This window comes from Nycticebus coucang, chromosome 6 (genome assembly GCF_027406575.1).
Source record: "Nycticebus coucang isolate mNycCou1 chromosome 6, mNycCou1.pri, whole genome shotgun sequence".
NCBI lineage: Eukaryota > Metazoa > Chordata > Mammalia > Primates > Lorisidae > Nycticebus > Nycticebus coucang.
Genome location: NC_069785.1, coordinates 58,215,608 through 58,502,570, shown reverse-complemented (window position 1 = coordinate 58,502,570; position 286,963 = coordinate 58,215,608). Strand labels below are relative to the sequence as shown.

Sequence of the window (286,963 nt, the reverse complement as noted above, 5' to 3'; positions counted from 1 at the left end):
TGCTTTTTTTTTTTTTCCTCCAACATTTCCCACTCCGTTTGCTTAAAATGAGCTTCCCTAGAATTCTAAAGTTCTGATTTCTAATTTTTATTTACAGCATGCACAGTTAAGAACTCAGGCTTTCTCAAATCAGTCAGCCTGTTTATCCTGGCTCTTCCACTTACTAGGTATATGGCTTTGGGCAAATCGCTCTGTGTATCTGCTACCTCCTCTATCAAATAGGGGTAAGAATAGTGTCCACTTCACAGTTACTATGAGGAGTAAGTGAATTCATGCCTGGAACATAAAACTTAAGTAGTCATTAATTCCAGTTGTTTGGCTCTGGCACCTTAGATGCTGGGCCATCCTGATACCTGCCAGTTGTTTTGGAAAGAAATTGACAATCCAAAAATAGACCTTCTCATTAATGGTCAACTAACAGCAAATGTGTCAGAAACAGTCAATGGAGAAAGAGTAGTCTTCAGATGAATACCCACAGGCAAAAGAGTACAGTTGGACACTTAGTTCACACCATATACAAAAATTAACTCAAAATGGACCAAACACCTAGACTCTGGAACTGAACTCACAATGACCTTAAATTGGGTAATAGATTCCTAGATATGACACCAACAGCAGAAGTAACACAAAAATAGATAAACTGTACCTTAGCAAAATTTAAAACCTTTTGTTACAAAAGACGCCATAAATAAAGGAAAAATACCAGCCATAGGAAGGGAGAAAAATTTTGCAAATTATATGTCTGATGTGATTTGTGTCTAGACTATTTAAAGAACTATAAATAAAGTGACCCAAGTAAAAAATCAGCAAAGTGGTTCAAGGTGAAAGGATTGTGTGAGACCAGGAGTTTGAGACTAGCCTGGGCAATGTAGCAATACCCAGTATCTACAAAAATGTTAACAAGTAGCTGGGTGTGGTGGCATGTACCTGTAGTCCTAGCTACTCAAGAGGCTGAGCCAAGAGGATCACTTGAGGCCGGTAATTCGAGATTACAGTAAGCTATGATCATTGCACTTAAGCCTGAGGAACAGAAGGAAACCCTATCTCTAAAGAAAATGGGGCAGGAAGAATCTTCAATAGAAATTTCTTCAAAGAAGATACACAAATAGCCAGAAGCACATGAAAAGACATGTAATAGCATTAGTCTTCCGGGAAGAAAAGAAGAAAATTAAAACCAAAATGAGATACCACTTGACACTAGAATGACTATAATCAAAAGGATGGACAATAACAAGTGTAAGGGAGGATGTTGAGAAATTTGAACCCTATACATTGTTGCTGGGAATGTGAAAATTGTGCAGCCACTGTAGAAAATAGTCTAGCACTTCCTCAAAAGTCTATACATAGAGTCGCCCCATCCTAGGTATATACCTCCCCAAAATGGAAACATACCCACACAAAAAGTTATACTCAAATTTTATAGCAACATTATTCATAATAGCCAAAAGTGAAAATAACCCAAATGGTCAGATACTGATTAGTGGATGAATAAAAAGTGGCATATCCATATAATGAAATATTGTTTAGCAGCAAAAAAGGAATGAAATATGGTACTGCAATATAGATGGACGCATTAGGGTAAGTGAAAGAAGGCATTCACAAAAGACTGTGTATTATCTAATTTCATTCACAAGAGACCACATATTATATGATTCCATTTTGGTATGGTCACATATTACATGAAGGTCCAAAATAGGCAAATTCATAGAGTTAGAAAGTAAATTAGTGGCTGCCTTGGTCTGCCAGATGATAGAGGATTGATTGCCTAAGGGATTGCAGAGATTTCATGGGATAACAAAAATGTTTTAAAAAAGATTGTGTTAATATTGGCACAACTCTGTGAGTACATTACACTTGAAGCCAGTTAATAATATATGTATATGAAGCACATCACACAAACTGTTAAAAAATTATAAAAATTATTTAAAACATCAAGGGATGGAAAAATAAACACCTTACTAGCACTCACAATAAGGAATCTGGAGTAGCTATACTAACTGCAAACAGAGATGACTTCAGAGACAAGGAAAATTATCAGGGACACAAAGGAGTGTTGTACAATCCTAGTGTACATGCACCTAGCAATAGAGTGTCAAAATGCTTAGGTCAGAAACTCAGAACTGCAAAGAGAAATAGAAAAATCTATTATTACACGTGGAGGCTTCAACACTATTCCATTAGTGATAGTTTGAACAGGCAGAAAACCAGGAAGAATATATTTGCTCTGAACAGGACTATCAATCAAATTGATTTAATTGACATTTATGGAATACTCCTTCCCCAAACAGTAGAATATACATTTTTCTCAAGATCACAAGGAACATTCACCATGATAGACCACACTCTGGGCCATAAACACACTTTAAATTTAAAAGAACATAAGTTATATTAGTTTACAGCAGCTGTTAAAAAAAAGTATCACAAACTAAATGGCTTAGCACAACAGAAATTTATTGTCTCACATTTCTAAAGGCTAGAAGTCCAAAATCAGAGTGTCAGTAGGACCGGGTTCTCTTTGAAATCTGTAGGGAAGAATCCTTCCTTGCCTCTTCCTAGCTGTTGGTGGTATCTGTCACTCCCAACATTCTTTGGCTTGTAGCTTCATCGCTCCAATCTCTCTCTGCCTCTGTAATCTTGTATGGTTCTCCCTCTATGTCTCTGTCTTTACATAGCAATTCCTCTTTTCAGCAAGATCCCTATCCCAATCACGTTGGATTAAGGCCACCCTAATGACCATCCTAGCTCGATTACATTTGCAAAGACCACATTCACAGGGACTAGGAGGGTTAGAACTTCAACGTATTTGGGAGGGGAACACAATTCAACCTATAACAGAAATCATACAAACTATATTCCTAGATCACAATGAAATTAGACTAGAAGTCAGTAACAGAAAGACAGCTGTAAAATCACAAAATACTGGGAGATTAAACCCATGCTTTTAAATAATACATAGACCAAATCAGTGGAGAAATTAAAAAGCATTTTGAACTAGAATAAAACTAAAATGCAATTTAGCAAAATTTGTGGGGTGTAATGGAAACAGTGCTTAGACAGTAAGTAAAGCAAACAACCTTCAGAATGGGAGAAGATTTTGCAGGTTATGCTTCTGACAAAGGTCTGATAACTAGAATCCACAGAGAACTCAAACTAATGAATCAATTAAGAAAAGAACAAGGGCAGCACCTGTGGCTCAAAGGAGTGGGGCGCCAGCCCCCTATGCCAGAGGTGGTGGGTTCAAACTCAGCCCTGGCCAAAAACTGCAAAAAAAAAAAAAAAAAAAAAAAGAAAAGAACAACCCCATTTCTATGTGGGCAAGAGACTTGAACAGAAACTTCTCTGATGAAGACAGGCACATGGCCTACAAACACATGAAAAAATGCTCATCATCCTTAATCATCAGAGAAATGGAAATCAAACCCTGAGATATCATCTAACTCCAGTAAGACTGGGTGGGGATGGGGAGAGAAGGGCACACTTCTATACTGCTGGTGGGAATGCACACTAATACAGCCCTTTCGGAAAGAAGTTTGGAGAACACTCAAGGAACTAAAAGTAGACCTACTGTTTGATCCTGCAATTCCTCTACTAGGTATATACCCAGGTGATCAAAAATCATTTTACAACAAAGACATTTGCACCTGAATGTTTATTGAAGCCCAAGTACCCATCAACCATGAATGAATTAACAAATTGTGGTATAATGTATAGTATGGAATATTATGCAGCCATAAAAAAGATGGAGCCTTCACATCTTTTATGTTTACCTGGATAAAGCTGGAATATATTCTTCTTAGTAAACCATCAAGAATGGGTGAAAAAGTATCCAATGTACTCAATACTACTATGAAATCAAAATATAATCACCTACACATTTATATGAATGGTAAAACATAACTATAGTCTAGAAAGAAGGAGGGAACAGGGGGAGAGAGGAAGGGAGAAGGGAGGCCAGGAGGAGGGAGGGTATTTGATGGAACCTCACCTAATGTGCATAATGCAATGGTACATTTCAAAACTATTAAGAATAGAGTGTAAATGTCTTACCACAGCAATTAAGTAAGCAAGGAGATGGTTATGTTAATCAGTTTGATGTAAGCATTCCACATTGTATATCAAATCACACTGTACCTAATAAACGCATTAATGTACACAGTTATTATTTAATAAAGGGAAAATGTTTTAAATAAATTAAGAAAAAGCAGTGCATAGAATGCTTCACATTAAATGCATGTATTAGAAAAGAAGAAAAATCTAAAATCAACAATCTAAATTTCCACTTTCAGGAACTAAAGAAAGAAAATACTTAAGCTTTAAGAAAACAAAAGAAGGCGGCACCTGTGGCTCAAAAGGTTAGGGCACCGGCCCCATATGCTGGAGGTGGCCGGTTCAAATCCAGCCCCGGCCAAAAGCTGCAAAGAAAAAAAAATAAATAAATAAAAAAGAAAACAAAAGAAAAGACATGATAAACATTAGAACATAAACCAATGGGATTGAAACTAGGAAAACAATAGAGCAGGCGTGTCCAACCTTATTTTTCCTATGTGCACATTGGAAGAATAAGAGTTGTCTTGGGCCACACTTTAAATACAGAAACATGAAAGACTAGCAAGAAATAGGGGTGTGCATACTTTTATGATATCCAACACCAGAAATAAGCCGAAGAGGTCCTCACAAAATCAGCATGTGGCCTGAAGGTTGGACATTCCTGCAATACAGAAAATTACAGAAACCAAAACCTGGTTCTTTGAAAAGATCAATAAAAATCAAACTTTTAGCTGTGGTAACCAAGGGAAAAAGTGAGGAGGCCCACATTAGGGGTTCTGTGTTCCTTTACATGGTGGAGAGTCAGGTGTGGCCATCAAAAGAGACACAGGAGAGATAAGGAAACGTAAAAATCAAACTTTTAGCTGTGGTAACCAAGGGAAAAAGTGAGGAGGCCCACATTAGGGGTTCTGTGTTCCTTTACATGGTGGAGAGTCAGGTGTGGCCATCAAAAGAGACACAGGAGAGATAAGGAAACGTTCATTGGGCGGCGCCTGTGGCTCAAGGGGTAGGGCGCCGGTCCCATATGCCGGAGGTGGCGGGTTCAAACCCAGCCCCGGCCAAAAAAAAAAGGAAACGTTCATTATCCTCACAGATCCTAGAAACAGGAGGCATGGCACGTCACATTGGGCAGCCTATGGTAGTCAGGAGGTAGAAAATAGGAGCAAGGGAAAAATTTAGACCAGAGACTTTATTGGGGCTTCCAAGAAAAGCAAGACAGGGCAGTGTAAACAAGTTAGGTGTGGCTAGTTTGAGTAATTTTAGAGGGCATTAGCGTATGCCCTCTGAAAGGGGCTGTCCCTAGCATGATTACCACAGAAAATATTGCCTCCTGGGATCTGTGGGCAAGACAGAAGTATGGCTCTACATTGGTTAGTTTGCTTATCAAAGACATGCTAACTGGCTGAGCCCTTTTGCTATAAAGAACTGGCTTTCCCCAGGAGAGGTAGTCTCTCCCTAGCCAGGAAAGTTTTTTCTTTTTTTTAAGATGTCAAAACATAATATTCAGAACATGTGAAAATATAAATACAATATTAATATTAGAAATGGAATAGGAATCATTATTAATTGTCCCATGAATATTGAAAGAATAATAAAGGAATATTATCAACAACTCTATACCCATGAATTTAATAAGATGAAATTGACCAATCCCTTGAAAGATATCAACTACCAAAATTCATTCAAGGGGAAACAGAAACTCTGAATAGGCAAGGATATGGAGTCGATAACCTTCCAACAAAGAAAGCACCAGACCCAGATGGTTTCTCTGGTGAATTCTACCAAACATGTAAGGGAGAAACGATACCAATTCTGCACAATCTCCTCTGAAAAACAGAAACAGAATGGACACTTTCTAACTTATTTTATGAGTCCAATATGGAGACTGTTATCTTCCATGAACATACATGAAAAAATCCTCAACAAAATTTCAGCAAATATAACCCAACAATGTATAAAAAAGAATTACACAACATGACCAAGTGGGAATTATTCCTGGTATGCAAAGGGATGGTTCATTATCTTAAAAATCAATCAGCACATCAGTAAAATAAAGAAGAAAAATCACTTAATCATATAAATAGTTTTCTTCTCAGTAGTAAGATAACATCACTTGTTGATTACATAAATTGATGCAGCAAAGAAGCTATTGACAAATCTAACATCCTTGATCGTACAAACTCTCAGAAAACTAGTAATAGAAGGAAATGTCTTTAATTTTACAAAGAATACTCCCAAAATATCTACAGCTAACATATTTAATGGTGAGAAACTAGATGCTTTCCCCCTAGGATTAGGAACAACATCCTAAGATTAAAATGTCCTTTCTCATCATTCATATTTAACATACTATCTGAAATCCTAACTAGTGTGATAAGAAAAGAAAAGGAAATAAAATGTATACAGACAAAGACGGGAAAAATAAACCATCTTTGTTCATAGATGACATGAGTATCTAGGAGAAAATCAAAAAGAATAAAAGAAACCACTCCCAGAACTAACAAAATTCATAAACAAAATAGTATTTACCCTTAAAAAAGGAATAAAATTCTGGCACATTCAAATGCTGTGTGCAGGGTATATGAGAAGTCTTTCTATCATATTCTCAATTTTGCTGTAAATCTAAAACTGCGCCTTTTTTTATTTTTTGAGACATTGTTTTACTCTGTTGCCCAAGCTAAGGTACCATGATGTCACAGCTCACAGCAGCCTTAAACTCTTAGTCTTAAGTGATTCTCTTGCCTCAGCCTCCCAAGAAGCTAGGACTACAGGCGGCCATCATAACAACCCTTGGTTTTCCTATTTTTGGAGGGTCTTTCTCTTGCTCAGGCTGGTGTTGAACTCCTGAGCTCAAGCAATCCACCCACCTTTGCCTCCACAGTGCTAGGATTAGAGGCTGAGCCACTGCACCCAGCTTAACACTGCTCTTAAAAATAAAAATATTTTTCTAAAAGGGATATCCTGCTCTGACAGAATTGTGAACTAGATGATCTGGGGCACCCTCCAACTGTAAAACGACCAGATTCAAAAACAAACAAAAACACCAACTTACACATTGCTGAACTTGAAAGAAAAGAAATTTCCGTGTATCCTCTTGACATCTCTCTTCTCCAGATCTCTGCCCGCTAAATAAACAAAATTGATTCTGGGAGTAGGCAATTGAGAATAAAAGGATTGAGCGGCGCCTATGGCTCAGTGAGTGGGGCGCTGGCCCCATATACCAAGGGTGGTGGGTTCAAACCCAGCCCTGGCCAAACTGCAACAAAAAATAGCTGGGCGTTGTGGAGGGTGCCTGTAGTCCCAGCTACTCGGGAGGCTGAGGCAGGAGGATCCCCTAAGCCCAGGAGCTGGAGGTTGCCGTGAGCTGTGACACTACAGCACTCTACAGAGGGTGACAAAGTGAGACTCTGTCTCTAAAAAAAAAAGAATAAAAGGATCAAACTAAGAAAATGCTCACAGAACTGTGTTCAAAGAACAAGGTGTACAACAGCAATATGGTGGAGCTGAAACTGAGACCTTTGTTCTGAGCTAGAAACTTAAAGAAGTTCCAGACTGGTAGTGCCCCCATGCTCCTGGCAGAACCAAACATAAATCCTCTATGGAGAAAAAAATCCCAAATTAAGCCCACCAGATTCCCAGAATAAAGTTGAGAAAATGGGAGCTCACCATCAAAAATCACTAGAGATAAAGGCAGCAGGTCACCATGAAGGAGAAATCAGAGGAAATAAATACACCTTCAAGAAGCTTAAATATTAAAATTTTATGAGTTGTGACATATAGAAGAGCTATGTAGAAAATACTTCAAGAAATAAGAGATAGAATCACAACAATGAGCAAGCAACAAATGATTATCAGGGATAATTGAGCAGATGTGACAAATAATCAAATTAAACTTTTAGACATTAAACATATTATTTGTTGGAAAAAAACATATGCAGTGGATAGAATGGCAAATTAGATACATAATTAGTAGACCATAAGATATCTGAGAAAATGACACGGGAAATGCAAAGGAATGTTAAATAATGTAGAAGTTAGACTGAAAAGATGTAACACATAAAAAGGTCATATTCCAAGAAGGATGGATGTGAAAAATTGAGAAGCAATATTACAAAACTTAGTTGCTTAGAATTTTCTAGAATCTAGGAAAGACACAAATGCACAAATTCAAGAAGCATAATATAGCACAAAGATGATAAATTAAAAAAAAAATCTATTCCACTCAGCGCCTGTGGTTCAAAGGAATAGGGCACCGGCCCCATATACCGGAGGTGGCAGGTTCAAACCCAGCCCCGACCAAAAATTGCAAAAAAAAAAAAAAAAATCTATTCCTAGAGCTTGCTAGAACTATCATAAATGCCAGAACACCAAAGAAAAAGAGATCTTTAATGTAACCCAGAAGAAAAAACAACAACAAATAACCTACAGAGAAGCAATTGAGTAGATGTTTTAATAGCAACAACAGAAGGCAGAAAGACAATAAAATAAGGAGTAAAATTCTATGATAGTAAGACCCTTTATAATGAGAATTTGGATGAAGCACTGTTATTAATCACTAATTAATCACTAACAATTGGTAGCCTTCTGTCTAGTTCCAATTTCAAATTGATAGGATAAACTTTTATCTTTGGAGTGGATGAGGTAGGGGACATGGAGGGAAGGGTAAGACACCCTGTCTTAGGAAACAAGGAGCTGGAGGGTAAATCTTTTATTGCTAGTATTCTTCTAGCCCAGTCTCTTGATTAGACTGTCTAAACGGGCCCCAGCTAAATAGGAGATTACTAATTGCTGCCATTGCTATGGAAGTCTGAGCCAGTGAGGCAGGATCCAGAATTGGCACAATTTGACATTTATTTTGGAGCCACAACAAGGATGGGCAAAGATTTTAATTATAAAGTCAGATAATTGAAACTTCTAGCCAATCAGCTAGAAAGACTCAAATGACTCATGTCTTTAATTATCACAATAAGCCCAGTCTTTTTATTATATAACTAGAAATTTTCATCTTCACTAATCTTACTTGTATCTTAAAAATGACCAAAGAAAATAATTTCAGTTCAGAATTTTGCACCCACTCACCAGTACTATATTATGAGAGGGTGAAATCTATTTTCAGATAAATAAAACTAAGAGATTTAGCACCCATATACTCACATCAAAAGAACTCCTAAAGGATGTACTCAGAAAGAAAATAATAATATCAAGGAACACTGAGATACCAGAAAAATGGTGAGCAAATAAAATGGTAAATATGTATATTGGTCTGTTTGTAGAGTTGTTGTTGTTGTTGTTGTTGTTTTTAAGTAGGACTGAAATATTAGGTTCTCATTAAACTAGGAATAGAGAGAATTTCTTCAAGATGATAAAGAATAACTCAAAAAAAGTACTACCAACATCTAACATTATATTCAATAATAAAAAAAAATCACAGACATTCCCCCTAATACCAGAAACAAGATGAACATTTTTACTCTCACCACTCCTATTCATGACAGTAGAGAACTGGAATTTCCACTGTGCAGAAAGGTAAATCAACCAATCAATTCATTTTAGAAAGAAAGAAAATGTGTCTTCATAGATGACATGATGCCTACTTAGAAAATTCCAAAGAATCTACAAAAAAATCCACGGATTTACTTAGTGAGTTTAGCAGAATTTTAGGATACAATGTCAATATACAAAAATTAATTATAGTTTTATTTATTTATTTATTTATTTTTTTTTGTTGTTGTTGTTTTTTTGGCCCGGGCTAGGTTTGAACCCGCCACCTCCGGCATATGGGACCGGCGCCCTACTCCTTGAGCTACAGATGCTGCCCTATAGTTTTATTTATTAACAATGAACAATTAAAAGTCAATTTTTTAAATGCAGTATTATTACTAATGATAACACTAAAAAAAATGATAGCACTAAAAAAAATCCATGGATTGGCAGACTCATTCTGAAGATATCAATTCCTGCCAATTAACATCCCAGCAGAATTTTTGCAGACATAAACAAGCTGATTCTGAAATGTATATAGAAAGACAATGGAACTAGACTAGCCAAAACAATTTTGAGACAGAGCAATGTTGAAAAATTCACAATACCTGATTTCAAGACTATAGCAATCAATATAGTATATTACTGATAAAAAACAAAGACAGGCCAGGTGTGATGGCTCACACATGTAATATCAGCACTTTGGGAGGCCAAGGTGGGAGGATCAATTGAGACCAGTCTGGGCAACATAGCAAGACCCAATCTGTAAAAAAAAAATTTTTTAATTACTTTTTAAAAACTTTTAAATTTTCAGATGAATGTGAGGGTACAATTATGTTATATTGTTTGTGTTTGTGTATAAAATGTTTTTTTAAATTAGCCAAGAATGTTGGTGTATGCCTGTTACCCTATATACTCTGAAGACTGAGGAAGGAAGATTGCTTGAGCAAAAGCTTGTGCCACTGCACTCCAGCTTGAGTGACAGCAGAGTAAGACCCTGTCTATAACAAAAAAAAAAAAAAGTAGATATGCAGATCAATGGAACAGAAGAGAGGGTCCAGCAGTAGACCCATGTATTTTATTAAAATGCAAAAGCATCCAATGGAGAAAGGATAGCCTTTTAACAAACATTGCCGGAACAACTGTAAATCCATATCAAAAAAGGTATACTGGATCTATACTTCACAGTGAGAAAGAAATACTACACAGCAATTGAAGTAATTACATAAGCAAATGAAAGCATATGTCAAATACAAAAAACTATATATTGCATTATTCTACTAATTAAAAGGGAAAACTACAGTAATTGAAGGCAGATTGATAGTTGCCTGGAATTGAGAAATGGGAGAAAGGCCCTGACTGCAAAGGGCCGCCAAGAGGAACTTTTAGTTGTTGGCAATGTTGTGTATTTTGTTTATAGTCATGAATACATACGTAATGCCCAAACTCATTGAACCATACCTTTAACTGGATACATTTCATTGTACATAACTTATTCCTCAATAAAGCTAGGGAAAATAAACTGGTTAAGATATTCCTAAAACGTCTTCATATTAAGTTTGGTTTGTTTGAGTCATTTCAACCCCTCACCGTACAGTACATGTATTGTCTTCTGTATACCATGTCGGTTGTACAGGATTTACTAAGAGTGCTCTCATTTTTTTTCATGCCTCTAACACCTGCTCTGCAAGTTTTGATATGAATGTTCCAGCGATGATAATCACATTACTCCCACTGCTTGTCTGACTTTAAATTGCCTGCTAACTTCAGATATACATGTATTAAAATGTGAAAAAATGTACTGCTTGGAATTGAAATTCCTGGTGAAATAATAAAATATATAATTTTATTATCATGTAACAGTCTCTTTATCTGCAATAATGCTTCCTGGTTAGTCAATTTTATGTGATATACTTTACTAACATGACATTCTTTTGACTAGTCATTTTCCTGGTATATCTTTTCCTCGCCCTTTGCTTTTAGAAATCAACCCTGCTTGGACAATTCCAGTGCCCTAGAGAACTAGTGCGAGTGGGCAGAAGAGTCCATGCCGCCTGGTGAGATGTGGATTACTGACCGAGCAGTAGCAGCACCTTTATGGTAAGACTTGTTTGTAAATGTACATTAGACACCCTCAGGGACCCCCAGAAATACCTAAGGAATATTGCAAAGGTGGCTAATGTTTTCTGTAAGCGAAAGCCAGTGACATCTGAGTATCAATGTGAGAATGATTCCTCTCTCTGTCCTCAACTGACATATTTTAGGATACATATATACAACATATAAAAGTGTATTGAAATCCAGGAAAGATTCTACTAAAATCTTAGCCTTGTTATTTCAAATAACCAAATCTGTATGTTTTATTTCACTACAAAGAACACATAGTACTTTTGGAATATTTAGAACACTAAAAAGGAAATGAAACAAATAAGAGATTAACCATTGAAAACACAATGGAGGTTGCCAGCCAGTTCACCCAGCACCATTTGTTAAATAGGGAATCTTTTCCCCACTGAATGTTTTTAATTGGCTTGTCAAAGATCAAATAATGGTAAGTAGCTGGATTCATCTCTTGGTTCTCTATTCTATTCCAGACATCTACTTCTCTGTTTTTGTGCCAATACCATGCTGTTTTGATCACTATTGATTTGTAGTAAAGTCTGAGGTCTGGTAGCATGATTCCTCCTGTTTTGTTTTTATTTCTGAATAATGTCTTGGCTATTCGAGGTTTTTTCTGATTCCATATAAAACGAAGTATTGGTTTTTGAAGAATTTTAAAGTATGACAGTGGAGCTTTAATAGGGATTGAGTTGAAATTATATATTGCTTTGGGTAGCAATAGACATTTTAAGAATGTTGATACTTCCCAGCCATGAGCATGGTATGTTTTTCCATTTGGTAACATTTTCAGCTATTTCTTTTCTTAGAGTTTTGTAATTCTCTTTATAGAGATCTTTCACGTCCTTTGTTAGATAAATTCCCAAATATTTCATCTTCTTTGACGCTACTGTGAATGGGATGGAGTCCTTAACTGTTTTTTCAGCTTGACTATTGTTGGTATATATAAAGGCTACTGATTTATGAATGTTGATTTTGTCACCTGAGATGCTGCTGTATTCCTTGATCACTTCTAGGAGTTTTGTAGTAGAGTCCCTAGTGTTTTCCAGATACACAATCATATCATCTGTGAAGAGCGAAGTTTGATCTCTTCTGACCCTATATGGATACCCTTGATCGCCTTTTCTTCCCTAATTTGGTGGCTAAAACTTCCATTACAATGTTAAAAAGCAATGGAGACAATGGGCAGCCTTGTCTGGTTCCTGATCTGAGTGGAAATGATTCCAATTTAACTCCATTCAATATGATATTGGCTGTGGGTTTGCTGTAGATGGCCTCTATCAGAAGACTGAAACTGGACCCTCACCTTTCACCATTAACTAAGATAGACTCTCACTGGATTAAAGACTTAAACTTCAGACATGAAACTATAAAAATACTAGAGGAGAGTGCAGGGAAAACCCTTCAAGAAATCGGTCTGGGCGAGTATTTTATGAGGAGGACCCTCCGGGCAATTGAAGCAGCTTCAAAAATACACTATTGGGACTTGATCAAACTAAAAAGCTTCTGCACAGCCAAAAACACAGTAAGTAAAGCAAGTAAACAGCCCTCAGAATGGGAAAAGATATTTGCAGGTTATGTCTTCGACAAAGATTTAATAACCAGAATCCACAGAGAACTCAAACGTATAAAGCAGGAAAAGAACAAGTGATCCATCACAGGCTAGGCAAGGGACTTGAAGAGAAACTTCTCTGAAGAAGACAGGCACACGGCCTACAGACATATGAAAAAATGCTCATCATCCTTAATCATCAGAGAAATGCAAATCAAAACTACTTTGAGATACCATCTGACTCCAGTGAGACTAGCCTATATCACAAAATCTCAAGACCAGAGATGTTGGCGTGGATGTGGAGAAAAGGGAACACTTTTGCACTGCAGGTGGGAATGCAAATTAATACATTCCTTTTGGAAAGATATATGGAGAACACTTAGAGATCTAAAAATAGATCTGCCATTCAATCCTGTAATTCCTCTGCTGGACATATACCCAGAAGACCAAAAATCACATCATAACAAAGATATTTGTACCAGAATTTTTATTGCAGCCCTATTTATAATTGCTAAGTCGTGGAAAAAGCCCAAGTGCCCATCGATCCACGAATGGATTAATAAATTGTGGTATATGTACACCATGGAATATTATGCAGCCTTAAAGAAAGATGGAGACTTTACCTCTTTCATGTTTACATGGATGGAGCTGGAACATATTCTTTTTAGTAAACTATCTCAAGAATTGAAGAAAAAGTACCCAGTGTACTCAGCCCTACTATGAAACTAATTTAGGGCTTTCACATGAAAGCTATAACCCAGTTACAACCTAAGAATAGGGGGAAGGGGGAGGGGGATTGGTGGGATTACACCTGTGGTGCATCTTACAAGGGTATATGTGAAACTTAGTAAATGTGGAATGTAAATGTCTTAACACAATAACTAAGAAAATGCCAGGAAGGCTATGTTAACCATTGTGATAATAATGTGTCAAATGGTCTATGAAACTAGTGTATGATGCCCCATGATCATATCAATGTACACAGCTATGATTTAATAAAAAATAATAGTAATAATAAAAAAACACAATGGAATGACTGAGCAATAGGCAGGCTGAGAAAAGGCCTCTAAACTTGGCAAGAAAGAAGTCACTGCTGGCCTCAGGAAGGATATTTATAGTAAAGTAGAAGAACCAGAAGCCATGTTACCGGGAAATGAGTGGAAGGCAATTACTCTCAACAGTTTGTTGGAGGAATTTAGTGCCAAAGGAAAGTTGCGATTTCCTTTTGAATTAGTTCATATCCTAAAATCTGAGGCTTAAGCCTGACCAACTATTTTACCTCATGTTTATCTCTGTGTATTTCACTTAATTTTTTTTACCGCATCTCTCTCTCTTTTTTTTTTTTTTTTTTTTTTTTTTGCAGTTTTTGGCCGGGGCTGGGTTTGAACCTGCCACCTCAGGCATATGGGGCCAGAGCCCTGCTCCTTTGAGCCATAGGCACCACCCCGCATCTCTTTTTGTTAGATTTTTTTTTTTTCACTTTTCTAAAAAGTGAAATCTAATGAAAGTGAATCTTTTCATTAGATTTTACTGTAGGTATTTTAAATCACAATTTTAATCATGGTCAAAAATTACTTTTAATAATTAAGTGATTCCTTTTAAATTACTACAACCCCGAAGGGCACTTCGGATTGTGTCCGGCGGCAGGCAGTGGGCACTGATCTGGCTTACACAGCGGAGGCAGCACCTGCACAGAGGGGTCAGCCTTGCCCAGAGGCGATGGGTTTAGTTCTCGTGGGAGGTGAGATTGCGCAGCAGTGGTTAACCCCAGGGCACCAAGGTTCTGTTCCAGCGAGTTGAGCGAGGAGAGCCCAGCGGAGGCCCCCTGAGGGCTGTGAGCAGCTGCTGGCCTTCTCCCTTAGTTTGTGACCTCCCAGAAAGGGTCCAAAGGCCGCCGGGCACTGACCCACCAAGGAGCAAAAAGGGACCGCCCCCCGGAGATGTCCCTCACTGGAAAAGAGATACGAAGGCAGCTCAGGGCCTTCCGATCTCGGAACTGGCTGGGAGAGAGGGCTGGCGGAGGAAATGGACAATATGGTTTCTCATTCGATTCTCATTAGATATTTAAACTCAAAATCATCTGCACACTTCACATACTCATCAAAAGTGTCTTAGATTTCCCAGTGGGAATGCTGCACAATGGTGTGAATAGTATAAAGCTATTTAAGAAAAAGGTACACAGATTAGTATCTGTGAATTAAATTACCTGGAAGAGTATATCTGAACTGTTAGCCGAGGCCCAGCACGGTGGCTCACATCTGTAATCCCCACACTCTGGGAGGCTGAGGCAGGTGGATTGCTTGAGCTCACGAGTTCGAGACCACCCTGAACAAAAGCGAGACTCTGTCTCTACTAAAAATAGAAAAACTGGCCCGACATGGTGGCTCACGCCTGTAATCCTGGCACTTGGGAGGCTGTGGTAGGAGGATTGCCTGGACTCACAGGCTTGAGGCCAACCTGAGCAGGAGTGGGACCCTGTCTCTAAAGACAGCTGGGCGCTGTGGCAGGCGCCTGTAGTCCCAGCTTCGTGGGAGGCTGAGGCAGGAGAATCACTTGAGCCCAAGAGATAGAGGTTGCTATCAGCTAAGATGTCACAGCACTCTGCCAAGGGTGACAAAGTGAGACTCTGTCAAAAAAAGAAAGGAAGGAAGGGGGGAGGGAAGGGAGGAGAGGCTGACGCAGGAGGATCGCTTGAGTCCTAGTTGGAGGTTGGAGGTTGCTGTGACCTAGGACACCAGGGCACTCTACCCAGGGCGACAGTGTGAGACTCTGTCTCAAACAAACAAACAAACAAAACAAAACAAAACAAAACTGTTAGCCAAGGCTGTTACCAGAGGAGGACTTTCAACGTGGAATTTACTTATTTATTTTGAGGCAGCGTCTCACTTTGTCGCCCTGGATTGAGTGCCAACATGGCTCACGTGTGGAAGGCACCTGGGACTGCAGGTGCCTTCCACAATGCCCGGGTATTTTTGGAGACAGAGTCTCACTCTTTTTGCTCAGGCTGGTCTCGAACTCCTGAGCTCAGGCAGTCTACCCACCTTGGCCTCCAGGAGTGCCAGGATTATAGGTGTGAGCCACTATGCTCAGCCCAGTGTGAAATTTAAATATCAATGAGAAAGTTTGGATTTTTACAAGGTGCATGAATTTTCCAATTGGGGGGGAAAGTACAGGCAAAATGGCCATTTCTGGTTGTTTCTTTTTCTTTCCATTCCCCATGTTCACTCTCCCCTCTTTGCTGTCCGCTTTAGTTCATATGTGCACCCCCTTTGCTGCTAGCTTCTTAGAATAGCCTCTTCTCCATTCACCACCACTGGGTAGTAGTAGGGTTTGGAGTGGAAACTAATACCAACATTTTGCTGGAAGTATCTGAATTGGCACAAACAGCCCTTTGAGAAAGCATCTTGGTGATATAAATCAAGAATCATAAAATGCCCCTGCCCTTTAACCCAATACTTTCACTCCAGTAAATTATTCAAAATATGGGAAAAGTCACATGCCTGAGGATTTTCAATGCATTGTTATTTATTATAAAAAGAAGATAATTAAATATCCAAAAATAGATAAATGTTTAAGTAAATTATGGTCAATTTACGTGATGGAATAATACATTCACACACACAAAAGAAAAAAATATCCAGCAATAGACGATTAGTTACACCAGTGTGATATATGTCTATTAAATCTGTGTAGCCATTAAAAACAATTCTGTGAATAAAATTAAAAAGTTAAAAAAAAATACGATCACCTTAAAAAAGCTGTTACAACTTAAAAAGCCAAAGATTATAATTCTCAATAGTGTACACTAATAATATAATGTCATAATTTTATTATACACTTTTACTACTTTTGTAGAGATATCACAAATTGAGTAATGATTATTATTTTTATTTTTTACTTAAAAATATACAAAGCCAGGCCGGGCACATGACTCACGCCTGTAACCCTAGCATCCTGGAGGCCAAGGTGGGTAGATTGCTTGAGCTCAAGAGTTTGAAACCAGCCTGAGCAAAAAGTGAGACCCCCATCTCTACTAAAAATAGAAACACCGAGGCAAGAGGATTGCGTGAGCCCAAGAGTTGGAGATTGCTGTGAGCTATGACGCCACAGCACTCTACCCCGGGTAACAGCTTGAGACTCTGTTTCAAAAAAAAAAAAAAATTCCAAAGCCTAACTTGTTTTTTTCTTTTTTGGCATCCTTGAAAGCTGACTTCAATTTTCAACAGATTAGTCATTGTTGTCATGAAGGGAGAAAAACAGACAAAACAACAGCATGTGCATCAATTTTATTGAAACAAGCTTCTATTTTCTGGTTTTTCTTAACAAACTTGCAAATAATCTAATAAATCAAAAATATATTAAAATGTATAAACTAGTTATAAGTGGATAAAAGAAAACAATGCCAGTCCTATCAAGACAATAGGAAATTTAATATTGGATTCTGGAACGAACTTAGTCTTAATTTATTTTCCCTTGGTAATAAGTTTAGTAGGAAAATTTTAAATGTGTTTTCCAGTTTTGATTGTCAAAAAACTTCATAATATGAATTCATATAGGAAAAGTTCTCATTTTCTCTTAACCTATTGAAAAAGCTACTGGTATTAAAATATGGGTTGTCTTTACAATATTTTATGATAAATGTAGATGCCTAAGTAAAACTTCTATTGAAATGACTTGCTTTGAAATTAACAGAAGAGAATAAATATTTTTTAGTTTTATACTTTCAGTTTAAGTTTGAAAAAAAAGACTGGCTCGATGCTATACAATAAATAATAGGTGGTCTGAAAATTAAGTTCATGAACTCTTTCTAGAAAAAGTGCTACATACCGTATTGCTGAATATCACTACAGTCACCTTTGAAGTACTCCCCTTGGCAAGCTATCCACCAATGCTAGCACTTAGTCCACTCTTTAAAGCAATTTTTTTTTTTTATTGTTAAATCATAGCTGTGTACAATAGTGCAATCAAGGGGTACAATGTGCTGGTTTCATATACAATCTGAAATATTCTCATCAAACTGTTCAATGTAGCCTTCATGGCATTTTCTTAGTTATTGTATGTAGACATTTGTATTCTGCCTTTAGTAAGTTTTGCCTGTACCCATTCTAAGATGCACTGTAGGTGTGGCCCCACCCATTGCCCTCCCTCCACCCTAACCTTCCCCCTCCCTTCCCCTTCCTTGGCCCTTTCCTCATAGTCTTGTGCTATAGTTGGATTATAGCCTTCATGTGAAAGCTATAATTTAGCTTCATAGTAGGGCTGAGTACATTGGATACTTTTTCTTCCATTCCTGAGATACTTTGCTAAGAAGAATATGTTCCAGCTCTATCCATGTAAACATGAAAGAGGTAAAGTCTCCATCTTTCTTTAAGGCTGCATAGTATTCCGTGGTATACATGTACCACAATTTGCTAGTCCATTCGTGGGTCAATGGGCACTTGGGCTTCTTCCAGGACTTAGCAATTATGAATTGGGCTGCAATAAACATTCTGGTACAGATGTCTTTATTATATTGTGATTTTTGGTCTTCTGGGAATAAACCTAGTAAAGGAATTATAGGATCGAATGGCAGGTCTATTTTTAGGTCTCCAAGTATTCTCCAAACATCCTTCCAGAAGGAACGTATTAGTGTAGAAGTGTGCCCTTTTTTCTACATCCACGCCAACATCTCTGGTTTTGGGATTTTGTTTGGGCTACTCTTACTGGGGTTAGGTGATATCTCAAAGTACTTTTGATTTGCATTTCTCTGATGATTAAGGATGATGAGCTTTTTTTCATGTGTTTGTAGATCGTGTGTCTGTCTTCTTTAGAGAATTTTCTCTTCAAGTCCCTCGCCCACCCTGAGATGGGATCACGTGTTCTTTTCTTGCTAATATGTTTGAGTTCTCTGTGGATTCTAGTTATTAGACCTTTATCGGAGGTATAACCTACAAATATTTTCTCCCATTCTGAGGGCTGTCTGCTTGCTTTACTTACTATGCTCTTGGCTGTGCAGAAGCTTTTTAGTTTGATCAGGTCCCAGTAGTGTATTTTTGATACTGTTTAAAGCAGTTTTGGAACTCTTTTTCTGGAATGACCATCAAAGCTATCATTGTACAGCACACAAAAGCAGACAACAATAATGAACGCCACTAAGCAAGACACTGCCACATGTCGACACAAACACAGCTGTGAGACACTAATATACCAAGGTTATGAAACCTTATGGAGTTGTTCATTTAGTGCTGCCAACGTGAGTGCGTGGCATCAAGTTCAAGAACTTAATTGTCAGATCTCAAAAGACAATAGCTCTGATGGTCATTCTACAAATAGAAAAACTAGCTAGGTGTTGTGGCAGGCACCTGTAGTCCCAGCTACTTGGGAGGCTGAGACAAGAGGATCGCTTGATCCCAAGAGTTTGAGGTTGCTGTGACCTTTGGCACCATGGCACTCTACACAGGGCAACAGAGTGAGACTCTGTCTCAAAAAAAAAAAAAAAAAGAAAGAAAAAAATTGGCAACAAACAAGATCATATACACACACCCTTATCCTTTGTTATGTATTTTTCAGCTGCTGTCTACCTTTGAACACTGCGTAATATCACAGGAAGATATTAAAGAATTATTAAATTATATTATGATGATTAAATCTGTAGTCCTTCCTGAGCAAAAGCAGAGTCCTAGCCATATTTATTCAATATCTTATGTTAGGATTTTTGTTCAATAATTATTAGATCTGGTTATGAAGCTATTTCTTATTTTGATCTGTCACAGATACCTCCTCAAGTCCTGCCCGGTAAACTGATTTTCTGGTGTCTTTCAGGTGATACTTGTCTACCTAGTACATGGCTGAAAGACTCAGCTCCAAGTCAAGTCATGGACCAAGCATAAGGAAGTGCCCTCTGGAATAAGGAAGTGCTCTGTGATGTTTTTCAAATGAACAATGCTTTTGATTTTTTCTACTTTAAATGGAACTTGTAAATTCAAAATTAATCTCTCATAATTCAAGTCTGAAAACATTTGAAAAATGTAGGGATGTTTATCATTTTATGTAGCCACCATGTGTTTTGAAATAATGTTTGAGGATAATGAGAATGTAGAAAACATACAACTTGGCTATGGACTCATGAAAATAAATAAAAATTAAAGAATTTGGTGAATTCTGGATCTTTATTCAATAAAATTCATCACTTTAAATGTTACTCGTATAACCACCTGCAATTGATTCAATGTATGCTACTGGTAACTTGATTGAGACAAGTCTTATAAGAGGGTGGGGAAAAGGTATGCTAGAAATGAGGAAATTCAGTATAATGTGTACATGTGTAAGAACCAAGTTAACTCCATTTTGTTAAAACTAACTTCATCTTGTCCCTCAGCCTTCATTTTGTAGCTGCATACTAAAGGCATTAGGCAACCTGCTCCCTCCCCCGACCCCCATCCTTGCCCCATGATCCACGCTCTTACACAATGTCTGCTCCAAGCGATAACAAACACTCTCCAGACAGCCAAGGACAAGAGCTCGGTCCCCTAGCTTCCCCCCATCAGCTCGCCTGAGGGGCTCACCTCACACCTCCTCCCTTTTTTCTTTTCTGTACCCTTAAAACCTCCCTCCTTTTTGAGATCAGGGCTTCTCTGCTCTCCTGCTGTGCCAGGATCAGGGGGCCTGAGCTCGAGCTTGTAAATAAACAACCTCTTGCTTTTGCATCAGACTTGGTCTCCGGGTGATTTATGTGGGGGATCCTGTGACTCAGGCACAACACATGAAGCAAATACAGAAAATATGAGCATCTAAGATGTCTTTAAAATGAATAGAATCCCAATCTACTCAAGATAAAAGTATTTTTATAGTTCAGATGAAAATTTTCTCTAAAATCACAGAATTTTAGAGGAGTATATTATCTGGCAAAAGACCCTCATTTTACAGGACTGAGGAAATCTCAAGTTTTAGAGAAAAGATTCAAGATTCCATGGCTCGTTAACAATAGATTTGAGATTAGAAATCAGTTTTCTGACCCTAATCTCATTGTTCTTTTTACTATAAAATTTTAAAATTAGAGTAATATTTTAATTTTATAACCAGTATAATCTGGGTTTTTTCTTAATATGTTTCACATTCAAAATTTAATCCTTTGAACTATAACTAAAAAGTTTAAGAAGAGAAAAAATCCTGGGCAGCGCCTGTGGCTCAAAAGGGTAGGCTGCCGGCCCCATATGCTGGAGGTGGCGGGTTCAAACCCAGCCCCGGCCAAAAACTGCAAAAAAATAAAATAAAATAACACCTATTAAAAAAAAAAAAAAGAAGAAGAAGAAATCCTGTTCTGAGATGTATACAACCAACTATAAAAAGTATAAAAATAAAATACTTGCTATTTTAGAGGCAAAAATTAGACTAGATAGGCTAGATTAAAACCCATCACATACAAAGCTATATATTAGCTGCTCATAAAATGCTTACATGATGTTGGAGGAAATGAGACTAAAAAATTGCAAAAGTCCAGATACTAATATAATACAGTGATATTCGATCAATGTGCCAGACACACAAGTGTGCTATGAGAGGATCTTAGGTGTGCCGAGAAAAATTTTAAAGACAATTAATTAAATTATTTTTGAAAGACGTTCAAAGCACAGTAAGTATATTCTTTTTTTTACTCTCTCTTTTTTTTTTTTTGGTACAACATAATTTAAGTGGTCCTTAGAAGTTTAACTATAGGTTCAAGTGTGCCATGAAATTTTTAAAAAGCTCAAAAACACTGAATTGAATTTTTGATTAAGTAAAGGCTGAACCATGTAATCGATGCTATAGGATTCAAGATGGGAAAAATCTTGGAAGTCTAAGGAAATAAGGTAAAACTTTAGGGGGAAGGAGGGACTTGAGTGGGCCTTATGGGACATGTAACATTTGTCAAGCATTGGAACAGAAGGAGGATTTGGATGTGGGCTGAAGGGAAGAGGAAACTGGCCTGTCTGGAAAGGGGCCTTATGGAGTAGTAAGGTGTGAATGATGATTGAGAAATATTGAAGGTTCTTGAATTTGGGAGTAATACTCTAATTTTCTTTTAAAGTAATACTCTAATTTTTCTTTTAAAAGGAACATTCACCCAAAAGCAGTGAAGAAAGTGAATAGGAGGAGAGTAACTGTGTGGGAGTACTCCCTAAGAATCTATCTGGAAATCCAAATATTGAAGTATCTGAAAGAAACAAAATTGTACTTTGGAAGACAATATGAGCAACTAGCATACCCCTTAGACTCGGGCAGAGGCTTGGTTCCTGATCCTGCCACTCAAGAGCTGTGCAACCTTGCAGAAGTAACAACCCTGAGACTCGATTTCTTAATTTTTAAAATGGAGAAACCTGTCTGGTAGGCTTGTTATGACAACCAATAGGTGGTGTGTTTTAACAAGATTCCCCAAGAGATTTATATGCATGTTAAAATCTGAGAAGCACTCCTCTGAGGTTTTTAGGATTGTAAGGAACATTCTCATGTTGTTTCAATTAATACAATTTATCGTGGATGTACAGAGAGGAGGTCATTGGAAAAAAAGGAAACAGGCTCAGTAGCTACACAGCTAGCTTATGGAGAGAACTGGGGTATCAGTAAGAAAACAATACAAATTTAGCAATCAGCTTACTTCATCCTATCTATAATGGCCAACTTTCAATTGCTCCTAAGTCTAGCGTTCCAACACTCAGCTACTGTAATCATTATTACTGCTTATTACTATGAAATAACCATCCATAGCAGGTTTCATTTGAACTTAAAGAGAAGGCCCTGTTGGTATAGGCCAGTATTTGGGCACCAGTGCACCCCTCTTAGCCGAAGCTCTCCTGATAGGCTCACTCACCTCCCAGCCAGCTCACTTGCTACCTTTGGGTCCAATCAGCTGTGATCATGTATTGAGCTCCTAGAAACCTGAGCAGAGCCATCTATGCTTAGTGATGCTTCTGGCCTATTTGTTTAGAAAGGGACTATGAGAAGGTCAGGCACCCACATCTCATGCCTTATATCCCAAGGATTTAAATATTTGTTCATCATTTTTGCATCATTTCTCTAAGAATAGGAAAGACTAGGAACAATGGTTTAGACAATGTGCTGAGGTGGAGAAAAGATAGAGGGGGAAAATAGCAATTCAAAGATATTTAGAAAAGTCTTTCTACATATATAGTATGAAGTTATATGACTGCTCAATTTTTATTAACTGATTGTATATCTTATGTCAGAGTTTGAGAAAAATAGCTGAAATTTGCTGCATAAAAAGATCGTTTTGTAAATTTTAAAGTAATATATCTGTGATGTGACAATAAATGTGTTGCTTTCCAGTAACCTGATATAAAGTATCCCATGGTAAGAATACTGAAAACAACAGATAATAAGAATAGAAGTGACATCAGCCACTGCATTTTCAAAAGAAGAGTACATTATTTAAATAGGCTTATACTAAGGGAAGACACCTGGCAAAGCTTGAAAGAGAAATGCCACAATTAACATCTGAATGTGCCTTATCTAACACTTCATCCCCTAACCCTTTCTAGACCACTCCTTTCTGAGACTCCTTTTAAATCTACACACACCAACTTCCGGGAAATGAAGTTCATTCTCCAAACTATTAAAGTTGTTTCTTTTTCAATCTTGTTCATTTTAAAATAGCTTTAAGCTGGGTGGTGCCTGTGGCTTAAGGAGTAGGGTGCTGGCCCCATATACCAGAGGTGGTGGGTTCAAACCTGGCCCCGGCAAAAAAATAAAATAAATTGTTTAAAATAGCTTTAAGATTACTTGTAAGCCTTAGATGAAGAACTTCCTTACTGCATCCTCTCCCACTCAATCTTAAGTATACAAGAGGATGATAATAGTTTCTAAAATGCCATGTTAACAAAATTATGTACTAGGACTTACAGCAGCCAAAAGAAATCATTTTGTAGCCCTCAACTTTGTACTTTCTTTGATATAACATTTTGAATGAAAGAAATACGTAATGCCAAAAATATAGAAGTTTTCTCTTTCACACAGATGGTTATTATGAACCTAATGTTTGTGTCTACTTTCAAAATGATTTTCTGAATCTAGAATTTTTTTGAGTTCAATATTTTAGTAACAGCTAAATCTGGTTATTTAAGACATTTGCTAAAACTAGAGTAATAATGTCTATGGAGGCCTAATTTTCTTGCCTTGCTAGGGAGATGCAGAGATCAGTCAGGAGTCTGCCTGTTGCCCTAGGCTGACTTGATTAAAAATAAATAGCTCTCATGTGAGAGCCCCAAATTAGTTTCATAGTAGGGATGAGTACATTGGGTACTTTTTCTTCCATTCTTGAGATACTTTACTAAGAAGAATATGTTCCAGCTCCATCCATGTAAACATGAAAGAGGTAAAGTCTCCATCTTTCTTTAAGGCTGCATAGTATTCCATGGTATACATATACCACAATTTATTAATCCATTCGTGGATCGATGGGCACTTGGGCTTTTTCCATGACTTAGCTATTATGAATTGGGCTGCAATAAACATTCTGGTACAAATATCTTTGTTATGTTGTGATTTTTGGTCTTAACAATAGGGGGAAGTGGGAAGGGGGGGTGGGTAGAGGGAGGGGGATCGGTGGGATCACACCTGTGGTGCATCTTACAGGGGTATTTGCGAAACTTGGTAGATGTAGAATGTAAAGGTTTTGGCACAGTAACTGAAATAACGCCAGAAAGGCTATGTTAACCACTGTGATAAAAATGTGTCAAATGGTCTATGAAGCGAGTGTATGATGCCCCATGATCATATCAATGTATACAGTTATGATTTAATAAAAATAAATAAATAAATAGCTCGACTGTATGGTGCCTATGAGAAATTCACACCACTTGTAAAGACACACAAAGACTTAAAGTGAAGAGAGAGAAAAATACATTCTATGCAAATGAAAACCAAAAGTGAGCAGAAGTAGCGATACTTACATCAGATAAAATAGATATAACATGAAGGCTATGAAAATGGAAATACAACTTATCAAAACCTATAGGATACAGCAAAATCAGTAATAAGAGGAAATTTACTACATAAAAAAGTAGAAATATTTCAAATAAATAACCTAAAGTTGTACCTCAAGTAACTAGAAAAGCAACAACATACTCAAAATTAATAGAAGGAAAAAAAATAACAGAACAGAAATAAATGAAATTGAGGTCAAAAAAATGCAAAGGATAAACTAAATGAAAAATTGGTTTTTTGAAAGACAAACAAAATTGATAACCACTAGCTAGACTAACCAAGAAAAAAAGAAAGAGAAGACCTAAGTAAATAATATCAAAAATAGAAAAAGAGACATTACAATTGATACCACATAAATGCACAGGGTCATTAGAGACTATTATGAACAACTCTACATTGTTGCATTACTAAATTGGAAAATCGAGAGGAAATGGCTAAATTTCTCAACACATACAATATACTGAAATTGGACCATGATAAAAATAGAGAACTTGAACAGAACAATAATTAGTAATGAGATTGAATAGGTAACGAAAAGGCTCCCCAAAAAGAAAAGCTCAGGACAGGATGGCTTTACTACTGAATTCCACTGAACTTATAAAGACAAATTAATATTAATTTTCTCCAGACTTTTCCTAAATTTTGAAGAGGAGATAATTCTAACTTTCTATGAGGCCAGCATTTCTCTGAGACCAATGCCAGGTAAGAACATACAACAAGGGGCTGGGCATGGTGGCTCATGGCTGTAATCCCAGCACTTTGGGAGGCAGAGGTGGGTAGATTGCCTGAACTCAGGAGTTTGAGACCAGCCTGAGCAAGAGCAAGAACCCATCTCTAAAAACTAGCCAGGCATTGTTGTAGGTGGGAGTTACTTACTCCCAGTTACTTGGGAAGCTGAGGCAAGATTATAATTTGAGCCCAAGATTTTGAGGTTGCTGTGAGTTATGATGCCACGGGACTATAGCAAGGGTGACAAAGTGAGACTCTGTCTTACAACAACAACATAATAACAAAATAAGAAGACTACAGGCCAATATCCCTGATGAACACAAATGCAAAAATCCTTAACAAAATACTAGCAAACTGAATTCAACAATACATTAAAAAGATCATTCAGCATTATCAATCAGGATTCATCTCATGGATATAAGTATGTTTCAACAGGGCGGCGCCTGTGGCTCAGTCGGTAAGGCGCCGGCCCCATATACCGAGGGTGGTGGGTTCAAACCCGGCCCCGGCCAAACTGCAACCAAAAAATAGCCGGGCGTTGTGGCGGGCGCCTATAGTCCCAGCTACTTGGGAGGCTGAGGCAAGAGAATCGCTTAAGCCCAGGAGCTGGAGGTTGCTGTGAGCTGTGTGAGGCCACGGCACTCTACCGAGGGCCATAAAGTGAGACTCTGTCTCTACAAAAAAAAAAAAAGAATGTTTCAACATATGCAAATCAATAAAAGATAATACATCATATTCACAGAATGAAGGACAAAAACCATATGACTATGTCAACAGACCTAGAAAAAACATTTGATAAAATTCAACATCTCTTCATAATTATAAACTATCAACAAACTAGACATAGAAGGAACATACCTCAACATAATAAAAGCCTCATGACAAACCTACACCTCATACAAAATGAGAAAAAGCTGACCTCATACCAAATGAGAAAAAGCTGAATGCCTTTCTTTTAAGAACAGGAGCAAGACAAGGATGCCCATTTTCACCACTCTTATTCAACATAGTTAATACAAATCCTAGCTAGAGCAATTAGGAAAGAGAAAGGAATAAAAGACATTCAAATCAGAAAAGAGGGACTTATATAGTTCCTCTTCACAAATGACACGATCTTATGTATTAAAAAACCTAAAGATTCTGGTAAAATACTCTTAGAACTGAAAAACAAATTCAGTAAAATTGCAGGATACAAAAATCAGTAGCATTTCTATATACTAATAACAAACTAGGTGAGAAGGAAATCAAGAAGACAATTCCATTTACAATAACAACAACAAAGGCTGTAAGTTTAACCAAGGACGTGAAAGATCTTTACAAGGAAAACTACAAAACACTGATGAAAGAATTGAAGAAGACATTAATGGTTACCCATAGATCAGAAGAATAAATACTGTTAAGACGATTTTACTATTCAAAGCAATCTATAGACTTACTACAATATTTATCAAAATACCAATGGCATTACTCACAGAAACAGAAAAAACAATCCTAAAATGGAACCACAAACAAAATCTGAATAGCCAAAGCAATCCTGAGTTGGGAGCATTCTGGTACCTGACTTCAAAACCTACTACAAAGCTGTAGTGACCAAAAGAACAAAGTTTTGGGATAAAAACAGACATATAGGAAGGAACAGAATAGTGGACCCAGAAATAAATTCATATCTTTTATAGCCAACTGATTTTCAATAAGGTTGGCAAGAACATACAGTGTAGAAAGGATATCCTCTTCAATAAATGATGCTGGGAATATTGGATATCCATTGCAGAAGAATGAACCTAGACCCTTATCTCTCACCATATATAAAAATCAACTCAAAATGGATTAAAGACTTAAACATAGGACTGAAAATATAGGACAACTAGAGGAAAACATAAGAGAAATGTTTCAGGACACTGATTTAGGCAAAGAATTTATGGATAAAAAAGGACAGGCAACAAAATAAAAAATAGACAAATGAGAATGTATTAAACTAAAAAGCTTTTGTACAGCAATGGAAACACTGAATGAGGTGAAGAGATACCCTGTTGAGTGGGAGAAAATATTTGCAAACTATTCTTCTGTAAAGGGGCTAATATGAAAAAAAATCAGAAAGTGGTCAAAGAACATGAATAGACATTTCTCAAATGAAGCCATATAAATGGCCAACAGGGTTATTAAAAATGCTCATGCTCAGGGAGGTGCAAATCTAAACCACAATGAGATAATCAGTTTATTTCAGTTAGAATGGGTATTATAAAAAAGAAAAAAAATAACAAATTCTAGCAAGAATGCAGAGAAAAGGGAGTTCTTATATGCTGTTGGTGAGAATGGAAATTACTCTAGTCAATGTGGAAAGTGATAAAGAAATTTCTCAGAAAAACTAAAAATAGAACAACCGTACAATCCAAAGGAAACGAAATAAAATACATCAAAGGGATACAAGCACTCCCATGTTTGTTTAAGTACTATTCACAACAACCAAGATACAGAATCAACCTAATTATCCATTAATGAATGAATGGATAAAGAAAATATGGTACATGTCCACAAGGGATTACTATTATGCAAATCTGTCATCTACAGTAACATGAATAAAGCTAGAGGCCATTATGTTAAGTGAAATAAGCCAGACACAGAAAAACAAATATTACATGTTCTCACTCACATGTGGGAGATCTCATGAAGTTAGAGAGTAAAATGATAGTTACTAGAGATTGGGAAAGAAGATGGATAAAGAGAGATTGGTTAGTGTACACATGTGTAAGTAGGTAGAATCAGTTGTGCTTGATAGCACAATAGGGTGATTACAGTTGACAACAATATATTGCATATTTAAAAATAGTTAAAATATTTTTTAATTATTAAATCATAGCTGTGTACATTAATGCAATCAATAGTTAAAATATTTTAAATATCCCAATTCAAGGAAATGATAAATATTTGAAGTGATAAATAACCTAAATACTATGATTTGGTCATTACACACCAAAATATTTGTATAAACACACCAAAATATCACATATGACCTATAAATATGTATAATTATACATCAGAAAAAATTAAAAATTAAAAATTTTATTTTATTAATATTATAGAGCTATTCAAATTATTTCATATTGGGAGACTTGTGGCCATTTGTGTTTTTTGAAGAAGTGCTCCCTTTTTTCTAAGTTGCCACATTTGTCTGTGTGGAGTTGTTTGTGTTATTACTTTATTATCCTTTGATTTCTGCAGGATCTGTAATGATATCCTCTGTTTCATTTTGGATATTGATTATTTTTCTTTTCTCTCCTTTTCTCATTGTCAGTCTTTCTAGATATTTGTCAATCTTATTAATCTTTTCTAAGAACCAGGTCCTTGCTTTATTGATTTTCTCTATTTTTTCCTCTTCTCAACTTCATGATTTCTATTTTTATTATTTTCTTCTGCTGCTTGATTGGTTTTATTTTGTTCTCCCTCTTTGCTCTTTTTGAGGTCAGAGCTTGGATTATTGATTTTATACATGTCCTCAAATAATATATGCATATTGTGCTATAAATTTTCAAGTCAACTCTGCTTTACTTATGTACCACAAATTTAGATTTACATTTAAATTTACATTTTTATTGAGATCAGTATATTTTTTAATTTTCCTTGAGACTGCTTCTTTCACTCATGGGTTATTTTGAAATGTTTCCAGCGTCTAAACCAGTGATTTTCAACCCATGTGCCATGGCACACGGGTGGGCTGTGAAAGAATCTTAGGTGTGCTGCAATTTGTTTTTTAAGATCATTAATTAAATTATTTTTGAAAGAAGTTCAAAGCACGGTAAGTATATTCTTTTTTTTTTTTTACTCTTTTTTTTGATAAACATAATGTAAGTATTCCATGGAAATTTAACTATCGATTCAAGTGTGCCATGGGATAAAAAGGTTTGAAAAACACTTCTCTAAGCATTTGGAAATTTTCCTGGTTATTTTTTTTTTTATTATTGATTTCTACTTTGATTACATTGCAATCAGAGGACACACTCTGTATAATTTCAATTCTATTAAAATTTTTGAGGCTTATTTTATGGCCCAAGTTATGATCTAAGAGTGAATATTCCATAGGCATTTAAAAAGAATATGTATATTGCTGTTGTTGGATTGAAGTGTTCTATAAATGTCTATTAGGTCCTATTTGTTGATGGTATTATTGAGTGGTTCTATACCTTATTCTGGTTTCCTGTCTAGTTCTATCAATTATTGAGAGAAGGGTGTTGAAGTCTCTAACTATTATTGTGGATTTTTCTATTCTCTTTTATATCAGTTTTTGCTTCACATACTTTGCAGCCGTGCTTTATGCATATACATTTGAAATTTCTGTGCATTCTTAGGGGGCTGATGTTTTTATCTGCCTGCAGTGTCATTATATTTGGAGTAAATTTCTTGTAGACAACACATAATTGGGTCATGGCTTTAAACAAAATCTACTCGGCTCTGTCTTCTAATGGGCATATTTAGATTATATACATTTATTAGAATAACTGATGTGTTATGAATTTAGCTGCCATATTGTGTTTTGTTTTATGTTGGTTTCTTTCATTTGTTTGTTTCTCTATTATTTTTCCCCTGCTCTCCTGTGGGGAAGAATACTTGAACATTTTTAGAATGCCATTTTCATCTTTCTGCAGTGATATTCAGTGTATCTCTTTGTATAGCATTTTTCAGTGATTACTCTACATATTACATTATATACACATAATCACACTCTACTTATATCATTATTTTAACAGTTCAAGTAAAGTATAGTTGGCTCCTGAACAACACAGGTTTGAACCATACAGGTCCATTTATATGTATTAAAAGTTATAGAAGTATGTCTGCCTTTCCTGCCTTCCCTTCCACCTCCTTCACCTCTTCCATCTCTACTACTCCTGAGACAGTAAGACCAACTTTCCCCTCTTTCTCCTTCTCCTCAGCCTATTTGTCATGAGGATGATGAGGATAAAAGCGCTTATTATGATTTACTTCCACTTATTGAGTAGTAAATACATTTTCTTTTCCTTATGGTTTTCTCAATAATATTTTTTCTCTAACTTACTCTATCATAAGAAATATAACACATTTAACATACAAAATATGTGTTAATTGACTGCTTATGTTATCAGTAAGGCTTCTGGTCAACAGTAGGCTGTTTTCAGTTAATTTTTTGGCAGAGTCAAAAGTTGTATTTGAATTTTCAACTGCATCTCTCAGCATCCCTAACCCCTATGTTGTTTGACAGTAAACTGTACAGAAACTTTACCTACTTTTGTGTCCTAACCATTTCCTGTTTAAACATAAAACTGTTTTAATATTTCATTTACACACATTAAGAACCACATAAGACTATGTTAGATTTTTTACATTAAGTGAAAATTCATGAGAAAAAGAAAGGAAAGCCTCTTTTATATACCCATAGTTTTGCTTGCCAGGTCCTTTCTTCCTTCCTGATATTCCAAGTTTCCTTTTTTGTTTCTTTCCTGTTTAGAGAATTTCCTTTAGTCATTCTTCTAAGATAGACCTACTGGCAATGAATTCCTTTGATTTCTCTTCATTTTAGAATGTTTTTATTTCCTCTTAGTCTTCTGAAGTATATTTTTAATAGATATAAGATACTTATTGCAGTTCTTTTCTTTCAGCACATGAAAAATATTGTGCTACTACCTTCTGGCCTCCATGGTGTCTGATGATAAATGTACTATACTATAATTACTTTTCCTTTATAGCTAAGATAGTTATTTTTCTTTGCTGATTTTAAGATATTTTTGTCTTTAGTTTTAAAATTTTAATTATGATCTCTTACAGTGGATTTCTTTGCATTTGTTCATTCTTGCTATGCTGCTGACTTCCTGGTTCTTTGGCAAGGAGAACAGACTTTTGGGAAGCTTCTATGTCTATGCTTGCAAGTATTTCAAGTTGCTGTCTTCTTCAACTCCAAGTCTGGGATATATGAGGTAAAAAAGAAAACCTAGTGAAATGATCACTGTGTCATTCTTTGGATTACAACATACCTCGCTGGCCTCCACTTTTCACTCCCTTTCAAAATTTTCTTTCTTTCTTTTTTTTTTTTTTTTTTTGAGACAGAGTCTCAAGCTGTCACCCTGGGTAGAGTGCTGTGGCATTACAGCTCACAGCAACCTCTAACTCCTGGGCTTAAGCAATTCTCCTGTCTCTGCCTTCCAACTAGCTGGGACTCCAGGTGCCTACCACAACACCTGGCTATTTTTTGGTTGCAGCCATCATTGTTGTTTGGCGGGCCCAGGCGGGATTCAAACCTGCCAGCTCAGGTATATGTGGCTGGTGCCTTAGCCACTTGAGCCACAGGTGCCGGGGCCCTTTCAAAATTTTCTTGTGTTTGATTTATATATAATGTCAATGTTTTTAGTTGTATTAAGCAGGAGGAATAGGGTAAAGTACATCAACTGTGTCTTCCAATAAGTGGAAGTCTCCCTCCCTTCTTTATCAGTTGGAAAATCAAGATAAAAATAAATTTGAAGGTCAATCTCAGAGCTGGGAAAACCCATAGCTAGTATCATACTGAATAGGAAAAACTGAAAGCCTTTCCTCTAAGATCTGGAACAAGACAAGGATGCTCACTCTTACCACTATTATTGAACATACTACTTTGAAAGTTCTAGCTAGAGCAATCAGGCAAGAGAAAGAAATAAAGGGCATTCAAATTAGAAAAGAAGAAGTCAAGTTATTCTTATTAGCAGATGATATGGATCTTAAATCTAGAGAAAATTATAGCCTACACACACACACACACACACACAAAGATCTGACCCCCCAAAATTGAGTAAAGTTATAGGATACAAAATAAACAGAAAAATCAGCATTTCTGAATGTCAACAGCAAACAATCTGAAAAAGAAACCAAGAAGTTAATCCCATCTACAATAGTTACAAATAAAAGACAATACATAGGAATAAATATAACCAAAGAAGTGAAAGATCTCTGTGATAAAAACTAGTAAACATTGATAAAAGAAATTGAAGAGGATGCACAAAATGGAAAAACACTCTATCCTCATGGATTGTTTCATGAATTTTTTCATGATTGTTTCAGTAATCAGTACTGTTAAAATGTTCATACTACCCAAAGCTATCCACAAATTAAATGCAGTCCTCTTCAAAATACCAATGACATTCTTGACAGAAATGTAAAAAATAATTCTAAAATGTATATGGAACTATAGAAGACCTATAGAATAGTTAAAGCCATCCTAAGCAAAAAAAAAAACAAAACTGGAGGAATCGTATTATCTGACTTCAAATTATGCTACAGAGATGTAATAACTAAAACAGTATGGTACTGGCATCAAAACACACAGGCCAATGAACAGAATAGAGAACCCAGAAATAAATCCACACATCTATGGTGAACTTTGTCAAAGATGCCAAGAACACGCAGTAGTTGGAAGGAGACTTTCTTCAATAAATGGTGCTGGGAATATCCATATGCAGAAGAATGGAACTGGACCCTTATCTCTTGCCATATATAAAAATCAAATCCTTAAATCTAAGACCTGAAACTATGACACTACTAAAAGAAAACACTGGGACATTGGTCTGGGCAAGAACTTCTTGAGTAATACTCCTAAAACACAGACAACCAAAGCAAAATTAGAAAAATGGGATCACATCAAGCTAAAAGGCTTCTGCACAGCAAAGGAAATAATCAACAAAGGGAAGAGACAACTCAAAGAACAGGAGAACAAATTTTCAAACTACACATCTAACAAGAAATTAATGACTAGACTATATATAAGGAGTTCCAAGCTCAATAGAAAAAAATCGAATAAACAAATTTAAAAAGAAAAATGAATCTTTATTGATTTTTTTAATGTTCTTTTTTTTTTTCAGATTAATATGGGAGTACAAACAATTGGGTTACATTGTTTGTATTTGTTAGGTAAAGCCCAAGTTGTAGCCCTTCACTCATGAGGTATGACTGTTAGGTGAGAACTTGCCAATTTCCCTTCCACTTCCCCTTCCTCCCCTTCCCCTTCTTCTCACACCTGAATAGGTATTTCTTTTTAAAAAGACATTAAAATGGCTAACAATCATATAAAAAAATGCTTAACATCATTAATCTTCAAAGAAATGTAAGTCAAAACTAAAATAAGGTTATTATTTCACCCCAGTTAAAATGGTGTTTATCAAAAAGATGAGCAATAACAAATGCTGGTGAGGATGTGGAGAAAGGGGAACCCTCATATACATTAGTGGGAATGTAAATTGGTACAACTGGTATGAAGAACAGTATGGAGGGTCCTCAAAAACCTAAAAGTAGAACTACCATATGATCCAGTAATATCACTGTCAGGAAACTATCCAAAAGAAGGGAATTCAACATATCAAAAAGATATCTGGTCGGTAAGGCGCGGCCCCATATACCAAGGGTGGCAGGTTCAAACCCGGCCCCGGCCAAATTGCAACCAAAAAATAGCCGGGCGTTGTGGCGGGCGCCTGTAGTCCCAGCTACTTGGGAGGCTGAGGCAAGGGAATCGCTTAAGCCCAGGAGTTGGAGGTTGCTGTGTGAGGCCACGGCACTCTACCGAGGGCCATAAAGTGAGACTCTGTCTCTACAAAAAAAAAAAAAAAAAAGATATCTGCACTTACACGTTTATTGCAGCACTATTCACAATAGCCAAGATCTGGAATCAAATCAAGTGTCAGTCATCAGATAAACAGATAAGGAAGTAGTGGTATATATTCACAGCAAAATATTACGTAGCCATAATAAGAATGAGATCCTGCATTTGCAACGACATGGATGGGAATGGAACTGGAGAACACTATAGTAAGTGAAATAAGCCAAGCACAGAAAGACAGATCTCACACATTCTCACTCATATGTTGGAGGTAAATATTAAAAACAATTGATTTTATTTCAGATATACAGAGTGGGATGATGGTTACCAGAGCCTGGGAAGGGTAGCAGTGGTGGGAGGGATAAAGTGGGGATGGTTAATGGGTGCAAAAATATAGTTAGATAGAACATTTGATAGCACAACCAAGTGACTAAACAACAAGTTAGGGTATACTTTAAAGTAACTAAAAGAGTGAAATTGGTATGTTCCTACCACAAAGAAATTATAAACACTTGAAGTGATGTATACTGTGATTACTCTGATTTAATTAATTCATATTGTGTACCTGTATCAAAACATCATGTGTACCTTATACCTATTATTGCCCTAATAATTAAAAACTAAAAATAATTCTAAGCTCTGGGGTGGATGGTCTTTCTTACCTCCAAATTCCTTGCATTTATCCTAGAGAAAAATGTGTAGTTGCCTCATAAAGCATATCCTAAATGGATTATTAATCAAGATGATACACACCTTGTAACTAAGGTGGGAGAGAAATGGGTTGAAAAACTTGAGACTTGAGACCCTAGGCAGCAATTCAGAGTAGCAAATGGGAGGTAGGCTGACTTCATTTTGGAGAAAGGAGAGGGATATTTAGGGGCTTTAAGTGCTTCTTTTTATACATAGGCCAGGTTCAGTGAAAAGATTTATAAAGGGACCACCATGGGTACCAGGAAACAACATTTATAACCCTGCCCCAGTTCATCCCTGGCAAGAGCCAGACACACATCTTGGCCCAGCTGCTGCTCAATTTCAGCAAACTTAAAGCCCACTTTCCCTGAAGAATGAACTCAAATACCCTAAATCACATTTGGACTGCACTCCCTGCTTCTATTCCACCTGTCTCGGGCATCTTCTTCCATGGAAGTTCAACGGTTGACTACCATTTGGACCTCTTCTTGTTAAGATCTCTCATTTGCATCTGTTTTTGTAAAGAAACCCTGAGTATTTATTGTGGTCAATGAATATCAAAGTGCATAAAACTGTCTGAGAGGCAAGAAGCAATGTTTATATTAGACACCCTCAAATTTGTATTTGGCACTGCCGTGCATCCTGATTCCTCTTCTGGTAGGCACCCCACTCAGCCTAATGACCAATTGTCCTTCCTAGGTTAACCCTGTAGCCTTTTCTTATATGAATCAGAAGGATGAGGCCCAGAAGTCAGCCAAGACATCCAATGGCACCTGCAACCACACGCTGTCCAGCTGAATGTCTTTAGGGCAGTTTTCCCTTTTGCCAAAGTTACTACTAGTTTATCCACAGCCTTCTCTGTGCCTGATTCCTTCATGACAACCATCACCATAATCATACTACCTCAACCTTTTCCTTATCTTGGTAGTTGTTTTGTCCAAGATTTTCTCCTACCTCCAACTAGACAGCTCTTGCTCCAGAAATCTCTTCTGAAGGAATGGAACATCTCTTATATATATGCTGCCACTAGCCCTTAAATTTAAGGCGAGGAAAGAAGGTGGACATGGTGAGGTATGCCTGTAGTCCCAGCAAGTAGGGAGGCTGGGGGAGGAGTCTCACTTGAAACTAGAAGTTCAGGGCCATAGTACACTATCAGCACACCTGTAGGTAACTACTATACTTTAGTCTGGGCAACATAGTGAGATTTCATCTCTTAAGAAAAAGCCAGAGAACACTTTCACCTGAACCTGGGATGTAGGTACAGAATACTTCTCAACACAGTTCTTCAGGCACACATTAAAAGTTGGTTGTATTGCAACTCCTGATTTTTTTTTTTTCTGAGACAGAGTCTTACTCTGTCACTCCAGCTAGAGTGTAGTGGTATAAGCATAGCTCACTGCAACCCCAAACTCCTGGGCTCCCAAGTAAGTGGGACAACAGGTGTGCACCTCTACATGTGGCTAATTTTTCTACTTTTTGTAGAGACAGATTCTCGCTCTTGCTCAGACTGATCTTGAACTCCTAAGCTCAGAGATCCACCTGCCTCGGCCTGCCAAAGTGCTAGGATTACAGGTGTGAACTGGGCCTGCAACTCCTGGCTTTTTACCTTCCTCTCTTACAACTACAGCCCTCCCCAAATATGTCAGAAAATTGCCCTATATGTTGATGTCTACATTTCCAGAATATAGTCTTTTAATCAGTTCTTTTCTCATCCCCAATTTTTTTTTTTTTCTTTTGAGACAGAGCCTCAAGCTGTCGCCCTGGGTAGAGTGCCATGGCATCACAGCTCATAGCAACCTCCAACTCCTGGGCTCAAGCGATTCTCCTGCCTCCGCCTCCCAAGTAGCTGGGACTACAGGTACCCACCACAATGCCCGGCTATTTTTTGGTTGCAGCCATCATTGTTGTTTGGCAGCCAGGGCTAGATTGGAACCCGCCAGCTCAGGTGTATGTGGCTGGCGCCTTAGCCACTTCAGCCACAGGCACCGAGCCTCATCCCCAATTTCTATTCATTTGGTGGAGATATCTCAGTCCGGGAGAAGATCTATAAAGCTCTCCTAGGAATATCTGCATTTACAAGATCACCACTAATGTGTGGAAGAAAATGAAAGAATTCAACTAGATAGGGTAATAGACAGCCAGATAGATGATACAGTGAATTAGTAAGTAAATAGATAAAACAAAAAGATGAAAATACATTCTCTAGCTTGCTATCTATTCTCCTTACTGAGAAGACTGAATTGGGGTAATAGATAATAACAGGCATATTATTCCAAACAGGGACAAACAGTTCTACCAAAGAAGAAAGATCTAATTTTTCTGTTCTGCTTTTCATGTTCCTTGTATATTCTTAATTGATTTAGAAAAAGATGAAAAAAAAAACCACAAAATTTTTATTAGGCTTTACATACACTATGTAATAGATACAAATGTTTTCCTAATGAATTTTTTCCCTAATTTCTCATTCGACCAAATATCCAAATATGATGATGTCCCATATAATGTGGCATCATTAGAACACATAATATACCCATTTTATTAGTATTTTGTTCAGGGTTTTTATATCTCTATTTATAAAAAGTATTGATCTGTAGTTTTCTACGCTTGTGATTTCTTTATCTGGTTTCGATATAATGATAATACTGGCCTCATAGAATGATTTGGGAAGTGTTCAATTCAGTGATTTTAGTATATTCACAGAATGTTGTAACCATTACCACAATCAATTTTAGAACATTTTCATTCCCCCAAATCTGAGTATATTTGTAATAGGTAAATATATTGAATTAGTCATTTTTTTAAAAATTTTCCCACAAAATACCCTGGGTCCAGATGCTTCACTGATTAATCCTACTCAACTTTTAAAGAAGAACTAACAGCAATCCCTCTCAAACTCTTCCTAAAAATTGGAAAAGGAGGAAACACTTCCCAAATCATTCTATAAAGCCAAAGGACTCACACTTCCTTGATTTCAAAAACAGCTACAAAGCCACACCAATCAAGACAGTGCACTATTGGCATAAGGGTAAATGTATAAATCAATGATATAGAATTGGAAGTACAGAAAAAAATCTTTCCATGTGTGTATTTATGGAATAACTTTTAGCAAGGGTGCAATATAATCAATGGGAAAAGAAAATCCTTTCATCAAATGGTGGTGGGACCACTAGATACTCTTTTACAAAAGGAAAAATTTGGACCCCTTCTTCATACAACACACACAAATTAAATTAAAATGAATCATAGACCTAAATGTAAGCACTAAAACTATAAAACTATTAGAAAACTATAAAACATGACTAAATCTTCATGACCTTGGATTAGGCAATGATTTCTTAGATGTGATACCAAAAGCACACACAACAAAAGAAAAAAATAGATAAACTGGACATTATTTGCCTTTTAAAGTATAGCCATCTCATGGGTGTAGAATGATAGCTCATTGAGATTTTGATTTGCATTTTTCTGATGGCTAAAGATTCTGGGCATCTTTTCATATGTTTATTGACCATTTGTACTTTTTTTTAGAGAAATGTCTATTTAGATCCTCTGTCCATTTTTAAAAGTGGGTCGTTCTTTTTTTATAATCAGGTTATAAGGAGTTTTTGTATATTCTAGATACAAGTTCCTTATCGTATATATTTATTTGCAATAATTTTCTCCCATTCTTGGGTTGTCTTCTCAATTTCTTGATAATAAAATGCATTTCTAAGGTGTCTATTCATTTCTTCTGAATTGTAAAATTTATTGATACAAAAGCTTTCACAATATTCTCTTACTTTTTTCTTTTTCTACTTCATATTGGTAACTTTTGCCATCTCTCATTTTTCACTTAAGTAGTCCTGCCAGGGGTATATCATTTTCATTAATCTTTTAAAAATAACAACTTTTATTTTAGCATTATTTATTTTTCTCTGTGGAAAATATTTATTTTTGTGTCTTACTTATTTCTGTTCTTAGTTCTATCATTACCTTCCTTTAACTTTCTTTAGGTTTGAATTGCTATTCTTATTTCAGTTTCTTGGAAACTTTAAAACTTCACATAGCCTTTCTTCTTTTCTGATATATGAATTTAAGGCTATCAACATTCTCTAGCTACTTCTGACAATTTTAAGTGATATGCTCAAGACCTATTTTCTAATTTCTATGGTATTTTTATCTCAAATCCATTAATCATTTAATATTATTTGTTATAAATTCCCTTGGATTTTTCCCCTTTATCATAGATTTTCCTTACCATGGCCTTAACTCCTTTTTCCCTTCTCCTGCTGTGTTGTAATTCTACTTTTCTTCCTTCAGTCTTTTTGAAAGGCAAGTTGGAGTAATATATGGCATCTAAAGCCTAGCAAAGTAAATTGTTGCCTTTAGGAGAAGAATAAATCATCTCTCTGGAGTGTTATGATTGATTTTGTCTTTCTTTTTTATTGTTGGAGATTCATTGAGGGTACACAGAAGCAGGTTACATTGATTGCTTTTGTTAGATAAGGACCCTCTTATATTTGTGTCCCGCCCCCAAAAGGTGAACCCTATCCCTTGATCCCCCACATCCTGCCTCCTTCCCTTCTTTCCCATCTGGCTGAGGATGTTTGGAGTTTGGTAAAGTGGGAGTTTACCCCATTAGGAATGCATACATCCCACTGACTGTTGGGAAACAACAGGTGACAGAATCCATTTTCTCTCTTCCTGGAGCTGCCACTTTGGGTACAGCTGTGAGAAGTTTCTTGAATAGACTCCTTAACAAAACCACATTTGTCCTTGTGGATTATATTTCAATCCACTGTAACCTCTTTCTTACGTTCTTCTATGGAGGCTTTTTTAAAAAAAATACTTCACTGTCTGTTTAGGAATTTATTGCACTGGGCCAATGTTTAGATGTGTTTATTTCTGCTACTCCCGAACACCACTAACTTTTCTGCACACAAGTGCTTTTTTTTCTTTCTTTTTAATTAAATACTAAATGCTCTGAATATAATATTTACTTTTACTTCTTTTCTTGATGGATGAGGAGATAGAAATTTGTTGTTGCAAGTAAAATAAGTGACCACAGAATGGACAATTATTCTTAAGTTTTGGTTTTTCAGAACCAGTTATTTTGGGACTGCATCTTTAAAAAATAAGCAGAGGAGGGGTGGCACCTGTGGCTCAAAGGAGTAGGGCGCTGGCCCATATACTGGAGGTTGAGGGTTCAAACCCAGCTCCAGCCAGAAAACTGAAAAAAATAAAATAAAATAAAATAAAATAAGCAGAGGTAGTCAAGTGACTCATTTACATACTGGTGGAATGAGTTTTTCACTATGGTCTCTGAGCCAGTAGTTTCCTAGTCTGAAAGCTAGGAATAACATTTCCTACCTCATACAGTTATTGTGACATGTAAGAGAAATGAAATGTTTGGAGAGTGCCTAGCATATAGATTACTTATTATTTCTGTGGGAGCATAAGAGCAGTAACAATGTCAAGTGAAGAGGAAGGAGTGATATTTTAGTTCAGACTCTAGGCTTCATCAGATGGATTAGCAAAGAATTGAAACAGTGTCAATGTAATATAAAAAGGTCACTTGTCAAAAAAAAACAACCCATAGTTGATAAGATAATCTGGGAATAGCCACATGATGTGATAAATTACAAAGATTAATATGAGCTTATCACTTTAAAAAGGAATGATCTGGCTCAGCCCCTGTAGCTCAAGCGGCTAAGCCACATACGCCAGAGCTGGCAAGTTCAAATCCAGCCTGGGCCTACCAAACAACAATGACAATTACAATAAAAAAAAATAGCTGGGAGTTGTGGCAGGCCCCTGTAGTCCCAGCTACCTGGGAGGCTGAGGCAAGAGAATCACTTAAGCCCAGAGTTGGAGGTTGCTGTGAGCTGCGATGCCATCGCACTCTACCCAGGGTAAGGCTTTGTCTCAAAAATAAATAAATAAAAAAGAGCGATCTTTTCCACCTCTATCTCTAAAATATCAGCATTTTGCACACCACCAATTCTCATGTACATTTTGAATTAACATCAAAGATCTCCTATTAAAGTCAGCTTTTTGTACCTATGACCACCTTTCATACACTTTATTTATTGTATTTCAGATTAATGTGAGAGTACAATTAGGTTACACTGTTTGCATTTTTTAGGAAGAGTTCCTCTCATAGTGTCCTGCACACAGAAGGTGTGTCACATATCCTTAAACATTGTGCCCATGAAGTGGAAACACGCCCATCCTCCTCCCTTCTCACACTCAATTGAATGGAGTTTTTCTCTTATGTGGGTGTAGATCGGCTACTGGCTTCATATTAGTATTGAGCACATTGGATACTTGCTTTTCCATTCTTGGGATACTTTACTAAGAAGAATGTGTTTCAACTCCTTCCAGGTTAAGACAAAAGATGTAAAGTCTCCCTCTTTTTATGGCTGAATAGTATTCCATAGTGTATATATACCACAATTTATACACTTAATTTTTTTGAGAAAAGGTCTTGCTCTGTTGCCCAGGCTGGAGCACAGTGGTTTCATCACAGCTCACTACAACTGAAAACTCCTGGGCTGAGTGACTCTCTTGCCTCAGCCTCCCTGAGTAGTTGTGAACACAGACACTTGACATCACATCTGGCTGTTTTCATTTTTTGTATAGGTGGAGTCTCCCTAGTCTCAAACCCCTGGCTTTAAGCAATCCCCCCACCCCAACCTTCTAAGTGCTAAGATTATAGGTGTGAGCTACTGTGCCAAGCCTATACAATTTATATTATTTTTTCTCATTTGCACATTTTTATCCACCTTTCATGGACTCAACTTTTTAAATCAATTATCTAAAGAATACCAATATTTTACAAGGGTACATGTTAAATCTACTAAGGGCAGAATATAATATAACTATCTTAACACAGTATCTAAGAAAATGCAGTGAAGGCTAATGTTAACCAGTTTGACAAAAGTATTTCAAATTGTATATACAACTAGCACCTTGTACCCCATAATTGCATTAATGTACACAGCTATGATTTAATAAAAAAAGAAAAATAAATAAAGAATACCAGTATTATTTTCTGCCCAAATTTCTATAATTGACCAGTGAGAATATTATATGATCTCAATCTTTCTTTTTTCTCTCTCCTTAGGGTTTTTCCTGAAGTACAGGCCCTCACTAAATCAGCAGCACCTGAATCCCTTCATCAGCTTCTGTTTCTAGAAAACCCAGTCCACACTGGTGTTAAGTGTGAGCTAGCAAGCAGACTAAGGATGGCAGTCAGGAGCTGAATCAACCCCTGCCAGCTGTCATCAGTACTTAATTTCTGCTGATAGGTGGAGTGTTGTTACCAATAATTGCTAGTGTATTGAAGCAGTGAAATTGTTAGGCTTTCCAACTGTGGTTGACTGCAATGGGATTGACTAAAAGAGTATGCACTGACTTGTGTAATATCTCTGGCATTTGAGAAGCATGGGAGAAGAAGTAATTATAAGGATCACAAAATTACATAGCTTTTGCTGAACATCATCAATGATTTAAAGTGGAAAAAAAAGATAGGCTAACATTGATTACTCATCAATTCAAGCCATGAGTGAGTACTAAAGATCTATGTAGGGCTTAAAGAAACCCTCAGGTGTTTAGGACCTACTCTTATGAGTAGCAGAATTTTCATTCTCATCCCTAGTAAGTTCCTCATGCCAAAGTCAAGGTCCTGAGATGGGTGGAATGAAGCCCCGCAAGTTGGGTTAAAGATTCTGAATAAATCTGCAGAACTTTGAACCCCAATTATGTCTGAACTATCTACGCCTGCAGAAATGGCCAGCTCATTCCTGTTAGATGATGAGAGCTGCTTTGTTTGAAAATGTGTTAAACAGGCAAGTGACTTATAAGACAATGTTTGATCATTTCAGGATCCATTACCAACTTTTGTCTTGGCAACCAGACCAATAACTAGGGCCAAATCGCGGCATGATAAAGGAGAGTCAGTCTGCTAAGGGAAGAGTTGGATGTGCTCCAGATGGCTGGTAAGACCTCAGAGACATGCATGGATACAAACCAGGAACTACATCCTGAGGGAGTGGAATCCAGGGGAGCAGAGCATGAAGTAGAATAGGGAGAGTTTGTTGATGAAGGGGCACTCTCCCATGACATTGGGCTGAACACCCTGGCAAGAATCATGATGTCCAGTTCTAATAGCTAGTGAGATAGATCTTAGAAGCTTAGAAACTTGGAAAAAGCAATGGCTTATTTTAAATGAAACGGAAAATTCAACAGCTAACTAATCATGTTCTATGGTAGGGCCCTTAAGACATTCCATTTGTCAAGGCACTAAGGAATACAGTGGTAAGGGCTAGAAGTAGTATCATAAAGAAGCTCCGAAATAGCTGTTTTCCACAAGAAGAGATTTACGATAAGAAATTCTATAATAGAACTAGGCTCCCTACCAGCAATCACATGATACGGGAACAGCAGCACGTAACTGTCAGAAGCAAAGTGGGCAGTAAAATCAGAATGGCAGCCAGTGGGCCTGACTCAACATGCTCTGTGAAGTGGATAGTGGAAAATGAGGTGTCTAGAAGCAAGAGAGATGGGGATCCAACAAAAGTATTGCATGACATATACAATACAAAATAAATATTACTGGGTGAACAAAAGATTGGGGTCAGCTACCCCAGAGCAAAGACATAAGTCTGTCTAGTTTCCAGACTTCAGGCAGTTCTGAAACCCAGACATAAGTCTGTCTCACTTTATTGCCCTTGGTAGAGTGCTGTAGTGTCACAGCTCACAGCAACCTCAAGCTCTTGGGCTTAAGCAATTCTCTTGCCTCAGCCTCCCAAGTAGCTAGGACTATAGGTACCCACCACAATGCCCAGCTATTGTCATTGTTTAGCAGGCCCGGGCCCAGTTCAAACCCACCAGCCCCAGAGTATGTGGCCAGCACCCTAGCCCTGAGCTATGGGCACCAAGCCTGAAGAGAATTATCTTTTGAAAGGTATTGGATACAAGGCCTGAGTTGAACAATGGTATCCAATGATGTGTTACCCTGTTAGAATAAAGGAGGACATCAGGTAATAAATAGTCTTGGCCCATTAGGTTTATGGACCCACTAATGGTCATTTTCCTACTATGTAAATACTCAATTACAATGGACATATCTAGCAAGTGGCAGGAACCTCATATTGTTTCTTGGACTATGAAAAAAGAACTTTTATAGAAGAAAATCCCTAAATTGCCCTTCCAATTCTTGGAAGATTGTAAAATTTAAAACAATACTGTGTCTAGGGAGATTGACAAAGATTAGTACCATCCTCAAAGACTTGAAGGGTATAGTCTTGATGATACCCATTACATCCTCATGCAATTGTCCTGTCTGGCCTTTAAAATACAGGGTATAGGCCTAGCCCATATAACAAAATACCATAGACTAGGTGTCTTATAAATAATAGAAACTTATTTCTCATAGTTCTGGAAGCAGGAAGATCAAGGTGCCAGCAGATCTCACTGCTCTGCAGGCTTAGAGGTTCTAGTCTGGATAGAGGAAATGTTTCCAAAAAGGGACACAGTAAGAAGAATCTCAGTAAACTTTAAACTATGGCTGCCACCTGGTCATTTCAGATTCCTTGTGCCAAAAGGATAGCAGGCAAGGAAAAGAGTCTCCATACTGGTAGGATAATTAACTTGAATGAGATAAGGCTGCTATTACACAGTGGGGGAAGAGAGGACCCTTTAGCACTTAGTTTATCTACTGAAATGTCCCTTGATAACTTTGCTGCCTAGACATGGTAACTAGGATTTCAGACCTCTGAGGAACAAAGATCTGAACAGCACCACTAGAGAAGTCACCTAGCCCAGCAGACCAGCTGAAAGAGAGGGGGATAACTTAAAAAATGTGTGCAAGGGGAGAGAGATGATGACTTAGCAGTTGTGACCTCAAGACCAAAGGCAATGTCAGGAGGTGGGATTTTTCTCATTAATCTTTTTCTTGTAAATTTCTCCATAAGGAAAGAGTAATCAGGATCCAGGATAAGTTATACCCAGAGGAGATGAAATTATTACATGAGGCAAGTGAAAGCAAATGATGCAAGGGCAGTCATGCTTGTCCAAATATCCCCTTCAGGGTTGATCTACTTCCTCCCATAGCTGCTGGGAGTGGTGAATGCTTACCAGTCTTTGCTGGGAATTGCCCTCAGGTGAAAGGTAATGCCTTGCGCCAGTTTGCACTCCCTTCTCCAGGGGAAAGCCAGTAACCAAAGACTGGCCAATGTAGTAGTACAGTAGCCCAGTTCCTTGACCTGGGAACACATCTGAAGGGCCATCCCAGCTACAAGAATCTTGTTGTATCCACTGAGGCTGTTTTGCAACTGTATTGCAATTCAACTTCTCCATATGTCCCATCTAGATTCCTTCACTCTCTTAAAGGTAATGTTTCCAAGACTACTCCCTTTTAAACCTCCTATATGAAAATTTCTATCTTTCTTAGTTTGTTCAGGCTACTGTAACAATGTACTACAGACTGGGAGGTATATAATAATTAAATATAAATAATAATATAATAATATTAATATAATAATATAAATAATAGAAATTTATTCCTCATACTTCTGAAGGCTGAAAGTCTGAAATCAGGGTGCCAGCATGGTTGGGTTCTGGCGAGGGTTCTCTTCTGGGTTGCAGAGGGCCAACTTCTAGTTGTATCCTCCCTCAGAGGAAAGAGAACCAGCTAGCTCTCTAGTCTTTCTTTGTAAGAAAGTGTCATCCAGGGCGGTGCCTGTGGCTCAAGGAGTAGGGCGCCGGTCCCATATGCCAGAGGTGGCAGGTTCAAACCTAGCCCCGGCCAAAAAAAATAAAAAATAAAAAAATAAAAAAAAAAGAAAGTGTCATCCATGCAAGCTCCAACCTCATTACATCCAAGGACCTAAGTAAGTCCCATAGGTTCCACCTCCAAACACCATCACTTTGGGATTAGAGATTCAACATGAATTTTGGGAGGACACAAACATTCTACCTATTGTACCACTGCAGAGTCTGTTTCCCAGGAAACCCAACCTAAGACAATACCACAGCCACAATATAAGTTGAGATAATAAAGATATGACACGTAATTTATCACTGGTATAAACTAACCAACAACAAGTAACCTAAGAAGAAAAGAAAGTATTCCGACTATACAACTGCACCATGGCAGGCCATGATGACTCTGAACTGGCGGTCCCTGGGTAAGACCTGAATCAGTCTTCATAAATATAAAGAAATGTCTCCTAAGTTGAGGTAGCAGTATTAAGTGAAACATATGAAGTTGTTAAACGAATAGTCTAGAATGGCAAGGGCAAGTGAGCAGCCAGGGAGAATAAGGAAGAGAAAATGCTTATCCAGTTTAGCCCATTTAGGCCCTGGATTCTTTTAAAAAATTGTAATTAATTCATTTATTTCTAAATTTACATACAGTAAAATTCACTGTGATGTATACCTTTATGAATTTTGCCATATGGGAGGAGTCGTTCAGCTACCCCCACATACACACACAATTAAGATATGAAGCAATTCTATCATTCCCCAAATTGCCTCTGCAGCCCTTCTATTGTCAATCTCTTCTCTAAGTCAACCATTTACCTATTCTTCATTTCTATTCTTTTTTGGCCCCAGTGTTGAAAGAATTTCTTTCTGCAATAGGTCCTTAGTCTCAGAGATTTGAAGAATGAACCCAAGGACTACAGAGATCAGTGATAAGATAGGATTTATTAGAGAGAAAGGAAGACAGAAGAAATAAAAAGCACCAGAGCTTCTGGCAGAGGGAAAGACCCAAGTGGGAAGTCTCACCTGGGTCTTTTTTTCTAGAGGGATATAAGGTCTTGAGAACTTAGTAGGACTTAGTAGATGGAAAATGCCTTCTCAATGTTGATGAGTGTATTAAGAAATGAATGCAGTCCCTTCAGCTCCAGGCAAAATGGCAGGGCATTCACTTTAGAAGATGCCCAGCTGGCTAACAAGAAATTGCCCAGGCCTAGGAAAGGGGGTCCCTGTCCAGCCCTGGATGGAGGAACCCTATATGATGAGAATCTTGTCTGTAACTATTATTAAAGGTCTAGCTTGTCCTAATACCTGCAAGAATTATTCAAATCAGAACTTGATTAGTTGAGCATGACTGAAAGAGTGCTGACTTAAGCATGGATCTATTTACATTAGCACAAGCTTTAGTGAGAATGTAATATAGATTCTCAGGGCAAAACCTTAGCTGAGATGGTCAGAAATATTTCTGTCCTGGCCTGACTTGGTTCAGATTCCTCTGCTCCTGTTTTGTCACACTTCTGCTAACTCCTTTCCCAACATCTCTTCCTGCCCTTCATAAATTGCCTCTTTGTATAATACCCTTAATGCCAGTTGCATTTTTTTTTAAATTTTCCAATACCCAAAGATCCTTTTAAGCACTGAATCATTATCACTGAATTGCTGAAGGTAACTCTCTGATGACCTCTACAAAATGCCAACTGCCTATTCAGTTCCTACAGCTCCCAGTCTCTTTCCATCTGAGCCCTGCACTTTGTGCTCCCTGCCTCAGGCACTAGTCGCTTCTCAACCTGAGTGTTCTGCCTTTGATTCTCTAGTTTGCCCCATCTGTATCTTGAGTACGCCTTGAAACAGAAGGGTTTAAGTACTAAAGTCCAACTTCCAGCCTGGTTACTATAGCCCCATTGTATTCCTGTTTGGCCATTTCACACCCACTAATGATTCACACCCACTGAGAACTCTGACCCATGAATTGCACAGTGTGATTGAATTTCCCAGGAGTATAAAATATTAATAAAAACCAGGAATAAAAAGAAAATGTACAGGTTAGTTCCTGTCCCTACTGCAGCTATAGCAACAAAACCTAAAGTTAATACAGATAAAGTAACTAGCAGGCTGTAATTGCAACGTGGCTTTAACAACCTTTGATGATTCAAAATTCACAAGGTGTAGGCCTTGTCTCAAGCATATTAGAGGAACTACATGGGGTTATAGCTTTGAATACATCTTGAAGAACTCTTCCATTTCCTAGTTTCAGCTATTCTTTCTCACAGTATCCCTGAAGGAAATATGTTCAAAGGGACAAAGGAAAAACCAAGGAGCATTTCAGTCCTAGGCCTGGTGTGCCAGGACAGGGCTGAATGTCAAGTGTAATTGTCAATAGCCCTTTTTTCACTCGAGAGCATACCCACCTTGATGATAAATCACATGTCTACCCTAATTATATATAGCATGCATATACAATATATTACCCTCACTATATCCCTACAGCTTTGGAGGGAATATGGAACCATCAGAAATTAGACAGACTAGGAGAGGAGTAGAGGGTCAAGGAAAGGAACCAAACTCATTTCTACTATTGATCGACAAGTAAAATCAGCAGCCAGTATTTTACAGTCTCTTAGAGTGGAAAAATATACTCATGGCGGGGCGGGTCTTAGGGTAGAATTTGAATTTTTACAAATAAAGACTAAGGATAAATACTAAGTCTCCAAAAAACTAGAAAGAAATATGGTCAAGAAGGAAGGAGATGTGGGAAAGCCACACAGATTGGAACAGAACAGAGACCAATCTGTTCTGACCAATAGTTGCGAACTAGCACTGTATGGTGTTATACGGTTCTGGTGCATATTAAAAGATGTATTAAAAGACAAGTAGTTCTTATTCTAATGTGGGTTTAGTCATTCTCAACAAATCTATTCTTAGTTTTGTAAAATTCTGAGTTAAATAAGCCTTAACTAGGGTAAGTAAGACTGACCTGAGTTTTACAAACAATTTTAATACCCACAGTTGAAAAAACCAGACAAACAGCATTGTTAACAAAATGCTCTCTTAACACAGCTTATTTCTGTCAAGGTATATCACATATTACAAAATTCCTTGGCAATTCTATGCTTGTTAGGATAACAGGGAGACAGTTTTGCAGTTTTAACACTGTAAATGTCACTTGAGATACAGTTGAGAAAGATAAGTTACATATAAGAAAACAAGCTGGTTCTGCAATGCTACTTAAGGATATTTTTATTCCTTTTGACTTTTGGTTTAGTTTATTCCTTGGAAACTGAATTTGTATGCCAGGTAAGCTAGGGTGTGATTAGTTTATATGGTTCTTGTAATAAAATACTGAATTGTTGTTGTAGTCAGCTCTATTTTTGCTGTGGTAAACCCCATACTTATTCTTACCATTAAGTATCTTATGCTCTTGTAAAAATCATTTAACTTCTCTGGGCCCAGGGTTCCTTACCTCAAGACATAAATGAGAGCTTGGATTTCACTAGATGTTATCTAAGGTTCTTTCCAGCTCTGTGATTTTAGATGTTTCCAGGTATCTGTGTTTATCATTCTTAAGTTCATGCAACCAACTCCTGAGGAAGAGAGGAACTTTATGTTCATTCAGGATAATACCTAAGGCAAAAAGTAAATAAAAGATAAAACATTGATTGAGCACTTTAGGCAGCTTGGAGGAGGGTCTCTCAGGGAAGGCTTCCTTTCTCCAACTCTTTCTTTCCTCCTAGAAAAGACTGATGATCGGTCAGATTATAGGAGTCTGTCTGGATCACCTGCCTTAGGGGTGGGACCATCATGCATTAAAGCTACCCAGGTGTTGGACGGCACCTGTGGCTCAGTGAGTAGGGCGCCGGCCCCATATACGGAGGGTGGTGGGTTCAAACCCAGCCCCCGGCCAAACTGCAACAACAACAAAAAATAGTCAGGTGTTGTGGTGGGCGCCTGTAGTCCCAGGTGCTCGGGAGGCTGAGGCAAGAGAATCACATGAGCCCAAGAGCTGGAGGTTGCTGTGAGCCGTGTGACGCCACGGCACTCTACTGAGGGCAGTAAAGTGAGACTCTGTCTCTACCAAAAAAAAAAAAAAAGCTACCCAGGTGTTTGTAGCCTGAATTCTCCCTTCCTTCTCATACTTAGGAAGTTTATCCTAGCTGACTCTCATATCAAATTTGTATCAAATTTCCCACACAAGCAGAAACTATGAAAAACTAAGCCAGGTTACACTGGCTTTCTTGCCCTCTTCTCTCTCCTGACCTCTGAAGTTCTTTTTGCAGGACTTGTGTCCTTTTGGCCTCCTTCTTTTTGTAATATAAGATCCTGGTATTCAAATGTAGGCCACATGCCCCTATCAAACATTCCAGAAAGGAGGGAGTGGAGTGTGAGGTTGGAGGCCCAAGTAGGATTTCTGTCCAGCAGTCCTACCTTAGTTACATACAATATGTTAGCATATCATACAACATTCTCCTGAGCAGAAAGAATCACTCTCTGCTTGTGGTCTCAATTGAAAATGAGTCCTCTCATTGGTCAAAGTTATGATGCTTACAATATTGGCCCCAGCTCAGCAATAGCCACTTAATAATTAGTGTTATTACTTAACCATATGTGAGCTATTTTCATTTACACAGCTGTGATGGCCCTGAAGAATAATTTTCCCTTTACTTTACAGTTCCCATAGTAGCTTAGGTAATGTAGCTTAGCACTAGATAAGTTCAAAATTCAATATACTTCAGAAATTAAAACTTCCCAGTATTGGACTTCAGAAAAGTGATTTTTGGAACATGTCATGCTACACAACATCCAAATTCAAATAAAACAGTTGTTCTACCCTTACATTTATGACCTTTGACCTCATAAGGTTAATACAGAAGTTGAATTCTTTCTATTGACTTAGGCTGGACTATAGTAGCTTCTGTTCTTATACAACAGAGCAACTCCTTAAATTCCTGGATATGTCCCTTGCAGTCTGAATTCTTATTGCTGAGAACTCAGAGCTTTGTTTCTGCTCTACTCTTGCTTCTGTAAAAACTCATTGAGGCCTATGCCAATCAAGATGCAAGTTGCATGTAAAACTACCATGGTCTTAGGACTACTCTTAGCTTGGTAGTCTTGTAAAACTACCAAGCTCTTAGGATGGAGAGCTTGGGGAGGTCTCCATCTACTTTGTTGATCTTTGACCAGCATCAGCTTTCTTGGGCTCCACCTCATTCAGTTACAGGCTTTGCTGTTTGTTTTTTGGTTTTTGGGTTTTTTGATCATGTGACCAATTTCTAGCTATATACCCCAGCTCTCTTAGAATTTGGCTTTATGTCATTATCTTTAGGTAAAAGCTAAAAGGGAAAGGAAGTCCATTGATATAGTCCATATGGGTCAGCTTTCTGCAGAGGAGCAGGAAACAGGGTAGAGAGGAAGAAAAAATGGAAGAAATCTAGCACAATGGCAAACTGAATTGTCAGGCATTTTGCTCTTCTCTGGGGTTTTCCTTCTCTTTGACCCTGAAACTTTGTTCTTTCACCAAGCAAATAGCTGCTTTACTGCAATTGTTCTCAACCTTCCTAATGCCATAGCCCTTTAATATAATTCCTGTGGGTGGCAACCCACAGGTTGTGAACCGCTGCTTTACAGCCTCATCCAGAAGATCCTCCAGGTAAGTCCTAAGATGGACACAGCTGGGCATGCCACAGTGGAACCCCTACCTCATAAAACAGTGACTCCCAAAGGTATATTTTTCGGAGCATGAGAATCTGTGGCTTTCACTGAGAATGAAAGAATGAAAGAGAGAATTCATTCATAGAACCACAAATTCTCTCTTCCTTTCATTCTTTTAATGTAAAGAAAATAATCAATATATATTCGGTGCCAACAGAGAAGCTGCCATGGTAGTTCTGAGACATCAGTGTCATAGGTTGTCTGGAATGTCACATATTTTCAGAGTGGTCTCTTTAAAATGTATTCAAAGAATATGTATAAGCCATTGTGTTAAGTGTTAGGGTTGTTATGGACTGAACGTTCCCCCCCTCCAAATTTATATGTTGACATCCTAACCCTAAATGTAGCAATATTTTGAGACAGGTCTTATATAAGGAGGCAATTAAGGTTAAATAAGAATCCCTGCTACTCGGGAGGCTGAGGTGTAAGGATAATATAAGTCTAGGAGTTTGAAGTTGCAGGGTGCTATGATCATGCCACTGCACCCCAGCTTGAGCAACAGAGCAATATTCCATCTCTTAACAAAAAAAAAAGTTAAATGATGTTCCATGGTTCTATAGGATTACTGTCCTTATAAGAAGTAACACCAGAGCCTCCCCTCCCCCACCCTCTCCACACACAAGAAAGGTCAAGTAAGGACAGAGTAAAAATGCAGCCTTCTTCAAGCCAGGAAGAGAGACTCACTAGAAACTTCCAGCTTCCAGAACCGTGAGATATAAATTTCTATTGTTTAAGCTACATGGGGTATTTTGTTATAGCAGCCCAGCTGACTAATACAGGGGCATAAAATAATTTCTCCCCTAGGAGAAGATTACAATTAATCAAAGAATACATTCTAATTACTTCTCAGAGGACACTCCATTGAAATGGAAGTGAGCCTGATTCTACATAGAATAAAAGGGATATTAAAAAGACCAGTTTTGGTTGTGTTCTTATCTGCTAACTCTCTCACTGGGTTCTACCATTTCTCTGGGTTTGTGCTGGGATCCACCAGACAAGTTTGGCCTTGAGAAAGAGAAAGAGTGGAATAAAAAGAAAAAGGGAGTTTTGACACCAAAACTGAAACCAACCTTCAAACTTGAGGAATAGCAAAAACGAATGTGAGAAGTTTGAAAGGGGACCTTTTAACTCAGGGAACATGAGTAATGAGGTATGACTGAAAGTCCTGCATATTTTATAGTCTACATTCTGGAATCTGCAGTCAGTGTATCAGAAGTGGTTGACATGTCTACCGTGATCTGGGAATTGTCTGATGCAGCTACATTCATTATTCTATTGATCTAGTTGGTAAGAGTCTTTTGCTTGTTTATTATGAAAAGCAGAAACATTAAAAACTCTTCCTTTGATACCTGCACCACTTAGCAACAGTGTTCATGGCTAGAACATTTAACTGAGCTATTCAAATGATCAAGAAAAACTTTTGAAAGGGTTTATTGTGACCATCACAGAGAGGTTGGTCCTGTCATATGATTAAAGAAATTCTCAAGTTTATAGCATTTATAGGATGATACAGCTTGATGACATAAATTTTATTTCATTTGTGAAAAAACTTTCTCTCTGAGCAATGACTGGTGAGATTTTTAAATACTTCTTTAAGCAATTAAATTATTTTTTAATGTTCTAACTAGGCAAAACAGAGACATTGAGGACCTTAATATAGTATATTTAGGCATCTTAAGTTATTAGGACTGTATTAGTGTAAAGCTCCTTAATGTCACTGATTGAGTATCCTGTTAGAAACTGCATAAATTATTAATTATAAAGCTGTATTGATGGGTTTACAATGTAATGAAAGGTCATTAGTAATACAATAATAACACAAAGGACTGGGGAGGAAATGAAGCAATATCAAGCAAAGTTTTTGTATACTATTAAAATTAAGTTGGTATTAATCTGTACTTGGTTGCATAAATTGTTAATTGCAATCTCCAAGGAAACCACTAAGAATATTACTCAAAAAATATAGCAAAACAAATAACCAAGGTAATTAAAATGATATACTAGAAAATATTTAACACAAAAGAAGTAATAAAGGAACAGAGAAACAAAAAAGATGTAAAACTTATAGAAAACAAATAGAAAATAGCAGACATACATCCTATGTCACAGTAAACATTATTCATCTAGTTCAGTGGTTCTCAACCTGTGGGTTGCGACCCCTTTGTAACAATGAAAATACATCGTGGCATTAGAAAGGTTGAGAACCACTGATCTAGTGCATTAAACACCCTGATCAAAAGGCAGGGGTGAATGAATCAGAATGAATAAAAACATGATTCAACTATATGCTACTTGCAAAAGATACACAAACATACAAAATAGGTTTAAGTAAAGGAATAGCAAAAGACAGAGTGTGCAAACAGCAAATAAAAGAGCCAGTGTGATTATGCTGATATGAGACAAAACAGATTTAAAATAAGAAGCGTTAGAGACAAGGAATTATTTTTAATAATAAAAGGATCTATCCATTAGGAACATAAACAAAAGGGTCAATTTAGTAAGAACATAATAATTATTAATATACAGTAGATCCTCCATAGTTGACTACCACACTACTGACCACCTCCTTAAGTTGACCTAAATTTTATAGACTGGACATGCACCACATATGCTTGTCAGTACAGTAGGCCTAGTTCCTTATGTCGACCACTTCCATATGTTGACCAATTTGTTCCAGTGTTTGGGCAGCCAACTTACAGAGGTTACACAATATATATACCTAATAATAGACCCCAAAATACATAAAGCAAAAAATTGAGAGAACTGAAAGGAGAAATAGACAATTCAACAATAATAGCTGGACACTTCAATAACCCAGGTTCAATAATGGATACTACTAACAGATTATCAATAGCAAAGTAGAATATTTGAAAAATACTATAAAACAAATAGTCCTAATAGACATCTATGAGACACTCCACCTAAAACAATAGTATATACATTCTACTCAGGTACAGGTGGAATGTTCTTTAGAAAGATCATATGTTATAGCATATGAAAAATACATCTAAAAGTATTGGAATAATGTAAAGTCTGTTCTCCAACAAAAACGGAATAAAATTAAAATTCAAAAACAGAAAGAAGGGAGGTGCCTGTGGCTCAAGGAGTAGGAGCAGGGCGCTGGTACCATATGCTGGAGGTGGCGGGTTCAAACCTAGCCCCGGCCAAAAACCAAAAACAAACAAACAAACAAACAAAAAAAGGAAAGAAATATGGAAAATTCTCAAATATATGGAAAATGAACAACATTCTCTTAAATGATCAGTTGGTCTAAGAAGAAATCAAAGGCATATTGGAAAACACTTTAAAATAAAGTAAAATGAAAAGACAACATAATAAAAATTATGGAACACAGCTAAAGTTGTGGTTAGGGAGAAATTTATACTTGTAAAGACCTACATTTAAAAAGATGATAGATCTCAAGTAAATAGATTAAACTTACACCTTAATAAACTAAAAAAAAGAAGAGTAAATTAAAATCAAATCAAGAAGATACAAGAAGGTAATAAAGATTAGTGTGGAAATAAATAGAAAAACAACAGAAGGTTCAGTACCCGTAGCACAGTGGTTATGGTGCCAGCCACATACAGCGAGTGTGGTGGGCCAGCTAAACAACTGCAACAAAAAAATAGCTTGAAGTTGTGGCAGGCACCTGTAGTCCAGTTACTTGGGAGGCCGAAGCAAGAGAATCATTAAGCCCAAGAGTTGGAGGATGCTGTGAGCTGTGATGCCATGGCATTCTACCAAGGGTGACATAGTAAAACATTGTCTCAAAAAAAAAGAGAGAAGAAAAGAAAAGGAAAGAAAAACAACAGAAAAATGAAGCTGGAGATTGGTTCTTTGACACGATCCATAAAATTGACAAATCTTTAGATGGGGGAGGAGCAAGATGGCATCCAAGTAACAGCTTCCTTGCAACTGGGCATGGTGATACTGGGGAGAGAAGACTCCAGGCATCTCTGGCTGGTGAGATCTGCCCAGAAACATCCCTTTGGGGACACAGGGAGTCAGCAAGAGACTTCTGGACCCAAGGAGGAAGACAAAAGCAGTGGGGAACTGGCAAGTGGTTGTGTGTGTTCCTTTGGTCTAATCCCGCTGGTAGCTGTAGGTAGAACAGCAGTGAGATTGAAAACTGGAGGGGCCTTACCTGTGACCTGTTTGTTTTTTTGGACTTGGCACTCAGTTTAACTACCTTGAAAGAACCTGGGCAAGAGGGCCGAGTTGACTAGGGCCCCAGACTGCGCTGAGCCAGATGGAGCTAATAGTGTTTGGCTGTGGGCCATGCAGAGCCATTGTGGGAGAACTGCCCTGGCAAGCTCTGCCCTCAGGGTAGCAGAGCAAGGATGGGTGGGAGACCTTGTGCAAGTAATCTAGTGAATGAGCGCCTATAGGCAGGGACTGAGATGCCTTACAGCCTTGGCCCTCAGGGCATAGAGTGAGACCAGTTTGGGCACACTGGGTAAGCGGACAGCGACTTCAGGAGTGATCCCAGTGACAAGCGTTTTCCTGGGAAAGCTTCTGCATAGCCAAGGTTAACAGTTTAAAGTGCCTTTTAAGCAGGTTGAGGAGCAATTTAGGATCTTCTCCCTGTAGGGTTTGAGAAATCAGCAGAGGGCTCCAGTCTTCATTTCGTATAACTGGATCAGCATTGTGCTTAACATCTCATATCCCAGAAGATCACCTGTTGCCCAGACAAAATTCAGCAAGACATATATACTGCTTTGTTATTCGTTTTTGTTTTTGTTTTTTAATTTCAATATTTTCCCTCTGGATTTTTCTTTTTCATTTTTTTCCTTCTTTTCCTTCTTCATTTTTCTAGTTTAAATATCCATTGTTGCCTTCTTTAACAATTAGAACTTCATTTTTTTGTTAGTGTTTCTACCCCTATTTGGTTTTTCTCCCAATTTTATCCTGTAAAGATTTCCATTTTCTTGTTTTGGTTTGATTTATAGCATTTTTGCCATTCCTTCTACTGGGTGGAGGTTGGGTACTGTGTCTGAACGGGCTGGCAAAGAGCTGCTGCCCTCAAGGGAACCACCCAACCCAGCACCCCCAGAGGTTGGAAGTTTTAGGGGGTGGAGTCAAAGTACCTAGTATACACCTATATTGCTCCTGTCTCCCTCTTTCTGCGCCTCTCTTCTTTTTGTCAATATTCCCTTTTACTCACCCCTGCTCCTTTCTTTTTTTTCTTTTCTTCCCCCCCTCCCCCCGCTCTTCAATCTTCTCATCATTCTCCTCATGTACCAAAAGGACACATCAAAATGCTAGGCCAGAGGCACAGTAACTTAAAGACCAAGATAAAGTGAAAGGAAAATTAGGGTAAGGAAACAGATAAAATAAATCACTCATGAGGAAGGATCAGCAGAAAAATCCTGGCAACATGAAAAACCAATCCAGTGCACCCCCCCCCCCAAGGGACCGTGAGGTAGCTACTGCAGAGGATTCCACCTATAAAGAAATGTTAGAGATGACAGAAAGGGAATTTAGAATACAGATGATGAAAACAATGAAGGAAACTGCTGATAAAGTAGAAAATAACCAAAAGGAAATCCAAAAACAGAATCAAATAAGAGATGAACGATATGAAGAATATAAAAAGGATATAGCAGAGCTGAAGGAACTGAAGCAGTCAGTTAAAGATGCAATAGAAAGTATCAAGAACAGATTAGATCATGCAGAAGAAAGAATATCAGAGTTAGAGGCCAAATCTCTTGAGATAACTAAGATAGTGAAAGATGCAGAAAAGAAGAGACAGAAAGCAGAAAGTTCACTGACAGAATTATGGGACTTTATGAAGCACTCAAACATATGAGTTATAGGTATCCCAGAAGGGGAAGAAGAATGCCCCAGGGGAATGGAAGTCATACTAGAGAATATTATAAATGAAAATGTCCCAAAAATCACTAAAGATTCTGACACACTCCTTTCAGAGGGATATCAGACCCCAGGTTGCTTCAACTCTAACAGAGCTTCTCCAAGACACATTGAGATGAATCTGTCCAAAGTCAAGATAAAAGAAAAGATTCTTTAAGCTGCCAGGACTAAGCACCAGTTGACCTACAGGGGCAAATCCATCAGGGTGACTGCAAACTTCTCTAATGAAACTTTTCAAGCAAGATGACAATGTCATCCACCTTTAATCTATTTAAACAGAACAATTTCCAGCCTAGAATTCTATATCCTGCTAAGCTAAGCTTTAAAATGGATGGAGAAATCAAATCATTTACTGATATGCAAACATTGAGGAAATTCACCACAACAAGACCAGCTCTACAAGAAATACTTCAACCTGTTCTACACATTGACCATCACAATGGATCAACAGCAAAGTAAGAACTCAGAAATTATAGGAGAGAACCTAGCTTCCACAATGATGCAAAAGATAAAACTAAGCAATGGAATCTCACAAAATAAGATGAATAGAACACTACCACACTTATCACTTATCTCAATAAAGGTTAATGGTGTGAATTCCCACTGAAGAGGCATAGATTGGCTGATTAAAAAGCACAAGCCATCCATTTACTGTCAGCAGGAAACACACCTAGCTTCAAAAGACACATTAAAACTCCAAGTTAAGGGTTGAAAGACAATTTTTCAGGCAGATGGAATTTATAAGAAAAGAGGAGTTGCAATCTTATTTTCAGATAGTTGTGGATTTAAAGATATAAAAGTCAAAAAAGACAAAGATGGTCACTTTATGTTGGTCAAGGAAAAAATACAAGAAGACATTTCAATTCTAAATATTTATGCACCCAATTTAAATGCTCCCAGATTCTTGAAAGAGACCTTAACCTGTCTGAGCAATATGCTATCCTATAACACCATAATAACACTCCTCTTACAGAGCTGGACAGATCCTCTAAACAGAAATTAAGCAAAGATGTAAGGGACTTAAATGAGACCCTAGAACAACTGTGCTTGATAGATGCATATAGAACACTCCATCCCAAAGATAAGAATATATATTCTTCCCCTCACCAAAATTGATCATATCCTAGGACACAAAAAAACCTCAACAGAATCAAAAGAATTGAAATTTTACCTTGTATCATCTCAGAACACAAGGCACTAAAGGTGGAACTCAACTCCAACAAAAAACGTTCAACCCCACACAAAGGCATGGAAATTAAACAACCTTTTATTGAATGACAGTTGGGTGCAGGAAGAAAAAAGAGAGGAAATCGTTAACTTCCTTGAGCATAACAACAATGAAGACACAAGCTACCAAAACTTGTGGGATACTGCAAAAGCAATCCTGAAAGGAAAATTTATTGCTTTAGATGCCTACATTTGAAAAACAGAAAGAGACCACATCAACAAACTCACAAGGTATCTTATGGAATTGGAAAAAGAATAATCTAAGCCTAAATCCAGCAGAAGAAAAGAAATATCTGAAATCAAATCAGAGATTAGTGAAATTGAGAACAGAAGAATCATTCAGAAAAGTAATAAAACAAGGAGTTGTTTTTTTGAAAAAATAAATAAAATAGATAAACCTTTGGCCAGACTAACTAGAAATGGAAAAGTGAAATCTCTAGTAATCTCAATCAGAAATGATAAAGGGGAAATAATGACTGATGCCATAGAGATGCAAGAGATCATCTCTGAATACTACCAGAAACTTTAAGCCCAGAAATTTAACAATGTGAAGGAAATGGATCCATATTTGGAATCACACCCTCTCCCTAGACTTAACCAAGAAGAAATAGAGTTCCTGAACAGACCAATTTCAAGCACTGAGATCAAAGAAACAATAAAAAATCTTCCAACAAATAAATGCCCTGGTCTGGATGGCTTCACTCCAGAATTCTATCAAACCTATCAAACCTTCAACCATCACCCTGATACCAAAACCAGGAAAAGACACAACTAAAAAGGAGAATTTCAGACCAATTTCACTAATGAATATAGATGCAAAAATTCTCAAAAAAATCATAGCAAATAGATTACAGCTTATCATCAAAAAAGTCATACATCATGATCAAGTAGCTTTCATCCCAGGGATGCAAGTCTGGTTTAACATTTGCAAATCCATAAACATTGTTCACCGTATTAACAGAAGCAAAAACAAAGACCATATGATCCTCGCAATACATGCAGAAAAAGCATTCGATAAAATACAGCATCCTTTTCTAATTAGCACTGAAGAATATAGGCATAGGTGGCATATTTCTTAAACTGATCAAAGATATCTATGACAAACCCACAGTTAACATCCTACTGAATGGAGATAAACTGGAATCTTTTCCTCTTATAACTGAAACCAGACAAGGTTGTCCTTTATTACTATTACTATTCGACATACTGCTGGAAGTTCTAGCCAATACAATTAGGCAAGTCAAGGAAATAAAAGGCATCCAAATGGGAGCAGAGGAGGTCAAACTCTTCCTCTTTGCTGATGATATGATCTTATACTGAGAGGACACCAAAGACTCAACCATAAGATTCCTGGAAGTCATCAAAACATACAGTAATGTCTCAGGACATAAAATCAATGTCCACAAGTCAGTAGCCTTTGTATACGCCACCAACAGGCAAAATGAGAGGCTAATTAAGGACACAACTCCCTTCACCATAGACCCAAAGAAAATGAAATACTTAGGAATATACCTAACAAAAGAGGCAAAGGACCTTCTATAAAGAAAATTATGAAATCCTAAGAAAGGAAATAGCAGAGGATATTAACAAATGGAAGAACATACCATGCTTATGGCTGGGAAGAATCAACATTGTTAAAATGTCTATACTTTGCAGAGCAATCTATCAATTGAATGCCATCATACCAACATCATACTTTCAAGACTTGGAAAAAATGATTCTGTGTTTTGTATGGAACCAGAAAAAACCCCGTATAGCTAATGCAGTTCTTAGTAATAAAAACAAAGCCAGGGGCATCAACATACTAGATTTTAGGCTGTACTACAAGGCTATAGTGGTCAAGACGGCATGGTACTGGCACAAAAATAGAGACATAGACATTTGGAATTGAATAGAAAACCAGTAAATGAAACTAACATCTTACAACCACCTAATCTTCAATAAACCAAATAAGAACATACACTGGGGGAAAGACTCCCTATTCAATAAAATGGTGCTGGGAGAACTGGATATTCACATGTAAAATACTGAAATTGTATCCACACCTTTCTTCACTCATGAAAATTTATTCAAGATGGATAAAAGACACCCTATCTCTACTAAAATTATAAAAACTAGCCGAACATTGTGTGTGTGGGGGGGGCACCTGTACTCCCAGCTTCTGAGGAGGCTGAGGTAAGAGGATTGCTTGTGCCCAAGAGTTTGGGGTTACTGTGAGCTATGATGACTCCATGGCACTGTACTCAGGGTGACACAGTGAGACTCTGTCAAAAGAAAAAGAAAAGAAAAGAAAAAAAGGAGAGGAAAGGATCATAGACCTAGACATGAGCTAAAAGTATAAAGCTATTAGAAGAAAATAGGACTAAAATATTAGACAATGCTATCTTAGATGTGATACCAAAAGCACACACAACAAAAGAACAAAATAGACAAATTGGACATCATCAAAATTAAAAGCTTTCGTTTTAGGGACTCCATCAAGAAAGTGTGAAGTCAACACACGGGCTAGAAGAAAATATTTGCAAATCATATATCTGATAAAGATCTAATATTCAGAATGAGCTATTTCAACTCAAAACTAAAAAGACAACCCAATTAAAGAATGGACAAATGAATAGGTATTTCTCTAGAGAAGACTGAGAAATGGTCCATATGAAAATGAAAACATGTTCAACATTCTTAGTCAACAGTAAATGCAAACCAAAATCATTTTACGGGATCGGGGCCAGTGGAGGCAAGATGGCTGACTGGCGCCAGCTATTCACAGAGGCTCCCATCCAGAAGGAGAGATAAACGACAGAAGTTTAGCATGTAAACCGATGGTTTGGAGCTAGTCAAGAGAGAAGGTTGAAGAACACACATCACCCTGCCAAGGTGAGCTGCGACCCCAAGGAAACAAACAATAGGTACAAAATCCATTGCCAAGCGGACAGGAGTCCCCTCCCCCATGAGAACAGCTCACAGTATACTCTATACAAACAAGCAAGCAGAGTTCAGATCCCCTCATATTTTATCCCATGGGAGAGGCCCTCTAAAAACCAGAACTCCTTCCCTAGAGAGGACTTACAAATGTGCCATGGCTGTCCTGCCAGGCATAAAACCATATAAAACTGTATATATTCTCTACCTACAATTCTGAACTCCCAGCACTCCATTCCACTCTCACCCCAAGGTCTGGAGCCCTGTCCCCCATGGAGTCCAGATTCTTGGGCATTGTCTCAAGAGGTGTGGACAGGGCATGGGCTGTTGCTGGTCTGTGCTGATTCTGCAGCATGGGAGTAAGGAGAAGCCAGTGAACTGAGGGAACCATGCAGGAGAGGGAGAGGTGGTGCCCCATGGCACAGAGCAGCAGTGGCAGCTGCAGGAACAATAGGGCTCACACACCTGGGGATATTTTGGAGGGACACTCCCTGCTTCTGTGGGCAACCAGAGAAAGCCAGGCATCTTCTCCAGTGGCAGCCCCTGGTGGAACAGATCTGGGACAGAACTGCAGGCCCCATAAGTAATGGGTATGCCCGAGGCAGTGCCTGCCTAGGCCAGGCACAGTGGGACAGAAAATAGAAGACACACAGGCAGAGAGGGCATACTCCCAGGGCGGGGCTGAGCCAGAAGGACTGCTTTAGTGAGCCTAAGAAGCACCCAGCCCTCAGGGCATCATAGCTGAGACACAGGCAGATGGGCAAAGACTGGAACTGAGAGCTGAGTGTGAGCTGTAACAGTGCTCACCCCAACACATACTGCAGCCAAGACAGACACGCCAGCTCCAGGCAGTGGCACAGACCTGGGCTGAGTTGCAGATTCTGTGACCTCAAACAGCATCTGATCCACAGGGAAATATAGCTGGAACAGAAACAAATTCTGCAAAATTGTTCTGTTCTGTCAGCAACATCAATCAGGGGTAAGGCTAGAACTGAGTGAACTGCCCTAGCCTCCATTAACCACCTGAGGTTGTCAGGCCTCAGCTCCCCTTGCTGGATGGTGGCAGAGTCTACAGACCTGGCTGAGGAGACATGGATCTCCCTGTGACTCAGGCAGGCACAGAACTCTGGAGGAGCATCTACTCATTGGAGGGAACTGGGTCATAGCCCTGCAGGGTTACCAGTGACTGGGTGTGACAGAGGTACAAGGTGGGGAAGGAGGCATCAACCTTCCCAGACTAATTCATTTGCTGCGGGGGTCCTGCTGAACTCACAGACCACCGGAGCAAGTCATACTTGAGCTGCCAGCAGACCCCTGTTATCTAGTTGCTAGAGACCTTTTGAACTCTACCACCTGAGACGGTGCTGACTGGGACAATTGATTTGGACTTCTTGAACTGGGCCAATCACCCGAGGACTATCCAAAGTGGTACCCTGGGTATGTGGTTGTGGGAAGATTTGATTTTCCTTTTCCAGTTGTTGCCTGTGGGGAGTGGGGTGACTTAACTGCTGGTATTTCTCCACAGCTGAGACTTCAACCCAGAGTAACTGATTCACTAGGGTAGGACAGAGAGCAGCTGAAAACAAGACAGAGCCACTTAGCCCCACCACACCAACCAGGTCCCCAGTGTCTCAGGCTGTAGCACTGTACAGGTCCTTTGCAAAGCTCTAGGGGAAAAGGTACAGACACAAGTCCCAACTCTTTGGTAAAGGGCTGGTTAATCACTACTCCAACCCAACTTCATCTTATCTGCTCATCTAGCCAAATGGTGTAAAATAATCATGGGGCAGAATCCGTGGAAAAACTCTAGTAACATGAATAACCAGAGAAGATCAACTCCCCCAAGGAATGACATGGCAGACACAAAGGAAGATCCCATTCATAAACAGATGGCTGAGATGTCAGAAATCAAATTCAGCATTTGGATTGCAAATAGATTAATAGAATGGAAGTAAAATTGGAATTAGAAATTCAAGGAGTATTTCAACAGTTGTCTCAAGAATTCAACAAATTCAAAGACAAAATCACCTAAGATTTTGACACATTGAAGCAAGAATTTGCAGCCCTCCAAGATACGAGAAATACAGTAGAATCCCTCAGTAACAGAATGAAGCAAGCAGAAGAAAGGATTTCTGACATTAAAGACAAAGCTTTTGAACGCTTCCAAACTCTCAAAGAGGAAGCGAAATGGAGAGCAAAAACAGATCATTCTCTCAGAGAGCTCTGGGATAATTCAAAGAAAACTAATATTTGCCTTATAGGAATCCCTGAAGGCAATGAAGTGGCTTCACAAGGCAAAGAGGCTCTTCTTCATGAGATTATGAAGGAGAACTTTCCAGACATGCCAAGAGATTCTGAAATTCAGATAGCATACAGTTTCAGAACCTCAGCATGACTCAACCCAAACAAGTTATCTCCTAGGAACATCATAATTAATTTCACTAAAGTTAACATAAAGGAGAAAATTTTAGGGCGGCGCCTGTGGCTCAGTCGGTAGGGCACCGGCCCCATATGCGGAGGGTGGCGGGTTCAAACCCAGCCCTGGCCAAACTGCAACCAAAAAATAGCCGAGCACTGTGGCAGGCACCTGTAGTCCCAGCTACTCGGGAGGCTGAGGCAAGAGAATCGCTTAAGCCCAGGAGTTGAAGGTTGCTGTGAGCTGTGTGAGGCCACGGCACTTTACTGAGGGCCATAAAGTGAGACTCTGTCTCTACCAAAAAAAAAAGGAGAAAATTCTGCAAGCAGCTTGATGTAAGAAAACCATAACCTACAAGGGGAAGAATATTAGAATGACTGCAGATCTTTTTGCTGAAACCTTTCAAGCTAGAAGAGAGTGGTCATCAACTTTTAATCTCCTAAAACAAAATAACTTTCAACCCAGGATCCTGTATCCAGCTAAACTGAGTTTCATTTATGATGGAAAAATTAAATACTTTAATGACATTCACATGTTGAAAAATTTGCCATAACTAAACCAGTTCTCCAGGATATTCTCAGACCTATCCTCCATAATGACCAGTGCAATCCTCCACCACAAAAGTAAACTCACTCAGAAACTTTTGATCAAATTCCAACTTCCACAGTGGCAAAAGGATTAAAAATGTTCACTGGACTTTTGAAAAACTCGATACCCAAAATTCTACCAGGCTTATCAATATTCTCAATTAATGTGAATGGCTTAAATTGTCCTCTAAAGAGGCACAGGTTGGCTGACTGGATATAAAAACTCAGGCCAGATATCTGCTGCATACAAGAATCTCATCTTACCTTAAAAGATAAATATAGACTCAGGGTGAAGGAATAGTCACCTATATTTCAGGCAAAAGGAAATCAGAAAAAAGCAGGTGTTGCAATTTTATTTGCAGGTACAATAGGCTTTAAACCAACAAAAGTAAGGAAAGATAAGGATGGTCACTTCATATATGTTAAGGGTAACACTCAACATGACGATATTTTAATTATTAACATTTATGCACCCAACCAGAATGTGCCTCAATTTATAAGAGAGACTCTAACAGACATGAGCAACTTGATTTCCTCCAGCTCCATAATAGTTGGAGATTTTAACACTCCTTTGGTAGTGTTGGATAGATCCTCCAATAAGAAGCTAAGCAAAGAAATTTTAGACTTAAACTTAACCATTCAACATTTAGATTTAACAGACAGCTACAGAGCATTTCATCCTAACAAAACTGAATACGCATTCTTCTCATCAGCCCACGCAACATACTCCAAAATTGATCATATCTTAAGTCACAAGTCTAACCTTAACAAATTTAAAATAATAGAAATTATTCCTTGCATCTTCTCGGACCATCATGGAATTGAAGTTGAACTCGGTAACAACAAGAAGCTGCACACTCATACAAAAACATGGAAGCTAAATAACCTTATGCTGAATGATAGCTGGGTCATAGATGAGATTAAGAAGGAAATTACCAAATTTTTGGAACAAAATGATAATGAAGACATGAATTATCAGAACCTCTGGGATACTGCAATGGCAGTCCTAAGAGGGAAATTTATAGCACTGCAAGCCTTCCTCAAGAGAATGGAAAGACAGGAAGTTAACAACTTAATGGGACATCTCCAGCAATTGGAAAAGAAAGAACATTCCAATCTCAAACCCAGCAGAAGAAAAGAAATCACCAAAATTAGACCAGAATTAAATTAAATTGAAAACAAAAGGATTATACAACAGATCAATAAATCAAAAAGTTGTTTTTTTGAAAAGGTCAATAGAATAGACAAACCTTTTGCTAACCTAACCAGGAAAAAAAGAGTAACATCTCTAATTTCATTAATCAGAAATGGTAAAAACGAAATAACAACAGATTCCTCAGAAATTAAAAAAATCCTTAATGAATATTACAAGAGAGTGGAGGGAGGGTGATTGGTAGGATGACACCTACAGTGCATCTTACAAGGGTACATGTGAAATTTACTAAATATAGAGTATAAGTGTCTTAACACAATAATTAAGAAAATGCCGTGAAGGCTATGTTAACCAGTTTGATAAAAATATTTCAAATGGTATATAAAACCAGCACATTGTACCCCATGATTGCATTGATGTACAGAGCTATGATTTAATTTTAAAAAATCATTTTATACCAATAGGATAACTATAATTTAAAATATAGACAATAAATATTGGCAAGGATATGGAGAAATTTGAGCCCTCACACATTTTTGGTAAAATGTTAATGTACTAGAGCTGTTTGGAAAGCAGTTTGGCAGTTCCTTGAAAGTTAAACGTGGAGTTACTATATAACCCATCATTTTCACTCCTAGATATATACTGAAGAGAAACTAAAATTGTGTCATGGAAACATTTGTACTCAGATGTTCATAGTAGCTAACAGGTAGAAATGACTCAATTGCCCTTCCACTAATTAATAGATAAACAAAATGTGATATGTCCATTCAATGGAATATTACTAGGCTATATAAACAAATGATATGGGTATGGCGTCAGCCTAGCTGCCCCACAGGAATCCGGAGACTTAAATGCCTCCTGTGGAAACTGTGTGTGTGGTCAAACATGCTGATTGCTTTCTCATCCTAGGTCTAGTTCCAGGACTAGACCTGCTTCTACGTCTAGTTCTTTGTTCTCTAAATTGCATTCTATTTCTTTAGTTTATAAGTGAGTGTAGAATAGAATAGTAAAGATCATAAAAGCTAATTAAATAGTAACTTAGTTAAAATTGTAAATGCTACAAAGAATGATGACATGTAGTACAGGTTTTTGCTTTCTCCCATGATTATTCATTTGCTGATTTAATGATAACGTATGTAATAAATACTGAGTTAACCCAGAGCACGAGGCTTTCACCAGCTCTCACATGGTGGCGTTGGTCCCCTAGGCCCACTCTTTTTAAATCCTACTTTGTTTCTTTGCCTTTATTTCTTTCATTCTCTCGTCTCCATCAAGCAATGGGGGGTGCCCACAGGTTCTGTGAGGGCTTACCCCTATAGATTCCAAAGGTCTCTTGATGCTGGAGGCACAGGTCTTGCTGAAGGTCATTGGTTTTTTAAAAAAAAAAAAAGCTGGGGACAGTCTATCTGATCTTTTCCAGGTCCTCCCTATCAGTGCTGATGGCTGATAAGCAGATTTTATCTATTTCTTTCTATTTTATGATAATAAATATGGACCCAAGGTTTTGTTTAGGAGGACTCTTCCCTGAGCTCCTCAGTCCCCCAGCACAGACTCTTGTGTCAAGCCTCTTTGTTCCTAGCTCCAAAATCCCTTCAATTTTCTTGTCTGGAAACTAGTTTCTAGATAAATAATTACATTACTGAGCATGGCCAGAAAGAAAACAAATGAAAGTTGAAATTCTCAAATACACTGGGTATAACTGGAAAAGACTGCTGAAATTTATTGTGCTGTATTAGCAATAGTTAAACCAGACTTAACAGTTGTCATGGACTACATACATTCTGATTCAGGTGCAATGTTTTATTTTATGGAGATAAAGAATTCATTCATTTAATCAGTAACTTTAAACAAATTCTTGTGGGAACAGAACTAAAATAAATTAAGAATTTATTTGTTACTGGGCACTGCAGTAAGACTTTTGCAAATCATATCCAGAAAGACAGAGACTGGATAACAGTGGCCTTTGAAAAGTAGTTTCATTAAATACATGAACCAGAGCTGAGAGGATGATAGTGAGTATGGAGGCCAATGTAGATATTTTGGAAGAACAGACAAGTATTAAAAAAATTGGTTAATATTTCTTAAATAAAAATAAACTACAAATGTATATTTTCTGCCTAAGTTCATACCAAAGAAAGCTGGGTACTAGTTTATTGAAAAGCCAGAGTATGATTTAAATTTCTAACTAATTGAAGTATATTTCTAATAAGGATAAAGAAAGAAAGGAAAGTCCAAAGTGACTTTTTTATTTGTTTATTTGAAGGAAAATTGTGGGAGTGGCTGAGGCCATCTGATACTGTTCAAAGATTATCTTCCTTGTCAATAACAAGAAACTTTTGTTGGCGGAAGTTGGTCTAGAAATTTAGAAGGAAATGGGGCAGCACAGACATTAGAGTAATTTTGGTGCCTTCTCAAATAGCTTTTGTAAAGATATGAAAGAAATTGGTGGGACATCAAAATGGCTAGAGTTATTTAATGACTATGTTCTTGTTATTTGGGGCATCTAGACCTAACCAGAGAGAGGCATGCATTTAGTATTCCTGCCTTTAAAAAAAAAAAAAATGCACTTACTATGTACAAAGTGTTTTCCTAGAGCTTGTGATGGATCTAAAGAGTTCTGGCACAGAAATTGGCCTCAAGGCATGCGCAGTCTGGCTGGAAAAGATAAACAAAGCATCACCAAATGCTGTCTTCCAATTAAAATTATTTTGTGGAAAGCCAAGCTAGCTGGGTAGAATGTTAGGTACTTACCCTTAGGAGAATATTTTCTGTTGCTCTCAGATTCTATATATTTTCAATTTCAAAGTGTCTATTTTCAAGTTTGTTGTTGTTGGGTAATAGATAAAAAATGATATAATAAATTTTTTAAATGGTATAAAATAACATTTGTTTTTAAATGTATATTTGCACTTCTTACACACCAGGACAAAAGAGATACCCTAATTTTGAAAGATAATAGTTTTTACTTCATTAGCTTATTTTATTTCCTGCATTTTACCTCTATCCCCATGATGTGCAATATAAAGAACTTAGTAGGTACCCCGTTTCCCTGAAAATAAGACAGTGTCTTATTTTAAGGTGTGCTCCAAAAAAATGCACTAGGTCTTATTTTCAGGGGATGTCTTATCGTTCCTGTAAGTAGGTCTTATTTTCAGAGGATATCTTATTTTTGGGGAAACGGGGTACATTCTAAACCTGCATACATAATGGTTGGCCAGTTGTTATTCCCTGTTCTCTTTACAGAATTCATGTAGTACTTTTTCTAATTGTTATTTTTCCTGTAATATAATTGATCTTTTCTTTTCCTGTTTCTTTTTGTTACATTTTTTTCCTTTACCCTAATCATATAATCCAATAGGGATCTAAAAATCTTTAATAGCTTCTAATCTGCCACTGAATTCTTCCCAGACCTATGGTTAAACATCTGTGTTCAATATTCTAATCTACCAAAGAGGAATGGCGCTCAGCTTACCTTGCTTCTTTCAACCTGGGAGTTCAACTCAAAAGAGAAAAAAGGTAGGATAATTGAACTCATCAGCTTCCTGATTTACTATCTTTATGGTATAACTTCATTATTTTGACATGAATTCCCTGGATGTCGGACTCACTCATATTCAAACTTAAGGACAAAAGCATCCCACAGACAAATATAAATTACCTTTGAATTACCAGCCTCTGCTTCTACAGACAATTCAGCCAACATATTTTACACAGTGAAAAGGGACACCTTTGGCTAGCAATTAATTTTTATATAACTTTGAGATATTGTAGCCCAAAGAGATACAGTACAGACTTATTAATAATTCTTTTTTTATGTTACATTTAAAATAACTTGAAAATTAGGTCATAATGAGTGATTCTTGGGAAAAAATCTCCAGCTAATTTTAATTTCTTAGCTTTAAATAATACTGAAACACAAGGACTTCGTCTTGAAAATTTGACAACCAAGTTGATACTAATTAAAGCAACTTGAGCAATTTTCCTAGGGCTCTAAAACAAAATGGAATTTGAAACCCAGTAACAAACTAGAATGTCATAAAATTAGATAATTAGAAGATCTTAAAAGAACCATATGTGTAATAGAGTAGAGATCATGTAGTTCTGTAAGGTGTTAAATGGAATGTGATTTATGTTAATTTTTAAAACAATGCAATAACTGGGTGCATTCAACATTACTGATACTTGTGTGAGGTTGGCCCTGGGATCACCCTTAATCCAGAGTGAAACAGGAGGAAGAAATGATAATGTTAGATGGTAGGGTCACAGGATAGCAAACTGTGTTCATTGCAAATTCACTGCTGTTTCAGACTAGCATTGAAATTTGGTTCATTCTAGTGGGCAGGGATACAGAAAGTAGAAAATATGAAGAAAAAGTAGAAGAAGAAAAGTAGAAGTAGAAGTTTGTGTTTATGGAGCACAAGAGTTAGCCCTTCGGGAGCAGGTTGTTAGGATTCCAATGGGAGCTTGAACTCTGAACAGTTAACTGTGGCAGAAACCCAATCAAATGGCCACAGAAGGATGGACTAAGGCTGTAGCATTAGGACACATGAAAAGCCAAGGCTCTCCCTAGGCACACAAAGCAATAAAATTTATCCCACATTCCAATGGCTCTGGAATCTGATTTTAAATGTGCCTGCCTAGTTACAAACGCAAAAGCAGTGGCAGCAAGATGGTGAGGAACCTGGTGAGGCTAAATGTCATGTTGAGGGTGCCAGTGCCTTGAAAGGAGCAAGCCCAGTGAAGGCAGAAACCAACACGTGACCCAGTCTTCAAGAAGTTATCATGATACAGAAATGATGGAACACCCAAAATGGAATGGTTTCTACTTGGACACCATGTATCAGTTTAGCTAAGAAATCCCATTCGAACACCAGAGTGATGCATCCTGAAGGATACATTGTGAGTAACTCTGGGAAAGGTTCATGCTTTACTATGTATCAGGCCAATCAAAATTCTTCCCAAGGATTTTATTTTAGGGGAGGGAGATGGAGAAAAACTGTCTAGTAAGGATCCCTAGAAGCAGAGCTTGAAGCAAGATTCTTGGGCAAATTATTTATTGAAGGATTATTTTCAGGAGAAAGCTGTCAGGAAGCAGGATAGGATAGGGAAAGAAGCCAAGCCAAAATAAACACACACACACACACACACACACACTAGATTTTGAAAAGCTAAAACTTAGTCACCAGCCTGATCCCACAGGAAGCCCTGCAGCATGACTGCACCCCAGAATTGACCTACCCTCAGGCAAGGGAAGTGTATGTTGGGGATGGTGGATTACCTCCCAGGCATTTCTGGATGAGGCAGCTCCTGGTGGCCCAAGGTGAGTGTTCTGAGTGGGGTGAAGCTGTGAGCCAATGTCAGCCACATTGTAGCAGCTCAGGAATGGATGTATCTACCACTCATTCTGGATTCCCCTCCCCCATTGACAAGAATTTTAACTGGTCTAGGTTGGCTTGGTGGAGTAGCTCAGGCCTTCATTGTCATGAAGTCTAAGCCTGCCCCAGGTTGTGGTTGCTATTTTTTGCCTACATACTGTTAAAATAAGGTATAGAAATACTAAGAGATGCCCAGTGGGTCACCTGAATACCAAACCCACTTCTTCTTGTCCCCATATTTAGTAACAATTCTGTCTATTGTGATGATCCCTGACAGCATGTTCATTACTCTCTCTGCCTGCCAACTACTGCAGAAAAATCAGAAGCCCAAACTAATCAGGTAAACAACAAAGTTAAAGATTTAAGTTTAGAGGTACTCTATGTTACCTGGTAAAAGGACCCTATCCCCTGGAAATATAGACCACTCAACCCACAGATCCTAGAGCTGCAAGGACAGGAAGATAAATTCTCCCCGTGGTTCACTGGGTGTGATACTGACTGAGGATACTATTATTTCTGCCCCTTCTTCATTCCTGACCCCACGTATTCTAACAATGGTGGACATAGCACTGTAAAATAATCATTACTTTAAGATGTATATAGGTCAGGCATAGCAGCTCATGCCTGTAATCATAGCACTCTGGGAAGCCAAGGTGGGAGGATCACTTGAGCTCAGGAGTTTGAGACAAGCCTGAGCAAGAACAAGAACCTCACCTCTACCAAAAATAGAAAAATATTACCTGGGCTTGGTGGTGCAAGCTGGTAGTACCAGCTCCTTGTGAGGTTGACAGAGGGAGATCCACTGAGCCCTGGAGTTTTGGGTTACAGTCAGCTGTGATAATGCCACTGTATTCTAGCCAAGGCAACTGAGAGACTCTGTCTCAAAAAAAAAAAAGGGTGGCACCTGTGGCTCAAGGGGGTAGAGCGCTAGCCCCATATGCCAGAGGTGGCAGGTTCAAACCCAGCCCTGGCCAAAAACTGCACCCCCCCAAAAAAAATTTGTATATATATATTTGCTGGCTTACAGAGGACTCCCATGTGAGAATGGCCATGGACATAAGCCATGGCCAGCACCTATAAGCCAGCACCTCAGCTGAGGCTTCATAAAGCCATGTCACCATATTACCAGGCTGACAGCTTCCCAGCTGTACCATTAGTGGTAGGACCACTAGAATCCATAGTCAGATGCAAAATGCCTCATCTCCTGTGGCGTAAAGTGCTTTGTTCTAAGGAGATGTTATATGGGATTTCATGTCAGTAAATCAAACCCTCTGTAAACCCTCAGAGAGTAGAGTTGGCCTATGTGCTGTGAAGAAGAAAGGCTACACCCATACTCAGGACAAGCACAGTCAGAATGAAGTCTCTGCTCTTTCTTTTTTTTTTTTTTTTTTTTATTGTTGGGGATTCATTGAGGGTACAATAAGCCAGTTACACTGATTGCAATTGTTAGGTAAAGTCCCTCTTGCAATCATGTCTTGCCCCCATAAAGTGTGACACACACTAAGGCCCCACCCTCCTCCCTCCATCCCTCTTTCTGCTTCCCCCCCCATAAACTTAATTGTCATTAATTGTCCTCATATCAAGATTGAGTACATAGGATTCATGCTTCTCCATGTTTGTGATGCTTTACTAAGAATAATGTCTTCCACTTCCATCCAGGTTAATACGAAGGATGTAAAGTCTCCATTTTTTTTAATAGCTGAATAGTATTCCATGGTATACATATACCACAGCTTGTTAATCCATTCCTGGGTTGGTGGGCATTTAGGCTGTTTCCACATTTTGGCAATGGTAAATTGAGCTGCCATAAACAGTCTAGTACAAGTGTCCTTATGATAAAAGGATTTTTTTCCTTCTGGGTAGATGCCCAGTAATGGGATTGCAGGATCGAATGGGAGGTCTAGGTTGAGTGCTTTGAGGTTTCTCCATACTTCCTTCCAGAAAGGTTGTACTAGTTTGCAGTCCCACCAGCAGTGTAAAAGTGTTCCCTTCTCTCCACATCCACGCCAGCATCTGCACTTTTGAGATTTTGTGATGTGGGCCATTCTCACTGGGGTTAGATGATATCTCAGGGTTGTTTTGATTTGCATTTCTCTAATATATAGAGATGATGAACATTTTTTCATATGTTTGTTAGCCATTCGTCTGTCATCTTTAGAGAAAGTTCTATTCATGTCTCTTGCCCATCGATATAAGGGATTGTTGGCTTTTTTCATGTGGATTAATTTGAGTTCTCTATAGATCCTGGTTATCAAGCTTTTGTCTGATTGAAAATATGCAAATATCCTTTCCCATTGTGTAGGTTGTCTCTTTGCTTTGGTTATTGTGTCCTTAGCTGTACAGAAGCTTTTCAGTTTAATGAAGTCCCATTTGTTTATTTTTGATGTTGTTGCAATTGCCATGGCAGTCTTCTTCATGAAGTCTTCCCCCAGGCCAATATCTTCCAGTGTTTTTCCTATGCTTTCTTTGAGGATTTTTATTGTTTCATGCCTTAAGTTTAAGTCCTTTATCCATCTTGAATCAATTTTTGTGAGTGGGGAAAGGTGTGGGTCCAGTTTCAGTCTTTTACATGTAGACATCCAGTTCTCCCAACACCATTTATTGAATAGGGAGTCTTTCCCCCAAGGTAAGTTCTTGTTTGGTTTATCAAAGATTAGGTGGTTGTAAGATGTTAGTTTCATTTCTTGGTGTTCAATTCGATTCCAAGTGTCTATGTCTCTGTTTTTGTGCCAGTACCATGCTGTCTTGACCACTATGGCTTTGTAGTACAGACTAAAATCTGGTATGCTGATGCCCCCAGCTTTATTTTTGTTTCTAAGAACTGCCTTAGCTATACGGGGTTTTTTCCGGTTCCATACAAAACGCAGAATCATTTTTTCCAAATCTTGAAAGTACGATGTAGGTACTTTGATAGGAATGGCATTGAATAGGTAGATAGCTTTGGGAAGTATAGACATTTTAACAATGTTGATTCTTCCCATCCATGAGCATGGTATGTTCTTCCATTTGTTAATATCCTCTGCTATTTCCTTTCTGAGGATTTCATAGTTTTCTTTATAGAGGTCCTTCACCTCCTTTGTTAGGTATATTCCTAGGTATTTCATTTTCTTTGAAACTATGGTGAAGGGAGTTGTGTCCTTAATTAGCTTCTCATCTTGACTGTTATTGGTGTATAAAAAGGCTACTGACTTGTGGACATTCATTTTATATCCTGAAACATTACTGTATTTTTTGATGACTTCTAGGAGTCTTGTGGTTGAGTCTTTGGGGTTCTCTAAGTATAAGATCATGTCATCAGCAAAGAGGGAGAGTTTGACCTCCTCTGCTCCCATTTGGATTCCCTTTATTTCCTTGTCTTGCCTAATTGTATTGGCTAGAACTTCCAGCACTACGTTGAATAGTAAAGGTGACAGAGTACAACCTTGTCTGGTTCCAGTTCTAAGAGGAAAAGCTTTCAGTTTTACTCCATTCAGTAAAATATTGGCTGTGGGTTTGTCACAGATAGCTTCAATCAGTTTTAGAAATGTGCCACCTATGCCTATACTCTTCAGAGTTCTAATTAGAAAAGGATGCTGGATTTTATCAAATGCTTTTTCTGCATCTATTGAGAGGATCATGTGGTCTTTATTTTTGCCTCTGTTAATATGGTGGATAACGTTTATAGACTTGCGTATGTTAAACCAGCCTTGCATCCCTGGGATGAAGCCTACTTGATCATGATGAATGAGTTTTTTGATGATAAGCTGTAATCTATTGGCTAGGATTTTGTTGAGAATTTTTGCGTCTATGTTCATGAGTGAGATTGGTCTAAAATTCTCCTTTTTGTTTGGGTCTTTTCCTGGTTTTGGTATCAGGGTGATGTTTGCTTCATAGAATGTGTTGGGGAAGATTCCTTCTTCCTCAGTTTCTTGGAATAATTTCTGCAGTACAGGAATAAGCTCTTCCTTGAAGGTTTGATAGAATTCTGGAGTGAAGCCATCTGGACCAGGGCATTTTTTAGTTGGAAGCTTTTTTATTGTTTCTTTGATCTCAGTGCTTGAAATTGGTCTGTTCAGGAGGTCTATTTCTTCCTGGCTAAGTCTAGGGAGAGGGTGTGATTCCAAATATTGATCCATTTCCTTCACATTGTCAAATTTCTGGGCATAGAGTTTCTGGTAGTATTCAGAGATGATCTCTTGTATCTCTGTGGGATCAGTTATTTCCCCTTTATCGTTTCTGATTGAGGTTATTAGAGATTTTACTTTTCTATTTCTAGTTAGTCTGGCTAATGGTTTATCTATTTTATTTATTTTTTCAAAAAACCAACTCCTTGTTTCATTAATTTTCTGAATGATTCTTTTGTTTTCAATTTCATTGATCTCTGATTTGATTTTGGATATTTCTTTTCTTCTACTGAGTTTAGGCTTAGATTGTTCTTCTTTTTCCAATTCCATAAGATCTCTTGTGAGATTGTTGATGTGCTCTCTTTCTGTTTTTCGAATGTAGGCATCTAAAGCGATGAATTTTCCTCTCAAAACTGCTTTTGCAGTATCCCACAGGTTTTGGTAGCTTGTGTCTTCATTGTTGTTATGCTCAAGGAAGTTAATGATTTCCTGTTTTATTTCTTCCTTCACCCATCTGTTATTCAACAGAAGATTGTTTAATTTCCATGCCTTTGGGTGGGCTTGAGCATTTTTGTTAGAGTTGAGTTCCACCTTTAGTGCCTTATGGTCTGAAAAGATACAAGGTAAAATTTCAATTCTTTTGATTCTGTTGATATTTGTTTTGTGTCCCAGGATATGATCAATTTTGGAGAATGTTCCATGGGGTGATGAGAAGAATGTATATTCTTTATCTTTGGGGTGGAGTGTTCTATATGGATCTATCAAGCATAGTTGTTCTAGGGTCTCATTTAAATCTCTTACATCTTTGTTTAATTTCTGTTTAGAGGATCTGTCCAGCTCTGTAAGAGGTGTGTTAAAGTCCCCTGTTATGATGGTATTATCAGATATCATATTGCTCAGACTGAGTAAGGTCTGCTTCAAGAATCTGGGAGCATTTAAATTGGGTGCATAAATATTTAGAATGGAAATGTCTTCTTGTTGTAGTTTTCCCTTGACCAATATAAAGTGACCATCTTTGTCTTTTTTGACTTTAGTTGCTTTAAATCCACATGTATCTGAAAATAAGATTGCAACTCCTCTTTTCTTCTGAATTCCGTTTGCCTGAAAAATTGTCTTCCAACCCTTGACTTGGAGCTTTAATTTGTCTTTTGAGGCCAGGTGTGTTTCTTGCAGACAGCAAATGGATGGCTTGTGTTTTTTAATCCAGTCAGCCAATCTATGTCCCTTCAGTGGGGAATTCAAGCCATTAACATTTATTGAGATAATTGATAAGTGTGGTAGTTCTATTCGTCTTATTTGGTGAGAGTCCATTACTTAGTTTTATCTTTTGCATCAGTGTGGAGGTTAGGTTTTGTCCTTTGATTTCTGAGTTCTTACTTTGCTGCTGATCCATTGTGGTGGTCAGTGTGCAGAACAGGTTGAAGTATTTCCTGTAGAGCTGGTCTTCTTGTGGCGAATTTCCTCAATGTTTGTATATCCGTAAATGATTTGATTTCTCCGTCAATTCTGAAGCTTAGCTTAGCAGGGTACAGAATTCTGGGCTGAAAATTGTTCTGTTTAAGTAGGTTAAAGGTAGATGACCATTGTCTTCTTGCTTGGAAAGTTTCATTAGAGAAGTCTGCGGTAACTCTGATGGATTTGCCCCTGTAGGTCAACTGGGGCTTACTCCTGGCAGCTTGCAGAATCTTTTCTTTTGTCTTGACTTTGGACAGGTTCATCACAATGTGTCTTGGAGAAGCTCGGTTAGAGTTGAGTCGACCTGGGGTCCGATATCCCTCTGAAAGCAGTGTGTCAGACTCTTTGGTGATGTTTGGGAAATTTTCTTTTATAATATTCTCTAGTATGGCTTCCATCCCTCTGGGGCATTCTTCTTCCCCTTCTGGAATTCCTATAACTCGTATGTTGGAACGCTTCATAAAGTCCCATAATTCTGACAGTGAACGTTCTGCTTTCTCTCTCTTCTTTTCTGCCTCTTTTACTATCTGAGTTATCTCAAGAACTTTGTCTTCTACCTCTGAAATTCTTTCTTCTGCATGGTCTAACCTGTTGCTGATACTTTCCATTGTATCTTTAAGTTCCCTAATTGACTGTTTCAGTTCCTTCAGGTCTGCTATATCCTTTTTATATTGTTCATATCGTTCATCTCTTATTTGATTCTGTTTTTGGATTTCCTTTTGGTTATTTTCCACTTTATTAGCAATTTCCTTCATTGTTTCCATCATTTCTTTCATTGTTTTCAACATGTGTATTCTAAATTCCCTTTCTGTCATTCCTAACATTTCTATACTGGTGGAATCATCTGCAGTAGCTACCTCATGGTCCCTTGGTGGGGTTGATCTAGACTGGTTCTTCATGTTGCCTGGAGTTTTCTGCTGATTCTTCCTCATGAGTGATTTCTTTTATCTGTTTCCTTGCCCTAATTTTCCTTTCACTTCCTCTTGCTCTTTAAGTTCTTGTGCCTGTGGACTAAGGGTTACAGGACCAGAAGGGTGAGAAGGTTGAAGAGCAAAAAAAGGGGATGAAAGAAAGGAGGACCGAGTGATAAGAAAAAAAGAAAGATAGAGAAAGGAGAGGGGCTGGGTGTAAGGAATATTGACAAAAAGAAGAGAGGCACAGAAAGAGGGAGACAGGGCAATATAGGTGTACAGTAGGGTACTTTGACACAACCTTAAAAAAACAAACCACCTTCTGGGGGTGCCCTGTTGGATGGTTCCCTTGAGGTCAGCAGCTCTTTGCTAACCTGATCAGACACAGTACCCCACCTCCACCAAGTAGAGAGGAAAGACAAAAATGCTATAAATCAAACCAAAAGAAGCAAACAGAAAACTTTACGGGGATAAAATTGGGTGAAAAACCAAATGATATCAGTAGAAACACTAGCAAAAATGAAGTTGAAGTTATTAAAAAAGGCAGCAATGGGAAATTATAATTAAACTAGGAAAATTGAGAAAGAAAAAGGGATCTGTGTGGAAAAGATTGAAATTAAAAAAACAAAAGAACATCAGCAACATCAAAATAAACAAACAAAAAAAACAACCAAACCAAAAAAAAAAAGAAGAAAAAAATACACAACCAAAAACAAAGCAGTTTGTATATGTTATTGAATATTGTCTGGGCAACACGTGGTCTTCTGGGGTATGAGATGTTAGTCACAGTTCTGATACGACTGGAGGCTGCTGATTTCTCAAACCCCAGCAGGTAGACACCCTAAATCTCTCTTCAGCCTACTTAAAAGGCACTTTGAACTTGTAAACTTGCTGAGCAGAAGCTTTCCCAGCTTTCTCGCTGGAATCGCTGCTGAAGTGGCTATCCACTTACTCAGTGTGCCAAAACCGGTCTCACTCTGCCCCTGAGGGTTAGGGCTGCAAGGCGGCTCAAACCCCACCCTTAGGCTACTTGGTTGCTGGGTTACCAGCTCCCACCCGTTTCTAGCTCTGCGACCCTGAGGGCGGAGCTTGCCGGGGCAGATCACTGACAATGGATCCGTGTGACCCAGCGCCAAACACTGTTAGCTCTGTCTGGCTCAGCGGCTCAGACTGGGGCCCTAGGCAACGGCCAAAGTTCTCCGCACTCCCGCTCAGGCCTTCCCCAAGGCAGTTCAACTCAGTGCCAAGTCCAAGGACATCAAAACAGTTCACAGGTAAGGCCTTTCTGGTTTGCAGTCTCGCTGCTACTGAACTTACAGTTGTGGGCGGGTTTAGACGGATTGAACACACGTGACCACTTGCCAGTTTTCCACTGTTTTAGTCCTCCTCTTGGGGTCCAGAAGTCTCTTGCTGACTCCCTGTATCTTCATAGGAGTGATGATAGGCAGTTCCCACCAGCCAGAGATGCCTGGAGTCCTATCTCCCCAGAGTCACGGTGTCCAGATGCAAGGAAGCTGTTACTCGGCTGCCATCTTGCTCCGCCTCCTCCGTCTCTGCTCTTTCAAACGTAGAAGCCGGGTTAGTGAGGAGATTGAGGTGATGCTGATCAAAGGATATACATTTCAGTTAGACAAGAGAAATAAGAGATCTATAGTACATCACAGTAACTATGATTAATAACAATGTATTGCATACTTGAAAATTGCTACGGGGTAGACTTTAAGAGTTCTAATCACAAAGAAATAAATATGTGAGATAATCTGTTTCAATGGCTTGATTTAACCATTCCACAATGTGTATATATATCAAAACATCATTTGGTACATCATAAATAATACATTCTATTTTTACATGTCAACTAAAAATGTAAATAAATAAATGGGGAAAGGGAATGGAAGTTGTCTCAAGTAATTGACTTGCCTCCAAGTAATTCCTTGGTCCCTAAGGAATGTAAATGATCCAAAGTGAAAATAAGTGGTGTTGGCCCTTCAGTTTCAAACCACATGATTGTCTTGATGGAGGTTGATACAATCCCTTTTTCTCTTGCCTGCTTGCAACCTCTGTGACCTAGAAGATCTTTCACATGTGTATCCAGAAAGGTGTCTTAACAAATTACAATTTTTACCAATGATGAAATCTAAATTCAGCTGAAGCATCTAGGTGTACCAGGATTATTTCCATACTTATCAAAGGCTTTAATTCTCTTTCTACTTCAGTTGGTTGTACCTTTGAATGCTGTTTGCTAGATTAAATGGAAGTAAAATAAAAGTTATAGAGTCTTCTTTTCTTTAGTAAACATTGCTTAATCTGCTTAAAACAGCTAAAATGTGCCTTTTCAATTCTTTCAATCTAATAATCTAAATAGCTTAAAAGATAGTGGGAGAAGAGACATACTTCTTATCTTTAGCAGTTCTTATCAATTAGAACTCCAGCCTTCCCGATGCTAGTTTTAAAGATTCGTGACACATTTTGTTTGTCTTTTAACTGTGTACTACTCACTGTACTTTTTTTTTTTTTTTTTTTTGAGACAGAGCCTCACGCTGCCACCCTGGGAAGAGTGCCGTGGCTCACTCTACATTTTTTTTATTAATATTAAATCATAGCTGTGTACATTAATGCAATCATGGGGCACCATACATTGGTTTTATAAACAGTTTGACACATTTTCATCACACTCGTTAACATAGCCTTCCTGGCATTTTCTTAGTTATTGTGTTAAGACAATTATATTCTACATTTACTAAGTTTCACATGTACCCTTGTAAGATGCACCACAGGTATAATCCCACCTATTACCCTCCCTCCGCCCATCCTCCCCCCTCCCTCCCCTCTCTCTCCCCATTCCCCATATTCTTAGGTTATAACTGGGTTATAGCTTTCATATGAAAGCCAAAAATTAGTTTCATAGTAGGGCTGAGTACATTGGATACTTTTTCTTCCATTCTTGAGATACTTTACTAAGAAGAATATGTTCCAACTCCATCCATGTAGACTGAAACTGGACCCACACCTTTCACCATTAACTAAGATAGACTCTCACTGGATTAAAGATTTAAACTTAAGACATGAGACTATAAAAATACTAGAAGAGAGTGCAGGGAAAACCCTTGAAGAAATCGGTCTGGGCGAGTATTTTATGAAGAGGACCCCCCGGGCAATTGAAGCAGCTTCAAAAATACACTACTGGGACCTGATCAAACAAAAAGCTTCTGCACAGCCAAGAACACAGTAAGTAAAGCAAGCAGACAGCCCTCAGAATGGGAGAAGATATTTGCAAGTTTTGTCTCCGACAAAGGTTTAATAACCAGAATCCACAGAGAACTCAAATGTATAAGCAAGAAAAGAACAAGTGATCCCATCGCAGGCTGGGCAAGGGACTTGAAAAGAAACTTCTGTGAAGAAGACAGGTACACGGCCTACAGACATATGAAAAAATGCTCATCATCTTAAATCATCAGAGAAATGCAAATCAAAACTACCTTGAGATACCATCTAACTCCAGTAAGATTAGCCCATATCACAAAATCCCAAGACCAGAGATGTTGGTGTGGATGTGGAGAAAAGGGAACACTTCTACACTGCTGGTGGGAATGCAAATTAATACATTCCTTTTGGAAAGATGTTTGGAGAACACTTAGAGATATAAAAATAGACCTACCATTCAATCCTGTAATTCCTCTACTAGGTATATACCCAGAAGACCAAAAATCACCTTACAATAAAGATATTTGCACCAGAATGTTTATTGCAGCCCAATTCACAATTGCTAAGTCATGGAAAAAGCCCATGTGCCCATCCATCCACGAATGGATTAATAAACTGTGGTATATGTACACCATGGAATATTATGCAGCCTTAAAGAAAGATAGACACTCTACATTTTTTTTTTTTTTTAGCTCATTTTAAAGCCTGAACTCCTTGCAAAGCTCCCTATATAGTTAATTTTGTTCCTTTATATGCTGGCTATCTCACTTTCCAAATGTAATAATTAATGATTTCATAGTGATTAATTTCATACTTATAAGAACCTTTTATAGATTTTGAACCATATTCCTTTATAGATATTCTGGCCCTACTACCATAATTCATTTCTCTATGCTTAAATAAAATAAATCTCTGGTTTTGCCATTCTCATTTGCGATTCCAAAGCAAGAGTAATGAGAGAGGATATGATCTCTGTTTTCAGAGATTCCAGTCTCACCTCATCTCTCAGGCCTTACTTAGATTTAAGTCTAACTAAGTAGTAGTTGCAATTAATGTTGTTGTATTACCTCCTTTATCAGAGGAAAATAAAAATTCCCTCTGGGCTATCAAGTATCTTCAGAATTCTCTCTCTTTTTCATTAGATTCCACAAAATGTCAAAAACTCTTATTTTATTTTAATCACTATCATTAATCTGACATGGAGGTTTTCTTTATATTTTGAACATAAGTCATTCCCCCCCACCACCCCCCATAAAAACTTTTCCTCTTTAAAACTGTATAATCTTTTCTGAAGAATAGGTTCTCTATTCCAGAAGCTTCGCAACATTTTGTAATCAAATCTATAAATTCCAACCCGATCTTAATACTATAGAAGTTTTGAGGTACAACACACTGGGAAGAAATAGGTTCTTATTGAGTAATTAAATCACAGTTAGGTTATAGCCTATTCAAGTTTAATGAGGAAATGAGAAAATACATTTCAAGAAAATAGGAAGAACTGGAAAAATTCAAGAAATCTTTGTAGTGAACTGGTTTATCAGGAAGGTTTGGAGAATGAGATTTCTGGAAAGGAAATGTGGAGGACTTACATGCCAATCTAGGAATTAGGCTATTCTGGAGTTAACAGGAAGACCTAGATAGTGTTTAGGAAGTAGGTTGAGGTGATGACAATAAGAAGAACCATTAGAAGAAAAACTACTGGCAGTGAAGAAATTTCAAAGTTATCTGAGTGTGAGAGCATACAGTCTTACACTGTATGGCCACAAAAATGGAAATAATGGAGAGATGGGAAATCCATTTCAAAACACTGGACTGGTTTGTCAGCTCTTCAAAACATTAAACATAGAACAACCATATGACCCAGCAATTCTACTCTGAGGTATACTCTCAAAAGAACAGAATACAGGTGTGCCAACAAACACTTGCACACCTATGTTCATAGCAGCACTATTCACAATAACCAAAAGATGGAAACAATCCAAATGTCTATCAACAGATGAATGAATAAACAAAATGTGGTATATTCACACAATGGAATGTTATTCGGCTATAAGAAAGGAATGAAGTACTGATTCATGCTATAGCACAGATGAGCCTTGAAGACATTGTACTAAGTGAAATAGACCAGACACAAAAGAACAAATATTGTATAACTCCATTTATTTGAAATATCCATTTCAATTATCCAATAGGCATATTTATAGAGAGAAAGGAGATTAGGGGTTGCCAGAGATTGAGGAAAAGGGATGACAAAGTGACTGCTTAATGGGTATGGAAGTTTCATTGTGGTGTGATAAAAAATTGTGAAACTAGATGTAGTAATGGTTGTACACCTTTGTGAATGTACTTCTTGCCATTGAATTGTACATTTTGAAATGGTTAAAATGATATATTTTATATGGATGCTATGGTCTGAATTTTTGTGTTCTCCTCAAATTCATATGTTGAAACCTAACTTCCATTGTAGTAGTGATAAGAGATGGGGCCTTTGAGCAGTATTTAGGTCATGAAGTCTCTGCCTCATGAATGAGATTAGTGCCTTTACAAAAGAGGCTTGAGGGAGCTGACTCACCCCTTCTGCCATATGAGAACATATACAAGGCACCATATTGTAAGCGTAGAACCCTCACCAGCCACCAAATTTTTGGGTGCCTTGATCTTGGACTTCCCAGACTCTAGAACTGTGAACAATACATTTCTATTACTTATAAATTACCCAGTCTAAGATAGTTTGTTGTAGCAGCCTGAATAAACTGCTCTATTTTATTTTACCATAAAACAAAACAAAATAAAACAAAAAAGCAGGACTAACTGCTAACTGATTGGAAATATTAGGGAGAAGAAAAGGTGTTGATTGGGATACTGATGGTACCATGCATTGAAAGAAGGAAATTAATTTAAAAATCTATTTAGGAGGGGCCTATGTGGTAGGCCTTCCCTAAAAGAGAAGAGAGGAGGTCACAACATCCAATACTAGGTTTTGTTTATCTGGCTTATTTAATGTGGGAAGTTAATCCTTGCACCCAATAGTACACAATAAAGGTAAAGCTGATGCCAGTTGATTTCATGGAGGAAGAAATTTCCACTTAACTGCTTATTTTATTTTATTTTATTTATTTGAGACAGGGTCTCATGCTTTTGCCCAGGCTAGAGTGCCATGGTGTCATCATAGCTCACTGTAGCCTCACACTCCTAGGCTCAAGTAATCCACCTGTGCCTGGCTAATTTTTCTATTTTTGTAGAGATGGGGTCTCACTCTTGCTCAGGCTGCTCTTGAACTCCTGGAGCTCAAGTTGTCCTCGTGCCTCTGTCTCCTGTAGTACTAGGATCATAGGCATGAGCTCTGCACCTGGCCCACCTAACTATATTAAACACTGCTTTGCCTACAGTGAAGACACACTCCACAGACACACCCCCTCCCTTTCATGGAGGGACTTTTTGTTCTACCTGCCTATATCAGGTAGAACTGCCTTTAGCTGTCAGCCTTATATGGGTTCTGCTTTAGTGATAGGTAATGGCTGTGCTAGCCCAAGGTCATGAAAAGGCAGCCCATAGCAAATGACTTGTTAATGAGTATATGTGTGGGAGGAGGAGGGCAGATAAAGGCCCTGCACATTGGCGTAAAATGCCAAATTGGGAAAACTATGTTGGGCTACTTTAACTCCAGAGCTCCCCAATAGATTCTGTTAAGGCTGTCCTTTGGGCTTACAGCACAGCTCAACTCCTCCCTCTGCCACCTCCCTCTTCTGTCCCTTCCCTTCCACAGTCATTGATTGAAATAACACTCCCTTATATATATCCCACACTCCAAATTCCAACTCATTCATATTCCTGTGGCACTTGACCCTAGGAGTGGTCTAAGAAACAAGGAAGATGGGAATTTGGAGCTGGATCATTCATCACTCATTTGGCCAAAAGAATGCCCTTACTGATGATAAAGGATGCTCAGACAGCCCTTGACTGCAAGTAACCCTAAAATTATTCAAACTTCCACAAGTGGTGAACTGGAGTGGCATACCAGTGGGAGGAAGTATCCTAGCAGGTTTGATGTATCAGACACTTGGGAAATGTGGATACAATAAATACAAGGACAGTAGAATTCTTTAGCTAAGGCTAAACTGGAGTAGAATATCTAACTAGAAATTTCCAGTAGGCACTTGTATGAAACTTCAGGAAAATGTCAGAACTGGAGGTAAAGATTATAATAATGTGAATGTCAGTCACAAAGTTAGCTAAGATATGCCACTTACTTCATTTTTCTGCATTTAAATTTACTTTCTGACTTTGAACCTCCATGAACCTCCTTGAACCTCCTGGGCTGACAGGAAAACTGAACTCATATATTCTTGGGTATGCCCTTCATTCTGGACTGTACTATAATTTCAGCATCTTTACATAGTGCCAGGACAAGGCAGGGAACTAATACAGTTCCCACTGGGCATCTATTGACCTATACCCATGGTCACCCCAATTCTGGTCACTTTCTGATGCTTTTATGCCAGTTTAGTATCTAGGGATCTTTTATAGACTGCCTATGTCCCATCAGCCTAGGTGCTCCAAGATCCATTTCCCGCTGGCTATTCACTTACTCTCTGTGTTCTCCTCAGTAGTACTAGCTAATGTACCAACATCTCAGCTCTGGACCTCACAGATGTTCTTTTCATGCCCCATATCCCAGTCCAAGAGAACATCATTTTAGTCTGATGTAGATCTTCTTTCACGTTTCCTTAGAAACATATCATTTATGCCTAAGAAATTTCTTTTTCCTTTCTTTAAACTTACCTTTAAATTTTCCTAAGGGCTTATACTTTTGGAATTCAAAAGTCAAGAATTGAGGGCAATTTCCTTTTTCATTCTTCTGCATACCTCCTCCAAGGCAATGATCACAGGATAGGGGAAATACAGAGATGAAAACCCCATAGATTCCTATCTCAAAATAGTTTCCAGACACAGATTTGATCATAAGATGAACAAAGGCGAAGTCAAGAAGATCAATGAAATATTTATTATTCCAGGCAGCACCTGTGGCTCAGTAAGTAGGGCACTGGCCCCATATACCAAGGGTGGTGCGTTCAAACCCGGCCCCGGCCGAACTGCAACAGAACTGCAACAAAAAAATAGCCGGGCATGTTGTGGCAGGCCCCTGTAGTCCCAGCTACTTGGGGGGCTGAGGTAAGAGAATCACCTAAGCCTGAGAGCTGGAGGTTGCTGTGAGCTGTGACACATGGCACTCTACCGAGGGCAATAAAGTAAGACTCTGTGTCCACGAAAAAAAAAGAAATATTTATTATTCTATTACGTTGAAATCCAATGATTAGTCTTGCATTTTAAATTGTACTTCTGCCACTAAACTTTGCAAACTATTTCAACCCATGGTGATTTAATTTTCTTCTGAACTCACGAGAACTAACTTGCCACTATTTTCATCTTTTGGAAATAATCATGTTCTTTGTTGTTACTTATTTTCTTCTTCAAATATACTGAGGTTTTCTCCATAATTTTTCTTTCTTCCTTCCCTTCCCTCCCCCCTTCCCTTCCCTTCCTAACTTACTTCTTTCTTTCTTTCTTTCTTTCCTTCCTTCCTTCCTTCCTTCCTTCCTTCCTTCCTTCCTTCCTTCCTTCCTTCCTTCCTTCCTTCTTTCTTTCTTTCTTTCTTTCTTTCTTTCTTTCTCGGAGTTTCACTTTGTTGCCCTCAGCAGAGTGTTATGGAGTCAGCTCACAGCAACTTCAAACTCTTGGGCTCAAGCTATTTTCTTGTCCCAGCCCAATAGTTGGGACTACAGGTGCCTGCCACAATGCCCAGCTATTTTTAGAGACAGGGTCTCACTCTAGTTCAGCTTGGTCTCAAACTCCTGAGCTCAAGCAATCCACCCACCACAACCTTCCAGAGTGCTAGGATTACAGGCGCAAGCCACTATGCCTGGCTTTCCATAATTTTTTAAATTGCAAATTAATATGTTATTCATTATAAAGAACTTGGGGATTTAATTTTATGCATGGCAGGCAAGTTGTTTAAACTAATACTCATATTGAAAAAAAAACTGAATAAAACATATTGCTTAACTTCTCTAAGAGCACTGAAGAACTGATAAGATAATAAGGAACTACCAGATCAAAAATCCAAGAGAAAGCTGAAATCCACAGAGAGAAGTTGCAATACAAAAACCACTCTGGCCTGAGAGTTTTGTCACTCCTGTAAAATTTGAATTTGGTTTTGGAAAGGGTGGTGGGAACAGATGTCAAATCCCAAGTGGAATGGGAGACTCTAGTAGATTTTCCCAAGTTAAATTGAGACCTCCAAATGCTACAGGTTCAGGGTACAGGTAAAACATATAAATCTGTTCTAACTTCCCCTTCCAGAGTACTGCAAAGAACATTGTTTTGGTGCTGAAAAGAGAGAGAAGGATTAAAATTTTCTCCAAGAATTTGTGACTACACATTGTACTCTCCCATGGAAATAAAGTCTGGATTTAAAACACCTGGTGATATAGAGAACCTCAAGCCATTAACTTGATTTGAGATGGTCCTAAACTGGAGCCTGTGAGGAGAAAACACAAATACTCTCTTGAGAAGGAACTATGATAGGTTGAATAATGTCCATCCCACAAAAGTATGTCCACGTCCTAATCCCCTGGCATCTGGGAATACATTACCTTGCTTGGCAAAAGGTACATTACAGATGTTGATTATGTAAAGAAGTGGTTCTCAACCTATGGGTTGTGACCCACAGGAACTGTATTAAAGGGCCGTGGCATTAGGAAGGTTGAGAACCACTGATAAAGGATCTTGAAATGTAGAGATAATCTTGAATTAGCCAGATAGGTGCAAAGTAATCACAAGGGACCTTATAAGAGGGAGAATCACAATCAGAAGTAGGGGAACAGAGGTTGAACAATGGGAGGAATGGACCAAGGATAAAGGCATCCTCTCCAAGCTGAAAAAGGCAAGGAAACAGATTCTCCCTGGAGTTTTCTGAATGAATGCAATCCTGCAAACCCCTACAGACTTTAGAACTGTAGCAGAATAAATATGCATTGTTTTAAGGCACTAAGTTTGTGGTCATTTGTTTTAGCAGCAATAGGAAATGTATACATTACATTACTGTACAGGCCTCATAGAATGCCCACGAATAATTGCCACAAACATTGAGCTATACACAGCCAAAACAGCAATCATTAAAAAAGGGAAGGCAGAATGAATGAAATCAGCAGAAACAACAGAAGAAACATATGCATAAATATTCAGATACAAGAATTATCATACACAAATTTGGAAACCCTCTATGCCTAATACGCTTAAAGAAATAAAAGATAAGTTTAATGTTTTTGTAGGGAATAGGTATAGAACAGAACCAAAATGACCAATTAGAAACTTACAAAAATAAAAAAAATACATCATAACCACAAAGTAAAACGTAATGGATGTGTTTAACAGATCAGAGCTAGCTTAAGAAAGAATAAATTAATCAAAAGTAAGTTAGAAGAAAGTATCCAGAATGCAGCATATAAAACAAAAAGACAAAATATGAAAGAAAAGTTTAAAAACATGGACATAGATTGACAAAGTCCAATATTTGTCAGAATTCCATTAGGAATGTAAAGGGAGAAGGGACAGAGGTAATACAATATTTGGAAAGATCATGGCTGAGAATCTTCCAAAACTGATGAAAGATAACAATCCACAGATACAAATAGAATAAATTGGATAAATAAAAAGAAATCACAATCTAGGTACATCATAATAAAAATGCAGAATACCAAAGATAAATTCTTTTTTTTTTTTTTTTTTTTTGTAGAGACAGAGTCTCACTGTACCGCCCTCAGGTAGAGTGCCGTGGCGTCACACGGCTCACAGCAACCTCTTAACTCTTGGGCTTACGCGATTCTCTTGCCTCAGCCTCCCGAGCAGCTGGGACTACAGGCGCCCGCCACAACGCCCGGCTATTTTTTGGTTGCAGTTTGGCCGGGGCTGGGTTTGAACCCGCCACCCTCGGCATATGGGGCTGGCGCCCTACTGACTGAGCCACAGAGGCAATCAAATGGAAAATATCACCTTCAAAAGCACTACTGTTATAGTTATGATATATTTTCAATAGTAACAGTGGGGAGGGGGAAGAAAGAAGGAAGGAGTGGGAATTGGATGTTCTCACCTAATGGGCACAATGTAAGGGTGTATGGCATACCTCCTGGGTGAGGGGCACAACTAAAACAGGGACCTTACCTAACAAACCCAAACATTGTAACCTAATCATTTGTACTCTTGTATTAATTTGAAATTAAAAAAAAATAGTAAAAGTGGAAGCCAGAATACAGTAAAAATATCTGCAACAGTTCTTAAAGGAGATATTTGCTAACCTTGACTTCTAGGTACTAAGAGAACATTTTTTGAGACAGATGTCAAAGTAAAAATTTTGGGGAGAAAAAAACAGAGAGAATGCAGAATAACATGCTGATGAAAACACTAAAGGATACACTGCAAGCAAAAGGAAAGTAACCTCAAAATAGAAGAGCTGAGATGCAAAAAAGAATAAAGAACAAAAACGCTACATATATGTGGATGAGTCTAAATAAGCAATGATTTAAAATATTAACAATGTTTTCTGAGATAAAGTTGCAGCATAGAATTAAAATACTCAACAACATATAAGTGACAATAGTGGGAAATGATCTTAATGTGGCCTAAGAAACTTGTATTATGCTGAAGGAAAATAAAGGTACTTACTAACTTTATACTTTGATAAGTATAAATTTTTAAATTTCTAGCATTACCACAAAGAAAGAAGTCTAAGGCATAACTGCAAATTAGAAAAATAATATTTTAAAAAGAAAGCAAGAAAGGGGAGAAAAGGAAACATAGAAAAAGTGAGATAAGTATAAATCATAACATGAGATAATAGATTTAAACCCAATGTACCAATAATTGTATTAACATAGACTTAATACTCTAGGAAAAAAACATAGATTCAGACTGGGCAAAATAACAAAATAAAACTACATGGTGTTTACACAATACACATCTAAAACAATAAGATTCATATAAAAGATTGGAAAAGGATATGCCATACAAATATTAAACTTTCCTCTAACTCAGTTTAGCTGTAACTAAAATAAAAAACTAAATACAAAGGCAGAAAGCACTGTTTGTGGAATTTCTTTCTGCAATAGGTCCTTGGTCTCCAAGATTCAAAGAATGAACCCATGGACCAGAGATCACTGATAAGATAGGACTTATTAGAAAGGAAGACAAAAGAAATACAAAGCACTGGAGCTTCTGGCAGAGGGAAAGATCCAAGTCGGAAATTTCCAGGTGGGTCTTGTCTAGGGGTAATAGGTCTTGAGAATTATTATACTTGGCCAGGATTTGGTAGATGGAAGACACCTTTTCAATGGTGATAAGTGTATTAACAAATGAATGCTGTTCCTCCAGCTCCAGGCAAAATGGCAGGGCACCCACTTCAGAAGAGGTCCAACTGGCTTACAAGAAATTGCCCAGGCCTAGGAAACTTACATGAAATTGTGCAGGCCTAGGAAAAGGGAGTCCCTGTCCAGCCCTAAATGGGGGAACCCTGTATCAATTCCCCCTCTTTGAGTAGAAACTCTAACTACTGTTAGAGACAAAGAGCATCAACTCCATCTTAACTGCTTCTGGCTTGATCTGCAATGATAAAAGGAGGCAGTTAGAAGTTTGAGCAGGGAGGGCAAGCCAGGGGTCCACAATAGAATCAGGTCTTGGACTGGAACTGTTTTTATTGTTTGTGGCCTGATGATGTCATGTCTAGGAGACATAAATCTGATTAGCATATTAAAAGGCAATGTTAGAAGAGTGAGGAGGGGGTTAATTACAGTGTCATTGGTGTCAGGTTGGAAACAACAAAATCAGTGATTTCAAAAGAAAACTGCATTAGGATGGCGCCTGTGGCTCAAAGGAGTAGGGCGCCAGCCCTGTATACCGGAGGTGGCAGGTTCAAACCCAGCCCTGGCCCAAAATGGCAAAAAAAAAAAAAAAATAATAATAATAATAATAATTAATTAATTTTAAAAGAGAGAAAACTACATTAACATTTTCCTTGCTGGTTTCTAAATAACTTCAAATTTTCTTTAGGCTCAGAAGTGTAGGTAGACTGTAGTTGATTTTCCTCATGGTGCACTTCTGTAGGAAGTGGTGGGTTCCAGGATTTTACTCATGAATGATGTATCCAGGAATCTATTTCTATAATTTTAACAGCTGCAGAAGACAAGGGAAAGGACCCTCCCAACTTGAGGTCAGGGAAGGTAAATTGGAGGGAAGAATTTTGATCATAACTGGATCTCCAGGAGAGAAAAATGTGAAAATGTAGTTGGGAGGTTTTTAAGGATTTGTCAAAATTTAGCCAAAGCAGTAATATGTTTTCTAATTCTGTAGTTTCTTGAACTAATAATAAATTAATAAGGGCCTTCAATATAATAACTCTAATGGGCTACAATTGAGTCTTTGAGGTAAATTTCTTATTCTAAAGAGAACAATGGAGAGTAATTTAGTCCAGGGGAGATGAGTCTTCTGACTCATTTGATTTTATCATTCATTTTTTTTTCTACCTTCCACAGTATTGGGGCCTCAAAGAACAGTGTAGATGGGGTGGTGCTATAGCTCAGCACCAGCCCCATATATCGAGGGTGGCAGGTTCAAATCTGGCCCCAGCCAAACTGCAACAAAAAAATAGTGGGGCAGTGTGGCAGGTGCCTGTAGTCCCAGCTACTCAGGAGGCTGAGGCAAGAGAATCAGCTAAGCCCAAGAGCTGGAGGTTGCTGTGAGCTATGATGCCACAGCACTTTACCTTTACCAAGGGCAACAAAGTGAGACTCTGTCTCTAAAAAAGAAAGAAAAAAAAAAACAATGGAGATGAAATTTTATGCCTAGGGCTTTAGATATTCCCTGTGTAATAGCTGCTTTGAAGGCAGGCCCATTATCACTTTGTAAACTCAGTGGGAGTCTGAACCTGGGAATAATTTCACATACTAAAACCTTTACAACTTCCTGAGGAAAGAAAGCTTCAACCCAATTAGTAAAAGTATCCACAAATACTAGCAAATATTGTATACCTTAAGGGAGATGAGTAAAATCCACTTGCCAATCTTCACCTGGATATTTACCTTGTCATTGTGGGTTTGAAGGATTGTTTCTCTGACATTCTTCATAAGCCCTTATTATCTGTTTTATGGTTTTAAATAAGTTTTTCCATTAAAGAAAGCTTTAGCCATTTGATAGGTACTCTCAGTGCCAAAATGAAAAGACTGATGTAAAGTTTTAAGTATTTTCCATTGACTTGCAGCAGATAATAGCAAAAGTCTACTTTTATTTTGTAGCCAGCCTGAAAGAAGTAGTAAATAATCTCTGGATAAAGCCCATTCTTTTTCCTTTGGGGTATATTGAGATGCACGATTCTCAAGTTATCCTTCCCAAATGAGGAGTGCCACAAGGGGAACTTTTCCTTTCTGTGCAGCCATTTTAGCCTCTTTATCGGCAAGCCAGTTACCCTCAGAAATATCATCTAAAGTTTTTTGGTGTCCCTTACAATGGATAATTGCTACTTCCCATGGAGCATAAACAGCTTGTAATAACCTATTTCAGGATGATATTTTATGGGGGAGTCATTGGAAGTTAGGTATAGTCTTTCCCTCCAAACGGCAGCATGGGCATGTAAAATGAGGAAAGCATTTTTTGAGTCATTGACTCATTTCTAAAGTGCCAGTTAAAGCTATTAGCTTGGCTAATTGTGTGCTGGTTCCTGAAGGGAGGGATCCACTCTCAATTATAGCATGCTGGTTAACTACAGCATAGCCTGCTTTGTGAGTTCCTTGTTCTGAGAAAGAACTTCCATCTATATACAAAACCATGTCACAATTAGGTAGGGGAGTTTCTTGTAAGTCTTCTCTAGCTGCATAGGTCTGTGCTAAATTTGTTGGCAATCATGTCCCATTTCCTGGGAATCAGGGAGGAATGTGGCAGGATTCGAAGTGTCCCAGGTGTGTAATTGTAGCACTGGCCCTTCTTGTAACAAAGCTTGGTATTTAAGGAGTCAGTTGTTGGACAGCTAAAGATTGCCTTTTGAATTTAAAAGTCCAGTAAGGTAATGAGAAGTATAAATGATTAGGTCTCTTCCCATAGTTAGTTGAGTTGCCTCAAGGGTTAAGAGGTAGCTGCTACAACTCACAGGCAGTGTAGCCATCCCTTGGCCACAGTGTCATTTTCTTTACTAAGATAAGCGGTAGGTTGTAAAATAGGAACCTGGTGTTGAGTCAAGACTCCTAGGGCAATTCCAGTCTGCTTTGTAACATATAGATTAAATTGTTGTCCAGTAGGAAGACTTAAAGGAGGGGCCTGAACAAGAGCATTTTTCAACTTTTGGAATGCCTTATCTGCTTCTGGTTTCCATTCTATAGAATGACCAGGCATTCTTTGGGAGTCTTTCTTTTGCGATAGAGTCTCACTTTGTCACCCTTGGTAGAGTGCTGTGGCATCACAGCTCACAGCAACCTCAAACTCTTGGGCTTAAGTGATTCTCTTGCCTCAGCCTCCCAAGTAACTGGGACTACCCATGCCCACCACTATGCCTGGCTATTTTTTGTTGCAGTTGTCATTGTTGTTCAGCTGGCCCAGGCCAGGCTCGAACCCACCAACTTCGGTGTATGTGGCTGGCGTCGTAACCACTGTACACGGGCACCAAGCCTGGGGGGCATTTTTAATTAAAGAATAGAGTGGTCTAGCTATTTTACTATATACAGGATCCCAGGGTCTGCAAAAGGCTGTAATTCCTAACAAGTCTTGAAGCCATCTGGGAGTTCGAGGTTTAGGATGAGCCAATATTGGTTCTATTCTTTCTTTGCCGAAGGCTCTCCTCCCCTGTGAAAGTTGGAGACCCAGGCACACATGATTGGAATTTAGCCTTGGAAACTTTATACCCACAATTACCCAGAAATTTTAATAGAGGTTGGGTAGCTTAGTGGCATTCCTCTGAATCTGGTGCTCCCAAAAGAATGTTGTCTACATATTGAATAAGTGTCACTGTGGGATATCAGAAATGACTAAAGTCTTGGGCTAAGGCTTATCCAAACAAGTGAGAGCTGTCCCTAAATCCCTGAGGCAACACAGTCCATGTAAGCTGGGTGTTGGAGTCAGAGAGGTCTTCAAAAGCAAAAAGGTTTTAGGAATTCTTATGAAGAGGAATGGAGAAAAAGGGCATCTTTTAAGTATAGGACTGTGAAACAGGCAACTTTTTCAGGATCTGAGATAATAAAGGATATGGATTGGGAACTATAGAATGGAAAGGAATGACTGCTTCATTTATAATGTGGAAGTCTTATAGTCTCCAAGTCCTGTTTGGCTTTGGCACTCCTAGAATAGTAGTGTCACACAGACTGTTACAAGGTATTAATAATTTCTGTTGCTCTAAATTCTATATTATGGGTATTAGCCCAGTATTAGCTTCTGCTTTTAGAGGATATTATTTCTGACTGGCATAGATGGTGGGATTTTTTAACTTAATTTGGACCAATTGAGCATATTTTGTTCTTCCCACCTGTCCCCCGGTAGCCCATACTTCTAGGTTAATTTCTGTCTCTAATAAGGTAAGGCATAATATAGGATCTTGTCTCATAGTCATACAAATGGTTGTTTCTTCTTTAGTTAGTATATTGCTTCCTAAAAGGGGAATAGGACTTTCAGGCATGATTAGTAAGTATGAGAGAATAGCAAGTCTAAAGGCTGAAAGAAGAATTTGGTAACTGGCTCGGCACCTGTAGCTCAACGGCTAGGGTGCCAGCCACATACACCAGAGCTGGCAGGTTTGAATCTAGCCTGGCCCGCCAAACAACAATGACAACTATAACCAAAAAATAGCTGGGCATTGTGGTGGGCACCTGTAGTCCCAGTTACTTGGGAGGTTGAGGCAAGAGATCACTTAAGCCCAAGAGTTTGAGGTTGCTGTGAGTTGTAACACCACGGCACTCTACTCAGGACGACAGCTTGAGACTCTGTCTCAAAAAAAAAGAATTTGGTCACTGGCTTTCCAGACACCACTCATATAGTTACAGATTTGGAGAAATGAAGATCAGGGTTATAGAGGAGTAAAGAAAAGGTGACTCTAGTGTCCAGGAGATATTCTATCTCCTGGCCCTCCACTATGAGGCAGACCTGAGGCTTTTGAGGGGTGATGAAATAAGCTGGAGCCATGAGAAACTGCCCTGGGCCTCAGTGGCTGATGGGGTCACTGTCTCAGGAGACCTTTGCTTCTGGTGACAGGCTGCCCTCCACTGATAACCCTTGCATCCTGGACAGGGGCCCCGGCGGCTTGCCTGGCAGGCAGTGCTGCCTGGAGCAATTTTTCTTTTTTTTTTTTTTTATTAAATCATAACTGTATACATTGATATGATCATGGGGCATCATACACTCGCTTCATAAACCATTTGACACATTTTTATCACAGTGGTTAACATAGCCTTTCTGGCGTTATCTCAGTTACTGTGCCAAAACATTTACATTCTACATTTACCAAGTTTCGCAAATACCCTGTAAGATGCACCACAGGTGTGATCCCACCGATCCCCCTCCCTCTACCCACCTCCCCCCTTACCACTTCCCCCTATTGTTAAGTTGTAGCTGGGTTATAGCTTTCATGTGAGAGTCCCAAATTAGTTTCATAGTAGGGCTGTGTACATTGGGTACTTTTTCTTCCATTCTTGGGATACTTTACTAAGAACAATATGTTCCAGCTCCATCCACGTAAACATGAAAGAGGTAAAGTCTCCATCTTTCTTTAAGGCTGCATAGTATTCCATGGTATACATATACCACAATTTATTAATCCATTCGTGGATCGATGGGCACTTGGGCTTTTTCCATGACTTAGCTATTATGAATTGGGTTGCAATAAACATTCTGGTACAAATATCTTTGTTATGTTGTGATTTTTGGTCTTCTGGGTATATGCCCAGCAAAGGAATTACAGGATTGAATGGCAGATCTATTTTTAGATCTCTGAGTGTTCTCCATATATCTTTCCAAAAGGAATGCATTAATTTGCATTCCCACCAGCAGTGCAGAAGTGTTCCCTTTTCTCCGCATCCACGCCAACATCTCTGGTCTTGAGATTTTGTGATATAGGCTAGTCTCATTGGAGTTAGATGATATCTCAAAGTAGTTTTGATTTGCATTTCTCTGATGATTAAAGATGATGAGCATTTTTTCATATGTCTGAAGGCCTTGCGCCTGTCTTCTTCAGAGAAGTTTCTCTTCAAATCCCTTGCCCAGCCTGCGATGGGATCCCTTGTTTTTTTCTTGCTGATGCGTTTGAGTTCTCTGTGGATTCTGGTTATTAAACCTTTGTCAGAGATATACCCTGCAAATATCTTCTCCCATTCTGAGGGCTGTCTGCTTGCTCCGCTTACTGTGTTCTTAGCTGTGCAGAAGCTTTTTAGTTTGATCAAGTCCCAGTATTTTTGAAGCTGCTTCAATTGCCCGGGGGGTTCTCCTCATGAAATACTCACCCAGACCAATTTCTTCAAGGGTTTTCCCTGCATTCTCCTCTAGTATTTTTATAGTTTCATGTCTTAAGTTTAAATCTTTAATCCAGTGAGAGTCTATCTTAGTTAATGGTGAAAGGTGTGGGTCCAATTTCAGTCTTCTGCAGGTTGCCAGCCAGTTCACCCAGCACCATTTGTTAAATAGGGAATCTTTTCCCCACTGAATGTTTTTAATTGGCTTGTCAAAAATCAAATAGCTGTAAGTAGCTGGATTCATCTCTTGGTTCTCTATTCTGTTCCAGATATCTACTTCTCTGTTTTTGTGCCAATACCATGCTGTTTTGATCACTATCGATTTGTAGTAAAGTCTGAGGTCTGGTAGTGTGATTCCTCCTGTTTTGTTTTTATTTCTGAGTAATTTCTTGGCTATTCGAGGTTTTTTCTGATTCCATATAAAACGAAGTAATGTTTTTTCAAGATCTTTAAAATATGACAGTGGAGCTTTAATAGGGAGTGCGTTGAAATTATATATTGCTTTGGGTAGTATGGACATTTTGATAATGTTGATTCTTCCTGAGCAATTTTTCTTAAAGTGGCCAGTCTGACCACATTGGAAGCACTTTTTCTTAGCTCGTCTGGCTCCCATCTGCTCTTGGACGGTATCTGCCTGTTGGAGTGCCATTACTAGTGTTGTCACCCTTTTTTCCCCCCTTCTTTCTTTTTTCTCCTCTTCCACCTGATCTAGATTATAAAAGACTGCTGTGGCCATTTTAAGAAGGTTCTCCAGGTTATGATCAGGACCTACAGCCAATTTCTGGAGTTTTCTTCTAATGTCTGGAGCCGTTCAAATGATAAATTTATCTTTAAAATAGTTAGGCCCTCTGAGGAGTCAGGTGTCAACTGATTGTTTTCTTATCACCATCCTAAGGCATTCAAGAAAGGCTGAGAGGGACTTTCAGTTTGCTCCTGGTAAATAGTAGATAACTTAGAATAATTCATAAGTGTTTTCCTGGATCAACGTAAACCTTCCAGAATACATGTTAAAATATGTTTATGTCATCAGTCACTTCTTTCTCAGGGTCCAATTCAGAATCATCAAAGGAACCTGCTTGTCTTCCCATGGATTATTTCCCTCTTTCTCCAGAGGACAGACTGCTATGAGTATTAGACATGAACCACGAATCACCCTACTTTCTAGCCTCATCTAAGACTTCATTCTTCTCCTTCAAAGCTAAAGTTTGGTCTAGTAGTAGCATTACATCTCTCCAAGAGAGGTCAAACCTTTGTCCTAATCCTTGGAGAACATCTATGTACTTATCTGGGTAATCAGAAAATTTTCCTAAATCAACTTAAATTTGTTTTAAATCAGCCAGAGGAAATGGAATGAATATTCATGCATTTTCCCTTTCACCTGCAGTCTTGACCCGGGGACACAAAGAAGGAGACAGTTGCTCTCTGGGGGTGTCAGTGGGACCACTCCTGGAATAGACTCCTTCTTGGGTTTTTCTAAAGGCACTGAGGAAGTTACAGAATGAGTGAATTACTAGTTTGAAATAGGTGGTGACAGCATCTCTCTGGGGAATCCTAGCTATTTGGGGAAAGTACTACAGCTAGGAGAGCTGGCTCTATTTGACATGTTTTACACAGTTGGGGGTTGTCTCTAAAAAAAAAAAAAAAGAAAGAAAGCTTGTACCTGGGGCAAGTCCAAACCACTTCCCCTCTTGTTTACACAAAATTCTAACCGAAAAATGGTATCATAATTTAGGGTACCCTCTGGTGGCCACTGTTCACCACTGGAGAGTCGATCCTGAGGTCAAGCCTGGGTGCAGAAGAAAACCATACATTCTTTCCTCAGCATCTTGGAATCAAATACGTCCCAGAGCTTTAGAATATAGCCCAGAGGGGTGTTCTCTTAGCAAGAGAATATGTTACCCATCTGTGGGAAAGAACAAATGTCTAGCATCTTAATCAATCCCACCCTCCGTTCCTGGGTTGTCAAAGCCTCCTTTGACCAGCCCAAGGAGACTTCCAGCCAAACAGTAAGAAACATCCTTCTGATGCTTGGGGAAGAATTCCTTAGGAGAAGGACCTCCCCAACCCACGTGCTTATCTGAATTTAGCCACAATTACCAGTGTGGCGCTTTGTACCTGTGGGCTATCCCGTGCTTATTGCAGCTGGCAGCACAGACCAAAAAATCAGGTATCTGGGAGCCATAGTTCCAAACCTAGAGCAGTCTCACCTGACGAAAGTTCTGCCCATTTTTATGCCTGCCATTGGACATATACCTGTCAATCAAAGTGGCTATGAGCCCTGCCCTGGAGAAAATGGTTGGGTAGTACTCACAAGTGTAACCTTTAAGTTTGAATTAAAAATTTTTACAAGCTTTTTTCTTAATTCCCAATTGCAAAGGAAATAGACTTTTTTTTTTTAATCATGAACAAGTCTTAAATTCTGTTTTCTGCCCTCCTTTCTTCCCGAAAAGTTAACAAGGCAACAACAGTCAAACTCAGTTTATTCAAGGGTTGAGAAAAATGGGTTTGAGAGACATTTTCAAATTTTTGTATTAGAATTAGTTACAACTAGCTGAAGTCTTAGAAAAACCTAGCATGCCTTTGAACTTGTCTATTTGCACCAATAGACCAGAAAAAAACAATAGGATGCCCAGAATCATTTTCTTTGCCTTTATTTTTAAAGTTTTTGTTTGTTTGTTTTTGTTTTTAAGAAGAGACTTCAGGGGCTGACTTTTTAGTCTCTCTCTCTTTCTCTCTTTTTTTTTTTTTAGAGACAGAATCTCACTTTCGTTGCCTTCAGCAGAGTGCTATGGCATCACAGCTCACAGCAACCTCCAGGCTTAGGCGATTCTCTTGCCTCAGCCTCCCGAATAGCTGGGACTACAGGCGCCCGCCACAAAGCCCGGCTATTTTTTTGTTGTTGCAGTTTGGCGGGGGCTGGGTTTGAACCCACCACCCTCGGTATATGGGGCCGGCACCCTACTCACTGAGCCACAGGCGCCACCCTTCTTTTCTTTTTTTTTTTTTTTTTGTAGAGACATAGTCTCACTTTATGGCCCTCGGGTAGAGTGCCGTGGCATCATACAGCTCACAGCAACCTCCAACTCCTGGGCCTAAGTGATTCTCTTGCCTCAGCCTCCCGAGTAGCTGGGACTACAGGCGCCCGCCACAACGCCCGGCTATTTTTTGGTTGCAGTTCAGCCGGGGCCGGGTTTGAACCCGCCACCCTCGGTATATGGGGCCGGCGCCTTACCGACTGAGCCACAGGCGCCGCCCCTTCTTTTCTTTTTCTGTTTTTTTTTTTTTTCTTTTTTCTTTTGAGACAGAGTCTCACTTTGTCACCCTTAATAGAGGCTGTGGCGTCATAGCTAACAGCAAACTCAAACTTCCGGGTTGAAGTGATCCTCTTGCCTCAGCCTCCCCAGTAGCTGGGACTACTACTGCTAGGAAAGTTTCGGAGGAGGAGAAAGGCCTGGATGTAGGGAATCTCCAACCATTCGCCTAATCTCTGACAGTAATTATTGAGATCAGTGAGGACTGAGAGATCCAATGTGCCATTTTCAGGCCATTGTGAGCCATTGTCTAGTTTGTACATAGGCCAAGCAGTATTACAGAAAAAGATGAGGTGTTTAGGTCAGGATAGAGCCATAGAGGCTTGAGGTGGGTTAAAAGGGAATCTGTGACTGATATTTTTATTATCAGAAAAAATATCAGATAAAAATAAATGAGGCTAAAGCAAGAATCTAAAGAGAACTTGCGAGTAAGAGGAGGAATGAGGTGACTGAAGTTGGGTTTAGGGAGGTTACCAGGCCTCTGCGTGTGACCTTTAACCAGCCCCAGAAAAGTGGCCCAGGCTCATCAGAGGGTATCCCCACAAACAAGGCACTGGATGGGTAAGTCTAACTTGCCAGGTTTAGGCACAGAACGCCGGAATTTTTCGGCCCAGAGTTAGGAAAGGGAAGAAAAGTTTAAAAAGCTGAGAGAGGGGCTATATATGACTGCTTAAGAGGCCCAGAGCTAGAGACAGAGGGAAAGAGGAGTTGGAGTAGGGAAAAGGAAAGAAAAGTTTTAAAAGTTCAGAAAAGGGCCGGGCAAGGTGGCTCACACCTGTAATCCCAGCACTTGGGAGGGTGGATTACCTGAGCTCAGCCTGAGCCAGAGCGAGACCTTGTCTCTAAAAATAGCCAGGCATTGTGGCCAGCAGCTGTGGTCACAGCTACGTGGGAGGCTGAGGCAAGAGAATCACTTGAGCCCAAGAGCTTGGGGTTCCTGTGAACTGTGATGACACCACAGCACTCCACCAAGGGTGACAAAGTGAGACTTTCTCAATACAAATAAATAAAATAAAATAAAATAAAATGATTATTCTGAAACGTGAATGAAAGGAAATGGACTCCAGGTTCTCTGTGGGCAATGTAGGCCTTTATATCCACCCGGGTGCAGGTGAGCTGAGTTTGAGAAGGAAGTCAGCGTATGGGTTAAGGTGGATGGGAATTTAAAGGGGGTGGGGGATAAGGGATTGGCACATTTACTCTTTCCTAGGTGAGACATTCATGTACTTATTTCTTCCTGGGCGGGTCACTTCTATTTCAGTGGATCAGTTCTCTTTGACTCTGTCAATCCTCTTGCCTCAGTTTTTCATTTTTAGTAGACATGGGGGTCTCACTCATGCTCAGGCTGGTCTTGAACGCTTGAGCTCAAGCAATCTGCCCGCGTTGGCCTCCCAGAGTGCTAGGATTATAGGTGTGAGCCATTACAACCAGCCTTATACATAAATTTTTTAAAAAATGTTTAGGTTTTTTTTTTTTTGTAGGATAGACTCAAAAGAATAAATACTAGGTTAAAAGAGCAAAAAAATTTTTAGGGCACTTAACACATTTCCAAAACGTCCTCTAAAATATTTGTACCGATTTACATGTTCATCAGCAATGAATACTGACTCTTTGATACCATTAGAAATTTTACTACTAATCTTGAAAAATCTGTTAAACTTATGGGGGAAAATGGAAACTTTATTAATTTTCAGTTTTCTTTTCTTTTTTTTTTTTTTGAGACAGAGTCTTACTATGTCACCCTCGTAGGGTGCCATGGTAGAGTGCTATGGCGTCACAGCTCACAGCAACCTCAAACGTTTGGGATTGAGCAATTCTCTTGCCTCACCCTCTCAGTAGCTGGGACTATAGGCACAACACCCGGCTGTTTTGTTTTGTTTTGTTATTGTTGTCATTATTGTTTAGCAGGCCCTGGCCAGGTTCAAACCCACCAGCCCTGGTGCACGTGCCCAGCGCCCTAACAACTGAGCTACAGGTGCCGAGACTAATTTGCAGTTTCCTTACTATTAGTGAGGTTGGACATTTCTTACGTTTTCTCCTCCATGAATTCATTGCCTTTGTATATCCAGTTAAATCTTAATATTTTACAAAATTTTTATCAACACTATAAAATTAATTGTGACTTTTTCCCTCCAGGTTTATGTTTAGCTCTTGATTTTAATCATGGTTTTCCTTTGGGATAAGTAGAAATTTTAAATGTTTACACAGTTAAATAGTTCCTTTTTTTTCATTGCTTTTTGGCTATATCTTTCAAAAAATTTGATACATATGAACTTTTCTTTTTCCTATTTTTTGATTTGTTTTATATAATTAACTCAAACCATCTGGAATTTATTTTGGTGTTGAATGTTAGGTCAGAATTTTACAGAAAAAATTTTCCCCAAACTGCTAAAAACTGCTCCAATATAATTTTTTAATAATTCTGTCCTTTTCCACTGGTTATGGTATATCCTTTATCTACATTGGATTCACATTATATTCAAGTTTATTTCTGAGATGTCTTACACTAATGATGGTCTCATTTTGTCCCAGTTTAAAGGTGTTTATAATTGTACTATTATAATATGCCTTAATATCTAATAGGGCCAGTACTTATCACATGGTATTCAACATACTTTTATTGTTTCATCTAGTAATGTTTTTAGCGAGGATTATTTGCTGGTTGCCTTTTTTTTTCTTTTCTTTTCTTTTTTTATTTTTTTGAGACAGAGTCTCACTCTGTTGCCCTTGGTAGAGTATAGTGGCGTCGTAGCTCACAGCAACCTCAAACTCTTGGGCTCAAGTGATTCTCTTGCCTCAGCCTCCCGAGTAGCTGGGACTATAGGCACCCGCCACAATGCCCGGTTATTTTCTTGTTGCAGTTTTTATTGTTGTTTAGCTGCCCTGGGCCAGGCTCGAACCCACCAGCCTTGGTGCATGTGGCTGGCACCATAACCACTGTGCTATGGGCACCAAGCCTGGTTGCCTATTTTTTAAAACATGGGTATAAAGAACTTAAAAAGTTATAACAGTATAGCACAATCATAGAATTAATGCAGATAATACCAAACATATAAAGCAAAAAGAAAAGACTCTCCTGTATCACTTCAAACTCTTAGTTCTGCTCCTTTAGGGCCATTGTTAACATTTTGCTGTATTTTTCCAGGAATTATATATACTCTGTGTGTGCATGTATGTGTGTATGTGTGTGAACATAAATAATGTTTATTCTCTACATTCATTTTTATACAAAAGGGATAATACTATACATTGTTCTCAAAATTGATACTTCCCTTCACTTTTCATAATAGTAGCAGGCTTCATCTCCAGAATAACTTTAAAATATTAATAACTTGTGCAGTTCCATAATATCCCACTGAAGCTTTGTCTGGAATTGCATCAAATGTCACACAAACTAACAGGCGTATTGAACTTCCCTCACTTCTTCAATATCAAGAAAGTGCTTTCTCTTGCCCCTAGGCCTAAGGACTCCCATATTTATTTCAGACTCCCTTTTCTCTCTTTTATCTTCCAAACTTGTAACCACCCATCCTTCAGTTATTAGCTTAGGATATTTTCTCCCACAAATCTTCCTGTATATTTTTTCTTACACCTAGTGCTTTAATGAATGTTATATTAATTCTAATGCTTTTTAGAAATTCTAATGAAATTCCTTGATACTTAAGAATATAGTTTGCAAACAACGAGTTTATTTCTAGTTCCTCTTTATTGCACTAGCCAGAATTCTATGCAATATTAAATAATAGTGATGATGATGGACACATTAGTATTGTATCCACTTTTAATGAATAGACCTTTGGGGTTTTTAAAATAGGATGTCTATTGGTGGTTTGAAATATGTACTCCCCATTATGCTATGTGGTGACCATTCCCTTATATTTTTGCAAAGAATATAATTAGGAATGATTTTAATTTTATTAAATGTCCTTTTGGCACCTGTTCAGATGATTGTGATGTTTTATGTGACTTATTTGCATTATGCCTCACAGAAAAATATTTCCTAATGTTGACTCTTGATTATATTCCTGGAACAAAATCCTTTTGGTTCTGGTCAGTTAAAAATACATATTGTTGCTTTTTTCTTTCTCACATTTTGTTTATAAGTTTTATGCCTATATTGATAAGTAGCACTATAATATCTTTTTATGATTTGAAAGAAGTATCTTAGAGTGAGAGAACATCAACTTTATTTTTTTGAGATAGAGTCTTAATTTGTTGCTCTGGATAGCGTGTTGTGGTGACATAACTCACGGCAACCTCAAACTCTAGGGCTCAAGCAACTCTCTTGTCTTAGCCTCCCAAGTGGCTGGGTCTACAGGCGCTCAACACAGCACCCAGCTATTCTTAGAGGTGGGGTCTCACTCTGGCTCAGGCTAGTGTCCAACTCGTGAGCTCAGGTGATCCACCCACTTCAGCTTCCAAGAATACTAGGATTACAGTCGTGAGCCACCATGCCTTGAACATCAACATTAAAAGGGTTGGCATTCTCCACTCAGGCCAGAAATAGCTAATACTATAAAACAGTTGATATTCTGGTTCATAAGAACAATATCTTGTGAATTTGATTAGCATCAACCCATATGATTTCATCATCCCTGGATGAATCAGGTTCCTCAACCTGTAGATCACAGGAATGGATACTATACCCCAGTATAAAGGTTAAGTATAAAGTATAATAGCTATGAAAACCAAAGCAGTCACCCATATCAATTCTCATAACAAATTTTTAGGTCAAAGACCTTGTTTTTATGGTGCAAAAATATTACAAAATCACTTCGCTGTATAAATACAATAGATACCATAGATTTCTTTCTCTTTTCAGTTATTTTGACGATCTGGGGATTTGTACTATACGCTAACCTCTTAATCTCTGTTAGCCAGAATCTTGGGGGAATTGTCTTTTCATTTACTTTAAAGCGGTTCTTTTTTTTTTGAGACCTCTTTTTTTTTGAGTCCTGCTCTGTCACCTGGAGACAGAATGCAGTGTGGCATCATAGCTCACAGTAACCTCCAACTCTTAGGCTCAAGTGATCCTCATGCCTCAACCTCCTACGTGGCTGGGACTAAAAGTGCATGCTACCATTCCTGGCTAATTTTCCTATTTTTTGTAGAAATGGGTTCTTGCTCATGCTCAGGTTGGCCTCAAACGATCCTCCTGCCTTGACCTCCCAAAGCATTAGGATTACAGGTGTGAGCTACTGTGCCTAGCCAGGAGTTCTAGTTTTTCTGTGACTAGATATATTTTGAAGCATATCAAACATATAGGAATACTTATATTTTAAAAAAGCAACTTTTATAAAACCAAAGATAATATGTAACCAATACAGACGTCATTTAACCTCTTCAGTACCAGATTTCTATCACAGACAATACCTTTCACCAGTCAATAAAAAAAAAAAAATTCTGTAGGACTTCTTTTTTTTTTTTTTGTAGAGACAGAGTTTCACTTTATTGCCCTCTGTAGAGTGCCATGGCGTCACACAGCTCACAGCAACCTCCAACTCCTGGGCTTAGGCAATTCTCCTGCCTCAGCCTCCCGAGTAGCTGGGACTACAGGCACCTGCCGCAACACCTGGCTATTTTTTTTGTTGTTGCAGTTTGGCTGGGGCTGGGTTTGAACCCGCCACCCTTGGTATATGGGGCCGGCGCCCTGCTCACTGAGCCACAGGCACCGCCCTGTAGGACTTCTTAATTCAAAAGAAACAATCTTTTTTTTTTTTTTTTTTGTAGAGACAGAGTCTCACTTTACCGCCCTCAGTAGAGTGCCATGGGGTCACACGGCTCACAGCAACCTCCAGCTCTTGGGCTTACACGATTCTCTTGCCTCAGCCTCCCAAGTAGCTGGGACTACAGGCGCCTGCCACAACACCCGGCTATTTTTTTGTTGCAGTTTGGCCGGGGCTGGGTTTGAACCCACCACCATTCGATATATGGGACAGGCGCCCTACTCACTGAGCCACAGGCACCACCCAAAAGAAATAATCTTAAACACATTAAATCCCTCAGAAACCACGAAGGTCAACTTTGCTTTGGCTTCTAATTTAAGTCACTTACTGATACCTCAACAGGAATCTTTGGTTGAAATTACTTTGGTGATTATTTGGTTATTCATTAGGCTTTGCAATAACATTGGTTTTTCTGAGTAATGTTCACTGTTGGGTATAAAATGTGACTTGAGATTTTAAATGATTTAGCCAGGGACTGAAAGATGTAGAAATAATTTCCAGCTTCAATTATCCTGTTATGTACTTCTTGAGATAACTTTCTTCAGGACAGCCAATTCTCTAAAGTTAAAAATATCCTGATAAAGTTATGTCCTTTTCTATCTTTCTTGTGAATGAGGTTTCCGTTCCCTATAACCTGCTGGAAAATTGTTAGTATAGGTATAATCTTAATTTTATTTGTAGCAACCACATTCATACATTATTTAACAAGGTTCGTGTAATTTACTCCTTGTGCACAGAAGTTGTATTTCTCATTACCCCTCCAATCTTCACCTTTGGGTAAAATGTTCAGAAGATAGCAGAGGGGTTATCCCTCTGGTAAAATCATTCCTGGAGGCTCGGTGCCTGTAGCTCTGTGGTTACGGTGCCAGCCACATACACTGGGGCTGGTGGGTTCAAACCCGTCCTGGGCCTGCTAAACAACAATGACAACAACAACAAAAAAAAGCTGGGCATTGTGGCAGGTGCCTGTAGTCCCAGCTAATTGGGAGGTAAGAGAATTGCTTGAGCCCAAGACAAGAGTTTGAGGTTGCTGTGAGCTGTGATGCTATAGCACTCTACACAGGGTGACATAGTGAGACTCTATCTCAAATAATAATAATAATAACTCCTCCATGATATATTTTGCTATGAAACATAGCAAATAGCACCATTCTTACACATAGGGATAAGGTATATACTAAATAATGAGGGTAATAAGAACAACAGATTGGAGGGAGGAATTAAGAGTAAATTTCAACATTACATGAGTGATACAGCATCATCTGCTGGTAAATGAGATACTATGGACAATGACCTACTCTTAGGCTCAGGAACACAGGGCGAGCTGAGACCTGAGGATGAGGTAGGAGCACGGAAAAAACTATGCAGCAAACTGATCCTACACTAAAGACAAAGTAATACCAGAGAACTGTGAAGCCAGTGGCCCACTGACAACAAACATAGCAACCACAAAACACAAAACCACCTCCACCCCAACTCCTCCTTAATGGTAGAAGAAAAAACATGCCTGCCCATTTCCAGGCATAAATGTTACCATTCTATACAGTTTTTGGCAATTAATAGAACTTTATCAGAGACACATAAAAACAAGAAAAGTCACTGCCAAGCATAATGTAATCAAAAACACAAGACTCAGATAATCCAAACTTGAAATTATCATCCAGGTAATTTAAAATGACTAAGATTAATATTGTTCTAGTGGAAAAAATGGACAACATTCATAAAAAGATGGCACTTTTGTAGAGAGATGGAAATTATGAGAGTTGACTGGCAATGCTAGAAAAAAAATATGGTAACAGAGATGAAGATTACTTTCAATGAACTCAAACCAGCCAAAGAAAGAATCAATGAAATTGAACATAGGTCAACAGAAATAATGCAAATTGAAACACAAAAAGAAAAAGAATGGGAAAACAAAAACAGCTCAAAGCATCTAAGAGCTGTGGGCCATAGCAAATGGTCCATCACAAATGTTACGGTAATCCCAGAAGTGGAGCCAGAGGAGGGGAAGAGGGAGAAGTGATAACCAGGAGAAATATTTGGAGAGATAACAGTAAACATTTTCCCAAAATAATGTTAAGACATCAAACCACAGATCTAAGAAGCTCAGAGAACCCTAAGCAGGATAAATAAGAACAACAAAGTAAAACCACTTAGATACATCATATTCAAATTGCTGAAAATGAAAGATAAAGGCAGAGTCTTAAAGATAGTTAGATGTAAAAAGACGTGTTATATACAGAGAAACAAAGAATTAAAGTAGACTGTTCATCACAAATTATAGAACCTGGAAGATAATGGGATAAACTCTTTAAAGTGCTGAAAAAAATCGTCAAACCAGAATCATATCTCATGGAACTACTTTTCAAATATAAAGAAGAAATAAAGATTTTCAGATAAATATAAATAGGAGTGTTAAAGACATTTATTTAGAAAAAAAGGAACCAGAGCCAGACAGAAATTTGAATCTACACCAAAAACTGAAGATGAAGATAAATATAAAAGACTTCTTTCCTTATTCTAATTTCTCTAAAAGATAATCAACTATTTCATACAAAAATAGCAAGACAGTGGCTTGGGGCCCATCACTCAGTGTTTAGGGTGCCAGCCATATGCACTGGGGCTGGTGGGTTCGAACCCAGCCAGGGCCTGCAAAAACAACAATGACAAGAATAAAAAAATAGCTGGTGTTGTGGCGGGCACCTGTGGTCCCAGCTAGTGGGGAGTCTGAGGCAAGAGAATCGCTTAAGCCCAAGAGTTTGAGGTTGCTGTGAGCTGTGATGCCACAGCCCTCTACTGAGGGCAACATAGTGAGACTCTGTCTCAAAAAGAATAAAAACTAGCAAAAATGTATGTTGGGTTTATAACACATGTAAAGGTAAAATATATGAAACAATGGAATAATAGATTGGCGGGAGAAATTGGGAGTATACTGTAAAATTCTAATAGTACACATGAGCGATATTATTTAAAAGTAGACTGTGATTAAGATATGTATTATAAATTCTATGTCAATCACTAAAAAAATGGAAAATAAGTATAAATAAAGCAAAAGTAGAGATGAACTACAAAAGAATAATTACCAGTAATACAAGAGCAGGCAGGAGAAAACAAAAAGAAAACTCAAATTAATCCACATGAAAAAAGCCAACAATTCCATATATCAATGGGCAAAAGACATGAATAGAACCTTCTCTAAAGAAGACAGATGAATGGCTAACAAACATATGAAAAAATGTTCATCATCCCTATATATTAGAGAAATGCAAATCAAAACCACCCTGAGGTACCATCTAACCCCAGTGAGAATGGCCCACATCACAAATCTCAAAACTGCAGATGCTGGCATGAATGTGGAGAGAAGGGAACACTTTTACACTGCTGGTGGGACTGCAAACTAGTACAACCTTTCCGGAAGGAACTATAGAGAAACCTCAAAGCACTCAAGCTAGACCTCCCATTTGATCCTGCAATCCCATTACTGGGCATCTACCCAGAAGGAAAAAAACCCTTTTATCATAAGGACACTTGTACTAGACTGTTCATTGCAGCTCAATTTACAATCACCAAAATGTGGAAACAGCCTAAATGCCCACCAACCCAGGAATGGATTAACAAGCTGTGGTATATGTATACCATGGAATACTATTCAGCTATTAAAAAATATGGAGACTTTACATCCTTCGTATTAACCTGGATGGAAGTGGAAGACACTATTCTTAGTAAAGCATCACACGAATGGAGAAGCATGAATCCTATGTACTCAATTTTGATATGAGGACAAATAATGACAATTAAGGTCATGGGGGTGGGGGAGGAAAAGCAGAGAGAGGGAAGGAGGGAAAAGGGCGGGGCCTTGGTGTGTGCCACACCTTCTGGGGGCAAGACATGATTGCAAGAGGGACTTTACCTAACAAATGCAATCAGTGTAACCTGGCTTATTGTACCCTCAATGAATCCCCAACAATTAAAAAAAAAAAAAAAAGAGGAAAGAACAAATTTAACACATAGCAAAAGGTAACAAAATGGTAGATTTAAATTGGACCATATCAATAATTTCATTTAATGTAAGTGGGGTAAACCCACTAAACAAATGAGATTATTGTATTTTTATTTTTAAAAAAAACAAGACTTATTTGGAATGCAAAATGGTGCAGCCACTGTGGAAAACAATTTGGCAGTTCCTCAAAAAGTTAAGAATAGAGTTACCACATGACTCAGCTGTTCCACTTCCAGGTACATGCCCAAGAGAATGGCAAACATAATTTCATATAAAAAATTATACATGAGCGTTCATAGCAGCATTATTCACCACAGCCAGATAGTGCAAACAACCCAAGTGCCTGTCAGCTGATGAACTGGATAAATAAAATGTGGTATATCCATACAATAGAATGTTTATTATTCAACCATGAGAAGTAATGAAGCATGCATGCTATGAATAAACCCTCAAAATGTACTAAATGAAGAAAGACAGATATGATAGGCCATATATTTTACATTGCATTTATGTGAAATATACAAAATAGGCAAAACCATAGAGACAGAAAGGACATTGGTGGTTACCAGGGGTTGGAGAAAGGGGAAAATTGAGACTGACTACTAACAGGGATAGGGTTTCTTTTTGGAGTAATGAAAATGTTCTGGCTTTCAAGAGGGATAATAGTTGTACAACATTGCAAATAGCCCCCCAAGCCACCACTAAATTGTATACTTTAAGGTGGTTAAAATGGTGAATTTTATATTATGTGAATTTTGTCTCAACTTAAAAAAAAGAAGAGAACTGACTACATTCTGTCTGTAAGAAGTTTATTTTAAATGAAAAGACATAAATAGTTCAAAATAAAAGGGTGAAAAATTATATCCCATACAAATACTAGTCAAAAGAAAACATAGGGGCAATACTAATATCAGAAAATTGGACTTTAGAACAGGAATACCTTTTTGGATAAAAAAGAAAATTACATGCTGATGGAAAGATCAATTCACCAAGAATACACAAAAAAATGCTAAGTATAGGCTCAGTGCTTGTAGCTCAAGCGGCTAGGGCACCAGCCACATATACCAGAGCTGGAAGGTTCAAATCCAGCCCAGTCCTACCAAACAACTATGACAACTACAACCAAAAAATAGCCGGGCATTGTTGTGGGTGCCTGTAGTCTCAGCTACTTGGGAGGCTGAGGCAAGAGAATCGCTTAAGCCTAAGAGTTTGAGGTTGCTGTGAGCTGTGATGCCATGGCACTCTACGGAGGGTGATAGCTCAAGGCTCTGTCTCAAAAAAAAAAAAGAAGAAGAAGAAGCCAAGTATGCACATCTTGAGAATACAGGAAACAAAAGCTGACAGAATTGAAAAAGATATAGACAAATCTGGTTGGCTATTTCAACACTTTTCTCTCTGTAATCAATAAAGCAATCAGACTAAAAATCAGTAAGGAATTAGAAGATCTGAACAACACTATCGACCTAATTGATATTCATAGAACATGCCAGCCATACAGCAGAATATTCATTCTTTTCCATAAAATATGAAACATTCACCAAAATAGGTGATATTCTGGGTCATAAAACAAATAATAAGACGTGTAAAAGAATTAACAATACAGTGGGAAAGTTCAAGATGGCAGCTGAGTTACAGCTTCTTTGCAACCAGGCACAGTGAGATTGGGGAGAGAAGACTCCAGGCATCTCTGGCTGGTGGGATCTGCCCAGCAACATCCCTTTGGAAACACAGGGAGACAGCAAGAGACTTCTGGACCCCACGAGGAGGACAAAAACAGTGGAGAACTGGCAAGTGGTGGATGTGTTTGCTTGGTTGGAGACTGCCCGTAGCTATAACTGCAGTAACAGCCAGCAAGATTGTAATCAGGAAAGGCCTTACCTGCAGGCTGTTTTGTTTCTTTTGTTTTTTCTGGATTTGGGCACTCATTGAACTTCCTTGGGAGATCCTGGGTGAGAGTGTGGATGACTTTGAGTGTTGTCTAGGGCCCCAGACTGAGCTGTCGAGCTGGAAGGAAGCTAATATTGTGCAACTGTACACCTCCCGCACAGCCACTGTGGGAGAACTTCCCCTGCAGGCTTAGCCCTCAGGGTCGCAGTGCCAAGATGGGTGGGGAGATCTTGGGCAAATAACCTAGTGTCTGAGGTGGGGTCTGGGATGCTGGGGTAAAGCGGAGATCTCAGTGTTTGGCAGATTACATCTGTCCCTCAGGGGCATAGAGTGAGGCTAGGCGCAGTAGATAAGTGGGCAGCCACTTCAGGAGATCCCAGCAACAACTGCTTTCCTGGGAAAGCCTCTGCTTAGCCAAGAATAACAGTTTAATTAAAGTATCTTCTAAGCAGGCCAAGGAGACATTTAGCCTTTCAAACTTGCAGGGTTTGAGAAATCAGAAGAGGTCTCCAGTCTATATCAGAATTGTGATTAACATCTCATACCCCAGACTCAGAATTCCAGGATGGGTGATGGACCCCTACACTCCTACTTTTAATTCTACTCTCTGTATCTTGTCTCTCTTTACCGTCACTTCTTACTCAATATTTCTTCAGCCGATCGCCACCAGTCTCCACAGGTCTCAGCAGACACTGCTCTGGGGAGGGACCCTACACCTTTCTTTGTCATTCCAACCAGATGAGGAAAACTGCAGATCAGAGAAGTTAAGCAAATGCCCAAGGATATGCAACTTCAAAAGAACAGCAACAAAAAGAAAAACAAACATGGAAGTACATTAAACTTAAAAGGTTTTGTCCATCAAGGAACATTGCCAACAGAGTGAAAAGGTAGTCTACAGACTGGGAAAAATATTTGCAAATCACATATCTGATAAGAATTCCTGCAACTCAATGACAAAAAATCAAATAACTCATTTAAAAATGGGTCAAGGAGCTGCTTGAACAGGTATTTCTCCAAAGATGATAACCAAATGGCCAACAACCATATGAAAAGATACTCAACATGAGGTGGAGCAAGATGGCAGCCGAGTAACAGCTTCCTTGCATCTGGGCACCGTGAGTCTGGGGAGATAGGACTCCAGGCATCTCTGGCTGGTGGGATCTGCCTATCATCACCCCTGTGAGGATACAGTGAGTCAGCGAGAGACTTCTGGACCCCAAGAGGAGGACTAAAACAGTGGAAAAATGGCAAGTGGTCGTGTGTGTTCAATCTGTCTAAACCCGCCTGCAACTGTGAGTTCAATAGCAGTGAGACTGCAAACCAGAAAGGCCTTACCTGTGAACTGTTTTGGTGTCTTTGGACATGGCACTCAGTTGAACTGCCTTGGGGAGAGCCTGAGCGAGAGTGCGGAGAACTTTGGCCGTTGTCTAGGGCCCCAGTCTGAGCCGCTGAGCCAGACGGAGCTAATAGTGTTTGGCTGTGGGTCACAGGGAGCCATTGTGAGCGATCGACCCCGGCAAGCTCCGCCCTCAGGGTTGCAGAGCTAGAATCTGGTGGGAGCTGGTAACCCAGTGACCAAGTAGCCAAAGGGTGGGGTCTGAGCTGCCTTGCAGCCCTAACCCTCAGGGGCAGAGTGGGACCAGTTTTGGCACACTGGGTAAGTGGATAGCTACTTCAGCAGTGATTCCAGTGACAAGCACCTTCTTGGGAAAGCTTCTGCTCAGCAACTTTACAAGTTCAAAGTACCTTTTAAGTGGGCTGAAGAGAGATTTAGGGTGTCTACCTGCTGGGGGTTGAGAAATCAGCAGCCTCCAGTAGTATCAGAACTGTGATTAACATCTCATACCCTAGAAGACCACGTGTTGCCCAGACAATATTCAATAACATATACATACTGCTTTATTTTTGGCTGTGTTTTTTTTTGTTTTTTTTTTTGGTTTGGTTATTTTTTTTGTTTATTTTGATGTTGTTGATGTTGTTTTGTTTTTTAATTTCAACCTTTTCCATACAGATCCTTTTTCTTTCTCAATTTTACTGGTTTAATTATAATTTCCCATTGCTGCCTTTTTCAATAACTAGAACTTCATTTTTGCTAGTGTTTCTACCGCTATTATTTGGTTTTTCACCCAATTTTATCCTGTAAAGTTTTCTGTTTGCTTGTTTTGGTTTGATTTATAGCATTTTTGTCTTTCCTTTCTACTTGGTGGAGGTGGGGTACTGTGTCTGATCAGGTTAGCAAAGAGCTGCTGACCTCAAGGGAACCACCCAACTGGGCACCCCCAGAAGGTGGGTTTTTTTTAAGGTTGTGTCAAAGTACCCTACTGTACACCTATATTGCTCTGTCTCCCTCTTCCTGTGCCTCTCTTCTTTTTGTTAATATTCCTTTTACCCACCCCCTCTCCTTTCTCTATTTTTCTTTGTTTTTCTTATCACTTGGTCCTCCTTTCTTTCATCCCTTTTTTGCTCTTCATCCTTCTACCCTTCTGGTCCTGTAACCCTTAGTCCACAGGCACAAGAACTTAAAGACCAAGAGGAAGTGAAAGGAAAATTAGGGCAAGGAAACAGATAAAAGAAACCACTCATGAGGAAGAATCAGCAGAAAACTCCAGGCAACGTGAAGAACCTGTCCAGAACAACCCCGCCAAGGGACCATGAGGTAGCTACTACAGATGATTCCACCTATAAAGAAATGTTAGGAATGACAGAAAGGGAATTTAGAATACACATGTTGAAAACAATGAAAGAAATGATGGAAACAATGAAGGAAACTGCTAATAAAGTGGAAAATAATCAAAAGGAAATCCAAAAACAGAATCAAATAAGAGATGAACGATATGAAGAATATAAAAAGGATATAGTAGACCTGAAGGAACTGAAACAGTCAATTAGGGAACTTAAAGATGCAATGGAAAGTATCAGCAACAGGTTAGACCATGCAGAAGAAAGAATTTCAGAGGTAGAAGACAAAGTTCTTGAGATAACTCAGATAGTAAAAGAGGCAGAAAAGAAGAGAGAGAAAGTAGAACGTTCACTGTCAGAATTATGGGACTTTATGAAGCGTTCCAACATACGAGTTATAGGAACCCCAGAAGGGGAAGAATGCCCCAGAGGAATGGAAGCCATACTAGAGAATATTATGAAAGAAAATTTCCCAAATATCACCAAAGATTCTGACACACTACTTTCAGAGGGATATCGGACCCCAGGTCACCTTAACTCTAACCGAGCTTCTCCAAGACACATTGTGATGAACCTGTCCAAAGTCAAGACAAAAGAAATGATTCTGCAAGCTGCCTGGAGTAAGCGCCAGTTGACCTACAGGGGCAAATCCATCAGAGTGACCGCAGACTTCTCTAATGAAACTTTCCAAGCAAAAAGACAATGGTCATCTACCTTTAATCTACTTAAACAGAACAATTTCCAGCCCAGAATTCTGTACCCTGCTAAGCTAAACTTAAAAATTGATGGAGAAATCAAATCATTTACGGATATACAAACACTGAGGGAATTTGCCACAACAAGACCAGCTCTACAGGAAATACTTCAACCTGTTCTGCACGCTGACCACAACAATGAATCAGCAGCAAAGTAAGAACTCAGAAATTAAAGGACAGAACCTAACCTCCAACCTGATGCAAAAGATAAAACTAAGCAATGGACTCTCACAAAATAAGATGAACAGAATTACTACCACACTTATCAATTATCTCAATAAATGTTAATGGCTTGAATTCCCCACTGAAGAGAAATAGATGGGCTAACTGCATTAAAAAAAACAAGCCATCCATTTGCTGTCTGCAAGAAACACACCTGGCTTCAAAAGACAAATTAAAGCTCTGAGTCAAGGGTTGGAAGACAATTTTTCAGGCAAATGGAATTCAGAAGAAAAGAGGAGCTGCAATCTTATGTTCAGATTCATGTGGATTTGAAGCAACTAAAGTCAAAAAAGACAACGATGGTCACTTTATATTGGTCAAGGGAAAAATACATCAAGAACACATTTCAATTCTAAATATTTATGAACCCAATTTAAATGCTCCCAGATTCTTGAAACAGACCTTACTCAGTCTGAGCAATATGATATCTGATAATACCATCATAACAGGGGACTTTAACACTCCTCTTACAGAGCTGGACAGATCCTCTAAACAGAAATTAAACAAAGATATAAGAGATTTAAATGAGACCCTAGAACAACTCTGCTTGATAGACGCATATAGAACACTCCACCCCAAAGATAAAGAATATACATTCTTCTCATCACCCCATGGAACATTCTCCAAAATTGATCATATCCTGGGACACAAAACAAATATCAACAGAATCAAAAGAATTGATATTTCACCTTGTATCTTCTCAGACCATAAGGCACTAAAGATGGAACTCAACTCTAACAAAAACGCTTGACCCCACCCAAAGGCATGGAAATTAAACAATCTTCTGTTGAATAACAGATGGGTGAAGGAAGAAATAAAACAGGAAATCATTAAATTCCTTGAGCATAACAACAATGAAGACACAAGCTACCAAAACCTGTGGGATACTGCAAAAGCAGTTTTGAGAGGAAAATTCATCGCTTTAGATGCCTACATTCGAAAAACAAAAGGACAGTGCATCAACAATCTCACAAGAGATCTTATGGAATTGGAAAAAGAAGAACAATCTAAGCCTAAACTCAGTAGAAGAAAAGAAATATCCAAAATCAAATCAGAGTCAATGAAATTGAAAACAAAAGAATCATTCAGAAAATTAATGAAACAAGGAGTTGGTTTTTTGAAAAAAATAATAAAATAGATAAACCATTGGCCAGACTAACGAGGAATAGAAAAGTAAAATCTCTAGTAACCTCAATCAGAAATGATAAAGGGGAAATAACAACTGATCCCACAGAGATACAAGAGATCATCTCTGAATACTACCAGAAACTCTATACCCAGATATTTGACAATGTGAAGGAAATGGATCAATATTTGGAATCACACCCTCTCCCTAGACTCAGCCAGGAAGAAATAGAGCTCCTGAACAGACCAATTTCAAGCACTGAGATCATAGAAACAATAAAAAATCTGCCAACAAAAAATGTCCTGGTCCAGATGGCTTCACTCCAGAACTCTATCAAACCTTCAAGGAAGAGCTTATTCGTGTACTGCAGAAATTATTCCAAAAAATTGAGGAAGAAGGAATCTTCCCCCAACACATTCTATGAAGCGAACATCAACCTGATACCAAAACAAGGAAAAGACCCAAACATAAAGGAGAATTTCAGACCAATCTCACTCATGAATATAGATGCAAAAATTCTCAACAAAATCCTAGCCAATAGATTACAGCTTCCAATCAAAAAAGTCATTCATCATGATCAAGTAGGCTTCATCCCAGGGATGCCAGGCTGCTTTAACATACGCAAGTCCATAAACGTTATCCACCATATTAACAGAGGCAAAAATAAAGATCACATGATCCTCTCAATAGATGCAGAAAAAGCATTTGATAAAATCCAGCATCCTTTTCTAATTAGAACACTAAAGATTATAGGCATAGGTGGCACATATCTAAAACTGATTGAAACTATCTATGACAAACCCACAGCCAATATTTTACTGAATGGAGTAAAACTAAAAGCTTTTCCTCTTAGAACTGGAACCAGACAAGGTTGTCCTCTGGCACCTTTACTATTCAACATAGTGCTGGAAGTTCTAGCCAATACAATTAGGCAAGACAAGGAAATCAAGGGAATCCAAATGGGAGCAGAGGAGGTCAAACTCTCCCTCTTTGCTGATGACATGATCTTATACTTAGAGAACCCCAAAGACTCAACCACAAGACTCCTAGAAGTCATCAAAAAATACAGTAATGTTTCAGGATATAAAATCAATGTCCACAAGTCAGTAGCCTTTTTATACACCAATAACAGTCAAGATGAGAAGCTAATTAAGGACACAACTCCCTTCACCATAGTTTCAAAGAAAATGAAATACCTAGGAATATACCGAATGAAGGAGGTGAAGGACCTCTGTAAAGAAAACTATGAAATCCTCAGAAAGGAAATAGCAGAGGATATTAACAAATGGAAGAACATACCATGCTCATGGATGGGAAGAATCAACATTGTTAAAATGTCTATACTTCCCAAAGCAATCTACGTATTCAATGCCATTCCTATCAAAATACCAACATCGTACTTTCAAGATTTGGAAAAAATGATTCTGCATTTTGTATGGAACCAGAAAAAACCCCATATAGCTAAGGCAGTTCTTAGTAATAAAATAAAGCTGGGGGCATCATCATACCAGATTTTAGTCTGTATTACAAAGCCATAGTGGTCAAGACAGCATGGTACTGGCACAAAAACAGAGACATAGACACTTGGAATCAAATTGAAAACCAAGAAATGAAACTAACATCTTACAACCACCTAATCTTCCATAAACCAAACAAAGAACATACCTTGGGGGAAAGACTCCCTATTCAATAAATGGTGTTGGGAGAACTGGATGTCTACATGTAAAAGACTGAAACTGGACCCACACCTTTCCCCACTCACAAAAATTGATTCAAGATGGATAAAGGACTTAAATTTAAGGCATGAAACAATAAAAATCCTCGAAGAATGCATAGGAAAAACACTAGAAGATATTGGCCTGGGGAAAGACTTCATGAAGAAGACTGCCATGGCAATTGCAACAACAACAAAAAGAAACAAATGGGACTTCATTAAACTGAAAAGCTTCTGTACAGCTAAGGAGGCAATAAACAACGCAAAGAGACAACCTACACAATGGGAAAGGGTATTTGCATATTTTCAATCAGACAAAAGCTTGATAACTAGGGTCTATAGAGAACTCAAATTAATCCACATGAAAAAAGCCAACAATCCCATATATCAATGGGCAAGAGACATGAATAGAACTTTCTCTAAAGATGACAGACATAGTGAATGATGCCCCTTGATCATATCAATGTACACAGCTATGATTTAATAAAAAAAAAAGATGACAGACAAATGGCTAACCAACACATGAAAAAATGTTCATCATCTCTATATATTAGAGAAATGCAAATCAAAACAACCCTGAGATATCATCTAACCCCAGTGAGAATGGCCCACATCACAAAATCTCAAAACTGCAGATGCTGGCATGGATGTGGAGAGAAGGGAACACTTTTACACTGCTGGTGGGACTGCAAACTAGTACAACCTTTCTGGAAGGAAGTATGGAGAAACCTCAAAGCACTCAAGCTAGACCTCCCATTTGATCCTGCAATCCCATTACTGGGCATCTACCCAGAAGGAAAGAAATCCTTTTATCATAAGGACACTTGTACTAGACTGTTTATTGCAGCTCAATTTACAATCGCCAAAATGTGGAATCAGCCTAAATGCCCATCAATCCAGAAATGGATTAACAAGCTGTGGTATATGTATACCATGGAATACTATTCAGCCATTAAAAAAAATGGAGACTTTACATCCTTCGTATTAACCTGGATGGAAGTGGAAGACATTATTCTTAGTAAAGCATCACAAGAATGGAGAAGCATGAATCCTATGTACTCAATTTTGATATGAGGACAATTAATGACAAGGTTATGGGGGGGAGCAGAAAGAGGTACGGACGGAGGGGGTGGGGCCTTGGTGTGTGTCACACTTTATGGGGGCAAGACATAATTGCAAGAGGGACTTTACCTAACAAACGCAATCAGTGTAACCTGGCTTATTGTACCCTCATTGAATCTCCAACAATAAAAAAAAAAAAAAAAAAAAACTCATACCCCAGAAGATCACCTGTTGCCTGGACAATATTCAGCAAGATATATATACTGTTTTTTTTTGTTGTTGTTTGTTTTTTAACTTCAACATTTTCCCTGTAGATTTTCCTTTTTTCTTTTATCTTATTCCTTCCTTTTCTTTTTTCATTTTTCAAGTTTAAATATAATTCTCCATTGTTGCTTTCTTTAACAATTATAACTTCATTTTAACTAGTGTTTTTGCCTGTATTTTTTGGTTTTTCACCCATAGGTGAATTTTATCCCATTGGGGTTTTTGTTTGGTTGGTTTAGTTTGATTTATAGTATTTTTGTGTTTCCTCTCTATTCTAGAGGTGAGGTACTGTGTATGAACAGGCCAGCAAAGACTGCTGACCTCAAGGGAACCACCCAACCCAGCACCCCCATAGGTTGGGGGTTTTTAAGGTTGGGTCAAAGTACCCTACTATACACCTATATTACTCCTGTCTCCCTCTTTCTGAGCCTCTCTTCTTTTCATCAACATTTCCTTTTACTCACTCCCCTCCTTGCCTTTTTTTCTTTCTTTTTTAAAATCTTTTTTCCCCTCTTGTTCTTCAATCTTCTCATCCTCTGGTCCTGTACCAAAAGGACTCATCAAAACCTTAGGCAAGAGGCACAGTAACTTAAAGAGCTAGAGGAAGTGAAAGAAAAATTAGGGCAAGGAAATAGATAAAAGAAAACACTCATGAGGAAGAATCAGCAGAAAAATCCTGGCAACATGAAAAACCAGTCCAGACCAATCCCCCCAAGGGACCATGAGATAGCTACTGCACAGGATTCCACCTATAAGGAAATGTTAGAAATGACAGAAAGGGAATTTAAAATACAGATGATGAAAACAATGAAAGAAATCACTGAGAAAGTGGAACATAACCAGAAAACAATGAAGGAAATTGCTGATAAAGTGGAAAATAACCAAAAGGATATACAAAAACAGAATCAAATAAGAGATAAATAATATGAAGAATATAGAAAGGATGCAGCCAAGCTGAAGGAACAGAAGCAGTCAATTAGGGAACTTAAAGATGCAATAGAAAGTATCGACAACAGATTAGATCATGCAGAAGAAAGAATCTAGAGGTAGAGGACAAAGCTCTTGAGGTAACTCAGATAGTTAAAGTGGCAGAAAAGAAGAGAGAGAAAGCAGAACATTCACTGACTGAATTATGGGACTTTATGAAGCATTCAAACATATGAGTTATAGGTATCCCAGAAGGAGTAGAAGAATGCCCCTGTGGAATGGAAGCCATACTAGAGAACATTATAAATGAAAATTTCCAAAATATCACCAAAGATTGTTACATACTCCTTTCAGAGGGCTATCAAAACCCAGGTCACTTCAACTCTAATAGAGCTTCTCCAAGACTTCTCCATGAACCTGTCCAAAATCAAGACAAAAGAAAAAATTTTGCAAGCTGCCAGGAGTAAGCATCAACTGACCTAACAGGGTAAATCCATCAGGGTGACTGCAGACTTCTCTAATGAAACTTTTCAAGCAAGAAGACAATGGTCATCCACCTTTAATCTACTTAAACAGAACAACTTCCAACCCAAAATTCTATATCCTGCTAAGCTAAGCTTTAAAATTGAAAGAGAAATAAAATCTTTTACTGATATGAAAACATTGAGAAAATTTGCCACAACAAAACCAGCTCTACAGGAAATATTTCAACATGTTCTATATATTGACCATCACAAGGGACCACCAGGAAAGTAAGCTCCCAGAAATTATAGGACAGAACCTAGCTTTCACAATGATGCAAAAGACAAACCTAAGCAATGAACTTTTACAAAATAAGATGAATAAAATGCTACCACACTTCTCAATTATTTCAATAAATATTAATGGCTTGAACTCCCCACTGAAGAGGCACAGATTGGCTGACTAGATTAAAAAACACAAGTCATCCATTTGCTGTTTTCAGGAAACACACTTAGTCTCAAAAGACAAATTAAAGCTAGACTCAAAGGTTGGAAGACAATTTTTCAGGTAAACACAATCCAGAAGAAAAGAAGGGTTGCAACCTTATTTTCAGACACATGTGGATTTAAAGCAACTAAAGTCAAAAAAGACAAAGATGGTCACTTCATATTGGTCAAGGGAAAAATACAACAAAAGACATTTCAATTCTAAATATTTATGCAGCCAACTTAAATGCTCCCAGATTCTTGAAACAGACCTTACTTAGTCTGAGCAATATGATGTACTATAATACCATAATAACAGGGGACTTTAACACTCCTCTCACAGAGCTGGACAGATCCTCTAAACAGAAATTAAACCAAGATATAAGAGATTTAAGTGATACCCTAGAAGAACTGTGCTTAATAGGCATATATCGAGCACTCCATCCTAAAGATAAAGAATATATATTCTTCTCATCGCCCCATGGAACATCCTCAAAAATTGATCATATCCTAGGACACTAAACAAACCTCAACAGAATCAAATGAATTGAAATTTTACCTTGCATTTTCTCAGACCACAAGGCACTAAAGGTGGAATTCAACTCCAATAAGAACATTCAATGCCATTACAAAGGCATGGAAATTAAACAACCTTACACTGAATAACAGATGGGTGCAGGAAGAAATTAAAAGGAAAGGAAACCATTAATTTCCTTGAGCACTACAACAATGAAGACACAAGCTACCAAAACCTGCGGGATACAGCAAAAGCAGTCCTAAGAGGAAAATTTATCACTTTAGAAGCCTACATTTAAAAAGCAGAAAAAGAGTGCATCAACAAACTCACAAGCTGTCTTATGGAATTGGAAAAAGAAGAACAATCTAAGCCTAAACTCCCCCAGAAGAAAATAAATATCCAAAAATTAAATCAGAGATCAATGAAATTGAAAACAAAAGAATCATTCAGAAAAATAATAAAACAAGGAGTTGGTTTTTTGAAAAAATAAATAAAATAGATAAACTCTTGGCCAGACTAACTAGAAATAAAAAATTAAAATCTCTAATAACCTCAATCAGAAATGATAAAGGGGAAATAACAACTGATGCCACAGAGATACAAGAGGTTATCTCTGAATATTACGAGAAACTCTAAGCTCAGAAATTTGACAATGTGAAGGAAATGGATCAATATTTGGAATCACACCCTTTCCCTAAACTTAGCCCAGAAGAAATAGAGTTCCTGAACAGACCAATTTCAAGCACTGAGATCAAAGAAACAATTAAAAATCTCCCAACAAAAAAAATGCCCTGGTCCAGATGGCTTCACACCAGAATTCTATCAAACCTTCAAAGAAAAGCTTATTCCCGTACTGCAGAAATTATTCCAAAAAATTGGGGAGGAAGGAATCTTCCTCAATACATTCTATGAAGCAAACATCACCCTGACATCAAAACTAGGAGAAGACCCAACTAAAAAGGAGAACTTCAGACCTATTTCACTAATGAATATAGATGCAAAAATTCTCTACAAAATCCTAGCCAACAGCTTACAGCTTACTATCAAAAAAGTCATACATCATGATCAAGTAAGTGTCATCCCAGGGATGCAAGGCTTATTTAATATATGCAAGTCAGTAAATGTTATTCAGTATATCAACAGAAGCAAAAACAAAGACCATATGATACTCTCAATAGATGCAGAAAAAGCATTTGATAAAATCCAGCATCCTTTTCTAATTAGAACACTGAAGAGTATAGGCATAGCCAGCACATTTCTTAAACTGATCAAAGCTATCTATGACAAACCCACAGGTGATATCTTTCTGAATGGAGTAAAACTGAAAGCTTTTCCACTTAGAACTGGAAGCAGACAAGGTTGTCCTCTGTTGCCATTATTATTCATAGTGCTGGAAGTTCTAGCCAATATAATTAGGCAAGACAAGGAAATGAAGGGCATCCAAATGGGAGTAGGGGAGGCCAAACTCTTGCTCTTTGCTGATGATATGATCTTATTCTTAGAGAACCACAAAGACTCAACCACAAGACTCCTAGAAGTCATCAAAAAATACAACAATGTCTCAGGATATAAAATCACTGTCCACAAGTCAGTGGCCTTTATATATGCCAACAGCCAAGATGAGATGCTAATTAAGGACACAACTCCCTTAATCATAGTTTCAAAGAAAATGAAATACCTAGGAAAATACCTAACAAAAGAGGTGAAGGACCTCTATAAAGAAAATTATGAAAACTTAAGAAAGAAAATAGCAGAGGACACTAACAAATGGAAGAACACACCATGCTCATAGCTGGGAAGAATCAACATTGTTAAAATGTCTATACCTCCCAAAGCAATCTTCCAACTCAGCACCATCCTTATTAAAGTACCAACATTGTACTTTCAAGTCTTGGAAAAAGGATTCTGCATTTTGTATGGAACCAGAAAAAAACCTGTGTATCTAAGGCCATTCTTAGTAATAAAAATAAAGCTGGGGGCATCAGCATACCAGATTTTAGGCTTACTACAAGGCTATAGTGGTCAAGCAGCATGGTACTGGCATAAAAATAGAGACATAGACATTTGGAATCGAATAGAAAACCAGGAAATGAAACTAACAACTTACAACTACCTAATCTTTGATAAACTAAACAAGAACATACACTGGGGGAAAGACTTCCTATTCAATAAATGGTGCTGGGAGAACTGGATATTCACATGCAAAAAACTGAAACTGGACCTGCACCTCTCTCCATCACAAAAATTGATTCAAGATGGATAAAAGACTTAAATTTAAGGCATGAAATGATAAAAATCCTCAAAGAAAGCATAGGAAAAAAACTGGAAGTTATTGGCCTGGGGAAAGACTTTATGAAGAAGACTGACATGGCAATTGCAATAACAACCAAAATAAACAAATAGGACTTAATTAAACTGAAAAGCTTCTGTACAGCTAAGGAGACCACAACCAAAGCAAACAGACAACCTATCCTACAGGGAAAGGATATTTGCATATTTTGAATCAGACAAAAGCTTAATACTAGGATTTATAGAGAACTTAAACTAATCCACATGAAAAAAGCCAATAATCCCATATATTAATGGGGAAGAGCGATGAACAGAACTTTCTCTCAAGAGGACAGACAAATGGCTAGCAAACATATGAAAAAAGGCTCATAATCCTTAATTATCAGAGAAATGCAAATCAAAACCACCTTGAGATATCATCTAACCCTGGTGAAAATGGCCCATATCACAACATCTCAAAACTTCAGATGCTGGTGTGGACGTGGAGAGAAAGGAACACTTTTACACCGCTGGTGGGACTGTAAATTAATACAACCTTTTTGGGAGAAGTATAGAGAAACCTCAAAGAACTCAACCTAGACCTCCCGTTTGATCCTGCAATCCCATTATTGGGCATCTATCCAGAAGAAAAAAAAAACTTTTATCATAAGGGCACTTGTACTAGACTGTTTATTGCAGCTCAATTTACAACCGCCAAAATGTAGATCAGCCTAAATGCCTCCCAACCCAAGAATGGATTAGCAAGCTGTGGTACATGTATACCATGAAATATTATTCAGCCATTAAAAAAAAATCGAGACTTCACAGCATGTGTATTAACCTGGATGGAAGTGGAACACATTATTCTTAGTAAAGCATCACAAGAATGGAGAAGCATGAATCCTATGTATTCAATCTTGATTTGAGGACAATTAATGACAATTAATGACATGGTGGGGGTGGGGAAAGGGGAGAGCAGAGAGAGAGAAGGAGGGAGAGGAGTGGGGGGAAGGAAGAGCAGAGAGAGGGAAGGAGGGAGGGGTGTGGGGCCTCAGTGTGTGACACATCTTGTACACTCGATGAATCCCAAACAATAAAAAAAAAAAAAGAAAGAAAAATAAATCAAATCATTTTGGAATAAAAACCAACACAAACATACAAAAAATAGGCATAAGAACTGTGGATCTTCAAAGCATACTATAAAATGACAAAAAAAAAAAAAAGAATTAACAATGCAAAGTATGTTTTCTGGTCATAACAGAATTAAAGTGCTATTAAAGATTTCTGGGAAAAATCACCTATTTTGAAATTTAAAAAAATAATTTTTCTAAATCTTCAAAGAAGTCAAAGAAGAACTTACCTAAAACAAAGATTGTAAAATATTTATAATTGAATGAAAGGGAAAATATCTCATGTCAAAACTATTGAGATGAAGGTAAAACTGCCCTTAGAGGGAAAGTTTTAGCATTAAGGCTTAAATTAGAAAAGTAGAAAGGTCTAATGCCAATGATCTGAACTTTTATCTTTAAAAAGTTGAAAATTTATAAGGAAAATTGGAGGAGCTAGTACAATAAAAACAAAATTGAAAAGAATATAGTTGGAGGATTCTTGTTATAAGATTTCAAGATTTACTACAAATAATCAAGAGAATGTGATATTGGTGAAGGGACAGACATACAGATCAATGGAAACAGGAGTTAAGAAATAGACCCTTACATAAATAACCAACTGATTTTCAATAAAATTGCAAAGGCAATTCCATAGAGAATGATTAATCATCTTTCCAACAAATAATGTGAAAAGTTTAACATTCATATGAAAAAAAAAAACCACCTCAACCCATACCTCAGATCATATACAAAAAACTTAAGTTGAAATGGATAATAAATATAAATGAAAACTATAAAACTACTACAATAAAGTCTAGGATAAAGTCTTTATGTCCTTAGGTCATACAAATATCTCACAGATAGACTTCTTAGTCAATAATTTTGTGTACCATAAAAGCAAGAAATTGATAAATATTTTTCTACCAAAATTTTTAAAACAATTTAAACTTCAGTTCTTTAAAAAACTATGCTCACAGTATAAAAAACAAGTGACAGACTGGGAGAAAATATTTGAAAGACATTGTTTAAAGGGCTATGTTCTAAACATGTAAAAATCTTCTAAAAATTCAATAAGAAGAAATCAACCCATGGAAAAAAACCTTTGTGAAAGATTTTAGCAGATTCTTTATCAAAAAAAGGCATATGGATCATAAATAGGCACATAAAAATATGTTCTACATCAGAGGTGCTTCTGGAAATGCAAATTAAACCACAATGAAATTCTACTACCCACCTATTAGAAAAACTAGGAAATGAAAAAAAAAAAAAAAACCTGAAAATACCAAAGACTCCACCATGTGGAGCAGACTGGAATCCTTATCAGTAGGAATTCAGTAATGGTTGACTACAATGGAAATTAGTTTTCATTTTCTTAATTTAAATGTATACTTCTATGGCACAGCAAACCAACTCCTAGGTATTTACTCAGGTAAAAGGAAAATGTGTTCTCATATGAAAATCTATACATGAATGGTTATAACAACTTTATTCAAAATCACCAAAAACTGGTAACAAGCCAAATGTATATAGCCAAAAAGTAAAAACAATTAAAGGTCTTTCATTTGATGATTTAATAAACAAGTTGGTAGAGCCAGGCAATGATATATTACTCAGCAATTTAAAAAAATACTGATAGGCTCAGCAGCCAGGGCACCAGCCACATACACCAGAGCTGGCAGATTCGAATCCAGTGTGGGCCTGCCAAACAACAATGACAACTACAACCAAAAAATAGCTTGGCATTGTGGCGGGCGCCTGTAGTCCCAGCTACTTGGGAGGCTGAGGCAAGAGAATTGCTTAAGCCCAAGAGTTAGAGGTTGCTGTGAGCTGTGACACCATGGCATTCTACGCAGGGTGACACCTTGAGGCTCTATCTCAAAAAAAAGAAAACAAAAACCATGAATGAATTGCAGTGTATAATGCTAAATAAAAGCCAAACACCAAGAGCTACAATTCGAGAGTGTCCAATCTTCTTTTCCTCTGCCACACATTGGAAGAATAACAGTTGTCTTAAAAAAAAAAAAAAAAAAAAGAATAGGAGTTGTTTTAGGTCACACATTAAATATGCAAATTATGCAAATGCTAGTGAAAGTTGATTAGCAAAAAAAAATGAAAGTCTGTGCATACTTTTGTGATATCTAACACTATAGATAAGAAAAATCCTTACAAAACCATCATGCAATACATATGTCACAGGTTGGACACCCCTGTCATGATTCCATCAATATGAGATTCTATAAGAGGCAAAACTAGAGGGACATAAAAGACCCTGGTTGTCAGGTTCTCAGAGTATGGGAAAGAATGATCATAAAAGGGCACAAGCAACTTTGGGAGAATGATGGAACTGCTCTATATCTCTGTTTTTAATTTTTTTAAAGGTATTTATATTTGAAAACACGGAGATTCTTGATTTATTTTATTTTATTTATTTATTTATTTTTGAGACAGAGTCTGTTGCCCTAGGTAGAGTGTTGTGCCATTATCATAGCTCACAGTAATTTCAAACTCCTGGGCTCAAATGACCCTTTGCCTGAGCCTCCCCAGTAGCTGGAACTACAGGCTCTCTGCCATGACACCTAGCTAATTTTTGTTTTTTGTTTTTATTTTTATTTATTTATTTATTTGTAGAGACAGAGTCTCACTGTGCAGCCGTCAGGTAGAGTACCATGAGGTCACACGGCTCACAGCAACCTCCAACTTCTGGGCTTATGTGATTCTTTTGCCTCAGCCTCTGGAGCAGCTGGGACTACAGGCGCCTACCACAACGCCTGGCTATTTTTTTTTGTTGCAGTTTGGCTGGGGCTGGGTTTGAACCCGCCACCCTTGGCATATGGGGCCGGCACCCTACTCACTGAGCCACAGGTGCCACCCTTTGTTTTTGTTTTTAGTAGAGATAAGTCTCACTCTTGCTCTTACTCAGGCTGGTGATGAACTCCTGAGCTCAAGCAATCCACCCATCTGAGCTCCCAAAGTGCTAGGATTACAAGTGTGAGCCACCAAATTGAGCAAACTGCTCTATATCTTGATTGTGGTGCTAGATACATAACTTAATGCATTTTTCAAAACTCACAGAACTATACAGTAAAAATGGCAAATTTCACTGCATGGAAATTATAACTCTATAAACTTGAATGCAATAAAACCTGACCAGTCTGTCCATCAGAGCAAGACCCCTTCTCTAAAAAAATTTTTTTTAATTAGCCAAGCATGGTAGGGCATGCCTGTAGTCCTAGTTGCTTGGGAGGCTGAGGCAGGAGGCTCCCTTGAGCCCAGGACTTGGCGGCTGCAATGAGTTATGATCATGACACTGCACTCCAGCCTAGACAGCAGAGTGATACCTTGGCTCAAAAAAAAAAAAAAAAAAAAAGAGGAGGAGGAGGGGTAAAGGGAGGAGAAAGGAGAAGAGAAAAAAAGAAAAAGGAGGAGGACAAGGAGGGGGAAGAGGAGAGGGAAGGGGAGAAGGAAAAAGGAAGAAAAAGGAAGGAAGAGAGGGAGGGACAAAAACTAATAGAGCAAGTAATACAGAAAATAAAATAATCCCAAGAAAATTAGAAAAGAAAGAACAGATGAGAGAAGTAAAAAAACATAATCAACATGGTAAACTTAAAGTCAATTATATAAAGTGCTAATAGACTAAGCACTTCAATAAAAAGACACATATTTTTAGACTGGATTTAAAAAACAAAGTAATTGTTTGCTGTTATGATTTAAGTGTAAGTACACAGACTGATTAACAGCAAAAGAATGAAAAAGATATTATCATATAAACAAACAGTAACCTAAAGAAAGTTTGTGGAGTTATATTAACATTACACAAAGTCAACTTCAGGGCCGGAAGAGCACTAGAGATAAAGGGTAGCATTTTATAAAGATAAAAAGGTCAATTCAATAGGAAGACAAAATTCTAAATTTTTATGTCTGTGATAATAGTTTCAGGTAATATAAGCAAACATTGATAAAAGTAAAAGAGAAACAGACAAAACCTCAATTATGGCTTAATACACCAACCTCTAGTCTGTTAGACTCAAGAGATAACTAAATAACAAAAATTAGGAATTGTATAGAATATTTGAACAAAATGATTAATCAATTTAACTTACTTCATCTATCTTTAGAACACTATTTCCAACAAATGGAGAATACAATGCTTTTCAATGGCACATGAAATGGTAATCAAAATAGACTATATGCTATGCATAAAACAAGCATAAATAAACTCTAAATATTGAAATCATATAGGGAATATTCTCAGGCCATGGTGGAATTAGATTAGAAATCAATTAATAAAAAAAAATCAGAAAATTTGAAAACGTTTAGAAATTAAGCAAAGCTTCTCTAAATAACCTAGCAATCTCTAAATCACACTAAAAATTAGATAAAGAAAACGTAACACATCAAAATGTATGTGATACAGCTAAAAAAGTATGTGTAGGTTATTGATTTATTGACTCTTAGCTCCAGAGTTCTCTTCTTTGCTTCCTCTGTGAAATGGGTTCTGGCCCATCAAATATTTTCCTTGCCAGCTGGAACTTTGTTATTAGAGGTCACTGGACATACTCTGAAGGAGGAAAAGGTTTTTTGCTTCCTTGTTCTGGTGTGCTTGCTTGGCGAGCTTCTCCAGGATACATGGTCTTCCCCAGCACCAGGTGTCTGCAGTGCATGGTGGCAAGCAGCACCCAGTGGCCCACAAGCAGTTTTATAGCAGAGTACCTTCAGTGAGACATCTCCCCATGAACATCTTTTGCTGGCACCTCAGATGGTGGATTTCTAGCACATTTAGCCACAGCACCACAGCAACTTCTCTGCCATCCTGTGAGCCACAGCAGTGGCATCCACAGCAAGGTCTGAATCTCAGGCCTGGGCAGCAGTCCCTTGCTTAGATGTACAATCTCACCTCTAAAGGGGGGTGGGCTGTCCTCTATTTATTATTCCTTTCTTCCTTTTTTTTTTTTTGTTTTTGGCCAGGGCTAGGTTTGAACCCGCCACCTCCGGCATATGGGACCGGCGCCCTACTCCTTGAGCCACAGGCACCACCCTTTTATTATTCCTTTCTTCTTTAGAATTCTCTTACTTATTGCTAGCCAATCCCTCATCACCCCCAACATACTCGGTATGATTAATAATTCCTCATATTAAACTTTCTCAGTTCAAATTACTGTGTGGGTTCTCACTCCTGATCAGATTTATTGATTCACAATGCTTAGAGGTGCTGTACACCCTTACATTGTGCCTATTAGGTGAGAGCACACCAATCCCTTTCCCTCCTTCCTTCCCTTTCCCCTCTTCTCCCCCCCTCCCCCACCACTTGAGTTTAATTGTGTTTTTCTCTCAAGTGAGCATGGAGCTATTTATCTATTGGTATCATATTAGTACTGAGTACACTGGAGAACTTTCTCTGAAGAAGACAGATGAACGGCAAACAAACTCATGAAAAAAATGGTCATTGTTCCTAATCATCAGAGAAATGCAAATCAAAACCACCTTGAGATATCACCTCACCCAAGAGAGAATAGCCCACATCACAAAGTTTCAACGCTGCAAATGCTGGTTTGAATGTGGAGAGAAGGGAACACTTTTCCACTGTTGTTGGGATTGCAAACTAATACAGCCTCTTTGGAAAGAAGTATGGAGAATCTTCAAAGAGCTAAAAGTTTCCTTTTATTGTAGCTTTGGTTTCTTTTTTCCTTTCTTTTTTCTGAGACCGAGTCTGGCTCTGTCACCCTCCCTAGAGTACCATGTCATTATACTTCACTACAACTCTCCAATATCTGGGCTCAAGAGAGTCTTAGCCTCCCAAATAGCTGGGACTACAGGCACATGCCACAATGCCCAGCTAATTTTTTCTATTTTTGGTAGAGACAGGGTCTTGAACTTGGTCAGGCTGGTCTTGAACTCCTGAGCTTTAGGAATCCTTTCACCTCCATCTCCCAGAGTGCTAGGATTACAGGTGTCAGCCAACATGCCTGGCCATTTGTGAATGTTATTTAAAAGAATTAAAGAAGTTATCTTTATTTCTAAGTTTATGAACATTTTTTTCTATTTATTAATTCCAAATTTTATTGCAGTGTGATCAAAGAATGCAACCTGAATGATTTCCTTTCTGAGAATTTAACATTTTCTTCATGTTTTAGCAACTAGCTAATGTCTCACGTATTTGAAGATATTGTACATTCACTGTTTATTCTGTACCAAGTCCTTTCTTCAGTCTAGCTTCTCTATTTTGTTATTCAAGTAATCTCTACCCTTACTTTTTTCTACTTTAACTGTCAATTTCTGATATACATGTTAAAGTCTTACAAATGGCTGTGTATTTTTCATTCCTACTTAACATAGGATGGACATAAAGTTCATGAGCAATTTTAAAATAACATTGTAAATTGGACACAAATTTTATGAACATGCTATATTTCTATCATTTTTTACTTTGTAAGTTATATATATGACTTTTGATGTTATACTGTTAGATTTATTAAAGGTTCGTTATTAGTAGAACTTCTTATAGAATTGTGAAGGTTCAATATGAATGTTCTTTATCTTGTCATAATCCATTTCACCTTAAATCCTGTTTTGTCGAACATTAATGTTACCACATTTGTTATGTTTTATTAGTACTTGCCTGGTGTACAAAGAGCTAACATTTAAGTTGGTGAACTTGCCACTGTGCACTTAGAGTGGCAGCACTGTACAAGCTTGGTATGGTTTCATAACTTTAGTATATAAATATCACACAGCTGTGTTCATGCCAATGTGTGGTGGGGTCTTGCTGAGTGGCCTTCATTATTATTGGTGCATGTGTTGTGTGCCATCATGAGAATGTCAGAGCTTGAACTCATATGATGAAAAAAACATGAAATTTCTTGTTAAACTTGGCAAATGAAAATGAAAGCAGGGACATGTTACTCTAAGTTTATGGGGATAATGGCATGAAGAAAACAGCTATGTAGAAATGGATTATATGTTTTCTGAGGAGAGAGGAAGTATGACTAACGAAGAGAGGTTAAGGCAGCCAGTAACAAGCAGAACTCATGAATAGATTGCAAAAATTCATCAAATTGTGTGTCACTGTCATCAACTGACCACGAGAAGCATAGGAGGCCAAGTTAAGCATTGACTGAGAAACAGGAAAATCTGAAATGAAAATCTTGGCATGAGAAAGGTGTGTGTAAAAATGGTCCTAAAGAAGCTCACTGATGAACAAAAGCAAAGGAAAATCCAAGTTTGCCAAGACCTTTTAGAGAAGCAAGACAATGTTTCGGGGCTATGCCATCACTGGTGATAAAGCATGAGTGTACCCATACAACCCCTGAAACAAAGGGTCAAAGTGCACAATGAAAGCCAGCCCATTCTCCACAACCAAAAAATTTCCATCAGTCCAAATCAAGAGTCAAAATGATGTTGCTCACCTTTCTTGATATCAGAGGGATTATTCATTATGAATTTGTACCAACTGGATAGTTAGCCAAGTTTATTAATTGCAAGTGCTGAAAAGGCTGCCTGGAAAAGTTAGATGAAAACCACCCAAACTTTTATTTTTTTTTTTGAAACAGAGTCTCACTCTGTTGCCCAGACTAGAATTGCATTAGCCTAGCTCCCAGCAACCTAAAACTCCTGGGTTCAACCAATTCTCCTGTCTCAGCCTCCTGAGTAGCTGGGATTACAGGCATCCACCACAATGCCCAGCTAATTTTTCTATTTTTAATAGAGACAGGGTATTGTTCAGGCTGGTCTCAAAACCCTGAGATCAAGGATCCTCCCTCCAGAGCCTCCCAGAGTGCTAGGATTAAGGTGTGAGCCACTGTGCCCTGAACTTTTTGCTAATTCTTGACTCTTTTATCATGACAAAGTACCAGCTCACACAGTATTGTCTGTGAGGAAGTTTTTAGCCAGTCAACAAGTAACTATTGGAATACCCTCACTACTTTCCTGATCTGACCCCTGATGACTTTTTTCTTTGCCCAAAGTTAAAGGAAATATCAACAGGAAGATATTTTGATGACAGTCAGGACATCAAGGGTAATATGATGACAACTTTGCCTGCCACTCCAGAAAAAGAGTTCCAAGGTTGCTTTGAAGGATTGACTAGGTGTTGATGTTGGTGTATAGTTTCCCAAGGGAAGTAGTTCAAAGGTGACCATAGTGATATTTAGCAATAAGGTATGTAGCACTTTTTCTAGGATGAGTTCAGGGAACTTAATTGTCAGAACTTGTATCTTTGTATCTTTTTTATTTTTATTTTCACCCTTCTTTTTTGATGTTTTTTTTCTAAATAACAATGACTAGATTTGTTGTTCTCTTACCAAATTTGAAATTCTCTTCCTCTATTAAAGAAACTTTATGCATTTATCATGTATTGTAATTATTGATGATTTGACTTTTTTTCCTGCCATCTGGTTTTGTGTGTATGTGTGCACGTGTGTGAATTTGTGTTTATTATACTTTTAGAATGTCCCTTCTACTGTCCATCATGCCTTATCCCTGACTTCTTTATGTTGTAATCATCTATAACAGAGGTTGTCCTGCTGTCTCCTTTTGTAAATAAAGTTTTATTGGAACATAGTCACGCCCATTCCTTAACATATAATATATGGCTGCTTTCACAGTACAACAGCAGAACTGAGTAGTTGCAACAGAGAGTGCATAGACCACAGTTGAAAATATTTACTATCTGACTTCTTATGGAAAATGTTTGCTAACTTTTAACCTAGATTTTAATTTCACATTAATAGTTTTAAAGATATTCCATATTTAGATAGCAAGAAGTACTGTTTTTTCTCTGCTGATTCTTGAATCCTCCATCTTCATCTTTCATGGATTGTTTTGTTTAAGTTTATCATATAGTTATCCTTCCAAAGATATTCTATTGGTGATATACATCTGCAGTATTTCATATCAACAATCATGTAAGGGTCAGGCACAGTGGCTCATACCTGTAATCCTAGCACTCTGGGAGGCCAAGGTGGAAGGATCACTTGAGGTCAGGAATTGGAGACAGCCTGAACAAGAGTGAGACCCTATTTCTATTAAAAATAGAGAAATTAGCAGGGCATGGTGGTGCCCTCCCAACTACTTGGAAGCCTGAGGCAGGAGGATTGCTTGAGCCCAAGAGTTTGAGGTTGCAGTGAGCTATTATGCTGCTGGTGCACTCTAGCCCCAGCAAAACAGCAAGATTCTGTCTCAAAAAAAAAAAAAGTAAGATAATTTTTTGCTGAATATGCTAAACCTCTTTGAAGATAATTGTTATATTTGCAATACTCACCAGTATATATATTACTTATAATAATCATATTTTTATTAAAATTACAAGATCAAATTTATAAAGCAAATTTGTACCTTTCATTTATTAACTCTCTAAGGCACTACTATTTCTATTTACTGAGTTTGGTTCCTCTACAAACTTGTATTATTTCTTGTGTTTATTATTCTTGTGCTTTATAAATGAGAATCCTATTAATGCTCTACTACTCCTTAATGTGGGTTGACTGATGATTATAGGGGAAGGGAAGAGCATATTCCTGGGCAGAGTATTTATTTTCAGAGTGAGGAGCCTCCCATGCCTCCTGGGGTCCACTGCTACTGTTCTTCTGTCCTTTGGCTCCCAAGATCCACAGGCTTCCTACTTAAATCAGTGGACGGTTACAAGCAAGAAAATAAAAGGGATGAGCAGTCCAGCTGCTCTAAATGCAGTGTCTCAAATAATCACTCTGCCCATTACCCTAGGATTCACTGAATCTGCCTTCTCTGAGCTTGGAGCTTCCCTGAAATTTCTTCTTTCCTTCTCAGCAGTCTGGAGCCCATGGGTATTTTTGGTTTAGTTGTTCTAGCTTGTTTTTCCAAAGTCTGATACCATCTCTGGCACTTTTTTGTCCTGGTCCTGTTACCAATTAATCCTCCCACCCCCTTATTATTTTCTGTCATTTCATGTTTGGTAGAGATAATTTCCCTGCAGTCCAACATCTTGATTTAATCTTCATGCACAGGATTTTTCAATTAATCCCTTCAAAACTCGATTAAATATAATTTGTGGGTGATAAGCTATGGTCTTGCCATTTTTTATTTCACAATACTTTAAAAGATACTAAGAGTATCTTTGGCACAGAAAGAAAATTGAAGTCCTACTCCAACAATATTTCTGAGGGCATTCAAAAGGTTAAAACTTCATCAACTATAGAGTAGATGGGTAGTTTTGAATCACTTGCTTTTAAAAATAAATTGGGTAATCTATTAAAAAAAATTTTTTTTTTTTGAGACAGAGTCTTACCATGTCACCCTTGGCAGAGTACTGTGGCATCACAGCTCACAACCACCTCAAACTCTTGGGCCCAAGCAGTTCTCCTATCTCAGCCCCACAAGTAGCTGGGACTACAGGCACCTGCCACAATGCCCAGCTATTCTTTTGTTGCAGTTGTCATCGTTGATTTTAGCTGGCCTGCTAACCTGCCAACCTCGGTGCACATGGCCGGCAACCTACTCACTGAGCTACAGGCACCACCCTAGTCAATTTTTTAAAACATGTTCTTTCATGGGGACAGCAACCATTGGTTGCAGAAGAGCTACGATTTTTAGCCACTTTTTTTCACCTAATAGATTGGGCAGTCATCAGTAATACTTTCAATCAGAAAGATTTGGCTAAGAAGCCAATCTTGTTTTGGAATTCTAGCCCCATCTCTGCCACCTCGGCACATGACTTCTGAGTAGCCTGTACAGAGCACATCAGGAGCTGCCTTTAAAAGCACCCTTCCTCCTAGAAATCATAAATCTTCACCCCCAATATGGCCTGGGCTTTTAAATCCCTGAAGAGTAGCTGGACTCCTTTGGCTTCCTTTAGGAACCACAGGGAGGGACATGCATTTGAAATTCCTATAACTGCTCTTTGGAATTTCCAAGTGATTATGAAAACCTCTTCTTTCTCCTTTTTTGGTGCTGGTGTTGATATTTAGCGGAGTTTGCAGTCATATACCTGTGTACATTCTCAGAACTCTCTGAGACAGCAGGTGTCGAATCTGCTCATTTTCTTTGCTTGGTATAGGAAGAACTTTTTTCCCTTGCCATCCAGTGGTGCCTCTCTCACTGTCTATTGGCCCCAGTTGCAAACTGGCAGGGTTTGCACGTCCTTCCATGCTCTGATCAAGTAATCTCCAGCTGTAGCTACCTCAGGTACAATGTGGCTTATGATGACCACAGCCTGTGCTTTATCAGATTTTAAAATGGTGGCACACAACGACTAGGCTGCTACCACTTTCAGTTTCCAGGGCTCCATCGCTTGTCCTCTACCATCACCCTATTTCTTCCCTGCTCCTCTCTAAGAAATTCATATTTATTTGGCTCTTACTATGTATAAAGCATTGTGCTGGGTATTTTCAGAAATCTTTTCCTTTAAACCCTCACTACAACTGTGTGAGGGAGTTATTATCCCCACGTTTCACCACTTAGAAATCTGGGGCTCAGAGAAGTGAGGAACTTGTCTGAGATTACACACGTGGCAAGTAGTAGGGCTGAGATTTGGATCATGGAATCTAAGCCCCGAAGCCCAAGGGATCTCCGCAAGAATAAGCCACACGCTTGGTCTGTTCAAGAGTGTAGATCTGAATTCAGATGAGAAGCTAGAGACCAAAGGAAAAATGTAGTCATCTCTTTTCCTCAAAAGCAACAGGGCTGGCTGGAGTTCCTTTAAAACTGGAGAATCATGGCACCAGATGTCAAGCTGAACAGACAAATTGGCTGCTTGGAAAATTTTTGTATGAATTAACTAAGTTCTCAGTTCCTGTGCTATTATCACTATGATTATGGATAAGTTATTGAGCTTTCTTATTAGTCCATTCTGCTTTTTCTGGCATTCTGCTTTTATTTCTTGGCCTAGACAAAAGGAGCTTTTCCTAATCCAATAACTCAATTCAACAAACATTTATTGTTTGGCTACTTTGTGGTAAGGACTATGTTATATGTTAGAGATACAGAGAAGAATAAAAACATGCTTTTTGACCACACATAGTTCCCAGTACTGGGAGCCAAAGAGAGGGGGCATAGATAAAAGAAATAAGCAAATAAACCTACAATTGCCAGATGATGAGATTGTGTCTATGGCATAAGGCTGTGCAAGATACCATGGAACCAGAGGAAAGACACAGCAACAACAACAAAAAAAAAAGAAAGAAAGAAAGAGACAGCAACACAACCTGGGTGGGTGGGTAGGGAGTGGATAAGGAAAAACTGCCAAAAGGATACAATTCTTGACAGAGGAGCAAGCTCTTTAGACAACTAGGGCCATATCTGTATGTATAAGACTTTTGGGAGTAAGAGTCACACTAAACTAAATGGAAGCCTTTTCCTGGGGGTCTGAGAAGTTGCTAGAACTGCATTGGAAACTAAACAAATTTTTCATTTCCTAACTGTTCTCAAGCTTCTATGAGGTCATTTTGTACGTCTATTGCTGGGTTTCTGGGTGGTTATTCTGGACTTCCCCAAGGCCTAGCCAATAATCTGTTTCTTCCTCATTCGTGCCCCTTACTCTGGTGCTCCAACAGAAAATCTGCTCAGTTCCTATTAATCCCCAGGCCTATCATTGCTACCATTACTAAGCAACTATGGTTATCTTCTGTAAGTCTTTTTAGCTTGTCTTCTCAACATTTCTGCTTACTAATTGCCTGTACTGGTTGCTGTTGTCTAATGGTTTCTGAGATCTGCTTTCTCTTGTGTCTTTCAGCTACTATTTTTGCTGCCAATGGCTATTCCTCTCTTTTTATCATATTTATATTCTCCAAAAATGGAATAGGTTAGTTATTTACCAACCTTTACCTTGGGCAAAGCTCTTACATTCTGCCAGCTCACAGGCCATTTCTAGCCAGGAGATTGGTGGCCTTGGTGTCAAATAGTAAGTCAAGCAGGGAGTCAAGGTTACAAGATGGAGGCTTATATCAACAGAGCCAGACTAAGGAGGGGACCATGCATATAACAGACAACCTGAGGCTTGGCTGATTCAGAGAAATGATAGTACAGATGCAATTAGAGGCACTATAAATTTGGTATAAATTTGCAAGTACAAAGACAATAACAACAAAATCCCCCCAAAACATGCTAACATCAACTTCTATGTTATTGATACATTGGCATAACTTTAGGAGATGGTGGGGGGAAAAGAAATAAAGAAAAATGGAAAATTCTTAGTAATAAACCTATATATATATACACACACACACACACAAGAAAGCATACAGAAAATAGATCTGTTTTGGAAAAGGAAATATTTTTTCCTGCTTCATAGGAAATGACCTTTCCTGAGGTCCATATGAAGAAAGTTAGTCTGAAGATATCTCTTTCTCAAACATACAAGTGGTGACGTGACAGAATGTGGTGAATAGCTGCCAGGCTGACCCATCGTTCAATTATATACTCATCTAAATGTCACTGTGAAGGTATTTTGTAGATGTGGTTAACATCTACCAAGAGTTGTCTTTCTGTAAAGAAGATTATGCTGAATAACCCAAAGGATCTCTGCAAGAATGAGCCACAAGCTTCATGATGGTCACCTCAAGAGCAAAACTACAATTTGCCTAAGGAAGAAGTAATTCCTCTTCCATGTTGCAGTGTCCACTGCCCAAGAGTTTTTGGTTTGCCCTACAGATTTCTTACTTGCCAGCCCCCTCATCATGTAAGCTGATTCCTTTAAAATACATAGATACAGGTGGTGCCTGTGGCTCAAGGAGTAGGGCGCCGGTCCCATATGCCGGAGGCGGTGGGTTCAAACCTAGCCCTGGCCAAAAACCAAAAAAAAAAAAAAAAAAAAAAAATAGATACACAAATATATATAGATGCAGATATATATACTTGTATACATATATATTCCTACTGGTTGTTCTCTGGTAGAACCTTGTTTTGCACAGTGTGTATGAAAGCACAAACTCTTCAGACTAGCTTTTATAGACTTGGAATTTGGTATCCCATAAAATCTTATCATTAGCTGTTCACTCCAATTAGGCCAGTCTCCTGTGTGTCTCATCATGCACACACTCATTTTCCTGCTTCTAGTCACACCATATTTTCCTTTTGACTTGTCTCTACTCTTCCTTTCCCCTTTATAAATTCCTTCCCTTTACTCACACTCACTTCCATCCCAAGTCCTCCACAAAGCTGCCTTTAATAACCTTAGCTCCTTTTACTCTTCTGTCTAACCTCCCTTAGCAGTTATTAGCTGTGTCATTTATTGAGGTTCTTCATTTTACATTATCTTACCTAACACTGTTTTGTATATAGTGTTATATCTACCTGCACCTTTAGAAGGTATAAATTTGCAAGTACAAATTTGTGTGTGCAAGAAACATCAGATTTCTTTATTTTCTTTAAATCAGATTACATTCACTCCAGATGTAAGTGATCCCAATCTTAGTTCTGCTAGAGTAGAAGATCAACCAGTCTCAGTTATTATGGGGCTTACCTCTTTTCTTTTCCTCAGTCTAAGAAGACATGTTGAGCCTAGAAAAAGGGGAAGATGGACTTTGATAACCTTATTTTTCAAGAGGATGCAGTTCCTAGAAGCCAGGCAATTCCCCTTATGGGCCAAGATGGGGCAGGGATCCAGCCTTCCTAGGGGCACCAGGCATTCAACCAAGGTTATCTCCTTGTGGTACTTCTAGAAACATGGCTGGAATCTCTACTACTGAAACCTCAATCTTTGACTTTTTTCCAGCGTGGGGAATTTTTTTTTCTGTACAATTTCACCTGCGCACAATCCCTTCTCCCTTCTCTTTTTTTCTGTCTCTGTCCAGATGTGCTTACCTTTTTAACCCCTTAGCAAATCTCCTCAAGGAGCAAGGAACCTGGAAGGCAGATTGCTGTTCATTTAATTCCAGGGATAACACTGACACTGCATCTAAGGAGGCCTATTCCAGGAGGCCTCATTTACAATGTGAATGGTGCCCCCTGGAGTTGTCTAAGGGAGAGCAACTTTCTGCCTAATAACATAAACTTCCCTGGAAGCCTACTTGGAATAGAAGGGAGAGAAAATATAAGGAGCACAAAAAACAAATTAATAGTTTAATAAATTATCCTGTTATATGCTTATTCCTTTGTACTTTTACTTCACTTTAAAAAACATGTATAGACTGATATGTCTAGTGTTCTGATGAGATTATGAACTTCTTAAAAATCAGAACAATATTTTACTTACCATTTATTTTTAATATTCTTGAAATCTTAACATATAAATTGTAAATAATAGGTTTTTAAATGCACCTTGAAAAGAACCAAGGAATGACAGAGTTTCTGTATTATTGGACAGGCTCCACCAGTTTAGACTGCACTGGTTCTGACTTTGTCATTGCAAGGTTGGCTCTGGTGTCTTTTCATCGTCACTTTTAGTGTTAGGTAAATACACTTTTTCTTTGCCTGCTTCTGTTCACAGCTGCTGCTGGTCTGAATTTCTGAGATATCAAATTTCTACTTGGGACCTTTGTAGCCCCAAGTAAGAGTAAACACTTCCTTTAAAATCCAGATAGATGATATTAACTCGAACCTTCTTTTATGTAAGAGAATTGACAGTCACAATATAAACATGTCTATGGTACCAACAATGCATAATTTCTAAGTGAAATCAAAGCAGTACCTGGCATTCATTTTCAATATAATTCTCACTTGAAGAGCCAGATACACTATTTGAACTTTATCCCATTAATCTTTACAGACAAGCAAAGAGCCCTGAAAGAAGGACTTATACAGGTGGGGTCACCCTAGCCAGGTCATGACAGTGTTGTTAACAGCCTGCCTTTTGCCAATATACAGTTTAGCTGTTTTGCCTTAAGAGACCATTGTTTTGATGACAATGAAATATTTGTGCTCAGCAGGAGAACTCATATTTTCACATCATGCTTCACATTAGTACTGGTATTGAGAACATTGATCCAAATTTGCCAATATTCACTTAGTTTTTAACTCCTCAACTTCCCTCTTCTGTAATCCGGCTTCCTCTTTTATTTTTCCCCTTTCTACTCCCTCCCATGTCCAGCTATCTCTAATGCTATTAAAAGTAAGACTGAAATGCAATCACATTACAGCTTTGAAACTTAATATGTCAGCTCTCCTAGACTACTTGAATTTTGAAAGACAATAGCTTAGGCCAAAGAAATTAAGCATCACTGTTTACTATCACAGGAAGATTTTTTTTGCAGGGGTGGGGGGGTGGGGGGATGTAAATCCTTCTTTCCTTGCCTTCTCAAATGGCAGTGTGAAGGTAATTAGGCATTCTACTTTCAGGTCCTAGAGAGAAAAGTTTGCAATAGGAGAGACAGAGAAAATAATGATCAGGAGAAAAGAGGATGGGGGGAGGGGAAAAGGAGAACAAGATAGAACATTATCTTTTCCATATCTGGTAAACTATTATCATTTGTGCAAATGAAATGTACACTTTTAGCATTAACCAATATTTACCAATAACAAAACCTATTTCAGGCCTCATCTTTTGGCAGAAAAATCATAATAACATAGAATAACATCTCGTAAATGGGCTTATGTATCCCTTCCCTTCTTTTCCTTCCCTTTTACTCCATTAAAGATCTCATTGCAGAGCTAATATGAAGCTATGCATTATTCTCTCTTCAAACAGTGCCCTTTATTGGCTTTGCACCAGTGCTCATGTTATCCCCTTTACCCAAAATCATCTTTCCTCACTTGTTCTGCCTATTCAACTCCTATTCATCCGATGAGACCTGTTTGGAAGGCTGGACAAAAGGCCTTCTCCAAACACATCTTTTATCCTGAGCAGGACCAATTCCTTTCTCCTTTATATCGCATAGCACTAGTAGAGGTAATTACATTTTAGATCTCATTATCTTATATAATTTACATATGTTAACATATTGCTCTATTCCATAGAAGGTAAACTACTTCAAGTTGGAACTAGGTTTTATTTACTCAGTACTTTCTATAGCTGATACAATTACGTATCAGGCTTGACAAATATATGGTCAATGCATATGCTACAGTCTGGAAAGTACAAAAATATAACAAAGGAGACAAGTTGACAGACATAAGAGAGTAAGACAGTATAATGTACCGGGCTAGGAAAATTAAGGTTAAGTAACCAACTAAATTCAACAACTATTTATTAAATACCTGGAAATTGGGAAGTGTGTCCTGAAACTACTGGGATAAATAAAACATACTCACAACCCATCTTGTAGATTCTGTTTATCTGTGTACAGCACTTTCCTAGTTTACATATCACATTATGTGTTGTTCCTTACAACAACCCTGTGAGGTAGGTCATTATTTTCCTTTTTGAAAAGATAAACACAAAAGGTTTGAATTCAGAGGTCTTCTGACTCCAAGACTAGGGTTTTTTTCCCTATCCTTGTATCAGTGTTCCTCAACATTTTCTACTGTGGATACTTTCATGGGGGGGGGAATAAAATGTATACTCCTCAGGGTTTGCAAATACAAGCTCAAAATCTAGAGTGTTACCTTAAAAATTCATATTTACGATGATGTTTTGCATTACTTCACATTGAGTCAAACTGAGCTCTGAGAAGATGAGCTACACTGATTCTCTGGATCTTTGAGGGTCCTTAGTACATACAGGGTTTCATAAACAGAGGTATGCATGCACAATTTGAGAAGCACATGGCTACAATCTTACCTTCACTCCGGAGTCTCTGGGTTTGGCTTCAGTCCTCACAGAGGTTACTTTCAGATTTCTTAGTGGCATAATTTTATTCACAGTCTTCTCTGAAGACTATAACAAAACACCCCCACTGTACTCCACCCACTTAACTCCTAGATATTAAGAGTGGGAGTGGGGGCTGACTCTATCCTCCCGGAAAAAATGTCTCACGCTGGTAATAAAGTCTCTTCAGTTTGATAGTATCTGCCTCCCCTCACTTTACTGGTTGAACGTAACAGTTCCAGGGGACTCCTCCAACCACCTGTTGCTCTTTGAAGGCCCCAGAGGCTTAGCCACACACTCCCATCAGCGCTGCCACTAGAGGGCAGTTCGGGGTTGCAGCTCTGCTGGGCCCTCTAGAGGCTGCCGGGGTAAAGTGGCTCTTCTATGGAACCTATTAAAAACTCTAAAAAGTTGCACTCGGGAAGCCAGCCTGTGTGACACCCAGTGGCGAACTTAAAAAAAAAAAAATAAATAAGTCTTGGTTCTCAGCTTCCTTTTCTTAAGGCCTTTATAGGCCTCAGATATTTCCCTTCCTTGGATGAGTCTCCCCTCCCTAAGAACCTCCCCTCCCAGAGTGTGACAACTTGGCGACATCATCCTCTTTTGGCAAGGTAAAAAATTAGAGCCCCAGGGGACATAGCAACTTTCCCCAATGCCTTTTTACTTCCCCCATCATTCCCATGAGGGTAGGTTATATATATACGTATACACACACACACACACACTCTCTCTCTCTCTCTCTCTCCCTCTCTCTCTGTCAAGATTTTATTATAATCCCAGTTTCACCATCACTTGCTGGTTCTGGAGTTAAGCTGCCAAGATTCAAATCCTGGTTCCTGCATTTACTAATTGGGTAATTTTAAGAATGTTATTTAACCCCTCTAAGCTTCTATTTCGTGTGTAAAATAGGGAGAATAACGGTACCTACATTACACAGTTTTGGGGAGGAATAACTATGATAATGTGTGGAGAGTGCTAGTCTGGCACACACAGTGTTCAACGAACATTAGCTATTTTTATTCAAAACGTCTGTCTAGTGCACACCATGGCTATCAGTTTGGTCCAGAAAAATACTTTCTTTATGTAGGACATGAAGGCATGCATGCAAAATAAATTTCATAAACAACCTGAGGTTTCCCAACTGGTTAAGCTACTAGTGACCTTAGATTATGGAAAGGGGGGATTCATTTGTGTGACACAATCCATGCAGTGGGTATTTGGAGCACAAGGGAATCCAAGAGGATTAGGTTCTTCTGGAGGAGCAGTGTTTTGCACACAGGCGTCCTTCCTCACCCTCCCATCCACCCCTGGTGCAGGCATTCAGGATGAGTCTGGGGCTTGAGTCTATAGGCCAGGCCCAAGGGCACAATGGAGAAAAGCAAGAGGGTTCAGTCCTAGGCAGGGAACGGAGAACTCTAAGGCTAGGCAACCCAAGCCAATCAAATGCACCACCCACTGGGAGTCTAAAAGGTGGCAGTGCCTCACAGCCCAAAGTCCATGCACAGCTGGTAAGTGGCCAAACAATCTACAGGTAGAAACCCCATAGACACTATCAGAAAAGTTAAAGCTGAAGGGCTTGTAACACCCACAGGCCAGAGAAAGGTCAGTGTGAGTTGAGCAGCTGTTCCATCTGGTGCCAGAGGCCTTGGCTGTTGTCTTCCACACTCAGGGCAGCTTAGGCCTCCCAGAACAGCCCCACCTAGAAAAGACAATTCTTCTCCTCTTAAAGGGGACTACCTTATTTGTAGCAGGGAGTCTAACTCTCAGAGGCCAAAGCTATCCCTTAGGTATGAATGGGAAGTGGGTGAGGGAAGAGTCTACAGGGGTAGTGGTGTGTGGTGGGGGTTCAACTGGCTCCAAAGGAAGGAGCTTGTGGCTGCAGCCTGAGCCTCCATGTTGTACTACATGCGTTTCTTTCAGAGACAGGCAGGGGCCTTGGCTGCCAGGGACCCTGACAAGACGCGACTTGAACTGTGCGTTAGAGCCTGTGGTGAATTGGGAGCGGTATAAAGGAGGAGGGAGGGCATTCCTGAAAAGGGAGTGGGGTGGGGAGGTGGAGGGGGAACAGCATGAGCAAAGGCACTAAGGAAGAATGAATCTGCTGCGCGTTGAGGATGGCATGGAGACTTCACTGATTGGAGCCGGGAGTTCTTGCAGGGGGATGGAGGCAGCTATGATTGGATGGCTAAAGTGGGGCCAGATTTGGAGGGCTTTGAATGCCCGACTGAGGAGCACTCAATCCAGCTCCTGACTTGCGATTTCCGTTTAAGACCGAATTACCTAAACGGTGGTTAATTCCAACGGGTGTCCTTCTTTGGGGGCTTCTCAGAACTCAGCTCCCCCTCTTACCTGCTTCAGTTCTCTTCATTTACACAGGGAGGAAGTAATCTTCACATGTCAAGGGAAGGTGGGGGGGAATAATGTTTATTCATTTCCCTTTACTTGCTTTGAAGATGTCCAAAAAAAAAAAATCCCATTTCCACGCCAGATATTATTAAATTTGGTTTCTCCTCCTCCTCACGTAAGTTGTCTTTCTCTTGCCAGCACCTCCCCCACATTTTCCTGCTCTCCACCACCTCAGTGGGTCCCCTCTTGGCCCCCGGCTGCGCGCCTCCCGGGCCGCTGGTCCGCGCCCACCCTCTGCACCCGTGCGCCCCCTTCCCGGGCCCCCGCGCCCGTAACCCGCACACACTCGTCCACGCCCCCCAGTCCCCCCCGCGGCGGAGCGGTAGGTGTTGTGCGGACTGCGCCGGGCCGCAGTGCGGCTGCGCGCACTGGGCTGCCTCCGGGGCTGGCAGGGCAGCGGCGGCCGCGGCGGCGGCGGCAGGGCCGGCAGCGAGTGGCGGCGGCGTGGGGAGTGGCGTGGAGCGGAGCCTGGGTCTGCAGCAGTGTGGGGACCCCGGAGTAGAAAGCCCCGGGGATAAAGAAGGAAGACTGGGCCGCGAACTCCCTGAGCAACCGTCCTCCTTGGATTTGGGGGGGAGCCTGGCCCCCCCACCTCGTCATCAAACGCCCCCTCCTCATCCCCCCAGCCCCGGCCGCTGACGGGAGGAGGCGGCGGCGGCGGCGGGGGGCTGAGGGGTGCCGCCATGCCTCTCCCGCGGTGAAGCGCCCCGGCGGTGAGGAGCCGCTTGGTCTCCCCGGTGATGTCCCCCAGGCGGCAGGCGAAAGCGACTCACTCGAGCCCTGGAGTAAAGGCCTAGCTTATCCAGCTTCCTTCCTCCTCCTCCTCCTCTTCCCCTCCCCCTTCCTCCTCTACCCCCTTCGTCCTCCCCTCCCCGGCTCTTCCTTCACCCTTCCCCGCGCCCCCATCTTCCCTCCCTCCCTCCCACCCCTCCAGCAGCGATGGCAGAGGAACAACAACAGCCGCCACCACAGCAGCCTGATGCCCATCAGCAGCTTCCCCCCAGCGCCCCCAACTCGGGGGTGGCCCTGCCAGCCCTTGTGCCCGGGCTGCCAGGGACAGAGGCCAGCGCGCTGCAACACAAGATCAAGAACTCCATCTGGTAAGAGGATCCTCCATCGCTGGGGTAAAAAAGCCCAGGCACATTTCTGCTGCAAAGGGGGTGGGGGACGGCGGGAGGGGGAGTGGAGGAGGAGGCTGATGCATTCATTGAATGTGGGTTTCGCGAGTCTGGTGCATAAATTGTAGGACTCTGGAGCCCCTGGTCTTCTCAGCCAAAAAAATGCTTTTACCCCCTCCTCAATTATGAAGTGCAGATAAACAAATTATTTGTGTTTTTCTCTTAGTGTAGGAGGAACATGGATCGAAATGAAGTCATATTGCATGATGTTAGCATGAATTTAAACTGGGGAATGTGAAATGTGTTTACTCCTTTTTACAGTCATAGAGGGAGGAAGAAGTGTATTGTGAATTTTCACCAAAAGAACATTGTGCGTAAGAATATTAATGTGTCTTTCCCTTTCAATTGGGTTAATTGAACTACTATTTCTGGATATTTTTGCTAACTTTATTCTAATATTAAATTTCCCTTCCAGGGAGTTTATTCTTTGCCTTGATTGTGAAGAAAGTGCTTCTTTAATATAAAATATTTTAAGGTAGTAGCGTACATCGTAAAGTAATTTTTTAAAAATTTAAATAAATGAGGACTCAAATGTCTTGCCATTTTAGGTGTCTTTTTAAAGAAACTATAGGTTGAATGTCCCTTGCTATTCTTGTAGAAAATTTCCAATATTTCAGCATTAGATTAAGCTCTTAAGGATTGGTAGTGATCTTTTAATAATTAAGTACACTGAGTTAAGTCCATCCTCTGTTAAAACCATTGCAAATATTCTTTGAACATGAACTTGCATTGTTTTGTAGGATTCTTCAATAACTGACATTTCAAAAAAATGTAGCACTACTTTTAAAATGGAAAGCAATATTTGGAAGTTGGTTTAAGAAATTGCTTTTAATAGAAGTTTAAAAATAGAATTAAATGTAGTATACAAAAGGCCTTCATTTTGAAAGTGGAGATGAAATCTTTCGGGTCTTGTGATTGAATATGACTTCTAAGATATCAAAACTCTTTATTTTTATTTTGCAATTCAAAAACAAACATAATGCAGCTGACATTGCATGCACAGTATTTACATACTTAAAAAGTGACAATTTTTAAATACAAAATTGAGGTTTGTTATATAGTAATTTTTATTATTTTCCTGGCATGCATCCGTGTTGTCATGATGCTCATATGAAGTAGGTCAGGTCAGGCTTTAATAGTTTCATACTACACAATAGTTGGCAGTTGACTACCTAGCTTTCAGTTTTAATTTAAAAATAAAGTTTAAATATTTTAAAGGTGAACTTTTTTGGCTTTGACAGTAGTTATGTTGTGGCAACTTGAATAGGTTAGATAAATATGATTGTCGTGTGTGTGTGTGTGTGTGTGTGTGTGTGTGTGTGTGTGTGTGTGTGTGTGTGTGTAAGGGAGAGAGAGAGCAGGCTTTATTCAATGGATACTCTCACCCCTTTTTTAAAACTGAAATTTAGAAAAAGTGATAGTTAATTTCCTGCTCACCATCAAGGTGTGCATAAAACCAGTTTTATTTTTTTTAAAACCAGTTTTATTTTTTAACCCCTATTAAGGCGATATAACTTAGTGTCTCTGAAATTGTCATTAAATTGAATTAAGCATGGTGCTTTTTGTATTCAGCTGAGGGACATCAAGTTAAAGGACTAAAAGCTCTTTAAAAAGGCAGTTTTAAAATTCACTTTTATTGAATCAGTAAGGTATGTTTTAATTTATTATGAGAATAAAAGGGGAAAGGAATTTTCTCTATATAATTGTAAAATGAGTGAGTTATATAGACAGCTTAAGTGTTTGAATAATGATGATAGTGGAGTGCATTTTTTAGTAAATCATGTTATTTGTTTAATATCTTTCACTGATAATATTTACACGTCCATTACAGACTAACTGTCCTGACTTTAACATGAGAAAAACTTCTGAAGTGTACTCCAGGTTTGGTACTTGCTTTGAAAAAGGAACAACAAAACACCTTAATCCCAAAATGTGCAGTTTTATATTTTTACTTTAAAATTGTAGTGGCACACTTACTACCATTTCATTTTCAACTTTAGAAATGCTATTTGCAAAAATAGTTTTTATGTTATATTTGACTTTAGAATAAGTATTAGTGGATGTATTCAATACATAGTCTCATATGCCCGGCTCCACAAGACTGGATTTATATTATCCATCAAGTGACTGTATGAAGTAAAGATGTTAAAAAGTGAAAGCATTATTACCATCTTCTAAGAAATACTGTGTATGTATTAAATTTAAATAATCTTTAATAAATAAGATTGCAATTCCTTACCTATCTTCATTGCACATTTTTTAAGGCAATATTATTATTTTCCCAATTATTTTATCACCTTATGATGTTCTGAGAACTTCTTAGTTTTGTACTACTTCCTATATCATTCCTTGATACCATTACTAATGAGGATGTAAAATTACATTAAAAAAATGTGACATTTAAAAATTATCAACTGAGTTTTGCATTTAGGTTGATCATAGTTTCTAAATTACTGGGCTTGCAGATCACAAACAAGTCTGCACTTGTCTTCTTGCTCTACTAATATAAATATAGTTTGTGATGTAGGCCTTTTGCTGGACAGTGAGTTATTTATTATCTCAGTGCATAATTAATGTATTCTATGTATTAAACTAAAATTCTGTTTGATAAAAGTATGTCCATTGTAATTTTAAGCATTAAATGAGTATCTGAAAAAAAATACTCAAAATTGAAGCCATTGTACTTAATGAGATTGGAAACTATATTACTTAAGAAATGGAAATATAAAGTATTTTTAAGGTAGTTCTAGAAAATATACTGCCAACTAGATAGTGGTATTATGTTTCTGTGGTATATTTCTGAATACCTTCAACTTAAATCTAAGTTTACAAGTTTGTACTTACTCATTCCCTCTTTGTAGACAAAAGGTCCGAATCATCTACATGCTTCACTTGAAAAGATATTTATTTGTAGGAGTGTACTTTAATACTGACTATGTGATAATACAGAGATATTATTTGTATTTTCTAAACAGAATTCTAAAATAAACTTTTTTAATTAAGAAAAAAGGAAACTAGTTACCCATGTCTTTTTTTTTTTTAAAGGAAGATTCATACCAGCAACCTAAAACAAAGTCACAACTCAACCTACCTGCAAACTTTAACCCACATTGCACCCCTCTTTGGATACCTCAGAAATGAACACCACAGCCAATTTTCCCATCGCCCCTGTTTCCTAGTGTTTGGGAAAATGAAAATTTGTACTGAAACAGCAACAAAAAATTTACTGTGCTTTTTTAACGTTTTTAGAGCAATTTTACTTGAAACTCCAATAGAATAAAATTGCTGTAGAAAAATAGGATAGAGAAAATAACATTTGAGATTGCTTTAGCTTGTTTGATTAGTTATGCTTGTGAATAGATGATACCTACAGGGGGTGGGAGTGAATAGCATATTTGCAGTTAGGCTATAATTTCAGTACAGTGTTGATCATCTCTAATCCAAAATCTGAAATTCTCCAAAATTCAAAACTTCTTTAGTGCTAGTATGACTCCACAAGTGGAAAATTCCACACCTGACGCATGTGACAGGTTGCAGTCAAAACTTTGTATCATGCACGAAAGTATTTAAAATATTGTGTAAAATTACCTTTAGCCCATGTGTAGAAGATGAATATGAAGCAGATGAATTTTGGATTTAGATTTGGGTCCCATCCCCAAGATATCTCATTATGTATATGTGAATATCCCCAAATGCAGAAAAATCCTAAACCTGAAATACTTTTGGTCTAAAGTATTTGCAATATTCAACCTGTAACAAATGTTTAACTGGAAATTTAAGTGAAATCCTAATGCTTTATTGTAGAAAATATCCTAATACTGTATTTGCTCAAATAAATTCAGAGATTTTTAAAAGAATTAGCTATCAATTGTTATTTTTATTTATGTAACTCTTTTATTTCCAGATAAGATCTTATAAACCTTCCCTTTAAACAGTCCTATAAGATCTACCATTCTCTCCACTTTATGAAAAAAAACAAAACAAAACAAATAATACGATCTATAGGATTCCTCTGATTCCTTGTCACACCCTGGAAATTGCTGGGATCAGAGTTTCTTGTCTTTATTCAATGCTGGTTTCTAAATTCTAATTTAAATCGAAATTGAACAATTTTGTTTTCTTTCTGATTTATTGTGATGGCAATAAACCTCTGGACATTAAGTGATTATCTTGTTTCCATCTTAGTTACAGTGAGCAAAGTTTGGTAATCCATAAGATTTACATAGTGATGCCATATTCTGATTTCTGTCCCCTGTCCTAGAACTGAGTAGTTTAGTTCTGTCCTTGGTTCTGGGTCAGGCACTTTATTAGCTATGTCTGAGAAATAATTATCATTTCTTCAGCTGCACTGGGAAATTCATAACTTTACTATAACTGCATAACTTTGGAGTTTATGTTAACTGTGAGGTTATGATCTTCATTTTGTTTTAAAAATAGAAACTGACTAGTATATCAGTTGACTTTCATATATTTTGATTAGTTGGTTGACATGCTACCTAACCTGAGTTCAGCCCATGTTCTATACCAAGCATGAAAAAAAACTTAGGGTGCTTTTTTGCTTGTCGGAATGTAGTGAGCTGGGATGATTGTGTCTCAATACTAAGCATTTCTGATTCCAGAAAGAAGGCAGTTCTTTGCTGTCTTAAATTTGAAACTGATTCAGTTGTCTTTTCTATTGACCAGAAAGGCAAGTTAAGCAATTTCAAGCCTGTCTATTTTCCAGTCTTGTTTAGGTTAGGTAATGGATATTTATTTTACAAATAATTGACCAATTTGCTCTATTCATTGGAAGGTGACTTGAATGATGGTATGTGCAGAACTGATTTGGTCTCTGTCTTACTATTAGTTTTTGGTATTATTGGGAAAATTAGCTTTGCAGTGAAAACACAGAAGTGCCTTATGAAAGGTACACTTTGAATAAAAGCTTACATTGCTTTTTATATTAGAAAAATCTTGCACACTGACATTGTATAGAAGAAAATTAAAAGCAGTCTTATCATTTACTCAAATTTGAGCACTTCAAGCTAGAACAGTATGTAAGTACTCAAATGAATCTGCTATATATGAAATACTATGCTAGAGTGTGGTATTTGAGGAATGTCCATTCACTTGTAATATTAACCTTGTACAATTAACCTAAGTAAAAATGTACAATTAAACTTTGCTTTTATTTAGCTAGGGGACTGGGGAAAGAAGTGACAAGTGTCAAGTGTGAATCTTGGAAAAAGTACTTGGTTTCTGCATTTACAAAACGAGAGGGTTGTACTAAATGATCTTGCAAGTTCCTTTAGCTTAAATTTCTATGACTCTGTTACTATTTAAATTAATATTGACAATAATAATGAAAGATACAACAAGCATAATGAAAGACTAACATAATGAACTCATCACAGGTGATCAGCAGGTCATTTTCAATGTACAAATTATTAATATTTGTCAGTGTTTCCTTGGGTATTGTTCACTTATTGTTACCTTGTGCAAAGGTGCTGTTAAGTGAGATTGCAAATATTTCTTAAGCATGTATTATGTTTGAGGTATTTTAAGAGCTGTTTATTATGCAGAAATATGTAAGGCCATGTAGTAATCCTAGTTATTGGAGAGTTTACAAGCTGCTGGTTGTAGTAGGGAGGCTGTTTGTGTGCTTCTTTTGTTTTCTATATAAGGAGGTGCTCCATATTTAACCCTTTCCCATGATAATAATAATGTAATACTTTAATATTTTAAGGCAGTAGTGAATATCGAATTGTAAATTTGATTATGTAAACAAGAAAGGTGTGGATTCTTTTCAAAATAATTTAGTATGGGGTTCAACCTCACAATTATTCCTCCTAATCTAGGGTAGACATTCTAGTAAGTAATTGTGACAGAATATACTTTGTAAATTATAAAGAACAGGACAGTGAGATGGTTACTCCACATCTCTGACCAAAGTAGAGGACTCTGATCCAGTGCCTCCTTTCCACATTCTCTCTCTTTTAGTCTTTTAGTTGCTTTCTCTCCTGCTTTCTAGAGGGTTCTAAGCATTTGGGTTAAAGGTAGCTAATAGGAACAATAATCTTCCTGCCTTGGGTATGATAATAAATTGAGGAACAATAGCTCTAAAGACTTAATACACTTGGTTGCTGACTATGAATTAAGATATTTACTACTCAGTAAATAAAAACTTTAAAACATGGTTTAATTTATCTGTAAATCAATTAAATAGGCATTTTTTCTTTTCTGTGTCATGAACTTTGGTTAATTATATACAATATCTCCATAAGATGTCTATTATAGTAGCTCTCATATATATATTATATATATATATAAAATACATATTACAAAAAGTTGTGTGGGAGGTGAGGTTTTATATTTCTTCATATCTGAAAGCAGGCTGAAAACATGCAGATATTCCTTGCTATTTGCATATCTAGCTTGGTTCTTGAGTTCAGAGAATGAAAGGTCAGAGAGTGACAGATTCCAATCTGCTACATCTTGAAGTTTTGGAAGGTGTGAGTCCATATAGTGTGACAAATTATGTCCTTCAAATTGCCTTACCTAAAAAATAAATAAATAAATAAATCTGAACCCATTTGTTGTCTAAATTTGAATAGCAAGGGTTTGGATAGCAAAGGTACCTTTATACTAATTCCAACTCAGGTTTAGCAAATTAATTTGAACTGACATGCTAAATCTGATTGATTAGTAATGCCTACTAAGGGCATGGGAATAGGAAGCTAGGAAGTAATGGCGCATATACCTTACAATTACTTCCCTTTTCTTTCTGAAATGGGTAATTTTTAGAATTTGAGCACTTTTATAGATAAAGCATCAGTGATGACAAAGCCCCTTGGGCCTATTATGTTGGCATTTATGATGCCTTATTTTAAAAATATAAACCAAGCATGGAGAGCCCTTGGGTTTGTGTTGTTTTCTGTGCTTTGAGTACCTTGTACTTCCCAGTAGCTACAAGATGAGAACAGGGGATTACTGTATTAAGTAGCTGCTTCAGTATGCATTATCCATAACCCTTTTTCGTTGCTTTCATTATCTGCTTGTCTGTCCTAGTCTCTTTACCTGCTACCTGAAGAAACTTTATCTTTTTTTCTGCTGATGTAAGTCTAACTTCAAGATCCACCTTATGAACCACTGCCTCATATACCTTTCCTCAACTCCCAGGGAACAGTATTCTGAGTTGTATAATTTAATTTTTTTTCAGTAATTTAGCCTGCCCTTATCTGACATAATTCAATTTTCGTTAAGTTTTTACTGAATTTAAATGAAACATTCTTATTTTCTAATACATAAAGTTCTAAGGTATTCAGAGACTTAATATAGCTCAAACAAAGCAACTGGTATATAATCAGTAATTTATATTAGTATAAAATATATTATTTGTATATAGGGAAGCCCAGAACTTGCCATTGTTTTAGCAATGTATATGATATTTAACAATTTAATTGGAAATGAGTGTCACTTCAGTGATATCTTGCTTGGAGTAAAGTTGGTGCTTGGGAACCTGGGATATATGTTCCAACAAGATACTTTAGCTAATGTAAGGGAGTCACTTCTAATTTTGTTTGCAGTCATTAATCTGTGCTCTAAAATATAATTGTTAGATTAAATGTGTGATCCCTTTTCCTGAAGCAGAGCCACTAGTAAGGAACATTTGGGCAAATTCTAAATATACCCAGTTTTAAGAAGTGAGACGCTCAAAGATTAATTCTGAATTTATAGAATCAAGTGGTCAGGGAAATCTGAATTCAATACACAAGGATGGGGCAGGCTGGGTTATGGACTGATTAGTTTATTCTGTGTCCCAGCCTAGTTCTCAAAAGATAAACTTGGGATTTTAAAGACCCGCTTAACATTGAATTAGAGAGGCTTGCTTAAAATTTGGTCCTGGTGGAGGGTTTGAGCTAGTTAGGAGACAAGACCAAAGGCTAAAGTAATTTGTTGAGTTATGGCTAAAGTGGCAAAGGAAACTTATGGAGTGAGGGCAACTAAGGAAGGAGATAGATTTCTTTGGGAAGTCCTGAAGGGGTAGGACTAAAATAGAAAAACAACTTTGAGGGCCTGCAGTGTTTCACATTCTTAAAGCTGGCCATATAGGTTGCAAGCATGGTAGGGTATCTTTTCTTTTCTTTTTTTTTTTTTTTTTGAGCCAGAGTCTTACTATGTTGCCCTCAGTAGAGCGCTGTGACATCACAGCTCACAGCAACCTCAAACTCTTCAGCTTAAGCCATTCTCTTACCTCAGCCTCCCAAGTAGCTGGGACTACAGGTGTCCGCCACAACACCCGGCTCTTTTTTTGGTTGCAGTCGTCGTTCAGCAGGCCCTGGCTGGGTTCAAACCCGCCTGCCTCAGTGTATGTGGCTGGCGCCCTAACCACTGAGCTAAGGTCGCCGAGCCTTTATTTTCCTTTTTCTTTTTTTTTTTTTTTTTGCAGCTTTTGGCCAGGGCTGGGTTTGAACCCACCACCTCTGGCATATGGGGCCAGCGCCCTACTCCTTTGAGCCACAGGTGCCACCCTCCTTTTTCATTTTTTGGTCTGATAATCTTGCCTTAAAAGTCCCTTTTAGCTTTAAAATTATATTTTATATTGAAAACTGGTTAGTGAAGTTCTGAAATTATGATTACCTGGGAACTTGTTAGAAATGTAAATGTAAATTTTGAGTATCCTTCCTGGATTTACTATAGCGGAAACTCTGGGGCTACGATCATATGGTCAGTGAGCTTTGTTTTGACTAGCCTTCAGGTGATTTTGATTCTTTGAGAACCACAGGGTTAGAGGATTCATCTTTTTATTTTATTTTATTTTTATTTTTATTTTTTTTGAGACAGAGCCTCAAACTGTCACCCTGGGTAGAGTGCCATGGCATCTTAGCTCACAGCAACCTCCCACTCCTGGGCTTAAGCGATTCTCTTGCCTCAGCCTCACAAGAAGCTGGGACTACAGGCGCCTGCCACAACGACCGGCTATTTTATGGTTGCAGCCATCATTGTTGTTTGCCGGGCCCCGGGCTGGGGCCAGCTCAGGTGTATGTGTCTGGCGCCTTAGCCACTTGAGCCACAGGCGCTGAGCCAGGATTCATCTTTAAAAAAAAAAAAAATTAAACCGAAGTCTTGTGTTGCCAAATTATAGTATAGTAGTTTTCCCTCTTCTTAGTTTCACTTTTCCAAGGTTCCATTTACCTTTAGTCAATCAGTGAGAAAATAGTAAATGGAAAACTCCAGAAATAAACAATCCATAAATTTTAAATTGTACTCCATTCTAAGTAGCATGTTGAAATCTCATGCCATCTCACTCTGTCCTGTCTGGGACACAAGTCGTCCCTTTGTCCAACATAGCTACACCTTATATGCTACCCACCCATCAGTCACTTGGTAGCCATCGCAGGTGGTGTCACAGTGCTATTTTCAAGTAACCCTCATTTTACTCTTTACTTATTACTGTTACTTATTTTGCTATTTTATTTTATTATAGTTATGGTTATAAACTATTATTAATCTTACTGTGCTTAATTTATACATTAGGGTGTCCACTGGGAGTCTTGCAATATATCCCTGATGGATAAGGGAGGACTTCTGTATTTTCAATCATTCTTAAGTAGCCTAACTTTAATTTTCATAGTATTTGAATATAATTTTGCTATAGCATTATTTACATTATGTTGTACATTTCCTTTAAACGGATACCTTTGGTCTCAGTAATTGTATATTAAATGAATTGATAAATACGAATTGAACACAATTCTACTCAGCCCTACTCAGCAGTTAAAAGACATACACACACACACACACACACACACACACACACACACACACACACACACACACACACACCCCCCAGTGATCCATGTGCAAGATAGTATGGGATGTATAACCCAGGGACCAGCAAACTTTTTCTTCAGAAGACCAGATAGTAATTATTTTTGGCTTTGTAGAACATAGTCTCTGTTGCAGTTATTTTACTCTGCCATTATATAAGGAGATTAGCCATAGACAATATATAAATGAATGGATGTGACTGGATTTGGCCTTCAGGCAGTAGTTTTTGGATCCCTGGGACCCACTGACATGCTGAGAAAACAAGGAATACAGATTACAGTTCCCAGTGTTCTCTTCTTTTCCTTGACAAACAATGGATAATGATCACCTCACTTGCTTGATATTAATTGTACTGTAGTTCTCCCTTGGGTAAACCAGGATTATATGCAAAGCATCATAGAACACAAATAAGTGAGAGTTGTATTTCAGGAATAGTCTTAACACATTTCCTAGTATTAATAATAATAATAGTAAACTCTGTTGACTTCTGATTTTGGTCTGACACATCAAGAGATTGAAAGTCCACATTACTGTAACCACAACAAGAAAAAAAACTGAACCAACTGAAAATCACCAACTCTTCAAAATTGAGGTCATAGGTCAAATTGCTGCTCTGAAAACTGGAGAGACAGGTGATTCAGAGAATCGGCATTTACCAGGAGCAGAATCCCAGCAGTAGAAGCCCACAGCTAAAGCCACGGTAGGAGTAGCACATCAAGTTGTGATTGATGCATTGCTGGGGGTGCATTGTAGACTAGCTTGAGATTTAAAAACAAAGGGGTCCTAGTTTTAGGAGGGCTTCCTGGCACTTGCTGGAGTTTTAACTTCAATGTGCCCTGTCAGTGACTATCAGAGAAAAATCCCCTTGTGCTTCCTGCAGGAGGAGGAGAAGAATAACTGTTTTGAAACATGCCCAGAGCTCTGTGTTCTCTTTAACAAGATTTGCCCTCAGAAGAACCTATTTTACCAGAGCCTAATTGACTTGGGCTTTACCAAAGCCTCACAAACCTGGATGAAGGAAAATACCCACTTTCAACCCCCTCTAACCTTTGATGTGAGGGAAGGGAGGTCCTCAACTCAAACTATGTAAGAATAAGACCTAATCGTAGAATTCTAGAGTGCTTTCCCTCTCCCTACCACACTTTACCTCCACATCATGTAATCACAGGAGATTACAGTTAAAAAAACTATAAGCTTCTGGCCATAGTTAAGGAGTCTCAAAGGATACCCAAAGACAACAGGGGAGATAAAAACAAGAACCACAGAAAAAATTTTAGCCTCTGACACCCCAATTACAACAAACAGTAAAGACAACCAAATTCCTAGTCAAATAAACACAAAATACCTATCTCAGTTCCATTTACCCAATATTACCATGCCAGGCTTTCAACCAGAAATTATAAGGCATGCTGAAAGGCAGAAAAACACTTTCTGAAGAGGCAAACCAAACATCAGCATCAGACTTAGACATGACAGATTTTGGGATTGTGACAAGGAATTTAGAATAAATATAGTTAGCAAGCTCAGAGTTCAAAAGGAACAAAATGAACAACAGGCAATAAAAAATAGGCAAGATAAGCAGAGTAATGGAAACTCTAAGAAAGAACCCAAAGGAAACGTTGGAAATCAAAGACACTAACACAGACGAAAAAGGCCTTTGTTGGCCTCATCAGTAGTACATGACAACACGACTTAGGAAGGAATCTGTGAGTAGGAAGATATGTCAATAGAAGCTTTCAAAACTGAAATGTAAAGAGAAAAAAGAATGACAAAGATGGAACAGAACATCCAAGAACTATGAGACAATTACAGAAGATATAACACAAGGAGAATATCAGAAGTAGTAGAAAGAAAGGAACAGAAGAAATAACTTGAAGTGTTTGTGGCTTAAGAATTTTCCAAAATTGGGCGGCGCCTGTGGCTCAAGGAGTAGGGCGCCGGTCCCATATGCCAGAGGTGGCGAGTTCAAGCCCAGCCCTGGCCAAAAAAAAAAAAAAAGAATTTTCCAAAATTAATGACAAAGACCAAACCAGAGATCTAGGAAGCTCAAGGAACACCAGCCAGGGTAAATACTAAAAAAAAGTATACCTGGGCATATTTTTGTCAAACAGTAGAAAATCAAAGGCAGAAAATCTTGAGAGAAGCTGGAGAGGGAGAATTTCTTTACCTGCAAAGGGATAAGGATAGGAATTACATCAGAGTTTTCTTCAGAAGTCATGCACATAAGGAGAGAGTAGAGTAAAATATTTGATATTGAAAGAAAAAAGAACTAAAACCATCAACCTAGAATTTTGTATCCAGCAAAATTATTCTTCAAAAGTAAAGGAAATAATGACTTTCTCAGACAAATAAAATCTTGAAATCTGTCACCACAAAATGAAAAGAAAGTCAGGCAGTGCCCATATCTCAGTCAGTAGGGCGCCGGCCACATGCACCAGGCCTGGTCAGTTCTAACCCAGCCCCAGCTCCTAATTAAAAAAAAAAAAAAGAAAGAAAAAGGAAAGGAAAGAAAGTCTTCAGAAAGAAGGAAAATGATATAGGTTAGAAACTCAAATCTACATAAGGAAAATGAGAAGGAAAAAATGAAGGTAAAATAAAATCTTTTATTTTTCTTTTCTTTAATTGATCTAATAATAATTTGTTCAAAATAATAACAGCAACAGTGTATTCAGTGATTATAGCTCATGGATAAGTTAAATGAATGACAACAATCTTATGAGAGATGAGATGGAGGAGTTGGAAATACTCTGTTTGTTATAAGGTAGTAACACTTAAATCATGAAGCAGCGTAGTGTTGTTTGAAAGACATCTTGGATTAGCTGTAAATGTATGTGTGTTGTAAACTCTGGGATGACCACTAAAAAATGTAGTGTAATTGATATGCTAGGCATATAGAGAAAATAGAACCATAACATGCTCAAAATTAGAGAATGCAGAAATAGAAATGGAAAGCAAAAAATACAAACAAGGAAAAAGGGTAATGAAAGTAAACAGTTAATAGTAACGGTACATATTAACTCAGCTGTATCAATAATCACTTTAAATAATACCATTTAAAAGACAGAGACTGTTAGGGTGGATGAAAAGCAAGACTGCCCAACCCCAGTGGTATGTTGTCTACAAACATACCACTAATACTTTGGTACTTTATCATAATTTAGTAACCAGTTACTTGTAACATACTTCACTGCTGTGTTGTAACACTGAATTTGAGAACATTTGCTATAAAAGTTGCAAGCAAATGGCAAAGTGCTTAAGTTATACAAGAGTTTAAGAGGAAACGAACTTATTTTCTGCCTAGGTTTATGTTTAAACCACTTAATTTCCTTTTAGGATTAATTTTGCAAGTAATTATTGAGCACTTACGTGGATTCTGATTTTCTTTATAAAACGGGTTTATTGAGATAATTTTCATATCGTTATATTCACCTGTTTTAAGCATGCAATTAAGTGCTTTTGAGTATATTTACATAGTTGTACAATTAACATCATGATCTAATTTGAGAACAGTTTGTTATTTTTTTCAAGCGGTTGAAAAGTGAATTATATTGACCAGGCTACATAGCAATTAGAAATAGAAAGGTTATTTGTCTAATTATAATTCTAAAGGGTCAGAGGCAATAGGAGAATTTGAGGTAGTGTTTTTTATTTGTTTTTGTTTGTTTTTTGTTTTTCTTAATGTTGATGAAACTTAACAATAGGATATGGGTTTCTAGAAACTCAAAAGATAAAGTTGCGTTTGGCTCCATTATTTTTTTCCTTGCTTTTATCTTTCCTTGCTTTTATCCTCTGTGGAGCAGTGCTCTTACTGCTTTAGATATGCTACAAAGCTTTCTTCTACTTAGATACTTACTACAAAAAAAAAAAAAAAATCAAAGTATTGTGTTGAGTTTCACCATAACTTGTGTGGGTTTCAGACACTTCTACTTTATGTATTTGTAATTATAAAGTACTACATGTAAGCTATCTTTTTTTCTGCAACTTTTTTTTTTGAACTATGAAGGTAATTGAACTCCTCTACATTAGTTTTCTCTTTAAAAGGGAAAGAAAATTTCTCTGTCAAGCATAGAAATTTACTAGACAGAGTAACTTTTATAAAAAATCTTGCATATTTAACTTTTTTTTTTTTGAGACAGTCTTACTTTGTCACCCTCGGTAGAGTGCCGTAGCATCATAGCTCACAGCTACCTCAAACTCTTCGGCTTAAGTGAGAATACTAGTATTCTCTTGCCTCAGCCTCCCACGTAGCTGGGACTACAAGTGCCCACCACAGTGCCTGGCTATTTTTAGAGATGAGGTCTCCCTCTGGCTCAGGCTGGTCTCAAACCTGTGAGGTCAGGCAGTCCACCCACTTCCTCCCAGAGTGCTACGATTACAGGCATGAGCCACTGTGCCCAGCCTTACATTTAACAGTTTTAAGGTGAAAAATAATCAGAATCACAGAGAGGCGATCCAGTGTAGTAGTGTAATAAGTTATTAAAATAAGTTTTAGAATTAGTTGCCTGGGTTTGCCACCCAAGTCACCTAATCTTTGAAGCTGTTTACTTTTTCAGTAAAATAGAACTAGTAATAGTACTTACCTCATAGGATGGTAATGAAGGGTAAAGGAGATAATTACTATAAAGTACCTGCTATACAATCTGACACATGGCAAGTACTTAATAGATGTTGGCTGTTATTTTTTAAGAGCAATAAAATTGAAAGAACCTTTACATTTTAACATACCATTCATATACAAGATTATATGATTACTTCTGATTTTTAATACCATATTACTGTACTGTGACGGAGGGAACCATGATGATAGGTGCAGGAAGACTTTTCCAGGCAGCAGGAACAGCAGATGCAAAGGTCTTGAGAAGGCTTCTTACAAAGAGGCAGCAGCAAGAGTGCTGTGAGCAGAGTAGTGTAGCAGATGAGGTCAGAAGCAAAGAAGCAGGCAGATTTGTGTTGGGCTTTGCAGATCTTGTAAACACTAAAACTTAAACTTTCATTTTTAGAGAGATGAGTGTCACTGTAGGATTCTGAGCAGAGGAGTGACCTATGACCCAACCGATGCTTTAAAGTCTCACTTGACTGTTGCATTGAGAAGAGAGTGTGGACCGTGCAGCAAGGGCAGACACAGGGAAACCAGATGGCATGGGGTCACTGAAATTTTGTGTAAAACATGAAGATGTATTTGTGTAAATACATCTAAAATGTATCATATTAGTAGATGATGGTCCAAGGGTATTGCAGTTAGCTAGGAGTGACTTTATTTAAACTTTTCTCTATTTTCCAAAAATTATGGATGTATTAGGCTCTTTGAGTAGAGAGATATACTTGCATATTAAGCACTTTATTATAGGTACAGTTATTAAATCTGAAATATGTGTCCATCAGAGACACTAAATGTTCATAATTTGTATAGTAGAAGCATCAGCAATTTCAAATTAATGGCCTAAGTAAATTAGTAAAAAGTAGGAATTAAGGATAAAACATTTTTCATATAATTCAATTATTTTAATAGAAGCAAACTAAAGTAGAATATATTAACAGTAGAGAGAGAAGATACAAATGATTATCATAACAGTCTAGCAGCCTTACTACTCCTGGTTTCCTCTTTTTACTTAGATAGTGGTTTTAGTAGACTATTCTAATTGGTCTTGTTCTTTCTTTTTTCACCTGCTGTCCTTTTGCTTGGTCCACTTTTTGCCAGCCCAACCTCCTTAGTTAATGTCAACTTATCCCCTCAGAATGCAGCTCAGTTAACTACAAGAGCCTTTTCTGAGCAGTTTAAGTCGTTGATCATGGTCCCTCTAAATTGTAATTCTTGTAGCCAGTTGTTAAACTGGTAATAAAATATTCATTTATGTGGTTTCCATGTTAGTTAGAACCATGTAGATGGATTGTATCTCTTCCTTATAGACTTTTCCCCAGAAGCCAACTTGGTAACTACCAAACTTTTTGTAGACTTCACTTGGAGGTCTGATGTAGTTTTCCTACAATTTCTCCTCCTACTTCCCACTGTCCACTCTCTCATGTAGTTTTAAGTTGCAAGTAACTAAGTGTGGTTGAAGTAAAAATTTAAGTTTTCTTGCTACACCATTTTCAACAGCATAGAAGCATAGTTTATCATTAAGTTTCTGTTTACAGACAACCTCTTTGAATGTTTTAGTGTTCATATGGAAAGTAGTATTACCAAAATGAATCATTTTATTAGTATTCAAATAAACATATAATGTAATTGCAAGTATTATTTTTTGCAAGTTCTTTTTTGTTTTTGTTTGAGACAGAGTTTCACTATGTCACCCTCAGTAGAATGCTGTGGCATCACAGCTCACAGCAACCTCAAACTCTTGGGCTTAAGTGATTCTCTTGTCTCAGCCTCCCAAGTAGCTGGGACTACAGGTACCCGCCACAATGCCTGGCTATTTTTTTTTTTTTTAAGCTTGAAGTTTGAAATATTTTCCTGAAACTCACACACTTATTTCCTTTTCCCCTGGTCTGTGAATTTTATGGATTTATGATGTTATATACCTTCTTATAAAATACTGTTTAATTATAAAGAAGTGTCCAGTGCGCTTAATAAAAAATGTTAATTATTTTAACAATTTCTCATACCTCGTAGGGAGGGAGTAAAAAAATTAACTCTAGTAGCCCTGCCACACATTAAAACATTTTTTGACCTCTAGAAATTGTGATGTGTCAAATTAGTACAGCCCAAATTGTGTTGAAAACAAAGAAGTAAGTCTGGCACGTATTGGCAGTAATGACACTTACCTGTTGATCTGTAAGGCTTAATTTTAGGGGAATGCAGTTGCTTTCTTGAAAGCTATTTCCAAAGAATTCAAGATTAATTATTATGTCTTCCTAAAAATGTATTTTTATTTTTAATTAGCAAATTATAATTGTAAATATTTGTGGGGTACATTATAATGTTTCCATACATTATGTATATATTGTGGGATGAGCAGATCAGGCTAATTATCTGTCACTTCATATATTTCTTTGGGTGAGGACATTCAGACTCCACTCACAGCAATTTTGAGATATACAACACATTATTATTAACTCCAGTCACCTTGTCGTGCGGTAGATTGCCAGAACTTATTCCTCCTTTGTACCCTTTGAACAGCATTTCCCTTCTCTCTATCTACCTTCCACCCCTATGTTTATGTTTTTATGTCTTTCTGAATTCTTTAAATAACCATACTGATTATTTTTTTCTTTTTTATGGAGTAATAGTTTTTGTTCAATATTTTTTGCTCCAAGGAGATTTTTTAGAGCTTTTAAAAGCAAAACACAGAGAATGCCAAAGAGATATCTCCTACATATACAACAGACCTGAGGAACCCTCCAACAGAAAGAAAGCTCCCTTTGTTCTTCAGTGGTTGGCCACTCCCGTCCTAGTGTTCGGTGCCACTTTTCTTTAGGGTTGCAGTTTTGTTTTGATGCCCTTCCTCTGTGGAGGGTTTCATACAGTGTATGCATAGTTATTTATAGCTTTCATTCTGTTCATGATGATAAGGAAATCTTTGGGTACAGCCTTGATTACTAGTGGGTAGTTTATGTCAAAGGTTATACTTTAGTTTTGTTAAATAGCAGGTCTTAACAGAAAGCTTAAATATTTGTAGTTTTTCTCTATAATACTATTTTTTTCCACCTTTGCTTTTAGTCCATTTAAGCCTGAGTTTTCTTTCTCAGTTCCTTCCTTAATTTTTTTTTTTTTTCCTGCTTCTGAAATTGAGGGCCCAGTCTTTGGATTTGTGAAAATAATGGTCAGAGTTTTTCACTTCTGCACCCTGTCAGAGCCAGTCTTACCTAGGATAGGTAGCATCTGTTTGTTACCCTTCCCAAAACGATTCCTTGCTTTTAATCTTTCATGAGATGACTGCCCTGTAGGTAACTAATTTATTCCTGTTAGATGTCTACACCTGTACTTCCTCTCTTTATAATTAATTTCTAATTCCCTAACTCTCTCTTGTCACTTAGGCAGACTCTTTGTGGCCCCAAAATACCTGTGGTATTCTATTCTTTCCTCTTGCGTTTTATAAATATAAAAGGAGTACTTTTTTATTTAGTCTAAAATAAGACATGAGATAATTTCAATAAATTATGAAAGGACGTATTTCCTCTCAACACTCATGTTAATTAATGTAGTACAAGGTGTTTGTTGTTGAAAATACAGAGCCTCCTAGTTTGTCTCCCTATCTGCTGATGCCCCCTGAATTTTTTCTCTAGTCCCCCCCCCCCCTTTTTTTCTGTTGTCTTTCCTTTCTTATCCTTTATCTCTTCTCTTTTATGGGATAAAGAAATATCTCCTTCCCTCCCTCCCTCCCTCCCTTCCTTCTTTCCCCGGGTTCTGCCAGCCGCTGTGTATGTGGTGCCATAACCGCGGAGCCTCTTTTATGGTTTTCTTAGTCTTTCCACCTTCTCCCCATCATAAAAAGGAAGAAAATTTGTGTCTGCTTTTCTTATGTGTAGGTTCTGAGAGTCTGGCAGCTTTATATTTCTACTTCAGGTAGTTTCAAAACTTAATTAATTAAGAAAAGATGTGATGAGCCTTTAGTATAAAAAATTATATAAAATCATTTAATAATGTACTATAAAGAAGATGTGAGTCAGCAAGCCAAGTTTACAGAAGGAAGGGGTGTGCTAGACTGCCTGCTTGCTGTAGTCTCCAGGTACATGCCTTTAGTTTTCTTCTTCAGGGCAGAAGAAAACTAGAAAGACAGTTTTGGATTCCTGACTTCTAAAGTGAAATGTGAAATGTTGTTAATTCTCTACATTTTCAACCTGTTTGCACATAAGTCTGACTTATGTCTTGCTTTAAATAACAAAGTAAGTTTCTTGTAGTCATCAATTTTTAAAGTAAATTGGAACGTGTATTCTAGCTTTGGCAGTGCAGTACGAACAGTTCTGAGGTTTCCTCAGACAGCTGTTCTCCTGAGTGAAGACAGTGACCTAGGGAGGGAGGAACTACAACTGAAACCCAGCCAGAGAAATCCAGTTTTATAGGAAATTATTTTAGAGTGTCGGTTGTGCAGTGGTTGTTACTTGATTACATAGCTAATTTTATGTGTGTTTAATCTTTACAATGACTTAGATGAATGGGCTCTGGAATGAATGTGACAGATTACAAAACAGAATAAACTGAGTGTGGTGTCTCATGCCTATAATCCCAGTACTTTGGGAGGCCAGGTTGGGAGGACCACTTGAGTTTAGGACTGTTGAGACCAGCCTAAGCAACATAACAAGACCATATCTCTGTAATAAATTTTAAAATTTAGCTGGATGTAGTGGTGTATACCTCTAGTCCTAGTTCAGACTGGAGGATTGCATGAGCCCAGGAGTTAGAGGACTATGTCACTGCACTCCAGCCTGGGCAAACAAAACAAGACCCTGTCTCTTAAAGTGTTATATTTTAGACCTGCACATTTTGGCTGTTTAGGATTGCAGTTGTTCATCCCTGAGATCTGAAACTATTAACATTTGCTGATGTCTAATGATGAAATCTTGCTTGTTATTGCCATTCACAATAATGCAAAATTATAGACAAGTTGTATTTCAGTTATAATACAAGTAAATGATAAAGAAACCATCACAAATCAGCAGGAGGATTATTTAATAAATAGTATTAGTGCAGTTGGTTACCTATTTGGATGAAGGAATAAATGAAAAGAAACCAATAGGATGGTTTTAAAAAACTAAAAACTGTAACAAAATAGGAATTAGGCCCAGTGAAGTGGGTCACTTCTATAATCCTAACATCCTGGGAGGCCAACCTAGGAAGACTGCTTAAAATCAGGAGTTTGAGACCAGCCTCGCAACTTAGTGAGATCCCATGTCTACAAAAAATTTAACTGGGGGTGGTGGCTCATGTCTGTAGTCCCAGCTACTCAGGAGGTCCAGGTGGGAGGATTACTTGAGCCCAGGAGTTTGAGGTTATAATGAGCTGTGATTGTGCCACTGTACTTCAACTTGGGCAACAGAATGAGACCTTGTCTCTTAAGAAAAACGAAACTAGAAGTGAACTTCTGATGGAGTGAAAGTTTTTCTCTGTTAGAAGATAAATGAAAATAAATTTTACAAAAAACAAGAAAACAGATTTTTTTTTTTCTTATACCTAATCCAAATAAAAGACATTGAGGACATGTCGGCTTGGCACCTGTGGCTCAAGCGGCTAAGGCACCAGCCACATACACCTGAGCTGGCAGGTTCAAATCAAGCCCAGGCCGCCAAACAGCAATGACGGCTGTAACCATAAAATAGCCGGGCATTGTGCCAGGTGCCCGTAGTCCCAGCTACTTGGGAGGCAGAGGCAAGAACATCGCTTGAGCCCAGGAGTTGGAGGTTGCTATGAGCTGTGATGCCACGGCACTCTATCTGGGGCTGCAGCTTGAGGCTCTGTCTCAAAAAAAAAAAAAAAACAAAACAAAAGACATTGAGGACAGAATAAAATTTGAATGGTTATGCAATCATTAGAATGTTTAATGAGTGTATACCATCACATGAATAAATTCTTTTGATAAAATATTAGGTAAAAAGAAATGCAGTTTAGTTTTACAGTTTCACACACATAACTAAGCACACACACATACACACAACATCTTATTCTTAAAAAAGAGAGAATGGAGGAAAAACACACCAGAGGTACTGCTTTCTGGAAATAATGTTGGGAGTGGTGGTATGGGTTATTTTCAAACATTTATTTTCTTTTTATGTATTTTTGAATCTTTCTAAAATGAGCAATTTATTTGAAAAATATTTCTTTTACAATTGCCTAAAGAAGTCCAAATACTTCATAATTTCTTGATTTTCTAACTTATCTTCTCTCTTCTCCTTTCTCTTACTTACACATCAGTTTTCCTGCCAGAGACTGTTCTTTTACAAAATTTTACAAAAATTTTAATGTGAATGCCTTGAACTTTTTCATTTCAATGCATGGCTTATCACATCTTATTTGTGTATTTGTTTGCCTATATTTGAAGGATACACTTGCTTTGCAACCCTTGCCTGATAGATGTAGAGTAGCTTGGGAATACTTAACTATTTCTAAGTCTATCCAATAGTCTTCCATCTCTTTCTGAGGCTTTCGCTATACCCTTAAAAAATTACTTTTTAATTTTTCAAATTTCAGATTACTATGAGAGTACAGACAGGTTATGCTCTTTCATGTTTGTTAGGTCAAGTCCAAGTTGTAGTTGTGCCCTCACCCGGGAGGTGTGTCACATACCCTTACATTGTGTCTATTAGGTGAGAACACACCAATTCCCCTCCCCCCCCCACTTGAGTTTGATTGTGTTTTTCTGTTATGTGTGTGTGTATGTGTTCATCTACTGGTTTCATATAAGTATTGAGTAAATTGGATTCCTGCTTTTCCACTCTTGTGATATTCTAAGTAGAATGTTCTCCAGTTCCATCCAGGTTAATACAAAAGATGTAAAGTCTCTGTTTTTTATGGCTGAATAGTATTCTATGGTATACATGTACCATAGTTTATTAATCCATTCATGATGGGCATTTTGGTTGATTGCACGTCTCGGTGATTGTGAATTGAGCTGTGATAAACAATCTGGTGCATATGTCCTTACAGTAAAATGATTTTTTTTTTTTTGAAGTTTTTTGACTGGGGCTGGGTTTAAACCTGCCACCTCCAGCATATGAGGCCAGCCCCCTACTCCTTTGAGCCACAGGCGCCACCCTTAAAATGATTTTTTTTTTCTCTTCTGTGTAGATACCTAGAAATGGGTTTGGGGGATAAAATGGAAGGTCTACTTTTAGGTCTTTGAGGATTCTCCATACTTCTTTCCAGAGAGGTCGTATTAGTTTGTATTCCTACCAACTGTGTGAAAGTGTTCCCTTTTTTTCACACCCTGGGCTTTGGCTTAGACACTTTGGCAGTAAGGCTTCCCATTTCCCTCTGCACATTGGAAGACAGCTCTCCAGACCATAATAAAATCACCTCAGTTTACTTTATACTTTCCAGTTTTTTTTTACCCCCACCCCGTTTACCTTGTAGCAATACTTCTAGGATAGCATTTATCAAGGTTTGCATGTACTGTATTTTTAAACTTTGTATATCTTTCTTTCCCAGTAGATGTTGAGCCCATGCTGGGCAGCAGCTGTATCTTATTCATCTTTGTGTCTCCCACAGTGCTATGTTAGCAAGTATTTATGGTCTTGATTTAAATAATAATTTGTTACAGTTTAAATCTCTAGTCAAAAGATATTTTAGTCCATTTTTACCCCATGCATTTCTTCTTGTTTGATACATAATCTTAGTGCATTGTCTTTTTAAAAATATATATTTTTCATACATTAAAAGCAAAAGCATATTGATTATATAAAAACAATTTAAACAATTTATATCTGCCATCTATATAACACAACACATTGTTTCTTTTGTTTATGTACATATTTTTTGTTTATTTTGGTCTATTCTAAATCAGGTATTATATCCTTCCTTAAAATTCTAATCATTCATTCAACAAATATTGATTAAGCACCTATTGTTAGATGCTCTTTCAGAACTCCGGGGCTATAATAGTAATAAAATAATCAAAAATACCTGTTTTCGTAAAGCTTGTATTATAGTAGAGGGAGACATAATAAATAATATATAAAATATGTGTGTTGTATGATGGTAAGTTACGTAAAAAAAAAATAAATTAGGAGAATGTGGAGATTGTGTATGTAAGGAAGAGGATTGTGGTTCTAAATAGGTTTTAGTCACACAGTGCTGAGAGAAAGAATTTTAACCAGCCGGATTGGAGAGACATTGCTGAGCACCTTGGGCATTAGTTAAGACTTAAGAAAGTCTATGCCATAGGATTAGAGCTTCTTCATCCATAGAATAAGAGGTATTCTAGACTGATCCTAGCTAAGCAAAAAACTGATCTTCAAAAGTTTCAGATTGAGGGCTGGGTAGGGAGGCTCACACCTATAATCCTAACACTTTGGGAGGCCAAGGTCGGTGCATTGCTCGAGCTCAGGAGTTCAAGACCAGCCTGAGCAAGAGTGCAACACCATCTCTATTAAAAATAAAAAAAAATTAACTTGGCATAGTGGTAAATGCCTGTAGTCCCAGCTACTTGAGAAGCTGAGGCAAGAGTTTGAGGTTGCTGTGAGCTGTGATGATGCCATAACACTCTACCCAGGGCAACAGAGTGAGACTCTGTCTCAAAAAAAAAAGAAAGAAAGAAAGAAAAATGGATAGAAACAGACTCAGAGGTGACAAAGTTGTGGAATTAGCAGATATTTTATATTTCTTTGATAAGTTTGCTCAAGGATTAAAAGGAAAAGATGGATATGATCATTACATAGATTGGGAATCACAACAGAAGTGGAACTCTAAATAGGAATCAAATGCCAAACCTAGAACAGACAAAATTAATATCTGAAATGAAAAATTTACTAAATATATGTAATGACAGATTGGAAACTACACATAAAAACTTCAAGGAGAGGGAAAAGAAATGAACAGAAGTAAGTGACCTATGGGGCAAAATGGAATGGTAGACCATAGGCATAAATGGAATCCCAGAAGGATAAGTGATACAGAGAGCAGAAAAATAATTTGAGGATATGATCACTGAAAGATTTATTGAAGAAAATCTGTCAACAAACTCCCAGGCACACTAAACACAAAGAGAAATCATGTTATATTAGTACATCAAGTCAGATTGCTGAAAGCCAAAAGTAAAAACAGCATATGAAAAGCAGCCAGGTCGGGGGAAGAGGGGGATAGATACTACACATTATTTTACATATAGGAGAACAATAATGGGAATTAACACTGACTTACTGTCAGAAATAATGGAGGCTGGAAGACAATGGAATGTCCTGTTTAAAGTGCTGAAAAAAAAATTGAACCTGGAATTCTGAAGAAAAATACATTTTAGAATTGTAGACAAAATAGACATTTTTAGATGCACAGAAGGTAAGAGAATTCATCACCATCAGACTTCCTCTATAAATAATGCTAAATAAGCCCTTCAAGTTGAAAGAGTCTGATAATTGTCAGAAACTGAAATCTAAATGAAGATAACCAGAATTGATCTCTATAGATAATCATAAAAGACATTTTTTTCCCTTTATCCTGTAAAAGATAATATTTTGTTTAAAGCAAAAATGTTAATAATATTTTGTGGGTTGTGGGCGTATAAGACGTAGAAGCATTAATAAGAGGTAGGGTACAGGAGCACAGAGGAAAGAAGATAGATTGAATTTTATTGTTGTAAGGTGATGAACTGTAAGATTCATCGAAGGTAAACTGTGGAAGATTAAGTTTATAAATTATGATCTTTTTTTTTCATTTATTTATTTATTTATTTATTGAGACAGAGTCTCACTATGCTGCCCTTGGTAGAGTGCTGTGGCATCATAGCTCACAGCAAACTCAAACTCTTGAGCTTAAGCTATTCTCTTGCCTCAGCCTCCCAGTAGCTGGGACTACATGCACCCGCCACAATGCCTGGCTATTTTTTATTGCAGTTGTTATTATTGTTTGGGAGGCCTGGGCCAGGTTCGAACCCTCCAGCCTCAGTGTACATGGCTGGTACCGTAACCACTGTGCTGCGTGAGCTGAGCCATATAAATTGTAATCTAGAATACAACCACTAAATAAAGTGGTACAGTTATAGCTAAGAGAAGTGATAAAATGGAATAGTAAAAACTACCAGATGAATCAAAAAGAAGGCAGGAAAGGAGGAACAATGGACCAAAGAAAATGATAGATAAGAAAACCAATTAAGATAGAAAACTTAAAGTCAACCATATTAATAATTACTTAAAGTACAAGTGGACTTAATTATTACAGTTATCAGGGAAGATTTTCAGACTGGATAAATATGCAAGACCAAATTATATGCTATCAACAATGTATGCAATTTAAATATAAAGATACAGAACAGATGTAAAAGAAAGGGAAGAAGATACACTAAGCAAACACTAATCATTAGAAAGCTGTAGTGGCTTTATTAATAGCAGACCAAGTAGTCTTCAGAACAAAGAGTATTACCAGTGCCAGAGGGGACATTTCGGGATGATTAAAGTACCAGTTCATAAAAAAGACAAATTCCTAAATATATATTTGCAATTAATAATGGAATATTAATATATATGAAACAAGAACTGATTGATCTAAAGGAAGAAATAAAAGTCAACTTTGTAGTTTTGCCAGTTAGTAACTAAGAAATTATTACATTTTAACTTGTTATAATAAACCTCAGCAGGGTATTAATGCTTGTTTTTTGTCAGCCTTCTCCCGGTGTCATCCTGCTCACTAATTTTTTTATCTGAATTGAATCTCTTCACTCACCTTTGTTTATTCACTCTTTCAATGTACATTTATTTTCTAATTGTGCAATTAGGTCTTTCTGCTATCTGATATTAGTACATAGTGGGACTGTAGGTTTGTGAATGAATAAGACAGACCTAGATTTGAATTCCAGTTCCTCTTCTGTATTTCTTTGTACTTAATTTTGTAAGTTATATACATATAAAATACAATATATTAGCACTCAACATATGATAACATTATTATCTGGGAGAGTTTTTTGTTTGTTTGTTTGTTTTTTTAGTGTTTCTGGGTTTGTTTTATTTTGATAGGAATGATAGAACCTTGTTGCTCACCATACATACTATTAAAGCTGGCTTTCCACTTCCTTCTCTGATAGAGAATAACTCTGCCATTCTTCCCCACTTTGGGGGGCCTGAGTGCTATACAGTTTCTCAGTATCCATAGGGAATGGGTTCTAGTACCCCTGTGGATATATGCAAGGCCCTTATATAAAATGGCATAGAATTTACATATAATTATGTATATCCTCCTGATGATATACTTCATAATCATCTCCAGATTACTTATAATACCTAATACTGTAAATGTTATGTAAATAATTATTATACTGTATTGCTTCGGGAATAATGACAAAGAAAAAATCTGTAACTTTAGTGCGAAGACAACTATCTGTTTTTTTGTTTGTTTGTTTGTTTTTTCCTGAGAGTATGAGACATTCCCAAGACTACTATCTTGGGCTCTTCAAAAAGAGAATGTCATAGAAAAAAAAAGTCTAGGGCAGTGTTTTCAACCTTTTATATCTCAGGGCACACTTGAACCTATAATTAAATTTTCATGGCACACTTAAATTACATTGATCAAAAATATATATATTTACTGCGCTTTGAACTTCTTTTGAAAATAATTAATCTTTAAAATTTTTCACAGCATACATAAGATCTTCTCGTGGCATACCAGTATGCCGTGGCACACAAGTTGAAAATCACTGGGCTAGAGACTGTTGGAGACAAAAGATGTAACTGCCACATATAAAGCATGAACCTAAATTTGATCTGGTTCTGAGGATAAGAGCTATATAGGACATTATTGAGATAATTAGGGAGAATGAAAGTATGGACTGCAACCATAATTACTAATTTTCTTAGGTGGCATAATAGAATTGTGGTTGTTGAGGCAATTTAGCTTATTCTTAGGAAATACACGTGTCTCTTTAATGTTAGAAGATGTCAAGTGTTAGAGTGTCTACAACTTTTAAATGGCACAGCAAAATACATGGATTAGATGTATTAAATAATGGATGTATACAGAAAGAGAAAATAAATGTGGTAAATGATGATGTTTTATACATATATAGAGTTTAGGGTTGCATTATTCTTTCAGAGTTTTTCTAATTTTTTTGTATTAATCATTTTTATGATAAGAAATTGGAGAATACCTTCATGCATATGACAATTTAAAAAGAAACTCCAAAGAAGAAATTATGATAAAAATAAGAAAACATGGAGAGGCGGCACCTGTGGCTCAGTGAGCAGGGCGCCGGCCCCATATGCCGAGGGTGGCGGGTTCAAACCCAGCCCTGGCCAAACTGCAACAAAAAAATAGCCGGGCGTTGTGGCGGGTGCCTGTAGTCCCAGCTACTTGGGAGGCTGAGACAGAAGAATCGCCTAAGCCCAGGAGTTGGAGGTTGCTGTGAGCTGTGTGACGCCACGGCACTCTACCGAGGGCAATAAAGTGAAACTCTGTCTCTACAAAAAAAAAAAAAAAAAAAGAAAACATGGAGAATTAGATAATAATGAAAAGATTTCATATCGGAACATGTAAATGTAGCTAACTGGTACTTATAGAACAAATTGTAGCTTTCTGACTTGTACTAGAGTGGAAGAAAATTGAAAATTGATAAGCCCATCTTTCAATTTTAGATGAAAAATGCACAATAGATATATCTAAAGAAAATTAAAGGGTAAAAATAGAAATTTATTAAATAGAAAATTAAAATATGATAAGATCAACAACATCTGATTTGGTTTCTTTGCAAAATCCTGTTCAATAGTAAAGGCTCAAGAATGACAGATCAAGAAAAAATAGATGCAAATAATATTAGGGATAAAAAATTATAGCTAACTGTGGATGCAGCAGAGATATAAGCAACTTGATGCCAGTAGATTTTACAAATTGAGTGCAATAGATGAATTTCAAGATGCTTTAAATTACTTTAGGAATAGATAATTTGATTGTCCTTTAACCATTAAGGAAATGGAATTAGTTCTTTAAAAACTTCCTGCAAGAAAATACCAAGTCCCAATGGTTTTATAAATGAATAAATGAAATCTACCAACAGTTCTAGGAACAGATGATTCTGATCTTAAACAGATTCAGAAATTAGAAAAGAAGGAATTCTCTGGCATAGTTTTAAAATATGTTTACAAATTCTTGATACTCTTCCTTTCAAGAAGTAGAGCCTAATTCTCTCTCCTTGAGTGTGGTTAGGACCAATGATGTAATTGTAACAGAAAAACAGCAGAAGCTAGGGAATGGGACTTCAGAGAATAGTTCATAAAAGGCACTGCACCTTCTTTCTCATGCCTGTCTTGAATTATTTGTCTGGGAGAAGGCAGCCACCATATCATGAGCCTTAAGGAGAGGTAGTGAGGAGCCAAGCTCTCCTATGGAAGTAATTTGAGGTAGCCATCTTGGAAGTGGATACTGTAACCCCTGCTGACAACATGACTAAAAGCTCAGGATAAACCCCTACAACCCATCCAGCTAAGCCATTCCCAGCTTTCTGACACAGAAACTGTTGAACAACAAATGTCTCTTTAAACCACTAAGTTTTAGAGTAGTTTATTATAGAGGAATAGATAACTTATGTACATTCCTACCATTGTGTGACACTAATATAATCTTTTTTTTTGAGACAGTCTCACTTTGTCGTCCTCAGTAGAGTGCAGTGGCGTCATAGCTCACAGCAACCTCAAACTCTTGGGCTCAAGCAATTCTCTTGCCTCAGACAGCCGCCATAATACCCAGCTATTTTTAGAGACAGGGTCTCGCTCTGGCTCAGGCTGGTCTCAAACCCATGAGCTAGGATTATGGGTGTGAGCCACTGTGACTGGCCTGACTAATATAATCTTGGTACCCAAATAAAACATAAGAATGGCCTTTAATTATACTGTTCCATCCATAAGCATAGAAACAGAAAATTCAAAATAAAAATTAGTGAGTTAAAGCTGCAAATGCAGCATATCGTAGCAAGCTTTAATTTATTACATGAGTGCCAAGTTGCTTCATTTAAAAATCTATTCATTATACTTCACTGTATAACAGATGAAGGAAGTGAATTGTTTGATTATCTGAATTCAGATGCAGAAAAAGGATTTAATATTTAGTATCTTTTCATGATAATACTCAACAAATTAGAAATAGATGAGAACTTCATTAACTTGATGAAGGATATCTGTAAAGAAGCTACAAAAAACACAGCTCTCCGTATCCCTGGGTTCAACCAACTGTGGATCAAAAATATGTTGTGGTGATGAATACCTTTGTGCTTCTAGTACTTGTATATCTAGATTTCTTGCAAGACTAGAAGGTTTTCCTCAAGTATTGCCTCAAATAGGCTTTCTGGCCCTTATGTATTTTCTTCTTTACCCTCAGGGATGCCTATGATTCTTACATTAGGCATCTTTATATACTCCCAAATTTCAAGTAGTCTTTGTTCACTCCTGTTATTTGTTTTTTCTCTTTGAGTGATTTGTTCAATTCAAAGATGTCTTCTAGCTCTGAGATTCTTTCTTTATCCTGCTCTAGCCTATTCTTAAGGCTTTCCACTGTGTTTTGTATTTCCTTGAATGAGTTTTTCATTTACGGAAGATCTTCCTGATTTATTTTTTATACTTTGATTTCTTTAGTGAAATTATTCATATCTTGCATTATTTTTGTGGTTTCTTTGTCTTGAGTTTCTATTTTCTCTTGTATTTTGTTTAACTTTCTTATAATTCATACCTGAAATTCTTAATCATTCGTTTCAATAATCTCATTTTGGTTGCTTTCCATTGGTACAGAGTTACCATTTTCTTTTGGGAGTGTCCTTTTACTCTGACTTTTCATTTATCCAGAGATCTTTTGCTAATTGCTTCTCATCTGGAGCAGCTTTTGATTCTTATTTTTGGATTTTCTTTTGTTTAGATACTGGCACACCAGTTTAATCTCTGTGATGGTAGTGTTTGGTGAGACTCCACCATACCTTATCTGATTTGAGTCAGTAAATGCTGTAAAGGGTGTGGAAATTGACTTCCCTGTCAGAAGGTGATGCAATGTTGTTTCTGGGTCTTGTAACCAGCTCTAGTTTCTCAGGAGAAGCAATTGATTGCCCAGGTAGGTGGGGCCCCGAAACTTTAGCTGAGGTTTAATTCTGTTCCACAGCAGAGGTGGGTGGGGGGATGGAGCTGGGTTGAGTGAGCTTGCCCTCAGGATCCACAAAAGCTGGTAAGGTCTTTGTTTTAGTAGGGGTCAAAGTATGCTCCAAGGTTCTAGGCAAAGCTGCTAGGATAGGCTGTAGTGGTCTTACCCAACCAGAAAGCCGCCTTATGGAGGTGTGGCCATCTGCAGGTTATAATCTGGACCTCTGAAGCAGGCCCTGGTCTTTCCATGAGGGTATAGCTGCCCCAAGAAGGCCACAGGCAGGACCCACACTGTACTTTTCGCTCTGATTTGCCAACATGGCAGCCTCGCCTCCTGAGACTGATTAAGAAATCTCCCCTCCTTGCCCATGAAGAATGCAATTGACACTTGTGGGTATTGGATCTGGCCTGCAGGCTTGTCCCTGCATCCCGGAAGGTCAATCTCTGACCATGCCAGGGGGAAGGGTACTGGCCCCAAGTTCTTCATAGGGTGCCCTGGCAAGTTCTGCCTTGAGGCTTATCCCTCTCTGGTAGAGTAGCCAGGCAGGCAACACCAGGTAGGGATGGTGAGCAGGGAGCTCACGGTCCAAGCACCCCTCCATCCCAAGGACCCCTACAGGAAAGTTCTGAGCCCCACTCTCTGTGGAAGCCCCGGTGTGGTGGATCCATCAGTAGAGCGGGGAAAGCAGTCATCTCTCAGCAGCCATGGATGGATTGGGGAGAGGAAGGAAAGGAAAAATGTCTGAGGGAAGAAAGCTAGCACTGTGGTTTTGTCTGTCCCTCTCCCCAGAAGGCAGCCCACCCAGAGTGTCCAGGCTCTGAGGTCATGCAGATCCCTTGGGACCCACCAGACCCCTGTGGCTCCCATAGACCGGGCTGAATTTAGGAAGTGTTTTTTGAGACATACTGAGGGGCTGAAGCCCTCTGGGGAAGATAGAGATGCACAGTAGGTGGAGAAGCAGTGAGTCTGTGCTATCAAGAAGTGATCCTAAGGGCACCCGCAGCCTGGTGCCTTGTCTTCAGGAAGTTCACAGCAGCTTTTGGGCTTGTGGAGGTGGAAGGGCTCTCCAGCTGACTGTCAGAGATGTAGGGGAGGAAGAAATAAACCCTTCTCACTGGACTCCCAGCCTCTCAGGGGTTGCTCTTTGACGATACCCTGCTACTTCATGTTCTGCTTCGCAACTTCTAGCCTTTTAGGTTTCATGTGGGTAGCAGGGCAGCCCTGAAGGTCAAAGTTTAGAACACATTTTTCTATTTTTTGTAGAGATGGCTTGCTCTTGCTCAGGCAAGTCTTAAATCTGTCTTAAATATTCTGTTTTTTTCAGTCTTTCTCTCAATTTTGTGATACTGTACTGAGATAACCTCAAGGTCAGATTCTTTCCTCGCTGTTGTCCATTCTACCAATAAACCCATCAAAGTCATGCTTTATCTCTGTTATGATGTGTCTGATCTCTTAACATTTCTTTTCAGTTCTTATAATTTCCATCTCTTTGCTTACATTTCCCATCTGTTCTTGTAGGCTGTCTACTTTTTTCATTAGAGCTCTTAATATCTTAATCTTAGTAATTTAAAATTCTTGGTCTGATAATTCCAACATCCTTGCCATACGAGTCGGCTCTGTTGCTTGCTATATTCTTGATTAGATTTTGCCTTTTACAGTCTTGTAATTATTTCTTAAAACCCAGACACTAGTTACTGGTAAATGAGACTTCTTTCTGTACATATGCTTTTAGTAATGTGGTAGTAAGGTTTGGGGCAGAGGGTAAGCATTCTATGGTCTTTTAATCATCCTTAGTCTTTTAGAGAGCCTATGCCTCTGGACTATGAACTCTGTAAGTGCTTCGCAGCCCTTTACTCCCTTGACAGGATGGCTAAAATGGGCTGTAGTGGGGTTTTTCCTTCTCCATGGTCAGTGATGCTCTGATAAAACCCCAACATGTTAGGCTCCAGCTGACTTAGTTTCCCTTGAGGGTAGACCTTGTTAAGAGAAGAATGCTGTGGTGTTTGAAAATGGTTCCTTTTCTCATTGCCCTTCCTAAAGCATGGGACTTTTCTCCAACATTCAGAGGGAGGGGATTTTTCTCCAGTATTTATTGTGAAAACCTGGTCAGGTTCCCAGAGGTAAAACTCAAAAAAGTGTAGGAGTCTTTGATACCTGGGTCACCCTAGATTTTTTTTAACTCTCTGACTTGACCACACTGAGCTTCCTGCAAATCAAAAGTTTCTCTGCTTTGGTAGTGGTTCCCATGGAGGTTTGTGTTTGTGCGTTTCTGTACCAATAAGCTGCAGTTCTCTGCATTTGCCTATTGGCAGTGATTTGCCCTCTGACCTATTCATTTTTATGGCTCTAAGAAGAGCTGTTGATTTTTCAGTTTGTTCAGTTCTTTTCTTATAAGACTTACGGCTACTAGCTTCTCACATGCTGGACCACAAACTGGATGCCCTAGCTTATTTTTTTAATCCTCTTAACATAGTCTTCTGTCAGGGCCCAGGACTGGCCAGGTCTCGGGCCGGCTTAACTAGGTTCCGGATGCAGACCACTAAGTTACCTTGCTCAGGTCTGTTAGGTGCATGAGGGCTATCTACTTTAGCTGGAGAGTGAGTGTGTCTTAGAGAGAGTAAAGCAGTCTTAGAATAGATAGATCTTAGTCTTTAGTATAGCTTGGTAATCTTCAGCAGAGAGACGCTGTGCTGGCGTTCTGCCGGCAGGAGAGGAGACAGAGTCAGAGTAAGCGAGTCAGTGATTGAATGTGCACACTCCCGACTACCTTCTTCTCCAGCCTAATATACAGCTGATCTTGTGCCTTTCAACATCACAGGTGTAGAGACTACCAATTCACCACTGCTCTCATCTCGCAAGCTCTCATGCTTGTTAGGAGAGTTAAATCCCTCTCCATGCCCTTTCTACCAAGGTGTTCCTTTATTGAGCTATACAGGTATTTCTTATAACTCGCACTCCTCCTAGCCATAGGCTATACGGGCTGCTACAGTCTTCAAGTCCAGTTTGTCAGTTTTCCTTCTGTGAGTTATTCTTAGGGTGTCAAAGTAGAAGGATATTGCTTTGCTTTAGATCTGAAGGAGTTTCTTTTTCTTTTTTTTTTTCCGCTTAAAGTTTTAGGTTTTACATTTATGTCTGTGATTCATTTTGAGTTATTTTTTTAGGAGACTTATGTTGATATTTATTTTTTAATTTGTTTTAATTTTGGTCAAATGCACATAACATAAAATTTACTGTTGTAACCATTTTTAAGAGTGCAGTTGAGTAGCATTAAGTACATTCACATTGCTGTGCAGCTGTCACCATCATCCATTCACAGAACTCTTTTTATCTTGTAAAACTGAAATTCTGTACTTATTAAATAATAATACCTCATTTTCCCTTCCAGCTTCTGGCACCCACAGTTCTGCTTTCTGTCCCTGAATTTGACTACTTTAGGTACCTTATATAAGTGAAATCTTATAATATTTGCCTTTTTGTGGCTGGTTTATTTTACTTAACATCCTAAAGATTCATCTATTTTGTAGCAGGCATCAGGATTTCTATTCTTTTTAAGGCTGAACAATCTATTGTGTACATATACCATATTTTCTATTCATTTATCTGTCAATAGACACTTGGATTGCTTCCACCATTTGGCTATTGCGAACTTCAGTATACAATGTCTGTTCTAGACTGTGCTTTTATTCTTTTGGTATATAACCAGAAATGATACTGCTGGATCATGTGGTAATTTTAATTTTAATACTTTGAGGAATCATTATACTGTTTTCCGTAACAGCAGCGCCATTTTATATCCCCACCAGCAGCACATAAAAGTTCCATTTTCTCCATATCCTCACACCAATACTTACTATTTTTTGGGTTTTGTTTTTGTTTTTGAATATTAAACTATCCTTAGAGGTGGTGTCTTTTTTCTTTTTTTTTACCCTATGGATGTCCAATTGCTTCAGGACTATTTGTTTTGAAAGAAGCTGTCTTTCTTTCATTTTTTTTCTTTCATGTCTAAGTGAGTTTATTTCCAGGTTCTCTGTCCTGTTCCATTCGTACAACACCCTGCCAATACTGTGGTAATACTAGCTTCATAAAAAGAATTGGGAAGAAGTTGTCTCTCTTCTCTGTTTTCTGGAATGTTATGTGTACAATTGGTGTTACTTTTTAAATGTTTAGTAGAATTCTCTAGTGAACAAACATATGGGCATTTGCGTTCAATTTTAAAGTTTTGTTAATCAAACTTGTGCCAACATAATGAGAGTGACAGGGTAAATCACAAACTGGGAGAAGATAGTTGCAGTACAACTGAAAGAAGATTAGTATTTGAAATATATAAAGATATCTTACAGATTTCTGAGAGAGAGAACAGCAAATAGAAATTTGGACAAAAAGCATTATCAGGCATTTCACAGAAAGGAGATAGGTTCAAAGAAACTGCTAAAACTTGTTCAGACTTATTAGTTCTTAGGGAAAGACAAATTTAAACAACATTTTTATACCCCCCAGAATTGGCAGAAGTTGAATGTTTCCTGTTTACTGGCAATTATAAGAAACTGCCCTCAAAGATTGTGAAGCTATCCTTATAGCTTCATTTTATGTTCTCTCTCCTTCAATCCTATAGAAGAGCATTTAATCCAGACTAGAGATTTGGAAAGATCAGAGAGTATTCTTTACAGTGTATGCTTTTTGTTTACTTTTTGAGACATGCATAGAAAAATCTTCCTTTGTGGAGGAAATTATAGTCTTTTTGCCTTTATTGTCGCAATTGACACGCTTACAGCTATTTCAGATCCTTTTTAGCTCTAAACAATGTGATGGTTTCAGATGTTTTTGTACATGCTACTTATTCTACTTGGCTGAGTACTTCTTTAAACTTTGTGCTGTAAGGTTCATAAGATTTTTTTTGAGACACAATCTTACTCTATCTTCCTGAGTAGAGTGCCGTGGCATCATAGCTCACCGCAACCTCAGTCTCTTGGGCTCAGACAATCCTCTTGCCTCAGCCTCCCAAATAGTTGGGATTACAGGAATGTGCCACTACACCCGGCTAGTTTTTATATTTTTCTTTTATTGTGTGTAAATTATATGTTAATGAAGTTGATTTTTTTTTTCCATCTGCCCATGGAACATCCTCCAAAATTGATCACATCTTAGGTCACAAGTCTAACCTCAGCAAATTTAAAAGAATAGAAATTATTCCTTGCATCTTCTTGGACCAACATGGAATAAAAGTTGAACTCAGTAACAACAGGAATCTGCATACTCATACAAAAACATGGAAACTAACCTTATGCTGAACGATAGCTGGTCATAGACAAGATTAAGAAGGAAATTACCCAGACTGAGTAAGGTCTGTTTCAAGAATCTGGGAGCATTTAAATTGGGTGCATAAATATTTAGAATTGAAACGTCTTCTTGTTGTAGTTTTCCCTTGACCAATATAAAGTGACCATCTTTGTCTTGACGTTAGTTGCTTTAAATCCACATGTATCTGAAAATAAGATTGCAACTTCTCTTTTCTTCTGAATTCCATTTGCCTGAAAAATTGTCTTCCAACCCTTGACTCGGAGCTTTAATTTGTCTTTTGAAGCCAGGTGTGTTTCTTGCAGACAGCAAATGGATGGCTTGTTTTTTTTAATGCAGTCAGCCAATCTATGTCTCTTCAGTGGGGAATTCAAGCCATTAACATTTATTGAGATAATTGATAAGTGTGGTAGTATTCTATTCGTCTTATTTTGTGAGAGTCCATTACTTAGTTTTATCTTTTGCATCAGTGTGGAGGTTAGGTTCTGTCCTTTAATTTCTGAGTTCTTACTTTGCTGCTGATCCATTGTGGAGGTCAGTGTGCAGAACAGGTTGAAGTATTTCCTATAGAGCTGGTCTTGTTGTGGCAAATTTCCTCAATGTTTGTATATCTGTAAATGATTTGATTTCTCCGTCAATTTTAACAGAGGACTTTAACACTCCTCTTACAGAGCTGGACAGATCCTCTAAACAAAGATATAAGAGATTTAAATGAGACCCTAGAACAACTCTGCTTGATAGACACATATAGAACACTCCATCCCAAAGATAAAGAATATAGATTCTTCTCATCACCCCATGGAACATTCTCCAAAATTGATCATATCCTGGGACACAAAACAAATATCAACAGAATCAAAAGAATTGAAATTTTACCTTGTATCTTCTCAGACCATAAGGCACTAAATGTGGAACTCAACTCTAACAAAAACGCTTGACCCGACACAAAGGCATGGAAATTAAACAATCTTCTGTTGAATAACAGATGGGTGCAGGAAGAAATAAAACAGGAAATCATTAACTTCCTTGAGCATAACAACAATGAAGACACAAGCTACCAAAACCTGTGGGATACTGCAAAAGCAGTTTTGAGAGGAAAATTTATTGCTTTAGATGCCTACATTCGAAAAACAGAAAGAGAGGGCATCAACAATCTCACAAGCCATCTTATGGAATTGGAAAAAGAAGAACAATGTAAGCCTAAACTCAGTAGAAGAAAAGAAATATCCAAAATCAAATCAGAGATCAATGAAATTGAAAACAAAAGAATCATTCAGAAAATTAATGAAACAAGGAGTTGGTTTTTGGAAAAAATAAATAAAATAGATAAACCATTGGCCAGACTAACGAGGAATAGAAAAGTAAAATCTCTAGTAACCTCAATCAGAAACGATAAAGGGGAAATAACAACTGATCCCACAGAGATATAAGAGATCATCTCTGAATACTATCAGAAACTCTATGCCCAGAAATTTGACAACGTGAAGGAAATGGAGAAATATTTGGAATCACACCCTCTCCCTAGACTTAGCCAGGAGGAAATAGAGCTCCTGAACAGACCAATTTCAAGCACTGAGATCAAAGAAACAATAAAAAATCTTCCAACCAAAAAATGCCCTGGTCCAGATGGCTTCACACCAGAATTCTATCAAACCTTCAAGGAAGAGCTTATTCCTGTACTACAGAAATTATTCCAAAAAATTGAGGAAGAAGGAATCTTCCCCAACACATTCTATGAAGCAAACATCACCCTGATACCAAAACCAGGAAAAGACCCAAACAAAAAGGGGAATTTCAGACCAATCTCACTCATGAATATAGATGCAAAAATTCTCAACAAAATCCTAGCCAATAGATTACAGCTTATCATCAAAAAAGTCATTCATCATGATCAAGTAGGCTTCATCCCAGGGATGCAAGGCTGGTTTAACATATGCAAATCCATAAACGTTATCCACCATATTAAAAGAGGCAAATATAAAGATCATATGATCCTCTCAATAGATGCAGAAAGCGCATTTGATAAAAATCCAGCATCCTTTTCTAATTAGAACACTAAAGATTATAGGCATAGGTGGCAAATTTCTAAAACTGATTGAAGCTATCTATGACAAACCCACAGCTAATATTTTACTGAATGGAGTAAAACTGAAAGCTTTTCCTCTTAGAACTGGAACCAGACAAGGTTGTCCTCTGGCACCTTTACTATTCAACATAGTGCTGGAAGTTCTAGCTAATACAATTAGACAAGACAAGGAAATAAAGGGAATCCAGATGGGAGCAGAGGAGGTCAAACTCTCCCTCTTTGCTGACGACATGATTTTATACTTAGAGAACCCCAAAAACTCAACCACAAGACTCCTAGAAGTCATCAAAAAATACAGTAATGTTTCAGGATATAAAATCAATGTCCACAAGTCAGTAGCCTTTCTATACACCAATAACAGTCAAGATGAGAAGCTAATTAAGGACACAACTCCCTTCACCATAGTTTCAAAGAAAATGAAATACCTAGGAATATACCTAACAAAGGAGGTGAAGGACCTCTATAAAGAAAATTATGAAATCCTCAGAAAGGAAATAGCAGAGGATATTAACAAATGGAAGAACATACCATGCTCATGGATGGGAAGAATCAACATTGTTAAAATGTCTATACTTCCCAAAGCAATCTACCTATTCAATGCCATTCCTATCAAAATACCAACATCATACTTTCAAGATTTGGAGAAAATGATTCTGCGTTTTGTATGGAACCAGTAAAAAACCCCGTATACTTAAGGCAGTTCTTAGTAATAAAAATAAAGCTGGGGGCATCAGCATACCAGATTTTAGTCTGTACTACAAAGCCATAGTGGTCAAGCCATGGTACTGGCACAAAAACAGAGACATAGACACTTGGAATTGAATTGAAAACCAAGAAATGAAACTAACATTTTACAACCACCTTATCTTTGATAAACCAAACAAAGAACATACCTTGGGGGAAAAACTCCCTATTCAATAAATGGTGTTGGGAAAACTGGATGTCTACAAGTAAAAGACTGAAACTGGACCCACACCTTTCCCCACTCACAAAAATTGATTCAAGATGGATAAAGGACTTAAATTTAAGGCATGAAACAATAAAAATCCTCAAAGAAAGCATAGGAAAAACACTGGAAGATACTGGCCTGGGGAAAGACTTCATGAAGAAGACTGCCATGGCAATTGCAGCAACAAAAAAAATAAATAGGACTTCATTAAACTGAAAAGCTTCTGTACAGCTAAGGAGACAATAACCAAAGCAAAGAGACAACCTACACAATGGGAAAGGGTATTTGCATATTTTCAATCAGACAAAAGCTTGATAACTAGGATCTATACAGAACTCAAATTAATCCACATGAAAAAAGCCAACAATCCCATATATCAATGGGCAAGAGACATGAATAGAACCTTCTCTAAAGATGACAGACGAATGGCTAACAAACACATGAAAAAAATGTTCATCATCTCTATATATTAGAGAAATGCAAATCAAAACAACCCTGAGATATCATCTAACCCCAGTGAGAATGGCCCACATCACAAAATCTCAAAACTGCAGATGCTGGCGTGGATGTGGAGGGAAGGGAACACTTTTACACTGCTGGTGGGACTGCAAACTAGTACAACCTTTCTGGAAGGAAGTATAGAGAAACCTCAAAGCACTCTAGCTAGACCTCCCATTTGATCCTGCAATCCCATTACTGGGCATCTACCCAGAAGAAAAAAATTCCTTTTATCATAAGGACACTTGTACTAGACTGTTTACTGCAGCTCAATTTACAATCGCCAAAATGTGGAATCAGCCTAAATGCCCACCAACCCAGGAATGGATTAACAAGCTGTGGTATATGTATACCATGGAATACTATTCAGCCATTAAAAAAAAAAATGGAGACTTTACATCCTTCGTATTAACCTGGATGGAAGTGGAAGACATTATTCTTAGTAAAGCATCACAAGAATGGAGAAGCATGAATCCTATGTACTCAATTTTGATATGAGGACAATTAATGATATTTAAGGTTATGGGGGGGAGGAAAAGCAGAAAGAGGGATGGAGGGAGGAGGTGGGGCCTTGGTGTGGGTCACACTTTATGTGGGCAAGACATGATTGCAAGAGGGACTTTACCTAACAATTGCAATCAGTGTAACCTGGCTTATTGTACCCTCAATGAATCACCAACAATAAAAAAGAAAAAAAAGAAGGAAATCACCAAACTTTTGGAACAAAACGATAATGCAGACATGAATTATCAGAACCTCTGGGATACTACAAAGGCAGTCCTAAGAGGGCAATTTATAGCACTGCAAGCCTTCCTCAAGAGAAGGGAAAGAGAGGAAGTTAACAACTTATTGGAACATCTCAAGCAACTGGGAAAGGAAGAACATTCCAATCCCAAACCCAGCAGAAGAAAAGAAATAACCAAAATTAGAGCAGTATTAAATGAAATTGAAAACAAAAGGATTATACAACAGATCAGTAAATCAAAAAGTTGTTTTTTTGAAAAGGTCAAAAAAATAGATAAACCTTTTGCTAATCTAACCAGGAAAAAAAAGAGTAAAATCTCTAATTTCATCAATCAGCAATGGCAAAGATGAAATAAAAACAGGCTCTTCAAAAATTCAAAAAATCCTTTTTGAATATTGCAAGAAACTTTATTCTCAGAAATATGAAAGTTTGAAGGAAATAGACCAATACTTGGGAGCACACCACCTTTCAAGACTTAGCCAGAATCAAGTGGAAATGTTGAACAGGCCTATTATCAAGTTCTGTAATAGCATCAGCTATACAAAATCTCCTTAAAAAAAAAGCCCAGGCCCACATGGCTTCACATCAGAATTCTACCAAACCTTTAAAGAGGAACTAGTATCTATATTACTTAGCCTTTTCCAAAATATAGAAAAAGAAGGAATACTACCCAACACATTCTATGAAGGAAACATCACCTTGATCTCCAAGCCAGGAAAAGATCCAACAAGAAAAGAAAATTATACACCAATATCACTAATAAATATATTGATGCAAAAATATTCAACAAGATCCTAGCAAACAGAATCCAGCAACACATCAAACAAGTTATACACCATGACCAAGTGGGTTTTATCCCAGGGTCTCAAGCCTGGTTCAATACACATAAATCTATAAATATGATTCATCACATAAACAAAATAAAAAACAAAGACCATATGATTCTCTCAATTGATGCAGAAAAAGCTTTTGATAATATCCCCCATCCTTTCATGATTAGAACACTTAAGATAATTGGTATAGAAGGGACATTTCTTAAACTGCCATCTACAGCAAACCCACAGCCAATATCATACTGAATGGAGTTAAATTGAAATCATTTCCACTCAGATCAGGAACCAGGCAAGGTTGCCTATTATCTCCACTGCTTTTCAACATTGTAATGGAAGTCTTAGCCATGGCAATTAGGCAAGAAGAGGTGATCAAGAGTATCCATATAGGGTCAGAGGAGATCAAACTTTCACTCTTCACAAATGATATGATTGTATATCTGGAAAACCCTAGGGATTCAACTACAAAACTCTTAGAAGTGATCAAAGAATACAGCAGCGTCTCAGGTTACAAAATCAACACTCATAAATCTGTAGCCTTTATATATACCAATGATAGTCAAGCTGAAAAAACAGTCAAGGACTCTATTCCTTTCACAGTATTGCCAAAAAAGATGAAATATTTGGGAGTTTACCTAACAAAGGATGTGAAAGATCTTTATAAAGAGAACTGTGAAACTCTAAGAAAAGAAATAGCTGAAGATGTTAACAAATGGAAAACATACCATGCTCATGGCTGAGAAGAATCAAGATTGTCAAAATGTCCATATTACCCAAAGCAATATACAGTTTTAATGCATTCCCTATTAAAGCTCCTGTCATACTTTTAAAGATCCTGAAAAAATAATATTTTGTTTTATATGGAATCAGAAAAAAACTCAAATAGCCAAGACATTACTTAAAAATAAAAACAAAGCAGGAGGAATCATGCTACCAGACCTCAGACTATACTATAAATCAATAGTGATCAAAACAGCATGGCACTGGCACAAAAGTAGAGAGGTAGATGTATGGAACAGAATAGAGAACCAAGAGATGAACCCAGCTGCTTACCATCATTTGATCTTTGATAAGCCAGTTAAAAACGTTCAGTGGTGAAAAGATTCCCTATCTAACAAATGGTGCTGGGTGAACTGGCTGGCGACCTGTAGAAGACTGAAACTGGACCCACACTTCTCACCATTAACTAAGATGGATTAAAGATTTAAACTTAAGACATGAAACTATAAAAATACTAGAAGAAAGTGCAGGGAAAACACTTGAAGAAATCGGCCTCGGAGAATATTTTATGAGGAGGACACCCCAGGCAATTGAAGCAACACCAAAAATACATTACTGGGATGTGATCAAACTAAAAAGCTTCTGCACAGCCAAGAACACAGTAAGTAAAGCAAGCAGACAGCCCTCAGAATGGGAGAAGATATTTGCAAGTTTTGTCTCCGACAAAGGTTTAATAACTAGAATCCACAGAGAACTGAAACCTACTAGCAAGAAAAGAACAAGTGATTCCATCTCAGGGTGGGCAAGGGATTTGAAGAGAAACTTCTCTGAAGAAGACAGGCACATGGCCTGTAGACACATGAAAAAATGCTCATCATCCTTAATCATCAGAGAAATGCAAATCAAAACCACTTTGAGATATCATCTAACTCTAGTAAGATTAGCCCACATCACAAAATCCCAAAATCAGAGATGTTGGTATAGATGTTGAAAAAAGGGAACACTTGTACGTTGCTGGTGGGAATGCAAACTAATGTTCCTTCTGGAAAGATGTTTGGAGATCACTTGGGGATCTAAAAATAGATCTGCCATTTGATCCTACAATTCCTCTGCTAGGTATACATCCAGAAGACCAGAAATCACTTTATAACAAAGATATTTGCACCAGAATGTTTACTGCAGCCCTATTCATCATTGCTAAGTCATGGATGAAACCCAAGTGCCCATCGACCCTTGAATGGATCAATAAATTGTGGTATACGTACACCATGGAATATTATGCAGCCTTAAAGAAAGATGGAGACTTTATCTCTTTCATATTTACATGGATGGAGCTGGAACATATTCTTCTTAGCAAAGTGTCTCAGGAATGGAAGAAAAAGTATCCAATATACTCAGTCTTACTATGAAACTAATTTATAGCTTTCTCATGAAAGCTATAACCCAATTATAGCCCAGAAGAAAAGGAAAGGGGAGAGGGAGAGGAGGAAGGAGGTTGGGTGGAGGGAGGGTAATTGGTGTGACCACACCTACCGTGCCTTTTAGAAGGGTACATGTTATATTTACAAAGTGTAGAATATAAATGTCTTAACACAATAAATAAGAAAATGCAGTGAAAGCTATGTTAACCAGTTTGATGAAAATATTTCAAATGGTATATAAAACCAGCACATTGTACCCCATGATTGCATTAATGTACACAGCTATGATTTAATTAAAAAAAAAATCAACTAGTTTTTGTATTTGTAGTAGAGATGGAGTCTTACTCTTACTCAGGTTGGTCACCGGCCTCAGCCTCCCAGAGTGCTAGGATTACAGGCATGAGCCACCATACCTGGCCGTAACTATTGTTTTTGAGACAGGGTCTCACTCTGTTGCGTGGAATGAGGGCAGTGGTATCATCATAGCTCTCTGCATCCTCCAGCTCCTGGGCTCAAGCAATCCTTCTGCGTTATTAGCTGGGAGTAGATGGGACTACAAGCATGGGACTATAAGCATGCACCACAACACCATCTAATTTTTAAAAATTTTTTGTAGACACATGGTCTTGCTATTGCCCAGGCTGTTTTTAAATTCCTGGCCTTAAGTGTTCCTCCCACCTTAGCCTTCCATAGTGCTAGGTTGTGAGCCACCAAGCCTGGCCTAGGTTCACAAGATTCTTAAGCATGCCTGGTTTCAACTGTAGCAGCTTTAGAGTAAGGTGAGTTTTTAACTCTCACTCTTATTTTATTTCATAAATTTCCTTTTTTGGTCTGCAAGGGTATATGACTAAAATAAGATTATTTGGGGTCAGATTTTTTTTGTTTTTTATTGCTTTTATCAGCCTCGGCAGAGTGCTGTGGCGTCACAGCTTACAGCAACCTCCAAGTCCTAGGTGACTCTCCTGCCTCAGCCTCCTGAGCAGCTGGGACCACAGGCGCCCGCCACAACACCCATCCATCTTTTGCTGCACTTTGGCCTGGGTCGGGTTCCAATGCTTGATTTATGGGGCCGGCGCCCTACCCACTGAGCCACAGGCTTAGATTTTAATTAAATTCTTACTATATTCCATAGCCATGAATGTGTGCTCTATAGACAGACATTGCCTTTTGCTCTTGATGAATTCAAAAAGATGTTGCTGATAATTTCGTTCTTAAAGTTTATATTAGAATTTTGTTGGGAATTATCCTTTTTCTTATATTCCTCACCAGTACTTAGCATTGATTCCCCTTACGGTTGTAGGAGTAGCCTTACCTGGGCTTTTAGATCAGCATTTCCCAATATAGAAGAATAGTTTTTCAAAATGATCCATGAAAACCAATTTTTTGCAATGCATTAGTTTGGGAAATAGTGTGTAAGATAGCTCTCCAACCTATACACTATTAGATGGACACTATACTATAACTCTCAGATATACCCAGTGCACATTATAGTGGGGGGATTTAATTCTTAAGTGAAATTAAAATCTTGTTTTAAACAAAAGTCCTAATTTTGTTTAACCCAGAAATTCCTAAATTTACTTGAACAATTGCCACTTTTTCCATAATGTATGTATGTATATTAGCAATAGCCCTTATAAAATGCCCATCTAGAACAGTGGCAATATGTCACTAATCCTTACTAACTTTGTAGTTCTTAATCTGTTCCAGGTGGTCATATGGCTGGCTTCTAACATTTTCATACACCCTTGTACTTGAAAATTGTCTCCTGCTTATGTTATATTATGATCCCTTACTGACTACAACACAAATGCTTTATTATCTATGCCTGTGATTCTTGGTTTTATGTGAAGGACAATAGAATATTAATTTAAGTCACTTGTGGTAGGAGGCAGATGGTGAGATACTGATCACTTTACTGTCCTAGAAACCATAGAAAGGAATTGTTCTGCATGTGTCATGATTGATGGCATTCTACCCAAGAGAAGAGTAGGTTTATACACTTTTTAAGGATAAGCCTTCTAATTAAAGAATAACAGATGACCTCTTTTGTCTCTGCCTGCTTACCTCTGAAGCAGTCATCAAACTTTCTGATATGTGGTGCCAGACACGTGAAATATCTAGTGTACTAGCCACTATTAATATGTGGCCATTGAATACTTGAAATGTGGGGCTAAATCAGAGTGTGTTGTGTTGTAAGTGTGAAATACACACTGGATTTCAAAGACTTAGTATGAAAAAAAGATCTAAAATATCTCAGTTTTTATATTGACTTCATGTAAAATGGTAATATTCTGATATCCAAAAATATTTTATTTAAAGTAGTTTTCTTTTTACTTCTTAACATCATTACTCTGTAATTAAAGTTTTCTTATGTGGCTTCTATTAAATTTCTATTGGACAGTGAGATTATAGGCACATATCCCATGAACTGATAGGTCCGAGACTAAGCCTCATTATTCAAGCTTTTATAAAATTTTTGACCCAGGGAAAAATTCTGTTTTGAAGGGTATGTGTGTATGGGGTGTGTGTATGTGTTACCTTTTGGCCTAAGAACAAATGATTTTTAATTTCATAAATCTCTTTGAAGCATCCCAAGGAGAGATTATTACTTTTGGCCTAAGAACAAATGATTTTTAATTTCATAAATCTCTTTGAAGCATCCCAAGGAGAGATTATTAGCAGACATTCCTATGTGGAATCATGCTTTAGGCATAGGGATAAAGATGAAAACTAGATTTTTCTAACTATTTCCATTGATAACTATTCTACCCTTAAATATATCTTTTCCTCTCTGAAGCATCATTTGAACATTGAGATTAATTTGTCATTCTTTGATCTTAAGATAGACAGCCTTCTACTTTGAAACAGTTTGGGTTAGGTTTTCTTTCTATCTTTGATTTTCTTACTGCTTTGTGGGAGAGAGTTGTATTAGCTATCAAACTGATTTTCATATTTTTTGCCTTTATGAGACAAGTTCTGTGATTCTTGGGTTTAAGTGGAGGACAATAGGACATTGTGAACTTGGTGACTTCATTTTTTGGATCAGATTTGGGATATGCACCCTTTACTGCCCTAACAAACTCTAGAATAAAGAATGTACGTCCCATCTCATAAGTGTACCTATGGGCCACTTCAACTATAATTTTAAGAAATATTCTTATATTAATTTAGATGAGACATTAGCAAGGTCTGCACATCAAGCATCATTGCCTGAAGTTGCCTCCTTAGCGGAAATCTCATTTTAAAGTCGGTCCTCGATAGCCATTATCATCTCAGTTTCCTTCTTTGCTTCTTTTGTAATCTCTAATAATGAATTCTGTGTATTGTTTTAATGCTCTTCAATGTAAAAACAACCTGACCGTACATAGCAGATCACCTAATTGGTGACACCTAGGTACAAAGAAAATGAGATCACTTATCTTATTCTCTCTCTCTTTTTTTTTTTTTTTCAATTTAAAGATTTGCTCTACCTCTGACCTTGCTTTTTCATAATGTAACATCAGAAGATAACAACCTCCATGGCTGTATGACTATTCTTCTGAAACTATGCAGTGGGGGGAGTAGAGTTATTTTCCTCACTGGAGTATCCAATGATGTTATTTGGCCCTGTGTTTTAGCTTGTTTTTAAAAATTTGATACATTCATAAAAGTTTAAACAATATGAAAAATTTAAAAAGCTTTTTAAAAGTTTTCCAAGACAGTAAAGCCTCAAAATCTCACCTACCAGAGAAAGCAGTCATCCTTACAGATGGGGTTCTGTTTGCATTCAGATATCTCATGTTTCGTTTCATTATTTTTATGGGGACCGTTACTTGTCTAGGCCTGTCATGCCCGTATTTGAAACCTGTGGCTACCTCTACAGTATCAGCACTAGAGGGCATTGAAGCTTAATAAAGAGTGTATGAGTTGAGGCTAGCCAGAATCTTCTTCCAGCTCACTGTCTGACAATATATAATGTTTTTGTGGAGAAGTTCCAACGTGGTGAGACTAGTATACAAAATATTCTTTTTGACTATATAATCCCACTGTAAAAAAAGGCATGATTATCAAATATAGTATGTCCATAGCAGCATTTTTACTGGATAATAAGACCAAATCAAAATCATTTTGTGAGTGGGCATGGTGGCTCATGCCTATAACCCCAGCACTTTGGGAGGCATAAGTGGGAGGATCACTTGAGGCCAGAAGTTGAGACCAGCCTGGGCAATATAGTGAGAGTTCATCTCGACAAAAAAATTTAAAAATTACCCAGGCATGGTGGTATATACCTGTAGTCTCAGCTACTCAGGAGGCTGCCGTGATGACACCACAGTACCCTAGCCTGGGAAATAGAGGAAGACCTTTTTCAAAAATAAAAACCCCAAATATGTAACTTTACAGATATCATTTAACTTTGTTGATCGTCAGTTTTCTTATCTGTAACTGTTTCATGTAGTAAATATTAAGAATCTATTACATACTTGCTATTACAATATGGCTTTTGTGTAATTTATCTTGTTTAATCTTTAAAAACAACTCTATAGGAAGTGTAGTATGCCTCGGGGAAAAAAATGGTTTACCTAAATTAAAGGCATATAGCTACTTCATTCCCAAATTGGAATTCTTCCTTTTTTTTCCTGCTATATATACAGGAAAAAAACATTACTATACAATGTTTCTTAATAGATAAGTTTACTTGAAGATTTCTTTTTAACTTTAAGAAGTGTATTATGTAAGCAAAAGCCTGTTATTTTGCCACACATTTGAATCCTTTTGATTCTTTGAACTTTCATTATCTACCTATCTTTGAAAAAAAAACTGGGGAAATATATAGATTGGGACTAAAGAGAAGAGCAAAATCTATTCAGTACCCTGCCTCCTCCAAATACACGTTTTTGTTTTTTTTTTATTGTTGGGGATTCAATGAGGGTACAATAAGCCAGGTTACACTGATTGCAATTGTTAGGTAAAGTCCCTCTTGCAATCATGTCTTGCCCCCATAAAGTGTGACACACACCAAGGCCCCACCTCCCTCCCTCCATCCCTCTTTCTGCTTTCCCCCCATAACCTTAATTGTCATTAATTGTCCTCATGTCAAAATTGAGTACATAGGATTCATGCTTCTCCATTCTTGTGATGCTTTACTAAGAATAATGTCTTCCACTTCCATCCAGGTTAATACAAAGGATGTAAAGTCTCCATTTTTTTTTAATGGCTGAATAGTATTCCATGGTATACATATACCACAGCTTGTTAATCCATTCCTGGGTTGGTGGGCATTTAGGCTGATTCCACATTTTGGCGATTGTAAATTGAGCTGCAATAAACAGTCTAGTACAAGTGTCCTTATGATAAAAGGAATTTTTTTCTTCTGGGTAGATGCCCAGTAATGGGATTGCAGGATCAAATGGGAGGTCTAGCTAGAGTGCTTTGAGGTTTCTCTATACTTCCTTCCAGAAAGGTTGTACTAGTTTGCAGTCCCACCAGCAGTGTAAAAGTGTTCCCTTCCCTCCACATCCACGCCAGCATCTGCAGTTTTGAGATTTTGTGATGTGGGCCATTCTCACTGGGGTTAGATGATATCTCAGGGTTGTTTTGATTTGCATTTCTCTAATATATAGAGATGATGAACATTTTTTTCATGTGTTTGTTAGCCATTCGTCTGTCGTCTTTAGAGAAAGTTCTATTCATATCTCTTGCCCATTGATATATGGGATTGTTGGCTTTTTTCATGTGGATTAATTTGAGTTCTGTATAGATCCTAGTTATCAAGTTTTTGTCTGATTGAAAATATGCAAATATCCTTTCCCATTGTGTAGGTTGTCTCTTTGCTTTGGTTATTGTCTCCTTAGCTGTACAGAAGCTTTTCAGTTTAAGGAAGTCCCATTTGTTATTTTTGTTGTTGCTGCAATTGCCATGGCAGTCTTCTTCATGAAGTCTTTCCCCAGGCCAATATCTTCCAATGTTTTTCCTATGCTTTCTTTGAGGGTTTTTATTGTTTCATGCTTTAAATTTAAGTCCTTTATCCATCTTGAATCAATTTTTGTGAGTGGGGAAAGGTGTGGGTCCAGTTTTAGTCTTTTACATGTAGACATCCAGTTCTCCCAACACCATTTATTGAATAGGGAGTCTTTCCCCCAAGGTATGTTCTTGTTTGGTTTATCTAAGATTAGGTGGTTGTCAGATGTTAGTTTCATTTCTTGGTTTTCAATTTGATTCCAAGTGTCTATGTCTCTGTTTTTGTGCCAGTACCATGCTGTCTTGACCACTATGGCTTTGTAGTACAGACTAAAATCTGGTATGCTGATACCCCCAGCTTTATTTTTATTACTAAGAACTGCCTTAGCTATACAGGGTTTTTTCTGGTTCCATACAAAACGCAGAATAATTTTTTCCAAATCTTGAAAGTACGATGTAGGTACTTTGATAGGAATGGCATTGAATAGGTAGATTGCTTTGGGAAGTATAGACATTTTAACAATGTTGATTCTTCCCATCCGTGAGCATGGTATGTTCTTCCATTTGTTAATATCCTCTGCTATTTCCTTTCTGAGGATTTCATAGTTTTCTTTATAGAGGTCCTTCACCTCCTTCGTTAGGTATATTCCTAGGTATTTCATTTTCTTTGAGACTATGGTGAAGGGAGTTGTGTCCTTAATTAGCTTCTCATCTTGACTGTTATTGGTGTATACAAAGGCTACTGAATTGTGGACATTGATTTTATATCCTGAAACATTACTGTATTTTTTGATGACTTCTAGGAGTCTTGTGGTTGAGTCTTTGGGGTTCTCTAAGTATAAGATCATGTCGTCAGCAAAGAGGGAGAGTTTGACCTCCTCTGCTCCCATTTGGATTCCCTTTATTTCCTTGTCTTGCCTAATTGTATTGGCTAGAACTTCCAGCACTATGTTGAATAGTAAAGGTGCCAGAGGACAACCTTGTCTGGTTCCAGTTCTAAGAGGAAAAGCTTTCAGTTTTACTCCATTCAGTAAAATATTAGCTGTGGGTTTGTCATAGATTGCTTCAATCAGTTTTAGAAATGTGCCACCTATGCCTATACTCTTCAGTGTTCTAATTAGAAAAGGATGCCGGATTTTATCAAATGCTTTTTCTGCCTCTATTGAGAGGATCATGTGATCTTTATTTTTGCCTCTGTTAATATGGTGGATAAGGTTTATGGACTTGCGTATGTTAAACCAGCCTTGCATCCCTGGGATGAAGCCTACTTGATCATGATGAAGGACTTTTTTGATGATAAGCTGTAATCTATTGGCTAGGATTTTGTTGAGAATTTTTCCATCTATATTCATGAGTGAGATTGGTCTGAAATTCTCCTTTTTGTTTGGGTATTTTCCTGGTTTTGGTATCAGGGTGATGTTTGCTTCATAGAATGTGTTGGGGAAGATTCCTTCTTCCTCAATTTTTTGGAATAATTTCTGCAGTACAGGAATAAGCTCTTCCTTGAAGGTTTGATAGAATTCTGGTGTGAAGCCATCTGGACCAGGGCATTTTTTGGTTGGAAGATTTTTTATTGTTTCTTTGATCTCAGTGCTTGAAATTGGTCTGTTCAGGAGCTCTATTTCTTCCTGGCTGAGTCTAGGGAGAGGGTGTGATTCCAAATATTGATCCATTTCCTTCACATTGTCAAATTTCTGGGCATAGAGTTTCTGGTAGTATTCAGAGATGATCTCTTGTATCTCTGTGGGATCAGTTATTATTTCCCCTTTATCATTTCTGATTGAGGTTACTAGAGATTTTACTTTTCTATTCCTCGTTAGTCTAGCCAATGGTTTATCTATTTTATTTATTTTTTTCAAAAAACCAACTCCTTGTTTCATTAATTTTCTGAATGATTCTTTTGTTTTCAATTTCATTGATCTCTGATTTGATTTTGGATATTTCTTTTCTTCTACTGAGTTTAGGCTTACATTGTTCTTCTTTTTCCAATTCCATAAGATCTCTTGTGAAATTGTTGATGCGCTCTCTTTCTGTTTTTCGAATGTAGGCATCTAAAGCGATGAATTTTCCTCTCAAAACTGCTTTTGCAGTATCCCACAGGTTTTGGTAGCTTGTGTCTTCCTTGTTGTTATGCTCAAGGAAGTTAATGATTTCCTATTTTATTTCTTCCTGCACCCATCTGTTATTCAACAGAAGATTGTTTAATTTCCATGCCTTTGGGTGGGGTTGAGCATTTTCGTTAGAGTTGAGTTCCACCTTTAGTGCCTAATGGTCTGAGAAGATACCAGGTAAAATTTCAATTCTTTTGATTCTGTTGATATTTGTTTTGTGTCCCAGGATATGATCAATTTTGGATAATGTTCCATGGGGTGATGAGAAGAATGTATGTTCTTTATCTTTGGGGTGGAGTGTTCTATATGCGTCTATCAAGCACAGTTGTTCCGGGGTCTCATTTAAATCTCTTATATCTTTGTTTAATCTGTTTAGAGGATCTGTCCAGCTCTGTAAGAGGAGTGTTAAAGGCCCCTGTCATTATGGTATTATCACATATCATATTGCTCAGACTGAATAAGGTCTGTTTCAAGAATCTGGGAGCATTTAAATTGGGTGCATAAATATTTAGAATTGAAATGTTTTCTTGTTGTATTTTTCCCTTGACCAATAATAAAGTGACCATCTTTGTCTTTTTTGACTTTAGTTGCTTTAAATCCACATGTATCTGAAAATAAGATTGCAACTCCTCTTTTCTTCTCAATTCCATTTGCCTGAAAAATGGTCTTCCAACCCTTGACTCGGAGCTTTAATTTGTCTTTTGAAGCCATGTGTGTTTCTTGCAGACAGCAAATGGATGGCTTGTGTTTTTTAATGCAGTCAGCCAATCTATGTCTCTTCAGTGGGGAATTCAAGCCATTTACATTTATTGAGATAATTGATAAGTGTGGTAGTATTCTATTCGTCTTATTTTGTGAGAGTCCATTGCTTAGTTTTATCTTTTGCATCAGTGTGGAGGTTAGGTTCTGTCCTTTAATTTCTGAGTTCTTACTTTGCTACTGGTCCATTTTGGTGGTCAGCGTGCAGAACAGGTTGAAGTATTTCCTGTAGAGCTGGTCTTGTTGTGGCGAATTTCCTCAGTGTTTGTATATCCGTAAATGATTTGATTTCTCTGTCAATTTTTAAGCTTAGCTTAGCAGGGTACAGAATTCTGGGCTGGAAATTGTTCTGTTTAAGTAGATTAAAGGTAGATGACCATTGTCTTCTTGCTTGAAAAGTTTCATTAGAGAAGTCTGCGGTCACTCTGATGGATTTGCCCCTGTAGGTCAACTGCTGCTTACTCCTGGCAGCTTGCAGAATCTTTTCTTTTGTCTTGACTTTGGACTGTTTCATCACAATGTGTCTTTGACAAGCTCGGTTAGAGTTGAGGCAACCTGGGGTCCGATATCCCTCTGAAAGCAGTGTGTCAGAATCTTGGGTGATGTTTGGGAAATTTTCTTTTATAATATTCTCTAGTATGGCTTCCATTCCTCTGGGGCATTCTTCTTCCCCTTCTGGAATTCCTATAACTCGTATGTTGGAACGCTTCATAAAGTCCCATAATTCTGACAGTGAACGTTCTGCTTTCTCTCTCTTCTTTTCTGCCTCTTTTACTGTCTGAGTTATCTCAAGAACTTTGTCTTCTACCTGTGAAATTCTTTCTTCTGCATGGTCTAACATGTTGCTGATACTTTCCATTGCATCTTTAAGTTCCCTAATTGACTGTTTCAGTTCCTTCAGGTCTGCTATATCCTTTTTATATTCTTCATATCGTTCATCTCTTATTGGATTCTGTTTTTGGATTTCCTTTTGGTTATTTTCCACTTTATTAGCAATTTCCTTCATTGTTTCCATCATTTCTTTCATTGTTTTCAACATGTGTATTCTAAATTCCCTTTCTGTCATTCCTAACATTTCTTTACAGGTGGAATCATCTGCGGTAGCTACCTCATGGTCCCTTGGTGGGGTTGTTCTAGACTGGTTCTTCATGTTGCCTGAAGTTTTCTGCTGATTCTTCCTCATGAGTGATTTCTTTTATCTGTTTGCTTGCCCTAATTTTCCTTTCACTTCCTCTTGCTCTTTAAGTTCTTGTGCCTGTGGACTAAGGGTTACAGGACCAGAAGGGTGAGAAGGTTGAAGAGCAAAAAAGGGATGAAAGAAAGGAGGACCGAGTAATAAGAAAAACAAAGAAGAATAGAGAAAGGAGAGGGGCTGGGTATAAGGAATAGTGACAAAAAGAAGAGAGGCACAGAAAGAGGGAGACAGGGCAATATAGGTGTACAGTAGGGTACTTTTACACAACCTTAAAAAAAAAACCACCTTCTGGGGGTGCCCTGTTGGATGGTTCCCTTGAGGTCAGCAGCTCTTTGCTAACCTGATCAGACACAGTACCCCACCTCCACCAAGTAGAGAGGAAAGACAAAAATGCTATAAATCAAACCAAAACAAGCAAACAGAAAACTTTACGGGGATAAAATTGGGTGAAAAACCAAACGATAGCGGTAGAAACACTAGCAAAAATGAAGTTGTAGTTATTAAAAAAGGCAGCAATGGGAAATTATAATTGAACTAGAAAAATTGAGAAAGAAAAAGGGATCTGTATGGAAAAGATTGAAATTATAAAACAAAAGAACATCAACAACGTCAAAATAAACAAAAAAAAACAACCAAACCAAAAAAAAGAAAAAAATACACAACCAAAAACAAAGCAGTTTGTATATGTTATTGAATGTTGTCTGGGCGACACGTGGTCTTCTGGGGTATGAGATGTTAATCACAGTTCTGATACGACTGGAGGCTGCTGATTTCTCAAGCCCCAGCAGGTAGACACCCTAAATCTCTCTTCAGCCCACTTAAAGGCACTTTGAACTTGTAAACTTGCTGAGCAGAAGCTTTCCCAGCTTTCTCGCTGGAATCACTGCTGAAGTGGCTATCCACTTACCCAGTGTGCCAAAACCGGTCTCACTCTGCCTCCGAGGGTTAGGGCTGCAAGGCGGCTTAGACCCCACCCTTAGGCTACTTGGTTGCTGGGTTACCAGCTCCCACCCGTTTCTAGCTCTGCGACCCTGAGGGCGGAGCTTGCCGGGGCAGATCACTGACAATGGTTTCCTGTGACCCACTGCCAAACACTATTAGCTCCGTCTGGCTCAGTGGCTCAGACTGGGGCCCTAGACAACGGCCAAAGTTCTCCGCACTCCCGCTCAGGCCCTCCCCAAGGCAGTTCAACTCAGTGCCAAGTCCGAGGAAACCAAAACAGTTCACAGGTAAGGCCTTTCTGGTTTGCAGTCTCGCTGCTACTGAACTTACAGTTGTGGGCGGGTTTAGACGGATTGAACACACGCGACCACTTGCCGGTTTTCCACTGTTTTAGTCCTCCTCTTGGGGTCCAGAAGTCTCTCGCTGACTCCCTGTATCCTCATAGGAGTGATGATAGGCAGATCCCACCAGCCAGAGATGCCTGGAGTCCTATCTCCCCAGACTCATGGTGCCCAGATGCAAGGAAGCTGTTACTCGGCCGCCATATTGCTCCGCCTCCTGTGCTCATCTTTTTGATAAGAGCTATTTTAACTGGGCTGAGACAATATCTTGCAGGTTTGACTCTCATTTCTCTGAATACTATATGATGAATACTTATATGATGTTAAACATTTTTTTATTATGCTTGCTGATCATTTTTATGTTTTCCCTTTGTTGTGTCTTCTCGTATGTTTCCTTCGCTGTGTGGAAGCTTTTTAGTTTGATGTGATTCCATTTGTCCAGTTTCAGTTGTCTGTGTTTTGATAGTATTCCTCAAGAATTCTTGCCCAGACCAATGGCCTGAAGCATTTCCCCAATGGTATTAGTATTTTGATAGGGATTGCATTAAATCTGTAGAGTTCTTTGGAATATTGTGGGCATTTTAACAATATTGATTCTTCCAATCCATGAGAGTGGAATATCTTTCTATTTCCTTGTGTCCTCTTCAATTTCTTTTATCACTGTTTTATAGTTTTTATCACAGAGATCTTTCACTTCTTTGTTTATATTTATTTCTAGGTATTTTATTTGTAGCTATTGTAAATGGGATTACTTTCTTGGTTTCTTATACACATTGTTTCCTTTTGGCATATAGAAATGCTACTGATTTTTGCATGTTGATTTTGTATCCTGCAGCTTTACTGAATTGTTAAAAATCAATTCAATAGGTTTTTGTGTGTGTAGCCTTAGGTTTCTGTAGATATATGATCATAATCATTTTAAAACAAGGGTATTTGATGTCTTCCTTTCCAATTTGCATGCCCTGTATTTCTTTTTCTTGTCTAATTCCTCTAGCTAGAACTTCCAGCACTATTTTGAACAATAGTTGTGAGAGTGGGCATCTTTGTCTTGTTCCAGATCTTAGAGGGAAAGCTTTCGATTTTTCCCCATTCAATAGGATACTAGCTATGGGTCTGTCATGTATGGCTCTTATTCTATTGAGGTATGTTCCTACTGTGTATAGGTTTTTGAGTTTTTATCATGAAGGGGTATTAAATTTATCAAATGCTTTTTCAGCATTCATATGAATCATATGGTCTTTGTCCTTCAGTCTGTTGATTTGCTGTATTGCATTGATTGGTTAACATATATGAACCATCTTTGCATCCTGAGATGAATCCCACTAGGTGATGAATAATTTTTTTTATTTCAGATTAATATGATAGTAGAAATGATAAGGTTGCATTTGTTAGATAAGGTCAATGAAAAATGTTTTTAATGTGTTGTTGAATTCATTTTGCAAGTACTTTGTTGAATACTTTTATGTTTGTGTTCATCAGAGATAGTGGCTTATAGTTTTCTTTTTCTGTTGTGTCTTTGGTGTTGATATCAGGGTGATAAAAGGGCATATATTCCCTTCTTCTCAATTTTTTAGAATAGTGTAAGTAGGATTGGTATTAATTCTTCTCTGAATGCAGAATTCCCCAGGTTGCATGTGTGTGGGTGCTTAGTTATTTCTTCTAGTTTTCCAAATCTTGGCATGTAATTGTTCATAGTAGTCTCTAATGATCCTTTGGATTTCTGCAGTAGTAGTTGTAATGTTTCTTTTTCATCTCTCTATTTATTTAGGTCTGTCTTTTTTTCTCAGTCTTGCTAAAGGTTTGTCAATTTTATTTATCTTTAAAAAACAACTTTTCATTTCCCTGATCTTTTGTATATTTTAGTTTCAATCTTACTTAGTTCTTTGATCTCTTTTATGTCTTCTACTAATTTTGGGTTTGTTTTGGTCCTATTTAGTTCTTTAAGGTACATTGTTAGGTTGTTTTTTCTAAGCCTTTCTGCTTTACTATAAACTTTGCTTTTATTGCTCATCTTCCTGATTTCCCATAGGTTTTGATACATTTCATTTTCATGTGTTTTGAGATTTTTTAAATTTCTTTCTTTTTTTTTTTTTTTTTTTTTTTTGGTTTTTGGCCGGGGCTAGGTTTGAACCTGCCACCTCCGGCATATGGGACCAGCGCCCCACTCCTTGAGCCACAGGCGCCACCCCTTAAATTTCTTTCTTAACCTCTTCATGGCCCCACTGGTCATTCAGGTGCATGTTGTTTAATTTCCATGTGTTTCTATAGTTTCCAGTGTTGTTCTTGTCTTTGATTTCTAATTTTATTCCATTGTAGTCAGAGAAAATACTTGGTATGGTTTCAGGTTTGTTTGTTTTTTTTTTTTTTTTTAAGACTTGTTTTGTGGCTGAACAGTCTAACAGACGGTCTGTCCTTGAGAATGATCCAGGAGATGAGGGAAAGAACATGTATTCTGCAGAGGTTGGGTAAACATTTTGTAAATATCTATTAAACCCATTTGCTGTATAGTGCAGATTAGATCTGACATGTTCTTACTGATTTTCTGTCTGGATGACCTGTCCATAGAGTGTTGAGGTCTCTAGTAATTATCATATTGGGGTCTCTCTTTATGGTTCTGATAATATTTACTTATTATATCTGGATACTCCAGAGTTGGGAACATATATGCAGCATTTCCCAAAGGTCACCCCCAAAGTCAGCATACATAGGGAAAATGTGAAATTGTAGTTAAATGTACGTTTATTTTCTTTTTTTTTTTTTTTTTGTAGAGACAGAGTCTCACTTTATCGCCCTCGACAGAGTGCCGTGGCATCACACAGCTCACAGCAACCTCCAACTCCTGGGCTGAAGCGATTCTCTTGCCTCAGCCTCCCGAGTAGCTGGGACTATAGGCGCCCGCCACAACGCCCAGCTATTTTTTGGTTTGCAGTTCAGCCGGGGCCGGGTTTGAACCCACCACCCTCGGTATATGGGGCTGGCGCCCTACCGACTGAGCCACAGGCGCCACCCAATGTATGTTTATTTTCAAAATATTCATTACAACATTTTATAAAATACTTTCAAAATATTCTTTACATGTTTGTCAGCTCTTTTAAAAATTTTGTAATGACTATTTTGGAAATAAAGGTACATTAGCTACAATTTCACATTTTCCCTATGTATGACAACTTTAGGGTAGCTCTCTAGACACCCTGTAGTTTGAATTCTATGTCCTCTTTGCTGAATTGACACCTTTATCATTATATAATGTCCTTCTTTGTTTCTTTTTATAATTTTTATCTTGAAATCTGTTTTATTTGATTAAAGTATAGCTCCTCCTGCTCTTTTTTGTTTTATATTTACATGGAATATCTTTTTCCTTTTCTTTATTTTTATTCTATGTGTCTTTATAGTTGAAGTGGATTTATTGTAGACAACGTGTAGTTGGGTTTTGTTTTTTTATTCATTCAGCCTCTCTGTTTTTGTTTTTTTTTTTTTTTTGCAGTTTTTTGGCCGGGGCTGGGTTTGGCCACTCTGTTTTGATAGGAGAATCTTTTAGTTTTCCTACTCAAGATGTAAGTGGTTTGTATACCATATTTGTCTCTACAAATATAGAGAATTCCATATTTATACTTACTGTTACCAGTGAGTTTTATTAACATCCTTTGCTTTCATAATGAAGAATGCTTTTTAGCATTTCTTGTAGGACTGGTGTGGTGTTGATGAAATCCTCCAGCTTTTGTTTGTCTGGAAAAAGTATTTATTTCTTTTTCATGTATGAAAGACGTTTTTGAAGGATATACAGTGTTAAGTTTTTGTGTTTTTTTTCCTTCAGCATTTTGAATGTCATGCCTCAGATTTCCACTGAGAATTCTGCCATATATATCAGAGCTCTTTTATGTTATTTTTTCCTCTTTTTCTTGCCTCCCTTAGGACCTTTTTAAAAATGGCGTTGTGGCGGGTGCCTGTAGTCCCAGCTACTCGGGAGGCTGAGGCAAGAGAATCGCTTAAGCCCAGGAGTTGGAGGTTGCTGTGAGCTGTGTGAGGCCACGACACTCTACCGAGGGCCATAAAGTGAGACTCTGTCTCTACAAAAAAAAAAAATCTATGATCTTTGAGTACTTAATTTAAATTAAATGCCCTGAGATAGCCTTGTTTGGGTTATATCTGATTGGTGTTTTACAACCTTCCTGTACCTAAATATTGTTGTCTCTCCAGGTTTGAACAGATCTGTTATTTTTTCTTTGAATAATCTTTCTACCCCAATATTTATCTATCTTTATCTCTCTCTCTCTTCCTCCCCTTTAAGGCCAATGACTCCTAGATTTGCCTTTTTGAGGCTATTTTCAGGATCTTATAGATGTATGTCATTCTTATTTTTCTCTTCTGATTGTGGTGTTTTCAAATAGCCTGTCTTCAGGCTTGCTATTTCTTCTACTGTTGAGAGATTCTGAATATGTGTTTCAGTTTATTGAATGAATTTTTTTAGCTCCATAATTGCTACCTGAAGTTTTAAATTATTTCAAGCTCTCTGTTAACTTTCTTTTATAGGCTTCTGATTACTTCTCTGTGTTGTCTTGAAGTTCACTGAGCTGCTTCTTTTTCTTTTTTTTAAGATAGAGTCTCAAGCTGTTGCCCCCAGTAGAGTGCTGTGGCTCACAGCAACCTCAAACTCTTGGGCTTAAGCGATTCTCATGCCTCAGCCCCCCCAAATAGCTGGAACTATAGGTGCCCGCCACAACGCCTGGCTAGTTTTTTTGCTACGGTTGTCATTGTTTTAGCTGGCCTGGGTCGGGTTCAAACTGTCCAGCCTCAGTGTATGTGGGGGGCATCCTACCCAGTGAGCTACGGGTACCACCATTGAGCTTCTTCACGACAGTTATTAATAATTCAAATTCTTTGTCTGAAAGGTTACGTATTTCTATCACTCCAGCATTGGTCACTGGTGCCTTATTTGTTCATTTGTTGAGGTCATGTCTTCTTGGATGTTCTTGATGCTTATAGATGTTCATCGATGTCTGGGCATTGAAGAGTTAGATATTTATTTCAGTCTTCACAGTTGGGGCTTGTTTGAACCTGTCCTTCTTGAGAAAGCTTCCCAGGTATTCAAAGGAAACTGAGTGTTATGATCTAAGTCTTTGGTTACTATAGCCAAATCAGTGCTGGGGGTGCCCCAAGCCCAGTAATGCTGTCACTCTTGCAAACTCCTAGTGATACTGCCTTGGTGGACTTGGGTAAGATACAGGAGAATTCACTGGATTATCAGGCAAAGTTTTTTACTCTTCTTTTCTTACTCTCTTTGCTAGGCTATTGGAGTTGGGGGAGAAGTGATGTGGCAGTCCCTCAAGGCCACTACAGCTTTGACTCTGCCAGGTCATACCTGAAGCCAGACCAGTTTCACCCAAAGTGATGATGACTGTTGCCTGGCTATCTCTGATGTTTATTCAAACCACAGGGCTCTTTAGTCAGCAGGTGGTGAATCCTACTAGCACTGGGTATGTCCTTTCTGGGCAGGGTGTTTCCTTCTGGCCCACGATCTGTCTAGAAATGCCATCCAGAAACTAAGGCCTGGACAGGGGCTTCAGAAGTTTGCTTACTACTTTATTTTACTGTGGTTGACTTGGTACCCAGATTACAAAGCTAAGTCCTCTGAAGTCTTTTCCTCTCCTTTCCCTGAGTGGAAGAATACTTTCCCTGAGCTGCACTGCCTGGAGTTGGGGGAGGGGTGAGACAGGCACTGGCTTGTTTGCTGCCTATGGTGTCTCTCTGGGTCATGTGCAACTCACTCCTCTGGCTCTCAGCCAGCAGGGCCCTAGGAGATGCCAGAAGACTGCAAGCTTTGTGGCCTGACTGCCTTAAAGAATTTATTTGAGGACCCAAGCCGCTTTTTTTTTAATGGGTGGTGGGGCTAGCCAGACTCAGGTTTTGGTTTGCAGTATTTCTCTCTGGGCAGGCTGGTCCATGGGTGCTGGCAGAATTCTGCCCTGTGCTGTGTTCCCCTGTGACAGGGCATCGCTGAGTTCCAACGCAAAGTGCCACAATCACTTCTCTGTCTTCTTGGCCTACTGTATTGGTGGGGCGTTGGGGAAGGGTGGCATAGGCAATGCAAGACTGCATCTCCTGCCTTCTTCAGTACTTTTTGCCTTGATATTATGTTAAAAACAGGTGCTGTGATCACTCATTCAATTTCTAGTTCTGTACATGCTTCCTTGTGTGGATAGTTGTTGAAGTTGGTATTGGTGTAGAGAGAGAATCGTGGTGGTGGTTGGTGTTCTGCCATCTTACTCCACTCCCTCCTCCTTGATTTTTTTTGGGGGGGGCATGGTCTTATCTCTTCCAAGCAAGGGTTTTACCTCCTTTCTTAAGGGGAGTGTTCTATCTTTCATATTAGGGATTTATCCCAGTTTTCTTACCCATCTGAGAATATTTAAGAGTGAGGCACAAAAAGTTGTTAAGAAGCTCTTTATATGTGGATAAAAGTTCTGCTTTCTGATTCAGTAGGTCTGGATTGGGACCCCCAAAATATTCATTTCTAACTTGTTCCTAGGTATACTGATACTGCTAGTCTAGGAATCATAATTAAGAACCTCTTTATTAGGGAATGCTCTTGAGAGTCACATATATGGGAATGGATGGGAAGGAAACAGTTAGGGCCAGAGGAAAGTTGAACTGCAATGCTAGAGATTTCTGAAGCTACAGTAACCCATCAGAGCTATCTCAAGTTGGGACACAGGGCTGGGCACCTTTAGATCCCCATGTTTATCAGTGCCTAGATATAAGTCATCCCTAGAAAGAGGTATGACTTCAAGAAGAGAAATTTTTTTCCTCAGCTTAGGAAATCACAATACCCATAGGGTACAAACACTGTGGGCTTTCTGCTGGAAGTACTTCCAGGAGCTGAAGACAGAGTTCTTCTTTGCTGAAAAAGGGAAAATGAGGCAGTGCATTATAGCATCAGTATATGATCTTTCCCATTCAGCTGGGAAGCCCCATGCCAGGGCAGCTACTTTTTCCATTTTTTTTGTTTTCTATAGATTAATTTTGCCTATTCTAGAACTTTGTATAAATTAAATCACACAGAAATAACTTTTGGGGGTGGTTTATTTGGCTCAGTATAGATTCTCCATGTTCTTTGTGTATAAAGCGTTCGTTCCTTTTTATTGCTGATTGGTGTTTCATTGTGTGAATATGCCAGAAAGTGTATATTCATTCTTATATTGAAGTCATTTGGATTGTTTCCAGTTTGAACTATTGTAAATTAAAAAATTATGAAAATTTATAACTATTGTAAAGAATGAAAATTCTTATTCTCGAACATTAGTATTATTGGCTCTCAAGTGGTTTCTTCTAGAAACTTTATAGTTTGAAATTCAGTTCAGATTTTGTATAGTATGAGGTGTGTTTGGATATCCATTCAGATTATGTAAGGACTTTTTGAGTATCTGTGGTGACAGATAACACAAAAATTATATAGGCTTTTTTTCTTTTCTTATCAGTTTTTGCTAGTGTTTGTGTATTTAATGTGTGACCCCAGAAAATTCTTCTTCCAACATGCAGCAGAGAAGAAAAAAGCTTGGACACTCCTGGTAGTCCATCTGGATTTGTTGAAAGGATTTTCTTTTGTTTCTTCAATTGCTTTGGTGTCTCTATTGCAAATCAGTTGGCTTTGCAGAAGTTAGGTATCATTTGTATGACTTTCTACTGTTGTTTTTTCCTTGCTGTTTTCACAATGTGCTTTGTATCTCTGTGTTCTCATACTTTTCAATATAATGTATCTATGTGTAATTTTCTTTATAATTAACCTGTCTGGAGTTTGCTGAACTTCTTGGAACTGAAAGTTTGTGTTTTTCATGAAATTTGGGAAATTTCTGACCATCCATTATCTTTTATCTGCTGTTGCACATAGTTAAACCACTGAATATTTTTAAATTTCTGAAGCTGTTCATAATTTTTTTTAAATGTTTTCTTCTTTAGATTCGATAAAATCTATTGATTTTTTTGTTTTTGTTAAGTGTTCTCTTTTCTGCAATTTGCTCTCCTGTTAAAGTCATCCAGTGAAATTTTCATTTCAGATATTGTACTTTTTAAGTTCTAGAATTTCAATTTGTTTCTTCTTCATAGTTTCCATTTCTCCACTGAGATTCTCCCATTATTTATGACTGTATTTTCCTTACATACTCAAACATATTCACTTTAATTTCTTTGCAAATTCTGACATTTAAATTATTTAGGATTTGGTTTCTGTGAACTGTTTTCCCTTGACTCTAAGTCTTTTTATTTTCCTGTTTATTCTAGTAAATTTTACTTGACTTAATGGGCATTATGAGCAATAGATTGTAGACTTTGGATTCTGCTCTTTTTCTCTGGTAAGTTTTGAGTTTTTGTCTTAGTAGACACTTAATGTGGCTAGATTCAAACTCCAACTTTATTTCTTCCGTGACTGGCAGCAGCAGAAATTTCACCTCAGATCTTTGTGCCTTCCAGCTGTTTCTTTTTCCTAGGAAGTTTGGAGTCTCCCTCAGACAGGAATTATCCAAACATTTGGGCATAGTTTATGTAGAAATTTTGCAGGACCTTCTTTTCTGGATTTTGTCTTTCAATTTCCATCTCCTCTGACAATCCCAGACTTTGTCCTCCTTAATCTGGGAAGACAACAGATTTCTGTTTTAATTCTAAGTGGTCATTACAACATCAGCTGATAAATATCCTCAGGCAAAAGCCTCATAAAAATTCTCTCCAGTGCAGTTCCCTTCATTTAAGTGTAACTTCCCTTCAGTTCCTGCCTGCTTTTGATCTCTCTCTTTTGCCTTAATGATTGGTTTTGTGTTTTGTCCAGAGCATGTGATTTTTATGTGTGGCAAGGTTATCCTAATATAAGTTACCTTGTCATTATCTGAAGCAAAACACTGAAGACTTATTTTTAATTGAAACAATCAAAGAATTGAAACAATCCAGTATTCAGGGAATATTTTTAGGAAATAATGAAATACTCACTAAATAGAATATTATACAATATATTAAAAATTTGAAGACTCAGTGGAAAATGCCTTTGATATAAATTTGAATAATACTGCTTTGATCATAGCTGTGTTAAAAATTGGATGCGTTCATGAATATAGATGAGAGAGAATATGGAAAAAAAGGAAAGAGTTTATTGGATAGAGTGGTAGAATTTGGGGGAGGATTCCAAATATATTTCATTAACATTGATATAAATTACCATTGATGTATTTTTGTTATATGTCCATATATATGTATATATGTGTATAAAGACTTCAAGACAGTATAAATGAGCTCTTGTGGCAAGGTTCTTACCCCACTCTCCAGTTATAAACTATTGATAAACATAGAGTAGAACTTCCGTAAGTTGACCTCCCTAGGGACTGTAGCAGGTCAACATGTGATGGTGATCAACATAAGGAACTAGGCCTCCTGTACTGATATGTACATGTGGTTCATGTCCAGTCTATGAAAATCAGGTCATTATACACAAAGTTTTCTCTTAAAATCAAGAAGGGGAAAATTTATAGGTGCCAGTAGCAAAAGGCTGGGCGAACTTAAGAAAGGTAAACAGGAACTAAATTCTAAATGTCTCACAATGGTATTCATGTCTTGATATCTTAAATAGTGGAGGTTTATGTCTTAATGTTCTAGAAAATTCTAGGCTACATGCTCCATGCCCCCTAGGTAGTTTGAACCGATCAACTATATAATGGTTGGAGACTGAAGGGAGATTTTTACCTACGAAGTGGGACTGAAAGAGGGAACCCACAGACCTAAAAAGTTTTAGGTAAGCTTGTGGTTAGCCCAGAGGATAGAGAAGCCTAAATTACGAGATCTGGAGCCTTAGGCTTGTATTACACATGAAGGTAGAGTTTGATTTGATAGTCTCCTTATACTATAAGAACTTTAAATTTTAAATTTGTCAGGAATCATTAAACCCTTAGGGGCTCAACAGAGTCAAATGTAAAACTGCCTCCATAATCTAGGAGATATAAGACTCTGAAGAATAGTCCTGCATGAAGGTAAGTTCATAATTTAAAATTTTCAAATCACCAGATAAAACAATATCAACTTAGGGTATATAGGACTTCCCTGGAGAACAGTCATTACATAAAATGAATTCATGATTAAATAAAAAAGGATAAATAACATGAGAGAATGATTTATCTTAAGGGGATGATCTTATCAGTAGTAGATACTAAGAAGACAACAAAAAAAAGTAGTTTAACAAAATTAATATGAAACCGGAATAGAGTTTAAGGCAAAATGGCCTTACTGAGGTTAAAGGACACTGGATTGTAATAAAGGGATTACACTACTGTCTTAGTCCAATTGTGTTATTAGAAAGGAATACCTATGGCTGGGTAATTCATGAAGAAAAAGGGTTTATTTGGTTCGTAGATCTGCAGGCTGTATAAGAAGCATGGCATTGCAGTCTGCATCTGATAAGGGCCTCAAGCTGCTCATGGCAGAAGGCAAGAGTGAAGCAGCATGTTAGAGATCACATGGCAAGAGAGAGGGAGGAAGGTGCCAGGCTTTTTTAAACCCAGCTCTCCTAGGGAACTAATACAGTAAGAACTTGTTACTATGCAGAGGGTACCAAGCCATTCATGAAATGATCCACCCTCATGACCCAAACTCCTCTCATTAGGCTGCACCTCCAACATTGGAGATCAAATTTCAGCATGAGATTTGGGGGACTGACAGACTATCCAAACTATAGCAACTACCAAGAAAATATAAAAATTACAGTCTTATCAAACCCGAGCACTTGGTATGGTTTGTTTACTGCTATTTTCCCAGCACTCAGAATAATACTGGACAGAGATGCTTGTCTATATATCTTTTTTTTTTTTTTTTTTTTTTTTTTCCTTTTTTTTTTTTGGTTATTGGCCGGGGTTGGGTTTGAACCCACCACCTCTGGCATAAGGGACCAGCGCCCTACTCCTTGAGCCACAGGCACCGCCCTGTCTATATATCTTTCAAAAAAAACAAAACAAAAATAGGCTGGGTGCAATGGCTCATACCTATAATTCTAGCACTCTAGGAGGCCTAGGCAGGATGATTGTGAGCTTAGACCAGCCTGAGCAAGAGTGAAACCCTGTCTCTACTAAAAACAGAAGAAATAGCTAGGTGTGATGGGGCACACTGTAGATCAGCTGCCATCTACTTGAGAGGCTGAGGCAGAAAGATTGTATGAGCTCAGGAGTCTAAGGTTGCAGTGAGCTATGATGATGCCACTGTACTTTAACTGGGACAACAGAGCAAGATTCTTGTCTCCAAAAAATAAAAAATGAAAAAAAAGTCTCCAAAAAAAAACCCTTAGTTTGAGTTTTTTTGATTCATCTCTTTTTTGACTTGAAGTTAAGAAAGCAAAAATTCAGAGTTACAAAGAGAATGTCCAGTTGCAGTTGAATATTTAATATATATCAGAAAGTAATAGGTAAAGTAGGCAACAACAGATTTAAATAGCATAATTAGTACGCTTGCTTATATAGGTATCTATAGACAGCTCTCTAGCAAATAGACAATGTGGATTTATTTAAAGCATACATGGGGGCAAAAAGTATCCATGGATTCTTTAAAAAAAAATTGACTATGACCTGGGTCCCAAAGGAATTTTTTTTATCATGAAACCACATACTCTGGCTGAAATGAAAAAAATAATTGATAACGAGTAGACAGTATAAAAATAAAAAGTACATACATGATATATGCACAGTGAACACTAAAGTATAAAATACTTAGAACTAAATAACAGACAATATTGCATAGCAAAATTTGTAGGGTAAAGCAAATAGAATTTTTGTAGAACTACAAAGTAATACTCCTTGAATGTGCTTTGTTCAGTATTTAACTTTAAAGCAATGACATAAATATTATACAAATAGCATAGAAGAAAAACAAAAATAAAAATTAATGAAATACCAGAAAAGCCAAAAAAGAGCTGAATCAAGAAAACTCAAAGCTAGGTTGTTTTTCTCTTTAATTTTGTGTTTAGTTTTTAAAGATATATAGACAAACCTCTCTGCCTGGTAGTGTTCTGAGTGATAGAAAATAACAGTGAACAAACTATACTACAACATCTTGCTCTATCACATTTAACATTCTAGTGGGGGAGTTGGCCAGACAGATAAATACCAGTGGTGATAATTATAAAGAGAAATAAAGCAGAATAAAGGATACAGAGAGTGACATGATATGATCAGGGAAGGTCTCATTTGAACCAGGCACATATAAAGGGAGCAAGCCAGGCAAGTACCACTTTTTAAGAGTGTTCTTGGCAGGCAGAACAGAAGAGCAAAAGCTCTATCATATAACTAGGACTAAAGGAAATGTGTATTATTCTTGATTGTAAAAACATTAGAAGTAAACCATTAAAAGTAGAAACAAAATGAAGATATCTGCTATCACTTCTGTCTGTTCATCATTATACTGGAGATTTTAGCTAAAGTAACTAGATAAGAAAGAGGAGGGGGAAAGAGACAAGGATTGGAAAGAAAAAAAATTACCATTACTTGAAAATAAAATGAGTATCTGTAAGACAATCTATATGCTATTAGAAAAACTACAAGATATTTTATGGACAGATAAAAGTAAATCCAAATTATTCACATCCCCCGAATTAAATCTACAACATCCATACAGTCCAATATAAATCTTAACAGGGCTTTTGTGGAATGGAAAAAACTGATTGAAACACTTACCTGGAAAAGTAAAGGTCCAAGAACTATCAAGACTGTTTTGGAAATGGACCAGGAGAATCATGGAGTTAAATAACTAGACTTATTTGTTAAAGCAGTAATAAATTCAAAGTGTAGCATTGGCTGAGGGATAGACAGGTAAATTCATAAAACAGGGGGGAAAGTCTGAAACATTAAAGTATATATGGAAGCTTCCATAATAAAATAGGAAATAATTAAGTTTTCAGATAGAAAAAGGGTATATGGTATATTATACAATACCATATGCAAGAATGAATTTCAATTATAGGAAAGGTTAAGATAAGACAAGCTAACTTTAAAATTTTTAGAAGAAAAAGAGAAAGCTTTTATAACCTTAGCTGGCTAGGATTTCTTAAATAAGACCTTCTCCCTAACAAACTCAGAAAGGACAAAATGAATAAATTGGACTAAAATTTTTTCAGTATGACAAAAGGTAATATTAACAAAGAATTAGTACCCAGAATATATTAATAACTACTATAATTTAATAACATTATTAATATTGAATAATATATGTGTATAATAAAATTGAAAAGATATCAGAAGCCTCAGAAAATTGACATCTAGGTTTCTAACTGGGAAATTCCTACATGTATAAAGATTTTATTACAGCACTGTTTCTAGAGAAACTGGAAACTGCATACTTGTATTTTAATAGAGGAATAGATGAATAAATTTGATAATTGTATTCATTGGGATACTTTTCAAGAATTAAAATGAACGAACTTCATCTGGGTATCAAAAATAGTGTCGAGTAAAAAAAATAATTGAAGAATGTGTACAATGTAATGGCATGTATATAAACAATTGAAAGCCTCACAAATGTATCTAATACAAGTATGAAGGTAATCACCAGAAAAGTTACACTTCAGATTTATGGTAGTTATGTTTGAGAAGACAGGATTATGAGCCTGGACAGAACAAAGGGAATTTAAGGGTCATCTATGTTGTTCTATTATGTTTGTGGTAAGTCTGAAGTAAAAATAATCAAGGGGCTAAGATTAACTGGTGATATAGGCAATGATGAAAAATAAAACAGGATAAGAGCAATGGAGAGTGTTGGTGGTATTTTATATGGGGAGGTCATGGCAGAATTGTCTGTAAAAGGTAACATCAAGCAAAGTCATGAAGAAAGAGAAGGGATAAGTTATATGGGAGAAAAGCCTTAGAGACTGATGAAAAAGCTAATATACAGGCCCTGCTTGCTTCTGCCTTGTGAGTTAGCAGGGAGGCCCATGTGGCTAGCTGAATGAATGAAGATGTGGTTTGGACATAGAATTTTTCCAGTCACTTTATGAAGTCAACAGGGTGTGGTATGTTGGTGGTAAAGATAAAAGCAGAAAAACCAGTTAGAAAGTTATTATAATGCTTTAGACAAAAAGACCTTGGGGATGAGCGTAAATTACTTTTTAGCAGCAATTCTTAATCTATAGATTACTCTCTGATCTCAGAGGAAATTGTGGGAGTTATTGAGAACAGAGAAAAATTGCACCTTTTAGCTGATAGTGAAAGATAAGCCATACAAGTGATTCCAGAGGAGATTCTGAAACCGCTAAAAAATCTTTTGTAGGATTGTTTGAAGGGGATTTTTTTTGAAATTTTAGTCCCTCTTCCCTTGAGGTATCCTTTACTTTTTAAAACTCTTTATATTCTGAATTTAGCAATTAAACTTAATCCAGTCATACATTGAAATCGGAAACAGATATAAAATTTTGATATTAATCAAATTTACATACTGATTTTTACTTTTTAGCTTAGCTGCATAGCTACATACAAAGGCATTAACCAATTATTATATATATTTATTTGGCTTTAGGATCTTTTATGGAAGATAATTTGCTTCATAACATTTTTTAAAGATTGCATATAAACTGTTTTTGAACATTTTGCATGATTCCTTGGCATTTGTACTTGAATTTCTGTTATTACAAAATTCAAATGACAGTTAATTTTTTTTATATTGCTTTCATTTGTTTTCTATTAACAGTTGACTTACTTTCAGTAGTTCAGTAGCACTGAACTAAAGCATTAAATAATGGCTTTATTTTAATATTTCTAAATATATTTTCCTTCCCTTCCAATTTATTACCATATTAGGTGATCTTTATTATTACTTCTGTGTCTAGGGATTCTTGTTACTGGGGTGGGATGTGTATGTGTATGTGTAGAGTAGGGAGAAGAGAATCTATTTTATATCAAGCCTTTGGTATCAATACCATCAATACTACAGATTGTATTATATCATTATGATTTTTTTTTTTTTTTTTTGAGACAGAGTCTCACTGTCACCCTAGGGTAGAGTACCGTGGTGTCATAGCTAACAGCAACCTCAAACTCTTGGTTGGGTTCAAGTGATCCTCTTGCCTCAGCCTCCTGAGTAGCTGGGACTACAAGCACCCACCACAGTGCCCAGCTATTTTTAGAGATGGGGTCTCACTCTTGCTCAGGCTGGTCTCAAAACTCCTGAGCTCAAGCGATCCACCCACCTCAGCCTCCCAGAGCTCTAGGCTTACAGGCATGCCAGCACACCCAGCCATTATGACTTTTAAATGCTAAACACATCATTGTCCAAAGTGGTAGTCTGACAGTAAAAATTATAATTAATTGCAAACCCTGAGACTTGTTTGTAAGTATTATAATACATCTGCACTTACATACTATGAAAAAATTGTTTCTTCAATAATAGTAGGTTGTGAAAGACATAGATTTAGAATACAATGCCTAATCTTAATAAAGAACTTTATTTTTTTCATAGTAAGGAAACTAATTTCTAATTTTCTGTTTGAGAATATTTCAGATATTTAATAAACTTTTCATTTTACTAATCTGACTTTCTTTTTCTTTTAGCAAAACTGTACAATCGAAAGTGGACTGCATTTTGGTAAGTGAAATAACTAACCTCAAGGTTCTTATGTAATAACTATATAAGATACACCATTCTTACTTAAGTGTTGATTTTAAATATAACTCATCTTTAGTGAATAAAATTTGACATTTAATTACAACCCTATGGGTGAATTGGCTATAAGCTATCTTAGATACGTTCCTATGTCATCAATACTGAAATCACAATCTGAGGTAATTGTATGGTTTTGAACCTTGTTCTTTACTAAAAGATTGCTTAAACAGACAAAGTAAATATTTATTTTTCTGTTCTATTAACTCTGTAAAAATTAGTTTAAAGAAAAGTTTTTAAGATGTTTAATGGATTAGTTTTGTTGTGATAGCATATTTTTCATGTTTTAGTTGCTAGCCTGTAGGGATTAAGCTACTATAATAGTTTTGGACCAATTATACTTATGGAACTCTGTAAGAATTTGTTTCAAGAAAGGTTTTTAAGTTGCTTGAAAGTTTTTTTGTTATTATAATATACTTTTCATGTTTGGGTTGCTAGCTTTTAAACTTGAAGCCATAATAATAGTATAAATTTAGATTACATCTGTGTGGTAGGTCCTTGGATTTTTTCTTAAATGTGTGAGGGAAGAAGCATGCAGCTACCAGAACAACTGAAATACTACTACTATCTTTTTTTTTTTTTTTTTGTAGAGACAGAGTCTCACTGTACCGCCCTCGGGTAGAGTGCTCTGGCGTCACAGGGCTCACAGCAACCTCTAACTCTTGGGCTTACGCGATTCTCTTGCCTCAGCCTCCCGAGCAGCTGGGACTACAGGCGCCCGCCACAACGCCCGGCTTTTTTCTGTTGCAGTTTGGCCGGGGCTGGGTCTGAACCCGCCACCCTCGGCATATGGGGCCGGCGCCCTACTCACTGAGCCACAGGCGCCACCCACTACTACTTTCTTGAAGTATCTGCTGACAGGATGCCCCCTAAGCAGTAGAGAACATTCAGTGGCTACACACTGTTAAGAGTCCCCAAAGTGTCAGTATAGTTAGTCCTGTTTTAGTACTTGTGATTTCAGAACTTTTCTCTTGTTCAAGTTTGGATTTTCCTTATGAGTTGACCTGTGTTTTTATTCTTTGGGTTTTGTTTGTTTGTTTCATTAAGTTTGGGTTTTTTGATCTGTTTTAGTATCTGGTGCTGAAATCATGTAATATATGACTAGCTTATTATGTTAATATTATTTTCTTAGCCTCTAGGTAAGTAAACAAACAGAAATAGTTCATAGCGAAGAGGTAATTTGATCAGTTCTCCTGTGCTTTTTTAACCTAAATACTTGAAAGAGAACTTGGTAGGGGTGTTTTTCCTCTTCCATTCACTTATTCTTTTCCTCTTCTTTTCTTCTCTTTTCTCTCCCCTGTCACCTTAATAACCCTCTGAAGTAGGTAATCTTGTTACCTTCCTTTGGCAAGTGAAGAAACTGATGCTTTTGTATTTACTTCAGAAAATAATTATTGAACATTTTCCATCTGTCAGTGTCACACATAAAGTATACAAAATAAAAGACATATTTCTTGTCCTCAAGAAATTCAGTCTGTTATAGTGATACACATGAGTGCTCTTAAAACCCAGGAAAGTAGTGGTTGGGGATAGATACATTTCCCCCTAAACCTCTCCCCCTCCCAGGCATTTACTCTCCTCTCTCCTGAGTCTCGTTCACGTTCCTTGATAGTTAAGTGTAATTACCAAGTACTGGAGACCCTGTTCTTGCTACCAGAGTATAGAGGTAAATAAGACACACATAGTTTCCAACTGTCTAAGACTCCCTGCTTTCTTTGGAGAACCTGAGATAACTTTGGTTGGAGGAATACTTATTTCTTCTCAGAAGAAGACTGGTATAAATTACAAAATATGATATTTATACGAAATAAGAACAAAAGGACTTTTTAAAATCTTTCAAGAGTTCAAAAGTTTATATTTCAGCATAAGTTTTAAAAATATATCTTATATATAATGTTACTCAATAATTTATAATGGTATTTTAGGCCCTGGACATATAGTATTGAACAAGATGGTAAGATCTCTATCCTCATGATTCTTTTATTGGGTGAGGTGGACATTAAATAAGTAAATAAATAAGCATTCTTAATTTTTTAATAAATGCTGTTAAAAATTTTAAAAAGGCAAAAGGAGGCAAGCAATAGGGTATTTTTTAGATGGAGTTATCATGAAAGACCTCTTTGAGAAGATAACATCTGAGTGGAGACCTAAATTGTAAGAAGTCAGCCTTGTGTGATGATCTGCCAGCGACATGTATTAGGCAGAGTGAAGAATAGGTATGAAAATTCTGAAGCTGGAATGAGTTCACAATATTCGAGGATTACAAGGATTCTTCATTGTGCCAAAGTACACAGTGTGCAAGATCTTATGGGGCATACTGATCCATCTAGGAAAGAACGATAGAAGGAAGGAAAGAATGGTAGAAAAGTTCAAGTATTGAATAGTTCATATATATGCCCTATTTAGCCTTGACAAATAGTATCCGAAGTACATAAAAAGCCAAGCAGAGGCCTTTAAGCAGAGAAAAGTATGATCTAATTTTTTAAAAATACCCTGGCTGTTGTTGGAAGAATCTACTCTAGGGGAGTAGAAGCAGGAAAACCAGTTACGGCTAGCATGTTGTAGAAGTCTAATAGAGGATTCAAGGCTTGGCCCAAATGATGGCAGCAGAAGATGTTAAAAAAAAAAGAAGTAGATAGATTCAGGGTATATTTTGGGTATGAAGTTAGTGGGCCTTGCTTGCTGATAGATTGAATGTGGAGGGAGAAACAAAGAGGAAGAATCAAGGATAATTCCTTTCAACCCAAAGCATTTATTCTAGTATTTCTTACATGACAGGTTTGTTTATAATGAATTCTCTCTCATTAACTGTCTTTGTCTTCAGTTTTAGAAGATAGTTGTTTTTTTTTTTTTTTTTTATTGTTGGGGATTCATTGAGGGTACATTGTTAGATAAAGTCCCTCTTGCAATCATGTCTTGACCCCAGAAGGTGTGGCACGCACCAAGGCCCCGTCCCCCCCTCCTTCCCTCTCTCTGCTTTTCTTGTTCATTGTTTTGAATATGTATGTATTATAGACATGATTGTTTCTGATGTGAAGTTAGCTATTAACCGTATCATTGTTTTCCTTTAGATAATGAGTTGTTTTTCTCTTGTTGCTATCAAAATTTATACTGTCACTCACTTGTTCACTTTTCCTGCTCACTCTAACTTTGAACTGTTTGACTTTACCTATGTAGGTGTGGATCAGTTTCGTGTTTATCCTACTTAGGGTTTGTGAAACTCACAGATCTCTCACACTTTCTCTTCAGATACTCTTTCTGTCCCTTGGGTTCTTTCCTCTTTTGAAAGTCCTGTCACATATATATACATATATTGATATGATTGATGTTATTTTCTGATCTCTGATGCCCTATGCTTTTTTCTCTGATTATCTTTCTCTGGGGTCCAGTTTTGCTATCTTTAAAAAAGTCTGACTCGTTGTCATCATATTTTCCTTTGTGTTTAAACACAGGCAGGCTCATGATGATTTCACTACCGTTCAAACCATGCGATAGGTCATGGGAGCAGCCAAGGCAAGAATATGCACATAACACAAACTCTCAGAGTTATTACCTAAAGTTCAGTCGTTTTTGAGGACTAACTAAACACTTTTCAATATGTTGTTTACCTTCATTTAGTATCCAAGAATTGAGATTATTCTTGCTGATTATATTGTGTCATTTTCTGGTTATTTTGGTAACCTCTTCAAATTATCCAACTGTCTCAACCTTCTCATGAAATCTTATAAAGATTTTATATGTTTTCTTTTAGACCTATGAACCACTTTAAACTAAATTTGTGTTTGGTTTAAGGTATTAACTTTAAGGTTTATTTGTTACCTCATGGATGGATATCCAGTTGTTCTAGCACTGTTTTATTAAAAAGTCTGCCCTTACCCAGTCAGCTCCTGTGTTAGAAATCATTATGTGGGAGTCTTTTTCTAGACTCTCTTTTGTCTGTCGGTTTCAGTGTCTGTCCTTATGACATCATTGCACTTTGCTATACTGTCACTTTCCAGACATTCTTGACAATAGGTAGTGTAAATAGTTCAAATTATTTTTAGCATTTTCATACAGATTTTAGAGTTACTTTGTCACTTTCTATTCAAAAAATAATTCTGCTGGGATTTTGATTGGGATTATGTCAAATTTATAGATCAATTTGGGGCAGTTGACATATTACAAATAAATCTTAATCCATTACCTTGGTCTATCTCCATGTCAGTTGGTTCTTCTGTAATTTCTGTCAGCAATACTTTGTAGTTTCCTGTGTATAGGTGATAGATAGATAGATACACACATATGTATTTGTTAAAACTATTCCTAAGTATTTAACGTTTTTTAAGTTTTTATTTTATTTTATTTTTTGAGACAGAGTTTTACTGTGTCATCCTTGGTAGAATGGTGTGATGTCACAGCTCACAGCAACCTCCAACTCTTGGGTTTAAGTGATTCTCTTGCCTCAGCCTCCCAAGTAGCTGGGACTACAGGCGTCTGTCACAAACGCATGGCTATTTTGTTGTTGTTGTTGTAGTTTTATTGTTGTTCTAGCTGGCCCAGGCCAGGTTCAAACCTGCCAGTCTCAGTGTATGTGGCCAGCACCCTAGTTGCGGAGGTATAGGCGCCAAGCCATATTTTTACTGATTTTTCTTAGAATCGTGGGTCATTTTTCCTCTTCCTTGCATGTCTTTAAAAAATTTTTTTTATTTAAATAGGTTTAGAGAGTGCAAGTGTTTTTAATACGATGAATTGCATAGTGGAAAAGTCTAGGCTTTTCCTATACCTTTCCCCTGACCATAGTATATATCATACCCAATGGGTGATTTTCCATCCTACATCTCCTCCTCCCCCTCCCGAGTCTCCAGTGCCCAGGAAGTCACTCTATATAACTGTGCACACCATTGTTTTGCTTTCCCTTAAAAGTGAGAATACATGGTATTTGGTTTTTTTTCCTGGGTTACTTCACTTTTATATGATGGACTCCATTTCCTTCAAGTTACTGAGTTGCTGCAAAATCATTCTTTTTGATGGTTGAACGGTTTTCCATGGTATAAATATGCCGCATATTCTTTACTTATCAATTAGTAGGCACTTAGGTTGATTCTATATCTTTGCAGTTATGAATTATGCTGCAATAATCTTATAGTTACAGGTATTACTTTATAAAATGAGTTCTTTTCCCTTGGAGTGTATCTCTTATAGTGGTGTTGTCAGATGATAGATAGTTCTCTGAGAAATCTCTATACTGTTTTCCACAGAGATTGTACTAATTTGCATACCCCTTCTCACTGTATCTGCACCAACATCTGTTGTTGTTTTTTTTACTTTTTGATAATGGCCATTTTGACAGGGGAAAGGTGGTATCTCATTGTGGTTTTAATTTGCATTACCTTGATTAGTGATGTTGAGCCTTTCTTCATATGTTGTGTTGTTTGGCCATTTCTCTTCTTTTGAGAAATGTTCATATCTTTTGCCTATACTTTAGTGGAGTTACTTGTTTTTTTTTTCTTGATGATTTGAGTTCCTTACAGATTGTGAATATTAGGCCTTTGTCAGTGTATAGCTTGCAAGTATTTTCTTCCTTTTCATAGGTTGTCTGTTTATTCTGTTGATTATATCTTTTGTTGTGCACAGGCTTTGTAGTTTAAGTCCCCCTTATTTATTTTTGTTTTTATTGTATTTGCTTTTGGGGTCTCAGTCATAAATTCTATATCTAGGCCAATGTTGAGGATAGGTTTTCCTAGGTTTTCTTACAGTATTTTTATGGTTTCATGTCTTACATTTAAGTCTTTAATCCATCTTGAGTTATTTCATTCTTCTTCATGAGACTATCCAATTTTCTCAGCACCATTTATTGAATAGGGCATCCTTTCCCCAGTGGTTTGTTTGTTTGTTTATTTGTTTTTTGTAGTTTTTGGCCAGGGCTGGGTTTGAACCCGCCACCTCCAGTATATGGGGCCAGCACCCTACTCCTTTGAGCCACAGACACCGCCCTCCCCAGTGTGTTTCTGTCTGCTTTATCAAAGATTAGTTAGTTATAGGTATTTGTCTTTATCTCTGGATTTTCTATCCGGTTCCACTGGTCTATGTGTCTACTTTTGTATTACACCATGCTGTTTTTTAGTTACTGTTGCCATGTAGTATAATTTGAAGTCCAGTAATGTAATGCCTCCAGATTTGTTCTTTTTGTTTAGGATTGCTTCGGCTATTTGTACTCTCGTGAATTTAGGGTTTTTTCTAATTCTGTGAAAAATGACATTGGTATTTTGATAGGAATTACTTTGAGCTGTATGGACATTTTAGTGATACTGATTCTAACAATCCATGAGCATAGAATGCATTTCTGGTTTGGGGTGGGGGTGTGTGTGTGTGTGTCATCTATAGTTTCTTTCATCAGCGTTTTAGAGTTCTGTTTGCAGAGGTCTTTTACTTCCTTGGTTAGTATATTCCCAGGTATGTTTTACAGCTATTGTAAATGTTATTGAGTCCTTGATTTGATTCTCAGCTTGGTTGTTAGTGTAATTGGAGACTTCATTAAACTAATTTATCAATTATAGGAATCTTTTGGAAGAGTCTTTAGAGTTTTCTAAGTATAAGATCATATCATTGACAAAGATTTATTCTATTCCAGTTTGGATCTCCTTCCTTTCTTTGTCTTGCCTGCTCTAATAATTTTTAATTTAGTGCTAGACACTGATTTTTATGGTTTTTTAGCATCTGGATTTTGTTCTTTTGCCAAAATGGAGTGAAGTTTGTTTTGGCAGGCAGCTAAGTTATTTATAGATTATTTTGATCTTTTTACGCTTGTGTTTAATCCCTTTCCTAAAGGAAGAATTTCAAAATTTAGTCAAAGTGTTGGTTGAACATGGTCTCATGACTCACTTTTCATTCAGTTTTTACTCCAGTAACAAAAGTTTTCTTCTGATACCACTTTTCTGAAACTTATATTTATCAAGGATACCATGACCTCTTATTGTTAAGTAAAATAATCTCAACCCCAACTGGCAAGTCCTTTCCAATTTATTCTATTGACCATCCCCTTATGCCTGCTTCCCTCAGTTTGGTACATACTTGTTTTTTTAGTTTCTTACATTCCACACTACTCTAGTTTTTCTGTTAAATTTCAGGCTGCTACTTCTCAGTTTCCTTCAAGAGCCTCTGTTCCTCTGCATTTTGTCTATATTTATCTGTGGTGATCTCATCCACTTTGGTAATTTCAATTAATATCAATATACCAATAACTCCTAATTATATGTTCCCAGCCTAAACTCCAGGCCCATATCCAGCTATTTATCAATTGATCAATTTTACCTAGATGTCACATAGGCACGTTGAACTCAGTTTTTCCAGAGCTAGACTCATTGTATCATACCCCAAATTCTGTACCTATCTCTGTTCATTTCCTCTTGATATTGTAGCAAATTAACACAAATTTAGTGGCTGTATAAAACAACATAAATTTATTGTTTCAGAGCTCTGTAGGGAACTCTGGGATAAAACTGTGATATCAGCACTGCTGTTGTGTTTTGTTTTTTGGAGACTCTAGGGGCTTCTTTCCTAGTCTTTTCTAGCTTTTAGTGGCTACCTCTTCAAAACCAGCAATGGTTGCTTGATTCTTTCTTAGACTGCATCACTCTGACACAGCTCTTTTTTGTTTTTGAACTTCTTTTTGTTTCGAGATAGAATCTAATTCTGTCGCCAGGGTTAGAGTGCTGTGGCGTCATAGCTCATAGCAACCTCAAACTCTTGGGCTCAAGCATCCTCCTGCCTCAGCCTTTGCAGTAGCTGGGATTACAGGTGCCTGCCTTTTTTTTTTTTTTTCTTTTTCTTTTTCTATTTTTAGTAGAGTTAGGGTCTCACTTTTGCTCAGGCTGAGCTCCTGAACTTAGGTGATCCATTCATCCACCTCAGCCTCCTAGAGTGCCAGGATTACAGGTGTGAGCCACTGTGCCCACCACAGCTCCTTTTGTAGTCAGATTTCCCTCAGCCTCATTCTTATCAAGACACCTGAGTTTACACTGGGCCTACCCAGATAACCCAGGATAATTCCCCTGTGTCAAAGCTTTAATTTAATCAAAGCCCTGTTTGTCATGTGAATTTTCAGGAATTAGAGGATTAGGGCATGAACATTTTGAAAGTCCATTATTCTATCAACTATCTTAGTGTATGGTACTCACACATCTAACCTAATAACCTGGAAGTCGGTCTTGCCAATTCCTCTGCCTTCATAACAACTAATCAGTCACCAGGTTCTATCAATTCTGACTTCTTGGTGTTCTGTTTTTGTCCATCCCTGCAGCTATTGCATTATTCCAGATCATTATACTTGTTTGAGATCCTGTAACTGTTTTTGTGCTTCTCATCTTTCCATGTTCTGTTCTCCACACTATCATCACAGTCATCTTTATAAAATTCTGTTTGGTTCACGTCTTTGCCTAAAACTATTCATCAGTTCCCCTTTGCTCTTCTTAATGGCAGAGAAGACCCCTTATACTCAGGCCTTACCTTTTTGGTCTAAAGTCGTCTTTCTCTACTCCCTCCACAGCATATCAGCCAGCTGTAGTGGTGGGATAGGAGAAGAGATTATTTACTCTTTCATTGCTTGTTAAATAGCCATTAGATCTTTCTATGGTGGTAGAAATGTTTTATGTGCTCACTATTCAATGTGGTAGTCAATGAGAAATCACATGTGGCTATTGAGTACTTGAATTGTGGTTAGTGTGACCGAGCAACTGGACATAATTTTATTTATTTTAGTTAGTTTAAATATGGCCTGGCCCAGTGGCTCATGCCTATAATCCTAATACTTTGGGAGGCCTAGGCAAGAAGATCACTTGAGGCCAAGAGTTCAAGACCAACCTGGGCAACATAGTAAGACCCTATATAAAAAAATACAAATAAAAAAACTATATTAAAAAAAAGTCTGTCTATAAAAATATCAAAATAAAGATTTAGCCAGGCATGATGGTGTGCACTTACAGTCTCAGCTACTTTGAAAGTTGAGGCAGGAGGATCCTTGAGCCCAGGAGTTCAAGGTTGCAGTGAGCTGTGATTGGGCCACTGCACTGCATCCTGGGTAATCGAATGAGACCCTATCTTTTAAAAAAAAAAAAAAAGGCCACATGGTGGTATTGGCAAGTAGGTTGGACAACACAAATCTAGAACAGTGATTCTCAACCCAGGGACATTTGACAATATCTGGGGAAATTTTTGGTTTTCATGCTTGGGGAGTGCTACTGGCATCAAGGACAGGGACACTGTTTAAACATCTTAAAAAACATAGGCTAGCCTCCTATAACAGACTTATAAGCCCATAATGCCAGAGTGCTGAGGTTAGGAAATGCTCATCTAGACTGTCCCCTCATTTTTTGCAATACTTATGTTTTCCAGATATCATCCTCTCTGGAAAGCCTTCTGTGATTTCTCAGGTCTGAGTTTGATATCTCTTCTTTCTCCTATATTTACCTTTATTTGTCTGATGTCACCTTTGTGATAATTCTAGTTAGCATTTTTCATAAATGTTTTCATTGATGTACAATAGGCATACAATAGTTTCGGGTACATGTGATAATGTAATACTTTCATATAATTTGTAAAGATCAAATCAGTGTACTTGGGATATCCATTATCTTAAATATTTGCCTTTCATTTATGTATAATTAGCATTTTTATTTGTTCTTGACTTCTTGAGTATAAGAACATACTCTTTGGAATATACCGAGGTGTGCATGAAGATGATTAATAAATAATTGTTGAATGTGTATAACTCTTAATCAATTATTAAATTTATTGCAATTTAAAACATAAAGAAATGTTACCATCTTCAATTTATACCTTTTAGAGAACATATACTTACTAAAAACATTTGGAAATATTTTTTGGAATTAGTCATAGTTTGCCAGTAAAGAAAGAAAACTTGTCTTATTCCTTTAAAGGGAAAAATATATATATATATATTTTTTCTCCTTCTGTCATTCTCCCCTCTCCTCCTCCTCTACTCAGTTTAGGTATGTCCCTTCCTTTCCTAATCTCCTATTAAAAGCTAACCAGCCTGAACCACCTCCACTTATCACTCTTATCCCCAGAGTAATGATGGGGAACTAATACTTTATCACATAGATGCAGGAAGGATTTAAGCTGGTGAAGTGGGACAAATAGACCAGAAACTAAAGGAAGCTAACTAGCAGCATAGCAGAGTGGCTCAGAGCTTAGGCTATAGAATGAAACAGAACTGAGTGTGAATCCCTGTTCTGTCATTATTGCTTTTATTTTCTGACTTCCCACAATTTTAACCTAACTTAGCTCTGTAAAAAAGAGCATAATAAAAGTACCTATTCCACTGAGTTATCATGAATATTAAATGAGATAATTAGTGTAAAGATAGTGTCTGGTACATAGTAAATATACATGGCAGCTTTAGTTGAAGATAGTATGTGTATAAATTGATAATGTGGATATAATTGTTTCCATAAATGTATGTTTCTGGAAATGTAAATGTTAGTCAAGGATTACGTTTTGTGTTCATCATCAAGGAATTTGCTGTTTCAGAATGAAGGTTCACCATATGGAACCGCTGAAGACAGAATATTGTATTTCTCAAACATAGGGAGTGAAAGGTTAGAAGGTTGGAAATCACCTAGCTAAAACATCCAAGAATCTAGAAAGTGCATATAGTAGAGCAGATGCCAGTCTGAACACTCATTGCTCCCTTCCCTTCAGGCCTTTGTAGATGCTATTTCCTCTGCCAGCTGTGCCCTTCTTAGGTTTCTGTACTTGGATAAGTCCTGCTACTTGAGCTCTGAAGTTACCTTTTTCAGAAACCTTTGTTTGTCTACTGGGGATGCATTCAGCTGCAGGTAACCGAAAAACCCAACTGTTGGTGGCTTAAAGAAGTAAGAGTTTGTGCCACCGAATAAGTCCAAAGTTAGGCATTCAAGAGTGGTGCAGTAACTCAGCAATGCCACCATTCCTAGCTTCTTTTTTTATTTTCTTCTGTATCATCATGTCTTTAGTCCAAATGCTAAGGCAGGAGGGAAGGGAGGAAAGGTAAAAGGGCTTTCATGTAGGGAAGCTGTCTTTTTATTTAGGATACATATTTACATTCAGGAAACCCACTTCAGGAACTTCAACTGCCAGAATAATGTCCCTTGGCTATCCCTAGCTGAAAGGGAAACTAGGACATAGAATATTTTGTTTCCTGGCTTCTATACCAGAGGGAAAAGGTGATCAGCAATACATGCATCAAAAGTCCAACCTCTTAGCCATAGTATCTCATATGAAGAGCCCCTACTTTTATACATCTTACATATACCCCTTTCAAAGCTATTACCCTATACTATGGGAATTACCGACTTAATTTGTTTTCTTCTCCAAAAACAAGCTTTTTATCTCATGGATTAGGTAATTCAACAGCAATCCTAGTAAGATTATAAGTGTAGACAACTTTTGTTTACTTTTTTCTCCCCAATTGGAGAGTTAGAAGGATTAAAATTAAGGATAAGGAAGGCTGAGTATTTTAAATGCATTTAAGTCTATATTTAAACCTCCCAGGAAGAGTTTATTAACTTGCCGGACATGGTGGCTTATGCCTGTAATCCTAGCACAGGGATCTGTGCTGTAATCTGGGAGGTCAAGGCGGGTGAATTGCTTGAGCTCAGGAGTTCAAGACCAGCCTGAGCCAGAGTGAGACCCCCATCTCTAAAAATAGCCAGGCATTGTGGTGGGTACCTGTAGTCCCACCATGGGAGGCTGAGACAAGAGAATCACTTAAGCCCAAGACACTGAGGTTGCTATGAGCCATGACGCCATGGCAGTCTACCAAGGGTGAGTGAGACTGTCTCAAAAAAACAAACAAAAAAAGTACACAGTCTTATTTCTAGGGCTGACTGACTAGTGTTCTAAGAGAGCTGTCTAATGTATTGCCAGCTACTTCTGAGTTAAAAAAAAATTGCAGCGTGGTGCCTGTGGCTCAAAGGAGTAGGGCGCCAGCCCCATATGCTGGAGGTGGCAGGTTCAAACCCAGCCCCGGCCAAAAACTGCAAAAAAAGATAAAAGCAATATTAGCCTTTTTTTGTAATTTAACTATTAAAGCATTTAGCCTAATAAAGCATTTGCTTTACAGAGTATACTATGCTCACCACCTGGAAGGCCAAGTAAACTCACCTCGTCAAAGATTAAACATGTCTAATGAATCCTTGTCACAAATAAATCTACAGGCTTTCTAACTTAAATTACCTCTACCTAAGTAGGGCTTAGTCATGAGAATTGACCAAGGGAGGATTTTCTAAGACTGTCATTAAGAAAGAGAAACTGAAAAATGATACAAGATTGTTGGAATAGGTTGTCCTTCTTGATGTCTAAGGGAAGTTAAGGCAAAGGTTCTCAACCTATGGGTCATGACCCCTTTGGGGGCCGAATGACCCTTTCACAGGGGTCACCTAAAACCATCGGAAAACACATATTGGTCTTAGGAACCTAGATACCATTCCTCTATCCGTCTCCAGGCGGGTCCACCCACATGCAGATATGCCTACATACGAGTACCTGGTGTGATGACATCATCCTTCCAACCCCATTATATACACCCCATACAAATACAGGTGTGACAGGGTTGGTGCCATAATGTACTTATGTGAACCAGTCACACATGTGTAGAAAGCAGATTCTGTGTTGAAAGCAGCTACTCTGTTAAAAGCAGCTACTGTGTGGAAAGCTCTTATAAAATCATCAACTACTTTAAAAAAAAAAATCTGTACCATGGGAACTTAATGTGGATGCTGATCGGTCTTTTTATATTCAGCTGTGGTTGATGTGAATACTACCCCTTGTGATAGTAACAGTTATGTAAAAAAACAACAAAGAGAATGGTAAATCATAGGAAACTTTGATGAACTGTATTGACTCAACTATGCCATGTATCATCTTTTGTATTATTAAAGCTATTGTTATATATTATTTTCATTAGCAAACCAACCCATGACAATGGATCGTGTAGAGAACATTAAGAAAAGAAAATATAGTGAGGATTTTTTACAATATGGTTTTACCTCAATAATTACAGCAGGAATTGAGAATCTGTTATGTGTTATTTATTGTGAAGTTCTATCAGCTGAATCTATGAAGCCAAACAAACTAAAACGCCATTTTGATAGCAAGCATCTGAGCTTTGCTGGCAAGGATACCAACTATTTTAGAAGCAAAGCTGATGGACTCAAGAATGCCAGACTTGACACTCATGGCAAATACCACAAACAAAACGTAGCAGCCTTTGAAGCTTTGTATTTGGTGGCACTCAGAATCGCCAGAGCTATGAAACCTCACACCATTGCTGAGGATTTACTGTTGTCAGCAGCCAAAGACATTGTTCGAGTTATGATCCGAGACGAATTTGTTACAAAATTGAGTGCAATTTCTTTATCTAACAACACTGTGTGAAGAAGAACAGATGACATGTCTGCTGATGTTCTTGATCAGGTAATCCAGGAAATTAAATCTGTTCCGCTTACAATATTTAGTATCCAGCTTGATGAATCTACAGACGTTGCAAATTGGTCACAGTTACTGGTTTACATGAGTTATATCACTGATGGCAACTTTAAAGATAAGTCTCTTTTTTGCAAACCTCTTGAAATGACAACTACTGCACGTGATGTATTTGACACAGTTGGTTCATTTCTAAACGAGCATAAGATCTCTTGGGAAAAGGTTTGTGGTGTTTGTACAGATGGTGCTCCACTTATTCTAGGCTGTTGATCTGGATTTCAGCGTTTGATACTGAGTCATCAAAAGTCATCGTAACTGACTGTATGATTCATCAGCAAATATTAGCAATGAAGACACTGCCACAAGAGTTATAAGAAGTAATGAAAAGCATCATAAGTTCTGTCAATTTTGTAAAGGCAAGCACTTTAAACAGTCGATTGTTTTTGCAACTGTGCAAGGAGTTGGATGCGCCGAACAATGCTCTATTTCACATCGAAGTGAGATGGTTGTCGAGAGGAAAAGATTTAAAATGTTTTTGAGTTTCGTGATGAACTCAAAGTGTTTTTTTATCAGAAAGCAAGACCGCAGTTTGAAGCACTTTTCAGCGATAAAAGTGAACTGCAGAAAATAGCTTACTTGATTGACATCTTTGCCATCTTGAATAAGTTAAATTTATCACTGCAAAGACCAAATGCAGCATGCCTCGATTTGTCTGAAAAGATCCGATCATACCAAATGAAACTACAGCTTGGGCAAAAAAAAAAAAAAAAAGATAGGATGAAAATAAAATTTACAAATAAAATTTGTCTACTTTATCTGCTTCCTTTGAGGAACATGACATTGAACCAGACAAAAGGATTACTATGATAATTTCTGTGAAAGAATCTTGCACATGCTTGCAGACGAAATTTCATCATATTTTCCATACCTGCCTGACACCCCATTTGCACTTGCCAGAAGCCCATTCACAGTCAAAGTTGAAGATGTTCCTGGGACAGCACAAGAGGAGTTCATTGAACTTATTAACAGCGATGCAGCGAGAACTGATTTCTCTACAATGCCATTTACAAAATTTTGGATCAAGTGTTTGCAGTCATATCCTGTTCTGTCTGAGACTGTATTGTGCCTTCTTCTTCCATTTCCAACAACATATCTTTGTGAAACAGGATTTTCCAGCTTGTTGGTTATCAAGTCTAAATACAGAAGTAGACTTGTTGTGGAAGATGATCTTCATTGTGCTCTTGCAAAGACTGCCCCAAGAATTTCTGATCTGGTGAGAAAGAAGCAATCTCAACCTTCGCACTGACATTGGCTTTTTATGCATACTGTCACAAAGTGTAGCAATGTAGTTTACTGTTGTTATATTAAGACTGTTACCCATGCCACACCATGCTTCAAGACAAAATTTCATTTATTTGTAATTAGAAATAATTAGAATAATAATTATATATTCACAATATATAATTACATATTGTTCTTATGATTAATCACTATGCTTTAACTATGTTCAATTTGTAACAATGAAAATACATCCTGCATATCAGATATTTACATTACAATTCATAACAGTAGCAAAATTACAGTTATGAAGTAGCAGCAAAAATAATTTTATAGTCAGGGGTCACCACAATATGAGGAACTGTATTAAAGGGTTGTGGCATTAGGAAGGTTGAGAACCAGTGCCTTAAAGTGATAAGTGCTATCATTTGGATAATTGAGTAGTAAAGCAGGTTCTCTCCAAGGGATACTCTTAGTAGGGTCTTCTTACAAGAGAATACAGCAGAAAACTTGTGATCAGTATATCTTAGGTTCTAAATACTCATTAAGTAATCTTTTAGAGACTCCACTTTCTACCTCCCAACTTCACTGACCATAGTGTTTATCCTCCCTAGGAAAATTAACAAAATTAACAGCTTAAGCTATGTTCTCTACAAACTTTTTTACTTTAGTGGACACCAAAATCTGTTACCAGATAAAGCTTAAGAACCAACTCACTGGGCATACATGAGTCGTCCATTACAAAATCTAAAACCTAAAAAGAGAATCACATCAAAGGGACTATCTCGTGTTAAAAATCCAATTTAGCATAGTATAAATTAGTTAGAAACAGGCAGGGGAAGGCAGTGCAACCAGGCTGTCTATAGGAAGTCTCTTCACTTACCATGATTATCTGGGTGGAAGTTCAGTAGTACTTGGGTTTGTACCAGGGTTGTATCTGGACACTGTAGTAGAGAACATGTCCCTGGGTGTTACCTTCCTGGTATCATTTCATCTTGTCTTATAGCATCTAGTTGGTGTGGCTTGCTCCATGTCTTAAGTATTGTACACTCCACATAGCCCAGATTTTAAAACATACGGTTGCTCAGATACGGATTGGGTGGAAGTAACACACAGGTGTGGTCCAGCACATCGTTCATCTGGTGCTTATAGTCCTGGAAGGAATCAGCCTCTAACTCTTAAGATAGACCAGAGGGGCTAAGCTGGAGAACCACAGGCTAGATCTGTGTCACAAGTGTGTTTTATTTAGCCCATACTGTTTTGATAGTTTTCAGTTAGCTGTCATATTTCAAAATTGGGAGAGTTGATGAGAAAAATTTGGGTGTCTGATTCTTCTTGAAAACCTGGGACACTGAGCCCTTATTTCCACATAATAATATTTAGACCTAAGTAGTGGATATCCCTTGGAAACATGACATACACTCCTTAGTCTTCTAACTCCCCTCCAGGCTTTGTCTTCTTCAGATTCTTTTTACCTGTGATTTACTATACTCATCTGCATTACGTGCCTGGCATTTGAGTTTGTGACCTCTGTGTTAGATTATTTTGGGGCAAAGTTCTCCCGAGAGCTGTTTTTTTACAGAGTTGGGGGGGTCATAATATTAATAATATGAGGACAGATCGTGGGATGGAAACCTCTATTCCAGTTTATGGACTTTTTTTACTGTCATTCCATTCCTAGCTGGCCATTACAACAGCCAGTCAATAGAAAGCAAAAAAAAGATATAACTAAGAATAATGACAGAACATTTGAGAGTCTGGATAGGTCAGCCACTGTGCAAAACATGTTGCTTTCTCACTTTCCCGTGAGACCTTCTTTTTTTTTTTTTTTTTTTTTTTTGTAGAGACAGAGTCTCACATACCGCCCTCAGGTAGAGTGCCGTGGCATCACACAGCTCACAGCAACCTCCAACTCTTGAGCTTACGCGATTCTCCTGCCTCAGCCTCCCAAGCAGCTGGGACCACAGGCGCCCGCCACAACGCCCGGCTATTTTTCTGTTGCAATTTGGCCGGGGCTGGGTTTGAACCCGCCACCCTCGGCATATGGGGCCGGCGCCCCACTCACTGAGCCACAGGCGCCGCCCCCGTGAGACCTTCTTTGATCCCTCTGTTTAAACTGACCTCCCAACACTTTTTCTTTATAGCATTTATTATCAGCATGAAACATGTTTTACTTTTAAATTTTGTTTATCGTCTGTCTCCCTGTTACTAAAATACAAGGTAGTGCATAGAGCATAGTAGGCACTCGTTGAATGAATGAATAAATAATCTAGTTTAATTTTTAAACTTTTCAAGTCTGTCCTGTGGTTAGTGTTTTAAATCAGAAGCCAATTCTCTTAACGTGCTTACTGCTAAAGTGCTTGGATACTAAAAGCTAACTGGGACATTAAGATATAGGATATCTGCTTTCTGACAACCAGACCTAATATTGGAGTATGGCCTTCTAAGAGAGATGACACAGCCCCAGCAAACATTTACATAGCTCACTCAAGTAGTGATTCTTTTTCTTTTTCTTTTTTTTTTTTTTTTTTTGCCTCAGCCTCCCCAGTAGTTGGGACTACAGGTGCCTGCCACAACACCCGGCTATTTGTTGTTGTTGTTGTTGCAGTTTTGGCTGGGGCCAGGTTTGAACCCACCACCCTCGGTGTATGGGGCCAATGCCCTACTCACTGAGCCACAGGAGCCGCCCTCAAGTAGTGGTTCTTTACGAGAGGCACACCTCCTCTCCTACTTCCTAAAGGTATATATACTGCGTCATCAAGGGGGTATATATGAGGTGTTTGGAATTTGAAAAGATTCTCTTCCTCCCTCTCCCCATGTATAGGAGAAAGCATGCTCTCTCATCTCAGGTCTTTGCTGTGAAGAATCTGTGTGGTAACCAGGGTCAAACTTACTGACCTAGATTTGATTGAAACTAAAAATTTTGTTTGATATATCTAGTTAAAATATGTCATAGAAATAAATAAAATACAGCATGTCTTGAAAAGGATTTGTGGTCAGAAGATAGGTTTTATCTTGTGATATGGCACTGGGATTATATGTAAAGACTTATCTCAGAATCTGACTTTTTCCTTCTATTCATTTGAAGAAGGAATAGGTAATTTTCAAAATGAAGAACATGTTTCTAGAATTTACTTGAGTAGGGAAACTTTGCAAAAGAGCCAAATTTTGTGGAGGGTTTTTTTTGAGTATACAAAAAGAAATAATCATTATAAGGTCATGCCATTTGCAAGATTTTGAACTTTTTATTCTTTCCCTTTTTTATACAGTAAACACTTGACTTATTTTATCTTCTAATGTGGGAGAAAACAGCTACTAATCTTTTTGTTTTTTCCTTTTGTTAATGGCCTCAAGTGGACTAAATTGCCACTGAGCCCCACATCATGTGTTCTGGTTACTTTTCTTTTTCATAGTTACAGAATGCTCTAACCATTGTCAGCTAGTTTCCAAATTCATTTTATTGTCTCAAAGAAGAATAGAAAAAAAATATGATTGCATTCTCTCATAACTTCGAAGAAACTCAATTTTCATTAATATCTTTTTATTTAAAGAGTGACATAAAACAATTGTTTCATCTGATAGAAAACAAATGCATTCTCTTCGTATTCTGATTTTTCAGTCTTTGTATTTTAAGTCATTTCTCTCTAGCAGAAAAAGGGAAGTTAGGGTTGCTAGGAACAGAGAACAGGGATTAAAGATCTGACTTTTCCTCTCTGTAGCCTACATCATTGTAGGGCATCTTAAGTGCTGTAGCTTTGTAATCTTGAAGAATCCAGTAGACATCCATTCTTTGGAAGACTTATGGTAGCAGGGTGAAGAGGCACCATCCCTTCTTTCCACGCTGAAAATAACTTTTTTTTTTTTTTAACATTTTGAATTAGAATATCTTGACATTTATTTTGAGATATTTTGAATTTTTCATAGTTAAACTAGTTTCCAAACAATGTTTTCCATTTTAAACCAATGAAAATGCTTAAAGAAGTCTAAGATTTTGTAATTTAAACATCTATATCCTTGAGGCAAACATGGTCCAAGATGATCAATTTGATCTGGTTTATACGTAGACAGAATGTGTGACCTCAAATTTATTGTTAGTAAAGATGTTATTGAAGGCACATCAGCCTCTGAAAGTTTTATCTTACGTTGTCTACGTTGCTAGCATTAGAGAATGCCAGGCTGAGTGTGCCATCCTGAGCAGAGTTGAAAACCAGGCTATTTCTGGTCAGTCAGTACCACATAGATAAGAAACTAAGAGACTTAACAAATGAGCTGAGAGACAGAGCTGGACACTCTCAGGAAAACATATATTTCATCTCTTGACTTTCTTGAGTTGTGCACACTCTAGCTTCTTTCCTCTGACCCCTCTTCTTAATTATTCTTCAGCTATTTTATTTTATTTGATAGGCAATGCTTGATGATGTTTGTGTTCAGAGCTTCCAGATTTTCCTGCTTTACTCTGAAACTAGTGGGATCTAGAGTAAGAGGCTGAAAGTCTGAGTTATTTCTTTTCCCACCTTTAAGGATAATAGTATTTATATCATGTGTTATTGCAAAGGGGTTTTTTTTTTTCAGTAGGATGTTGTAAAGATTTAATAAGTTCACATTTTTAAGAAATAATATGATACATATCAAGCAGGTACTAAATGATAGCTATTAATTTTTTCAAGTTGCAAAAATCAATTCTGCAATAGAAGGAGTGAAATCTTAGGTTAGTTAATCCATCTTACTGTCCTTTCACACAGACAAAAATATTGGAAAGAAAGAATCTGATCAGACTTTTTTCAGCCTAAGAGAGTTCTCGGTAAATCTTCAACCTTATGGTCTTTCATTAACGGCCCTAGGCCTGGAATATACTTCCCAGATGGCTCCTTCCTTTCACAATCACTCCAGTCCCCAGGATGTGTGGTATGTCCTGATTGGAATCCCAGGACTGGAAGATTTGCACACCTGGATTTCCATCTCTATCTGTTTTATGTACATTGTGGCCGTAGTAGGCAATATCTTCTTGATCTTCCTGATCATAACCGAGCACAGTCTCCATGAACCCATGTATTTCTTCCTGTGCATGCTGGCCTTTGCAGACCTTCTGCTCTCCACAGCCACAGTCCCCAAGATGCTGGCCATGTTCTGGTTCCGTTCCACAGATGTATCCTTTGGTAGCTGTGTGTCCCAGATGTTCTTCATACATTTTATCTTTGTGGCAGAATCTGCTATTCTCCTGGCTATGGCATTTGACCACTACGTGGCCATCTGTTACCCACTGAGATACACCACCATCCTAACCTCCTTGGTCATTGGGAAGACTGGCATAGCAGCTGTGGTCAGGAGCTTTTTCATCTGCTGTCCATTCATCTTCTTGGTATACCGACTCACATATTGTGGGAGAAAAATCATTTCCCATTCGTACTGTGAGCACATGGGCATTGCCAGATTGGCATGTGACAATATCAAAGTCAATATCATTTACGGTCTCACTGTGGCCTTGCTCTCCACAGGGATGGATGTAGTGCTCATCATTATGTCCTACACACTGATACTTTGCACAGTGTTCCAGATACCTTCCTGGACAGCCAGGTTCAAGGCTCTTAACACATGCGGCTCCCATATCTGTGTCATATTTATGTTCTACACACCAGCATTCTTTTCATTTTTCGCCCATCGCTTTGGAGGTAAAACCATCCCTTCTCACGTCCACATCCTAGTGGCCAACCTCTATGTAGTGGTGCCTCCTATGCTCAACCCCATCCTTTTTTTTTTTTTATTAAATCATAACTGTATACAATGATATGATTATGGGGCATCATACACTGACTTCATAAACCATTTGACACATTTTTATCACAGTGGTTAGCATAGCCTTTCCGGCGTTATCTCAGTTACTGTGCCAAAACATTTACATTCTACATTTACCAAGTTTCGCAAATACCCCTGTAATATGCACCACAGGTGTGATCCCACCGATTCCCCTCCCTCTACCCACCCCCCCCTTTCCCACTTCCCCCTATTGTTAAGTTGTAGCTGGGTTATAGCTTTCATGTGAGAGTCCCAAATTAGTTTCATAGTAGGGCTGTGTACATTGGGTATTTTTTCTTCCATTCTTGGGATACTTTACTAAGAAGAATATGTTCCAGCTCCATCCATGTAAACATGAAAGAGGTAAAGTCTCCATCTTTCTTTAAGGCTGCATAGTATTCCATGGTATACATATACCACAATTTATTAATCCATTCGTGGATCGATGGGCACTTGGGCTTTTTCCATGACTTAGCTATTATGAATTGGGCTGCAATAAACATTCTGGTACAAATATCTTTGTTATGTTGTGATTTTTGGTCTTCTGGGTATATGCCCAGCAGAGGAATTACAGGATTGAATGGCAGATCTATTTTTAGATCTCTTGAGTGTTCTCCATATATCTTTCCAAAAGGAATGTATTAATTTGCATTCCCACCAGCAGTGCAGAAGTGTTCCCTTTTCTCCGCATCCACGCCAACATCTCTGGTCTTGAGATTTTGTGATATAGGCTAGTCTCATTGGAGTTAGGTGATATCTCAAAGTAGTTTTGATTTGCATTTCTCTGATGATTAAAGATGATGAGCATTTTTTCATATCTGAAAATAACTTTAAACACAGTGACTAGAAAAATCTTCTAAATCTTATTCTTCTTGCTAGTGCACCAACAACTTGTAGAACCCCAGGATATTTTCAAATAGCACACAGAAATATCAGTAATAGCCTTTGCCACACCTGAGTGATACAGAGAAATGTTACATGATGATCCCATGATATGGTCACTTTTTATAAAATTTAACTATGGAAAAAAGTGTTCTCCTTAAGATGGCTCCTCATTTGTATTCTTTTTCTTTTCTTTTTTTTTTTTTTTTTTTATTACTTTATTGTTGGGGATTCATTGAGGGTAAAGAAACCAGCTTACACTGATTGCATTTGTCAGGTAAAGTCTCTCTTACAATTGTGCCTTGCCCCCAGAAGGTGTGTCACACACCAAGGCTCCACCCCCCCTCCCTCCTTCCCTCTCTCTGCTCTTCCTTTCCCCTCCCTCCCTCCCTCTTCTCTCTGCTCTCCCCTCGCCCCCAACCATGTCCTTAATTGTCCTCATATCAAAATTGAATACATAGGATTCATACTTCTCCATTCTTGTGAAGCTTTACTAAGAATAATGTCTTCCACTTCCATCCAGGTTAATACAAAGGCTGTAAAGTCTCCATTTTTTTAATGGCTGAATAGTATTCCATGGTGTACATATACCACAGCTTGTTAATCCAATCCTGGGTTGGGGGGCATTTAGGCTGTTTCCACATTTTGGCGTTGTAAATTGAGCTGCAATAAATAGTCTAGTGCAAGTGTCCTTATGATAAAAGGATTTTTTTTCTTTCTGGGTAGATGCCCAGTAATGGGATTGCAGGATCAAACCAGAGGTGTAGCTAGAGTTCTTTAAGGTTTCTCTATACTTCCTTCCAAAAAGGTTGCATTAGTTTGCAGTGTAAAAGTGTTCCTTTCTCTCCACATTACACCAGCATCTGCAGTTTTGAGAGTTTGTGATGTGGGCTGTTCTCACTGGGGTTAGATGGTATCTCAGGGTGGTTTTGATTTGCATTTCTCTAATAATTAGGGATGATGAGCATTTTTTCAAATGTTTGCTAGCCATTAATCTGTCTTTTCAAAGGGACTCAAATCGTGTGGCTATGAACCCTCTGCCTGTTTGAGCCCTAGGACCTATTGTATGAGTGTTTTAACAATGTGCCCTTGGTTTAGCATTTCATTTGGTCCTTAGTTACTTTGGCACTTAGGTAACAATGATACTTTCTGCTGTTACTCATTATATCAGTTTCGGAGATTCAGATTCCATTTTTACTATTAAGACCTAAAAAATTCCTTGTGTTTTATGTTTCTTTCTCAAATTATTCTTTGATTCATTACTGTCATTTTATGAACTCAGTTTTTAAAAGTATTTAATAGGCAAATATAAATAGCTAAGAAAATCAAAGTATATTTTAGAGCACATTCATGAAAATAACCACCATCTGGATACAATGAATGTCCCTGGTTAATCTCTTTGACTTTTTCTTTCATAATTTATCTATTCCTAATTTTGTCTGCAGCACCTTCCTGATATTATACATAGAAACCTACTCAGAGGGCGGCGCCTGTGGCTCAAGGAGTAGGGCGCCGGTCCCATATGCCAGAGGTGGCGGGTTCAAACCTAGCCCCGGCCAAAATCCAAAAAAGAAACCTACTCAGAAATATCTTACGTATCTATCTTTAAGTGTGAATTTGCCAGTACTAACATTGCAGTTCCTCAGACCTGATTATAGTTCAGGCAAATTGGAAGGAATTTTTGTGGTTTGTTTTTTAGTTTGTTTTCAGATGGCCATGGATTTCATAGATTATCCAGCAGAATTAGGAAGAAAATGAAATGAAAAACAAATTTTGAGTTTTCCTGAAGTTTGCTCATCAGCCTTGCTTCACTTTTTTTTTGGCTGTCCCCTAGTCACTGATGTCTTTCAGATTGACTAGATCACTCTTCCTATCTTAGAACATTTTGAACAGAAAATAAGGCCATTTTCATTTCACCTAATTCGGTAGGTTTATAAATAGAAGGGAAGGTCCTCACAATAATAGAAGTACAGTAAAAGTTTATTCCCCTCTTTTGGTTTATATTTGTTAGAACTGAGAATAGAAAAACAATTTGTTCTTGCATTATTTACAGTAGGTAGCCCTCTGAAGAACATCATATGCCTTCACCACCCCCTTCAGGGTTCTCATAACAAATTAGGAAACTTGACAATTCTGAAAATAAAGAATTCCAAGCAACATGCATGGAAAACAGAGTCCTCAGACTTTTTTCACTATCTTCCTTTTTCAATCCCATGGAACAATTGCTGGGGCCTGAAAAAATACAATACCAGGTATGGTAATAGTTTCTGTAAACTAAAAGAGCTTGTAGAATAAGGTTTCTGCCTTCTGCCTCTTGGTCCTTTTGTCAGTGATGCTGGTGAAGAAAAGCCTTTTAGTAACTGTGGTTCTGGAACAGTGTCACGTGAGGAGAAAAAATAGAATTTTTATTTTTTAATTTACAAAATCAGGGGCAGGCAAATCTAAGCATAATCGTCCTATCAGTATATTTATTCTCCCTCCTTATGTGGTGACTCAACTGAAGAAACAATTAAACTGAGTAATTTAGGTTTCTGGATTTGAAGCTTATAGTTTTAAATAACAAAGTTAAAGTAAAAGCTTTCAAGTGGGCAAAAGACAAGACAGAAGCTTTTCAACAGAAAGTAGACTAATGACCAATAAACCTATAAAAAAAATGTTCAACTGTCTAATCATCGGGAAAATGCAAATTAGAACGACAATGAGATATCACCTAACTCCAGAGAGAACGGCTCTTCTCAAAAAATCCCAAAGCAACAGATGCTGGTGTGGATGCGGAGAGAAAGGAACACTTACACACTGTTGGTAGGACTGCAAACTAGTACAACCCCTATGGAAAGTAGTGCAGAGATACCTCAGAGAACTAAAAGCAGATCTACCATTTGATCCAGCAATCCCAGTACTGGATCTTTAATACCCAAAAGGGGAAACAAAAATATTTTATAAAAAAGACTTTTACACTTGAATATTGATAGCAACACAATTCACAGTCACAAAGATGTGGAAACAACCTAAGTGCCCATCCCATGAGCGGATTAATAAAATGTAGTATATACCGTGGCGTACCACTCAGCCATTAAAAAAAATGGTGATCTTATTTATATCTTTTGTAACAACTTGGATGGAACTGAGACCATTCTTCCAGGTGAAGTTTCATAAGAATGGAAAAATAAACATCATGTGGACTCAGTACTAAGTTGGAACTAGTCAGTCAATACTTACGTGCACATATAGAAGTAAAACTCAACAGAAATTAAGTAGGTAGGAGGGGGGAGTACAGGATGGGTAAATTAACACCTAATCATGAACCTACAATTCACACTTTCTGGGTGAAGGGCACACGTATAACTTTGACTTAAAATGTACAAAAGCAAAACGTGTGTACCCCTATAATATTCTGAAATTTTAAAACATAAAAGCTTTTTTCAAAAAAAAAATCCTTTTACTGAAACCAGTATGAAAAGTAAAGTTTAATGGACTAATTATGGACATGTTACCCTGATTGGTCATCTTTCATCAGAACTCAGTCATTGTTAACTTAGCCATACTTTGAAGGTGTTTAATAAGCCTCTGTGAGTTTCTCCTGATTCTGGAAATAATGATCCTTAGATATACTTTCACCATCAAGGATTTGCATGAAATCTCCTCAGGTAAGTCCTTATTGTTACAGTCTTCATAAGCCTTGGCCTTTCCCCAGTTTTGTGACCTTGTTTTTTTTTAAAAAAAAAGCCTGAGAGAGAAGACTGTCATAATAAGAAACACATTACTACAGACTTCAAACAAAAGAAATCATTCTTTATTAACATTTGAAAAATTCTGTCTTAAACCTGATGCTTCACATTTTTGAGATGGTCCCTAAAAACAGCCGCAGATCTCTCCACTTAAACTACTTTTAAACTGTCTTCTTTTTTAAAGACATTTTTTTAGTTCAGATTAATAGAAGGGTACATACAATTAGGTTACCTTGTTTGCATTTATTAGGTAAAGTCCAAGTTGTAGTTGAGCCCTTCACCCAGGAGGTGTGCCATATACCCCTATATTGTGCCAGTTAAGTGAGAGCATCCCAAACTCCCTCCCTCCTCCCCCCACCCACGCTCCCCTCTCTTGAATTTAATTATGTTTTTCTATCATGTGGGCATGTGGTTGTTCAGTTACTAGTTTCATATTGAGTACATTGAACGTGTGCTTTTCCATTCTTGTGATACTTAGGAAGATGGTCTCCAAATCCTTCCAGGTAAATACAAAGGATGTAAAGTTTCCATCTTTTCTTTATGGCTGAATAGTATTCCGTAGTATACATATTCCATAGTTTATTTATTCATTTGTGAGTTGCTGGGTGCTTGGGTTGTTTCCACATCTTGGCAATTGTGAATTGAACTGTGATAAACATTCTAGTGTAAATATCTTTAAACTGTATTCTATGCCAGCAAATAACAGGAACGTATTTTCTTACCATCTGTTTAAAGGTCTTTGAGTTTTGTTAATAACACATTCAAAATTCTACCTGGTTTTTTGCAATCCATTTAGTATTTGTTGACAGTTCAGAAACAGATATTTGAGCAGACAAGCAAAAAAATACCAGAAAATTAACTGTATTTGAAATATAGAATATCATTTCAGGTATTTCTTTTTGTATTCTATTTTAAAGAGAAGTGGTGTTGCTCTGTCGTCCAGGCTGGAGTTCAGTGACACGATCATAGCTCACTGTAACTTTGAACTCTTGGGCTCAAGTGATCCGCCCACCTCAGCCTCCTGAATAGCTAGGACAACAGGCATGCACCATTATGCCCAGCTAATTTTTAAATTTTTTGTAGAAATAGGATCTCGCTTGGTTGCCAGGTTGGTTTCAAAATTCTGGCCTCAAGCAGTTCTCTTGCCTCAGCTTCATAGAGTGCTAGGATTATAGACATAAGCTACCACATGTGGCCTGCTTCAGGTCTTTCATTATATAGAGGACAAATAGAAAGTTTCATATTTTTTCCCAAGCCCAACCTGGGAAAAGCTTTTGTTCTGATCTCTTCTACTGAGATTGATTAACTCCTTTCTCTCTAGTAGAACAACCATTGGTCAGAACTATTATCTGGTTTTAATTACACGTTAATGGCTCAGGAAGAAATAATATCTTCCTTTTTCTACTGTTATCCTAAGGGAAGTTAGTGCTGCTGAAACTTTGTCTTCAATAATTTGTGGCTAAATCTGATGTTCACATATAAAATCTTGGAGCCTTGCTCTCATGGTATGTCTCTCAAGTTAGTGGAGGTAACCAGACTAAATACTTCCTGAATTCCTTAAGATAAAGATACCTTCCTCATGGCCATGTTCTTTGTAGCATTATTCACCATAGCTAAGAAATGAAAGCAACCTAAGTGACCATTATCAGATACAGAAAACATATAAATACACAATGAAATACTATTCAGCATTAAAAGGCGGAAATATGGTCATTTGCAACAACATAGAAGGCAGCTTGGAAAGGGGAAGATGATCAAAGGGTACACTGTTTTCATTTAGGAGGAATAAGCATCAGTGATCTATTGTACAGCATGGCGACTATAATAATAATACATCGTGTATTTTTAAATTGCAAAAAGAATAGATTTTAAATTTATGTTTTCACCACAAAAAGTATGCGAGCAGATGGATTTATTAATTAGCCTGTTTTCATCCTTCTACACTGTAAACATATATCAAAATATCACATTTACCCCATAAATATATACAAGTATTATTTTTCAATTAAGAAAAAAGTTTTTAACAAATTTTAATGTATTTTTCAAGTAAGAGTCTTGTTGATAGAATTTGAATTATAAATTCTTTTGCCAAACATCTGATTTTAAGCAATTATGAAGGTTCTACTGCATTTAAAAAGAATAACATTTATATGATAATAACAATCCTAAAAATTGAGCATAAGCTGAACACTTTTCCTGAGTAAATACTATGGCCCAAAGTAATGGAACAAATAGGCTTGCTTTGTAGAATCATACGTACAAGACTTTTAACTAGTTTTTGTTTTTTATTAAGTGAAAGTTAAGTACAAAAGGGCATGAAGTCTGTATATTCTAAACTGATGCTGGGTGCAGCAGCTCACGCCTGTAATCTGAGCTCTCTGAGAGGCCGAGGCAGGAGAATCGCGTGATGTCAGCAGTTTGAGACCACCTTGAGCAAGGGTGAGACCTTGTCTTTGCTAAAAAATTGAAAAATTAGCCAGATGTTGTGGTAGGCGCCTATAGTCCCAGCTACTCAGGAGGCTAAGGAAGGAAAATTGCTTGAGTTTGAGGAGTTTGAGGTTGCTGTGAACTAGACTGATCCCACAGCACTCTAACCAAGGCAACAGAGTGAGACCCTGTGTCAGAAAAGAAATAGGCTCAGCGCCAATAGCTCAGTGGTTAGGGTGCTAGCCACATACAACAGAGCTGGAGGGTTCAAACCCATCCAGGGCCTGTTAAACAACAATGACAACAACAACAACAAAAGAAAAAAAATAAATAAGGTAAACTGGTGTTTTCGACCTTTTTTTAAAGCCCATGCCCCATTTTATAAAATATAAATATTTTGAAATTTCTAAATAAGTTAAATACTATTCTAAAAATGAGCAAATGGAAGCATTTGTGATTACAAGGAGTACCCCTTTTTCTATCCCCACATTTTTATCTGCATATATAAAAGCATTTTTCAGTTTTCTCAAAAGTGGTAGAGGAAAGAGTCTGTCTGTATTAAACAGAATGTTCTAGGGTGTGCTGCTATAACTGAGTAAGCCTGAAATATCGATGACCTAACCACAAAAATTTATTTTCATTCACATAACAGACAGCAGAAATCATTAGAGGTCTCTGCTTCAAAGAGTCCCTCGGAAACCCACATTAACAGAAACCCTGACATATTGTCACCAGTGACACACATGGCTTCCAAGGTGTCACAGAGCGGGGAACAGGCTGACACATTTTGATTCTTAACTATGTCAGCTGAAAAGTAAATTACATCACAGATGGTCAGGTTCATGGACTAATCACCTGACCACAGCTAACTGCAAAGCTGAGAAATGTAAGCGAGCAGTTAGAACCTTTGATGGCATTGTCTCTGTCACATATTCTCGTCACTACTTGCACCTTAATGTAAGTAGAAGGAATTAGATAGCTCCATACTACTGCTTTCTTGTGTCAATATTTTTGATCAGTGATAGTTTCAGAAGGGAAGAGAGTTAAATGGTAGGATTCAAACACCAAACACTACTTTGAACTTCCAAAAGTAAGTTGATCTTACATCTTTATTTTTTCCTCAGTCACGTATCAGAGTGAATATTGAATCTGATTGTTTTGCTATAAGCTTTTCGATCCAATGTGAAAGATCAAAGCACCATCATGGTAATTTGCAACCTTAAGTCTGTAGCACTGCTTTCTTTCATAGCCAAAGCTCAGAAAAACCATAAATGTGTATGCTTATGAAAATGGAATGATGACACACAAGGTCTGCCCACTTATTTGGGAATAAACAAGGAAACTTTACCAAGAATTCTCCAGAGGAGTTTCCTGGAATGTGTTTGACATCTCAGTAAACTTTAGTTCATAGATTTGAACATCTCACAAAGATTGAAATGTGTGAGAAAGAGGTCTTCATAAGCTTTCAGGCGGTATCCTCAACCATAACAGTATAAAAATTACAAGTTTGTTCATTCAACAGACTACAATAATTTTTGAGGTTCCCACTAAGCTCACAGTTTTCAATAACTTTGCTTTGAGAACTTCTTTAACTCAAGAAAGCAAAGACATTTCAGCCTAGGGATTTAAGGATATTGGTGTTTGTCATTTGAAGTTTCAGGACAAATCTCAGGTATGTCAAGATCTGTTAAAAATTATTTTTTTACTATAATAAAATGTGCATAGCATAAAATTTACCATTAGCAGTGTTTAGTACATTCATGATATTGTATAACCACCACCTCAATCTAGTTTTAAACATTTCATCACTCCAAAAGGAAACTTTATACCTGTTAAGCAGTCAGTCCTCATATTCTCCTTCCCTTTGCTTCTGGCACCCACTAATCTGTTTTCTGTCTCTAGGAATTTGCCTATTGTGGGGATTTCATATAAATGAAATCATATGATATGTGGCCTTTTGTGTCTGTCACATTCTTTGACTTAGTATAAAGCTTTCAAGGTTTATCCATGTTGTACTATGTATCAACACTCCATTTCTTTTATGGCTGAGTAAAGAATTCTAAGTTTATGCAGTTGTTCTTTTCTCTAGTACTATCAAAATAGAGCAACATTATCCTTCATTTCATAAATGCAAACATAATTCGTTTTGAGAACCAATGAATTTCAACATGGAACAGAAAACTTTCATTCTTAACATTTAAATCTTTACAAAACATATCATATAATCTGATTTTTTAACATATTTACCAGATGATACTCTTGCCTTGATAATCAAGCAAGTTTAGAGTCTTCTTCTGACCAATAAGCTTTGTTTTAGAAGCCAGTGATTAGGAGTGAATGACACAATATATTTAAGACCAGAAGTCTTCGTGGTGAGCTAACTAAACCTTGCTGATGTGAACTGCTTATCGCGACACACTTGAGTCCTTTTATTCCCATTTGCTTCGTATAATTTTGATACTACCAATTTTAGTGCCACTCTCCAAAGTTTTAGCACAGTGTTTACGGTGCCAGCCACATACACCAAGGCTGGCAGGTTCAAACCTGGCCCGGGCCAGCCAAACAACAGTGACAACTGCAACAAAAAATAGCTGGGCATTGGGGCAGGCTTCTGTAGTCCCAGCTACTCTGAGGCAAGAGAATCACTTAAGCCCAAGAGTTTGAGGTTCCTGTGAGCTTGGATGCCACAGCACTCTACCCAGGGCAACAGAGTGAGACTCTGTCTTTAGGGAAAAAAAAAAAACACATACCAAACAAAATAGTAGTTGAACAGTAGTAAATTTTTATAAATTTTCATTGTTTGAAGAAGCCCCCCCAAAAAGAAAAAATAGGTCACTGAGTTTGAACTTTTTCAAAAAACTACTTTTTAACATCCTCCTTATCTCTATGATGCTTTATCCTAATTTAGAATACATTCTGAAATGTATTCTCTTTCCTGGAATTGCTTCTCTTATTATTTTCTCTACTATATGTGAAATTTGAAAACTATATAGACATCAGGGTTTTACTAACATTGGTTTTATTATCCTTAATGATCAAAAATTATCTTTTTTGTTACATTCTCAAACCTGGCCCTTAATAATATATATGTTTTACTATTATAATCTTTTCTGAATTTAATACGATAGGCATTATTGCAAAAAGTATTTCAGGAATTATATTTGAGACAGATTAAAATGGGGAGATGTTATAGAAAGAGAAACCATCTAGTTAGACATTTTAGTAATTTAAGTATCATCAAAAGTTCCTTAAGGGCAAATACTGTGTTATATTGTTCATCTGTGTTGTGTGGTCCAATCCGTATAATCTGTGATGCACAGCATAGGTTCATAGTTACCTTACATCATTTGTGGAACATGGCAAAAGACAAAAGCAAATGAGTGAATGAATTCTCCTTATTGTTGAAGGAAAGATAGCTGAAGACCTAGAATAATGTGATAACAGTGAAAATACCGAGATTGGAAGAAGTAGGGCAAAGAGTTATAAGGCTAATTAAGGGATTAATGTGATGTACCAAGAACAGAATTTAGCAGACTCCAAAAAAACAGTGAAAACTAGAGAACAAAAAGATGATGATAAGTAACAGTTGAGATGGGAATGTCTTTTGTGTGTTTTCTTTGAGGAGAGAGCTACACAGGCTATCGCTGTAAATTTATTAGATATTGAAGCAAGAGCTAATTGCAAAAAACCTATAGATAGTGGGATTAAAGACTAGACTTGGGAGCCATTTGTGTATACCTGATTATGTCTTTATGAGGATGATTAAACTTTTGTGAATGAGTTCTGGTGAGAGTAAGAATAGGCTGAGTTTTATCATTTTTAGTTTTTTCAAATATTGGACCTCTGTTTAAGCTTTGCTTTATTAAGGTTACATAAATTCTGCCACCAGGAGTGCCAGTAACCTGTCCACATTTTCCATTACAATGGAGTTTTGCTTACATTAGGCTACCAAAATTTTACTACATGGGTATTTTTATTGTAATAAATTTACGGCACATTTGAAGCTATTATATATCAAACTCAACTTGGGAAAGAAAACTATAAAAAAGAACACAGAATTGTTTTAAAGGGTACATTTATAGACAAAATGACAGTTTCAGAGTGGCTGCAATAGAGAATCTTACAAGTAGGTACTCTAAATAGCAGCCGCTGTTGCAAGTCAAAGAATAATTTCATCTGCGTAGTCTAGACAGGTTTATTGGTTTTATTTCAGTATTTTTAACCTCACTTCCATCCACAGGTAACAGTAGCATCATTAGTCACATGTTCTAAATATTTGAGAATTAAAAAAGAATCCTAGAAATCATGTCTTTCATTTTATAGTTGTAAGGAAAATTTGTTGGAGCACTGAAGCCTCATAGCCAGTTAATAATTAGGTTAAGACGACTTAACTAATAAATGTTTCTCTTGACTCCTAGTCTGGTACTTGGTCTATAATATAAAACCCTCTTTCTTTAGATATAATTAAAAATGAGAACCTTTTGTCTAAACATTGATCTGTGATTTTATTTATACCTGTAAGAACTAATAGCAACGTACTTTCTTTAACCTTTTTATGTACAATACATTTGTCAACCTAGTTGTATTAATAATGAGAAAAAAAGCCTGCATTTTGTTTTATTTGTCAGGTGATTCATCTCATCCAGTTTAAATTTAGATAGTTGGTATCTTTTGGAAGATGTTAGGATTTTTGTTAGGAAAATGAATATTTTAAAAAATGATCTATTTTTAATCCTTTGTAATCAGCAAGAAGTTGAGAAGTTTACAGACCTAGAGAAACTCTACCTCTACCTTCAGCTGCCTTCTGGTCTCAGCAATGGAGAGAAAAGGTATATCTATTCTTGTCTCTGCTGTAATTACATTGTTTATAGGACATCCCTAGGATGTATGTGAAGTGTGTGTGTTGTGGTTGTTAATTGTTTCACAGTAATCCTAAAGTCATCAGAATGCAGAATGGCAAAAGCATAAATCGTTGCCATCTTTGATGATACTTGGTTAAGTGTTTACTTGTAGTTTTTGCTAATTCATTTGTTCAACTGAGTAAATGGTATGAAATGTGATTTAGATTTTGTTTTATAGATAGATTTAGATGTATTTATATAATCGGAGGGCTTGTGAAAATTAAACAGAAAACCAAAGAATAAACATATAAATATTTATTTATTCCTTATTGTGCGAAATAAAGTACAAGAGTTTGTTTTTTATAAATTCTGTTAGGTAAGCGTGTCATGGACTATAAAACAGAAAATGAAGTTTATGAACATAAATTCATAATAAATGTAAGGTATTTTAAGTGCTTAATATTACCTATAATTTCATCCTTAAAAATATTTGAGTCTCATTTAGAAAATGTGGAGAAAAGTTGTTCATTCAGCTACTCGATTCTTAAGAGTTTCTTTACTCTTTTAAATGTCTCAAAATTCACTTTATTCATATAAATTATCCTTAACATTCTATTCTTTTAAGTGTATATAAAAAGAAATGGAATGCAAATTCTTTTACCTTTTGTCCCTCATATCAAGTTTTTTTTTTTAACTTTAATCATTTTCTTTCCTAGAAACTTGCTCAGTATTTTCTTTGGAATTAAATAAATTATTTATATAGAAAGCTGAGATAGATGTCAGAATCAATACAGCAGCTTTCCTCATGCTGTCTTTGGTATCTATTTCCTGGAATGAGTTTAATACATGCTGCTGCCATATAATAAAAGGTTTAGATGTTTGGTGGATATAGTTAGCCTGAGACAGGCAGCTGGACTACAGGAAGGAATGAATATAGGGGAGATTTGTCTTTTTAAGATCTCTCTGGTGTGAATTCCATTCTGGAACAGAGAGTGCTTTAGCAAGATTTAAAGGTAATTACTTCTGTATATATTTTTTGAGTATGTTGAGCAAATAGAAATAAGCAATTCTTCAGTAATTTTTGTTATAAAGTTTGATGATTTGATAAGTGCAGGCAAATGAACAAATAACCACTTAGAGGTAATTTTGTGACACCATGGGGAGGGATAAAATAGGGAAATAACTTTCATCTAACACCAGTGTTGAAGATAGCTCACAACCACAGGTAGACAATTTGTATATAGAGTACTAGCCATGTTCTAAGTTTAGTTTGGTCATTTATAGTATATTTGCACGCCATTCTTTAGCGGAACACTTAGGCCTGGGTCAAAAAAATCAATGAACTGCTGTTTAATTCAGCTAAAACATGTTCTTATTTTATGATTAGTGATCAGAATGCCATGTCATCCAGTCGGGCACAGCAAATGCATGCCTTTTCCTGGATTCGGAATACCCTAGAGGAACATCCTGAGACTTCACTACCCAAACAGGAAGTCTACGATGAGTACAAGTAAGTATTACGTGTAATATGGCATGTGGATGTGTTGAAGAGGTAAAGTACTATACTTGACTACAATGATTTATTTTATTATTGGTGGATCTCAAGCTGGTACAGGGGAATTGCTGTTAGGAATCTCTTAAGATTCTTTCTAGCTCTAGCTTCTCTGGTAGCATGTGCAATAAAGGCCAGAATAAAGGAGTTTCTGTAGAGTTCTTCAGGATGACAGGAGGGATATCCAAGAATAGAGGGACAGTGGCATAGGATTGGTGAATAAAAGGAGTCCTGTAGCATTCTTAAGGATGAAGGAAAGTAGGTTAGAGAGAGACAGTAGAAGACAAATAACTTAATCCAAAAGGAAAAATTAAAACACTAAAACATTGAAAAACTTTGACTCTTTTTATTTATTTATTTATTTTTTTGAGATAGAGTCTAACGTTGTTGCCCTCGGTATAGTGCCATGGCGTCATGATTCACGGCATCCTCAAACTCTTGGGCTTAAGCAATTCTCTTGCCTCAGCCTCCCGAGTAGCTGGGACTATAGGTGCCCACCACAATACCTAGCTAGTTTTAGAGATGGGGGTCTTGCTCTTGCTCAGGCTGGTCTCAAACCTATGAGCTTAGGCAATCTTCTGCTTCAGCCTCCAAGAGTGCTAGGATTATAGGTGTGAGCCACCATGCTCAGCCCAAAACTTTAGAATTTCTTCTAATTCTTTTCTTTACTAACCAAAGGATATTGTGAAGTTTGTAAAAGTCTTGGTCTGTTGCTGGGGCTAGAGTACAGTGGCATTATCATAGCTCACTGTAACCTTGAACTCCTGCGCTCAAGCAATCCTCTCACCTTACTCTCCTAGAATAGCTGGGACTATTGGTATGCATCACCATGCCTGGCTTTTTAAAATTTTTTTGTAGATATGAGGTCTATATTGTCCAGGCTGGTCTCAAACTCCTGGCCTCAAATGATCCTTCCACCTTGGCCTCCCAAAGTGGTAGGATTACAGGTGTGAGCCACTGAGCCTGGCCAAAAGCCTGCCCTTACTCAAGGGCAAGAGAGTTCAGTTATACATGTATTTTATTTAAATATAGAACATATAAGTATACAGACAAATAGGCCCTGCTAAATAGATAAAGGTTAATATATGCCAAATCTAGTCTTGTTTAACCTTTTTATAATTGATTTGGAAAAAGTAATTTATTCTGGCAGAGTAAGTAAAACCAAATCTGGGTGATTATTCACATGTCAAACCAACAAGCATCAATATGCTGTATTTATACAGTTTGGAAGAAAAGCATTAAATTAGTGCTGTTGTTAATCAATGTAAGATGTTAAGGAACTATACTTATTGAGAAGATTATTGGTATCTGAAAAGAAAACTTCTACCCACATTCTAAATTCTTATTATCTCTCACACACACACACACAAAAATCCCATAACAGATCTGGAGGAAAATCTAGAGAAAAATGTCTGAAATGATCAAAAGAACCAAGTTAAACTAAAGAACTTTAATTTTTTGTTTCCTATTTAGAAAGGTTTAAACTAAGAGCGCACATGATCTAAGTTGTTTATTCTCTTAGTCAGCAACAATCTGTTGAATACATGCTATATGCCAAATGCTGTGATAAGTTCTGAGTTTCAGTAAGACTGATACAGTCCCTATTCTTACTAAGAATATTTATAGTAAGCATGAATTCTTCATTAAATTCAAGTTAATTAAAGTAGAGATAACTCTGAAATTTCAAAGCAATTTTGAATTTGATAAAAGGTGATAAATATAAGGCAAACTTGTGTTATATGTTGAAGAAACCCTGGATTGAAGATCAAGAGAATAGATTCCAACAATAAAATTTGTGTGACTTAGACAAAAGTTTTAACTGTTTTGTCAGTTGGTTCATCTGTAAAATGAGTCAAAGATGTATACAGTTTCTTTTAGCTCTAAAATTCTAGAAGTTGTTTGAAGTAGGAAATGTTGAAAAACTAGCCAAAGATGTCTTGCTAGTTTTCCAAAAGGCAAATTGGGCCGATAATGACATTTCCACGATGGACTAATAATGGAATATAGGATATTCATATATTTTTGAAATGATGACCTTCCTCTGTACACCCTTCTTATCAGCATTAGAGACAGTAGCCTACATTTGTGGAAGTGTGATCATGGTCTATGATGGCAGTCCTTATATTCCTAAAAATTTCCTGACTTTGGCAAGGTATGGTATTTGGCAAGACATGGTCAGATTTTTTTTTTATAATATTTTTCTGGAAATAATTTTAGATTAGAGTTTAAAAAAGAATTGGAAAGAATTGTGCAAATAGTACTACGGTAGTGTACACCAAGTATTTGAATCTGGGTATTTGTTTAAAAAAAATAAACTATTTTACTAAAAATATACTTTATTTACTTTTTTATTCCCCACGTTTTCACATAGCCAGCACTAATTTAATACATGCATTAAGAGTTATTGAGAATCTGATCCCTGACATTGATAATAAAATTTGTGTTGTAGAGGACTTTGTAAATTTTCTACTATGCTTTTCTCCCCTTGTTTAGATGGGAACATTGAAATTCAGAGAAGTTAAGTGACTCTTTGAGATCTGTGACTAGAATTCAAATATAATGAATGGTTCATACTAGGTGAGAAGGCAAGCTTGTTAAATTGAGTGATAGCAAACTGAGTATATAGAAAACATTATGTAAATAGTTTGAAATACTACTAATACTATTTGGCTGGGACTTCCACTTACTATGAATAAACAAACTGCTCAAAGTATGAATTAGTTTATGTAATTAGTATATTGCATACAAATAATAAGTGTATTGTAAGAGACACAGCTTAGTAGCCTGACATGTGCTCAAAAGAAACTGTGTTAGTGTTTCCACAGAAGTACAGCATGGGGAAGCTTTAGGTTATTTCCTCATTGGGTTCTACATTGCCTAAAACCACAATTTGCTGTGTGGGTTCAAATTATTTAAGACATGAAAAATGTACAAAGAGTACAGAAAGGCAAAAAGTAAATCAAGGTATTAGGTAAATCAAGGTATTAGGAAATACCTAGTTTTAAAAAGTTTAATTATGGTGGTGCCTGTGGCTCAAGGAGTAGGGCGCTGGTCCCATATGCCGGAGGTGGCGGGTTCAAACCCAGCCCCGGCCAAAAACCACACACACACACAAAAAAAAAGTTTAATTATGTCATCTAAAGAAAACTAAATAGATGACAGCTATATATTTTTTAAGAACAAGGATTATAAATCACAGGAGAGATTTCAATTAGGCAAAAAATAATATTTCCTGTCAATAAAGATTTTTAGAGAAATTTTCTTCTTTCCTTAAAGGCCTTTTAGACTATTCTTTTGTTGTTGTTGTTGTTTGGAGTATCTAAATGAAGTTTCCTTAATAAAAATTTAGCATAGAATGACTATAATGGATTCCGTTCTAAATATTCATTTGAAAATAATGTTATTAACATGAAATGTGCCTTTACGTGAATTTTAAGCTGTTCCTGTTATGAACCCTTTTACAATTCATTGCAATGATGTTTAGATATATTTGTGTAAAAATCTATACCTTTAAAAATCATTAAAATCAAAGTCCCTTTGATTAAAAAAAAATTAAGGTATAACCTTAGACAGTAATGACTAGCTTCCTTTAACTTTATTTTCATGCTAAATTAAGATACTAATCAAACTAAAAAGCTTTCCACATTCAAAGACAGTTTAATTTACAAACCTTTGTGAGCTGTTTTATTTGTTGAAACCTTTGAATTCTAATTATCATGTTCATTAAAATGACATCAATGCATTTATTTTTCTAATTATAAAATAATGAGTATTCATCGTGAAAGTCTTGGCAAATGATTATAAATGTATAAAGAAGAAAAGTAGCACCAGTAATTCCACTATCTGAAAGTAATCATTTGCTTTGTTTCCTTTTGCTTTTTCTAATGCCTTTTATGTGTGTATTTTGTCCCCAGTATTTATGCAGTTCTTGGGTGAGAGAGTAGTTGCATGTAACACTGGAGTATACATCCTTGTATGTATAATTTCGTATAAATTATCAAAATTGGGATTGCTGGCTAACCATTATATAGTTGTTATTTCCTTATTGTTCACTAAATGCGTTTCTTTCTTATATGTCAGTTCTTATGTCTATTTCTTAAGGATTATTAATCTTTATATAGTAAAGATTGCAATAATAAAATGTAAATGTTTTCCTGATGTTTGTTATTTAATTTTAGTTCATTTTTCAAAAGTAATCTTATCTGTCCATTTTCATCACAGCTTATAAAATTGATATTATGCTTTATAAAAAATTTACCTGTGCCACTAGCCACTGAGTACTCACCTATATTTTTCGTAGGTATTATTTTATATATATAACTCTTTAGTTTATCTGCTATTTATTTTGGTAAATGTCATTAGATGAGGCATTTATTTTAAGTTTTTTTGAATGTTTAATTATCCCAACCTTTTTATTGAATAATTATTCTCTTAACATTAATCTGTAAATTAACTGTCATCCTATAAATCCTCTGGACTTAATTTTCTCTTCATATGCCAGTACCATACCATTTAAATATTTTAGATATCAAATGTTTAAATAGAGGATAGTGGCAGTCTGCCTTTTCCTTTCTTCCAATTTTCCTTGGTTTTATTTTCTAATCAATTAATTTTTTCAGATAAAAATTGCAAATGAGTCCTCTACTTTTAAAAAAGGAAACCCCAAAGGGATTTTGATTCAAAATGCATTAACTGTGAAAATTTATTTTAGAATATTATTTCAGACTTAGAAGTATGTTTCTTAATTTATAATCTTTCTTTTATGTCCTTCAGTGAAGTTTAATTAAATCCACTTATTTTCTCATTATTAAATTTATTCCTTGGTAACATTTTATTATGTCATTTATATTACAAAAATATATTGTTCCATTGTTTTACTATTAGTTTTCATTCTTAAGAAATAATTTTATATGTACTGCATAAATAAAATAATAATCCTTATTTTTTACTTTCGACTTATCTAGTTTATTTTCTGGTATAACACTGCAGTGTACTTGTACATCCTTGTCTGTATAATTTAGTGTAAATTATCAAAATTGGGATTGCTGTTTAGGATTAGACTAAATTAATACAGACAGGGGTGTACACTGCAGTGTTTTACTTTCCTGTGTCTCTTCTTCATTGTCTTTATTTTGTTACTACATTTAGTAGACTTCTATTTTAAATGTAGCAATGATAGAAGTCATTTTCTCTTACATAGTAAGTTCTCTGATACTAAGGATGTACCAGTTATAGTTGATCAAGATGTGATTTTATGAGAAATGGATATTGAAATTCATCAAATGCTTTTTTGGCATATAGTGAAATTATTTTGTAGCTCTTTGTCTTATTGATGTGATGTGATACATAAAGATACTAGCTAATGTAAACTCTTACTCTTAGAACGAATGTCCTCATGTCAAGATATGTAATCTTATAGTATACCATTGAACTCTATTTTCAAGTATATTATTTAGGATCTTTGTATCTATATTCATAAGTGAATTGGTCTATAATTTTCTTTCTGTTATGTGTGTGCTATCTTTGTCAGGTTTTGATATCAGGGTTAGGCCAGCTTCGTAAAATGAATTGGAACTCTTTTCCTAATTTTCTGTACTCTGGAACAATTTATATAGCATGGGACTTATTTATTCTTGAAAATTAAGAATTCAACTATAAAACCATCTAGGCCTGGAGTCTTTGTTGGAGGTAATTCTTTGAGAATTTTTTTATTACACATTGATTGGGTTTTATTTCATTAATCAATTTTGGTAGTTTGTTTTTCCTGGAATTCATTTTGTCTTTTCTTTTGTATTAGCGTAAGTCTATCTATTGTGTTCTCTGATAAATTTAATATCTTCTGTATCTGTTACATGCTTTGGTATAGTTATAATTTTATGTTTGTATTTTCTTCCTTTTTTAAAAAATATTTCACCTAGCCTTATTTACTTTTATTGAGTTTTCTTTTTATTTAAGACAAAGTAATCAAGTTGTTAACGTTATTTTCTTATCTGTTTTTTCCTTTATTAGATACTATTATTTTTGTTCCTCCTCAGTTTCTTAGTTTTTTATTTTACTCTTTAAATGCAGTGCTTGGTGTGTTTTCATTCATATTTAAGATGTGAATGTTTATATCTGTGAATGTGCCTGTAGATTTAGCTCTATCCTGTTAGATAATGGATATGAGTTGTTATAATTGCTATTATTGTCTAACAGTATAGAATTATAGTTTTGCTTTCTTCTTTGACTCAGTTAGAAGACTTCCTTTCTTTTATTTATTTATTTTTTTTTACTTTTCATGTGTTTATTTCACTTTGTTTTGTTTTACGCTGAATACTTTCTGGTTTTATTATACTGTGGTAATAATAATTGGTTTGATTTTTATATTAAAAAAGTTTACTGTAGTCCAACATTATAAATTTTTATAAATATTTCTGGGCTCTCTCACATATCACACTGTTTCATTTCGTTGATTCCACTGAATCCACTTTCTTATTTCTTTTTTTTTTTTTTTTTTGTAGAGACAGAGTCTCACTGTACCGCCTTCGGGTAGAGTGCCGTGGCGTCACACGGCTCACAGCAACCTCTAACTCTTGGGTTTATGCGATTCTCTTGCCTCAGCCTCCCGAGCAGCTGGGACTACAGGCACCGGCCACAACGCCCGGCTATTTTTTTGTTGCAGTTTGGCCGGGGCCGGGTTTGAACCCGCCACCCTTGGCATATGGGGCCGGTGCCCTATTCACTGAGCCACAGGCGCCGCCCACACTTTCTTATTTCTAAATCCTCCAAATTCTGCCCCCCCGAAAAAAAATTCCTTTTGCTTGTTTAACCAAGCAAGTTGAGTAGTGTGTTAATCTCCCATAGTATTTTTAATGAGTTTTGCTTTACAAATTTTAGGGCTGTGTGACACAAAAAATGTTTCATAATTTTATAACTTTATGATAGTCTTTACCAGTTAATAGGGTGTCATATTTTATGTATTCTGCCTTGAATTCTCCTTTGATAACAGTATTTGTAAGCTATTCAGGATATCTTTCTGATTCATATATTTGTTGATTATTTTTACCATCTGTGTCATTCTGATTTAGGTGGTTTACATTGCTATGTTTCTAAAATTTTCATCTGAAATTCTTCCTGTTCTTTTTAAATTTTTTTTTCAAGTTTTGCCTGTGTAAGGTTATATTCACTCAGTAACTCAGACATAGAGGTAAGGGAAACATGGCCCCCATCTCACAGATAGAGAAGCAAAGGCAAATTAGAGGCTTCCTGGCTACGTCTCTGTGCTAGGATGGACCACAGAACATAATGGTGACACACAGGGTCATCTACCCAGTCACTACCATGCTTCTTCCAAGATGCCCCACGCTAGGGTGAACTTGGCTCCACATGGCAGACCCAAGGAAAGGAAACTTGAGGCCAGCATAAATTTCTGGTCCTCCCACTACAGCGTCCTCTCTCGCTTATAGCTTGATATATGTCTGTAAGAAAGTGAAGCTGAAGAGACCAAAACATATCTTCTGGCCACCTAAGAACTTCACTCCCAAGTGCTGGGTGGCAGTAAACAGCAGGCATTACTGGAAAGGAAAGTTGTGGGCCCCCAGAGCATCCTTGCTTCACAGTCATCAGCACCAGTCATGTCTGATCTCCCTGTAATAGTGGCTTCTGCTCTGGAGTCCACCAGGTCCCAGTGTCTGCCATCTCCTGAAAACCTGTTGGCTGGCTGGGAGATTTGTTCAGAATACTTTGTGCTAACTTCCTAATGCTTCTCCTCCTTTGATGATATCCAGGGAATCTGGGTGCTGAACAACAAAGCTCTAGGAGCACCCAAGGGCAGGTTTGAGCCTCCCACTGTCCCTGTTTCATGTCATGTGATTGGTCACCTGTTGGGCCACAGTGCCTCAGAGATCCTTCAGCACATTCAGCATCTGGAAGATGTCAAATGCATGTGCCACCCGGATCCTCTGGACAGCTCTTGCCTGTTCCTCTCTGTCCTGGATTCTAGCCTCAAGTAACTGTAGGAGGCAAGAAGCTGTCATCCCTCCTTTGGAATCAACACGTAGGACGTTTTGCTGCAGCCCATGGGCTACATTTGATGCCACACAAAAACATAACTGAGTTTTGCCGCTACCTGGGCCTCCTACAATTTTCAGTCACTTCTCCAGGAGAGAAACCAGTGTCAGGTAATTTGTCCAGGCTGCCTGTGCTGGTAGACAGGATGGCAGTGGAGGTCTTCGGTTCTTCACAGAGATTAGCACCATTGAAGAGGAAAGCCGAGAACTGAACCAGCGGCACCTGCATCAGGGCAACCAGGGCCTTGTAAGACAAGCCACATTTCTGAGCTACCGTCTCTAGGACTGCAGAAACCAGGTCCACCACTCTCTTGATCCTGCAGCTCCTCAGAAGGTGAACCATCTCCTGGACGAGATGGCACAGTCTGACCCTGGGTATGCTCATGTTTCCTGACAGGCACGTGGGCACCTGCAGGGCCCTCTCCAGACACCATTCTGCATTGCCTTTCTGGAAAAGCATGGGTGGGCCAGCAGTGGGAGGAGGGAAGTGAGGGGGCAATGGGGAGGGTGAAAGTCAGGGGGATTACCTGCTCTCCCATCACTGTTCTTGATTTGACCAATAGAAGAAGCTCATGAATTGAACCAATCCAGAAGCTCTGATGTATGCAAACACATAGCAACACAGGCAGTAGCATCCTAGCTACAGCTCCTACTGCTTTTTACTGCTGTATAATAGAGAAACACAAGCATTGAGCATAAGTTTGTTTCCTACCAACTAATATACAGCCTGCTTTAGTAGCCCTGAATCCTGAATATCTGTTTTCATTTGGGGTAGCAAAATATAATTATCAAGGGCTGAATATTGTTCTGTCATATGACTCATGTTATTTGCCCTTTTGATAAAACGGTGATGCTATGAGTGAACACGTACACAGCAGTGACACAACAACACAATTTATCAGTAAGATAAATTCCAATATGTGAAACAATCAAGGATTTGTGCATTTGTAATTGGATAGAAGTTATTTAAGAGGTAGAGATATGAATTTTTTTGTTTTTCTTTCACTTCCTGCATTGTCTCTGCTTCTCATCTGAGTTTTTATTATTATTTGTTTATCTTCATGTTGGAGATTTTCTTCATATGTCTGAAGATCACTTTGTTTTCTATTACTATTAAATGTGGAAAGCAAATATAAAAAAATAAAATAAAACACCTTTAGAAGTTTCATGTGTAGCCACCAGAGCTTGTCTACTGTTGGGCTTCACTTTTAGGTTGTCAAGCTGTACATCAGGATATTTATAAATGTCAATATGTCTTCCAGGGGTCAGAGAGTCCTCTAAGCTTCTGTTTGGGAGGCACACACTGTCTGCTGGTAGCAGTTCTAGACCTTGATTAGGGAAGGGTTCAGAGTTCATCCTAACAAATCTGCATTTCCACTGTGTTCCCCCTTTCCACCCTACTACCACCCAAACTGGTTTTAGTAACCATCTCACTTTTGTACTTTGCTAACTCCTACCCCTCCTTTTAAATTTCTTCGAAGTGTCAACTAATTCTACTGTGGGCAGGAGATGATACTGCTGTTACTCTGTACCTTTGGGGTTAGGGGTATTTTTATTTCTTATGTTGACCTTTTACAAATGCATGATCTGTTCATCACATTTAACCACAGTGCTTCATTTATTTTGGCATTTGGCAGTGCAACACAGCATATGATTATATAACCATCTCAAATTATAACTATTTTAGCCATAAGAAATAAAAACTTTAGAAGACTGGAAGATGGACCAGGCACCTGTAATCCTAGCATACTGGGAAGCTAAAGCAGGTGGATCACCTGAGCTCAAGAATTCAAGACCAGCCTCAACAAGAGCAAGACCCTGTCTCTACTAAAAATAGAAAAACTAACCAGACACTGTGGCAGGCACCTATAGACCCAGCTACTCAGGAGGCTGAGGCAAGAGGATCGCTCAAACCCAGGAGTTTGAAGTAGCTGTGAGTTATGATGCCACAGCACTCTACCCAGGGCAACAGAGTAAGACTCTAAAAAAGAAAAAAGAAAGACTGGAAGATGAAAACCTTTATAAAGACTTTCTTAAGTCTACAAAAAGCATAGACTTGAAAAAGACTCCTTTCAAATTGTATTTAATGTTTCCCACTGATGTGGAATAGGGCCCAGACCTTTTATATTTCAGGGGGAAGGTAGCCTTAGTGGAGAAAGACTGGGCTTTGGAAGTAGCCATGTGTAAGTCTGATTCCTCATTTAGACATGTGCTGGAACATGTAGCCATAGCAAATACTTATCCTTTAATGTTTATCTACTATCCTCTTGTAAAATGGAAGAACACCATACTAGGTTTTTCTTTTTTAAGATCAAAAAATATATATATGAACTTGCTGAAAAAGAGATCAAGAAGTCAACCCCATTTATAATAGCAACAAAAAATAAAATAAAATACCTAGGAATAAACTTAACCAAAAAACATGAAAGACGTATACAAAGAAAACTACAAAACACTGAAGAAAGAAATTGAAGAGGATACAAATAAATGGAAGAAGACATGAGTACACATTTCTCAAAAAGAAGACATACAAATGGCCAACAGCTATATGAAAAAAACGTTCAACCCCACTAATCATCAGGAAATTGCAAGTCAAAGCTACAGTGAGTTATCCCTCCCCAGTTAGGATGGCTATGATAAAAAAGGTAAAAAATAACAAATGCTGGATTAAAAATAAAACAAAAATAAAAGATAAAAAAAATAACAAGGTTGCAAAGAAAAGGAAACTCATACTTTTGGTAGGAATATAAAGTAGGAAAGCCACTATGGAGAAAAGTGTGCAGGTCCCCAAAAAACTACAAATGAAACTACCATAAGATTCAGCAATTATACTACAGGGCATTTATCCAAAGGAAATGAAATCAGTATATCAAAGAGACATTTGCACCCCCATGTTTAGTATAGCACTATTCACAGTTGTCAAGATTTGGAATCACTTTAGGTATGCAACAAGAGATGAGTGGCTAAAGAAAATGTGGTATATATACATAATGGAATACTAGTCAACCATTAAAAAACTAAATCATCTCATTTGTGACGACATGGGTGGAACTGGAGGATATTGTGTTAAATGAAACAGAAAGTTAAATTAAATACCACATGTTCCCACTCACATGTGGAAGCTAAAAGTTGATCTCATAGAACAGATGTGTCCAGCCCATGGCCCATGGGCTACATGTGGCCCAGAATGGCTATGAATGCAGGCCAACACAAAATCATAAACTTACTTAACACATGCTTTTTGGTGGAACTCAGTTGCATAGTTCTTGAACCTGAACTTTGTAGACAGTAATACCATGTTGCAATGTCACGTAAAATAAACATACATATGCTGTTTGTATGCATATTTGGCTTCAGTTTTAAGGCTGTGTGCATTATCTTCGAGTGTGTTATCTGCCAAGCATAGACAATCAAATTGATACCATCAGATGTTACATATGCTCATGCTGATTTGGTGAGCCAGTGATTATCAATAATATTTCAATCTACCTTCGCAACATGAAGCATTAATGTCATGTAGAAATGAGCTGGGCATTCTCGTTTAAGGGTACTTTTATACCTTGGTGGCCCCTTTCACATTGCCGACCACCTCACCACACATCAGCAACCAAGATGTAGAATGGCCCAAACCTTGCTTTCTTTTTTCCTGTCAATTAATGTTCATTATAAAGCAAACATAGTCCCTTATCTATTACTATATTTTTAATCCAAGCATGTCTTCTTCAACATGTAAGAGGAAAACAGAACTCCCAAAAAGAAAAATTAGAGATACAGTGAAAAGTGGACAGATGACTACTACTTTGTCAAGGCAAATAATAAGGCACTCTGTTTAATTTCTAGGGGAGTTGTGCAAGTTTTCAAAGACTATAATTTGAAAAGGCATTATATGCAAAAACAGGCCCCAAATTCAATGTGTATGAAGAATTGTGTTGTAAGGACAAAATAGCAGAACTGGGAAATAGCCTGTCTTCTCAACAACAACAAAAATGTTTTAAGTTACAACTCAGATGGATTGCATTGTAAGAGCTAGTTATTTGGTAGCATATTTAATAGCAAAAAAAAAAAAAAATCACTTGTAGTTTATTAAGCAAAGTATGGAATGCATGGCAGATATAATTTGCCCTGCCCAAATGGAAATATTTCTAAAATCATTTTGTCTCACCAGACTAGAGTCAGGAAAATTGAAGAAATTGGAAAATCTATCAAAAGTTCAGAGAGTAAAGCTGCTAATTTTATATTTTATGCTCTGGCGATGGATGACAGCACTGATGCTACAAATACAGCTCAACTTGCCATTTTTATTAAAGGCATTGGCATTAAATATAAATGTCACTGAAGATATGGCTTCCATAGTACCATTAAATGACACAACTAAATTGAGATTTATACAAAGCAGTAAAAAATATGGTAAAGCAATTTTCTTTGTCCATTAACAACGTATCTGGTATAGTTACCAATGGTGCCTTGCCAATGGTAGGTAAAATAGAAGGACTTGTAAAATTAATAGGTGATGCAGTTGCTGCCCAAAACTTATGTTTGATGAAGTATCATTGCATGGTACATCAAGAAAATGTATGTACAAGAGCTTCAAAAATAGATAAAGCAAATAGTCAAGACTGAATTTCATAAGGGCCACAGGACTGAACCATCACCAATTCTAGGAATTCCTTGAAAGTATTGATCTTGCCATAGGTGACACCATTTACTTTTCAGAAGTAAGTTGGCTAAGTTAAGGCCAGATGTTGAAAAGATTTTATGATTTGCAGCATGTTATCAAGTTGTTTATGGTATCAAAAACCTAATTTTGCCAGAAATTGACGATGAAAACTGGCTTAAAGGTTTAGCATTTTTAGTGGATTTAAACTAACTTAAATGAGTTAAACACATGTCTTCAAGGTGGAAACCAACTTATCAAAGCAATGTTCCAAACCATAACAGCGTTCCACATGAAACTGAAATTGTGGCAAGCTCAAATTAAGCCAAACAAATTTATGCTTTTTGACACATTGGCTAAACACAGTCCTGTGAAGAACGAAAAATAAGCAGCCGTGCTTTTTGGTTTGATAGAAGAATTTGAAAACAGATTTCAAGATTTCTGGGAAAGAATCAATATTTTGGTGCGTTTGTGTCTCTTTTCAGTTGACATAAATGTTACCAGCCAATTTTCAAATGGAATACATAGAGCTGCAATCTGAAATTCAACTTAAAGAAAAAATTGATCATGTCTCTTTTTTTTTTTTTTTGAGACAAGAGTCTCACTATGTCACCCTCACTGGAGTGCTGTGGCATCACAGCTCACAGCAACTCAAACTCTTGAGCTTAAGTAATTCTCTTGCCTTAGTCTCCCATGTGGTTGGGACTACAGGTGCCCGCCAACACCCAGCTATTTTTTGTTGGAATTGTCATTGTTGTTTAGCTGGCCCAGGCCGGGTTCAACCCTGCCAGCCTCGATATTTATGGCTGGTGCCGTAACCACTGTGCTACAGGTGCCAAGTCTGATCATGTCTTTTTACTGAACTTTTATAGGTCCTGTCTTCCCAGAGACAAATATGCCTCACTTCATAATCACACTTCATTCATGTCATCACTTTTTAGTGCCATCTACATTTGTGAACAACTGTATTCAAGAATGAAGCACACTAACAGTAAAATTAGGACCAGAATATTTGATGAGCACCTTGAGAACTCACTGAGAATTGCAACCACTTCTATTGAACCAGACATTAATGCATTTGTTTTTCAAATAAAATGTCAAATATCCCACTAGTTTTATGTTGCCCACTTCTCCTTTACTTTTATAATAAAAAATACCAAAAGAAAACCGTAAAGATGTTTTATTGCTTAGATCTGTATGTTTTCTACATTAGTGATCGCAAACTTAGGACCTGCTCAACAATTTTAAAAGACTTTCTGAACAGGCTGCAACATAATTAGGATTATTAATGTGAGGACTTTTTTTGCTTATCTGTTTTTCTTCCTCAGCTTTCATTAGTGTTTGTCTATTTAATGTGTGCCCAAGACAACTCTCATTCTTTCAGTGTGGCCCAGAGAAGCCAAAAGATTGGACACTCTTGTTCATAGAAGTATAAAGTAGGGTGGCACCTGTTGCTTAGTGAGTAAGGTGCCAGCCCCATATACTGAGGGTGGTGGGTTCGAACCCAACCTGAGCCAAACTGCAATTAAAAAAAATAGCCGGGTGTTGTGGCGGGCACCTGTAGTCCCAGCTACTCGGGAGGCTGAGGCAAGAGAATTGCCTAAGTTCAAGAGCTGGAGGTTTCTGTGAGCTGTGACACTATGGCACTCTACGGAGGGCGACAAAGTGAGACTCTGTCTCTAAAAAAAAAGCATAAAGTAAAACAGGATGCTAGAGGCAGGGAAGAGTGGGGGGATGGAGGGGATCTAAAGAGATTAGTTATGGGCAGCTCCTGTGGCTCAAAGGAGTAGGGCGCTGTTCCCATATGCCGAGGTGGCGGGTTCAAACCCAGCCCTGGTTCAAACCCAGCCCTGGCCAAACTGCAAAAAAATAAAAAAGAGAGAGAGATTAAAGTATATAAAATCACAGCTAGATAGCAATAACCTGTAGTGTTCTATACCCCACTGTAGGGTAGACTATAGTTAACAATAATTAATAGTTTTAAATAGCTAGAAAGAGGATGTTGAATGTTCCTAACAGAGAAATGGCAAATGAATGGAATAATGTCATGTGCAGCAACTTGGATGGGACTGGAGAACATTATTCTATGTGAACTATCTCAGAAATAGGAATGCAAGCACCACATGTTCTCCCTAATCAGAGGGAGCTAAATGATGTGTACATATACGGTCATTAGTGGTATAAAAGACACTGAAAACTGAGAAGGGGTAGGGTGGGAGGGGAATGAGAGATGAAAACTTACCTATCAGGTGCAGTGTACACTATTCTGGTGACTGACACACTAAAATCCCTGATTTCATCATAATTCAGTTCACCCATGTAAAAAGAACACTTGTACCTCTAATATTTTAAAAAATGATCAATGTCTGAGGTGATAGATTTGCTAATTACCCTGATCTGATCACTATACATTGTATGTGTGGATACATCACTATGTACTCCATATATGTCAATTTTTTATTTTAAATACAAAAAATAATAAAGAGTCCAAAAAAACCTATGTGTATAAAATGTTTATTACAATGCCTGGTACATAGTAATCTGTTAATATGTGGCAGCAATTATTATTCAAAATTATCTACAATCTAACTTTTTCAGTCATGCCTGGTATGAACCTTATTTGATATAAATCCTTCTCCCTCTTTTCTTTTTCCCACTATTTATCATATACCTTCACTATTTTGAACTTCTTAGAATTTCAAAACCACATGCTGCTTTTCTCAATTTTGTTGACTTTTTTTTCTCCACATGAAGGCCTGCCTCACCCTTCACCTGCCCTAAAACCCTTAGGATTAAATCTGCTTGTTCTCTAAGGCCCAATTTATATCCATTTTTTCCATGTACCATTAGATCCTCAGTTCTTTAAGATAAAATTACTTTCTTCACTGTGGTCATGTAACATCTTATTATATCTTGATCATAGCATTTTATTTACAATACTTTATGTAATGTTCATTAAAAAGTAACATACACATAGAAAAATATATAACTTGGTAAATCTTTACAAAGTGAGTACTTTCAGATTACCAGCATCCAGACCAGGAATCAAGCAGTGCTGCAATCCTGAAGACCTCTTTTGTCCTTAACACTGTGACTGTCAATAAGCACTTCATCCCTACCAAGGGTAGCTCTGCTTGTTTTTGAACATTACATGAATGAAATTAATGATATATCTATTTTGTATATGGCTTCGTTTTTTACTCAGTGATATGTTCTATGATTTGTGCATTTTGTTTTGTGCATTTTTAGTTTATTGATTCTCACTTCTGTGTAGCATTACATTTTTTAATATATACCACAATTTCTACATTTTACTGGATGTAGAATGGATGCTAGTCTTTTTTTAATATATACCACAATTTCTACATTCTACTGGATGTAGACTATGGATGCTAGTCTTTTTTTCCATTGAGTTTTAATTTGTATTTCCTTGATGACTAATAACGTTGAGTATCTTTTTTATACTTTCTGGGGCCAATTGGATATCCTCTTTCTTGAAGAACCTGTTTGTCTTTGTCCATTTTTATCACTTCTTCTATACTTTTTTTTTTTGAGACAGAGCCTCACTTTGTTGCCCTCAGTAGAATGCTATGGCGTCATAGCAACCTCAACCTCTTGGGCTCAAGCGATTCTCTTGCCTCAGCCTCCCAAGTAGCTGGGACTACAGGCACCCACCACAAGGCCCAGTTGTTTTTAGAGACAGGGTTGGGGGGGGTCTCTCTCTTGCTCAGGCTGGTCTTCAACCTGTGAGCTCAGGCAATCTACCTTCACGGCCTCCCATCGTGCTTGGACTTAGTGCATGAGCCACTAAGCCGGGCCTTTCTATACACTTGTTAAAGGCAGATAAATACTTCTCATTCATTTTCAACTGACATAGATTGTGAAGAATGTCATTGAGTTGAAGAATCTGTGTTCTTTAGAAGGAACCTTTTATAAATGTCATAGTGCCTGCCACTAGTCAACAACATATTGAGCACCTATTATATAAAATTCTATTTGAGTCATCAGTAATATAAAGAACAACTTACTAATTACCCTTGCAAATCATCTATACCTCTCTGTTCCTTAGTTTTCTCATCTCCAAATTGTTTTGATTACACCAGATGATATTGGAGTCTATTGGCCTTTTTTTAAACATACACAACCTGGTTACCATATAAATTTATTCTTTTATTAACATGATTTCAGAAATGTTTCCATCAGATGAACTAAATATAATAAAATTGGATTTGAATGGAAATTCAGAGAAGAAAGAGGGTGTCAGTCAAGAATTCATTGGATCAAGACCTTCACTGTTTCTGTTAATTCTTCATGTATAGATGGTTACTGTCTATATTCATATAATCTGACTATTTTATACACAGCTAATTTAAAACAAGACTTGAGGCAATTCAAAAATGAAAAGTGTAAAAATAAAGCTCGTATTACATAAAGAGTGTGATCAACATATTTATCATGTATGTATGTCTTTGCTTTAAAAACAGTAACAAGCTAGATATAGTGACTCATGCCTATAATCCTATAATCCTAGCACTCTGTGGGGCTGAGGTGAGAGGATTGCCTGAGGCCCAGAGTTTGGGACCAGCCTGAGCTAGAGCAAGACTCTGTCTCTACAAAAAAATTTTAAAAATTGGCCAGTCATGGTAGTATGCATCTGCAGTGCAGTCCCAGTCTCAGCTGTTCAGGAGGTTGAGGCAGTAGGATTGCTTGAGCCCAGGAGTTCAAGGCTGCAGTGAGCTATGATGAGCCAACTGTACTTTTTTGTTTATTTGAGAGACAGGGTCTCACTTTGTCACCCAGGCAGGAGTACATTGGCACAAACATAACTCACTGCAGCCTAGAACTCCTGGGCTTAACCAGTCCTCCTGCCTGAGTAGGTGGGACTGCAGGTATGCATTACCTTGCACAGCTTATTTTTTAAATATTTTTGTAGAGATGAGACTTACTGTGCTGGGAAGGCTGGTCTCAAACTCCTGCTCAAGCAGTCCTTCCACTTCAGCCTCCCAGAGTAGTAGGATTATAGGCATGAGCCACTGCACCAGCAGAATAATCATTTTAAATGATTGTTTCATAGGCAATAGTGAGAAATCAGGCCATTCCTTACAATTTACTTTTCACTTTGATAAATAAGGATACACATTTCTTTTTAAAATATTGAGGATTTATCAGACGACTATTCCTAATGTTTATGGTCTCTTATTAAGATATCTTATACTTTAAGATAAGGTATCTTAACCTGTCAGTCATGATTCACTGACTCTTTTTTTGTAGGATTATTAACCAAAGTGAAGGAAGGAAAGGCAAGTACTGATTATGAGGATCATAGTCGATCATTTTTTATGTATAGCTGATAATTTAACTCTTCTTTAAATTAATTCTGTTAACTTAAAGCAAACTTTCAGATATATTGTTCATTGTATAGTTCCCACAAAAATAAGTATTATCAAGTGAACTTCAAAGGTAATGCAATATCTTAGTCTAAGCTTGGTTAATAGTACTACTATTAACTAAATCTCTCAACAGGGCCTAGACTAGAAGATAACAGTACCATAACTAACCCACAGATTTATTCAGTCTTCTACAGTGATTCTATCCTCTGGGACACCAAACCATCACATACATTACACCATATACTTCTACAGTAGTCTTCATTGCCAAATGCTAGACCCCAATGGCCTTTAGAAATGCCTCAATCTCAGCTGTGTAGCACTGTTCTGCCCAGAACAGGGAACAGTACAAAAAAGACAAATTTCTCGATGGCCAAGTTTAAGTACTTTCAAAGAGTTTTCTCTCCAGAGTCTCAGAATCTATTCTGAAACTTAAAAATATAGAGGATTTCAACAAATGTTTACCTTCTAAGGCTCAAACTAATTAGATATTTGGCCATATTACTTTTACTGTATCTGTCTTCCATATTACCTAGCAAATGTATTGTTTGATTAATACCTTAAAGGGAATGGAATTCTACCATGTCTTTGGTACTTCCCTCAATTATTCCCATGTCATTTATAATACATGCATGCTAAGACTCACCAAAATAATAGTGTGGGATCTAAGTAAGAAGAAGGTTTTTAATAGAATATTGATAATTCTTAATAAAATTTTCTTCCGATAAATATTACGAAAAATGTTATGGTGTACTCTTCGTTGCATTCCAAACATTCACTATGTTTATAGTCATTAATTAGCAATAAAAGTGCTTCACCTGTAAGATAAGTGGCTTACACTACACCAGTGGTTCTCAACCTGTGGGTCACGACCCCTTTTTAACAATGAAAATACATTGCGGCATTAGGAAGGTTGATAACCACTGCACTAGACCAGATTATTTCCAGATGCCCCTCTCTATGCAGTCTATAAAATGAGTTTAATGAAAATACCTGTTTGAATGTTGTTGGGAGGATTAAATGAGGTGGCACAAAGTACTCAAAAAATGTCAAATTCAGTTAGGTATTTTAGGTATATTATTTTGCCACCAGTCTTTTATGATTTTTTTTATACTTTTGTGATATTAAACAATTTTAAACTTTAACTTATTAACATAATTTATAAATGGTATAAGTAAACATTAAAGATTGAACTGCTACCATGTATTTTGATTGATGTGTTTGTAATAATGTTGAATATTAGGCTTAATTTCAGTCTTAAAAACATAATTTTATATAAAGAGTAATAAAAAAAAGCAAATGATCTCATTTTAAGAATGACATTAAAGTGTTAGTTAACCTGTGTTAACTAACCTGTGTTAATCTATTCCTCACCCTTTTTATGTCTTGCATAAATACAATCCAACTCTGAGTTAGGTGTTAATTGATACCATATCTTGCTTGATCAACCTGCAGTTAAAGTTATGAAGCAGGCAAATGAGATCTAAACTAACCAAGATCTCCACATGGCCTAAAATAACCTGTGGTTTGTTATATAGCACTGGTTTTATTATAAATAATTAAGTTTAAAAGAATCATTAAAAAATTAAAAGTAGATTTTTAAAAAATAAGAATCATTGAATATCTAGATTTTCCCAATGCAAAAAGGGCTTTAATAATGGAATTGTTTTTCTTTAAAAATTAGAACCACTGAAAAGAAATAGGCCACTGCACAGTAAAGAATCCTTCTCATCAGGGAAATGTTCGTGTTGAGGTAACCCACCATTTAGGAGAATGACCATTTCTACGTCTAGCAGGAAGTTGAACTTTGCAACTTCTGAATTTATTTCCAATACTAGGATTTCACAAAATTAAATCAAGGACCTATTCTGGGTGTTGTTATTGTTGTTTTTATATTGAAGCTCTCTTTATTTTCTTTTTAACATGTCGAAGTATAAAACTTTGACTCATAACCAGTTTTCTTCTAACATTACCTACCATTTGATTCAGGAGGAGTAATTTGAGTTGTTTATATGCTTCCAAAGTACTTTTTTTGGAGACAGAGTCTCACTCTTGTTGCCAAGGCTATCATGCTGTGTGTCAGCCCAGTTTATAGCAACCTCAAACTCCTGGGCTCAGGTGATCCTCCTACAGGGACTACAGGCACTGGACACAATGCCCAACTATGTTTTTAGTAGAGACAGGGTCTTACTTTTGCTCAGGCTGGTCTCGAACTCCTGAGCTAAAGTGATCCTCCTGCCTCTGCCTCCCAGAATACTAGGATTACAGGTGTGAGCCATTGCACCCAGCTTCTATGAAATACTTTTAATATTTATACACTGAAGAGTATTTGAATATAGGTCATTATTTTAAAAATTATTTTTCAAAGAGGTAAAATAAGTAAGTTTCAAAAAACACATGAAATTGGCTGATAATTTTGTGAAATCACCACTTAATATAAATTTTATTTGAAAAGCAAATTTTATATTGGTCATCCTGACACTAAGAAAGAAAAGAAACCTCCTGTGGAATGTGAGTCCTTTTAAATTATCAGGCCTAGAAAGGTATTGAAATGTGACAGTAATCATGTCTTGCTCCCACCTTGAGCTAAGTAACCCACCTGCTATTGGACTTCAGATTGAAGGTCACCCCCAAGTAGCCATAAATTAACCTAACAATGTCACCTGCTGGACACCATAACTCATACCCTGCAGTTCAGCAGTATATAGCCAGTCAGTAAACAATGTTATTTCTGAAAACTAAGGAGAATTCCTGACAGCTTTTGTAATTGCCCCCCTCCTCATTCATCCTTTTTTGTTTAAAAACTTGAGTCTCTGTATTCTCTGAAGCACTTGCCAGTGTTTGCCTGCCTGCAGTCCTCAGCCTTAGCCCAAATAAACTCTATATTAATTTTGCCTAACTTTCTTTAGGTCCACAATACTTAATGTTATTTCTTTTGCCAATCTTTCTCCTACCCCTTCTACCAAGGTAAAAACTTTTAGTGTACTAAGGTAATGAAAAAAAAATCAAAATCTGAATCATAAAGGGAAGTAGAATGTATATGTTATCTCTCACAAGCCCCATTAGCCTGTTTCTCTTGATTTCATTTCAAGTTTTTTGTTTCGTTTTGGTTTTTGTCACTATGTCACTCTCAGTGGAGTGCTGTGGCCTCACAGCTCACAGCAATCTCCAACTCTTGGGCTTAAGAGATTCTCTTGCCTCAGCCTCCCTAGTAGCTGGGACTACAGGCGCGCGCCACAACACCCAACTGTTTTTTGGTTGTAGTTGTCTTGTTGTTTATCAAGCCCAGGCTGGGCTTGAACCCACCAGCCTTGGTGTATGTGGTCCATGCTCCACTCACTGAGCTACAAGTGCCGAGCCCATTAATTTCAGATTTTTAGGTCTATTGGACCGTGTTTATTTTTTGCTATTGTAAAAGTCTTTTTATGTGTTTCTTTAAATTTTCTTGTAGTTTTAAATATGACATATATATGGGCCTATTGTTACTTATAAATTGTGTTCCTGGTGCTAAGAATACACTGGTACACCTGTTAGATATAGTGGCTACCCTGGTGGAACTTAGTGTAACGGACAAACAACAAGTAAATTAACTCTTCCACAACTATAAATCATAAGAAGTAAAGAAAAAGAGAACATTGGGAATATGGTGATGGCATGGCAGGAGGGCACTCTTCTAGATAGGATAGTCAGAAACAACCCTTTCAGAATCATGAAGTTTAAGCAGAGACTTGAAGAATAAGGAAAGTAATGCTCCTGGTAGAGGAACCAACATGTGTCGAGTCTCTGAGGCACAAAAGGACCTCATTTTACTCATTTTCTTTCTGTTCTGTTTTGAACTGTAAAGATGGCTGGTTTAACTTGCTACTGAAATTTTTATGATTTGGTGCAACTCATTTCCATTGTCAAAACCCAAAAATAATCACCCCTTCAGTTCGTACCTTAACCCCTGAACCACTCAAACCCATTTAGTCTCAATATAATAAGAGATAGCTAATACTTCCCATACAGGAAATTTTCAGTACACGTTAGTTCACGTTTCCTTTTTCTTGCTCTTTAGCGTTGTTGGATGATGGCTGGACAACTCTTTCCCCTCTAATCTCCCTTGTGGGATTCATGGTGGGGATAAGGAAGGGACAACCCAGAGAAATACCACTGTCTCCAGAATACCCCCTTTTCTGTGTTAGGTCTCCCAGGGGTCTCTTCCTCCTCCTGAGTCTCTCCCAAATTTAATTTCTGGAGCTCAGGTCACTTCCGAAATTTTGTCAGGATATTTAATCTACAAGGACCCAATTTCTGGTTTCCATTACATCCTGCCCACTGTGGCTCCCACTTGTTTTCCCCTCTTTGTCCTAAATTTCTGTCGTGAGCTTTCCAGCACATGACCTCATCTGGAAGCTGTCCTGAGAGGTAACAGGAGGAGATAAAGAATTCCTCTTCTTTCCTAGGCAGTCATTCTCCTAAAGGCCAACAGCTATGAGAAAGGCCTTGGTGGCCAGAAGAAGATACGGTCTTGGTCTTTCTGAACTAGTAGAGAATTGGCATTTTACCTGTGACTGGCAGCTCTAAAGAAAAACAGAGCACCTGATTCCAGGAGTAGTTAAGACTTGGCTTATCTCCTGATCCCACTTGAAGTTACTATCTTACAAAAATCACTTTTTTTTTCCTGGCAATGAAAAGTGGGAGGTGGAGGAAGGAGGACATTGGGACCTTTGGAACCTCTCTCTGTGCCTTGGGTTTTATCCTTATCAGTAAATTGAGACTACTAGTGTAGATGATTCCTAAGATTCCTTTAATTCTAATATATCATGTTTCTAAATTTTGAACTATCTGGTAGTATTATCTTCAATGTCTGATGTGCATAATGTGTACATGAGAAATTATCCCAGTATGTAAGACTGGTGTATATATATGGAAGAATATAACTCTGCTGGTTGAGCTGGATATACTCATTTCAGATTGTAGTTGGAAAACTTCGCATCAACATTATTATCTTCCTGCAAGTTTCTGGAATGCTAATGTAAAGCAGTACTATATACCCTGAGGATGAAACCAGCTAACTAAACCTGAGTTAACATGCCTCTCCAAAGAATGATAATCATATAGATTATGATAAATAATTTAAAAGATCCTTTGCTTCGCTTTGTCAGAGGGATCACATTGTGTTGCAATAGCACCATGCTATGTAATTCTGACTTTGCTTACTCTAAATTGGTCTGTCCTTCTTTTGCAGGAGCTATTGTGACAATCTTGGTTACCATCCATTAAGTGCTGCTGATTTTGGAAAGATTATGAAAAATGTCTTTCCAAACATGAAGGCACGTCGTTTGGGCACGAGAGGCAAATCTAAATATCCTTTGCCAAAATGGTTTTAATAATCCTCTTTACATTCTCACTTATTATAAAACATCTATTGTAGTTCAAATGGCAGCTATGTTTAGAAATAAATTTAATTCAACTCAAACGTACTTAGTAGAATAATTGCAAATGTTATTTTCCTAGCTTTTTATCAAACTCTAAGATAAATAGCAAATCATAGCTTATTTTTATATTAGGATTTGATAGATTCTACTTTACTCTATCACTGAAGAGTGTTATTAATGTTCAGATCTTCTTTGCTTTAATGGTAAGAACTATTGAGACTTACCATATGTTCAGCAATTTTAAATTGATAATAAAAAGTGGAGAAAGAAGTTAGCTTATCTTCTTTCCTTCTACTAATTTAGAAACATAGCAGATACCTTCGGCAAAAAAAAAAAAAAGGCATTCAAAAAAATATATTGTAAAACTCACACTGAAAGATTAGTGTTTGCTTTAAAGTATTTTTCAGCCGGCCATTTAAAGCCTGCGTTAAAATTAAAGCCAAGGCATAGAAAAGGTCTGTCTTGTGATGGAGAAATAGGAGCAAACAGAAGTAAGGAAAATTAAATTTTTATTGAAGCTCTTTCTACTCCTGAAAGTAGATTGCAAAATAGGGGGCCTCTGTATCCTATTAGAAGTGCACTCATTTTCTCGATGCTTAACCTTTCAGCCACTTTTCCAAAGCATAAAATTCACTTCAATGGAGGAGATGAGAGGATGGGGAAAGAAGAAAGCAGCTTTTCTAAATTGGTTCCAGGTGTTCTCTAACTCCTTGTTGCATGACCTGTCCTTGTTTCCTGAATCTGAACAAAAATGTCTTGATGTGTTTTTGGCATGTTTGTTTCCTGAATCTGAACAAAAATGTCTTGATGTGTTTTTGGCATGTTCCAGGTGATAATCCTGTGTGTTTCAGTGGAAAAAAAGAAGTGAAAAGGTTAAAGCCCTTGTGACACTCTTAAGAGTTGTTTTTGTCTCAGTGCCCTGGGCTAAAGTTTCCCTTCTCTGTGCCAGGTTTCCATCTGGCTATTCCTTTCCTTCTGACCTGTTACTGGTGGCTGGCACAGCGTATTAGGAACATTTATTCATAAAATTTATAACAGATGAGAATCATTTCATTTAAGACAGTAATATTTAACATTTTACAAGGACTATTCCAGTTTCAAAAGGGTAAAAGTATCTCAAGTTTCAAATATTAAAATTTTTCTTACTGAAGAATTCAGAAAGTAGATGTTATCTCAGGCTGATTTTATTCTCATTTCATATATGGTTACTTCTCAAGTGTATTTGCAGGTCATTTGATTTAGAATACTTTACACCTTAACTATTTATTACATATTGCTACAGTGGACTAAGAAAAAAAGCTTTTGTTCATATGCCAACACTGCCCAACCTTGACTTTCACAAAACTGGAGATGGGGTAAGAATTCTGCCTTTTCTTTTTAAAAAGTAGAATTGTACCTTTATATCAACATTGAAATCCACCTGCAAAGTCTTATTTGGGTAAGACCAGAGACAAAAGTAAATGAGGACAAAACCCCAAAGTAGCTAAAAAATATTAGCATATGTGACCTACATCAAAATGAAATTTGGGGGAACAAAGATCTAAAGTAACTGAATTTTAGATGTGTCCATGATACACATCCACTATATGTATGTGTGTATGTGTATGTTGTCAGGGAAAAAGTTAAGTCATAGGATAATATGTATAATACGAAATTTTGAAGAAAAAATATGGCTACCGACATAGTTTGTTTTATTAAATTTAGAAAAGGTTTTTTAAAAGATTCAAAAGATCTGTCAGTCTTCATATATGTTTAACAACCATTTAAAATGTTATCCACAATACTGCTGACTGCTATGCCCTGGTGGGTATGAGTCTCTCTATTTGTAAAGCTCTTACATATCTGCCAGCAGATCAGTTCATACTGCTTTGACTCAACAGGTTTAGATCGTATCTCCTAATGAAGAATACATATCTTGAATGTACTTCAATGTAATTTCTCTGATCTTTTAAAAGTTAACTTTTCCTTTTTTCTTTGTTTAGTTGGAAAGAGCTGAACCTTCTGAACAAAATATCGATGAGGAAGTTATCTCTTCTGCTTGCCGTCTGGTGTGTGAGTGGGCCCAGAAAGTGTTAAGCCAACCATTTGACACAGTCTTGGAATTAGCCCGTTTCCTTGTAAAAAGTCACTATATAGGCACCAAGTCAATGGCAGCTCTAACTGTAATGGCAGCAGCACCAGCAGGTACTAAATTATTAATAAGCTAAAACTGATAGGGGTATCAGTATGTTTAGGGTTGCTAACAATAGAGTTTGACCAAAGAACTTCCTCTTTTTAGTATGTGTATGAGTTCACTCTTACTCCACTCAACACTACACTCAGATATGTTTGTTGAGCCAATAAAATAATAAGCCTTTTATTATAAAGCTTTATGCTATATTTTTGTATATTGCTTTGCTGGGATATGAAACTATAGTTTCCCAAGCTGATATTTTATTTTTTCATTGCTATTTTTAAATTTTAAGAATGTGTGTATAATGTCAAAATTAATAAATTAAACATCAGAAGTAAAATAATAAGATTAAATTATTTTTTACTTGATAGACTCCTTTCTAAGAAACTAATATTTAAAAATAAAATTTGACTGATAACTTGGTCTCAAGAAAACTAACCTGCAGGAAGCATTACCATAAAATGGCAAGAGTGATTTTTTTTTTTTTTAATATACCTTCAAATCAGTATTTTCATTCAAGGAAGAACTTTTGGAATTAACACTGTTTTGGAATAAAAGACTTCTTTATAAGTTTATAGCTGTGTAAAGTATCAGTTCTGATGAAATTTTTAAAATATCTTTTTTTTTTTTTTGTAGAGACAGAGTCTCACTTTATGGCCCTCGGTAGAGTGCCGAGGCCTCACACAGCTCACAGCAACCTCCAACTCCTGGGCTTAAGCGATTCTCTTGCCTCAGCCTCCCAAGTAGCTGGGACTACAGGTGCCTGCCACAACGCCCAGCTATTTTTTGTTGCAGTTTGGCCGGGGCTGGGTTTGAACCCGCCACCCTCGGTATATGGGGCCGGCGCCCTACCTACTGAGCCACAGGCGCCGCCCCTTAAAATATCTTATTTTGCTCTTAAACCTAAGGAAGAATGAATAGATTATTATACTTTGGGGGTTTGTTTGTTTGTTTGTTTCAGTGTTGAGACACATTCTCACTCTGTCATCTAGGCTACAAAACAATGGCGTCATCATAGCTCACCTCAAATTCCTGGGCTCAAGGGATCCTCCTGCCTCAATCTCTGGAGCAGCTGGTACTACAGGAAGTACTGTGCCCAGCTAATTTTTGTGCTTTTTGTAGAGATAGGGTCTCACTATGTTGCCTAGGCTATTCTAAAACTTATGCCTCAAGGAGCCCTCCTACCTTAACCTCTCATAGTGCTAGAATTGTAGGGATCAGGCCTCTGTGTTCAGCCTAAATCTAAATATTTTTAAACCTACAACAGATATATCCCAGCCAGAATATAGTCTCTTACTTAATTTTACTTTTTCAAAATATCTTAACTTGTACATTTTAACAATAAACCAATGTTCTTTCAGTTTACATTTATCATTTATTTGCTTTAAGTGTGTGTGTGTATTAATCTTTCTTCTCATTTTATGGCCACTTGAGGACCCATCTCAAAAAGAAAAATAGTCTCTTACAAGAGCTAGTTGTGATTTTTTTCTGTCTACATGTAAACTATATGACCTAAATCTGTTCATTATATTTACAAGCAGGACTGCTAGACTGCTCACATATGTTACCTCATTTAATGCCCCCCAAGGAGTCCTGTGATATAGGTGTTATTTACTCCCAGTTTACAGGTCAGGAAGCAGACTCCAAGTGGTTAAGTAACTTGTCCATGGGCAGATAAGTAGAAGGGACCATGATTTGCATCCTGATTTGTCTGTTTCCAGTGCCCAGTTTAACTCAATTATATCATACTGTCTTCTTATCTTCTGACAAAGTGAGCTTTAAAAAGTGTGGACCTTTCAACTTTCTCTGTTCTTTTGCCTGTGCCTACTGCCACCTAGAAGAGTTAGTTCTTCAACAGGTTGAGGACTCAGAAGGCATGATAGGGAAAAGAAACATCTCTGTCTTTCTTATTTTTCATTATATTGACAAAGTCTGACTGAAAGAAATATTGAATGAACTGAATGAATTTTTAAGATGTAAGTGTAAATAAAAAGTGTGGATTTTTTTTAACAAAAGTACTAAAAAATACATTTATGAACAGGTGTTTTCCCTTTTTGAAACAATTAGCCTGGGAGGCTAAATACTTTACCAATTGTATCATTACTCAAAACATTTTTAGAATCTCTGTTGGAATTTTGTTCTCTGCCCTGACTACATTTTTCAAAAAATATTCTGGATAGTAGATTAATTTTCATCCTTTGAAGATGAATTTTTTTTTTATATAAATATAGACTCCATATTAAGAACAGGTTGTGTTACAAATGTCCTTTTGTAAGTCAGTTGTCTGGAACTCATTCCTGTCTAGAAACTCTGGCAGGAGGGATGAGACAGCCGAGCTGTGCTGTGAGCCATCACAGAGGCTCGCCAGGGTGCAGGTGCTGAGAATCCAGCAGTACAGGGAGCTGAGACCAGTACAGTCGGAGCTGGATTTGAGAGGAAAACTAGTACTTCAGTGACTTTAAAGTGGGGGGGAGGGACAAAAGATAAGGAATTATTAAGGAGTGACTTTGGGGAAAGAGTTATAGTCTCTTTCTTTCCTGCTCAACCTACCACCACACACGCCAAGTTGTTGCTGTTAACTAAAATGATGAAAAACGGAAATGGGTGGAGAAGGGCCAGGTATAACCAGCAGGGTAGTATTTTCCTCCCCTTTCTTCTCTTCACTAGTATTTTTAATGCCACACCCTAAATGTGAAGTGAGCTTTTTAAAAAAAGTTATTGCCTGATAAATTTTTTAAATTTGCTTGTGTATTTTGCTTATTTTATCATTGTTTTTCAGTTTTTATCTTAGTACTGTTTTAAAAACGTTTCTTAGCCACACTCTTTGGAATAGCTTAACCTTAGTCTTATTGAGAAATTTTGCTCCTAAATTTCCTCTAGGTCATACTTAAATAATTGTCTAGTAGCAATTAAAATAATACCTGCTTTTATGAATTTCTGATAGAATTAAAAACTGGTTTTCCCCATACAGTTTTTTCTAAGATATGGAGTGGTTTCAGCCAAATTTATTGAGTGCCCCTTGTGGGCTGAATATTATCGTTATGCAAATGCATGAATTTCTTTCTAATTAGAGAAGGGGGAGAATTTGCTGACATCTGATAAAATGTAAAAATTCTATCTTGACATTTATTTATCAGAGCTTCTGCATGTTTATGGTACAGCTACTCTTTTCAAAATAATCTGTTATCCATTTAACTGAAACTCTCACTTGAGTTGAACCATATTTTAAGTGACAGTGAAAGCCATATTGACATGTTTGTAAATTGGTATAATACTTAAGATTTATAAAGAAATTTGGAGGTAAAATTTGCTGTGTTGATTGTTGTGCCCAGTAGATGGCTGCATATTCAAACAAACTGAGTTGTAACTGCTCTCTATAAAGGAAAGGATTTAGTTTAGCTTTCCTTTCTGTTTATTTTCAGGAATTAAAGGAATTACCCAGCCTTCTGCTTTTATACCTACAGCTGAAAGTAATTCCTTTCAGCCTCAGGTGAAGACCCTGCCATCTCCCATTGATGCTAAGCAGCAGTTGCAGCGGAAGATCCAAAAGAAGCAGCAAGAACAGAAACTACAATCCCCTTTGCCTGGAGAATCCTCAGCAAAAAAATCAGAAGGCGCTACAGCCAATGGAGTAACTAACCTTCCTAATGGAAACCCTGCAATCCTTTCTCCTCAGCCTATTGGCATCGTTGTGGCAGCTGTCCCAAGTCCTATTCCGGTAATCTCGTTACATAGTGTTTGACCTTGCTGGGATGGTGGGAAATCAGTCGTTTAATTAAAAGTGGCAGATGAGAAGGAGGCAAGTGCAAGTGTTAGACACAGCCATAAACTGGTTCTGCCACCACAGACAGACTCCCTTTTAGTCAGTTTTCACTGAGGATTTATTTTATTGATTACAAAGTAAGTTATAAAATGAATGTATATAAAAATATAAAGATTTGGGACATATATAGTATACACATAACCAGTCAGAGCTGTCTGTAAGAATGAGTCATTTTGAGAGTTGTTTCATCCCTGGCTGAGCCAAGATAGTATACTTGCAAACTTTTTTTTTATTTAAACTCTTTTTTTCTACATTTAGATAGAGCAAAATTATAATGTGTATTGATAATAATACTTTGACATAGACCTATCTGTGGCTTACTGGATATAATAATAGGTCCTTTGGCAGTCCCTTACCTAGCTCATTTGTTTCCTTGCCTATAAGTAGAGGTTAATTGTCCCTTCCTTTCCTATCTCACACTACTGAGGTTATGATAAAAGAACTTAAAATGAGAATGGATTGGGCGGTTCCTGCAGCTCAAGGAGTTGGGTGCCGGCCCCATATACCGGGGGTGGCGGGTTCAAGCCTGGCCCCCAGCCAAAACTGCAAAAAAAAAAGAGAGAGAATGGATCATGCTGGAGTAAAATATTACTTTATGTTATTATTGACAATATTAAGAAGATTCTATGGTTTTTTTTTCTTTTTCTTTCCTTTTTTTTTTTTTTTTTTTTGAGACATAGTCTCACTTCTGTTGCCCAGGCTAGAGTGCTATGGTTTCTTAACTCACAGCAACCTCATGTACCTGTACTCAAAGGATCCGTTTGCCTCAGCCTCCCGAGTAGCTGAGACTACAGGCATGCACCACCACACTTGGCTAATTTTTCTATTTTTAGTAGAGATGGGGTCTTGCTCTTGTTCAGGCTGGTCTCAAACGCCTGAGCTCAAGCAATCCACCCACCTCAGCCTCCCAGAGTGCTAGGATTACAGGCATGAGCCTTGATGCCTGGCCTGTTTTGTTTTTCTTATTCTTACTATCATCATTATCATCATGCCATTAAAACATGAAATACCAGCTCGGCGCCTGTGGCTCAAGTGGCTAAGGCGCCAGCCACATATACCTGAGCTGACGGGTTCAAATCCAGCCCAGACCCGCCAAACAACAATGACGGCTGCAACAAAAAAATAACCAGCCATTGTGGCGGGCGCCTGTGGTCCCAGCTACTTGGGAGGTGGAGGCAGGAGAATCATTTGAGCCCAGGAGTTTGAGGTTGCTGTGAGCTGTGATGTCACAGTACTCTACCCAGGGCGACAGCTTGAGGCTCTGTCTCAAAAAAAAAAAAAAAACCATGAAATACCTGATAACTACATTATTTACTATTGAGCAAACTTGAATAGATATTAGTTTTATGTGGGACCTTATGCATGGTGGCTTAGTTACTAAGGTCCAAGGTAGACCCACTTAAAAGACAGTTTCCTCTGTGAGTATGTTTCTTCAAGATTTTATCTCCTTTTCCTATAACCTCCTTAAATCACTGTTTCAACAAGTATTCATCACAAGTGTGAAGTTATTAGTCTTGTTAAGTGAAGAGGGACTTGGTATTCTTATCATTGTATTTTGTAACTATATGCATTACAGTTGCATTTGTTGTAATATTTCTGTGTGTGGTTGTATACAAGAACCTGATCTAGAAGAACTCTCTTTTAACATGGGAACTGCTTTTTTTTTTCTTTTTAACATTAACATTTAATAAAGTTGTTAAAAGTATACAGATACACAAATTACTGTTTCTATCCTAGACTTTTTAAATCTGACTTTGTTTTCTAACAGGTCCAGCGGACCAGGCAATTGGTAACTTCACCAAGTCCAATGAGTTCTTCTGATGGCAAAGTTCTTCCCCTCAATGTACAAGTGGTCACTCAACATATGCAGTCTGTGAAACAGGCACCAAAGACTCCTCAGAACGTTCCAGCCAGTCCTGGTGGGGATCGTTCTGCCCGGCACCGTTACCCTCAGATCTTACCCAAACCAGCCAACACCAGTGCGCTCACCATCCGCTCTCCAACTACTGTCCTCTTTACTAGTAGTCCCATAAAAACTGCTGTTGTACCCGCTTCACACATGAGTTCTCTAAATGTGGTGAAAATGACAACAATATCCCTCACGCCCAGCAACAGTAATGCTCCTCTTAAACATTCTGCCTCAGTCAACAGTGCTACAGGAACACCAGAAGAATTAAGGAGCATTCCACAGATCAAGAATGGCTCTGTCGTTTCACTTCAGTCTCCTGGGTCTCGAACCAGCAGCACTGGGGGAACATCTGCTGTGGAAGTCAAAACGGAACCTGAAATCTCCTCAGATGAGCATCCTGTACAGTGCCAAGAGAACTCTGATGGGGTCAAAGCTCCCCAAACAACACCTAGTGCCCTTCTGGGTTCGAAAAGTAATACAGATGGAGTAGTGCAGAAGCCTTCAAATGAAGGTGTCACTGAAATGAAAGCAACTAAGGTCTGTGACCAGAGGACCAAATGTAAAAGTCGCTGTAATGAAATTCCACCAGGCACGTCAACAGGCAATAATCAAAGCACTATCACTCTCTCAGTTGCTACTCAGAACTTAACTTTCACCAGCACCAACTCACCATCTAATGGTGACTCAATAAATAAAGATCCTAAATTATGCACTAAAAGTCCAAGAAAACGACTGTCTTCTACATTGCAAGATTCCCAGGTGCCTCCTGTAAAAAAACCAATCGTGGAACAGCTTTCTGCAGTTATCATAGAAAGTCAGAAACCAGGCAGTGTTAAGAAGGACCAAAAGGTTCCACATTCAGGAAAAACAGAAAGTTCAACCGCAGGTGCTCAGATTCCTAGCAAGGTGTCAATAAATGTCAATTCACATATGGTGGCAAATCAGCCCTTAAACTCTTCTGCTTTTGTTACCAGTGATTCAGCTTTGGAACAGCAAACAACACCATCATCATCTCCAGATATAAAAGTGAAACTTGAAGGAAATGTCTTTCTCCTGGACAGTGACTCAAAATCAGATGGCAGCTTTAATCCCAATGAATGGCAACAAATCACTAAGGATTCTGAGTTTATATCTGCCAGCTGTGAACAGCAAGATGTCAGTGTTATGACAATTCCTGAGCACTCTGATATCAATGACTTAGAGAAATCTGTTTGGGAATTAGAAGGAATGCCACAGGAAACATACAGCCAGCAGCTGCATAGCCAGATACAAGAATCTTCTTTGAATCAAATACAAGCACATTCTTCAGATCAGTTACCTCTGCAGTCCGAACTAAAAGAGTTTGAGCCTTCTGTTTCCCAGACAAATGAAAGCTACTTTCCTTTTGATGATGAACTTACACAAGATAGTATTGTGGAAGAGCTGGTGCTTATGGAGCAGCAAATGTCAATGAATAATTCTCATTCTTATGGTAACTGTTTGGGAATGACTCTTCAGAACCAGTCAGTTACTCCAGGAGCTCCATTATCATCTCACACCTCTAGCACCCACTTCTATCATCCCATCCACAGCAATGGCACTCCAATCCACACACCCACACCCACACCCACTCCTACACCAACACCAACCCCAACCCCAACCCCAACCTCTGAAATGATTGCTGGGTCTCAGAGTCTATCACGGGAGAGCCCTTGTTCCAGGCTAGCCCAGACTACACCTGTGGATAGTGCTTTAGGAAGTAGCCGGCATACACCCATCGGTACTCCACATTCTAACTGCAGCAGTAGTGTCCCTCCCAGCCCTGTGGAATGCAGGAATCCATTTGCATTCACCCCAATAAGCTCCAGTATGGCATATCATGATGCCAGCATTGTCTCAAGTAGTCCTGTGAAGCCAATGCAAAGACCCATGGCCACGCACCCTGACAAAACCAAGCTTGAATGGATGAATAATGGGTATAGTGGGGTTGGTAATTCCTCAGTTTCTGGTCATGGCATTCTCCCAAGCTATCAGGAACTAGTGGAAGACCGTTTCAGGAAACCTCATGCTTTTGCTGTGCCTGGACAGTCTTACCAGTCTCAGTCCAGACATCATGACACTCATTTTGGTCGTTTGACTCCTGTCTCTCCTGTGCAGCAGCAAGGTGCCACTGTAAATAACACCAACAAACAGGAGGGTTTTGCAGTCCCTGCCCCTCTTGATAACAAAGGAACTAATTCATCTGCCAGCAGCAACTTCAGATGCCGGAGCGTGAGCCCTGCTGTTCATCGCCAACGTAATCTTAGTGGAAGCACCCTCTATCCAGTATCCAATATCCCACGATCTAATGTGACCCCCTTTGGAAGTCCAGTAACCCCAGACGTTCATGTTTTCACAAATGTTCACACAGATGCATGTGCCAACAACATAGCTCAAAGAAGTCAATCAGTTCCACTGACAGTTATGATGCAGACAGCCTTCCCGAACGCTCTTCAGAAGCAAACAAACAGTAAAAAAATAACTAATGTTTTGTTGAGTAAACTTGATTCTGACAATGATGATGCAGTGAGAGGTTTGGGAATGAACAACCTGCCCTCCAATTACACCGCCCGGATGAATCTCACTCAGATTTTGGAAACTTCTGCTATTTTTCCTAGTGCCAACCCGCAGAATATGATTGATTCCAGCACTTCTGTTTATGAATTCCAAACACCATCTTACCTCACCAAAAGTAACAGCACCGATCAGATCAATTTTTCTCCTGGAGATAATCAAGCACAATCAGAAATCGGAGAGCAACAATTAGATTTCAATAGCACTGTTAAAGACCTGTTGAGTGGAGACAGCTTACAAACCAACCAGCAGCTGGTAGGTCAGGTAGCATCTGATCTCACTAATTCTGCATCTGATTTCTCTAGTGATATCAGGTTGTCTTCTGAGCTCTCAGGCAGCATCAATGATTTGAACACTTTAGACCCAAATCTACTGTTTGATCCAGGTCGTCAGCAGGGCCAAGATGATGAAGCTACACTGGAAGAATTAAAGAATGACCCTTTATTTCAACAAATTTGCAGTGAATCTATGAACTCTATGACTTCATCAGGTTTTGAATGGATAGAAAGCAAGGACCATCCTACTGTTGAAATGTTGGGTTAAATTGTGTTTTATATATGTAGCACACTGTATCTAAAGACATATGTATTGTATTTGTCTTAATGGAAGTGCCTCCCGCAGCAGAAACACTTACTATTAATTGTGACATTTTAAAAGCGTTTGCTGCAGAAGTGGTTTCTTCTTCAATAGGAAATGGTTAGACTTGCCTCGGTTCTTAACAAGTTTCTGAAGACAGAAGGCTGTAGAAGAACAAGTATTAGGTTTTAAATTTTATAATGTTCCCCATTTAATCACATTGTTTGCTAGTAAACAATTGACTATTCAGCTATTACAAGAGCAGTCTAGATCTTTATTTTGTATATGTTCATTTTAATTCATCAGTTGATATACACAGAATTTAGAAGAAACCATTGATTTTAGGTATAGGCTGTTTTGTTGGCATTATCTTTTATTAGATATAAAATCATAGCTAAGGTGAACTGTTGACAAGAAGGTCTTCCTTAAAACAGGGACAATATTCAGGTTATTATAAATATTTAGGCTTGAAGCATAGAGCTACTGTAGGATGAAAAGTCTATAGGACTTCCTGGGGCTTCAGTACCATTTACACCCACCATGAAGGGCTTAAATAGGAGAAAATAATGGAAAATTAAGTATATCTTTAAGGAAAGCAAAAGCTGCACTAAAATTTTTAAGAGGAAAGACTAGTAGCCATTTATATTTGTGACCTTGCATCAGTCCTATTTTAAAATGTTAATTTTAATACGGAGCTAGCACATACACCGTACACAGACACGCAGGCAGGCACACACACAAAACCAGGAAATATCCAGACATTGTAATTTAATAGAATAAATACTAGCATGTTAGAAAAATGTTTTATGTTTTATTATTTTAGTTGAGATAGGGGAATAGAAGGAAAACAAAAGCATTTTCTCAGTTTCATCACAGTGGCTGCATGCACATGTTAAAACTCTGTGTGAAATTTACTTCGGAATTGTTCATTATAATCTTTAGTAATCAGTTATTTTCCCTCTCAAGTTAGTGACTGACTCCTTTACTCCTCCTGAGTATAGTAATCCAGTTTGATCATGGGATCTCTTTGAAAAACAAATAAGCAGGAAGGAGATGGCATAAAAACTGAACAAAAAATATTTCACCACCTAAGGTCTGAAGCCACAAATCTTCATATCTCTGATAAGCAAAGGGGATGTCAGTAGTACTTGAAGAAGAGGAGCATTTTATTACTTGCTTAATTTATTTATTGTGATAACCACAATTGCAAAAGAAGCACTCAGGATTTGTTTTAAAATGTTTCTCTCTATGGCTCCCATTTTGTTTTATGAATAATTATTTATGAATTTCATGTTGACACAAACCAGTTCACTAGTTGACAGCTCCACTTAAGTGAGTTTCAAGATCACTTTCAAAGAGATTTTAAAATTGCCATTGTTTTTAAAGCTAACATTAAACCATTTGCTATGCTACCTTGAACCTACTAAGCTTTCCTTTAAGCCAATCAGAAGATTACAATCAATGAATATTTAATAAATATGATGAAGGATTTAATTTAATAAGGTTTCATTGTTCAATAAATTTGCAAGGTAGGGTATAAACATATTTTGATAAATAAATGGTGCTAGAGTTGGCTCAAAGGTTTATATATCAATATGTCCTAGTTATTGGCATTTGTGTGTGTTTGCTGTTATCTTGATTTAATGATCTGTTAGATATTTTTTCTTGACGCTAGTTATTTCTTCACTGTACATTGAGACACAGCACTACTGCACACCAAAGTATGCAATACCCAAAGGAAACTGTGTGATTTAACAAATGATGAGAGCCTTTCTATATGAGATACTCTGAAAAGGAGATTTTGAGGCCATTCTAATCCCTTGTTTACATTATTAGCTTCCTACTAATATAAAAATAATGGAAATCTTTTTTGATAAAAATATAAAGATTGGAGGATTTTTAACCCCCTGTATAGTATTGCAGCAAACTCATTAAATTTGGTTGAATTCGTCCAGCAAACTTTCTGGGGTTCATATATTGCACTAAATTTGTTGAACCTGTGGTAGGCACATCTCTTAGGATAAATGCAACCAATACAGTCCACAGATGAAACTTTTTAAATGTGTTTCATTATGAAAAGACAAAAATGTCATCAAAGTGACAGATAAAATTGTCTTATGTAGCAATGTGCATTGATCTCAATGAGATATTTCTATTTCTTATTCTCTTACATGAGAATATTACAGCAGGAAGAATTAAGTTTAGTTTGCTTCACCATGTTAATACATGATCACAAAATGTGCATGAGTGTTATTGACTTATCTTGTACAGTACTAGGTATTCCTGTAACCACTCTTTTTTTTCTTCGCTGTTTGAAACTGGTTCAGTGTTAACCAGGCAAGCATAGTTATTCACAAGTTATTTACTTTTTTATGTTTACTAATTCTGCTTAGTTATTGTTGAATATGTTCTTTTCTCAGATTGTTTTCATTGTTTTGATGTTTAAAACATTTTGCATACTGTTTATCATGATAAGACTTCATGAAGTAAATAATTTTGCATATAATTGCAATAAGCACTGACTTTTGAACTGAAAAGAAGGAAAGTGGTTTTTTGTGCAGTGCATCTGAGGTTCATATAATAGTCTTGTACTATAATGTGCTTTACTACACCATAAATGACAAAAACAAGCCCTGTTTCATGTTTCATTTAGTGCAAAAAGTCAGATTTCCCCAGTGTTTTGTTGTCTGTTGTACCTGCTGAAACTACAGTAGTTGAATATTGCGGTAGCATTTCAGTTCTCTTTTTTTATTGAAAGTGCTCAAAAATTGTTTTTTAAATGTTTTCAAAAACAATTAAAAACATTTTATATTAAACTGACTGGATCTTAAAGTTTTTTATGGAATATATTTTATATAGGTAACACATTTTGTAAACCATTCTTCTTTTGATGTCATGAATTGGAGATTGGATAAAGATCAGCGCAAGGCAGAACGGTGCTGCTAATTCGCTCTCTGCTTTTAATCCAGGAGAATACACAGATTTTATTTCATTATTGGAACTCTGCTATATTTATCACCAATGAATGGTGCATGGCATAGAGATTTCTGTCATCCAAAGAGCCAGCTTTTGCTTTTTCACAGGTGTTCACTTTGAAATGTTAGCCTGTGGAGTACTTAGATAAGTATATTTTTGGAGCTTTTGAATGGAAAATGGAGAAAATTTCAAAAGCAATACAGGCATTTCCAAGAACCAGAAATACAAAATAAATGTACTGAATTTGTAAATAAGAAGAAATTGAGCTGTAGAAAGCAGTCAGAAATTTTAACTCCTGCAAAGTAATGAAACCAAGGTCTGGGGTGGAGTTTCCTCAC

General features: G+C 37.6%; 1 protein-coding gene and 1 pseudogene across 1 annotated transcript; one reads left to right on the top strand and one right to left on the bottom strand.

Annotated features, from left to right (window-relative positions):
* Positions 1-145,876: 145,876 nt before the first annotated feature.
* RFX7 (regulatory factor X7) lies at positions 145,877-286,465 on the top strand. Its single transcript, XM_053593918.1, has 9 exons — positions 145,877-146,038; positions 214,997-215,030; positions 247,421-247,503; positions 248,903-249,025; positions 272,387-272,503; positions 273,847-273,931; positions 274,559-274,760; positions 278,172-278,467; positions 280,341-286,465. The coding sequence occupies exons 1-9, from the start codon at positions 145,878-145,880 to the stop codon at positions 283,614-283,616; spliced, it is 4,377 nt and encodes a 1,458-aa protein (XP_053449893.1). The 5' UTR covers position 145,877; the 3' UTR covers positions 283,617-286,465.
* LOC128587593 (DNA repair protein RAD51 homolog 4-like) lies at positions 255,580-258,684 on the bottom strand (annotated as a pseudogene).
* Positions 286,466-286,963: the final 498 nt, after the last annotated feature.

Coding starts and splice junctions, on each gene's coding strand:
- RFX7 (XM_053593918.1), top strand. CDS start 145,878: ATGGCAGAGGAACAACAACAGCCGCCACCACAGCAGCCTGATGCCCAT. Junction 146,039..214,996: donor AAGATCAAGAACTCCATCTG/GTAAGAGGATCC, acceptor TTTTTCTTTTAG/CAAAACTGTACAATCGAAAG. Junction 273,932..274,558: donor TTCACAAAACTGGAGATGGG/GTAAGAATTCTG, acceptor TTCTTTGTTTAG/TTGGAAAGAGCTGAACCTTC.